Below are 288358 nucleotides of genomic sequence, written 5' to 3'. Positions count from 1 at the left end.
GCTCTATTTGTTTACCAGTCCCTCCAGAAAAACGCGATTATGCGATCGCTGAATTCAATGCATAATCAGCCAAAGTCCGCATATTTATGCGGGGGTCGCATTTTTTCAAATACTCCGCAATTTCGCCACATAAATTGCTGATTTCCGCGCAAAATATGCATGATTTCATAACCCCCGCATTTTCGTCGCAAAAAAGTCACATATATATTAGCAGAAAGTTGGAAAACGTTGCGGTTGCTTCACACAAGAGCAGCCATTTCCCCCTATTGCCATGGGAACGTTATGAAGTGACGTAATTACGCGACTTGAACATCAACGAAAAGCTGTAAAACAGAAGCACACTTTATTTTTAAATATTTCATTTATTCATTTTTACTGAAGTTGTAGCATATTCCTCTAGTAAAGCTACAGAACTTGTAGCTTTAATGTTTGACATCATTGAATGACATCAATGTTTTGTAAGTTTGATGTGTTTATTAAAGGTGCAGTGTGTGATTTTTAGCAACATCTAGCGGTTCGGTTGCGAGTTTTCACTAAGGGCTCAGCCCACTGCTCACCCCTCCCTTTCGAAGAAGCTACGGTGGCTAAAACGGGACAAACATATCGTCGTCTGAGACAGCAGAGAATAGCCAGAGTAAGCCAAGAGTGTGTAACATTGTCACTGTTTCTGTACCACAGTTAGGGCTGGGTACCGAGTTCGGTACTTTTTAGGTACCGACCGAATTGCCTCGATACTACCGAGTATCGAAACATGTCTTGTTTTTCGGTACCAAATTTCGGTACCTAAGTGGTTAATCTCGTCAACGTCAGTGAAACAATAAGCATTCAGTATGATTGGCTGTGGCGGAAAAACACTAGTTTACGCGGCTGCCCAGAGACGCGGCTCGTCGCACGTGAGGCTGTAGTGTGTGTGTGTGTTAGATGCGCACAGAATACACTTGAGAGTAATGGTGTGTTCACACCGAACGCGAATAGAGCGTCAAATACGCGTATATCGCGTCTAGTCAGACGCTTAAATCTTCCGCTCGAGTTCAAATTTTTCAACTTGCGCAGAAGACGTTCGCGGCAAACGCATAATTCGCGACGACCGCGAATGATGCGTCTATTCACGTCTTTGCATTGACTTTGTATGTAATCTACTCGCACAAATAATTAAATTCGCTTTCGGTGTGAACAAGCCATTAGTGAACATTTGTTCATTAATAAATAAATTAAAATATCTCCTTGCTATTGTTTCCACATCCATAATTATTAGGCTACTTTTGCCAGTGCTTTGCGGCAAGCTTCACGTGCTGAGCGCGAGGCAAATATCCCGCCCCCCAGTAGCCTATATTTAATTTAATTCACATTTATTTGTATAGCATTTTTCACAATAGATATCGTTTCAAAGCAGCTTTACAGAGAATGCATGTGTCTAAATTACAATTTAGAGTGATCTGTTATCAGAGGTGACAGTGTAATGCATTTCAATTAATTTTCATTCAGTTTCATTGTTAAACAATGCATTAAGGCAGAAACAATGAGCTCATTGAAGTAAAGAGTATGTTGTTAAATGATTAGGAAACATAGAAAACTTAAGCATTGGTGCTTTTTTACAAACTCAAAATATGAGTGTAAAAAAGTAAACAAACTGAAAAAGAAAAAAAAATTAGGTAATGTTATATTGTTAAAACTGGTTACATAAAATTGGTATCGAAAAAAGTATCGTTCAGGAACCGGTATCGAAGTCAAGGTATCGGTATCGAACATTTTGTTACGATACCCAGCCCTAACCACAGTCCATTATAAACTACATCATTGATAAAGTTTACAAAGCCATAGTCAGGTGAGGATCAAGGGTCTTAATATATAATATAATAATAGTAATCAGCTGATTGTCTCACAAACGTAACCAGCACATTTCTCCCCACATAGCAAACCCATAATACAAGGTAGTGACGAAACGCGGTCTGTTGTGCTGTTTGTTCGCGTTCGGCTAACATGACGTCACAATATGTCGACCTTCATAGAAGGGGGTGCCCGCGGTTATGTAGATATAAATGTCTCATTCTAAGGTAATAAAAACATTACGGTTTATTAAGTAAGTTCTTTATACACCACTGAAAACATAGTTCTGTCAGGTCCATAAAGTCAAGAACACACAGACAAAATAATTAAGAATTATTTGAATAGATTGATGTTCCTGAATTGACATTTGGCGGTATGGCTCTGTTCAGGGAGTCCTCTGACCTTTCATGAGCACCATGAAATAGCAGAGAGTCAGAGGACAGCAGCAGCAGCATTAGGGAACGCTCACACAGTTTTAGACTGTGAGAGCTAGAATATCCCCCTGTGAACAGAGCAGGCAACATGACATAGCAAATGCCACGTTATGCATAAGGAGGAGCTGGGGAGGTGGCGGGCAGCAGAAGCGAGCAGCGAGCCAGCAGAAGCAAGCAGCGAGCCAGCAGAAGCAAGCAGCAAGCATATATGAGCAAGGTGAATGAGCTTTAAATAGGGCGCCTTGTTTGAGCTTGGCCATTGAGCAGCGAGGGGAGTTAACCAGCTAATGCGGCTCAGCTGGAGCAGATCAGCTGACGGGACAGTGTTGATAGCAAATAGCATAAGCAGCGGCTTGACTACCTGGCCTGCCAGAACTGACGCTGACGCTCAATTTCTGTCAGGTCCATAAAGTCAAGAACACAGACAAAATAATTAAGAATTATTTGAATAGATTGCAAACAGGTTGATGTTCCTGAATTGAAATTTGGCGGTATGGCTCTGTTCAGGGAGTCCTCTGACCGGACAGCAGCAGCAGCATTAGGGAACGCTCACACAGTTTTAGACTGTGAGAGCTAGAATATCCCCCCAAACAAAACCACACCTGGCAATCCTCTGTGATACAGAGGATGATTTATTTAACCACATGAGCTATTCCCCCCAAACAAAATTGAGTGTCTCGAACGGTGTCGACTGAGCCGCCCTAATTTAGCGATTTATAATAGTAAAATATTAATTAATTACTGAAATGACTAATCAAGAGCGCAATAGCTAAAACATGCTGTTACCTAGATTATCTGTATTTAAACTGTTTGACAGTCTACAGTGTAAGCTCTATGGATAGATGACTAATCCACCTCCGAGAACGAGCTAGATGAATAAATTAACAGCTGATAGCGCATTCAGGGGCGTTAACTGAGCAGAGCGCGAGCAAAATAATGATCAAATGTGTTTTATTAACGAAACAAATCAGAGACTTGAGCTCATGGCTTCTGGTCGTCAAGAATCTCCCGAACATCGGGACGGAGGTATCGTTCGTAAGCAGCAGAAACCACCGCCCCATAGCTTAAAGGGTTAAACCGGAGCGAGTGTCGCCGCCGTAGTTGTTGCACAATGCGTAAGAATGAGCTGTATACGGTCCGGAGGCAGTCCGCAGAAGTTAATTCCTATCACAGCAAGCTGTTTGAATCTGCGCTGCATAGTGGTAAAAGCCAGCGTGAGCAACGCGATCAGTTGCCAATGACAACAGATAACGCACGTAGCCAATATGATCGCATAAGCATTTTTATGAAAACGACTAGTTAGATAGCCCAAATGCCACACGGATAGCATTAACAAGAAGCATGTTGCCAACACACTGATAGCATAAACAAGAAGCATGTTGCCAACACACTGATGGCTTTTAGCAATGAAAAAGGGAACTTAGCTTCGTGAAGATTTTCAGAGATGAATGGAGAATGAATCACGTCGAGTCCTGTGTCAATATTTGCAGCAGAAGCGAGCAGCGAGCCAGCAGAAGCGAGCAGCGAGCCAGCAGAGCGAACAGCAAGCATGTATGAGCAAGGTGAATGAGCTTTAAATAGGGCGCCTTGTTTGAGCTTTGGCCATTGAACAGCGAGGAGAGTTAACCAGCTAATGCGGCTCAGCTGGAGCAGATCAGCTGACGGGACAGTGTTGATAGCAAATAGCATAAGCAGCGGCTTGACTACCTGGCCTGCCAGAACTGACGCTGACGCTCAATTTATGGATGTCATATTGCATTTCTGTTAATAGATACTCAATTTTTACACATTGCACCTTTAAGGTCTTGTAACGCGTTGTGTCGGGAAGAAAAATAGGGATAGCTCACAGCTGAAGTTATTGCAGAGGCCAGACAGACTCACGGAGGCGATTGGCATCTCACAACTCGCACTTTATTCCCAAATCGAACTTGTATAACTGTCTGTCACACGTTCTACCGTCCACATCGTTACTTAATAAACAAAATAAGATAAAAGAAGTAGCATCAAACAGAAATTACCCGCACACATGGGGTGTTCGAGGCGCACATTCAATATAATACTGCAGACAGTTCAACAGGGAGCGCGCAGCTCTTAAAGGGGCCACACCTTATTTCCACTCGTTACAGTCTGAAATAAAACGAGATGAGAAATTAAATATTTCCAGCGCTTTCTGTGATGTAGGGGAGAACCGGGGCGAAAGTAACACGGGACGAAAGTAACAAAGCGATTTTCTCTGAGCCCTGACTACATTTGCATTTCAACCTATGACAGCACGTTCGGCATGCAGCCAGTGACCGAGCTGATAAATATCACGTGATTTCATCATCGTTTCACGCGGTTAGGTCCGGAAAGCAGTTTTCCAGTATGATAAGTAAATTTCTGAAGCGGTACTTTTTTTTTATTACAAGTTGTGTTTTTCGTTTCATGTGTCACACAGTAATGATCAATCTATAGGTTATTTAGTGCTGTAACACATCCTGAAGTTTGCCTGGTCAGAGTTTTTCAGTATAAAAGTAAATCGGGTTTAAATGTCAGGAGTTCCTGTCGGGACGAAAGTAACACTCGTTACTTTTGTCCCGCTATAGGGAAAACAAGCGTTTCTTTTGTTCCTCCTCTAATGTGGTGACTTTCTGTGTGTTGCAGCATTTATTTAAACATATTTATGTCATATTATACCAACAGAATATGGCAGATGTTTATGAGGGGGCTTTTAAAGCTTAAGTCACATTTAAATCAGCTGATTTCTGTGTCACCATTTTTTTCACTCAATCTGTTTCCATTTACCCTTGTTACATTTAGGTTTTAGCCATACCTTATAGCTTTAACACCTCCACCTATGCATTTGCAGGATTTCTATCCAGATGTTTTTTAAGCACATTTTAAATGTAGGCTATGCATAAAAACAGCTGGATGGAAACATGACTATTGTTACATTATGTTGATAATTTATATTATGCTAATTTAATTTCATATTTTTCATGTTGAAAAAAACATTTTATAAAATGTATTGACAATAAAAATAAAAAATCTAAACAATTCAAGTATGTACTGTTGGGTTAGTTTTGAAACATTTGATGAAACTGAAATTTAAAATGAAAAAATGTAAATTAACAATTTTTTGCAAAGATAAAGGCTAAAATATGTTTGCAGTTACATGTTAACAAGGTCATACTCGGGTATATTTAGGCAAAAAAACAAAAACAAAACAAAAAACAAGAGTAACACAAAAAATCTAGCTTGTATATTGTTGTGTTACTTTTGACCCACCTGTGTGTTACTTTCGTCCCAACTGATGGGGTCGAAAGTAACATAAGCAGTCTTAAGTTCAAAGTGAAATTATACTGAAGTTGTTCTACATTTTTACAAAATACCACCTGGTATTGATAGACCACACTTGTGAGTGACTGACCACAGCAAAAATATATCTCTGTCTAAACCATCATCTTTTAAAAAGATGTTTTTCTGAAAAATGGTACTTTCGCCCCCGCTCTCCCCTAGTATGCTTGCTTATCATAGGAAGTAATAAGAAAGGACTCTTTACATTAAGGTAGTAGCCTAGTGAGAACAGGGTGTTGGGGGAATCACTTTTTTTTCTCTTTTTGCAAGTTCCCGCAGTTTTTGCAAGTTCCCGCAATTTTTGCAAGTTCCCGTAATTTCATCGCAAAAAATTGCATAAATATTCCGCATATTCCATCGCATTTTTAAAGAAAACGGGCCGCGTAATCAAGGATTTTTGCCCGCAACAATCACAAAAAAAGGACTGGAAGGACTGGTTTACCACTAGCACATGCTGATAACATTTTATTCTTCTGTACTAACTTGCGTCGTAGGCTACGATTCAATAAGTGTCATCATCATACAGTCTCCATACATGTCGTACCCAAGTTTATTAGATCTGTGTGATTTGTAATGATCTTATAGGATTGGCAAAATTGCACAGTCTGTAGCAGGCATTACAAATCTAGACCGAATTAAAGTAGACAAACAGAGAGACAGACAGTAGCCTAGTAACGTTCCCAGAAGGTTCCGAGGCGGTCATGATGTGGAGTTCTTTAAACGGCCGGGGGATGTTATTTGGTGAACCTTCACAAAACATTCAGGATTTTCTCAGAACGTTTAGGGGACCATGTTTTATTTGGAAATTTCATGTTCCCAGAACATTCTCAGAACGTCCCCGCTGTTGTCAAGGACGTCGCCTAGTAACGTTCCCAGAACGTTCCGAGACGGTCACGATGTGGAGTTCTTTTAAAGGGGTCATATAATGCCATTTTCATACAAGTTAATTTGATTCTTTAGGGTCTAAATGAAAAGTTTGTAATATACTTCAATTAAAAATTCTCATTAGTATTGTACTAATTTTACCTGGTCAAAAACAGCTCTGTTTTCAGCACACCGTTTCAGTGCATATGCCTTCAAATGATAATGAGCTTTGCTCACTCCACCCCTCTGTTCTGCAGGCGTTTTGACACAACACATGTGGAGTGTTGCCTTGACAACAGTTGAGGGTATATTTTGGAGAAAGAATGGCAGCGGAAGTCTCTGAGGACACATCTGTGCAATCGTATCAGAAACCGGAGTCGGACCCGGAACAAGATGACGGCCGCAAAGAAGTTCGACAATTAAGGCTCAAACAGGACGTTTCTGAATGGTTGGTTAACATAATGTCACTTTGATCTATCTTTGTATGTAACTTTACTGGCAGGGTAACGTTAGAGTAACTTAGTGAGATGTACGAACGCTATGTGTTTACTGATGTATACGTACTCAGTTTGTAATACAATAACCATAACGCGTTGTTCATTATAAACGTGCGATTATGAATTATATTGAGAACGTCGTACATAGAAAACATGCCGTAATGTACCCTGAGTGTAAACCTTAGCCGCATTCATTGTGAAGCGTGCAAGCGATTTGCAAAGATTAATATAAAGGTTAATACAATTTTACACTCACTTCTTCTGGAGGTGCAGCAGGGACATGAATAGTTGGTACCGATTCTTTTTTCAGGAGCAGCTTCTTAGCAAAACCAGCTTTATACTGATCCTCGTTTATAAAGCAGTCTGCTGAGAAATGATTCGCGCAAACATGAAAGCATTGACATTGATCGTGGGGAATTTTCCGTTCGAAAACAAAACTCAGCCACTGCGTCTTCGGCGGTTCGGATTTAGGAACATCAAAATGACTGCTGTGTTCGTAATTACACCCAAGAACAGAACACCACAATAGCTTAGATGCCATTCTGCTCCAGTGTATCAACAATGATGGACTATGATGACAGCTCGCTCAGGGAGGGGATGTGTTGAAACGCTGCTGTCAATCAACAATCGTGGGAGGGGTGTCCCACCGTGTGACGCCACACGGTCGAACGGCTCGATTTGAGACTGGGGAAAACATATAAGGAGATTAAAACAAAAACACTGGATAGATTTTTATCATTATATGATGGTTGTGTACAGGCACTACCAACACACATTTCAGTACAATCAACTTGAAAAAGTGCATGTACCATTATATGACCCCTTTAAGGGTTGGGGGATGTTATTTGGTGGACCTTCAGGGAACATTCATTATGAATATTCATTAGGAATGACCATTACAATATGACGTTCCCTCTGGGTCTCTACTAGGGTTGTCAAAAATACCGGTACCATGTCTGTACTGAAATTTTGGAAATGTGATGATACCAGCATTTCTGTAGTACTGTATAGTACCGAGTATTTTCTGTAGCCACCATAGACTGTAAAAAAAAGATGGACGACATACGTTCACTCTCTTCCATTGTAGAAAAGTGAAGCCGCCAAAGTCCCAATATGGTGCTGACATCTCGCGCTGATTTGGGACCTGATTCTGCGCAGTATAGATCCCGGGACTTGAGTCTGCGCAGTAGTGAGCGTGAAGTGGAGCAGCGATATCAAGGTCCCGCCCACACTCCCGCAGAAACGGTTGGTACAGTTTACTGCAGAACAACTCATTATGTCGGTGTGAAATAAATAGTTATGGAAATGTAGAAATTAAAGTTGAAGCTCCAATCTCCTCCCGAAAATCTCCCAAAAACTCTGTCAGTGACTACTTTGTTTAGAGAAGCTGTCAATCACAGCTGTCAATCATGACATCACATTCCCATTTGTATAGTATCAAATAACTAACTAAGATCAAACTTATTTATAAAAACGAACACTTAAACTTACATCAGCGTAATGAAAACTACCTAAAATGACAGAAAAATCTTTGGAAAAAATGTATTTGAAGTGTAATTGATTGTTTAGCTTCCCTTGTGTCCCATTTGACTACATGGAGAGGGCAAGGTTTATGACCTGTACTGGGACCAACCACCTGGGGGCGATCGAGAAGCTTTGGCTTTACTTTTCAGGACTTGAGCGGCACGCTCGGTAGCCACTAATAGGCAGCTGTTTTCAGTCGCTTGTGTGTTTATCTAAGTTTATCCAAGACTACACTGTTAATTATTTGACTGTAAATTTACAGTAAATTGCAGGTTGCAGGTTACCAGTCGCATGATTCTGAGTGAGTTCACGTAGTGTAACAGCGCAGCACTTCTGGGTTGTACCGTACGTCCGAACGTAGGCTCACTATTGGCCGACGCTACGTTCTGACGTACAACCCAGAAGCGCTGCGTTGTTACACTACTTGAACTCACTCAGATTCCCACACAGAAGAAAATGAATTGTCGAATAAAGTTGCTATTTTTGTTGTTTTTTTTGCGCACAAAAAGTATTCTCTCAAGGATAAACTTAAGGTTGAGCCACTGTAGTCACTTGGACTATTTTAACGATGTCTTTACTAACTTTTCTGGGATGGCAGATACCGATTACCTAGCAGCCTATGAAGGAGTGAGCCAGCTCTCAGATTTCATCAAAAATATCTTAATTTGTGTTCCGAAGATGAACGAAAGTCTTACGGGGTTGGAGCAACATGAGGGTGAGTAATTACTAGTGATGCTCCGATTGATCGGCCGATATTGGCTAAAAATAGCTTGATCGGCGAATCCCAAAAGCGCCGATCAAAAAAGCTGATCACGTGACGTAAATTACTCGCGTGACATTTTTCCACCTGCATGCGTGGCGCACGGGCACGTGTGTGTGTGTGTGTGTGTGTGTGTGTGTTGCTAATGGCAAGAATAAATAAATACATAGATTCGACTATTTAAATTTTGTATTCTAATGGTCTAGTGGCAGAACTTTTGCGTGTCAGAGGTCCTGGGTTCTAATCCACACTCGTATAGGGTTTTTTCTTCTCATCAAAACCGATTATGTTTATCAGTTGTTGTATATCAGGCAGGGACACGTTTGTGTATATTTTGTTTTGTAATTTCACCGGAACAAATAGAGAGTCTCCAGAAGCGCGCATCTGAGTGAAGGCTGTGCGCGAGCCACAAGAGAACACAGTATCTGCGCCACTGATCGCAGCGGCAACGAGCACTTTGATCACTTGATAAAAAAAATTAAAAAACACATTTCAGCGCTAGATCGCCTCTTATTTAACAAATGAACAAAATGAATGCCTAAGTGTAACTTGATCCCATTAAGCTGATCTAATGTGTGTTGGTCTGCCTGACCCCTCTTTGTCTGGAATAATTTTATGTTACTCTGCCTTATTTGGGAAAGAAGGCCTACAGTAGCCTTAGCTTATTTTCATTTTCTAAATACAATTAAAGCTGCAGTCCGTAGCTTTTTCCCTTTTTGTCGCCATCTCTGTTCGAAATCTGTAACTGCAGTGATTCGCAGAATTATCATCTTTACGTGGGTTGTAAATCGGCATGAAACAGCGCGGATGAACACAGTGTTTTGAGGCGAGTGCTGCTGCCAATCACCGCACTGTGTGGATACTGTCATTCAGAATCACAGATTCACTTTTTGAAAGCTTGACCAACATAAGAATTTTCACCGGAAAATGTCTTCTGAACAAGTAAGTAACATTCATTTTTGTTCTGATCAACTAAGGGGGAAAAAGCATTCGACATGACAAGCGATCGTTAGATTTAATCAGCGCGATTTACAGCAACCGTGCAAATCATAGCCTACTTTGTTCTCAAATTGTTCATGTTAACAACATCAGCATTGCGTGACTAGCGTTATTTAATGTGTTTTATGATTACCTGTGTAGTTCAGAATTCATATTCTCCATAATAGCTAAACGAGAAAGGCACAAAAAAGGAAACTCCATAACTGTGTGAATTAAGAAAACGTACTGTTACACGATTGAACTATTGAAATGTCTTACTTGTTCAGCAGAAAAAGCTGTCTCTTCTTCCGTTTCGAACCCCTTCGGGAGTTCAAGCACCTTTCAAAAGCCCCACCGATGTGTATCCTTGTGTTCGCATGAGACGGTTTCTTTCTCTTTCCACCTTAAATCCGAAGTACGAAGTCTTTTGGGTTTTATAACTGGTTAATCTCCAGTTGACACTGATGATTGTTGTCTGGATCCGCCATAAGTTTAATCATGTAAAGTGCTGCGAGAAAAGCCTATCTCTACATCTCCTCACGCGCAGTATAGCCGGCTAGCTGAAACTCCTTCTTTATGTGTACGGGTGTGACGTAATGACGCAAAGACATGCTCGAATTTCCTGCGAAAACCCACCAGTACCACTGGAATTAAAATCATTATTACAAGCTAACCGTTTTGAATCTAGCTATGGCAAGCAGATAGTTTTGAACACTGGCTGAAGATGTTTTTTTTTTTATAATTAATTTGGATTATTTTTAACTTAAAAAAGTTACGGACAGCAGCTTTAAATAAACACTTGGTGGTTCTTCAAGATCTTGACTGTAGCCTATTTCTACTGTTTTCCTCCCCAATACAGTTAATTCATAGTTAGTTTCATTTCTACAAATGGTGCAAACTCTGCTAGATTATAGATAAAAGATTACCATTCCCCTGCCATTTCATTTCCTTCTCTGTGGGCGCATGTAACAGGTACAGAAAGTGTACTGTTAAAACCTATGTATTGTTTATTATAATTCACACAAAATTATTTATTTTCATATATATCTGGTATACTTGCCTGAGAAATGAGTGTTTTTCCCCTTTAATTGCTGTGATGTCATCATGAGCCTACATAATTTCCTGTTTTTCTCCTCCTCTTCCTCTTGGCATTGTTAATGCACTGAAGAGGTTAGTTATTTATGGCTCCTGTGAATCTTAATTAATCTTTATTTTAATTGTTGCTTTTGAGTCAATATCTTTACTGCAATTTATGTGTATTAAGTTATTGAACTTATCTGTGTGGTTATTTTTATCATTTTACCCTATTTAAGTTATATTTTTGACTTTGGCCTATATGTGTAGAAAGGAAAGCACATGGTGATTGAATGTAGCCTACATCTCATTTGTTTTAGAGAGCAATTTAAGGGCGATTTACTCAGACTGCTGTCTTATGTTTTGTATATCAGGTATGTTTTCTCTGTATTCTTCCTCTTGGCATTGTTAATGCACTGAAGAGAGCAATTTAAGGGCGATTTACTCAGACTGCTGTCTTATGTTTTGTATATCAGAGTAAATCCAGTGAAACCGCCGCCTGTTGTCCCGTGTCTTTCTCAACAACGCTACACAACGCAGACAAGTGATTTTATAACTGGTGTCGCGAGCCACCGGTTACACGCACAAAAAGTATTCTCGTCGCTTGATAAACTTAAGATTGACCCACTGTAGTCACTCGGACTATTTTAACGATGTCTTTAACTTTTCTGGGCCGGCAAGTTTCAATCCCTTAGAAGCCTATGGATGAGTGATCCAGCTCTCAGATTTAATCAAAAATATCTTAATTTGTGTTCCGAAAATGAACGAAAGTCTTACGGGGTTGGAACAACATGAGGGTGAGTAATTACTGACAGAATTTTCATTTTGGGGTGAACTATCCCTTTAAGGCCACAGCTTACCATATAAATTTATTTCCCGGTGGTCACCATAAAAATGCTGTGGGAAAAGAGAGAACGCTGTTAGAGTAACTAAGATAAGCTAAGTGTCTCACAGTTACTAACTTAATACGGTACAATTCACTACAACCAACATCTGTTCATTCAAATTTGCGCGCTCAAACCTGGACGCGAGTCTGCTCCAGCTAAGTTACAAAAACATGACAACAGAACCTACAACCAACGCTAATTTGGTTCATACTTTTAAATAACATAAACTATCATATAAAAAACAGTCATCAAATTGACAAAGTTCAACATTTAAACACTTACCGCTGAATCCATCGTGTGAGGCCACGGAGGAGATGAAAGAGCTCAGATGACACAGTTACAGCGCGAAAAAGACGGAATTCACAGCTTAGCTTTCTCCAGCGCTGGACAGCGTTTCTAATATTAACACGGGTCCCAAAGCTCTTGTCCAGACATAACCCTTTATTTTCCAGTGATTTCTTCTGAGCTTTTCTCTTTTGTATTGCATCTCATCTCTATTTCTGCAGTTTTTCTTCAGTTCAAATCTCCCTCTTGCTCGTTCTCTCTCTTCCACCGTCATACTACTGCTGATTGACTACACGTTTGTTGTTGTGTTCGGACCGACTAACTTCCAAACAGCATATTTCAAAAACGACTTACCCACCTTTAATGCATGAACTTCATCCCCAGAGCCACTCTGAGAGTTACTTCATTAGTATGTTACCGGTTCATTTGAGAACAAAAAACTATCGTCATATCATAAATACACAGAAATTCAAAGGTCTTCACGGCAAACCGTCAAAATAAAAGTTCAAAGTTCAAATTTATTTAAATAGCACATTTAAAAACCAAAGTGCTTAACAATGTCAGGATACACAAACAAATAAACAAACCAAACACAGTAGAAAATTTCACAGTATTAAAACTCAACTCGAAATAAAAACTAAAGAATACAGGTGGGTCTTAAGCAACGACAATCCGAGCTGTTCTTTTAAGAACAAGTGGACTATTTCAGAGGTTAGGAGGAGCCACTGAGAAGGCCCAGTCTCCTTTATTGTTTAACCTGGATTTCGGAACATCGAGGAGCATCTGATTGGACAACTAATAACACCTTCTAACATTCATCTCAGTGAGTGACTCACTGACTCTATATTGAGTTTCAGTCACAAAAGTATGTTTCTTCAGGGTGAAATTTTCAGAGCATAATATATTGTTTGATGCATAGAAAGATATCTATTTCAAAATTGTGTTTATAGTTTAACAATACATAAGATGATACTGTACCAAAAAAGAAATATCTGCCAGTGTCATTTCCCAAAGCTTCAGTATTGCTGCAAAACCGAGCACATTTAAAATCAATTTAAAACAGGAAGTAATAAGTAAAAGATTTTGGACTTTGAAAAATTCAAGCAAAAGAGGGTCAAACCAAATACTGAGACATTAAGAATTTATTATATTTTTTTTTTAAATTAAACTTTTCAATCAGTTTGTTAAACTGATGTTATAATTTAAAATGAAAATACATTTATATTTAATAAAAAAAGCAAAGCAGAAGCATTTTCACTTTTGTATGTACTGTATATTACAATAAAATCCTTGAAAACCAAATTCAAAATGAAAACAGCTGCTAACATGAAACCTTGAGAAAATCTGATTTAAAAATCTCATCTGTGGAGGCAGCAACAGCAACTGTTCATGCGAGGCGTCCAGCGCGCTCACTCACTCACTCACTCACTCACTCACTCACAGGGCATCAGTCCACTCCTGCGCCAGCATACAGCCAGGCAGCCGTGCCTTCTGAGGTTATTAATGGGCCGAACAACGTGCAGACTGCAGCCCTGCTGGAAGTGTATGGTAGAATCATCTGTAGCCATGATTAACATGTCTGCAAGAGCAACCACACCAAAGCCAGATTCTGCGCCGGGGATGGCTGCTCTGAGAACAGCCCTTAAATCAAACTCTCATTAATCGCCAGCCTGCCAGTCAGTGGCACCACATTCCCCTCTGAAGCAGAATCAAACCCAGAGTTCTTCCACTTCCTCCCTTTAGCCTTTATGTCTTTCCATTTCCTTCAATCCACAGTTCTCTCCCAATGTCTCTCTCTTAGTGTTTGTCTGGAGTGCTTTTAGTCTACTCTGTGACATCTGAGGTTGTACTTGTGAAGCAACTGTGCATGAGATCTACTTGCATATATCACATTAGCTGATTTACTTCTGGGAAGAGTCATTAGTCAAGCATTTTATAGTCACTATAAAGGGAATGACTATTAAGGGACAGTTCACACAAAAAAATCTGTCATCATTTACTCACCCATCATGTCATTTTAAAAGCTGTTCGACTCATCCAAAGCTTTCTTTTTGGGGGGTTAACTATTCCGTTAAGACTGAAAAATATCTTAGATTCACAACATTTATAGTACACACATTTTTTGTATGCTTGCATAGACACAGAAACTTACATTAACATATTGACAGGATCTAAAACGTAAGAATTTTACGCATGAACGACTTTAGAGATGTACAAATGTTTACAAATCCTTTTAGGTTTATTGAAAATTGAAGTTATAGAATTAATAGGGATTGTAATGCATTTAATCAATGATATTAATACAATTATATGTGTTCAATGTCATCACATTCATTTTATGCATGTACCTAATTTGACATTATAACAGTTTACTTGTGTTCTGTAATTTTCAGTTCTGTATTCACCTCAACTTTTGAGTGTTAAAATAAATTAATATTTTATCATTTCATTTTTAGTAAAAAAAAACTATTCAAATATATTTGTAATATACAAGCATTCATAAATATATTTTTGAGTCTATAGATGTGCATACGTACAGCTTTCTATGCTGTTGTTAAATCCATATTGCATGTTTCAGTGTAAATCCAAACATACAAAATTGAATGTGTGAACAATGTACAAATACTTATGAATACTAATGCGATGAGGTTTCTTTTGCATAATCAACTCTCTCCATCTCAGCCTGCAAAGACTGAAGACCTGCCAACAAGTTCTGCATTTTCCTGTATATAATTATAACCTTTTGACTTGTAAACTTTGTGTATTGTAATAAGCATATGTTATTAACAAATTCCAGAACAATTCATTAAGAATTCAGAAATTAAAATCTGTTTGCGATAATATTTTGTGATAATAATGTTAGAGTCCGATCAAACCATAACAAACCAATAACTTTACAAAAATAAAATAAACTTTCAACTTCAGACATACTTCCTGCAAAAGTATAAAGCAGTAATTCTTAGACTCTCACTGAGCAGCTAACAAATGTGCATGAAATACCTCTATTGATAACCTCTCAGTGAAATTCAGTCCAATTAGAGGCACAGCACGGATCAGTTGGCTCTAAGGCATGCACATAATTCATCTGAGTTTTAATACAAGAGTCTAGCAGTGAAAACAGCTGTTTTTCTACTGAGTATAAAGCACAGAAGTTGAACTGAACCATTACTGAGAGTCTGAGCCTTTCTGTAATGAGTTGTCATTCCTAAGATTTCAAGGTGAATCGAAATTTAAGCTTTTACAGCAGGAAGTATAAGCCTCTACTTCTACATCTTACTTAACTGAATAGCTTTGATTTTATTTTGTTGTATTAAATGAACAGTTCTCCTAAAACAATTCTGTCAAAAGCAGTTGTGTTTCACAGAAGAAAGAAAGTCATACAGATTTGAAACAACACGAGGGTGAGTAGGCTACTTTTTGGGTGAACTATACCTTTTTGTGTATGTGTCTACTAGCAGTTAGCCTCCATAACACATCTTCTGTGTGTGGTCAGAAGGCAAACTCAGACTGAGTAACACCATACTCTTGGGGTGTATGTGGTGTTCATAAAACACACCATTATAAATCATAATCTAGAGGTTGTTTTGAAAGTGCAAATAGATGTTCCTTACTAAATAGAACTACATTCCTCAGTGCTTTAAGTTTGTTTAACAGCAAACAAATTGCTAGCTCCAATAAAAGAGAGCAGAATTGAAGATGTGTGAACCAAAAAGCACAAAATAATGTTTGAATATCTCAGTAAAGGCATCCGATACTACCAAACCATCCTGTCTTCCCTCCTGAGAATGGGTAGGAATTGTGATTTGGAGTCTTAAGCAGCCTGCAGTGGTAATATGACAGCTTTAGGAGACAAGAAATGCCATGTCACTGACCTATGATGTTCCAGCAGAATCTTAAAGACGAGCCTTCAGCAGCACTGTCACCACGGCAATTAAGTGCAAAATAACCTCTCACTTGTTACAGCCTCCCATGGTGCACTGAAGGTCATACGTTATGCTACAAAAAGAGAGAGAGAGAGAGAGAGAGAGAGAGAGAGAGAGAGAGAGAGAGAGAGAGAGAGAGAGAGAGAGAGAGAGAGAGAGAGAGAGAGAGAGAGAGAGTTGTTGATAGTGGGCAGGAAGGAGAAAATTAAAAAGAGAAAGGAACACATATGCGATAAATGCAAACACAAGGTGAAAAAAGTGTCTATATACAGATCATTAGGGGATTCTGACTACAATAATGATTGCACCGAATGAGCTTCTCTTTCTTTTCCATTTCTCTCTTTCAGCACTCCCTGAACACAGACATATCTTCCTTCCTTTCTGCTCACTGTTTCTATTGACCGAACTGCTGTTATTGATCATGTTTTAGGTGCAGATGAATGCACCCTTTGACCTGACCTGCATCGAAATAAGCAACCAACACTGCTGTTATTGTGTAAAGGAAGTAAATATCTTTCTGTTAAAGTGTTCCTACCAGTGCACGCTTGCTTTTTTTTCGCAGACTAGTAGCAGATTAAAAACATCATAGGTTGATGAGCTTCAGTCTTGTAGAGCACATTTTATGCCTTGTGTGGAATTAGCTTTGCTAAACTACAGCAAACGCTTTAGCTTGAGATGAATCAAGTGCTGATCTCAGGCCTAAAGCTGGAGTATTTTTCTCAAGTGCTTTCACATCTGTCTTTGATCCTTTAAATCTGCAGAAATGTGAGATTTTGTGGATACTGAAAATGTAAAACCTAAGTCAGCTACATCATGACAAATATTACACATGAGTAGATTGAGAGTCGCATCATGATTCAGCTTCAGTCTAGCCTGTGTGTGTGTGTGTGTGTGTGTGTGTGTGTGTGTGTGTGTGTGTGTGTGTGTGTGTGTGTGTGTGTGTGTGTGTGTGTGTGTGTGTGTGTGTGTGTGTTGAATGATACGATCTGCTGTGGTGTGAGAGTCAGACTTCTGATCCTTTGGCTTTCTCTCTTGCCCATCTTCCTCTCTGTCTGAGTCTCTGATAACACCTGAGACATGCTGACATCACCATTTGTGGTTAATGCCACTGCAGAGGGCATGACCAGCAGAGAGAAAATATCACAGATGGGGGATGGATGCTCTCTCTCTCCTTTTCTCTCCTTTTCCTGCATATTCTGCAAATATACTGGTCAAAAGTTTGGATTTTGTAAAAAAAAAAAAAAAAAAAAAAAAATCCTGAAAGAAGTCTCTAATGCTCAACAAGGCTGCATTTATTTGATAAAAAATACAGTAAAAACAGGTATACAGCAAAACATTATTTTAATTTAAAAGCTCTGTTTTCTATGATAATATATTTTAAAATGTAATTTAATCAGTCTTAAGCGTCAAACGATCCTTCAGAAATCATTCTAATCTGATCAATTAATAATGATATTAATGATCTTATTATTGTCAATGTTGAAAAGCTTTTGCTGCTTACTACTTTTTATGGAAACCGTACTACATTTTTCTCAGGATTCTTTCATGAAAAAACATCACTTTTGATCCGTTTAACGCGTAAGGACGCTCAATAAAAGTTAGAACTTTGGAAGTGTATATATATAAATTTAATATGACAGAATCAACTTGACTTTATAGGTTACATCAACAAAAATCCTTTTAAAGGGATAGTTCACCCAAAAATGAAAATATCTTTGTTTTGTTTCTGGGCCGGCAAGTTTCAATCCCTTAGAAGCCTATGGATGAGTGATCCAGCTCTCAGATTTAATAAAAAATATCTTAATTTGTGTTCCGAAGATGAACGAAAGTCTTACGGGGTCGGAAGGAACAACATGAGGGTGAGTAATTACTGACAGAATTTTCATTTTGGGGTGAACTATCCCTTTAAGGGTCAGAATACAACTAGAAATATATAGCTTCTTATGGTACACATACTTTTTTTTTTTTTTTTTATGTTAACTAATGCATTTAACTAATGTTAACATATACAAGCATATTGTAAAGTGTTACCAATATTTCTCTCCGAGAACGAAGCACGCCTGGAATACCATAAACAGTCGGTCAACAGGATCTTTCCTCTTTCTCTCTCTTCAGGACTTATAGATGAAGCTAATGAAGATGATCACCACAATCTCTGCATTGGCAGTAATGCCTCTGTACCCATTGACCTTTACGAACATGCTGGTTGCTTCACAACAAGCCTGTATGGAAATCCAACCACAGAGAGACAACCACCGGCAGATCCAAAGCTTCCCTTGTCTGATGACAAGAGAACAGGAAGGAAAGCCGTGTCTGTGGGGAAATGGTCTGCTTTAACCCTGGCATGAATTAACTCATTTTGCAATTGTTTAGTTAATTCATGCATCATCTATGTAATGATCACAACAAATATACCCACTAAACACAAAACACAATTTTAGAGTTAAAGAAGTGTTTGATGAAACATTTGTATTATATTTGCAGTTGGACTGATTTCACAGACAAAGGCTTGAAGGATTAGTTCACTTCAAATTGAAAATTCTGTCATCATTTACTCACCCTCAAGTTGTTTCAAACCTTTTATGCATTTCTTTCTTCTTCTTTCTTCTTCTGTAAGGGGACCAATAAAGAAAAAGACAAGTTCAATTAATAAGACATAAAACCAAGGGTGCAATTAACTATTTCAAAGAAGATCTTATAAAACAAGACTGCAAGGAAGTTTATCTTGAAGATGTAGATGAAGCCTGTAGGGAAACAGAAATTTGCTGAAAAACCGTGGTTAACAAAGGGAATCCAAAAATCATGCAAACGGAAAAATACATTATATAAGCTTTTTTATGAAAAAAATAACTAAAGAAGCAGTGCAAGCATATATATAAAAACAAACTGACTAATATTAGAAACAGTAAGAGAGAGTACTATAGTAAAACATTGGATAATAATAGAAATAACAGAACAAAAACATGGAAAATATTAAATGAAATAGTAAGAAACAACGTTGGAAGGACAGGATGCCCAAACTATTTTATGACAAATAATAATATAATTATAAGTGATACGGAACAAATTGCTAATGAATTTAATGATTTTTTTTTTTGTGAATGTTGGTCTGGGGTGCGTTTCCCGAAAGCATCGTTAGCCAACTATGGTCGCAAGTTCCGTCGTTACCAATAGAGTTCAATGGAAATTGCGAACATAGTTGGATAACGATGCTTTCGGGAAACGCACTCCTGGCTGGGGAGATTGTAGGAATTGATGAGAAAAGTAGAACGGAAAGATAAATAATTGATATTGTTAAATCATTTAAAAATAAGAAGTCAACTGACTGGAATGATATGGATATGTCTGTGGTAAAACATATTATCGAATGTGTTGAGAAACCCCTGGTACATATATGCAACTTGTCTCTTCAAAAAGGTTTATTTCCTAAAAAAATGAAAATCGCTAAAGATATACCCATATATAAAACTGGAGATAGACATACCTTTTCAAATTATAGGCCTGTTTCTTTGCTTTGACAGTTTTCAAAAATATTGGAAAAATTATTTTATACAAGATTAAATGATTTTGTTATAAAATACAACATATTAAGCAAAAAACAATATGGGTTTAGAAGTAATAGAACAACCTCACATGCATGAACAGAATTTGTGGAGAAAATATCTAACACAATAGAAAATAAACAACACACAGTTGGGGTATTTTTAGATCTTAAAAAAGCATTTGACACTGTCGACCATGACATCTTACTAGAGAAACTGAAAAAATATGGAGTAAGGGGTAGCTCATTCTTGGATAAGTAATTACTTAGAGAAAAGTCATCAATATGTCCAAATAGATAATTGCAAGTCACAATTGGTGCAGGTAACATGTAGGGTCCCCCAAGGCTCTGTGCTGTGCCCATTGCTTTTTCTGTTATACATTAAGGATATATGTGAGGTTTCCAAAGTATTAAAACTGATATTATTTGCAGATGATACAAACTTATTTTGTTCTGGTGACAATCTGAAACAACTTTTGGATACAATGGAAAAAGAAATGGCACTGCTAAAAAATTGGTTTGATTCGAATAAACTAACATTAAATATAAGTAAAACAAAAATTACTGTATTTGGTAATCGTTTATCGAATACAATAGGTAAATTAATGATTAATGAAGTTGAAATAGAAAGGGTGTCAGCTATTAAATTTCTTGGAGTAATTATAGACAATAACTTAAATTGGAAGCCCCATATATCTTATACTAAGAACAAGATTTCAAAGTCAATTGCAATATTAAAGTTACAGCAATATTACCGATTTCTTAAATGAAAAATCATTATATACTTTGTATTGTTCCCTTGTGCTTTCATAAATTACTTATTGTGTGGAAGTATGGGGAAATAGATATAAAACAAACACCAATCAAATATTTATGCTTCAAAAGAGAGCCATACGAATAGTAAAGAAAACCACCTACAGGGAGCCAACAAACTCCCTTTTTATTGAATTAAAGGCTCTAAAGTTTAAATAATTATTAGAACTAAAAACATTACAAATCATGTACAAAGCAAAAAAACATCAATTGAGAATATTCAAAAAGAACCAAGTGAGGACCAATGCAAAATATTTCAGTTTTTTATTTCAGTTAAAGGTGTAAATCTATGGAACAGCTGTCATGAGGAACTAAAAATATGTGGGACACTTAGTAAGTTAAAGAAACTATTTAAAAATAATGCAATGAAACTATATGAAACAATTTAAAGAGTGATAAATGAACAAGCTGTTTTTGTTGGATTTTGGATTGTGCAACTGTATTGCATATAGGAAATACTAATGTTTTTGTATTCTGTTTAGATTTGTTTGTCAACATTATAATGATGTAATACAATCATTATTTTTATTTGATTTGATTAAAATATGAGATGTTTTCAAAAAGGGTAGGCATTATAAGCAAGAGCTTCAGCCTACACCTGTTTCAGACTGCTGTAAATATGCTGTTGTTTGTCAGCTCAACTGTGTTGAAACTGTTAAGTTGTCTGTCTGAAATAAACCAAACCAAGCAACACAAAAGAAGATATTTTGAAGAATGTCGGTAACTAAACAGTTGATGTACCCCATTGACTTCTATATATATATATATTTTCCTACTGTGGAAGGTAATGGGGTCCAACAACTGTCCGGTTACTGACATTCTTCAAAATATCTTCCTTTGTGTTCAGCAGAAAGTTCAATTAAATTTATACAGGTTTGAAACAACTTGAGGGTGAGTAAATAATGACAGAATTCTCATTATAAAGTGAACTATTCATTTAAACTAGTCCTAGACTAAAATTAATATTTGAGCTGCTGAAAGAAACTTGCACTGACATATCTTAAAACATGTCAGTGTCATTGTTTTGTCTCAAGATGCACACCAGTAATGTGTAAGTTTTTCTAAGGCACATTTATAAAAGCTACTTAAATGCCCTAATTGATCAAAGGCCTAATCCTGGCTTAGTCTAAGTCCTGTCTGTGAAACTGGGCCTTAAAGCAGAGATTGACGTCAATAAAATAAATAAATAAATAAACACACTGTCAGTGTTTTCAGAGTCTTTAGCATACTCATGCTGTTCTATATGATCATTTAGATTATGATTATGTAGATTAAAAAAATGTTTGTCTAAATCGTGGCAGAAATCAAGCGTTCATTTCTAAATTTGACTAAGCAAATCTAGCCACATTTTGGCAGATAATTTACATTAAACGGAATATTTTGTCATCTACCACTCAAAACCAATATGGCTTTTTTACTGTGGGAAAAATGTTTACAGTTAGTAAAAAAAAACCTGCTTGTCAAATATGTTATTTTCCAGTTCAGTTGCAATTTTTCGTGGTTTATTAAGAAAATGATATACAGGATTAGGATTTGAAGCTAGGTCCCCTTGCATGCTAATTGAAACTGTATCCCTAGACTAAAATATCTTACATACATAGCCAATCAATAATGAAATACTGAGATGTTATCTTGACTCAAAAGATCAGTGCATGACGTACCTGATTCTCCACACCAGTATTATTTCTCAACTTTTCAAAACAAGAAGAGGATAAGGCCGATGATAATCTAGAAAAGATCTTCATTCATTTAAAATCTATATCAAAGAATGTTCATATCAATCTGACTCATAGAAATGCCTCATGAGCGGTACAGCACATTCAAACAGCCCAATGACAAGACTGCATCAGAAGCCACTATCTGATAAAACAGGGATGCGATATGTGGTGATAAGATAAAACCTTTTCACAACCACAACCACAGACGTACAGCCACAATATCTCAGCATTCTGTAGCATCTATCAGTCTACACACAAGGTTATAAAATGAGAGAAGCTGTGAAAAAGCTCTTGAGATAAGCAATCCGAATGGGTTAGCAATCGACCATGTTTTCATGACATAATTGGTAAACTACATGACCAGAACATTCTTTTGCATGTGAAAGCACTGTAAGACTTTACTGGAAGTGATTTGAAGAATGACTCCTAGTCGTGTTTAAGCGTGTTAAAACTCTGCGCCGTAGTCTTTTCATTTAAACTGTGGTTTCTGTGCTGGTGGCCTATAATCTCTAGGTTCCTTTCAGTTTAATTTGTCTGTGAGGTGGATCGTTTAGCTTCCTGCTGCAGGAACACACACACACACACACACACACACACACACACACACACACACACACACACACACACACACACACACACACACACACACACACACACAAGGCTTGAAAGTTAGCATTGACATCTGCTGGATCACCTGTGAGGGCAGACAAACTTTCTCTTGCTTTTGCAGTGAAAAACATGTTTATCTGTGAGAAGTAATAGGCCTGCCCTCATATTATTGTTGAAACTTGTCTTTCTTTCTTTCTTTCTTTCTTTCTTTCTTTCTTTCTTTCTTTCTTTCTTTCTTTCTTTCTTTCTTTCTTTCTTTCTTTCTTTCTTTCTTTCTTTCTTTCTTTCTTTCTTTCTTTCTTTCTTTCTTTCTTTTCAATATTCCAGTAACTTTTCCTTTCCCAAACGTAAATTTAAAGCCATTACAGATTTGAAAAAGCCACAGCCTGACTGTGGATAAACACAGGTCCGGCATGACAGGGAAGGGTACCTCCCTCCTTGTGCCCCTAAAGCCTGAGCAAACAAAAAACACACAAGCTCCATGACTCAGCAGATGAAAGACATGGGTGGGGGGCATCACTCACGCATACTTCGCCACGACTGTGACATGCACTAACGGGCAACATGTACTTTTAAGACAGAAGCAGGTTGCACTCATCAACCTTTTTTTCTGAGTTGGCAAACAGAGAAACATGCCGGGTTCCTTTGGTCTGTGTGTGTTTTGTGTAGGTGGTTGGGAGACCACAGGTGCTGAGGAGATGAAAGGCATGAAAAACTCTGTGTTCTTTGTTTCTAAACATGCCCAGAAACCTCTACAGTCAAAGAACACCAATTTTTCAATTCTTTGACACCAGAATGAGAGGAAGTGAAAGAACCATGGCCCCTCAGGACAGACAATTTCTTAACCTTCATGTTCTGTAACTTGAGACTTTTTTTATGTTTGGGGTCCCAGACACCGAAAATACATATTTGCATTATTTAATGGACCTCAGACATAATTTCTATGGAGGATCATTGAAGCAAATTAATAAAAATGAATTTTAATTTGTTGAAGCTATTACAGTAACATGGACCTGGCACCTCAAACAGAACATGAGGGTTAAAATTGTAAACAATATATTACATATTTGTGTTACACTTTATTTCGATGGTCCACTTTAGACATTCTCACTACTAACTTTTCAACTACATGTCAACATGTCAACTAACTCTCATTAGAGCAGTAGACTGTGCTAATCTATAGGTTATAACCTAACCTATAGTTTCGGGTTAGATGTAAGGGTTCGGGTTAGTATAATAAATTGAAAATAGAATATATTTTATATGTGTTATACTAATATATTATTTTAGTTTTTTTTAAAGATGTCTATATAGTTTTTAATAACATTTTATTTCTTTATTTTAGTTTTAGTTATTTTAGTTCATTAAGTTGAAGTTGTTTAGTTGTTTTATTTTATTTTATTATTTCATATTTTATTTCAGGTAAGGTTTATTTTATTTCAAGTAACAAAAATTATTTCAGGGTTTTAATTAACTATAATAACCCTGATATATATTGTATGTTTTAAAAATATTTAATATTTATAGGCTATAATTTAATATTTAATAATTCAAAGAAATATATATATTTAAAGCTATAGACCTGGGACCCCAAACAGAACATGAGAGAAAATTATCTTTGAACATCAGGATAGGTCCTAAAGGACTTCAGAAAAAAAAACCCCATTACCAACACTGACATTATGGAGTAACATAAATTAGAGAAATTCATCAATTATCACATAAGTCAATTCTCAACATCATAGGCCCTCTGAAAGTTGTGCTGGTGGTCTGAGTGGTTGTAACACCTGGAGGAAAAGTGCCCTTTTCAGTCTCTTTTTGACACTCTGCAGATGCGGTGAGGAACTTGAGATGTTTAATCCTTTCATACATGAGCTACTGTGTGAAGGATAGCAAAGCTGTTGTGTTTAAACCGAGAAAAACCCAGTTCTTAAATCTCCCCGAGAAAACTGTGTATGTGTGTGTGTGAGTGTTGTGGCTCGCTCAATAGTCTGCCTTCTTTTCCTGTCTGTCCGTTTTACCCTCTCTCACACTTTGCTATTGTATGTTAGTCGCAGAACATGTATTACAGCCTGCAGCTCATTTTTACCCTGGATCAGATTTCTCAGAACACAGATGCTGCGAAAACACACAACAAAAAAGCCTTTTAAAATAATGAATCTGTTGATTTCCAGGCAGGCAAAGGCCTCCTGGATTTCAGTTTGACCTCACACATCCAAACAGCTTTGAAAAACAATTTGGCTAAGAAGCCTCAACGCAACCATAAAAAAGAATGCGTTTGCAACTGGGAAACAAGAAGCGCCATGTTTGTTTGGGGGCAGTGTAATGCTAGTTCACCAGGGTCATCTTTGCTGCATGAGCAAATGAGGAATGCTCTCCCTCTGTGCCTTTATAGTTAGAATTATGCTGGTAAAGTATCTTATTATGACATCTTGTTCCCTGGTCCGAACATGTCTGCCGGCTTTGATATAGGCTACGATCGTGTCATAATGAGATGGCATAATAGGAAAGGGATCGGAGAGGGCCTACATCTGACAAGCCTCTGGAATGGAAAGTATGCACCAAACCAAAACATCAGAGCCTGTAATCTATGCCTCGCAATAATGTTTATTGTTTTTTCCTTCATACTAGCTAATTGGATGACAATGAAAGATATGATAAAGACGACGATGACTGGGGAGTATGTACTGGTGGAGAAGCTGACGTCAGCAAAGGTCCGACCCGCCTGCAGACACGCACATGCATGAATGCTGCCACTCATTCAGAGGACCTCACAATGACCCAGACAAACACAATCACTCACCAACTCTTTAATTTGCAAAAAATGCACAGACAGACAGACAGACAGACAGACAGACACACACACTAACAGCAATGGTCTCAACTCAATACGACCCTGTCAATAAAGCAGCAATCAAAATGGTAATCGCAGTTGATATGTTGCTTGCACTCTGTTAGCATGCTGTGATATACTGTCTCTCTGTAATATTTAGTCCGTTTTACCGTTTGATTGGCTGTTACTGTCATGGCATTCAAGCAAATCCACCATATATTTTTAAATACTACTGTTGTTGTATCACGAAATGTAGTTTTAAGAGTTTTTTTATGCAAGAATGTAGTTATTTAGACCTCAAATATGTGACTCATATAAACATAGCGCCTATTTTACAATTTGTTTAGACGCTTTTGCAGATGCGAGCTCCAGGCCGTCAACGGCCGTTCCGTGCTCATGTACTCGCAGAGAACAGCTTCATCTCGGCCAGTCCTTGGGAATTTGCCACTGGCTCTTATGTAGATAGTGAACATGAGGTATAATTTATTCGGGGTATATCAAATGGGCAATCTTTGGGTTAAGGGAACAATTAAGTTTCGTAACTTTATTTAGGCTATTTTTACCTTAGTCCTGTACTAGAGCGCTGCTTATAAGTTTGACTTAATTGTTTTGCTTGTGTTTATTTCCTATTGTCTTTTTAGAATACATAATACAATAATCTTCAATGAAGCGACTCAACGTTCCTCCGTTACTAGTTCAGGAGTTCACACTTGGGGTATGCATATTTGGCGTGCTGTTGAGGAGAGGGCTCCGGGGTCAGTATTCGGCCCGAACCCAGAGTACTCCCCCCGTATTCTTGGCTATGGAAGGAACAAGCCAAGAGTGAGGAGTCGGGGTGGTGGAAGGATGCTGAAAAACTGTCGAGGAATGTAGGTGAGTCGACTGAGTGAATATATATATATGCTTCCTCTCATGCTGATAGGATAGACATGATGATTGTTGATGACAAGTTGATTGGATTGATTATTTGAACGTGCTCCTCCCGCACTTTGTTTAATGAAACATCATTAAACAAACACGGAGGCATTGGCTCAATTGTTAAACTGTTAACTTGAGGTTTGAATCCATGGCAGGAGGAAGTAGTTCTGCACAAAAAAGGCACACTCCGTTGTTGTTTCTTATTTACTTACACGCTTGTGGCATCGAACTGTTGTATAAGCACAAATTACATGCGTAGCCGTGCGATATGACTGTATATCAGCACGCTGTGATTACCGGCGGCCGAATCATAGCCGTGCTGATATACAGCCAATACTCACTGCTTCTCGTGTGACATTGTTCATATATGTATATCTATATATATATACATACTCTACACTGTAAAAAAATATCTTGTTAAATGCTTGGTAAAAAAAGACAGCTGTGGTTGTCAGAAATTCACTGTAAAAATACGGTAAATGTAACAGATTTACGAGATGACATACTGTATTGGTGCCTGTATATTTATAAAACTTATAACCATATATTTCATTAAAAGATGTAATGTAATATGAAATATATCAAAATCAGTTTTTAACCTAAAATGTACTGAAAACCAGCGCAATAAGACAGGTGGAAAAACTGATGAAAAGAGTTCATCTTAAGCAAGTAACTAAATAACAGAAAATGTAACACCAAACACCCTTATGTACTAAATAAAAATAACATAAGAAGAAACCAAACTAATAATAATGTATAATCAGATATAGATCTCATGTAGCCCCGCCCCTTTTCAGCGATGCGCTCATTGTGTTCGGTCTGTATGTATTTCCACAGCATGAAAGTAAGATCTTTCATATTTATGAATGAACTGCTCGGTTTAAAATCTTTCCGGTCTACTGACATTTTGTCACCATGCTGTGTTGTAGAACACTGACAAACATGATGATGAAGGCAAAGGTTATCTTTAATAAATCCAGAGGAAGATAAATCACACAAGAGAACGGCTTACAACACATATATCACAGACGAGAGCCGACAGCAAATGAATAGACACATATGACTTAAGTACAAGCAAATGAGGATAATTAACGACACACACCTGAACTAAATGACAACTAGAAATATACAGAGTTACCGCAAAATCAAAGAAAGGTTCAAAGAAAATTACAGTTTTTTCTGAATTGCTAAAACACTAAACCCCATTCCCTGAACCAAATTCTCAATTGCCTAAACCAATTTGTCGAATAAATCACACTTTCTGTAAAACATTAAACAAGTTCAGTTAGTTAAAACACTGTTTACAAATCTCATGCACTCTTTTTGTAAAACTCTAAACACATTCTCACTCATTCAAACACATTTCACACTGTGATCCACTTATGTTTCAAAATGTTAAACACAGGCAGGCAAAAGTTAAACACACCCACAACACAGTTGTCATCGATTACACACAACGATTCAAAATTGTTCACACTTATTTCTAATGATGTGACCAAACCAACTGTACTGTAATACAAGTCAGTTTAAATTTCAGTACTGTATTCACCTTACGTAAGTTGTCATTACTATACTTTTTTTACGTAATTGCAAAATTTGCTTACTTTGTTACAATATACTTTTTTTTCTGTAACTGCATGCTTTGGATTCTGTGTTCTCCATTTTTTTTGATGTAGTGTCTAATGAATGATCTGTCATGTTTATAATACTGACTCGCTGTGTTTATGATCTGAAAGCATTGTTTGATTTTGAGCACAGATAAAATGGTTTTGAGGCAATTGTTTGATTTTGTCAGAAGAGTCAGAGGTTCTCTGAATGTGGTTTGAAAATTTAATTTTGTGTTTAAGGTTTTGAGAAAGTGAGTGATGGTTTCAAGAAATGTGTTTTAGCAATTCAGAAAAACTGTAAATTGCATATAATTAACCATTTACAGATTTTTACGATATATGGTAAGGTAACTTATTACAGTTTTTCTCGATTGCTTAAACACTATAACCAGGCTTTTGAACTAAAATTTCAAAACCATAATGCCATTTATCAAAAAGCACACCCATTTCACTGAACTATGAACACTATTCCCCTGTTTTGACACATTAGTCAGATTTGTTGAACTGTCACAGCAAAACTCTACACAGAAATCCCTTCATTTCTCATTGCCTACACCATGTGGTCATTTAGAAAGCACTAGCATTCAATATTGTTCACTCAAGTCAGCTCAGCTTCAGCTCAGTTAGCACACAATTACCCAGGTGAAAACACTAAGAGTCAAAATTGAACACACATCAGTCAGATCCTTCAATAGATAGATAAAAGGTTATACAATCTTTTATAGAAGATAAAAATCAGTTTCCTGAGTTTTGGAACAATGGATCCACAGAGAAATTAAGCAATATGTCGAGGAGGGAGAGGAAGAGGAGGAGGAGGAGGAGGATGAAGAGGAGGAAAAGGAGGAGGAGGAGGAAAAGGAGGAGAAAGAGGAGGGAGAGGAAGAGGAGGAGGAGGAAGAGGAGGAGGAATAGGAGGAGGAAGAGGAGGAGGAGGAGAAGGAGGAGGAGGAGGAGGAGGAAGGGCAAGAAGACAAGCAGTCTCGGATGAAATTCAAGCCACTTTAGTTGGCCATGTCCTTGTCCATGGTATGACTATGAGGGAGGCTGGGCAACGAGTACAGACAAATTTGAGTCGCTTCACTGTCGCCTCCATCATCAGAACCTTCATTGAGGTGTGGTGGCAAACAGATTTCTATCACTGAATAAGAGACAGACATTTCCAATTGTCTTTGATGAGGTTTATGTTCTTGCAAGAAAAGGCCAGCAGTCGTACAGTCACACAGAGTGGCTGCAGAGTGTGACAGTGAAGGGAAGGCATCCTTTCTCCTTTATAGTCTTGACTCCCAGAGTGTTATCTTTCTAGGCCAATGATGGTATTTCAGCCATATGTGGAACATTCTTAGACTTGTTACTGTAATCATATTGTATCCTTGAGTGGAGGCATGTACCAACACTCTTTACCATTCCAATACAATTCCATATTTGAATAAGGTTTGTGTGTGCTCTTTTACTGTCATATGATGCTCACACACATCTTACGTAAGAGTGGGAGCGAGTAAAAAATAAAGATGGGGGGGGGGGGATGGGGGGGGGGGGGGTTGGGGGACCACAAGCAACATGACTTACCAGTTTCGGAAATGTTGTTTTGAATTTATAGCACCAGTGTGTAAGACTATGTTGTAGTGTGTGTATTTTTGAGGGCTTGTGTGTCCTGTCTGAGGGCAAAGTTTGGTTTTTCAGCAAGAGTGAATGGTTTTGAGTGTAGAGCTTCATTTTGACCTGAAAATAGGATGTTTGGGGAATTGGGTGAGACGTTATGGATTTGTGTTTACTGTTTTGAGAATACGAGGCATAGTTTCAAGAAATGTGTTTAAGCAATCGTGAAAAACTGTAACAGTTTTTTACTGTACTATATTACATTTTTTTGTAAAAATTATTCTATTCATTAATTAAAAACACTTTTGGGGTGCAATCTTCACCTATCTAATGTGAAGGTTCATGAACATTTACAATGACAACACATTTGTCAATCACCTGCAATTAAATATTGCAGTGCAATAAGAACAGTACAGCCCACTAAAACACCTCTTCACTGAGGCCTCGTAAGTGCATGTGACCCCGACTCACTCACCAGTCACGGCTGTTTATAACAGTTCCCATTAGGAGCCAATCTCCGCTCGAGAAGCATGCAGAGCGCTCGGGCCACTTATCGAAAGACCTCTGGAAAACTTCAGCCATTAGCATGTGTGCGCATGATGATTTGTAGCGCAAGAAGAAGAGGGAGCGTAAGGGGGGAAAGGGGGAACACAGCAGACAGCTCCTTTCACAAGATTGGACTTTAAACCAGCCAATTAGTCGTTTCACACATTGGGAGCATTGTGCAGGTCACACATTAATTTGAGAAATGAGCAGGAAAAGTTGAGGCTGGTGATGTGGAGAGAGAGAGAGAGAGAGAGAGAGAGAGAGAGAGAGAGAGAGAGAGAGAGAGAGAGAGAGAGAGAGAGAGAGAGAGAGAGAGAGAGAGAGAGAGAGAGAGAGAGAGAGAGAGAGTGCCGCTTTAATTATAGCAGAATTGCAATTTACAGATTTTCAACCCCTCTATTCTATTTCACCTCCTCTGTCACTGCATATTTCACCCAAAAAAGTGACAGGCTTTTCTTCAGCTTTGAATGTCCTTCATTGCCTCTCTGTTTGCTCTTGTTAGCAGAGCTCCAACAAGGATTTGACAGCAAGTAAATTCTCAACTTCTCCTAATTTGACAGGGAATCTGTTGATCTGTATGCTGGGATTTTGTGATGCATTTTTAACTGCATGCACAACCATTTGTGTGTTCAGACCTGTCTCTGTATGTTCCTATATATGTGCAGGCATCTAATTAACTCTAAAGCTCCAACTTACTGTCATGGTGTATCAAAACACGAAGAGTTCTCTCTGCTATATTGTTATATTAATGAGAATAAACAGCACGGGAATAAATCTATATTTACCATTTAACATCTTATTTTATGTAGGTAGCTCAGGCAACACATAAAGATACAGACAGTAAATCACCGCAAAAATCGCCTTTTTCACTAACCATTCACAATCCAGTTTAATCTAAGTAGGTTCTAAATAAACTAAAATAGCATGAAATTAATTTAAACAGTAGCTATTTAAATTAAGTCACACAGCTCTTTTCTATGCAAATGAGGCTCATTATAGATTGGCCCTTATTCACAAAACTCAGCGCTTAATTTCTGGTCCAATTAATGTCGCAGAAACTGGGCGGTAAACTGAATATTATTTAAAAGAGACATTTGTGTAAATTTTTAGTCATTATGGCAGCAGTAATTCATCAATGATGATCAATGATAATTATAACTGGGACTGTGGATGAGCGCACTTTATACATCTTAAAGAGCCGGTGCAGATGCCTGGGTCACAGTGGTGGAGCGATGCTGAACTGAAATTTTACTTAGAATTTTCACTCAGAAATTGCTAGTAAAAGTCACAAATATTTAAAAAAGAATTGGCAAGTAACACAATGAATTAAACTGAAATAGTATTTTCTTTTAAAACATACTCCAGTAATCTTTGTTCCCTTTCGTAGTCACTCCGAGTTACGTCGGATGACGGAGAATGGGGGTTTCGCCAGAAAGCCTATCATCTTCGAGTATTAAAAAACTTGCATAAAGTATCTCCGCCCCACCGCGTGGGTATTTAAGGAGAGACACCTGCAACAGCAGATCATGTTTTCGCTTCGGAGCCAAGAGCATCTCTTCACTCCACAAGCCAAATCCTGAGTTTCTAATCAGTGACTTCATCTCTTCGAGACGAGCGAACTCTCCGGTGTTGGTGTTACGGCGGTTTCCAGCGAGCTTCACATTGCCTACGATCTGAGCAGTGGTCTGCTGTCTGTGTGTCTCTCCCTGGTCGCCCCAGCATCGCAGAGTTTTTCCTCTCTAAAAGAGCTGCACGTGGCACGTCTTTTTAAAGATGTCTCGCCCGTGTTCTTCTGGGTGCGGTCGGTATTTGTCAACCTTTGATGGGCACAATCGCTGCTTTGCGTGTCTGGGCTTAGAGCACGCTAAAGCAGCGCTTGTGGATGCCTCATGTTCCTTCTGTGGGAACATGACCATCGCAACACTGAGGTCGAGACTCAATGATCTCGTTCGAGAGAGAATCCCCTCATCCACACCCCGATCTACACCCTCCACGAGAGGTGGTACTTCGGCTGGTGGACAGGGTGACTTGAGGGTGACGGTGTGGAGCAATCCGACGATGCGTCCTCGGACCACGGCCCCCTCTACAGTGTTGCAACCCGCGAGTGCCGCGGTGATTCAGGCGGGTCCATCTGCGGATGCCCCGCGTGTTTCATTCGGCGCTCCAGAGGAGGATTCAATGTCGATCGCGGCATCACAAGGCGGGCAAGAGTCATCGGGAAGTGATGATGCGGCTGCGTTGCCTCCCTCGGGAGTGCCAGCGTTGCCCGTATCAGATCCCGAGATGACCGCCATGCTCTCCCGGGCCGCCGCGAGCATCGGGCTAGCGTGGAACCCTCCGCCCTGCCCCGAGCGCTCGCGGCTGGATGGTTTGTTTTTGGGTGCGGCTGCCGCCTCACGGCCACAGCCAACCCCAATTCCATTCTTCCCGGAAGTGCATGAGGAGCTGTCGAAGTCATGGAAGGCTCCTTTGACCTCCCGTGAGCGTTCGACAGCTTTCTCCGCCCTTCCTCCCCTCGATGGCGCGGTTGCCCATGGGTACACTGGGATTCCCCTGGTTGAACGCTCTGTTGCGATGCAACTGTGTCCTCAGAGTGCTTCTTCTCGTGGTACTCCTAAGCACCCGTCCAAGGCCTGTAGATTCTCGTCTACCCTGGTGGCGAGGTCTCACAGAGCTGCAGGACAGGCGGCTGCTGCCCTGCATGCGATGAGCACCCTGCAGGTCTACCAGGCCAGGCTGCTCAGAGATATGCACGAGGGCAGGACTGACCCCGAGCTCTTCGATGAGCTGCGTGCCGCCACTGACCTCACTCTCCGAGCGACAAAAGTGGCCTCACGTTCCTTGGGTCAGGTGATGGCCACCTCTGTGGTCCAGGAGCGTCATCTGTGGCTGAACCTGGCCGATAGCGAGACGTTGAGCGGACTCGTCTGCTCGACGCCCCCATATCCCAGCCCGGCCTCTTCGGCGGAGCGGTTGAAGACTTTGCCCAGCAGTTTTCAACCGCACAGAAGCAGTCTGAGGCGATCAAACATATTCTGCCCCGACGGCCCGCTACTGCCTCCACCCAGCCGTCGGTACAGACGCCTCAGCCTGCTCGCCGCCGAGGGCGCCCTCCTGTGGCTACCGCCCCTCCCGCACGGCCCCAGCAGCAGCCTTCACCCGGGCCGCGTCATGGAGGAAGCCGCAGGAAGGCGCCCCAGCCCTCTCCAGCCCCGCGCCCCACTAAACGCCAGGCCAAGCGGCGCTCCTGAGACGGGCTGCTCAGTGATGGTGTCGGTTTTTTCCCAGGAGGCGGTTGCAGGCCCCCTCCTTCCCCCGGTGGAGGGCCGGGGGAGAATCTTTTGTTCTCCACTCCCCGCTGCTCACCCACGGGTGGGTAGCACCCTAATGTGGTTAAAGAAAGAACCGAAATGTCCATCACTGAGCACACAGAGCCGGATGAGCATCTCATCAGGACGCCTCCTCTGTCAGGACGCGGAGTATGACCGCGCCCCCGCACCGGGCCGCTATGCCACCCACGCCTGGGCCGGTCACTCCGCTTCGCTGCCCCTCCGGGGGGACGTCTGTGGTTCGGATGATTCCACTGGTTCAGTTCTTGGGAGCTTGGTTAGAGCTTCCCAACCTGTCCCGCTGGGTCGCCCGAACTATCAGGCTCGGCTATGCGATTCAATTCGCACGGTCTCCTCCCCGCTTCAGGGGAGTCTGCTTTACGATGGTCGGTGCCAATGCCCCGGTCATGAGAGCGGAGGTTGCCACCCTGCTAGCGAAGGGTGCAATCGAGACTGTCCCTCCAGCCGAAATGAGGTCAGGGTTTTACAGCCCGTACTTCATTGTCCCCAAGAAGACCGGTGGGTTCTGGCCAATCCTGGATCTGCGCGTCTTGAACCGCTCCCTTCGCAAGCTGCCGTTCAAGATGCTCACGGCCAAACGCATTTTCGAATGCGTGCAGCCACAGGATTGATTTGCAGCAATAGACCTGAAGGACGCCTACTTTCATGTCTCCATTTTACCTCGACACAGACCGTTTCTTCGGTTTGCTTTCGAGGGGCAGGCATACCAGTACGCGGTTCTCCCATTCGGGCTGGCTCTGTCTCCTCGCGTCTTTACGAAGGTCGTCGAGGCAGCCCTTGTTCCCCTACGCGAACACGGGGTTCGCATCCTGAATTATCTCGACGACTGGCTAATATTAGCTCACTCTCGAGATCAGGTTTGCGAACACAGAGACCTTGTGCTCCGGCACCTAGCCCGTCTGGGCCTTCGGGTCAACTGGGAGAAGAGCAAACTCTGCCCCGTGCAGAGGATCTCTTTTCTCGGTATGGAGATCGACTCGGTCGCCATGTCCGCGCAGCTTACGAGCGAGCGCGCACACGCACTGCTGACTTGTCTTCAACAGTTCGATGGGAAGAGTGCGGTCCCACTGAAATTGTTTCAGAGGCTCCTGGGGCATATGGCATCTGCGGCCGCGGCAACGCCACTCGGATTGCTTCATATGAGACCGCTTCAGCTGTGGCTTCGCGATCGAGTCCCGAGGTGGGCATGGTATCATGGCACGCTCCGAGTCCCAGTGACTCCGACCTGCCGTCAGACCTTCACCCTGTGGAGGAACCTCAGTTTTCTACGGGCCGGAGTTCCCCTAGAACGAGTTTCCAGGCATGTTGTTGTCTCCACAGATGCCTCGTCCACGGGCTGGGGCGCCATGTGCAACGGACATGCTGCCGCGGGCTCCTGGACAGGACCCCAGCACCTTCTGCATGTCAATTGCCTCGAGTTGCTGGCAGTACGCCTTGCCCTGCACCGTTTTCGAACGTTGCTCAGGGGTCAACACGTACTAGTCCGTTCAGACAATACAGCGACAGTAGCGTACATCAACCATCAAGGTGGTTTACGCTCCCGCCGTATGTCGCAACTCGCACGCCACATCCTCCTATGGAGTCAGAAGCACCTGAGGTCCCTTCGTGCTATCTACATTCCGGGAGATCGGAACTTTGCAGCCGACGAGCTGTCACGGTTTCGGCCCATCTCCAGCGAATGGCGACTCCATCCCCAGTCGGTCCAGCTGATTTGGGACCAGTTCGGGGACACACAGGTACACCTGTTTGCCTCCCACGACTCATCCCACTGCGCCCTGTATTACTCCCTGACCGAGGGCACGCTCGGCACGGATGCACTGGCGCACAGCTGGCCGCGGGGCCTCCGCTTATATGCGTTTCCCCCAGTGAGGCTTCTCGCACGGACTCTGTGCAAGATCAAGGAGGACGAGGAGCAGGTCATTCTGGTTGCGCTGTATTGGCCCACCCGGACCTGGTTCTCCGAACTGATACTCCTCGCGACAGCACCTCCTTGGCCAATTCCTCTGAGGAAGGACCTCCTTTCTCAGGGACGGGGCACCCTATGGCACCCTCGTCCCGATCTTTGGAACCTCCACGTGTGGCTCCTGGACGGGACGAGGCAGGTTTGAGTACCCTGCCACCAGCGGTGGCGGCTACCATCACTTCCGCTAGAGCATCGTCCACGAGACATGTCTATGCGTTGAAGTGGAACCTCTTCGTCAACTGGTGCTCTTCTCGCCGAGAAGACCCCAGGAGATGCTCGATCAGTGTCGTGCTTTCCTTCCTGCAAGACGGGTTGGAGCGAAGGCTGTCTCCCTCCACCCTGAAGGTGTTTGTGGCCGCTATCGCCGCTTATCACGAAGGAGTTGAAGGTAAGTCTCTTGGAAAGCACGACCTGATCATCAGGTTCCTGAGAGGAGCGAGGAGACTGAATCCTCCTCGTCCTCCTCTCGTTCCCTCTTGGGACCTCTCAGTGGTGTTAAATGCCCTGCAGAGGGCTCCCTTTGAGCCTCTGCAATCAGCTGAGCTTAAGTTCCTGTCAATGAAGACAGCGCTCCTGGTTGCACTGGCCTCCATCAAGAGGGTAGGGGACCTGCACGCATTCTCCGTTGACGAAGCGTGCCTGGAGTTCGGGCCGGGTCACTCTGGATATGTGCCCAAGGTTCCTACCACTCCCTTCCGGGACCAGGTGGTGAACCTGCAAGCACTGCCCCGGGAGGAGGCAGACCCAGCCTTGGCACTGCTCTGTCCAGTACGCGCTCTCCGTGCTTACGTAGACAGGACGCAGTGTTTCAGGACCTCAGACCAGCTCTTTGTCTGTTATGGTGGGAGACTAAAGGGAAAGGCTCTCTCAAAGCAGAGGTTGTCTCACTGGATAGTGGACGCCATTGCTTTGGCTTACCAACAGCAAGGCCGACGTGCCCCCTTGGTGTGACAGCGCACTCCACCCGGAGTGTGGCTTCCTCTTGGGCTCTAGCGCATGGCGGCTCGCTGGCAGACATCTGTAGAGCTGCAGGCTGGGCGACACCCAACACATTCGCTAGATTTTATAATCTCCGAGTGGAGCCTGTGTCCTCTCGTGTACTCGCTTCAGTTAGCTAGTACTGGACCCGCTCAGGTGTCTTCGCTTGCTCGCCTTTCCACTCCATGGACTGGATACGTGCGATATTTCCTCAGGTGAGCCTTCCTCTCTGAAGCCCTGGGTTCCTCCAGCACTGTTGACGCTGGCGCCAGTGTCTATTGCCTGTGCGTCGGCTAGGTGCCTCCGTGTGGATGGTTCCTCCCCTGAGTAACCCCCACATGTGTATTTCCACTGTAAGCCTCTTTGAGCATGTGTCTTTCCCTCGGCAAGCCACCTTGCCACTCCTGGAGTTGAAAGTTGCCACCCCACGGGCTGGTCACTCCAGTGTTCCTCCATATGAAGCCCCCTCGGGCTATATGTGTATTCCTAAGTCCTCCCTACGGGTAGGCATGCTGCGGCATATCTCCCCTGAGATATGCTTCCCGGTGTACCTTGGTATTCCTGTGTTAAGTAGGACTCCTTCGTCCGTGCCTATATCACGACAGGGAGGTCAGACTTCGCAGGGTACTGGAAGACAGCTGTGAAGGTGGCGTGATTACACGGGGACCCCCATTCTCCGTCATCCGACGTAACTCGGAGTGACTACGAAAGGGAACGTCTCGTTTACGGATGTAACCCTCGTTCCCTGAGTAGGGAACGGAGACGTTACGTCTCCTTGCCACTTTCGCTGTACCGCTGGGTAGACGCCTGAGTTCAGTCTCGGCTCCTCAGCGAAGGATCTGCTATTGCAGGTGTCTCTCCTTAAATACCCACGCGGTGGGGCGGAGATACATTATGCAAATTCCGCAGACCCATGGCATTTCATTGCCATAGGCTCGTTTTTTAATACTCGAAGATGATAGGCTTTCTGGCGAAACCCCCATTCTCCGTCATCTGACGTAACGTCTCCGTTCCCTACTCAGGGAACGAGGGTTACATCCGTAACCGAGACGTTTTATTTACAACTTTTTTTGTGCACCAATACCTTAATGGTACCTCAATAGTTCATTGAATTTGGTGATTTGCATACTTAGTTTAGTGCAAAATTCATTTCAGATACTAAAACGACTCAAACAGCACATGCAAATAAGCAATGGCATCAGCAGACCTTCATTCTTCGCGAATTCCCCTTATAGTCAGCTATCAGCTTCTGGTTTCACCCAGAAAAATACAATGTACAGTAGTGCTACCAAGACAAATGATTGTTCTCACAGTGCATTTATCTGCAAACTCGTGGCACTGCGGCTCCACTGAGGACCTGGAGAAAGTTTACATTGCGGGAGAACGAAGCATATATTGCAGCAGAATCAATCTAATCAATCCACCGGACCACAATGGCTCTCTGGCAGGGGAAAGCAGAGGAAATATAGATTGTTCAATTATGTTGTTAGATATGAGAGCAGAGAAAACAAATAACCAGAATCCATAAGTGCCTGAAAACTTTAGCTGGGTAATACATGTACTCATTTAAGAGCATTCGGCCATTATCTTGTGTGACTTGCATGGTAAACACAACACCGGATGTATCAAAAACCTTTTAAGACTTAAGAACAGCTATGTGAGGGGAATATTTACATCAATGTTTACATTGCTAAGCATGACAATCCAGAGTTGTCATATCTGAGGCACACCGGCCCATCGTATTGCCAGGAATAGACTGACTTGAGGGTTGCACTTAAGCACACACTTCTGGGTTAAATGTCTTGCCATCTTTGAAAGCGTGGTGTCATCATCACTAGAGCCATACAAATACAAAAATGTGTATTTGAGAACATCCACCTATCAGAAAAAAAGAGCTTTGCAAGATATGCTTTGAGGCCAGACACTGCAGATTGATCTGACATCTTGCTTCGAACACCTTGGTTTGAAAAGAAGGGACCTCTGCTCTCTTTTAGAATTATAAGAAATACAAGAGCTATTCACTGCAACAGTGTGAGAAGGAAAAGCACACCAAAGTGATTGACAGTGATAGCTTTGGCCAATAATGGCAATGACATCTTCCTCAGTAGCTTAGTGCTTTTACAGCAGCACTGAATACTTATCAGTCCACGAGATCAGCAGGAAGTAACAGAAAGCCAGGCTTATCTGTGTTTTGGTCTGGAGCTTTGGGGGATGGGCTGAGGAGGCGATGAGGAGGAGGTTTGGAGTTGGTCGTCCTGTTTGGTGTGGAAACATATGCCACAGGGCGCCAGGCTTGCTGAGTAACGGAATACTAGTAATGGCATTACATAACCAACATGCTGTTATATAGAAAACATAATCCGATCACTGATATATATATATATATATATATATATATATATATATATATATATATATATATATCAGTGATCGGATTATGTTTTCTATATAACAGCATGTTGGTTATGTAATGCCAACATGCTGTTATATAGAAAACATAATCCGATCACTGATATATATATATATATATATATATATATATATATATATATATATATCAGTGATCGGATTATGTTTTCTATATAACAGCATGTTGGTTATGTAATGCCATTACTAGTATATATATATATAAATATAATAAAAGTAATAGTGGATCCTTGCTTATGCAATAAAAGTTGCACACTGCTTTATTCATGGCATTTCTCAGTTCTATATGCCACTTTCCAGAGGTGTAAGTATATGAAAACCATACTTAAGTAAAAGTACAGATACCGTACAGCAAAAATGACTCCATTATAATTTACAAGTCACCAATTTCAAAACCACTTGAGTAAAAGTCTTTAATTATTTTAACAGTACTTTAGTATTTTACTCATACTGAATGCAGGCTTATGCACTAGTCCTCAAAACCTTGTTTATTTTTTAAAGTCGAAATAAAACTGAACACCTCAATATTGCAATCGACACAGCAGCCTCTTAAACATCTACAGACACTCAAGTTAAGCTCAAGTGCTCAAAAAGTAAACCAATATCCCAAAAGTTCTCTTCGATATAATGCATCAATAAAATAATGTTAACTTAAAGCCTAAAAAAGTCAAAGCCTTCTTGCACTGACGTGCTGGTTTCTGTCTCATTACTGGCTGCATGTCCTCATCTCATATAGGAAACACTTGCGATGCACAATTACCGGATAATGCACTCATATTTGTGTAATAGCCTTGTTGACAAGTTTGAAACGCACGAGATATAGTACCTTCAATACACTGTAAAAAAATCCCGTTGTTTTTACGGAAAAAAACTGGCAGCTGTGGTTACCAGAACTTTACCGTAAAAAATACGGTATCAACGTTTTTGGTTTTACAGACTTAACTTAAAATTTACAGTAATAAACCGTAATTCATTATCTGATATAATGATAATTTATCAACCTATTGAAGTATTAATATCTGTTTTGTACCATTGTAATACACTGACAACCAACAACCATCACAGCAGTGATGAGTCACATGATCAATCAAAGCTCATCACAAGCAATCTTCCACAAGAAAGTTAATAATATTATATTGAAGCTGCAGTGTTATTCGCACAAACATTAAACACCATCATGGTAACACACATGAAATTTTAAAAATACAATAAACATTAATTTAACAACATTAAATGTAACATAAAACCCTAATGTACATAACTGATTAGAAAATAACTAAGAAAACTAAGAAGAAACATAGTTATTTCAACAAAAATAAATCAAATGTGAATTGTGGGAATGTCAATTTACGGTTTTTCACTGTAAATTATACAATGAGTTGTTCTTTTCACTTTCAAAAACTGTAAATTTAACGGTATTTTACAGTAAAATTACATTAAATGTACCGTTAGATCTATCACAGTTATTTACCGTATATAGTAAGGAAACTTTCTGTTAACCAATTAACAGTTTTGCACAGTAGCATTTTTACAGTCTTTTACCGTTAAAATCACGATCATTTTTTACAATGTATCTTCAATACCTTCAAATGGCGATATCACTTATTTGGTAGCAGAAATAAACTGCTGCAGAAAAAGGTTGATGCCATGCAAATTGTTGTGTAATTGCATTACTCGTTACAAATGTATTGGAGTAAAGAAAAAAAAAGGTCAAAAATCTAAAAAGTAGAGTTGCTAATATCCTTGATACTCAAAGTACAAAGTAACCAAAAAGATACTTGAGTAACTAATTACATGTAGCCTACTCAAATACTTTACATCACTCCCGCTTTCATTAAAAAGGCTTTGTTGATGCAGACAGTAGATAATCAAAAGATTATCTAATCTCTTAATAAATACACATCAGTTCCTACAATGCATTTGCTATTTTAGTTGGATTATTAAAAAAAACACTTCTTGATCACCACTGTCTACAAAACTTGCAAAAGAAAGAAAGAAAGAAAGAAAGAAAGAAAGAAAGAAAGAAAGAAAGAAAGAAAGAAAGAAAGAAAGAAAGAAAGAAAGAAAGAAAGAAAGAAAAAGTTTAGATTGCAACAACAACAACAACAACAAAGTAGATGACTCACATTATAATCAATATCAATTTTAAGTTAAAGTTGGTTTTGGATGGGTTATTTTAGAATTTAATAATAATAGCAATATTTTAGATATATTTTCAAAGAAATTAATACTTTTATACAGCAAGGACACAATAAATTGCCAAAAAAGTGACATTTATAATGTTACAAAATATTTCTATTATAATGTTCTTTTGAAATGTCTATTCATCATCAATAATCCTGAATAAAATGTATCATTGTTTCCACAAAAATATTAAGCAGCACAGCTGTTTTCTACACTGATAATAATAAGAAATGTTTCTTGAGCACCAAATCAGAATACTAGAATGATTTCTGATTCAGCTTCACCATCTCAGGAATAAAGTAATATATTCAAATAGAAAACCGTTATTTTAAATTGTAATCATATTTCACAATATTACTTCTATATTTGTGATCAAATAAATGGAGCCATGGTGAGCATAAGAGTGCTTTCAAAAATCTTACATTTAAAAATCTCAATCTAAAAATTATGTAAAATTATTTCAAAAATTCTAAAATAACCCATGCAAAGTCAATAGTTGTAACGTGATGTAACACTTCCAGTGAAGACATGATATCTCAATGCACACATGATGTGGTCAAACCATTGACACAATTCCCAACTCACTGCCACTACTGAAAAAAAAAGTTTTCATTGTGTGGAAAAACTTAATAGGGGATTTGTAAACAGCAGAGATTCTTGAAAATGTGTGGAGAGAGGGACAGACAGGAGGAACTGATGCTATGCAAATGAGCAATTACAAAACTGGGCCAGAAACTATGAGGCAGATCCTCAAGTTGGGGAGACCAATGACCTTCTTTCATTCAGACTACTCAAAAAGCACTATGTGATCTGATGTGACATCTCTCTGCATAAACATGACAAGCTCAATTACAGGAAATTGAGGATAACAGAAATTGCTGAGAGTCAGTTAGAGAGAAGCCAAGACATGCAGACATACAGATGAGGGCCAGTGCAGATGAGGGCAGTGCTGGTTAGTGACTATAATCAAATGACTCCTGGAGGCTTTCTGGCTGAACAAAAAACAATCTCATGGGCCGAAAAGAAGATCATAGGACTAATAAATATTTTGATAGCATGCGGTCTTGCTCTTCCAGTCATTCTTATGCGTAACTTGGAATTTGGAGGACCTTCCTTTGAACATTTATCCCACATATGTGACCAATGTCTGCGTACTTAGAAAAATAAAGTCCAGCGGTACGTGTCTCTGCGGCAAGTGTCAATCAGAAGATTCAGAAAGGAATGGAGGAAGAACGTGGACAATTTACTCCGCATCTTCATCCAAAACAGGTGATGTCATTTATCTTCAGAGGAAAGCAGATCTTCTAAAAACCAAGAAAACAGCATGTTTAAGGTATCAAATGAGCACACATTGAAGAGTATAAATTACCAGGTTGTAAGCAAATTGTGTGCAGACACGGTGTGGCGTCCATGGAAAGAGCAAAAAGGGGGGGGGGAATCAGATTAATCCTCAGCCTATTCAATTGCACCACAACTCCCGCATTCCATCAAAAGGTATTTTATCATATCTAGAATGGGACTTAATGGAGGTTAAGTCTGGGCGCCTTGCCATTCAGAGAAGGTTATGCACCTGTCAAAATCATATATTTACAATTACATATTATGATGCTGGTCAGAGGTACAGCAGACTCATGTTAATAGACATCAAATTGTCATGGCCCAGAGTTCACCATTGTTTAAAATGGTCAGATAAATGTAGGCCTATATATAATGGTAATAGTAAATCAATGTATATATTTTTTCTTATCAATTTAATGGTGTCTATGTATTGTCATTTTTAAAAGGAATATATATATACACATATTTTACTGGCTATTTTTTTTTTAGCAGACTGGTGAACATGTGGTTACAACTAAATTTAAGGGTTAGATCACATAGAAATAAACTCCAGAATGTAGCAACTGCAGGTTATCACTTTCTAAACCACCAAAATCGTTTATTGTACAAAAGTGGAAGAATAATTTTCTTAAAACCAAACATTGCGATTTAATAATATCACAATGAACTACTCCAACAACATGCACATTTGTTGAAATGAAAATTTACGCTTTTGGCTTAATCCTAAATGCCTTCTGAAAATTATTATAGTTAATCAAATGAACACTACCATAATCCAGTCAGATCATTTTTGAAATGACGTTTTAAGGAAATCTCGAGGAGACCTGCAGCTTCAGGCCTTTAGAAAGTCCTCAAGTCCTTTGTGATATATGCATGATGGACACTACCGATTAAACCAGTTAAGTTTAAATTATTGTAAGCAAGGTAGAGAAGAGCAACAGTTAATGTGCAGCTAAAATGTTTAAACTTTGATGCATTCATCCATTTATGCAGACTGTCAAATTAGCACTCAAGTGTGAATTTAATTTTAGGCTTTTCAGCAGCCTCCCACTGACTATACATAAAATATGATAATAATACTCTTACTTTCATTCATATAATTTATGAGCCCATAACTGATACCACAAATAACCTCTGAGTTCTTTCAACTAGTCCTGAGTCCAGACTAAACATGTACTATAGTGTAGAGTAGATCCTTAGTTAAATCAATAAAGAGCAGTGGCATACGGTTTAAGCTGCAAATCCAGTTTGTCTCTCTGTTTGGCTTTAATTAATGGCAGAGACATAAATGACAGTATATCCTCACACCAGACCGCCATCTGTGATGGTGGGAGGCAAACGGTTTGACAGACACATACTTTGTGTAGTATGAGTATGTTTAAGCTGCTTTGCTTGTTATTCTCTGTCAGAGATACAGCTCCAAAGCAACCGAGTAAGACCAACAAAACCACAAGCATAAATAAAGATCTGCGGGGTGGAGATGGTGATGGTGGGGGTGGGGGGTGGGGGGGAGGGGGGTGGGGGGGGATGTAGGGGGCACCCAGCTCTAGGATGAACCCGACTCTCAGTGCTTCTCAACTGGTTTTGCTTCATGACCCAGATTTTATGGAGACCCAACCCAAAAAATGTTATCTTAAAAAGATGCAAATCAAATTAAAGTAAAAAAGAACACTTTATAGCTAATATTCAAAAAGTAATACAAAATATCTAAAACAAAATTATATAAAATAAATTGAAAATATGATTTAACATCACTGAATCAACCTAAATAAGTTAGATAACACCAACAAAAGCACATTTAAGAAATACCTCCTTAAAGTAGCAATGGCAGGTTACTTTTGACAGTGTACCAAAATTGTTTATCTTATAAAAGTGAACACAAATGTTATTAAATTCAAACATTGCTATTTAATAATATTACAGATGAATACGGTAAGTAATAAGCTTCGCAACTAACTAAGACAATGTGCTATGGATGCCCTGCTTAATACACATGACTGTTCATATTCATTAACCTTTAAAGATTGTAATTCAGGAAGTTCTCATCTTTGTAATGCCACAATTAGAGCCTAGGCGTCATGAAACTGACGCCTTGGGAATCATTTTGACCATGCTTCAATATTCGACGCTTTAGGCACCCTTTAGCGTCAGTTACATGACGCGATCCTAGGGCGTCATCTTGATGACGCTTTACCTTTAACGTCAGTTAGATGACGCTATCTAATCCTAACCCTACCCCAGACCTAAACCTACCCGCGTCATCTAACTGACGCTTAGGTAAAGCGTCAGTAAGATGACGCCCTAGGATCGCGTCATGTAACTGACGCTAAAGGGTGCCTAAAGCGTCGAATATTGAAGCATGGTCAAAATTGTCATTTTAGTGACGCCTTGGGGTGAGAATGCGTTGCATATAACGGTAGGTGTTCTGCCTCGTATGGAAGTCACACCTTGGTGATGTTCTCTGCAGAGAGATTATACTGTACATCAAACACAATAATTAAAATACAAAAATGCTCATTTTCAGTTCTTTAATAGATAATAGAGGGGGGGGGGGGGGGGGGGGGGGGGGGGGGGAAGCCTTGTGAAAGGCTCCTGTGATTTAACAAAGACGTTTTGCATGAGACTGTTGGAAAGATTCCTATTTTAGGCTATATGTGCCACACAGGAATTCAACTCAAAACTTGCATTCAAGTCATGATTAACCATCTTATGTGAATCAAGCAATAATAGGCCGAATGTTGGATACACTTTCATATTTGCCCTACTGACCCACTTCCCGATTAAAAGAGAGAATAGATATGTAGTTAGACTACAAGAATTCAAAATTAATAATATAAATAAAATATAAAAAAAATATTTAAAAAATCTGAGCCAATTTTCATAAACATTGATGAGGTGGACATCATGGATCTATATTCCTTATTATTTTAAGTAAAATCAGTACAGAAGCCACAAAGAAAGCTCTTATAAAGTTGATAGGCCTGGTAGAGAGAAAAAAGAGAAGAAAAGTGTTTTTAGGTTGAAATGGTGACACGCACCCCTGAACAGAACACGAGAATGTATAATCAAACCCATGTATCTTGGCAGCTGTCTCGTGAATGGCTTTGCTCCTGCAGATTAACGTATGGGGCAAATAAAAGAGCTATAGTGCTATCCCACCAGTTTTTCCCCCCTCCCCTCAATGCACTGAGACTCAGAATTGCTTCTATAAGGTCCCTTTCCATAGATAGTAATCTAAGTATAAATCATTATATTTAATTGTAAGCATGAAGAAGCCAGGGATAATTGCTGAGGTTCATCGAGTCACAGCCAATACTGTCTTTAATAGGCTGTGCGGTATCACTTCATTTTTTATAACATGGGATTTTGGACAAATGACAGAAAAGTCTGAGCACCCACATAATAAAGTTTATAACCTGTAAGTTGATGAAAGTGTGATGCGATGCACTTACTGCCTCAGATGCAGCTGTTCCAATGATGGACAAAACACATATGTCTGACATTCACTGGTCAAAAAAAACTTGTAACTCCATTTGAACGTGATTTTGGTAGAATGTTATATAACCACAATATCCAATTTAACAACACTATTTTTTATAAGCAATATATTAGTCCTGTCAAATCGATTAACCGTGATTAATCACATCTAACATAAAAATTTGTGTTTATATAATGTGTGTATATATATGTGTGTGTACATATAAACACAAACTTTTATGTTAGATGCAATTAATCATAATTTGACAGCCCTAATATATATAAATATATATTTTTTGGAGCTGACATTTTTTTTGATCATCTTAACTGTAAACTACTCTTGCAACCCATAGCTTCAGTTTGGGCTGGGTGGCACAACTCATGACTTATGCAGAAATAGATACTGAGTGCCAGAAGCATGACAGTTCCTACAGCCTATTAGTAGATCCTCTGCCACTCACTGAAATAAAATCTGAGGTAAGATTGCATTATATAAAGCCAGATTCATTAATAACATGCAGTGCTGGAGCATCTATCCAAGTTCAAAATCTCTAATTCAGCTTGTGCGAATGATTGCAAAGTTCTTTTTATGCATATTCAGAGCAGAATTCCTCTTACCAGGCTGTGCAGTCTAGAGAGTGAGAGGCTTGCTGAATGAATGCAATTCAGAAGGGAAAAAGAGGGGCAGAGCACTTTAGGGAGCACTGTAAAAAGTGCTACACCCACAAAGTAGGTTTTATATATTTTAAATATTTGTAATCTAGTTTATTTTATTGGTTTTATACAAAAAAAGTATCAAAATACTTCCTCTTTACTTAAAATATATCAGTTTTTATATAACAATATATTTTAAATAAAACCCATGCAATTTATTTGGGTAGTTATTTGTATGTGGTTGTTGTGTACAATAAATGTTATAAAAGTGAGTTGACAATGCACAATTTATTTGAGCAGCTGTCGATGTGACAGGTGTGTTCATCAAACGTAAATATTTTAAATTTTATAAGTTGACATTATCCCTTTTTCACTGGCGGGGACTCCAGACAGATGCAATATCTTCCTCTGCACTTCAACTGTTTGGTCGCTGCAGCGGATCTGAATTTCAGGGTCTGATTAACACGGTAAGTTGAGCAAATTTAGCCGAATGACTGGTGATGTAAACTAAAGTCACGCAAAATCGCTTACTCCACTAGGGAGCTGAGGTTAGGTTTGCAAATTGTATAGCTAGCTATCCTGCACACATGGTAAGCTAAGATGGCTGCACAGTGTGGTCGATCGGCAGACAACAGCAGCGTTTAAAAACACATACAAGTTACGTATGTAATAATTATTTGCACAAATGCCCTCAGTTATATTGTTAGATTGCACAGATTAAATTTCGGGATCAAATGCGATCGAAACGGTCGCAATTTCGAGCCTTCAGGCAATAGTTGTGCGGGCAAATAAGGGAAAGTAAGATGTGATGTTTTATGGACAACACTTTGTTTTGTGTGTTTGTCTGACAGGACTCAGAGATTATGTTATTATACTTTTGCATTACTAAAGCAGATGCACAGATTAGACTGTAGAGATGTATGTTTAGTAGTCTGTCTGATTTTAGAGATTTGATCCACGTTATTTTAATGCTGCATAGTCAATTAATGACATATTTTTGGTCTAGATTTTTAAACTATTTCTAATCTATTACTTAAAGAAGTTACATTTACAACTGATTTTTTAACCTTATTTCTAACATCTAACATTTTCCCGGTCTTTAGATACCCAAGCACTTTTGTTACCTGGGGTCTTCGAGCTTCACATCCAGGTAAGACAAACTTCAGAATAGATTCAATTACAATTTGATCAGATTATACGTGTTCTGTAAGTCCAATAGACGTTCAGGGAACCTCCATACAAGGTTAAAAACTAGTTCAGATGTGGACATATTTTATGTAATTTAATGTCTCATTTAGACAATTTAAACTGTTTCTGGACCAAATAAACACTTTCAGGATGCATTAAATTGAAACTCATGTTTATTTCAACGTAATTTCTAATTGCAAAGCAACTCACAAACAGAGTAATGATTTCATGATTTTTGGACAAACACACACTGACAACTTTAGACAGTTTAGCATCTGTAATTTATACATATTTGGATCGTGAGAGAAATCAGATTCGAACCAGGGACCTTAAGCTGCCTGCCCTAAGTAGACAGTAATGATTTCATGATTTTTGGACAAACACAGTCTACTTAGGGCAGGCAGCTTAAGGTCCCTGGTTCGAATCTGATTTCTCTCACGATCCAAATATGTATAAATTACAGATGCTAAACTGTCTAAAGGTGTCAGTGCGTGTTTGTCCAAAAATCATGAAAAGAAACTTCACTGTCTGTTAATTGCTTTGCAATTACACATGGAAATTACATTGAAATAAATGTGAGTTTTAATTTAATATATCCTGAGAGTGTTTATTTGGTCTAGAATAAGTATAAATTGTCCAAATGAGACCTTAAATGATGTTGAAAATTGTCCACATCTGAACTAGTTTTCAACCTTGAAAGGAGCTTCCGTGAACGTTCATTACAGAACACCTAAAAAAAGTCGTAAAAACTTTCATTCTGGCTCCTCAGTGGACGTCTTTTCAATGCACGTCTTTGTGACAAAGACGTTGAAAAGATGTCTTTTGGACATAATTTTGCTTAGTGGGTTTATTAATATTGTGATGATATGGGGTGATTACGTTTGCTCTTGAAAGATATTTAAACTGTAGCTTAATTAACAGTAATGTGATGACCAATCAGGTACAGGAAAGGACTATTGCTATTGGTTTATTGTAATGCATCCTTTGAACCAGAAAAATACAACACTCATGCTAGAGTAGATCATGATATTTAAGTACCCACACTCTATGGCATTGTCATGGTAGACTTCACTCTGGTCACATGTTCTAGTCACAGTATCCATCTTGTATCCACCACCTTTAGCAACAAAAGTACAATTTGGACTTTGTGTCTTATCTCTTCTACCTGTCTGCTAATATTCATCTCATTTCCTATTTGTCTGACCAAACTCTTGTTTCTTTTTTGTCTCCACCAATAGAGTCGGGCTGAAACAGAGGTGCACGCTGAGCTTGGCAGTTGCCCACTGAAAATTTACATGTGCCATCACCCCGACACGATTGGGATTATCATATAAGGACAGCCCGTGGTCAGAGGTGTGCCAAACCTGTCGAAAGCATGCTGCCTCCTGTTTGAACTTACCTATGCTCTCGACCTCAAGTATCCCTCAAAACTGGTGTATACTTGAGATATATCAGAGGCTTTTTGTAGGATTGGACCCTGTGCGTCCTAAACCATCATCATGTCATTTTTGACATTGCAGTTCCAGTGTGATACAATGTGATGTTATGGCTCACATTTACCTTGATCCAAACATTTCAGATTGGGCAGTTTGGATATTTCACTGTACTGTTCAGAACAGGTTGAAAATACACTTCTACAGTGTTTGTTTTATATTAGAGTGTACATGTGCGGCCACATTTATTTGCTGTTTTGTAGTCACTGTTAAAAGTGACACTGGTTGACATTGAATAAATTATATATTGTTTTCAATCTATCTTCTCATCTTTTTCTTCTTCAATTGAATTTGTAATTGTTATTGACAATTAAAAAAAAAATATTAAAATGTTTATTCACATATGATTAAGTTAATTTTACTAAGAAAACAAAGTTCATAAAACCTAATTAAAATGAGTACAGGTTACTTGTAGCAACTCATAAATAAGTTACCTGTACCAATAAAAGTAGGTTTATCTAACTGAGTAATACTAGTACTATTAGTTAACTCAACTTGATTTTGTTGCGTTTGTATAAAGTAATGTTAAAGTGTTCAATATACTTAAAAAAGGCTGCAAGTTGAATCAACATAAAACATCCAATGCAGCCACTTGCCTCACTTTTTATAAGTTAGATCTAGGTATTACTTTTTACAGTGAGGGGGTCATAGTTACACCAATCAAAATGAGCTTCATCCGGCAGCGCGATATTTGATTTCTTAAAGGGGCAGATTTTTTTCCAGTTGAATGGAGGAAGGAAAATAAAGGCATTACTCAATTTGAAAGAAGGGGTGGGAAAATGTTTGCATGCATCTGGAAACACCAACCCTTCTGAAGGAGCCCAATGGCAAGATCACAAATATCCTTCCTTTGATCACTCAAACACACATGCACACATGCCATTAACCAGACAAACATTTTCTTATCAGTTCCAGCTGATTTATTTGTGTCAGATACAGACTTCAGCATGACGACATGTAACTCATTTCCTTTGCTACAAAAACGCAGATGGTCCATTTTGAGAGTATATTGCACAAAAATAATGAAAAACAAATGTGCCATTATGATGAAAAAAAAAAAATGCAAAACAAAATCCAGTTTTACACCTGCTATTTGGGACCCATTCACACAGATATACATAAACTCCTAGCTTTACTATATTACAGAACATATACAATCTTCAATCTAGTACCAGAAATTAGGCTCATGTGTTCCCCCAATTCCATTGTACACTTCCCTAAAGAAACGCTTCAGATCTACAGCTGTACATTTGCCTTGAGTAAAATAACCAGGCATTTAAATTCTCAGTTCGAATTCTCGGTTTAATTTTTGCATGCTTTTACAAATAAAACCGGGTTGAAGTGCCTGAAGAAACCTCACTTAAAGCACAGTAAGAACATTCCCTTTAACTGTACAAAAATATGCCAGAAAATATTTTACTTTTTTTTTTTTAAAAAGATGAGGTATGTTGGTTATGTATCAAAATGCTTCCTGCCATACCTGTGTGTTCTAGAGTGGTTATCTGCTTAAATATTCCTGTACTTGAAGGGAAACTGAACCATTACAAGAAAAAAAAACATTTGTGGTGTACAGAAATTACATAAGACCTCAGAAAAAGTTCCATCCTGAACAGTTTCAGAATTGCCTCCATTCGGTCCAACGGCTGTTTGCCAGTTCCCTGTAGAGATATGGGTGGGATGGGAATGCATAGTTCAGATTTTACATTTTGCTCTCCACCACAGTTTAAGCAGTTTCACTGCAACCCCACAGAATAACCACACACTATGGCAAGATACTTTAACATTTATTGCTTTAAACTAAATTGTATCTATTTTCATAGGACTAGCACTTATTTTAGTTAGTAAGCAATTCAACAGTTGTTAGTATCTCAATTTCACTAGCAATCAATCATTTATATAACACACTATTACTTATTCCTACTAGTCACTATCCTATACCAACTGGAATACACACTAGTGCCTGATAATTAGGTACTAGTAAAACTGGAACATATACCAGCAACAGTTACAAAACACATATAGTGAATAATTCACATCTGGCAATGACCCACCAAAAAAAAAAAAAAAAAAATTTGTTTTACCAGTAACAGAAGAATAGTTACTTGTCAACTTAACAGAATAAGTAATATTGCTGGTTAAGTTCTAGTGAACTGAAAAAGAAACCAATGGATTACTTGCTAGGATAAAAATAAGCGAGTCAGATTCAAATAGATGCTATGTAGTTTTAAGGAATACATGTTAAAAGCGCTTGCCATACACACAGCCCTGTCAATGTTGACCATGTTGTCACTTTTCTTTCCTACGTTACAAGTCTCGTAACGCGGGTTCCGTTGTCAAAACCGGGACAACCACAGAGGCAGTCAAAAAAATAACCTGAAGATGCGAGATGCCTCCTTGGTTCTGGAGTTTGTCAGTTAGTAAGTGAAAACTAGGTCTGAAAAGTTCGCCTCCAGCCAGTCTCCCGCGATCATCTCGCTGAGCTCGGGAGTGCAATAGTCCGGGAACTCGAAGTGAGAACCAAGGCTGCCCTCGCTGAAAGAGTCCAAATCTTTATCCACCAGAGAGAGACAAAGGTTTCCTGAAGTGTTCCCCAAGTCCGTCGTGTGAGAGCCAGCCGCTAGGTTCAAACTGAAGTCTACCAGCAAGTCATCGGAGTCCTCGCTGGAGCTGCTGGACGAAGAAGAAACGGACCTGAAAGATGATGCTGGTGACACCGAGGCAGGGTAAGCTGCGCTCTGCTTGGTAATGTTCTTGAAGTTGTAAAACAGTCTGCTGCCGGGAGTTGCGCTCGTGTGTCTGGACTCCTCGTACATGCTCGCGCCCTCGGACTCCGCAGCGGAGCTCAGCGTGGGGCTCGCGGGGACGTTGTGCAGCCTGATGTGCTCCTCATCCTCATACTCATCCTCCTCGTCGTCGTCGTCATCGTCCTCGTCTTCGTCGTCAGTAAGTTCCCTTTTGATAGACTTGGTCACTTTTAAGTTTGTGAAAACATAGTTGAATCTGCAGTCTTGTGAAGAAGCTCTCGCTGTAACGTTCCCCGGTTTACTCGGCTTGAGCTTTGCGCACTTCTTCCCCGCAGCTTTGACACTTTTGCTGATCTTCTCCGGCGAATGCACCGCTGGTTTCGAAGAACTGTCGAGCTTTGGTTTTTTCTTCGGTCTGTATTTGTAGTCGGGGTAGTCAGCCATGTGTTGGAGCCGGAGCCGCTCGGCTTCGCGGATAAAGGGAATCTTTTCACTGTCCTTCAGCATTTTCCACCGCTTTCCTAGCCTTTTGGAGATCTCAGCATTGTGCATGTCCGGAGACTGTTCCATGATTTTTCTCCTCTCGATCTTTGACCACACCATAAAGGCATTCATGGGTCGTTTAATGTGGCCGGTGGCTGTCTTGCACCAGTCCGGTTTCGGTGGCACAGGGCTGCACGCCATCAGTTCGTTCTCCTCGCTGTCTGTGGTCTCTCGCGACATGCTGCTCTCCGTCTCGCGGTGCTCCGTCTGCTGCACCATGTTCAAAGATACTTTTCCCCCTTGATAGACTCACAGCTGCCGCACTCTGACCAAACCTCTTTTCAAAGTTACCGACTGCCTTCTTAACTAGTTCCTAGGTTTCTCATATCGATTGCGTCACGTATAATTATCCAATAGCGGGCCGCGGCTCCTCCCACAAGCCTAGACATTCGTTTAACCCCTTGCGACCGAGCTAGATAAGTGGTGCCTTCATAACCAAATGACAGGCTATTCTGGCACCATATTGTCATGTTTACTAATCTAAAACAAATTTAAATCTGTGGTATAATCAATCAAATAAATATTAAGTGACTGTATTTATTCTCATTACAAAATGAGTTATGATTTAAAAAATGAACAATTTAAATGAATTGAATGCTCCACCAGTTGCCTTTTTTATTATGATTATTTTTTGCACATACATGATTGTGGTAGCCAATATAAAAGTGCCTTCAAAAACTGACCAGATCAAGGCATCTTACTATGCACACACTGGATTCGGACATGCCTTGTTGCCATCCTACCTCCATTCACAGCCCAATATTTCATTTGTGCGCACGCCTGTGGGTGGGATTTTCATTACTTGTGCGAGACAGGCATATTGAATGAACACCAGTCCTTTCAGGGTGAGACACCAGGGGACAGAGATAACGTGAGAGGATCAACATTTAGTGTATCTGTTGAAAAATCAGTGCATGTCCTTGCCATGCACTATTTAGGCATTAGGCTACCTATAAAATGCCTAGTGTAACTTATATAGAACAATAATAAACTGAAAACTTGAATCTTATCATGTGAAGACGAGGATCTGCAGTGTCAGTCCTGTAAACACATCACAAAACGGTGTTTAAAACTTTCACACAGAAAATCAATTTAAGACCACTAATCAGAGATGGGAAAAACATAAATACTTAATTTAGTTTTTTATAATGCAATAAACAAATGTGACTAACAATTTTTTTTAAAGGGGTCTGGGTCCCTTCATAAGCCCCCCACAGTTTAAACACTGCATTTAATGATTGGAAATCGGCCTAAATATACTGTTCAAACTTCAGGATCTGTCCGATTTTTTTCTCCGGTTTCTTCTCCTTTGTTGTTAGGAGAATCTGCTGGTGTCCTGCACACTACTCAACATTCACGCTGAATTCATTGATTCACATCTTGACAATGTAATATCAGTGTTGACTATACCCCCCTGTCCCACTTCCTTTATATTATGCAAGGAAAATGTATGTAGGTTATTACTCTAAAGCCTGCTCATAATAGAATAATGATGTTATATACAACCCGGTTATCTTGACCTACATATTTACCTTGCATATTTCTTTTTATAATATGATGCGTCCAGACAGCAGACAGGAGAGGGAGTGCAAAGATTTGCTGTGTCAAGGAGGTGAGCAACTCTCTCTCTCTCTCTCTCTCTCTCTCTCTCTCTCTCTCTCTCTCTCTCTCTCTCTCTCTGTCTGTAGACCACCTTAGCCACAGCTCTGGCTGACAGCCAGCTCTGTCTCTGATAAACCTCTCTACCGTTCTCTCATTTCTCCTTCCCCTAGAGGGCAATCATTTACCCCTTTGAATCAGTCCTGCCCTGCCCCCACACATCACTTCCTCCCCCACCTCAGGCTCATGCAGTGACACATTAGAAATGCAGAGAGGATTTTGCTGGGCAGTTTTGCATTGAGATATTGAGATATAGCCTGAGATTAATTTTCACAGGCAGCGTCTCAGACCAGACCACCCCCTTCCCTCCCGTCCCGTCACATCTTCCCGCTGAGACTGGCTGCTTTCGAGGGCTGCCTGCCACAAGCCACATGTCTTTCCAACTCTGAGCCATGGATCATAATATTCTGCTGCCTTTTCAGCTATACTTTGTATAGTCTAATTTAAATCTGACAATGTCATCAAAGGTTGACATGCTGATACTGAAGGAACAAAATGAGCGTATTGTGCACTTTATCTATTGAGCAAACCATAATTTCCACTTGTCCCTTGTTTTCTTTAAAAAATAAAATCTAGGTTACAGTGAGGCACTTACAATGAAAGTGAATGGGACCAATCCGTTAACCTAAAAATACTGTTTCAAAAGTATAACCGCAAGATGTATAGAAAATGCATGTTAACATGATTTTAGTGTGGAAATTACTTACTAACCTTTTCTGTGTAAAATTATTTCAATATCACATCTGTCACCATGATAACGCAACACAATAAAACCCTAAAAATATACTGTAAAACTTATTTAAACAGCTTTGCAGCTCAAATAATACACACATTTTAACAGAGGAATTAATGTAAGTGCTTTTATAAAATGATATGCTTCACATAACAGCTTTTAAATCTTCTGAAAGCTGGCCTTATTCACTTCCCATGTGAGTGTCTCACTGTAACCTCGATTTTTGCATTTTTTTTTAAAGAAAAATGATAGATGAGCCAAAATTGTTTTGTTTTTTTAATCAACATTATGTCACAAATAGTGTTGACTGAGTATAACCTGGAACATTCCTTTAAATTTAAAGCTAAGAATATTTAAGAATTCTTGCTGCACCTTCCAATTAAATTTTTTATAATAGCACCCTCCCGCTCTCAGAGCAGTGCATTACAGCATATTAGATGAGGCTTGTACAGTGGTAAAAAGGACTTGGCTGTAAGAAGAGGTGAACAGAAGTCGATAGAGAGACAGAGAAGAGCACACCAGACAGGAATGACTCATCACCTCCATGGCGTTTATCTTCCTTAGACTAGAAGCTGCCACTCACCCGCTAGAGAAGTGCTAAAGCCTTGGATCGATAGACAGTCCTGACTAGAAGCTATCTGATATTGAAGATGCAGGAACGTTATACCCTCTGAATGGCCCATGGATGGGTCTGTTCAATATGCCTTCAATCTCAACACCACACAAAAGGCCACAGTCAGATTAGGTGACTGCAGGGTTGGAGGGACACTTGTAATGGGTGGAGCACCACATTCACATAAACGAGTTAACAAGCCTAGCATCCTGGCCCTTGATTGGGTATGCAATGGCTAGCTTTGGTCTTAGGGGCCGTAGCTTACCTAACGGCTGCCGTTAGATGTGTGAACTCCAAGCACTGTTGAGTAGGCGTGGAAACGGACTGTTGTCATTGTTTTGCAACACTTTTTTTTCTTTGTCTTGTAAAGCTGTGTAGGTTGGTTGGAAATATTCAGTCTAAATACACTACTGCACTGTAAAAAAAAAAATGTGTTCACTCAACTTACATTTTTTAGTTATCTTTTTGCTTTGACTCAGTTAAGTTTTATTTACTCAATCTTATAATTGAGTAAATAAGATAAATAAGAGCTACAAAGAATATTGTAGCCTACGTTAAATAAATAAAAGAAAAATAAGTAATAGTTGGCTAGTTTTATAGATTTTTAGCTTTAGTTGGCTGACATTTAGCTAACTTAGCTTACATGCTATAGCTTACTCGCGATAAATAATGAGACTAACCTTACTGGTTCAGCATATGTTTTTAAGTTGAGGTGACACATACTCTAGTTAAGTCAACTTACAGACTAGTTGAGACAGTGAAAACTTAACATGGTAAGTTGAATTAACAAATTTAGAAACCGCAAGTTGTATCAACTTACAAAATTACATTGAAATATCTAAAATGTGGAATCATTTTTTACAGTGATGGGTCAGATACTTTTAATAATACAAATATACTGCTATTTAGAAAGGATACATTAAATTGATCAAAAGTGACTGTAAAATATTTATAATGTTACAAAAGATTTTTATTTCAAATAAATGCTTTTGAACTGTCTATTCATCAAAGAAACCTGGAAAATGTATCATGGTGTTTTCAAAAATACTAAGCAGCACAACTTTTTTCTAACAGTTTTTGAAGGATCATGTGATTCTGAAGACTGTAGTAATAATATCTCACAATATTACTGTTTTTACAGTATTTTGGATCAAAGAAATGCAGTCTTGGTGACCTATCACCAGAAATCTTACCAACCCCAAACTTTTGAACAGCACTGTACATTTCACTAAATTCACTGTATTTGAACCATCATTTTTTGATGCAAAAGAACCTCAAATAGGATGACTTTCAAGGTACCCCCTTCCGATAGCTATATATTTTCATGTACCCATTATTAAACAATACATAATACTGTGTGTTACTATAAAAGCAATATTTACCTATAGTTAACAGCATATCTTACTATTTATGTTATTAATACATGTTTCAAAGAAGCACTCTTGCAGACCCTAGTTCAAAAAACCCTGGTTAAACAATTCTCTGTTTATTTATAAACTAACCAGATCTTTATTTTCAAGCTCTTAACAAGATATAAAAGTCAGAAGCAGACCACGCTCCACAAATGCTATAAGAAATGATTTTCAAAGACCTTTAGTAGAAACCTATTGTCTCATTTTGAATTTTTTATGGACATTTCCTCAATTCACCATGCATGATATTTTGATCTAATTCTGTCATTTCCAAAACATTTTCCTCTAGTGAAAATACCACTGTCGCTGTGATTTGGGGAGAGTAAAGGATTTTGTTATCAGTCTTAGATAAGAAGCCTCTGAAGTGGAATACATACTGTAATGCAATTGACCCCATGTCTCCACACTTTCAAGGTCTGATGCTTGGCAGGCAGGAGTGACTTCACAAGAAGATAAACAGAGAATACTTAACACGCTGGTGTGTGTGTGCTTGTGTTAGACGTTGTCAATGCAGCAAATGCAATGGCAGATTACACTCCAACACCGTAACCTTGCTCTCGTATTCTTACAAAAACATCTCCATGTGAATTGGAGGTGGCTGTTAAAGTTATTTACAGGATTTCGCAACACTCTCTTCGGTGCCTCTGTGTCAAAATGATGAAAGTAGTGAGGTAAACAAGATAAATGGCAAAAACAACTTAGAATTCTCAAGTTACACTACTACTGACTTTGAAAAGTTGCTTGCTCAATTTATGTTAAAAACCTGCCTGTTTATGGTTTTATATTGTCAAGCAGCATGAAATCAGGCAGTCGTTATCCATCTTCGAACAAAACTAGTCTAATAACAATGCGTAAAGAATGTGCAAAATATGTTCAAAGTCAAACTAGTTGGTGGGTCACCTGACGAACCAACGAAGAAAACCAAACGAATACCAGGGAAAATCTAAATAAGCTCACCATTCAAAGTTGGTTGTTGGACCGTTGATAAACCATCCATGAAAGCAGCATAAAGCTGATCACTAGTATGTACGGTGCACTTGTTTGCTGCTTTTTGCAGTAATAGTAAACATGTATTCAGAGGTTCTCGTGGGGCCCTGACCCACTATAATGAGAGTGTGTTTAGTCTGAAGGCCAGGCCCTGTGTTGATGGATTGCACTGCCTGAGGGAGAGTTTTTTTCTTTCTTGACACCACAGGAAGGCTCGGCAAGGTGCAGGGTGGACATAGATTTCTGTGTGTCTGTGTGCCCTTTTCAAACTATCGATTACTGGAGCCGATTTCATGTCATAGCTACAGGCCTCATGCATATGTGGTGGCAAAGGGCAAGATGAAAGGCATCAATCAGAAAATGTTGCTTTTTTTTATCTAGGTACAAAAACATGCAAGGTGGATAAATAATAAAGATACTTGTGATGATCAGTTTTTGTTGTGCCTCGAGGCATTTTATTAAATCCAAATCACTACCTGAGTTGTACCGTTAAATTGTGATGAGAGAATGTTTGACCTAGTTTTACAGATTTACAAGGACTGGAATCAGTCCAGGCCTTTGTCAGAATCAGAAGTACAATCTTGCTTTTAACCCAGCAGCCATTCTTAGTGCAACAAGAGCTGAGCTGCTTTCCTATGTGTTATGTGAAACTATTCTAAAGGAATAGTTCACCCAAAAATTACATTTATGTCATCATTTGTTCCATGGAACACAAGAAGAGACATTTTAAAGAATGCTTTCCATTCAATTACAAGGTATACATAGCTTTTAAGATGAAAAAGCAATGCAAAAACACCATAAAAGGGGTCCATGACTTTGTTGTTCACTGAAAATCACATTCTCACAAGTATGTTTTTACAAGACTAATTCTATTTCAGTCTTTCTGCTTCAAAATTCGATGTTTAATTCACTGTTACTTGTTTTTTTGTAATTGTGAAATTTACTAGCAATTTGAGTGGAAATTGACTATATACACCATTTTTTAGCGAAGAATAACATTGAAAAACAATTCGAGAAAAATAAATATATTAGTGCCTAGGGCTGGGCGATAAAACGATAACGATAATTATCGCGATATAATTATTCTCGATAAAACGATATCAAGAGGTCGATAAATGTTCGATAATGTGTATGCGCCAAAAGCGGAACGAAACTCATTTTAACCGCGCGCCACACGGACCGTTTATCCGCTCCGCTCAAAGTCCAAATGGCAGCGCGAGCTCACTAGAGCAGACGCGTTCGTCTCGCTCACGAGATCCAGTGAGAAGCGCTTAAGTTCAGCGAAGAACACAAATGTCCAGTTTAAATCAGTTTAAAGGCAGATGAAACACCGCTGACAAACAGGAGAAACACTGTACGCAACGATACAGTCAGAATCTGAATTGAAACTGAATCCATTTAGCCTACCATGGATTTACTGTAGTAATATTAACTGCACCATGAAATGTGGGATATACATATTGAATTGTATAATATTATTAATGTAGACAATGTATTAAATGACTAATGGAATATAATTACAGTATTTAATAATGTATTTAACTGTTTGTAGGCTAATGTAGGCTACTGTTTTTCATACAAATACCATAGAAACCATAAAGTTACATTTTGCCATGATAGTGAGGTGCTAAGTTATAGGCTGTACCTGGCTTCTGTGGTTATCATGATCTAAATGCATGATACTGGATGACCAATGGTTAATTTTAATAAAACTCAAACAGTCAGAATATTACATTTTACCAAATAAAAATGTGGTCCTTAAATAAAAATAAAAAAACAAACAGATGTTACTGTTTTTGTTAATGAACATAAATTTAACATAGTAGCATTAGCTTGAGTTTGGATGTAGATTTACTGTCAACTCACTGTCAAATATGCATTTCGAGACAAAACATGTAATTTGAATATTGCAGCCTGCACTGCAAACTGTGCTGAAGAAATATTTTTCTTTTCAAATATTTATTTTGTTAAGGAAAAATGACAAATGTTTGAATGTTCTACCTCAGATTTTTAAAACCACAACGCTCTGGTTTATACATCTTTCACCTAGGAGCAAAAATCTGCCTTTAAACTTGAAAGAAATAAAGATTTGACATTTATCGTGATAATTATCGATATCGACTGATATAAAAAAAAATATCGTGATATTTTTTTTGGGCCATATCGCCCAGCCCTATTAGTTCCGACCCGAAAATGTTTAAACAAATCCTTATATAAAGTACTTTATATACTGTGGCACACACACACACACACACACACACACACACACACACACACACACACACACACACACACACACACACACACACACACACACACACACGCACACACATTATATGTAGGTGTGAGAAACTGTTGAATCCTCTCTGTGAATTGGTCGATATAGTTCACAAATCTGCAGTTCACAAAACTTGTATTACAGTAGCAGATGTTAACCGCCACTTGGGCTAAAGATTATCAGTGAATAATGACTTTTGAAATTTCAATATGTTTCTCTCATGAAGTTTTCATATGCTTCAGAAGACTTGGCATATTGTTCACAAGTTAAAACGACTACTTTTATGATGCTTTCAGGTGCGTTTGCATTGTTTTTTTGAAGCTTAAAGGCTTCGGTCTCTATTCATTGTAATTGCATCAAAAATAAAGGCCAGCCGTCTTTTGTGTTCCACAGAAGAAAGTAAGCCAGACAGGTTTGGCACGACATGAGGTGAACTATTCCTTGAAGAGAAGTTCAGCTCAAAGAAGGTTTCAAGTAGTTAAGAAATGTTTTCTTCCTTAACGCTCGACACTTCTTTCTGTGAAATTTTACAGTGCAGCCTTGAAACTCCAGCTGTTCCCAAAAACCACCGAATTAGTAAGCTGTCACTGGTTTATTCGCAAACTGCTCACAGCTACTTGAAAATTGAAGTTCTCCTTTCCTCGGCAAGCCTCTACAGAGCACTTCATCCTGAGGGCAGACTAATTTAAAGGTAAGTAGAGGATGTCATCAATTGTGAACAAATAAGACAATGGTGAGGAGGAGCCGGGGTTGAGGGGTGCATGACAGCACTGGAGATGGGTAGGAAAAAAATAAAAAAAATACAAAGATAACGATCACGACTCCTGGATAAAAGAAGCTATTATTTCACAGCAGTTCATCTCGTGTTGACATTCCAGTTAATTACCTGGTGCGGTGGGAGAGAGGTGTGCTGAGCCCGAGCATGACAAACACAGAAAGGCTAAAGTTGAGGTTGCAGGTGGGCTTATTCAGAACAACCTGCACGTAACAAGATCCACAGCTTGCACTTTATCTGAGGCACCACGTCAACATCCATTAAGAGCACTCACACTCCCTCGCCGTTTAATGAACGGTGAGACGCCACACGAATGAGTACTGGGTGGGGATGGGGGGATGGGGGGCAAATACTGCTGTTGAAATGCGGTATTTAACAAAATTGGAGTGAATTTTGAAGAGCTCTTTCCTTGCGTTTTTTTTTTTTTAACACCAAAGGAGTTGTGCTCCCTATGGCTGTTGAAGTGAATAATGTGATGATTACAACGCCCTTTTCGATTACAAAGCAGCACATAAATGCAGTCTTAAAATGATGTGAATTTCACACTCAATTATACACACAACTATCACTGCTGTCTGTTGATTTTTAAACACATTTTACTTTAAAGTCAACATGAATAGCACTTCCACACTGTTTTGCGTGTATAATGTGACATTAAATGTTAATTAAAAAATAGACTTCATTTCGTCAGGATTTGATTGGGTAATTAAAAGTGGGCGTAACATAAAATCGAGCCTGAATAAACGCGATTTTCTAAAAAGGAAAATAGCTAATTGGCTATGGGTTAACAATATCCAGTAGCTCAAGCTGCTAAAGGGAGGTCAGCAGAAAGGGAAAGTAGTTTCTGAGGACATTATTTCTGGAATAACATACACCAGAGATTCATTCATCATTCCATTTTTAGACCATGATTAAGAAAGAAAATAGGGCTAAATGTGATTTCATTTTGACTTTAACTAGACTAAACTCTCTCAATCAGGTCTAAACGGTTAATAGGCTGACTAAACTATGACTGATCTTTTTAAACATGGAAAAAACCTCATGTCCTCAGAGTCCCTACAGTCCTCTAGGCAAGTACACATCATTCAACGAGATGCTGTGTGTGAGTGTGCAGTTTTGTTTCTATAAGCACCCCCACATCCAAAAAGCCATGCTCCCATCAACTGGCCCTAATGAGCCTGAAACAACCCTGATGAACCTGACTGAGACACGGCTCTGAGGTGTTGGGTGGCTGACTGCTGCAAACTTACCCAAGCACAGAGAATTGAGGTGCTCTTTGGTCTTCTTTTTATGGGATTTGACTGAAATGAAATGTTGTGTCAATGGTTTTTTTTAGTGTATATAAAATAGTTGAATATGTACACTACTGCTCAAAAGTAACCCCCCCCCCCCCCTTTTTTTTTTTTATTCAGCAAGGTGAGAGTAAAGGTAATTATGGATAATTAGTTAATTATAACGGTAAAAGATTTCTATTTCGAATAAATTATTTGAACTGTCTAATCAAAGAATCCTGAAAAAATACATTACAATTTCCTCAAAAATATTAAGCAGCCTAACTGTTTCCAACATTGATAATAATATTAAATGTTTCTTGAGCACAAAATCAGCATATTAGAAGATTTCTGAAGAAGATTTCTGAAGGATCATGTGACACTGAAGACTGGAGTAATGGCTGCTGAAAATTCAGCTTTGCCATTAAATTGATATATATATATATAAATAGAGTTATTTTAAATAGTAATAATATTTTACAATATTACCGGTTTACTGTATTTCATGTCAGATAAATGCAGCTTTGGTGAGCATAAGAGACTTCTTTAAAAAATATGTAAATAAAATGACCAACCCCAAACTTTTGAACTGTTATTAGTTTGTCTCATCAAAGTCATAAAAGGTAGAGTGCTACAGAAAGAACTTAAATATAAAAAGCCATGTTGACAGCAAGAATAATGATCATTTTTGTCCTCATCACGGCCTCAGAATAAGATTTTTGTTTTTGGTTTCAGACATTTAGACCTTCTCAATAATAATGTTTATCCTCAAGATCAAATCAAATTTGCATATGTTACTTCCCCAATTATAATTAAATAATAGTTTGTTTGGCATTTCCAGATAAAGGAATATAAATATCGGTCTGGTGGTAGATATTCTATGCATGACCTTAAAATATGCACATATAGATCGCTATTTTCCACCTCTCCATATCAAAGATCTTCCTTTGCCTTTTAAGTGTCTTCCCCCTCTATATTCTACAAATGTCAGTCATTCTGTCTTATCACATAATCTCAACAGCCTCACATTTATTTATGAGGAAAGGAGGTTCTGCCAGAATGACATAGCAAGTCAATGTCAAGAAATGAAATACAGTATATAGTTCCACGCATTTGCTCAGAATATCAAGTGTTTCTAGAATAACATAGCCCACTTTTCCTGAAACATTATACTATGTTGTGGAATAGCTAAGATCTTATATTTATATGACTTATATTTAGAAGGCCCTTAATCTTATTTCCTGTTTCCTAGTCTTTAAAAAAAAAGTATTTTCAATATACCTTAACAGATGTTCTTGAATGAAAAAGCCTGTCTAAGAGCTAAATTGGCCCCAGTTGGTCATGACTGCTTACTCTGTATTATTTGTGAAGTGCATTCAATTCTCAGCAAAAGAAACTCCTTTTCATTTTCAAAAACACAACACATGCAGAATAGGCAATAAAAAACTGTGCATTCATACAACCTGCATCCACTCTAAACCTTTGATTTCCTTCCATTTTGGAAACAGCGTTCAATATGTCTTTATTCTTTTCAGAACATATACTGTAAGAAACATGTTTTTTCCCCCCACTGTGAACTCAGTGTTATTTTAAGGTGTGAAGATAGTAGTATTCCCTCACAACTATTGACACAAAGCCCACACATCAATGATGAATGGCTGCTATTATAAGGCAAAGCTCCTGCTACCCCTCAGTACAGGCAGAGAGGCAGGGATTAATCTAGCCCATTACATTTGGGGGTGGGAGGTGGGCACATTGACTCTGACTAGGCACACTGAAGACTCCTGAAGCTCTAGGGCCCCATTTACACCTGGCATTAACATCTGTCCTGAACGGTGGACAGAGGTCAAAAATGTTTGTGCTGCTATTTTGTGTTTTATCAACATGTTTTAACACAATGATCTATGCACTCTTGAAATCCCCTTAAAGAAATCTGATCTCAAGTGGTAACAGTATGGCGTTTGAGTCACATGGTAATAACAGGTGTGAATGGTCTGTCTCACCTGCATGATGACTTGTGAACGGCTCAAGGTCCCAATATACTTCAAGCTAAATTAAAGAATAAACTGGTGTTCGTTTGGGAAGTTCGAAACAGTTTGCCAAAGCGAACTTTCCAGAGTTTGGTTCAGCTTGTAATAGGGTGACCAGATTTCTCGGAGTTGAATAGGGACCGACACAGAACCGGGGGGGGGGGGGACATCTTGCTATGGGGGACATCTTGCTATGACACACGCAAGGTCTCTCGCTCTCTCCCTCTCTATCGTTCGCGCGCTACACGGGCACACACACGCAAGGTCTCTCGCTCTCTCCCTCTCTGTCATGCGCGCGCTACACGGTTTTGAACATAACATACATACATATTCACGTAGCCTTTCGAAAACGAAACCTATAATATATAAAAATATATATTAACGATGAAATACGGGACAAAACATGATTTTTTCATAATAAGTCGGGACACTAAAATTAGAGTTGAAATACGGGACTGTCCCGGGAAAAACGGGACGTCTGGTCACCCTAGCTTGTAAACATCTTCATTGGTCAATGACGATTACGTAATAGGTAGGTGTGCGCGGAGGCTCCGCCTTCTTTGATTACGTAATAGGTAGGTGTGCGAGGAGGCTCCGCCTTCTTTGACTAACGAATCTTCTCCAGTTCATTACTCATGTGTAGTCCGTTATGGTCAGACGTTCGTGACTAAAACACAAACACACCGGAGAGCTGCTTAGTAAAAACTGAAGTTGTAATTCAAATTAAACGAGGCACTGACACTGTCTGTTCATGTTTAATACTGTAAAGCTGCTTGTTTTTAAATCATCTATTGCATAAAGTGCTGTATTAATAAATGTAACGTGACTTTATGCCGATTTGGTGAAAACATATAACAACGTGGATGATCTATGCTTTATAACTGGTGTTTTCTCAAAACAGTTTTGTTGTATGTTTATTTTGTTATTGAGAGAAAAGCACACAGCACATATTTACATATTCATCTAAATGTTGCTCTCAGCAGCGTGAGCTGACAGTATACCGCTGCTCAAGTATTTTCGAACTTCATTTTACCCCTTAGCGAAGAACGAAAAAGAACTTCGCCATAAGTATATCGCTGCTTTCACCTGAGACTTATGCTAAAAACAGGCATAGACAGGGCCTAGATGTTTCTGGTCTTGCCCTTTAAATAACACTTGGGCACCTATAAAATGTTTACAGCTTAGTTGAGCTTTGAAATTTTCATACTTTATTTCTAATTTTCAAAGATTTTGGGTGAATATACAGTATTGGGTTTTCTATATTAGATGAACAAAGTTTACTATTAAAATATATTTTCAATTATTTAAATGTTATTATTTACATTTTATAAAAATAGGCCTACATAAAATATATAACATGTTACATTTACAAATTTCACAAAATACTAAAAAATATTTTAAATTATTTATATTAAATTATTTAAATGTAATTAATTCCATTTACAATTAGAAATTTTACAAAATAATATATATATATTTTATTATTTTATATTAAATTATTTAAATTTAATTGTTTACATTTTATTAAAACAAAAAAAAGTTATTCATGAAAAAAGAAAAAAGAACTGTATATTTAGACATGTCAGTGCTGGAAAATTAGGGCCGTATTTTCTAAACAGGGTAAATTAGGTGAGAGCGGAATTCAATAAAAGCACAGATGGGAGTGGAAAGTTCTGCGCGTGATCTACTGACGATGCACAAATTAAAGGACACAGACACAACTGGATCATTTCCATAATGACCTCAAATACCAGTAAATGGACTAGCGTAAACCTTAGTAAATCACCTTGCATGATTAATTTAAATACTCTCCTCCCATACATTTTGCTTCTGAAAGGAAAACTCCTACAAATAGGTCAGCCGAAAAAAATAACCCTGTCCACGCCTTTTCAGCGCAAAATGTTCACTGTGTGTCTTTAGTAAATCCTGACAGTAGTTTTTTAACGCCAAAAGAGGGTTTGCGCTGGAGCAAGCTGTTAATAAATCTGGCCCTTAAAATGCAACTAAAAGTATTATATGACATCAGCTCAAATTCCCCCAGCATGTCATTGTGGTTGTTGTGGTGATGACCCTGCACCACAATACGTTAAGCAATCATTTCATATCTGATCTTACGCTGGTAAAATCAGCTGCGTGTCAAGTGATCTTGCTATGAGAAAAAAAGCTGACATGATGACAGATTGAGTGTCTAATAGCGGAGGAGAAGAGATAGATGGGGATCTTGCATGTTCGTATGAAGCACACCAGTAATTTCCCCAGGTCATCTACACTTACATGTGAACATCTTTCATGCACACAGAAAGACAGAAGGGAGGGAAGCGCTTTATAATTTCTGAAGAGTGTAAAATGTGTGAGGTTGTTAGAGAGATAGAATGGTACAATATTCAGGGACTCATATTATTCACTAATCTATTAGTGCCAATTAATTCACGGCAGCAACTTGGGCGCAGTTTCTTAATTTATTATACTGGAGATGTAAAGTGGGGCAGAAGGAGAGATGTAGAAGAAACGGCTTGTGGTTGAAGAAAAAGTAGCTTGACTGAACATATTCCTGGAGATCTAGTATCTATGCACTACTTCTCCAGTATGGCATGACCAAACATTTTCCAATTCCCAAGGCCTGTCCATTAGTAAAACGGTAACACTTTACAATAAGGTTCATTGGTTAATGTATTAACTAACATTAACTAACAATGAGTAATACATTTGTTACAGTATTTATTAATCTTTGTTAATGTTAGTTAAAAAAATACAACTGTTCATTGTTTGTTCATGTTAGTTTAGAGTGCATTAACAAACACAACCTTTGATTTTAATAACGTATTAGTAAATGTTGAAATTAATATTAACTAAGATTAATAAATGCTGAAGAAGTATTGTTCATTCTTAGTTCATGTTAACTAAGGTAGTTAACTAATGAACCTTATTTTAAAGTGTTACCAGTAAAACTATGAATAGGTCGTTCCTGTAATGCGGCACCTTTTGAACTCTGTAACATTAAAAATGAATGTTTGTGTTGGTCTTGTCAATTGCAGTTAACCTTTATTAAGTATAGCTTGATTATTTACATACAGGATGGAAATAAAAAGCTTTAGTCATGTTTGAGCTCTTTATTTTCAGCCTGTTGACAGTTATTTTACGTCAGTTTGTCAACATGAATTTTAAGATTTTTAATTATGTTTTTACATTTTTATATTACAATTCATATCGAACAGGATGGAATGTTTCAAAGTAAAAAAAAAAAACATAGTACATGACAATACATGGCAACATCATAACATAATGGCAACAGCATAAAATTCACCTCCATGTCCCCTTAAATTTGTATTTTAAGATAGGGGTAATTGTACTGCATAACAGGATGGACCCTAATATATTTGATCTATGAGCAGTTTAGTGATGAATGGGTTCAGGCTTTATACACTGTGCCCTCAGAGAGACAAAGGGCAGATACTGTGACATTCTCATCTACGTCATTCTCCTGGCAACCTGTTATTATTTATGGAGATTATTAATAGCATGCCTTTGAAGATGAAAAGGCAGAAGAGCCCTTGCCGATCACGTCTCGGTTGTTTGGAAGTTCAGATTGATAGCGAAAAAAGAGTTGTGCTTTTCTCATGGCAGCCACTTGATAGCTGAAATTTGCAAGCGTGGTCGTGAGAGTCTGGTTTATGGCTACATCCTGTATTCAGATTTACACATCAGAGAATCGAAAATGTAGTGGAAAGAAAGAGGAGCGAAAGCACAACCGAGAGGGGGTCTTTTCAAGGTGAACTCCTTCAAGAGCAGCGGTTGGACAATATTCAAAAGCTTTTTTGGTGTAGGCCTATGCTAAAACAGTTAACCGTCTGCTGGGCTCACTGCCTGAAAACTGTCCCAATAAAAATCATTCCTTCATGCCAGGTCATGCTGGGCTCAAACATCCTTCTTGCCCCAGCGAGTTGCAGAAAGGTACGATGAAATGACCAGCAAGGTTTTTACAAGGGAATATCAACTGTTATGTGAAAGGAGTTTCTCAGGCACATATCTGAGATTCTCAGCTTATTTTTGGGATTGGAATTAGTTTACTAAAATCTAAAATGTAAACTAAAGTGAATCATACATTATGATGTACAGTATGAGATTTGCTAAAGTTTACATTTATTCAATTATTAGTGTTTTTAAAGATTAACTTTACTTGAGCATAATGGGAAAGTTTGGAAAAGAGCATGCTTTATATACAGTGTCCAACATCAGTGGTTATATGTCCAATATTAAATAAAAAACTCTAATAATAGCAATGACCATGCAAATAATCATGCAAATAAGTCAATGATTATGGTTATGGAATTTTCCAGAAAAACACAAGACACCTGAAATTACCATATAGCAAAATAATAATAACAATAATAATATTTTTTAATTTTTATATACATTTCTATTTGAAACAAACAAACACACACACCGATATGTATTTGTGGAGATATAGGTGTTTAAAATAGATTTTGGGCAATGTGTATATTGCAAATATTTATAAAAATGGCAAAAAAATATATGAGGAAAAATACCTAAAATAACTAAAACACATTGAAAAAGCTGTGTATTTTGAAATAAACATATATTAATATATTGCCATATGGGTTTTATAAATGCATGTCATCCATGTGAGAGATCATGCATAATAATATTGATTAGTATAATCTCAGAAAGATATGTCAGTGTAATACAGTCTATATGTTGTAACTTGTACTTGTATCCAGTGCAACACACACCTTTCCTCCTTGTATCTGAACACCTCCAGCTGCTGATATGTATTTAATATCCCCTGTTCCTTTGGCATAATACATTCCAGTTGTGCCTCCTTCCTTCCAGGGCTGCAGGCCTGTCTCCTATTTTATTTTTTCCATTCTCCACTAGAAGGATGTTGGCGATGATTTATAGAGCATGTCCAATTGGTTTCTGTGTACCAGCACAGGGCAGGGTGTCACAAGTGTGTTGGTACAGTAGGTCAAAATCCAATAAGGAACGAGGTGGGGATGACCGATATGGGCATAAGCCAACTTTGCCAAAAAGTTTTTTGAGGAAATCAAGTTCCCCATCAAAGAGTGTTTTATGCAGGGGCCCTGCACTGAAGGATTTTCAGCCTAATTACCGTGGAGGCTGGGCAGCCCAGCGTCAGATACCAGGAAAAGAGGCAGTGAAACATAAGACGTTTCAGGCTACGAGACCTGCTCTCTCTGCTACGGGCTTGTTATAAAACCCCCTTTCTCTCTTTGATACCCTTTTCAAAAAAAAAAAAAAAAAATGAGACTGCTTGCCTTTGGCAAATGAAAGTGTACTGGCACAAAAAGAATCTGTGTGTCCTTTTTCTGAGATAATAGAGACATAAGAAACACTCTTTTCACTTGAGAGAGCCCTGCATTAAGCAGTCTTTGGGATGGAGAGCAGGGATTTCTGTCAGTGAAGTGAATGGGGGTTAGCACAGCTGCTGAGGGCTTGGATCTGGTACCATGCTGGCTGCCTGTTTGAAGAGGGCTGCAGCTTAACAGGGCCTTCTAATACCTCCATTGTTCGTCATGCAGGGGTGCAGACCTCGAGTGCCAGGCTGAGGTGAAGAGGTCCACAGCTGCACCCAGTCTGAGAAGAGAGAATGTTGAGGTTTCGATTTTGTTGGGAATTGATTATAATAAACGAGTATAATAAATCTCAATGCAAGTTTTAGTATAGCGGTACAACAACTATGGCATAATATGAAAATTCTTCAATCATTTATGGGACTAAAGCACTCAAGCCTCAAAAAGGACACAAACTATTTTTTTAACACCTCAGTCCCCATTCATTGTAATTGCATGCAAAAGACTGGACCTAAGTAGTAAAATATTTTTAAAAATCTTCTTTTGTGTGTAAAATACATTCATAGTTTGGAATGACATGAGTAAATGATGACAGAATTTCAATTTCCGAATACAAATGGACATTTTTTTAAAATGGACATAATTCCCTTACTCTAAAAAATCCTGGGATGTTTCAACCCATGTTTGGGTCAAATACAGACAAATCCAAACGTTGGTTTAAATTTTTTCAATTTAAATTTTAAACCCACTTGTTGGGTTTGTTCATATTTGACCATATTTGAAGTACTTCAATTTCTGTCATTTAAGAGTTTTCAAAATGCAGAAAATAGTAACAATAAAAAATGAGCAGGAGTGGTAGTTTATATATGGAAAGATGTTGTGTGGTGTATAGAACCATTAAAGGTGCTGTCTGTAAGAATGACAGCTAGTGGTCGAAATAGGTACTGCAGTCCAAATTCAAAATATTGGAGATCATTGTTTCTCCCGCCCCCTCCTCCTCAGACTCAACGCTCACGTGGGTTGCCAGTTTGAGGACATGCAACAGGAACGAGCGCAATTGACAACGAAAGCCGAGGAGACTTACAGAGTAAGTTAATGAGTTGATTTATCCGCGTTTTAATATCCTCTCGTTCATAGTGATTTTTATGTAGATATCTGGGCTTTTTAGGTTGTGTGGAATCTACAATCTCTGACCCAGTTTGTTTGCTCGTTTCCAAGGCTGCAATACGTTGTGTTTCCTGCCAACTGGCATCCCGGGGTGTCGAAATACTATTGGGTGAACTGGCAGTGGGCGAGATCACACAGACCAAAACAAAAACCGACTGACAACACGGAACGTGTAAAATAATAAGTAAAATAACTGGCTGTAGAAGTGTTCATGTTTCCTACATATCTGCAAACATATTATGGTAATTTTATGCTTTAGTAGAGTAAAAAAGTTACATACAGCACCTTTAACCCCTTAACCACCTTTAACCCCACTTTGATCAACTCCTAACGAGTGCTGAGTAATCCCTCTCAAACGGAGTGTACCGCCAGCAGGTGCCACCTAGCTGTGATAAAAATAATAATAATATTTTTCAAAAATATGACCATGATCAACTTAAAATAAGTGTCATTTGAAAGCTTAGAGTCTGAAATTTACAATGAATGTAGCCAATCTGATATACTCCTAAGTAGTGCTGAGTTATTTGCTGATAAATACAACAACAAAAAAATCATAATTTATGAAGTACTTTTTTGTACTACATACTGCAATATGTCAAATACACTCACCGGCCACTTTATTAGGTACACCTGTCCAACTGCTCGTTAACACTTAATTTCTAAGCAGCCAATCACATGGCGGCAACTCAGTGCATTTAGGCATGTAGACATGGTCAAGACAATCTCCTGCAGTTCAAACCGAGCATCAGTATGGGGAAGAAAGTTGATTTGAGTGACTTTGAACGTGGCATGATTGTTGGTGCCAGAAGGGCTGGTCTGAGTATTTCAGAAACTGCTAATCTACTGGGATTTTCACGCACAACCATCTCTAGGGTTTACAGAGAATGGTCCGAAAAAGAAAAAACATCCAGTGAGCGGCAGTTCTGTGGGCGGAAATGCCTTGTTGATGCCAGAGGTCAGAGGAGAATGGCCAGACTGGTTCGAGCTGATAGAAGGGCAACAGTGACTGAAATAACCACTCGTTACAACCGAGGTATGCAGCAAAGCATTTGTGAAGCCACAACACGCACAACCTTGAGGCGGATGGGCTACAACAGCAGAAGACTCCACCGGGTACCACTCATCTCCACTACAAATAGGAAAAAGAGGCTACAATTTGCAAGAGCTCACCAAAATTGAACAGTTGAAGACTGGAAAAATGTTGCCTGGTCTGATGAGTCTCGATTTCTGTTGAGACATTCAGATGTTAGAGTCAGAATTTGGCGTAAACAGAATGAGAACATGGAACCATCATGCCTTGTTACCACTGTGCAGGCTGGTGGTGGTGGTGTAATGGTGTGGGGGATGTTTTCCTGGCACACTTTAGGCCCCTTAGTGCCAATTGGGCATCGTTTAAATGCCACGGCCTACCTGAGCATTGTTTCTGACCATGTCCATCCCTTTATGGCCACCATGTACCCATCCTCTGATGGCTACTTCCACCATGTCACAAAGCTCTAATCATTTCAAATTGGTTTCTTGAACATGACAATGAGTTCACTGTACTAAAATGGCCTCCACAGTCACCAGATCTCAACCCAATAGAGCATCTTTGGGATGTGGTGGAACGGGAGATTCGCATCATGGATGTGCAGCCGACAAATCTGCGGCAACTGTGTGATGCCATCATGTCAATATGGACCAAACTCCCTGAGGAATGCTTCCAGCACCTTGTTGAATCTATGCCACGAAGAATTGAGGCAGTTCTGAAGGCAAAAGGGGGTCCAACCCGTTACTAGCATGGGGTACCTAATAAAGTGGCCGGTGAGTGTACATCATACAGTTCAGATAGTCATGTGTCATTTGTCATTTGAAAGGTCTCAATGAGTAGAATACAACAAGCATAATTGTTTCGGGCTTTTTACTAAACTTGAGTGAGATTTTGTACAAGAAATCATATATGGATGCTTAATTTAAGACACATTTCCGCTCCTAACTTCAAACATTCCGATTGTGGAAAATGACACATCATTATTTACAGCAGATTCTTACGATTAAAATGAGTCCAAACTCAACATAATCCATCACTCAGAAGTAAAGATTTTCATCAAGGAGTTCTAACACAAAAATCCACAGACACACGTAGCCAAGCAAGGTAGCTTAGACTTGGCCCTTTCACTTGTATCTTCATGAAACATACATCGATCATGAAAAATCACACATCATTATTTACAGCAGGAGCTCACGATTAAAAAGAGCCCAAACTCAATATATTCCATCAATCAGATTTAAAGATATTCCTCATGGCGTTCTAACACAAAAAAATACCACAGAGGCACCTAGCCAAGTATATACTGGTGAAGAGCACGCGTTGGTTTTTCGCTTATAACTACATGAAACATGTACAGATCGTAGATTATTGCACAACATTATTTTCAGCAGACTCTCACGATTAAAAAGTGCCCAAACTCAGCATAATCCATCACTCAGATCTTAAAATATTCCTAATGGAGTTGTAACACACGAACCCCCACAGGCGCACAGAGCCGTATATAGATTCAGCACTGATGTCGCGTTTTCACTCATAACTCAATGAATCATGCATAAATCGTGGATAACATCACATCATTATTTACAGCAGATTGTTAAAGCTCCAGTCCGTAACTTTTTTAAGTTAAAAATAATCCAAAATAATTATATTAAAAAAAAACTTATTCTGCCAGTGGTCAAAACTATCTGCTTGCCATAGCTAGATTCAAAACGGTTAGCTTGTAATAATGATTTTAATTCCAGTGGTACTGGTGGGTTTCCGCGGGAAATTCGAGCATGTCTTTGCGTCATGACGTCACACCCGTACACATAAAGAAGGAGTTTCGGCTAGCCGGCTACTGCGCGTGACGAGATGTTTAGATGTATAGGCTTTTCTCGCAGCACTTTACATAATTAAACTTATGGCATCCAGAAAGATCCAAACAACAATCATCAGTGTCAACTGGAGATTTAGCAGTTATAAAACCCAAAAGACTTCGTACTTCGGATTTAAGGTGGCTAGAGAAAGAGAAAGAAACCGTCTCATGCGAACACAAGGATTTAAACATCGGCGGGGCTTTTGAAAAGTGCTTGAACTCCGTGTTTTGAAGGGGTTCAAAACGGAAGAAGAGACGGCTTTTTTCTGCTGAACAAGTAAGACATTTCAATAGTTCAATCGTGTGACAGTACGTTTTCTTAATTCACACAGTTATGGAGTTTCCTTTGTTGTGCCTTTCTCGTTTTGCTATTATGGAGAATATGAATTCTGAACTACACAGGTAGCTGCTAACCATAAAACACATTAAATTTAACATTAGTCACGCAATGCTGATGTTGTTAACATGAACAATTTGAGAACAAAGTAGGCTATAATTTGCACGGTTGCTGTAAATCACGTTGATTAAATCTAACGAAGCTTATCATGTCGAATGCTTTTTCCCCCTTAGTTGGTCAGAACAAAAATGGATTTTACTTACTTGTTCAGAAGACATTTTCTTATGAAAATTCTTATGTTGGTCAAACTTTCAAAAAGTAAATCTGTGATTCTGTATGACATTATACAGAATCACAATTTACTCATCCACACAGCGCGGTGACTGACAGCAGCACTCGCCTCAAAGCACTGTGTTCATCCGCGCTGTTTCATGCCGATTTACAACCCACGTAAAGATAATAATTCCGCGAATCACTGCAGTTACAGATTTCGAACAGAGAGATGGCGACAAAGAGGAAAAGTTCCGGACTGCAGCTTTAAGATTAAATAGAGCCCAAACTCACCATAATCCATCACTCAGCTACAAATATATTCCTCGTGGACTTCTAACACATGAAGTTGCACAGGCGCACCAATGAAGTAGCAGTAGCAGTGATGCTATGTTGTTTTGATGTGACGTTTCAGCTCACTCCACGAAACATGCATGGATTGTGAAAAATCGAACACCTTTATTGACAGCAGATTCTCACGATTACAAAGAGCCCAAACACAACGTTGAACGTGAGATATACCTCACGAAGTGATGCATACTTGGCTAAAAAACATGTCTCTCATCTTTCCGGGATGCAATGTGTTTTCCAATGTTCCCTGAACCATCCGTGTTATGTTTTTTTTTAACGTGGAATAACACAAAATATGTATCATCTTAAAGCTTAGAATCTCAGCTTTTTAAAGCATCTAACCACTTCGATCAACTCTGAACGAGAGCTGACTAGTCCCTCTAAACCGGAGTGTACCGCCCGCAGGCGCCACCTAGCTGCGAAAATATTCATTATATATTTTTAAAAAATATTGCCTTGATTAACCAAAATAGGTGTCATTTGAAAGCTTAGTCTGAACTTTACAGTGAATGTAGCCAATTTGAAAAACTCCTAAGTTATTTGCTGATAAATAGAATTAATTTTTTTCATAATCTATAAAATACTTTTTTTTTTACTATGTACTGCAATGTGTCAAAAACATCATACAGCTCATGAAACATTCACAGATCGTTGAAAATGGCACATAATTTTTTACAGCATATTATTACAATTAAAATGAGCCCAAAATGAACATAATCTATTGCGTTTATGACAACATATTCTCCATGGAGGAACAATTAAAAAAATTAGGGGGCGTCAAGAACTGAACAAAAAGGCCGTCTTGGTTCCAAATGCTGTAACTTTTGAGTCCTTTATCCAATCACCACAAAATTTGATCCAGATGCAGCTCACGTGTAGAGGAACTTCACCAAAAAAGAGTTTCCTCCTACCTTATTTCCTTCCTGAGTTATTCCATGTCAAATAAGAAATATATGCAAAACCATAATAAAAATTATATATATTTGTTGTCTTTTATCAGCCGTTTCTCAGCAGGAGAATGTCCAAATGTAATGTAATTTATATTTTCAAAAAATTTGAAAAGTGTTCTATCAAACGATACCTACCTTTTGACTCTCCTTGCTATAGTTTTGGAGTTATGAGTCTTTAGTTTTGTGTGTCACTCAGAAAACAACATTTTTTTATTGCCTTCCAAATGTGTGAGAACTAAACAAAAAGGCTACCTTTATTCAGAATGCTTTAACTTTTTAGTAGTTTCTGCTATCACCACAAAATCTGATCCAGATGTAGCTCACATTTAGCGGAACTTCACCCAAAAAAGACATTTTCTGCTACCGTATTTCCTTCCAGAGTTATTACGTCAAACAAGAAAGATATGCAAAATCATAATAAAAATTATATATATTTTTTGTCTTTTATCAGCAGTTTCTTGGCAGGAGAATGTCCAAATGTAATGTAATTTATATTTTCAAAAAATTTGAAAAGTGTTCTATCAAACGATACCTACCTTTTGAATCTCCTTGTTATAGTTTTGGAGTTATGAGTCTTTACTTTTATGTGTGTCACTCAGACAAAACAACTCTAAAAATGGCTTCAGGGCTTAAGGGGTTAACTTCGGGTGTGAAAATATTCACATTGTACATTAACAGTAACATGCTGTGAACAACAAACTATTTATGATATTCGATATATTACGAACTGTTCACCACATACACTACAGTTCAAATGTTTGAGGTCAGTAAGATTTTAAAGAAATGTATACTTTAATTCAGCAAGGATGCATTAAGTTAACCAAAAGTAACAGTAAAAATGTTTACATTGTTACAAAGATTTCTTTATATATATATATATTATATTTTTATATAATTATTTTATATAAATGCTGTTGTTTTGAAATGTTTATTCATCAAAGAATCCTGACGATTTTCACAAGCTGTTTTCAATATTGCTAAAAATAAGGATCATTTCATCATCAACGCTATCTCACTACCAATTCGTACGAATTCGTACGACCTCACTTGTACTAACTTGTACGATTTGTCTTAACCCCAGTGATGGGTACGTTTAGGGGTGGGGTCAGGGGTAGGTCATTCGTGCGAATTCATACGAATTGGGCAACTCGTAAAATATGTGCGAATTGCCGAATAATTTCTGAAAGATCATGTGACACTGAAGACTGGAGTAATGATGCTGAAAATTCTGCATTCTCATCAAAGGAATAAATTACATTATAATGTATATTTAAATAGAAAACTGTTATTTGAATTCACAATAAAACACTTTATTTTTGATCAAATAGCTAAATGCAGCCTCGGTGAACATGAAAGAATTTACAAAATCAGATTAAATGGACTGATGGAAGTCTCACAAAGTTTACATCATGATAACGGTTCTTGGTTCATTTTGAATCAGACGTAATCAAAAAAATTCCTGGCAGTTTAGTGAGGGTCACCACAAACTTTTGAACTTTAGTGTATGCCTATATAATACACTTCTGTCTTTTTCTAGTCTGTGGCGAGCAGGACGAGGCCGAGGGCCGCGGGAGAGCGGCATGATGCCGGTGGCGTGATTACTGATGAGCGACACCTGCGCGACGCACCGGTCTCGTATCTCTCACGGAGGAGCGGAAGCATAAAAGGAGGAGCGACGGCAGTGGAAATCGAGAGAGGAACAGGCATGATTTTATGTTGTGTTGTTTTATGGTGTGTGGCGGAAGTCGACCGTGAGTCGACCGTCTTTACTTTCGTTTTTGTATTTGTCTATTTATTATTAAAATTGTTGAACGTTCGCCGGTTCCCGCCTCCTTCTTCCCATAACATCTGAACCTGGTTACATAGTCGATCCTGTAAACAGACATGTTAAAAAATACTATGCCCCGAATAGACTGAGGCGAAGTATACCGAACTACAAAACAACACGGGTAACGCAAAAGGAAAGGCAGGTTCAGAGGAAACAGTGTCTTTCTTTTTTCAGAGAAAAATGTCAAAATAAAACTAAAACCTGACAGAACAGAATAAGCCCTTTAGTGGCCAAATAAACAGACCACTGCTTAAAAATATCATAAGGCAACCTGAATTCAAAGCAATTCCCCTGCAAATGGGGTGTGTTTCATTGATTGTCATTGCTGGGGTTAAGGTACCAGTAAACTTCATGCAATTATTTGCATGCAAACATTCAAATCATTTTATAACATAAAAGTTCAGACCAGACAGCTGCATTCAGCTTTTTTCTCCTGTAATCTGAACTTATCCAACAACTGTGATGCTAGACGGTGGAGAAAGCAGCCATGAGAATAATACGTCTATTGATCTCTGTTGTGTGTGAATGTCCCTCCTATTGACTTCACCCTTGCAATAGCACTAATCTGGATCACAATAGGATCCCAATGCAAATTCTAAGCACTGTTAAATGTCCAGGCCAGAAGGGAGTGCTCAGTTCACTGCATCCAGCATCACTGACCCATACAGCAGGGTCTGGGCAGAATGCAAATTCTATTAGATTCTATTTTGGGCAAGACTTGGGTGGATCAGAGTTGGAGATTGAATCTGGCCTCGGGTCATGTGGCTGCATGGTTCTACAGTAACCCAAACAAACATGGTGGAGAGGCTTCCTGGAGTGAATGAAAAGGAAAGAGCGTGGGTGTAGTCGATTCATCAGAGAATCAGAGTTGCAGCAAATAAAAGGGGAGAACACTTTATAGTGCATTAATGACACATTTTGTTTAGTTAACTACCAAGCATTTTCAAAACAAACAAACAAACACACACACACTTTGTTTTTAGTTGTCTATCTATGGACCTAATAAATGTACTATTATTGAAAAGTTATTGATTTTTTACTATGATATTATATTATCTTTTGTCAAAAAAGTTTTCCCAACCCCTGATTTAAGAAGTGTGTATTTGAACTGACACATTAGAGTCATTTGTTCGGGAGTGGATCTACATTGCTTGCGCTCTAGGTGTTTGATTCACTGAGAATAACAAGCTCATAAGAGTAATTTATTTGGGAGTCATACTACAACCATTGTGACGCATGTTCTTGATTCACTAAAAAGAAACAGCTCATTATAGTCATTAATCCAATAATCAGCAACACTGGTAATGCTGTCTGTTTCACATTGTAGATTCAATAGAGATCTGTTAGAAATACAAAAAGACTGTGACTGTGATGCTTGATTTACCAAATTTATCTTAAGTCAGGTTTCTCCCACCGTATTTAACCGGAGCAAAGGCCTCTGAGCAGCATTTTAGAGCTTATGTCAACCAGGTGAGGGCTGCACTGGACTCCATTTTTAGTTATCACCTCAAGCACCCTTCCCTCAGCATTCAGCTTTGACTGGAGCATTGTTAAACAACATTAAATCAGGTAGACAAGCGAGACAATTTCATTATGTGTCTAGATGGAGGTGGCAGACAAAAGTGAAGGCGGAGATGAGATCTACTCGATGTAATGCAAATGCAGAATGGGGACCAGCTCAGCAGGGGTACTAGAGGGAGTATATCTGTAGTATGTGTTTGGAAAATGAATTTTCTGGTATTCAGAGGGGGTGTTTTTTTTCTCCATGTGGGTGCTGATGGATTTACCAGTGAAATGTAAAATTGGATGCAACAAGGAACAAATATTTTTATATATTTATTTATATAGAATGGCCAAATATATTTAAATATATATATATATATATATACACACACACACTATTCTATATAAAAGTATAGGTGCAACAAGAAGGACTTTTTTATTTTATATAGGCCTAGGCATATACATGTTGTAAAATACATAATGTTATATTAAAGCAAAAAGCTCCCCAGGATCATTCCTTATAGTGATTTGACCACATGTTTCCCACATGTTTTAAGCTTAAAGATCATATTACAGCTAAACATCATATCAGGTGTGAATGTTGTTATGTATCTGTCAGTTCAGCGAGAGCATTACAGACAACATCCTATAAAACAAGCTTTAAAACCCCATTCATCAGAGGCTTAACCACTGTCTGGACTTTCAATTAAATTCCACCTAATAAATATCATCAGCTCTGGAGAGGGATTATGAACCAGATCTAGTTTCGGCCCAGAGTTATAGGAGGACCTAGTTTTTACAGCGTTGCTTAAATTGCTCTTTGATTTTATGAAGCAGCTTTGACACGGTCCCATCTGGAGAAGGGTGTGCGGAGAAGAACTTGCTGCTTCCTCTCTCAACCCCCTTATATATCTTATATTGGGAAGCCAACAGGAAGTAACATTCTACACAAATGCACATTAAACATAAACACCCTCACCATATCATTCATGCACAATTTCTTACATTTCCGCTTTCTTTTTCTTTCTATCCTCCATGTTTCTTTCCTTAAGTCTCCCGGCTGCCCCCTGAGGTCACTATAATTGGACCCTCATTTCCTGAGCATGAATCGTCTGACTTCATATGATGGTCTCGGTTCTCCTTGTGGCCTCGTAATGTTCAAATAGGAACCAAATGCAAATAGCTAAAGAGCCATGACCATCAGATAAAAGTTCATGGCGACAGACAGAGACCTGGGCAAGAAAGTTTAGGAGCCACCGCACGGTTGTTCAAGTGTGTTTTGAGATAACATCAACAAATCGGGACGTTTTACCCATTTGACCTAGAACACTGAGAGCTAGCTGGCACTTATCCCATTATATTTTGCATACTGATAACCTAAGAATAGCTCTGAATCTCTTGCATAAACATTTGTTCCTATTGCTGGCATATCTTCTGACACTCACACCAAAGGTAGACTACAGTTCCTATATATAAAATAATAATTAATTTGACGAGCCTCTGCATAATGCAAATATGTTATAGTGTAAATGTTGTGGCCGGTGCCTCGAACTCTCCATTCACATTCCAGATTTTGTTGATAACAAACCAGTTAATTTTATTTTGACTGCTTGCATTTGAACAGGCTCTAGTCTGGCAACAATAGATCTTTCCCTCCAGCCACTGTGTTTGCTTTTCCAAAATTAGCATATGACGAAAAGACTTTAACGAGGTTGCAAGACTGCCGCAGTTATCTCAGGAAATGAAATAATCACTTGATTCTGAAATCAGATAAATCTTTGGAGTTGAGCAAATAGGCCAGTATAAAGGTCAGTTTGTTGTTTTGTTCAGACACTTTTAAGATCAATTGTTGTGCTTCAAACTGTCTTCCTGTTTTGGTATGACTACATTTTGTTAAATGGTTAGTTCACCCAAAAATAAAATCGCTATCATCATTTACTCACAATCATGTTGCTCTATACCGGTATGCCTTAGTATATTTATCACACAAGATGTTATTTTGAAGAACGTTGGGGTCCAAATAACATTGGACCCAACTCATTTTAAATGTATGGATAAAAAACGTCCCGGGTTACGTATGTAACCCTAGTTCCCCGAAGGGACGGACGCTGCGTGTAATCGCAGTGGGAACGCCCCCAGCGTGACGCGTCTGAAGCATGAATGAAATCAGTCAATGGAGAGAAAGAGCGTACGGCGAGTGACGTCATAGACCAGGAAGCTATAAATATCCCCTGAGCACACAACACGCCAGCTTAAAAGTCACTGAAGCAGCGACCCAAGGGGATGCCGAGAGTATGGCAGGACACGCAGCGTCCGTCCCTTCGGGGAACTAGGGTTACATACGTAACCCGGGACGTTCCCCTTCAGGGACTACCGCTGCGTGTAATCGCAGTGGGAACGCAATACCCACATCCCCATACGACCAAATCCCCGTCGTGTGTCATTAGGAGACACAAGCCGACGAGAGAACCTGAGCCCCGGGAGTGGAGCTAAGGTCAAGGGAATAAAATCTGACGAAAGTGTGCGGTGAGGACCAGCCTGCCGCATCACAAACGTCCTGAAGAGAAGCTCCTGAAAGAAGAGCTGTAGAGGCAGCCATACTCCTGGTGGAATGAGCCCTTACAGCCAAAGGTGAAGGCTGATGGGCCGAACCGTAAGCAAGCGAGATAGCCTCGACCACCCACTTGCTCATCCTTTGCTTAGATGCAGGACACCCTCTCTTAGGTGGCCCAAAACAGACAAACAGTTGTTCCGATCTCCTCCACAGAGCAGCTCTGTGGACATACGCATCTAAAGCCCTAACAGGGCACAGCAAATTAAGTTTCCTCTGGTCTGACGTCAGAAAAGGCGGAGGACAGAAAGCCTGCAGAACTATAGGTCTAACCAAAGTAGTCGGCACCTTAGGAACATAACCTGGTCTCGGACAGAGAAAGGCCTTAACCATACCAGGAGCAAATTCCAGGCACGAGGGAGCCACCGAAAGTGCTTGAATATCACCAATCCTTTTTAGAGATGAAATAGCAAGAAGAAGGATAGTCTTAAGAGTAAGAAACTTTTCCGAAACTTCCTCGATGGGCTCAAAAGGAGCAAGGGAGAGACCTTCTAAGACGATGGTCAGATCCCAAGCTGGTACCCTTGTGCGAACTGCAGGCCTCAGCCTCAGGGTGCCACGAAGGAAGCGAGATATAAGTGGGTGTTTCCCGAGGGAACCTCCACTTGAAGGGGCGTGGTAAGCAGCTAAGGCCGCCACATACACCTTCAGTGTGGAGTGGGATAACCCTGTGGAGAGACGGTCCTGCAGGAAATCCAGCACTGTACCAACCGGGCAGTTAACTGGGTCCTGCTGGCGCTCTCCACACCAAGAGGTGAAAAGTTTCCACCTCGCGGCATATAACTTCCTCGTGGAGGGAGCTCTGGATTGGAGGATGGTCTCAACGACCTCAGCCGAGAGACCAGAATCTATGAGCTGGGCCCCCTCAGAGGCCAAGCCCACAGCCTCCATAGCTCTGGACGGGGGTGAAGGATCGACCCACTCGCCTGAGAGAGCAGATCTCTCCTGATCGGTATCTCTAGGGGAGAACCGTCGAGGAGAGATACTAGGTCCGAAAACCATACTCGGGCCGGCCAGAACGGGGCTATAAGCAGGAGACTGAGCCCGTCCCGGCGAACCCTCTCCAGAACTCCTGGGAGCAGAGCGATCGGGGGAAAAGCGTACAGGCGTGACCTCGGCCACGGATGTACCATAGCATCCAACCCCAGTGGGGCTGGCTGGCTGAGAGAGAACCACAGTGGACAGTGTGATGTCTCTCGGGACGCAAATAGGTCTACCTCGGCACGACCGAAATGTCCCCATAGGAGCTCCACCACCTCGGGGTGAAGACTCCACTCCCCGGGCCTCGGCCCCTGCCTCGACAGGATGTCTGCCCCCTGATTCAAATACCCCGGGAGATAAATAGCTCTGAGAGAGAGAATTTTCCCCTGGGACCATAGAAGGATCTGACGTGCCAGTTTGTAAAGCGGGCGAGAACGCAGACCCCCCTGATGGTTGATGTAAGAGACCACCGATGTGTTGTCTGTCCGGACAAGAACATGGTGGCCTCTTAGGTCTGGGAGGAAATGTTTCAGGGCCTGAAACACTGCCAACATCTCTAGACAATTTATGTGCCATAGACGATGATGGTCCCCCCACAGACCCTGAGCCGGGCGACCACTCATGATCGCCCCCCAACCCGTGAGAGAGGCATCTGTCGTTAGCATAACGCGACGACAAGGAGCTCCCAACACAGGGCCTTGGGACAGAAACCAAGGATCTTTCCACATAACCAGGGCGCGATGACACCGTCGCGAACTCATGATCATGCGAAGCGGATTTCCCCTCGGGGAGAATCCCTTGGTTCTGAGCCACCACTGTAACGGTCTCATGTGCAGGAGGCCAAAAGGTATCACGTTGGACGCAGCTGCCATGAGACCTAACAGTCTCTGGAACTGTTTTACAGTGGATGACCGGCCTAGCTTGACTTGATCTACTGTGGCAAGAATCGAAGCAACGCGAGCAGGTGACAATTGTGCCTGCATCGTCGTCGAATCCCACACTACACCGAGAAAAGTGGTTCTCTGTAATGGAGAAAGAACACTCTTCTTGGCGTTGAGTCTCAACCCCAACCTCTTGATGTGAGCCAGAACGACATCTCGATGCCGAACCGCCTGTTGTTCCGATTGAGCTAGGATTAACCAATCGTCTATATAGTTCAGAATACGGATGCCCTGCAGCCTGAGCGGAGCTATAGCTGCATCCATACACTTCGTGAACGTGCGGGGTGACAGTGCTAGGCCGAACGGAAGAACCCGATATTGGTACGCTTCGCCCCCGAAAGCGAACCTCAGGAACTTCCTGTGTTGAGGGAGGATAGATACATGGAAGTAAGCGTCCTTTAGATCTATCGTGACAAACCAGTCCTCGGATCTGATTTGTGACACGATCTGTTTGAGAGTGAGCATCTTGAATTTGAGCTTTCCTACAGTGCGATTTAAGACACGCAGATCTAGAATGGGACGCAGCCCTCCATCTTTTTTCGGAACGATGAAGTACCGGCTGTAGTATCCTAACTCCCTGCTGGGTGGAGGAACCCGTTCTATAGCCCCTTTTTGCAGCAGAGTTTTTACCTCCTGTTCTAATACCAGAGCCTGCTCGGGGCCCACCACCGTGGGCAGAACCCCTCTGAACTGAGGTGGACGCGTTCTGAACTGAATAGCGTACCCGTTCTTTATAATATTCAGGACCCACTGAGAAACATTGGGAAGCATTTCCCATTCCGCCAGGAACTCTACTAAGGGAACCAGCCTCTCGAGGCTGGCCTCTGGATGAACATCCCGAGTGACAGACACAGCGCCCTGTAACATACTGGCAGGAAACAGCTGGTCTGAACACTCCACAACCCTCCTCGGAGGGGGCGAGCGTCCCTCGGGAAATCGCTCGCCGAGTCTCTCTACGCCCTGTGTAGGCAGGGTTAGTAGAACAGACCCCTGAGGGCATCGGGAAAGACAGGGCACCGTGTTCTTGTGCGGTGAACTCAAGTCTCTCCCGATGGGGACCACCCTCAGAGTCCTGACGTTCAGCCCGTCAGGATTTTTTCGACGCGGCCTTCCTGGCGACAATGACTGTCCTCAGATCAGTCCTGCCCCGAGAGGGCCGCGCCGGGGAGCGCCCCGCCTCGTCCCTCCAGTTTCCCTGCGGGGGGGCACGAGACGCGACACTCCGCTTCTGCTGTGCTCTTCTTGAGGAGGAAGAACTCGACGGCTGGGACTGCCCTTTTCGCTCAGCAGCCCCAGTGACACGTACTTTGAGAGGGATGAATTTTGAAAAAGCAGCCGCCTGTTTTTTCTCTTCCTGGAACCTCTCCGTGACCGAGTGAAGAGCGTCACCGAAGAGGCCCACAGGCGAAACAGGAGCATTTAGAAGGAGAGACTTATCTTTTTCCTTCATCGATGTCTGACTCAACCATAAGTGCCTTTCTGTGGCCACCATGGCTGCCATAGATCGACCAATAGACTTAGCGGACTCTCTGGTGGCACGCAGAGTGAGATCAGCAGTCTGCCTAAGTTCGCTAATCATATCAGCCGAAATTTCACCCCCCTCAGAAACATCTTTGAGCAGGTCGGCCTGATAAGCCTGCATAATAGCCATCGTATGCAAACACGCAGCCGCCTGCCCAGCCGCCGAGTAAGCCTTCCCCACCAGCACAGAGGTATTCTTTAGTGGTCTAGATGGAAGAGCCGGCGCTTTAAGTGAAACCGAAGAAGCAGGAGAGAGATAGCTCGCGAGCGTCTCCTCCGCCTTCGGCATCGCCACATAACCAGCAGATTTAGCACCAAAAATGTTACCATAAGCATTTGACTGATTCGTGTAAATCCTGCTAGAAACCGGTCTAACCCAGGTCTTTGAAACTTCAGCATGAAGGTCTGGGAAGAACGGCAAGCACCGGCGAGAAGGTTGAGGTCGTGCAGACAGAAATCTATCATCTAGTTTGCTTTTGATTTTAGAATCCTGTCTATCAGCTGGCCACTCGATACTGAGCCTTTCAACAGCCCGAGATAACACATCCATCAAATCTTCTTCATTTGCAGTATAATGTGTCACACTAGAACCCTCTGATGCAAAACTTTCGACATCCAGATCCTCAGAACTGGATAATCTCAATTCAACATCATCATATGCCTCCACCTGGGCAGAAGTAACCGCCGCAGCGCGTGCTTCCGAAGCCGGGTGAGAGGCACCGGATCCCGCCGGAGAAAGCTGAGATAGGGCGGGGCCCGTCTCAACATCGCCGGTGAGATCCATCTGCGAACCCCAAGTCAAGCGCCGCCGCTCTGCCTCAACAGAAGCGGGACCCGAGCCTTGGGGAGCTCGCAGCAAACCACTCTCCTCAAAGAGCGATCGCCGCGAGCGCAGAGTTCTAAGAGGAAAGCGTTCGCAATGCTGACAGTCGACTCCCTCGAGAGCCGACTGGGCATGCTGAACACCTAAACAAGCCACACATAACTCGTGAGAATCCCCACCCGTGATGTATCGAGTACAGGGGGGAACACACTTTCTATACTGCTCGCTCATATTGGTTTTTTTATATATATCTATATATATAGTGATAAACTCCTGAGAGAACAGACAAACACAATCGACAGATTCAGACACACGCACAGAGCTGCTGAAGTGACAAAAGCTGGCGTGTTGTGTGCTCAGGGGATATTTATAGCTTCCTGGTCTATGACGTCACTCGCCGTACGCTCTTTCTCTCCATTGACTGATTTCATTCATGCTTCAGACGCGTCACGCTGGGGGCGTTCCCACTGCGATTACACGCAGCGGTAGTCCCTGAAGGGGAACAGGGACATTTTTCAAAATGTCAAAATATTTTGGGTTTCACAGAAGAAAGTCATGCAAGTTTAGAACGACATAAAATCAAATAAAATAGCCCTTTAAGTTTTTCTTGTCAGCTGACCAAAATAATGGACCTGGATGATCTCACAGTCCCTGTATTGTGCTTCAATCGTATTTTCTTATAGATCTGTCAACCTGTAATGCTGAAACTGGATGCAAGGAACATGAAATGACTCAATTTTAGACTGTATTTGATAGCCACCACAATGATCATTTGCATAATGTTTATACATCATTTTCCACATCCAGTATAAAATAAGCATGTTCTATCAACATTTGTCTAGCCTGAAATATTTACTTGAATTTTGTCCGTTTGAAATTAATACTTTTATTCAGCTAAGACACATTAAATTGATCAAAAGGGACTTTTCCATTGTTTCAGGATAATCAGCATATTAGATTGATTTCTGAAGGATCTTGTGACACTGAAGACTGGAGTAATGATGCTGAAAATTCAGCTTTGATTACACATGACGTTATTTGAAAATGTAATGACATTTCACACAATTACTGTTTTTACTTTATTTATTTTTATAATAAATTCAGCTTTGGAGAGCATGAGAGATTTCTGTCAAAAAAAAAAAAAAAAAAAAAATCTCACCAACCCCAAACGTTTGAATGGTAGGCCTAGTGTATATTTAATTACTCGTACTTTATAGTGAAGCTGGCAGTGTCGTGATAGTTGTCCTGAACAGGTGGTCTATCTCACTTGCCTTCACCCTCATCCTGAAAGCCCTCATGTCTTTCCAGCTAAGGATCCATCAGCACTTCCTCTGAGCTGATATCATGCCTGTCATCACCTGGATCTCCACCGAGACTCTTCCTGTAACAGACCTGCATGTCGCCACACAAACACACAGAATGACTACCCAAAACAGAGAGGGCAGTTCAAAAACTGTCATTTCACATCCCGTAAAACAGCACAGGCTGTTTTAAAAACTCAGCATGTTTGAACATCAACAGGCAACTGTAAAATAAGCATAAAAATACCCTTTAAAAGTCATTAGAGAGACATTACAGTCTGAGGGGCGGCGTGCCTTTGATGCCCGTGATTATTAGTGTGCAGTAAAGGCCCGAAGAAGGGGTTAGGTTAGGTTCATGTCTGGGATGCAGGTGATTTAGTTTCTCCCAGTAGGAAGCCTCTGGCTCTCTGACATGTTTTGTGTGACCTTCCATGGGCCAGAGTATCATTAATTACTTGCTGAACTTTTACAGGACGGATCAAAGGTGGAATGGAATTGAACTGACATGCGTTTGGGGTTTGTTATAAGTGTGTTTGAACTAAAGAGGTTGGATTAGCTATAAAAAAAAATCTCACCACATGTGTTGATGCCAAATTTAGTTGTTTTTTAGTTTTAAGTGCCCATCCAACTGTTTTTGGGGAGGTGTTAGCTGTGCAGATATAACAATTCAGTTGAGTGAGGGAAAGCGAGAGAGGCTTTGCAAAAATCCACACCTCAGGCCAGCCATCTGTTACAGAAGCTGGGGAAAAAAGAAAAGAGGTTCGTTCTGACCAGTCACCCCTCTTCTGTTTTCACACTCTGTCTATCAGAATGTATCTACTATTAACAGCTGGCCATTACCTCAGGCTAGGGTTCTGCTTTGTTAAAGATCTGGATCTTGCTTCAGGGGTTTAAGGTGTTTTGTGGGCCTCATATTAGGTACTTGAACCTTCTGGGTGTGTAATCCCATTTATTGTATTTCATTTTTAGCTAATTAATAGGACTTTTCAGAAATGTTGTAGGTACGTGTAACTGAACAAATCATATTAAAAGGTTTATGCAATATTTATTGTGTTGTGTTCCTTTAAACCCACTAAAATGATCATCAATGCAGCATTATTTTAATAAAATAATAAATCTTTACATAAAATTTGTAAATATTACAGTTTTTTTACAGAAAGACTACAGAATCTATTAACAGTTGCACTAAAATATTTTTCAAAGTTATTTTAATTTACAAAGTACTACAGAAAGTAGTATAAAATATCTACTAATAGTGCCACTCAGTTAAAAGAAAATAAATCAAATATAATAATTATTTTCTGCAGATTCTTTCTGTAGAAAAACTGTCCAGTCTGGCACTTGTTAATTACCAGTAACTTGCATGTTGAGGCAAAAGTAGGCCAGAAGTTACATAACAATATGTCATGAGTTACTCCCATAAGCACTTCATATATTATTTAGAGTCAGAGAGGAATATCACCCATTAAATATAAGCCAGGGATTTGCATTTTCAATGTGTATAAAATAATTTGGGTTTAAATACTTGCAAATGATCAGTTTTTTCCATCCACCATCACAGCAATCATATATTTGTGTTGTTTTACAGAAGCGGACTCTGAAACCAATGGTGTACCCAAAACCTCATAAATAAACTGGCCCAGAGGAACAGTGTGAATGTGTATAATCAGTAGGATTGTGCTTAAAAATGCTGAAGACTGTCTTATAGTTGCTCATATAGAAGCACAATGTAGTAAAAAAGAGCGGAGAACAGAAGGGTTGGGTGGGGGATTGAACCTTGGCTATCCTAGAAGCCTTCCGGGGTGCTTTCATTTGCAAAACACTCAGGGAATGGCTCATCCATTTCGCCCTGGCCTCTTCCAGACCCCCCACTGGAGAGATGGTATCTTGTCACCTTAATAATGGCTGTGCATACAAAAAGTGGCTTGGGCTCCGCTGGTGCTTCAATTCAGTTCTGGAGGAGGGGGCATAGATAAACACCTAGAGAATGACTTGAATGATAGCACCAAAGGCCAAAGCTTTGCCTTGGGATTCACTTATCTGAATGGTAATAAGAAATGCAAACAGAACTGAGAGCGCAAATAAAAACAGGCACTGTCTTCATTGCTCATGTGGAAAAAGAAATAGGAGCAGGTGGATAGAAGGGTCTTAAACCTTTGGAAGTCTAGTCAAGTCAAGTCACCTTTAGTGCGTATACAATACAGATGGTTTCAAAGCAGCTTCACACTAATAAACAGGAAAATAAAAGAATAATTGATGAAATTGCCATCAAATAGGAAAAAGTCTAATTCTGCTGTAAAGGAGCTATTAAAAGACAATAGTGTCATTATTTAGTTTATTCAGTTCAGTTCAATAATTATGTAACGTGCATCAATTATGAATCAAGTTCAATTCAGCTGGTATAAGCAGCTCTACACAAAACAAGTGTTGTTTGTTATTCAGCTTGAGTCAGTTCAACAATGATTCAATCCAGTTCAGTAACAGTGTCAATTCTGCAAAATGAATCAAAAACGAAACAAATTCGATTCAGCTATAAAGCAGCTCTACAGAGGACATCATCCAACTCAATTCACTTCAAGTGTTGCTCTCATCCGATATGTGTCAGTGCAGTCAAATCAATAATATGCTGAATATTAAGTGTCTTTTAATCCCCATCTAAGCATGTGACAGGGAGGGAGGGAGGGAGAGAGGGGGGGGGGGGGGGGGATAGGAAAAACCAGGCTCAGTCAATGGCCAAATGAACAAACAGGCTGCGATTTATGATTCTAGGCTGCATAAAGTCATCAATCGAACATTTTAAATCCAGCTCCTTCTGCTTTACCACTACTACGACTCTCACAGAAGTTCTGGAACACGAGCTGAGTCCACATGTGGCCACTCTGATTCTGACTGGTTTGATTGGCCTCCTGCCTTCTTGAAAGCTCGCTGGATCAATTTTTAAGCAGGCAGGAAACACCCCTGAGGAAATCAAGTTTGGACTAATGAAATCCACGGCTATCAAAGGCCTCCCCGCTGGTCAGATACATGCATACACAATTGGGGAAAAGAGCTGCTGCAGGTGACAGATAAACCATATATGCATTCAGCATTTTCAAACCTGACTTGTCAGTCCTTCATAGACACACACATATTCGCTTAATTACTGTGAGGTGGTGAATAAATATTTAATATCAATTCAGCGAGCATGCTTAGTCATATCTCGTGAAACAGGCGAGGGAACTCCACGCATTTTGCCAAGCGAACAATCAATGTTGGCCCTGTGAGCTCAGTGTCCTGCAGAGGGGTCCTGGTGAGCACTATCCCAGCATGCATTCAGGCACACACCACACTGACTGAACTGTGTTAAACCTATCCCTGAGCCATCCTACCAAAGCCTTTTGAAGACATCAGAAGATGCGTGGTGTATGAAGAGCTCACAGTTTTTGAACATATATAGCCAATTCGATTATTATAATTTTATTAAATGATATAAAGGAGTCAGTACACTTTTTAAAAAGAAATTAATCAGTTTATTGTGGAAGGATGCATTAAATTGATCAAAAGTGACAGTAAAAACATTTATAATGTTACAAGTCAAGTCAAGTCACCTTTATTTATAGAGTGCATTGTATAGATTGTTTCAAAGCAGCTTTACAAGGATAAACAGGAAAATAATGATTTAATGATGCAACCAGAGATCCCTTCTGCTGTAAAAAGAAAACAGTGTCATTGTTCAGCTGAGGTCAGTTCAGTGTTGATTTAGTTCCGTTCAATAACGGTGTAAAAATCATCAAAAATGTGTTCAATATTTCTATTTCTAGCAGAAAATATTTATATTTCAAAAAATGCTGTTCTTTTGAACTTTCTATTCATAAAAATTCAAATATGTTAAGTAGCACAACTGTTTTCAACATTGATAATAATAAGAACTCTTTCTTGAGCACCAAAGAGAGTAAATAGAAAACACTTTTTTAAAATGTAATAATTTTTTATTGTAATAATATCTCATAATATTACTGTTTTACTGTATTTTGATCTTATAAATGCAGCCTTGGTGAGCATGAAAGACTTCTGACACGAGTGTATATGTCTCTCAAATATAATGAAATTGTAATTTCTAGCTGTAAACAACTAAAGACATTATTTTAATTATTTTCAGCCCATTCTCATCCCTAGGCGTCATGAAACTGACGCCTTGGGAATCATTTTGACCATGCTTCAATATTCGAAGCTTTAGGCACCCTTTAGCGTCAGTAATATGACGCGATCCTAGGGCGTCATCTTACTGACGCTTTACCTTTAACGTCAGTTAGATGACGCTATCTAATCCTAACCCTACCCCAGACCTAAACCTACCCGCGTCATTTAACTGACGCTTAGGTAAAGCGTCAGTTAGATGACGCCCTAGGATCGCGCGTCATGTAACTGACGCTAAAGGGTGCCTAAAGCGTCGAATATTGAAGCATGGTCAAAATTGTCATTTTAGTGACGCCTTGGGATGAGAATGCGTTGTTATTTTATGACTTCACAGTTACTCCAGGTGGCTAAGCACACAAACATGAACTCACAACCTGATCCTGACTGTGAATGAAATATTTTTGAGGCACTTTACGCTGTTTAATTTTATGTAGCACATGAAAATGTGATGCTTTTTTATATTTATGCAATATTTATGTAATAAATGTTTACTTACTGAAAATATAGAACAATTTCTGATGTAAGCAAAGGTGTGTATTTATCAGCATATGACCTTGGAGTGTGAAAATAACCATCCAGAATAGTGAATAAGTACGTGGCAAGTAGGGTTGACAAATAATATCAAGAACACATCATATTTTTCTTTGCAAATGCATAAAATGAGTTTTGGATAAACAACATCACTGGCTGATCATCTCGTACATCATCTGAAGAGAAATGAGCATTAGGGAAACAGCCAATACCTGCACACATCAGAGCTCACGCTACGATAAGAGCATCACTCCTTCACAAGAGTTCTGCACTCAGCTCTTTGATTTGATTCGGAAACGGTTCCTTATTGAAGATATGATCAAATGCGGATTTATTTAGTTTTCTCTCCCCAAGCCGTAGAGACAAATCCCACTGTACATCATGCAAATGGAACCCTCCAAATGCTTGCACAATTCTTTCTTAGCTTATCTGCTGTGAAGCAGGCCAGGCCAGTCTTATCCACTACTATATGTTCAATATTTATGGAGAGAAACGGCCACAACCAATGTTTTTTTTTTCCTTTCAGTTTCTAATAAAAAAGAAACAATGAGACAGACCATGAGGCTCTCATCAAAGTCTGTTTTATCAAGAGAGACCACTGACCAATTGAGTGAGCTGACCCCTATTGCCCTGGATTTATAACCTTATGAATACAAATTCAGGATACAAATTCATGGTCTCTCAGCACACCACCTGAATTCCTCATGCCAGATTCCCTTAAAATAATCAAAACATGTTCACAATGGCTTTAGACCACCAGGTTCAGGTCTTTTCAGTTTCAAAACCTCAACCAAGAACAAGTGGTATAGAAATCTTCATGCATCTGGGTTCAGGTGTTTCCATATACATGTATATGAACCATCTGCAAAGCCCCGCCTCCCTCACAGACCACAGACCTGCTTAAAAGAAACCTGATATGTTGAAAGAAATACTGAACAATATCCCCCTTCTTGAACACAATCACAGTTCTGGGAGCCAGACCAGCTCTTCTCAATGACAACTACTGAAGTCCTGCCCAGGCAGATGCAGCATGTGTGTGAGAGTGTAAAACACTGAAAAAGAATTGAATGAAGAGAGAGAATGTGTGAGATAGAGGCTTGGTTTGTACAATCGTGTAAAACACTGCCATATAAATTCCACAAATCACATGCCAATGTCTCATGCTGGGGAAATACTGGGAAATAGACCATTATACAACTGAAGAATCCACTCAGATTAAATGTTTTTTTTTTTTTACGTTATGCTTTTGAAAAATAAAACGTATACCCTACATTTTGTGATGACCTATGTGAATGAAACCATTTCTAAACATTCATTGCGAATGATTCACTGCCCTTAATTCCCTGTCATTATTTCCATTTCAGCGAACACAGCGTGAGCCATAATGTCCGATTCACAAACAATTGACTCTAAGCGGTTCTTTTTAGAAAACCAGGAGAACAAGGGTATTAAAAATCCACATTCACAACAAAATTTTGTTGCATAAATTAATGACTCAAATTCCAAAAACAATAAAATATTTTCTTTTAAAAAAACAAAAACAAATCATTGAATATTGTTTAGTAGACTTCCTGCAGTAGTTGGTGTTAAGGCTCCGATATACTCATGGCGAAGTTCTTTTCATTCTTTGTTAAGGGGTAAAACGAAGTTCGATATGTGTAACCAGCTGTTACTGTTAGTGAACATCCGACGCCACCCACACTGCTGAGATCTGCGTTTAGATGAATATGCAAATATGTGCGGCACGCTTTCCTCTCAATAACAAAATAAACACACAACAAAATTGAGAAAACAGCAAGCTTTTTTTAATAAACCACAATAAAAGCATCTGATCAAAGCAACGTGAATATGTTCGCACAAGCTCTGCAATTCGGCACTCTAGTAAAGTCATGTACGTTTATTTATTTATCATTTTATACAATAGATTGCTTAAAATCAAGCAGCTTTACCGTATTAAACATGAGAAACAGTATCAGTGTCTCGTTTCATCAGAAGTACAACTTCATTTTCTACTATAAAGCAACAACCACGGACCAATGTACGCAGAGTCGCAGCAGGAGTCAGATTTCACTTACGTGAAGAGAGTAAGAAAAGATGACTGACAAAACGATGGCAGAGGATCAAGATTAAGCTAACTGGGTTTTATAGGGATCTATAAACAAGTTTATAATATAAACATTTTATTATAAAATTATATTATCAAATTATATTATAATTTGAATCCGAGTTTCCCAAACTGGGGCATCGTAAGGGAACGGCAGGGGGGGTTGTGAGTTGATGAAAAGCTAATAATTAAGTCATAAAAATGCCAAATTAAAATAAACTATTTCAAAATAAAACTACCAAAATAAAAATAAAAATCTTAAAAAGTAGAAATATTTTATTGTTTATAAGTCATATCAACCAACATAAGAGAACTTGATGTGAAAGTGTTGTTAAATTATTAACATTTTAACCTAAAATCTCAGTGGGCACTTCAAGTAAATATTTTAGGTCAAAGGGGTTAGGCTGACAAAATATTTTGGGAATCCCTGATTGAAATCATCATACTAATGTACAAAATACTAAAATATTTACTAAATGTACTAAAATATTCCTATATGACAGCACAGAGCAGTGACTGTGGTTAACAGCTGAAGTAAGAAGCTAATTAAACGAAGTACACTTAAACAACCATCTTAATCAAGCAAGTTACCACCTGTAATAAAATTAAATTTGTGACATAAAGGTTGTTTGACTCCTAAATGTTTCATTTTAGGACCCAATGGTTCCCTGTTTTTTTTTATGTTTGTTTTTCTTGTCTGGTGTCCTGCATGTACTGCTGACTGCAGGTCTGTGACAAATTTGCAGAAAGAACTGAAAAGTGAGAAGTCATGATAGGCCTACGCGGGACTGCATCCAGAATCACCCATTGCATGTTTGTTCATTAAATCATTTGGCTAATTATATTTTATTACTACAGTCAGCAAGTCTGTAGAACTCTCAGCTCTGTTTAACACATTTTTACCATATTAAAATCAGCAATTGTGCATATTTGCTCCAAAATCAGTGCAGAAAATGTGAAAAACAGCCCGCCCGGGCCTAGTCATGGCCCAGAGAGCTCTTTCTCTCCGTCTCTGCAGGGGGCCCGTGGCTGACTTACGGAGCATTGATTTCCATCATCCCCCACAGCAGAAGGCTCAGGTCACATCCCAGCCTGCCCGAGCAAGATAACAGCAAATAAAGTGAGAGCAAGTCGCCTGAAAAAAAAAAAAAAAAAAACTGTGTTATTGCCTCAAATTGACCAGTTCCAAAGCTGTGTGTGTTTGTGGATGGACAGTGTCTGCGGAGAACACTGTGTAGTCTTGATTTCCTCCTACTTAGGAGCTATGTTGTTTGTCTACATCTTCCCAAACATATGAGCGCTCTCTCTCTGAGGCATTCCATCTGATTATGAGTACTTTGCAATCTGCGACAGTTTGATTGATGCTCTACCTCCATGAGCGGAATTTTGAGCAGCGCCTCCTTGGAGCAGCCCGTTATGTGTCTGCAAGCCGGTAACCTTGAATTTATGTTTCCACGGCAACAGAGCTGGTCATGCATTATGGATTATCATTGAAATTCTACACCACCTACCTAACATAATAATGGGGGCTTGAGACTTAATCAAATCAGCTATTCTGTGTGAGTGCATGTGCCTTTGAGTGATTGTATATCATATGATTGGTATATGAATCTATTTTTACTTATGTTTGTGTTAGCAACACATTTTTGTGTCTGTTTAAATGTATATATGCTGATGGTCTTTCCATATGATACACAGATGAAGTGTGGAGTGTGAACCCTGTTTATACTTTGCATCAAAGAGTCTAAAACTATGACCTACCCTATAAAGAGGACCCTTTGAAAGAGTACATTTGGATGTTTTTAGCAGTCGCTTATGTGATCCATGTAAAAAAAAAACATACTGTGTGCAACACACATCCGGTCCATTCAGCACACAGAAATTTCTAGCACATATACTCAGTCTCATCATTGTCTCAATGCATAGTTTATAGCCCTTTGCTATCCCCAGATTTGTACAATACAATAGGCTATAGGGAATTACATTTATTCACAGTAACGTACTCATGGCAGCATCATAAGGGCCTCTTTACACTCCATGATCTTAGAAACATAAAGGGGTGTAACTTTGGAAACTTTAATTTCCCAGGGATTAAAACAAACCATTTTTTTTATGTTGTAGAGTCATACGAAAACTGGCTTGGAAACAATTTACTATGCCCTCATCATTTCTATTTGCTACTTTTCAAATGCCCAATATGTAGCCTACAGATTATATTATTCTACCCATGTCACAGACTCTCAATCCTCAAATAAGGAAATTACTAATAAAATATGTGACCCGTGCTGGCAAAAGGAGTCGGAATGTGCATGGGATAATTTCGAGCTACACTACAGGCAAAGCAAGTGAAAAAATGATTTTGAGGTTTTCACAAAAATTTGTTCATTAAGCCCTCATCCGGCGATCCCAATGATCCAAATAGCAATTAAACATCTAAAAGTATCTTTATTTGTTCATTTTCTGGGAGGAGTACCTTTCCTTTGTCCATGAAAAACTTCTGATGTGTAACAATATTTTAGATCCGTGCAGCACAGGTCTTAATATAGGCTGTCTGTTTCATTAATGTTAATTAAATAATTGTGGTAGCGTGGGAAAAAAGTTAAATATATATTTTTCCTATAGATAAATAGGAAATATTTAGTTTGACTTGGTGTGTGCCAAATTTGGTGTTATTACCAGGGATTTTAAGGTATGTTTGCTGGGTGATCTTGTCTTGGAACCTTCAGAAAACTTTAACCCGATTTTTCTCAAAATTGACTTTGCTGACTCTACCGACTTCATACAGGTGCAGCTCAGTAATTTTTTTGTCTGATTCCAAAAAGTCATAGATACTTTTGAAGATTATTTAATAGAGAAAATAAAATTTTTTTATTTTTATTTGCTCATTATAAAATCTTACTATTTAATAATAACCCATCAACACACATAGCAAAACAAAACAAAAATGGCATCACACAGTTGTAGCATCATTTCGATTACAAACATTTTAGCCTCTAATAAAGTGTTTTCAAATTCAAATAATTGAAAATAATTTAACTGTGTGTATTTAGGATGGTGGTAAATTAAACTTTACCACCAAAGAATGCTGGTAAACAATACATAATTTGAAATGTGGTGGTGATGACACTGAGGGAATTTATCACTTTCTGGAAAAAACAAAACCAAATTCTGTTGCACATTGTTACATGAATCACAGGAAAGTGTGAAAATAGTTGTTAAGAGCACCCAAACACCCAAATGACAGTGATTTTCATCTTGTTACTCTTTCCTGAAGAAAATAGTGTAGTACATTCTTAGTAAAATACCGGAGACGCTGAGTCACTGAATTTACACGAGGGTCAATATGGCCATGATATAAATGCAGATTCATACATCCTGATTTGTTCGCTCCATCCTCGCTTAAAGGCTGTAATTACTTTAATGTACCGTATTGAGTAACGTATACAGCAGGCTTAATCGTCCTCCGCCAGGCCTAAATTAACACTGTGAATCAATGTAAGAAGAACAGTGGGTCTTTGCTTTCTCTCTGTGAAGGCTCCTCTATTGTTCTGTCACACTATTGACAATGAATCAAGCAGCGAGGTTCATTACGGAGGCACGGAGACAAAAGACGGAGGTGTTATAACTTCATAATTAAGAACTGGAAGCCATCTGACAGCATGGGATGACGTAACCCCACGAAACCTGAAGCTGTGCAGTCTATGATTTATAGCACATGTATCAAATTGCAACACAGAATTTACATAAGATATGTAGAGTCGCAGGGACACCGTTCATTTACACCTTTAATTAATCGCAGTTTATTTAAAGTAGCTATTGTTCTTGTCTGATAGAAGTTTACCACCCTTTATAGCATTTGTCAATACAGTAACTGCTTAATGACAAATACAATATTAATGTGCAAAGATAATGTGAAAGATAATGACTACAATATGACAGCTGAGGTTTGGGAGGGAGTGCGTGGGACTTTGATGTCTGATTAAGCAACTATATCAGTCCCTGTCTCTCGGCTGTCATGAGACGCTCTCTTAGATTCCATTATAAACACAGTGTGGGAAGATAAAGCCAGATCTGCCGTGAGAGCCATTCTGTGTAAAAACACACCAGGCTTTGGTCAAAGAACAGACAAACAAACTTGTTTATCCTATATAATTAAAATAGGATAATGTGTCATTTCAAACTATGAATATATTTATGATTAAAGACAAATATAGATGTTGTCAAATAGACATTTTTTATTTAAAAGCAGAAAACTGTAAGGACTGTTATTTTGATATTCTGTTGTGTATGTATAAGTATCACCTGTCAGTCATTTGGTTTGTCTTCCTGTGTTGTTCAGTCCCTTGTCAGTTATTGTCTTATGTAAAGTGTTGTGTTAATCCCGTGTTTATCATTAAACTTCCTAAAAATTCCTATCCGTGCATGTTGTCCAGAAACGCTACAATAACAAAGGATTGGATTACAGTAACATAAAATTTTGCTGTGATGCTATGCTGATGATGATGCTAATGCTTTCATTAACCTGGCAATTGAAAGAGCAGTAATTGATTTTAAATATTAAATTTTAAATTTTAAAAATTAAAAAGGGAAGATTATATATTTTTATTCAATAAATAAGTAAATAAAAAAGTAAATAAATAAATAATAACCAGCAAAAGTTATAACAAATATATTATAATTTATAGATTTTTTTAAATTAATATTAATAATCATTTTTTTGTTTTAACATTTATATTAATTATTCAATAGGGAAGTAGAAGACCTATTTATATCCTGCTGAAAAAAAAACAGCCTAAGGTGGTTTACTATTCTAGTTAATATGGTCTCCCAGCCTGGTCAAGCTGACACCCAGACCCCTTTAAAACCATCAAAACAGAACAGTCTAACTGACCTGGAAAGCTACTCTAACTTTACACTCTTAAAAATAAAGGTTACAAAAAGGGGGTTTCACAGTGATAGAAGAACCATTATGGATTACCGAAAGAACCTTTCAATTAACAGTTCTTAAAGGAACCTTTTTTCCCCCGTAGTATTTCTATTATACACTCTTAAGGCCCTTGCACACTGAGTCCGAAATTTTCGCACGTAAAAAAATAAATACGACCTCACGTTATGTCAATCACGCTTGCACGCTGCCTCCGAAACTTTCGTCCGTCATAAAAAAAATCGGATCAGGTTCGATTTCTGCGTTTTTTCGCATCCGTAGCAAGCAGTTTGAATGGTGTTTGAATGGTGTTTTGACAATTCAGAGCCACCGAATCACGAATACGGAAAAATGCATACGAAAATTTCGGACTTTTGGAGTTTCTTCGGAGTGTGCAAGGGCCTTTAAAAAGGTTCTTCATTGGCATCTGGTTCCATGAAAGACCTAGAACATCCATGGAACCTTTCCACTAGAAATAAGGTTATTTTAGTGGAAAAAGGTTATTTAGATTTAAATATTCTTCACACTAAGTACACATACAGCATGCATACATACGTATATATGCAGTATATATACTATATATATATGTCACTGACATCTGTACACATGACAAATAAACTTGGAACTAATGGTTCATTGAAAGGTTTGATGGGGAACCCATAATAGTTTTTCTATGGCCTCACAGTGAAAACATTCTTCTGAAACCTTTATTTTAAAGAGTGTAAAGAACCTTTTTGTCCATTGGAAAGGTTCCATGGATGTTAAACATTCTTCATGGAGCCATAGATGCCAATAAAATACCTTTATTTTAATGGTATAAATACCGTCAATACACAAGCTCAGACTTCAGTCCTTAGAGAGCTGTGTGTTTCCAAACTATAGTTTCAGTGAAACTTGCAATTTACTTCCACACAAATGAACGAGACATTACCAATCAGAAGATATCTGCAAGCATCTGTGTGTAGTAGTTTTTTATTTTGAATCACCATTTTGAACCAGACGTACTCTTCTGAGTTTCCATCTAATTGTCAGGGGAAAAAACACAGCGAGACAGAACGACAAAAAAGCAGTGATTCGCATATTCTGTCAAACACTGGGTGCTGTGCAAATTAAAAATTGCTTGGTCAAATGAGCTGCTCTGTCTGACTGAGGGCTACACAATTGGTGGTGACAGGTCCCGAGCAGAACATGTCAGAGCAGTAATGGCGCTAAGGTAACCAGATGGCTGGTGATGGATTTGGCTGTCTGAATCTATTCCTACAGCCCAACCGCGCTAACTACACGTTGGACTGCTGCATATTCCCCCATAATTAGCTGCACATTTCGTCTTGGCTCCTACATGACATTCAGAAAAACACCGGGCTACGGTGCTGATAGAATATTTTGGAGGTGCAAATTAAGGTTCTGACATGTCATCTCCGAGACGGGGGAAAAGATGCTGCAGTGCAGCGAAATGGTTTTAAACAGAAAGGTTCTTATTTACATACTGTGCGTACACAGCGATATAAAAAATAAAGTCAATTCCAGGTTTGTCAGAGTAAAATTGGAAATTCCATCTGCATCATTTAAGACTTGTACTGATGAGATTGAACAGATGAGAGCAGAATGCACAAGATTAAAGTACATTTCGAATGAAAGTTCAAGTGAAAACATGCATTTCTCAACAGCATTTGGGTTCTGCTTTTATACAGTTTAACCACACATATAGCTATAATTTATCTGGAATGAACGTCCCAATTAATATTACACTATACTAAACTATTAGTTCTATCTATGTAAATAATTAATCACACTGACATAATAACAGTGTAAGATGCAGCTCAAAAATATCCAAAATGTCAGAATCTTGGTTACACTATTTTGATGGTCCCCTTTCAATACTCTGTTGACTATAAGTAACATTGCGCCTACATGTCAACTAACATGTCAACTAACTCTCATAAAATGTCAACTAACTGTCATTAGACTATTAGTAGACTGCTAGGGTTAGGGTTAGTAGAATAAGTTGACGTGTAGGCCTACTTGCAAGTCCTGCTGGGGTACCATCAAAATAAAGTGTTAGCAGATATTATCAGACAGTCTACTAATACTCCAATGACTGGTTGATATGTAGGTACAACATTACTTAAAGTCAACAGAATGTGTTAAGGGGACCATTAAAATAAAGTGTTACTTAATTGGCACCAATATTCTATTAGCACCATTTTTCTAACTATTTAACCAGAGCAATTTACTGAGACCAAGAAGAGTGTCAATAACACCAACTGTTCTGTTATTCTTTTATGTTACTTTACCAACCTTGTCCCATTCCCATATCCCTTTTCATTTTTATCTTAGCTTTTTTACAGCACATGTACTAAATAAATAAAGAAAATGGCATTGATGTATACTTATTGTATATGGTATGATACATCTATCTTATATAACAAATTAATTAATGATACATATCCACTTATTTATCGTATTGTATGTGTAACCATGTAATATGTAGTTGTTTATCATATATATATTAGTGCTGTCAATCGATTAAATCGATTCATAAATAATTAATTAATCACACATTTTCTGTGATCATGATTAATTGCACCTAAAATTAAAGTTACCTTTCAGTCGCTCACGTTCGACGTAGTCGACGTGTCGACTGATCGCGCTTCGGGAGCCTGTCATCTTCAAATATTGATAAAACGATAAAACACATTGGTGTGCGAGATTTGCATCTCACACTCCGCCCCTAGGCGCGGGTATAAATACAGAAGTGGATGCACGCACCATTTGTCTTTCACTTCGGAGCCGATCGGTGTCGATGTCTCTGAAGAGTGTTGAAGTTTTCAATGAGCGAGTGTGTTCTTCTGGAAGACTCTCCCAGTGCTGGTGGTTCTACAGCGCGAGTGCAGCGGTGACCGCGAGCTTCTGTGCTCTCAACTGCTGTTTTAACAGCATCAAAATTCTGTGTGTTTGTTGACGGTTGGTTAGAGGGCGAAGAAGTGAGTGCTTCGCTGTTACAGGCTGCACCATCTCCTGTCAGTGTTGCCGTGGTCATTCCATTGTGTGCTCCGGCACTGGTGAAGGGTCCCATTTCCTGAAAGAGCAACAGCGGTGCGCTTGCTTCTTTTTCAAGATGTCATTCCACCAGTGCGTTTCTGGATGCAGTGGATGCGGCCCTGTCCCCCTCGGACGGTCACAATAGTTGTATCACATGTTTGGGCTTACAGCACGCTGAAGCAGCTTTTGTGGATAGTTTATGTTCCCTGTGGCGAGTAGGACGAGGCCGAGGGCCGTGAGAGAGCGGCGCGAGGCCGGTAGCGTGATTTAATGATGAGCGAAACCTGTGAGACGCACTGGTCTCGTATCTCTCATGGAGGAGCGGAAACATAAAGGAGGAGCGACGACAGTGAAGACCGAGAGAGGAACAGGCCTGATTTTATGTTGTGTTTATTTCTGTTTTGTGTGGACAGCAGTCGTCCGTGTGGGGCTGCTGGCTTATTCTTTCATTTTGTTGTTGATTTATTTTATTATTAAAGTCTTTAAATGTTCGCCGGTTCCCGCCTCCTTCTTCCTACAACATCTAACCTTGTTACACTGGTGCCGAAACTCGGGAAGAAGGAGGGACACGCTGTCGGAAGCCCTCGCTGCTGAGGGGGATCGCGGTGCTGAGGAGGTCAGGCAGCACGAGGGAGCGATGGCCGCCGATTGTTGCCCGAGGCGATGGTGCTGGAGCGATTGAACAGCAGGTGGGACGGAGACCTCGCTGCAGTGCTCCTGGGTCGAGGAGGGGTGCCTGCAGTCCGAGAGGGAGCGGAGGAGTAGCTCCCGTTCGCCGTGGGCCGGAGCCTGTTGCCGTCGGCCATGATGGGGGCGGAGCAGGGAACGGAGGACTCGCTGCCGGCTGCCCTCGACCGGAGGAGCCATCGCCGTCCGCCAGGAGGCGGAGGAGCGTAGAGCAGTCCCCCAACGGATGTCCAGTACCATCGCATGGCACCGTGAGTGAGTCTCTCAGCTGGCTGCAGGACCGAGCAACAGTGTGTCCGGGAACCGATTTCTTTTTTTTTTTTTAAAAAGATTTTTTTTTTCTCTCTGCCCTCTCTCGTATCTGTCGCTCCTCATGCTTCCATCTCCTTTTCTCTCGCCTCGTCTATCCATACCCCCAGGTGCCGCGGCCACCGTGATCGGTCCTCCCGAAGGGTGGGAGGGGGGCAGTAGAGCGCAGTCTCGGGTGTACCCCCCAACCTGCGAGGGGTGATGGTATGTGGCGAGCAGGACGAGGCCGAGGGCCGTGAGAGAGCGGCGCGAGGCCGGTGGCATGATTTAATGATGAGCGACACCTGTGAGACGCACCGGTCTCGTATCTCTCACGGAGGAGCGGAAGCATAAAGGAGGAGCGACGACAGTGAAGACCGAGAGAGGAACAGGCCTGATTTTATGTAGTGTTTTGTTTCTGTTTTGTGTGGCCAGCAGTCATCCGTGAGGGGCGGTGTTGAGATCAAGACTTGCCTTTGTCTGCGAAGGTGGAGTCCCCATTACCACGCCCCACCCCAGGGTGCCGTGTGGGATGGGTGATCGGAGGATTATAGTGATGGCTTCCCCGCCTGGTAACCAATCCCTGTGGGCCCCGCACTCCACTATCACACCGCAGCCGGTGGAGCTCCCCGTTGAGTGCGCTGGTCTCTCTGTAATGGACCGACCAGCCGTTTCATTCAGGGCCCGTCCAGAAGACAGGATGCCAATTGCAGCATCGGAGGGTAAGCTGACCTCTGGAGATGATGACTCGGCTGTGTTATCTCCCTCTGGGAGTGTAACGTTGCCCAAGCCAGATCCAGAGATATCAGCTATGCTGAAACTGCCGAGGCTGTCGGGCTCTAGTGGAATCCTCTACCGTGTCCCGAACAGTCTCGGTTGGATGATTGGTTTCTCGGGGCGGGCTGTGGTGGTTCTCATCCCGCCGCCCCAGTGTCTTTCTTTCCCGAAGTGCATGGAGAGCTTACCAGGTCGTGGACGGCACTTTTCTCTGCAAGAAACTGCCTGAGTAGCTCCCTACCCTTGACGGAGGAGCGGTGAAGGGTTACAAGGCTATCCCTCCAGTGGAGCGGTCTGTCGAGACACACTTGTGTCCGGAGGCCGCTGCCTCTTGGACGGGGGATCCTCGTCTCCTCTCTAAGGCCTGTGAGTTCTCGTCCGTACTGACGGGCATAGCTTACAAAGCCTGTGGGCAAGCCGCTTCCTCTTTGCATGCCATGGCGTTGCTATAGGTCTACCAGGCCAAGGCACTCAGGGACATGCACGAGGGTAGCCAGCAAAGGTTCCTAGGTTCCTACCTCTCCCTTAAACGGGACCAGTAGTGAGCCTGCAAGCGCTGCCCCGGAGGAGGCAGACCCAGCCCTGGCTTTTCTCTGTCCCTTCCGCTCCTTGCGGTTATAGCTGGACAGAACGCAAAGCCTCAGGACCTCAGACCAGCTCTTGTCTGTTACGGAGACCAGCAGAAGGGAAGGTGGTTTCCAAGCTGGATAGTGGAAACTGGATAGTGGTTGCCATCATCTTAGTGTGTTTACCCAAGGTGCACCATGCCCACCTGGGTAGTGAGCCTCTCCAAAGAGAGAGTGTAGCTCCTTCCTGGGCGTTAACACAAGGTCCCTCGCTGACAGATATTTTTAGAGCTGCGGGCTGGGCGACACCAAACACGTTCGCTATAAAAATAGCATGTGTCGAGCCGGTTGCTTCCCGTGTGCTCCCTTTACATGAAGCCAGTTTCACTGTAAGCCCGGTTCGTAGTGTCGGCTTGCTGCGCCATTCCCCTCCTATTGACTGGATACGTGCACCATTCTTGCTCCAGTAGAGTTCCTTTTTAGCCGAACCCTGTTGAGTTCCTCCACACCCTTCGGCAACGGACGTGGCGGAGCGTCCGATGCCAGGCCTAACACTCATATGCACTGGTGGAACCTGTGTTAGGCTAGGTCCCTTATGTTGTGATCCCTAAGGTGATCCCTATGTGTATTCTTCCACGGTACGGCTCCCCGCGCGAGCCCGTGTCTTCCCTTGGCAGAGCCCGCTCTGCCGTCACTGACCGATGAGTCTCCCCCTGTTATAGGCTGGAGCCACCAGTCCATATGTGTATCCTCCACATGTTACCTCCCTACGGGCAGGATGTGACTTCCGCAGCGTACTCCTTTCCAAGAAAGGGAATGCTTTCCCAGTGGTCTTGTGGAACAGCAGTGACTTCCCTGGCCTAAGCCCTTTCCCGTCTCCGCCTCAATAATGCGGAGGGATCAGAAGGCTTTTGTCTAGGAATTGGAAGGTGGCAGCTCTAGTGGCGTTTTAATTGGGATCCCAATCAGTTGACACGTCGACTACGTCGATCGTGAGCGACTGAAAGGGAACATCTCGGTTACGTATGTAACCGTGGCGATTTCTTTAAGACTGCAAGGGAAGCTCAGCTTCCCCTATAATGTCAAAAAATTAATGGTCACATGTGTACTATTGTGTTAACATTTTATTGACTAAAAATGCGTTAGAACACGTTCATCTCGAAGACGAGTTCGTTCAGAATCAGCTAATGTACATATAGCAGGTCGGCTGACTCGATCCCCTTCTCATACATTCCCGTAGCGTCACAGTGCATTTCCCCGTTGAAGCCGAGCGTCCATTGACTTCAATGGGGCTGCTTTGAATTTTTTTTTCAGTGCTTCGAAACTAGACGGTCATTGGATAAATGCTGCGATTATGTCCCGCCCACGGACGCTCGGCGTCTCTGGGGTGAATAGAGAAGTGGGCTGGCCTGGAGTCTGGGCATCTGCGTGATGATTGGAGGACTGCATCTCCTTTTGATTGATAGCGATTGTGTGCAATAAAAATTCACTGACGCGGAGTTTGGAAGTGTACGTTACTCGAAAGACAAACTGCTATAACCTATTTCTTGGTATTTGCTTGGCGAAATTGCTAGCCAATTTTCATCATACATTTCACAGTTTAACCTAATTCCCACATTTCCTCCGTCGATGTCAGGTGCCTTGTTACATTTGCGGCCGTGGTGTTTGAATCACGGCACATCTGTCTAGTTTGGATTCGGACATTCATGCTCCGCGTGTTTGTTTTCTGTTGTAAGCGCACAGGATGAGATTATGCTCGTTCTCGTGAATAACGTTCTGTCTTGTCGTGTGAGCGTGCGGTTTCGTGTTCGCTCTGTTCACGTGTGTTGTGTTTTGTGTAGCACGCGGTTTGTGTTTACATCGTCACGTGCTTTCATGTCATGTTTTGCCTTGTGCTTGTTTTTTACACTGTGTGCTTTCATGTTGTCATGTTCTGTGTGAACACGCGGCTTATGTAATGAGTGTTCTTATTGTTCTTCATGTCTCATTTTGTGTGAGCACATTGCTTTTGATTGGTTTTACTGGCCATGTGCTTGTGTTTCTGTCATGTTTGGTGTGAGCACATGGCTTGTCATGTGTTTCCTTGTGCCATGTGCTCTCCTGCAGAGGTGGGTAGAGTATCCAAAAACTGTACTCAAGTAAAAGTACAAGTACTTATAGAAATATTTACTCAAAGTAAAAGTAAAAGTAATAATCTTAAAAGTTACTTGAGTAAGAGTAAAAAAGTATCCAATGAAAAAACTACTCAAGTAGTTAGTTACTAGTTACATATTTAGGCCTACTCGTATATACGAATGTTTCATGAATGAGAGCCATTGTGTGTGTACACACATTCATAAACTGGACGATGGTAGCTTATTTAATGTATAACTATAAAGTAATGTATATGTCCAAAAAAGGGTAATGTCATACTTTGTAGTAGTGCTATACGGCGTAATAATCTGTTTGGTTGTAAAATGTATTACCTGAATGAAAACGAATGTATCGTCGTGTGGAATAATTCATTCACAGACAGCTTACGAAGTAACAAAGATGTTCAACTAATAAAGATCTTCATCGCTGGCAAAAAAATATGATGCATTTGCAGATTTACTTTCTAGACTGTACTGTAGACTGTGGACCGCCACTCCATACAACGCTCTTGATGTTCTTAAATCTTCCTGTTACGACTCCGAGACAATTCAGTGCGTGAGGAAACTGAACAGATCATTCAAACTGATTCGCGAACCGATTTAGACAGATCTGCCCAACTTGTTTGATGAAGTCTTTGAACAGAATCGAATCAAAAGAGTGATTCATTTGTGAATTGAGCATCGCTCATGCCCAGAAAAGAGAGAGAGAGCGCGCGCTTAGAATAAACTACGCTTTTAACAACATTTTGCATTAAAAAAAAGTAACGAGAGGAACGTCGCCCAACGTAACGAAGTAAAAGTACAGTTTTTTTATTAGAAATATACTCCAGTTAAAGTAAAAGTACCCACAATTAAATCTACTCTTAAAAGTAAAAAATTTCCAAAAAAATACTCAAGTAAATGTAACGAAGTAAATGTACTTCGTTACTACCCACCTCTGCTCTCCTGTCGATTGTGTTGACTCCCATCTTGTTTCCTGACTATTGGTTAATTTTCCCCACCTGTCCTCCCTTGTTACCTGCCTTGTTTGCTCCCTATTTATTCTCCTTGTGTTTACAGTCCTCTAGTTTGTAATTTTTGTTTGTATTTTGTTTTATTTTATTATTAAAATAAAGCCCATCAACAAAAAAATGAGCTTCCCCTCTTTGAAAGACCAGCAGCCGCCACTGGTATGTAACCCTCGTTCCCTGAGGGGCGGAACGGAGACGTAGTCCCGTCGTCACTATTGCTGGGCCACCGCTGACTTGTAATAATTTCACATTTAATCTCCAAATTCATGTAGAGACAACAAAGACTGTAGCCTATAATTTAAGTAATTGTTTAATAGCATTTTTTATGAAAGAAGGACAGTATCACAGATATCAATTCTGCTACTAATGTCTCTATGAAATTCTCAATTTTAGCCATTAATTATAGCCATTCAGCATTACAGTATAACTGAAAGCTATACATTTTTAACATTTATTAGGCTTTAAAAAAAATACAACAACTTTTAATTTAAGTGAACTCAAAACAATCTTCACATAAACACATTAAAATAAATGTCACATTTACCTGTGCCCTGCAATATATCAAGGCAATTCTTTTTCAATTGGCCCGGTTCAAATTTTTACTTGCCCTGTCAAAATGCACAATTTTTTTTTGTTGTTTTTAACCCATGTAACCATGTAAACGGTGCTTTAAGATTTTCAGGTAGGTCTAACAGGTGGGATATATACAGAAATTGAATAAAGTTATCAAACACTTCACTGCATACATCATAAATGAAATATAGATGAATCCTTATTAAAGCTACAAAAGTTATTCAGTCAAGAGCAGTGAGTAATTTTCTCTACTTCTTTTGTCAGAAGGTTTATTAAGGCTGCTGTCACTTTAAGACCTGCCGCATATGACGCACATCTGACACATCCCATCCCAACTCTTTACGTTTATTTAAGACTTCATTTAACTTATTTAAGACTGTTTGCGCGATAATACTCGACAAAACGGGCAATTTTGCATAATTTTGTGTTTTTGTCCGTACAAACGCTGACTGAAGAGGCTTTCTGTGCACACGAGTCATGTGTGTCACACAGACAGGATATTCACAGATGTGCGCCAGTACCGCATTGCGTTCTCTTTTGTCTTATCGCGCTTGAATGGTTTAAAAGCATTTGTATGAATAAAAGTGTGATCATATAATGTAATGCAAGCCAAAGGATGACGGAAAAAACAAATGCTACATTAAATATTTTTAACGTGTTAAACTGAAAAAATTTATGACAATAAATATTTTCATATATTGTTTAAGTTTTGTAATAAAATGTACAGAATTTGATAGCTGAGACTTGTTTCATATCAAAACAAAGCACAAAGCTTATTAGTATTTATTGAATGGGAGGCACGGCACACATTTTTTTCATGCATCGACTGAAAACAGCATAGACTAAAAGACTGATTCTTGGGACATTGGTTCATCAAAATTAGAATTGATTAAAATTGAGAAATCAATATTTTTAACCCAGCTTCCATACAGATACATACATATACATATAAATTTGCCTCAAGGACTTGTTGGACTGAGAACCTGCACATTTAACTACAGTAAATATGTTTGCTTCTGATTAATAGCTGGTGTAGAGATCTACTGTTTTATTTGCCCTTCAAAAACTCCACTGCTCATTTCGAATCCAGAGTGTGGACACCATGCAGCCTGACTCTCGTGTCCTTGCAAACCCCTCTCTTACTCATCATGGGGCTCATGGGGTCCAGCTACTAAGCCAGAGAAAGCTCAGAACAGAGACCCACACAGGGATGTTTATCCGTTCCACAGGGACTGTTAGAGACACTCAGTGATCTCTATCTCTCCCTGCATCACCCTGCTGGCAGTGAGAAGGGGGTCAGGGGTGAGAGGAGAGGAGAGGGGGCTGGTCACACATTAATGCTCTGATATTCTTCTTGTCTGGCTGTGGGGTGATTGATGACCGCAGGTTCGAAGCGGTCTGAGATTTTCTCCAGCGTAGCCGAAGACCCTTAAGAACGTAGGGAAAAGGACTGTATAGGAATGAGATTAAGGTCTACCGCGAAAAGCCAAGACTTGACATAATGGTCTGGTTGATGTTCAAAGTCTAGTCTTGAGTCACAAGGCAAAACACAGCTTAAACCATCCTGGTTAGTTGGTCTATTTAGCTGGTTTTAGCTAGGCCCTTGTCAGCTGTCAACCAGGCAGATAGGCCATCTACAATACCTGAAGACCAGCTTATCTTAAACCAACAAAGAACCTTAGGCTGTTTTAATCACTTTCCCCCCAGCATATAGCAAAAAGTGAGCATGAACTGAAAAACCCATGCAGAAATTGCCATGATCTAATAGGCTGTCATGCATGATTGATCTAATGGTGTTAGTATACTCATTCAATGACGTAAGCGTGTAGTAGTGGTCTTTTGACCCCACCTCTTCCATCTGCAGGGTCTCTTGGGGAAACATGGGCACTTGTGAAGAGCTTCAGCCTGTGGGAACCGACAGTCTCTGTCCCCGCTGGGTCCCTGAAATCTCTTGTGTAAAAACACATTGGGCTGTTTGCATGTTTGGGTGCCACAAGTGAGTATGACGGTACAACATGTCTCTTAACCTGCAGGAAAAGGTTCTTTAAAAATTTGGAATTAAAAAAAAAATACCACTTGTATTATGTTTATATACCTTGTTTCAGTATTATACATGACACAAATTGATTCTGCAACATTTTATCATATTTTTGGATCATTTACAAAAGATTGAGTTTAAAACAATCCAAACGCACAGATGCTCCACTGACTTTTCCGATTAAAAAAACAGGCAAATGGCAACAGTTGCTAAGAAAGAACTGCTTCGTAAAGTAAACTTTTTATTCGTAAACTTTTTATTCGTAAACTTTTTATTCGTAAACTTTTTATGCGTCTTGGCCATTCATTTAAGTGACAATCGCCAACTACTGGCCTGGCAGCATAATACAGCGTTTTTAATAGTTTTCACAGATCCGTGTGAACGGGGATCGATTGACAACGTTGTCATCTGTAAACGCAAAAAATCCAAAGGAAAAACTTTCCATTTTTAGTACATAAACGTAACCTTAGTGACTGCCATGAAGAGAAAAGGGGCTGATAATATAAGGTGAGTGAAACATAAAAAAAATTTGTTATTGTGACGGCTCAGTGAGTAGTTGTGTTTGTCCCCAGGTGATTGCTGGAGGGCATGGCTTTACACCTGAAGGAAATCATGATACTTTAAAAGACACTGGGTTAAACCGAGATGCAGAGAACTATTGCTCGCTGGTGTTGTTGCAGCTCATGAGGCTACTGGAGAGCTGACGGGACGTGTGGGTTAGGGGAGACCACAGCCGCCTCGGAGTTCTCATGTGATCCATCTTTCCCTATTATGATGTTTTGATTTGGACCTTTCATTGTTTATGTTTGGTTGGACTGATATCACATGAACTTGCTACTTACATTTACATGCTGACATGCTGACTAACAATTACACTGATCACTTGACATTTCATGTTTCTTACTTTAGTTACATAAATCGTATTGTTTATGCAGCGGTTGTGTGGCGTCTCCCTTACTTTGTTGTGGTCTAAGAATAGAATCGTAACAAATGGGGGCTCGTCCTAAAGTGTAATCAGATAACAAATGAGAGTTCGTTTGATTAAAATTTAGATATTGTTTAGTTCATTTGGTGTATTAGGTGCTCTGTTGGATGATAATGTGAAAAAGTTAATCCTTGTTTATTCGCATTATTTTTGAGATGCACATAAATCTTTGTTTAGATTATGTTTGGAAATGTCCCGTGAGTTCGAAGGTAGTCGTCATTGAAGGTAAGTGCATTTTTATTAAGGTACAGATGAAGCCTTATTCATTTTCCCCAGTAGGTATTAGCAACTCCTTGCGTTAATTTGTTATTTTGCCTTTTTTTTATTTTTGTGCTGGCTTTTGGGTGAAGCACACCGCCGGCTACGGATTGGGCTGTATTGCTCAGTTTCAAAACCATCGTTATCTGGTGTTTAATGTCGCTTTACTCTTGAAAGCTGCATGAAGATTAGGCATAGTACAGTTTAGACGGTTATAGGCAGGGTAGAAGGGGAGAAAGTGAATGAGAGTTTTGCCTGTGGCTTATTAGGTTTTTAAATGCTTACTTTAAGTCGAGAGAGTAACCAACAAGTTAAAGGTAAAAATGACATCCGTTGAAGAATTTGTTAAAGCTCCATAGGAGGACGTGTTAAATTTGTTTGTGAAGCAACAATTGTGGGGACTTGTAGAGCATTTTAAAACTGGTGATGTGGATAAACGAATAAAGAAGAATGAACTTCGTTCAATTGTGAGAGATTGGTTAATTGAAAATAATCTTTTGATCGTTTCCGCAAAGAAAAAACATGACGTTGAAATAAAAACTTCGTTGGATATTTTCTCAGGGTTGTCTTTTGAACAGAGAAAAGAGATTTTGCACATGCAACAGATTCATGATAAAGAATAGAATCGTAACAAACGGGGGCTCGTCCGGGATTCTAACTACAGTATATTGTCATTCCACATTCTACAGGACTAGTTGTAACACATAACTGGCAGCTGTTTTGTATTTAGGTACAAAATACATTATATTCTCATACTGTCAGAGATCAATCAAGCTTGATTCCATCCACCATACAACGATCACTCTCTCCGGATTACTAATCACACACACCTGTTCACCATCAACAAGCACTATAAAACACTCACCATAGCTCCAGTTCAGTGTCAAACCTCCAACAGGAACCGACGCTTACCATTGTCTCAAGTCTCTTACTCATCCTGTACCAGTCAAGTAACGTATACTCACCTGAAATATACTAACCTCTGTGTCCATGTTCTGATGTTCCCAGTATCTGCTTCTGAATCCAAGTTTCCTGGTTCCTTGTGTTCCTCCTGAGTCACGCTTGCTGGTGGATGTATCTGAAAGAGAAAAGACAAGTATCACTGAACTGTGTTAGTTTGACATTGGAAAAACTGAAGAGGATCTGCTCACCTGGAATCTGCCCCGCACGTTGTGCTTCTCACCAAATCTGCACCTGAACTTTGAAAACTCACCTTTGCACGTGTGTCACTTTAAATAAAACTGTGTTTGGATCCACTTACCTCTGTTTCCGTGCCTGTATCCTGACACATACACTCTGACATATAACAGTTCTTTATTGACATTTATGATTCAATGAAGAAATAATGCACAAAAGTTCAAATGTTATTCACAAGTGGTTCTCTTAAGAATTGTTCACTCAAATGTTCTTCTATGAAATGGCTACAAAAACAGTTTTGGAACCATTAAAGTGTACATGTTACAAACACAACCATCCTGATGGATCCTGTCAGATGATCCATGATCTGCCTCACTAGTCTGAAACAATCCAACAGCTATGCAATTAGCATGGGAATTATATTTAGAGAATGAACTACAAATGTGGAAGTAATGCCGTTTCACTACTGTGATTTCAAGGGCCCTGGTATGGTGAAGTTTAGAGCTGTCTGTATTTCAGGATAATTTACTATGTATGAGTGTATTTTGGCACCAGGCTATTTGTTGAACACGATGTTCACATTATTTATGCAGGCGTTCCAAACAGAGTGCACTGGCAGAGTGTTGAAAATGCCCTGGCATCACAGGCCTTCATTAATCGGTCACATCAAACCCACAGAGTACTAAAAATACATCCTCAGCATGTCATGGCAGATGAGAAGCCAAATGGAAGCGCTTAATCATAGAAAAGTTTCTTGGCCATTTTCATGACTGTGAATACAGTCGCACTTGCTTTTTCAGTTCATAAAACCACAGTGGTCAGAAAACATTTGTTTGAATTTAGCAGTCATTTGTGACACATTAATGAGATTAATGCCATTTTGTCCTAGATTTGTCATGAAAACTCTCCTTATATTGATAACATAAAAGCAGTGCATGAGACATGAGTAGATTGGGAGAAAATGGGCAGATATGGTGCACCGTTATGTCGTCCATAAATGTCATCCTTTGTTTTCATATCTATATCAATATATCCTTGCCATTGTACAGATTTACTAGTGAAAGTGTAGGTTAAACAAAACATTATGTAATATTTATTTTTAAGATATAACTGTAAGTAATACAATTGATCCTTCACTAAGCCCCGTCTCCTTTTGGTAACTTCTACTAATTCAGACAAACTTTACAGAACATTCCATAGGGATTAACTGGAAAAGAATGGAATCAATTGTAAAACTGCAAGTTTATCGTTTTATCAGCCATTTATATTTAAAGTTTAATTCACCCCTTGCGAAAAATAAGGACACTTTAGCATATACATTAAAAAGAGTAGGCTACTTATTATGTTTTTGGACACATAATTGCATATTATTTGCAATTAAATGAAAATGTATGTGTAAAAGTGTACTAAAATGTGTTAGGAAACCGCCATAAAAGTGTACACTCTTTAAGTACAATTAAGCAGCCTTTTATTTCATTAATATTATATTATCTGCAAGTATTTAAGTAATTAAGCATACTTCTTTTTCACAAGGGACAGCATGAACTTCTCAAGATTTATTTAAAAATATGGGAAAGGAAAATACTAGTATTATGACTGGATACCTTGTATCAGTACATGGCTCAAATTGAATCTTTATCATATTTTGGAAAGTTTTAAACACATTTGTTTTTGCAAATTATCCAAACACACAGATGCTACACAGATTTTTCTTATTAAAAAATGGTGGATGGCAACAGTTTCTAAGAAAGAATTGATCAGTAACCTTTTTCAGGCCGGGCTCAGTGAAGTATCGAGTAAATTTAGATATGTGACCACCATGATAAAATTAGATATGTGCTGATCATATAAGGTGAGTGAAGCAAATCTAAATGTACTGTTACTACCTGGAATATATTGCCATTCCACATTCTACAGGACTAGTTGTAGCATATAACTTGCAGCTGTTTTGTATTTAAGTACAAATTACATCATATGCGTATGAATGCAAATCACAAAGCCCACTTAAAAGCTTCTGTTTCTCAGATTTTCCTAGTTTTCGCACACAATTTTATCTACACGAGGCAGCTGGGAGACCCTGCCGTCAATTAGCCCTGGCAATGTTGGCCTCTGGCCTGCCTGAGGAACGAGGCTGTGCAGGTCGTACGTATCTGCTGTGTGACAGGAGCCTGGCAGTGAGAAGGATCAGTTGGCAGAGACGGTTGGCATGGCAGTGGCACAATCCCCTCTTGGCTGTGTGGTGTTGTCTGTGTGCCAACTCTGAGCTCTTCCCCAGAGACACCCAGAGGAGACAACCGTCCCAGAGCTTGCTATACAGCTAATGGAGAAACATAACCGATAGCCATCTTTCTGAAGGGAATCAGTTATCCTTCAGAGATCAGGGAGGCGGGGTAATTTGATCCATAGTTATCAGCAACAGCCATGGCAAAACGAACATTACTCAAATGTATATGTTAAGCCTGGCTCGTACTGGCTCAAGAAAATTGGCACAATGTCAAACATTATCAAGTTGGCTGTTGGATTGAGAATGACAGGAAATTGGCATGTTCACACTGCCCAAACAATCCAAAGGGTTTAACACATGGATCCAACAAAACCTGATGTTAAGCCGGGTGCACACTGTACGCTTTATAAGTCCTTTACGACCGTTGCTTGTCAGACTTTACGAACACGATCCCCGCTATAAGCCATGTCACACCGTAGGATCTCAGTTGTCATTAATGTCAGACTGTACGGCAGTCAAGACGCAGTCAAAACTCATGCACGCAAGAAGACTCTTCTGGAGTATTACATCATCAATCTTTGACAATCTTTGCATTAACATGAATTAAACGGTGGATAGCAAACAAAAACAATCTCTATCTTGATTTTGATTATGGCTTCTCTTGAAAAGAAAACTGGAAAAAATGAAGATGATATGTGTGGAGCAAGCGGTTTCTCACTAATTGCGCCATCAGGTTCGGCACTCCTATTGCTTTTTGATTTGATGGTTGTCGTAGGAAAAGTCACACTGCAGGACTGTGTGTCAAATCTTCTGACACTGCCAGAATTCCGTCTGAGGTCAAATTTTATCATAACGATCAAAACTAGCGATCAAAGACTTCAGATTTTGGCCTATGATCAGAGGAATCTTTTAGGATTCACAAAATTTGTTTAAGATGGCCAAATTATGGCCAAAATCCTACAGTATTAACCCGCTTTAGTTAGGGATGCATAGATATGCACGGTATGAAATGGAAGTAACGACAGATCTTTTCTTCTGTATTGTGACGTATATCAGAAACGGATTGTCAAAAAAGAAAACGAGTGCAGATGCATCAGTTTTTGACAAAATGGATAAAGATCTGAATGCTAGCTTGCAGTTAATTGTAAGAAATGGGTGGGTTTAAGTGATCTGAATAATTGGAGAACTCTGGCATACGTCACCAGAGAGAAGTCTGTCGTTTCACCGAAAGATCGAGTTGTGATATTTTGATTAAATTTTTTTTTTCCAAAAATAAAACTTATGAGATTAATATTTGATATTCAGAAGAGGATGGCATCAAACTCTAATATCAAAACTCTAATATCAAAACATGCAAGTAGAGCATGGGTAAATGATCAAGACGAGTAAGCACTAAAAACACATTTGTACGTACGTACAGGGTGACCCACCCCTTGCTTTGCGACACACGACACTTTTCTTTTGCTTTTTAAGAAGAAAAGAGGGTGGATGCAGAGCAAGCAGCAACCGAGGGAGAGCGAGAGAAAGAGAAAACCAAAAAGCGTCCTTTATCTGTCTCTGGATTGTACAAACACTGCTTGCCCCCACCGAGGCTCCACTCCTCTGGGGTGTGGTTAACCTCTCCGGGTTACCCACCGACCGACTCTCTAATAAGCATCTCACAAAAGCCTGGACTGTCCAAAGGGGAGGAGAAGAAAGAGAGAGAGAGGGAGAACAGGGAAAAGAGCTTAAGGGAGGGGTAGAGGGGCAGATGCCAGACACAGAGAGAGGAGCAGATGGGGCTTGATGAATCCTGAAAGGAAGGAATTGAAACCCGCTGAAGTTGCCAAAGCGGCCAGCCACAATTATCGCTGTGCCTTTGGGTTCATTGTCAATTAGAGTGGCGGTTGCGCCGAGCAGCAGCTGTGGCAGATGGCGGGCTTCCAGGAGGAGGAGGAGGAGGAGGAGAAGAAGGCAGGGAGAGGAGATGGGACCCGGGCCATCCCCCTCGAGGCACTCACTCCCTCGCACTCTTTCTCTCTGATAACACAGTGCTGATTTTGAAGGCCTGTAGGCCTCATATCACAGTTACAACTTCTCTCGGCCTCCCCTCGAGACTGAAAACTCCCTCCCTTTGCCTGGCACCTGCTGGGCAGCATTGCTGGGTCATAGAAAGATCCATATTTAAAATGTGCAAGCTACAGTTTGCGTTTTCACCACTGCAGCATTTTGCAGTAGCTTATGTAGTGGCATTCATGTTCTACACAGTCCAAGCACACAATGTGATAAAACCAGCTACTGGATTAAAGGGACAGTTCACCCTAAACAAGTAAAATTCTGTCATTATTAACTCACTCTCAATCTGTATGCTATTATTTTTGCCATGGAAGACAGAAGGAAAACTTTGAAGAATCTTCACAAGGCACTTTAAATAAAGATGAAATGACTTAGTGATTTGTTCATTCACAAAAATTATTCATGTATTTATTTATTTCAAATTACATGCACTGAGTCAGTAAGATAAACTAGATTGGATCAGGATTAACTGGTTTAGTGAATTAAACCAAACTGGATCAAATGGTTCACTGATTTGAATCAGAATGAATCATTTGGTTCATTAAATTGAATTAAACTGGATCAGGTTTACTGTAAAAACAGAACTGTAAAAAAAAAAAAAAAAAACTTGTTTCCGAATCAGACCAATCCATTTCAAGAGTTTGACTCAAAATGACAGCAAGAAATTATAATTGAATAACTAAATATGTTGATTCGTTCCTCATAAAAAGCTGGCTCTAGAAGAGTTGGAACATAGCACACGAGTCATATTTGACCACTTTTGTGTCTATTTTCAAGCTTGGAGTTGTGGTCATAATGAATTGTGAAAGAGGAAGAAAAAGAGGGGAAATTTTCCCTTTTGTGTTCCACATAAAAAAAATAACAACAGCATGCTGTCTGAAAAAAAAAAAACATAGGATGAGTACAAAAGAGAGGAAGCTTTTTGGGTGACCTATTCCTTTAAAAAAAAAAAAAAAAGGCCAGGCCGGCATATATCCTTGTGCTTATGGGTTAAACAAGCTCAATTTGTACTTATATACTGTAACAACTGGAATACAAAATCTATATTTGTAAAATTGCTGAAGATATTACATTTCTGCTTGATTACCTCCCATGAGTTTTTCAGGAACATCACAATATTGTTATTATTCGTGAAGCGGGTGTTGTCTTGGACACAGAGAATTGCTGAGACACTTTTCACAGCCAGGCTCAAACTTCCAATTCCGTTATCTATAAATATACCCTTCTTAACCGCAGATACAGCCATTAAATATTTTCCAGCAAAATGTCTCGGTCCCGCAGCACAAGCACAGATTGTGCTTTCCTGCAGAATGGTGAGGTGGAGGGCGGTGGACTAAGGAGCTTGTATTGTGTTGGGGTGAAATAAGGTTGAATCAGCTGAATTGGTAATGCATTGAATCAGCTTTGCTCTGCAGTGAATCCTACTGTGGGGATTTGAGTCTTGACTCCCACAGAGTGAATGCTGAAGCACTGCTGCTCTCCCCTATCACCCTGCCACCTCTATGCTCTATAGTTGTTATTCATCACACACTCTGCATGTGTGTGTGTGTGTGTGTGTGTGTGTGTGTGTGTGTGCGTGCGTTTGTGTGGGAGAGAGAGAGAAAGCACAAGAGAGTGCAGATTTGTTGATATACCATGTTAGGCTGTGAATCAATTAAAAATGTAAATTAATTGAATGACATTACAATTAATTGATAAAATAGATCACATATACACTATTGTTTAAAAGTTTGGGGTCAGTCCACTTTTTTTTTTTTTTTTATAAATCAATACTTATATACAGCAAGGATGCATTAAATCAACAGAGACAGTAAAACATTTATAATGTTATACAAAATATTTCTATTGTAAATAAATTCTGTTCTTTTGAACTTTCTATTCATCAAAGAATAAATGTACCACAGTTTTTACAGAAATATGAATGAACACAACTGTTTTCAACATTAATAATAATAAGAAATGTTTCTTATTATTATTAGCACCAAATCAGCATATTAGAATGATTTCTGAAGGATCATGTGACTGAAGACTGGAGTAATGATGCTGGAAATTCAGCTTTCCCATTATAAGAATATATTTTAAAATATAAGATCAAATATAAAAATATATATTCACAATATTACTATTTTTACTGTATTTTTGATCAAATAAATGCAGCCTCGGTGAGTATAAGAATCAAACATTGAAAAAAATCTTACCAACAGGTAGTTCAACAGCGTATCAATACTGGCTAAGAAAAGCCACCAAATAAATATTATTCAAAGACTACATTATTGTGGTTGTCAAAAGCATTGAATGGAATGTCTACATGTTTACAAGCAGTCCATATATTGTTTGTTTTATTTCAATAACATTAAATAAGCTTACAACTGGCCTACAGTCTACAGCTATTCATCAGGTTTTTCAATCTGAACCAGGTACAGAAAGCACTCTAAGATATTTGTTGAATTGTTGGACCACGTACAAGTGACAAGTTTAAAACTTTGAAATGCGCATTTCCAGACCCCTGCATACTGTTTCATTCTGTTGAGCAGAAACATGTTTTTTTTAAGCTGAACTTTTTTTAACTTTACACAGCGTTTTAAAACGCTTAAGACAAGATCACAATCATCAAATACATTTTTATAGTGCATATTTACATAGAAAAACAATTAAAAAAACATTACTGTAGAACGCAAAAACACGCTTTGTATGATCCAGCCCTTAGGAGGCATCATTTATTGCATTCATTTTAAAATATGCTTAATAGTACAAGTTAGCTGTTTGTATCTAAGCACTGTATGTTTAGATGCCTTTGAATCAGTGTATATGCAGTTTAAAGCACAGGCTCCCACTCAGCTGGCGTTAAGCCCCTCACTCTGTCCGTGGGCCCTCGGCCCCTCCCTGCAGATGGGAGTGTGCCCTGCTGCTGCTCGAGCCTGCAGGGGCCCATACAAACACATGCACACCCTCCACTCCAAGTTTCCACAGTGACGCCTGCACGGCGCTCCCCCCTCACCTCTCTCCCCGTCCCCTGCTTTGTCGTGCTGTTTCTTTGGGAGCAGGGCAGCTGATAGAGGGGAGGGTGTGGGTGACGGAGCAGCACTAAGGCTGGGTGGGGGTCAAACCCTCCATCTGCTCAAGAGAAGCTCACAGGTCATGGCTCACAACAATGGCCATTAGCAATGCTGACAGGAGGGTCAGGAGGCCTCATCACCATGGAGACTGGGGCAATGTGGGCCGAGGGGTCTCGCTTTAGCCACTGCTATGACTGGACTCTTTTCATTAGCACAAGAAAATGAGGTGTAAACTTTTCTAGGGACTTCTGTCTGAATGTCCGCTTCCTACAACCAGATGGTCAAAACAAGTTTAGTTTAGGATCCAAGTTTAAAGTCCATGTGTGCTGATGAAGAGAAATCATACGGACAGTTTGATAGCTGATTATTGTTGATGGTGCAAATGTTTGTCTGTTATATATGTGATGATTGAGGCTTTGGTTTTGAATAAAGCCAGAAACAAACACAACGCCAGCAGTTCTTAATGGTTTTGCTTCAGGACATATTTTAGTTTTGGACACTGAGTGACAAATAGGACAAACAGGAATATTGACAATTTTGGTATTTGTCTCTTGAATATCTATGGATGTTATGCTCTTAGCTATTATTTTTGTTGTTAATGAAAAGTAAAAATGTAATAAATATATAAATAAATAAATGTTAACTAAAATAACAAGTAACATGACTGAAAAAAAATAAACATTCAAAGCTGCATTCAAAACACAGGCATAAAAGGAGCAGAAACTAGCGATAAAAGCATAGCTTATGCACGTTGTAAGCTTTTTGTCCAAAATGTTGCTTTTTTATGAAGCTTACCAACAATCTAGAGTTGATTAAAAAAAGAATGCATGAAGCTAGAATAAAACGTTAGAATAAGAATAAAACTGCTAGATTTTTTTTTTTTTTTTTTTTTTTAAGCAAAGGTACTGTTCTTTCTTTTGACACAGGCCTATTGCATGTTCAGATATTCATACAACAAGATATTCTGTGGGGCCATGACATTTTTGTGAAAATTCTCAAAAACGCTGGCGGTGGCCGGCAACTTTAGGGTTAAAGGGTTAAACATAAAAATCACATTAGATAGAAAAAAACACACTAGACAGTACAATGAAATTTAAAGCTGTTAAATAATTATATTTAATGTAATACTAAAACTAAAACATAAATAAATTAAAACGAAATGAAATGAAACCATGTTAAGTATGTACAACTCACACTTGCAATGTGTGCAATTTTTATACTTGCGTAAAGAAGTACTGATAGGGCCGGTTGTAGACCAAAGAGAGAGAGAAAAAAAACAATGCTAAATCCAAATAATAATATTGAAAATGTTATTTATGTTATTCAAATTATGTTTATAAAAATGTTTTTTAAATGTTTTTAAAAAATGCTTTTTTTCTTGGTTATGCAAACGTTAAGTGAACATTCCCATTTGATCATTTTACAAAACATAATGGGAACATTACTTTTTCTCGAAACATTTTGAAACAAGAAGTAACATTTAAAAAACTTTTAAATTACACGACTAAATGTTAAAGGTAAAAATGTTCCATGAATGATGTTCTATTAACGTTACTTGAAGAATGTTTGTTCATAGCTTTGAGAGAACTTTGCCACAATGTTCCCTGATAGCTGTGATGATAGTGGTTAAAGTTGAACTGAAACTGACTGTAGAAGAAGACAGTTTGTGATAATGCCTGTTATAGCGCCCCTTGTGTCAAGGCAGACAATGCCATGCAAGAAACTGTGCTTGTGTCTGAGTCAGTGTCACATACTTAATATAGTACTACTTATGAAGAGTATATACAAGTATATATATATATATACACGGTGTGTGTGTTACATAGAGATTGAATAAAAGTGTAAAATAAAGCATTTGATACAGGAGCAAAGTACTACTGGTGCTTGGGTCACAGTGTTGATAGCACAGCCTGATCACATGACCCTGACTGTACCAAAACATTCAAACACAGGATGGGAACCACAATCTGCTGTGCTCGGGGAAACATGACAACATCAAATTATGAGGATTTGATCTACCTCCCATTGTCCAGATCTACGCTGACAGATGTTTCAATATACCCGGGGCGGTTTTACAGGATTCAAATCACCAGGACCACATGCTGCTTTATCCCACAGGATCCGAAAAACAGCGATGTAGCCTAGAAATTCAGATCACAGATTCAAAAAGAGCAAACAACATCAACAACTAGAACACTGATTGCCTCTTCTAATTTCTGCAGCAGACTTGTACATCTATACACCAGCCCACCCTGCATGCTGTGTGTCTGTGAGCTATCATTCCAAATAAGTCAAAGTCAATCTCATCAGACATCTTTTTTCTTCTTTTTTTTTTTTGCATTCAGCTTTCCTGCAGTAATTAGGTTCATGAGGAGTTCATTAAACAAAAGAGGCATTAATCTTGCACGCTGTAATCCCTGTGTTTGTTTGTTTGTCCCTCCAGACGGTTTGTCTAGCTACAGACAGTTTGTTTATTGGGACACTCCGAGGAGCTCGTCCACACTCGTTTTCTTCGTCTTCTCGCACATAAATATGAATTTTTCTGGCTAATGGCACTGAAAATGAGTACAGAGTTCAGTCTATCACATTGTCAGAAAGTAAATTCTCCTACTGCTCTCTCTCTCTCTCTCTCTCTCTCTCTTTATCACCTTGTAAAAGTGTGTAAAAACCCATTCCCTCTCTCTTTCTCCCGATGCCTCCCAGGTTTCTCTCCCCGATGTGAGAACTTATCTGCCCACTGGAGTTGAATGCCTGGCAGCTTGCAGTGAGATAGAGCCGGATTCCTGTTCCTGCAGGACTTAATCGCTCAGACATAGAGAGAGTGAGTTGCTGTTGAGGTATCGATTTGCAGAGGAAAGCAGAAATCCCCGTTTCCAGCTACTCTAGATAGCACGGAGCTCAGGGAGAACTCGCTGTTGCACAAGACAACAGGCCACTGACCTATTTTAAAAGCTACTTGCTGGGAGCACTTAAAACTATGGGGCAGAAAACAGCTTTATGGCCTGCACTTTTGTGCCAAAAGTCGATTGCTGCAAGTGTGCATTATGTTGGCCACAGAGATGTTTAGTTTACCTTCTACATTTCATACAATGGAATAAACAAGGTAACACTTTACAAAAAGGTTTCAACTGTTAAAATTAGTTAACTAGATTAGTTAACATGAACCTTATTAATGAAATTATAAGGCATTTATTTATCTAATATAATGTTATTTTGAAATGTTAAAGTTCTATCTGTTCACATAATTTAATGGACCTGAGCTGACATGAACTAAGAATGAATGGTTGAATTTGTATTAACTAACTGTGACAAAGATTAATAAACACAAGGCTTTTTTGTTGCTCATTGTTAGTTAATTTTAGTTAATGCATTAACATTAATGGGACCTTATTGTATGTTACCAATATAATATAATATAATACAATATTTTTATATTTTATATACTTTATAACATTTTAAAAACAGAATTAATTTGCCGTTTCTGTTATCTGTAATTCTCACATTTGAGCCTCAGCGAGAATGTGTTAATGATTTGTGTTGACTTAATTAAGTGCCCTTCACAGAAGCCATTGTGCAGATTATCTGCTTTTTGGGGGGATTGTCTTCTCTTGCATGCACCATAGTCTGACATTACCCAATGACTCCAAGCCTTTGCTCACTGCAGATTGGAAGATATAAACTAATTGCAAAATAACAAAAGGTACACGGCAGGGCAATTCATTCACCAATAATTCACTCCAAACATTCAAATAACGTGGGCTGAAAATCGGGGCCTTGCCGAAGGATAGTTGCTGCTTTGTTTTTTTAACTTGCATGGTCTGTTTGATTTTGCATTGCTTATATCATAGAACTGACTATCGCTTTTAATTATCCAGTTAGCTGCAGAAAGCATGAAGATACTCAAAAGATACCAAAACAAAACCCAAGGCGCAGCTGTTCTCTGACTTCAACAAAGCTTTTCAACCTTTTTTTGTTGTTGTTGTTGCTCTCTCTTGGCCATTGCACAGCTTTGCCAACTCTTCTGCAGTAGGATGGAACCTGGGCAGGGTCATGGTTTGGTAATGATGAAGCTTCAGAAGCCCTGCTAAGTGCTAGGCTTCTTAACCTGATTACTGAGCTCATGCACACTGCCAGAGAGAAGAATATTCATTAGGGACCCACTGAGAGAGCTGATAAAACAGCAGACAGCTGCACCGCCGCGTCTGCACCCTCGCTACGTGCGTGAAATGCAGACATTAGCATGTGAAAGAGACAGCCTTCCTGGGCCCCTTAGCTGTAACGCTAGGCTTTAGACTGCCGCTTATTCGCCCATTGCTCCGTTACAACATCTTTTTGCCAGTCCTCCAGTCAGAGTAAATGATCTACTTTTTAAGCTACGCCCTGAAATTGAAGAGGTCAGGGTAAGTGTGCAGTCTTTAAGACCCATAAATCTGTCCTAAGATTGTTTTCGGTTTGATGTAACAGGATCGTGCTTCCTTTCACTTTTCCTGTGAACTGTATCGGCAACTGCATAAAGGGTACTTTCCTGTTTCATTTTTTATTTTTGCAATAATTATAGGTTTCGAATTTATTTATGATCTGCTTTGACAATTACACTTAGTTAATATATCTTTTAGAATGTACAATGATTTAAAAAAACAAACAATTTAATCCAAGAATTCCAAATAAATTTGGAAAACAATTTTTTAAGTTAAATAATCAAATTTAAATACCATTTGATTTTATATAAAGATCAAAATTGAATGGTATTTAAACTATAAAACCAAAAAAATACATCAAATATAAACATGCATATTAGATCTTTGTTACCACAAAGGTAAGTGGATGTATTAAAGGCTTTTTGCGGTAGGCTGGGCCTCTATGGGCTGTTGATATTGCATTAATCATGCTGTTCTCTCGTGCCAGTTTGTGTGGCATGTCAACTATCATACATTTAAAGCAGCACCATGCTTGAGTTCTCTGCCTAACGCATCTGTAAATGTCATAAAACATCAATTATATCTGCCTGCTGCAAGAGGGTTCTTGACATTTCACGCTATTTTGAGTTCCAGGCGGAATCCTTGACACCAGCTCCATTTTCTGTTCGTCTGCCATATTGCTTAGTCTGGGTCTTTTTCTGCTTGTATCAATAAAAGATATAAAGAGACAGAAACCTTATCAAATTGATACATAAAATGTGCTCTTAGCCGTGCAGATGTGTGGAGCTATATATCAGGTCTGATGAGTATGAATCCGATTATCTGTCATGATTGTGGTTCTGTTCTGATAGGATTTTTTTTTTTTTTTTTTTGCACCAATGTTGTTGCCTTAAAATCAATAACACAGGCTCAGTTAATTTAATTGATGGTACACAGAAAATATTTTAATTTGGCCCTGTCACTCAAAAAGTCAATGACATATATTAGTATTCAAGGGGAGGAGACCACAAAAAAAAAAGAAATCCTACCCAATTTATAACAGTTATATTTTACTTACCGAATCTGTCTGTTAACTAAGAGAATCTTGAAATTTCTATAGATCGTATGTATAGCCACACCCACGCCCATTTTCAGCGCTGCACTCTTGTATTCTGTCTTCAGATTAGTATTTCCACAGCATGAAGGTAAGATCTTACGAATGAACCGCTAGTTTTAACATCTTCCCGGTCTACTTTAAATTGTAATGACATCCGCTTTAAACATTACAATGCTTGTGATAACTTTCGTTAACTATACAATAAGTAAATCCACTTCACAGGCTAATTACTCTTCGACAGCGATGCCATTGAAATATACAGAGCAACTGCAAACCGGAAGTTCAAAATTCTAAAGATGGCTGTGCGCTTGTTTCTCTGGTGCTTAAGGTCTATAAGAATTTTTTTTACCATATTTAATTAGTGTTACCTCCTCGCGTGAGAGAATAGCATTAAGGAATGTATGGTATAGCGACATATAAAAATAAATTATATAACACCATGTTTTCACCTACAGAGTAAGATTTTAATTAAATTTTTAATTGTAAATTGCCTGAAAAGTTTTTCTCTTTCAGACAGTTGTTGTTGAAACCTTTGTCCACCTTTTGTTCAATGAGTAAATCTTTACAAACTTCATATTGAGGTGTGGGTTTATAAAAAGATTCAAGTTCTTGAAAAACTTGTTTATTGAAACAGTGTTAAAAATAAATGAATTTGTCCCTTCAGTCCACAATCATAGTTGGATTAACCATATGGCAAGTGGCCAGGGGCACCACGCAAATTTTTCTCTTTTAATACAAGCGATTCATTCATAGGCCTAGGCCTATAAATACCCTTTCATCAGAACGTTCTAAATTCCCTGAAAGTTTTGTTGAAAGTTTAGAATTTTCCTTATTATCATTTAAGTTTTTTTGGGTTTTATTTTTTTTGTAGACGCGCAATCTACCGCCAGACTGCGTGAGTATGCGTGTTTCATTTCAACGGCCATATAATTAATTCCAATGGAAGTTGAGCTTTAAGCTTGCGCGTGAGCGTGAAGCTAAACTTCTACATGAACTGAAAACGCTTGCTCTGCTCCGCGCTAGGCTAGTGGAAACGCACCATCCAGATTCTGGGAGTGTGCTTTGCGGTTTCGCGGTTTTTTTTTTTGCGTCCTTTCAATCGAAATGAAACTGCCTCGTGACGCTCATGTGTGAATCCACCACAGAGCATCAGCCTTGCACTTTCACGTTGTAAATACTTGCAGCAGGTTATGTATAACATTTGGGTTCACAAGTTATAGTTGATCATTTAAAGAGTACATTGCAAAAAGTGGTAACCTGATTGATGTAACCTTCTGTTGTCAGAAAAGTTTATTATTAAGAATTACTTTTGAGAATAGTAAAATAATAGTAATAATAATAATATTAATAACTGAATGTAAATTTTCACATGAAACTCAACATCCGACATCGGACATACGTTAGATTTTGGTTGGAAATGAAAGTTGGGTTAACGTCAGAACCCAACGTCAGATTGACGTCAATATCCAACGTCGGACAGATGTTGGATTTTGGTTGAAAATGAAAGTTGGGTTGACGTCAGAACCCAACGTCAGACTGACTCTAGGGGCCCTATTTTAACGATCTGAAACGCAAGTGTCAAAGCTCAAAGCGCAAGTAACTTTGTGGGCGGATCCCGGCGCTGTTGCTATTTTCCCGGCGGGATAAATGCCTCTTGCGCCTGGCGCAAATCTAAAAGGGGTTGGTCTGAAGTAGCTTCATTATCAGCCCATTCTCATCCCTAGGCGTCAAGAAACTGACGCCTTGGGAATCATTTTGACCATGCTTCAATATTCGACGCTTTAGGCACCCTTTAGCGTCAGTTACATGACGCGATCCTAGGGCGTCATCTTACTGACGCTTTACCTTTAACGTCAGTTAGATGACGCTATCTAATCCTAACCCTACCCCAGACCTAAACCTACCCACGTCATCTAACTGACGCTTAGGTAAAGCGTCAGTAAGATGACGCCCTAGGATCGCGTCATATAACTGACGCTAAAGGGTGCCTAAAGCGTCGAATATTGAAGCATGGTCAAAATTGTCATTTTAGTGACGCCTTGGGATGAGAATGCGTTGTCATTATTCATAGGTGTGGTTTGGGCGTAACGTGAAATAAACCAATCAGAGCGTCATCTCACATTCCCTTTAAGAGCAGGCGCGCTTGTTCTAAAGCCGATTCCTATTATAACGGCGGAATTGCCAGGCGCGCGCCAGGAGCGGTTCACAGCCGAGGAGAGCAACGTTCTCGTCAGGGCCGTAAAACACAGAGAAGTGACATTGGGGATGGGGAAACCCACACAAATTAACTTCTGTTAAACAGGCGTATGATAATTTGGGTAAATGTGTAAGCTACATGTATGCTTTTATAATAAATTGTCTATCTATCTATCTATCTATCTATCTATCTATCTATCTATCTATCTATCTATCTATCTATCTATCTATCTATCTATCTATCTATCTATCTATCTATCTATCGTAATAATGTATGATTTGCAAAAATGAAAACTGCTGCTTAGATGAGAGAAGCAACGTGTATGCGCGTTGTGCACACGCTACATTGATTATGGCCAAGCATGCGCGCTTAAAATAGCATAATGAACAACGCGCAACGCGCCACTGACTTTAGACTAGGTTTTTTCTGGTCAGTGGCGCAATTGTTTTATAGAACAGCAAAATAGCATGAGGGAAAGTTTGCGCCGGAACACGCCTCCTCTTTGCGCTGAACCGCCCCGGGGAGCGCAAGTGTATTTCTTAGTTAACCGACGTGTGTCTGTGGAGGGAAAAGTCCGCTTTGCGCGGGTGCAAAATAGGAATGATACATGCGTCAGTGTACAAAGTCATTTGCGCCGAGTGCAAGATAGGGCCCTAGGTGTCAGTGCCCAGGGGCACCAAAGAGTCTTAATCCGCCACTGTCCACACTCACATCTTCGCTCACAGTCACCAGTGATTCTTACTTATACAGTATGCAGCCTTTTTGTCATTAATAAGTTGTTCCAGTCTCGGAGACACCAGTACAACATTAATTACTTTATGCCAATAGCTTGCAAACCAACAAAACCAAACCTCTGGTGAATCTGTCAGGTCACCAAAGGGCCATTATGTGCAGTTTCTATTGTGACGCTTTATTCTTTACACCAAACGGCAGTAGGCCATTTAAACAGACAGCTGATCCAGCATTTGAGGAAATCATGAATAGCTAACCAGAAATCCAGTAGGGGTTTGAAGATGCTTACTGCCAAGAGCATTCCTTTCCATAGATATCTTAAAATAGCTCCTCAGAATCTCAGTGTGTTAAATTTTTTTTAACACACTAAAGTTGCACAGATATTAAGTCATGTCTGCCATATTATGCATAAAAGCAAACCTTGCAAAGCACTCAAAACAATAAAGCAGAACATTCTTAAGCCCTATTTGGCACATCGATTAAAAAAAACATTTTTTAACGGAGAATGTTTGTGGTTACCTTTACTGGATGTACTGAATACAGACAGAATTGAGATCTATGCAATTATTAAGTTGGGACTCCAACCTACACTAAGTAGGTTGACTCCATTACGGAACCCTACATTATGTATAATACCACTCAAAAGTCTAGGGCCTATAAGATTCTTTAATGTTTTGAATAAAGTATTTTATCCCCAAGGGTGCATTTATTTGATCAAAAATACAGCAAAACAATATTTGAAATATTTTTACAATTTAAACTCTTTAAAAAAATGTATACATATTTTTAAATGTATTCCTGTGATGATTTTCAGTAAATCATAATTTTATTACTCCAGTCTTCAGTGTCACATAATCCTTCAGAAATCTTCTAATATGCCAATTTGCTGCTCAAAAAAACATTTCTTATTATTATCAATGTTGAAAACGGTTTAATATTTTTGTGGAAACGTTGATACTTTTTTTAGTGATGAATAGAAAGTTAATTTATTTAAAATGAAAATCTTTTGTGACTTTATATTTGTCTACTGTCAAGTTTGATCAATTTAAAGTGTCCATACTGAATGAAAGTATTCATTTCTTTTTTTTTTTTTTTATCTTACTGACCACAAACTTTAGAACACTTTTGTATATAATTAAAGAAAGAAATTAATTCAGCTAATCACCTGTGGAGCTATTTCTACAGTTCTGTGAAGTCGTTCTAAGTGGTACATGATCATACACTCATAATGAATTAATTGGGAAACCAGCAGTACTTGAATCATCAACTGTTATTTAACATAGAAAGTTGGCAAAAAAAAAGGTGTAAATCCATAATGAAGGTGCCCCAGTCAGCGCTTTGAGATTTAGCATTGGTTAATATTCCACAGGTCAAAATACATGAAAAATTGTGAAAAATAATATACCACAGTCAAGATCCCTGATTTAACCAGAAAACGGCAGGTAATCTGCTCCCCACATTTTTGTGAGAATATTAAAATTAAAAGGCACATCTAGACGGTGATGTGTTACATGTAATCCAGATTACATTATCAGATTCCAAAAATTAAGTACTTATAATTAGATTATAATACGTTTTAAAATACTCATAATCAGACTAGAGTTACTTTTTTTATTGATAACATGCTTACATGTTATTCTCACACTGGCAGTAAATTATTCATAATTCATTGAATGTCCCTACAATTTATTTTTGTATCTTTCCATTTTTTCCCTTCAAAGCCTGCTTATAAACGTTAAGGTCTTCCTGGTTTGTGTAATTGCACAGACCAGCCTCTAGTCATTCTATCACTGAAAACTGACACCGACACAGCATTTGTTTTGTTTATTTTAGTTTAAAATTTGTATGATTTAATTACTTAATAGCTTTTCATTAAACTCACTAACCACCTGCAGTTCCATCACAAACCCCAGTCTGGGAAACCCTGACGTAATGTAATATTTAATGCACTTCATGTTGTTGATAACAAAGAATTAAATATATTTTCTTTCTCTTTGTATTTTCATATCAATATGGTACAATATAGATTTAAGTTAGGTAAAAAAATAATAATCAAAAAGTAGTCTGATTATATTACCCTAAATGTGTAATAGGGTAAAAGTATATTTTGTATTTTCTGTTAGCTCAAACATTACCAAACAAACAAAGAACTGTTCACAGGCTTTTAAGGGTTCAGAGTATGTTTATAATTAAAGCCCAGTACATTACTGTTTCTGTTCTTCCTGCTCTATTGACTAGGGCAGGAAACTGACCTATGACCGAATACCCTAACCGAATGAAAGAAGAAGAAAGACACAGGGGGACATGAGACAGTGGCGTAGGAAGAGTGATGGAGATGAAGAGAGAAAGCTAGGAAATGAGAAAGGGAAGAGAGAATGTGAGCAAGAAAAGAAAAGAGTGGGTACTGGTCGTAAGGTTTAATTGGGCCAGAGCGAGGGGCGATAGGGGAGGTTGAGTGACGACTCAGTGATGGATTGTGGTCTGAATCACTGCTTATGCCCTCTTCACACTCACTCTAGCTCACAGCGCCCTGACAGCCGTCCATCGCTCTCTTTGTAAACATACAGTCAGCCTTATATTCAGAGGTCAGGACCAAGACCTGAGAGAACCACAATCATTTTGCCCCTTTATTTCACTCTTACTCTATCTATTTCTTTATTCGCCATTCATAATCCCTTAAATCATTTACAACATGCTAATATTGGAACACTAGCAGCACTGCAGTTGGTTTGAGACAGTTAATAGAAGGGTCAATGACAAATAATAGTAAAAGAAAAGGGGGAAATAGAAAGGTTCTTAGAAACGTGCATCTTGAATGGATATTTTACACCTTAAATGCATGTGTACACATCTTAATCATATATAACAATTATATATATATATATACATATATACATGTTCATCATTGAAGAGGTGTATTAAAGTCACTGTATATATGAATAAATTAACAGATCCAGACCAAAAAATACACTGTGTAAAATATTTTTCGAAGATTTAAATAAAAGAAAGATTGAGAAATACTCATGTTTTCTTATGTAAACATTTTACATTTAATTCCATCTGTTACTTGCCTTTTCTTTGTAATTGTTTTCTTGTTTATTTTAAGGTGACGTAGTTACACGTTACTACATGCACTTACTTTAGTAATAACAGTAAATTATGCATAATTACAAGTAACTAACTCTAAACCAAACCCTAACCATAACTCTATAACTACATGTAGTTAATTAATATTACTCAGTACTAATTTAAGTAATGACAATGTAACTACATCATCTTAAACTAGAGGGTAACCCTTTTTTATACACCAATTTCAGTGCATCTTTATGTCACTGACCTATAATTTGGTCACACTGTAGAACAAGAGCTTTATACACATATAAAACAGTTGCCCCTAAACCAGATTCTCTACAAACAAACTCTTTAAAGCTGCATTTTCTCTCTCTTTCTCTTTCTCTCTCCCTCTCTTTTAAACACATTTGTTGTTGTACACAACACAAAGATCTACTGTATAATGCATTCTTTTTTGTTTGTGACTTATCTGCATTTTCAATTGCTTTTCAAACATAATTAAAGCCAGCACTCATTCTAATTATTTAGGACGGGCATGTCTTTACAATTTTATCATTTCTTCCACCACAGATTCTTCCCTATTAGCATATTTTCATTAACCTTGGAGAATGAATAATTTACAAGTCTCCGAAAGATGAGTTGTGCTGCTTTTGGGAGCGGATTTGCGAAGCCAAGCTTTCTTATTTTGTCTGGTACAGTAAGACAGGCCTCGGAGATGACAGGAATAATTATCCGCACCTGAAGCGACTCTACCCACACACGCAGAGGAGGTGGCTGGAGGTGATGTGAGGTGCTGTAACCTGAAACCTGAGCTGATGGGAGACTCCCCAAGCCCTCCCGCCCCTTGCTTCCCTTGGCTCTCTGAGGAGGCGGAAGGTGGGGTGAACCGAGTCGGAGAAGGGAGGGGGAGGGGGGGGTACTCATTAGTACAGTACTGCTGGTAGTACAGTGGGGATGTCAGGGCACTCACGTTACCTCATCAGACCCCAGGGCACTCAAACTGGAAACAAAGGCTTGAGACTGGGAGGGGCTGCACAAAATCTTATAAGCAGAAGTATCTTGGGTAAAAAAGATGCTGTGCTTTTCTTACTATGACCAAATGGACATTTACAGTCAGAGGAACTGTTTTTTATAGCAATTAGGCACTAGATTGAGTGCACTTTTACTGAGCCTATGGGTTAAAAGCAGGGTGTGAAAACACACAAGTTGTTTATTCACTCAGCACGCTCCTTAGGGGTTCTCCCTGTGAATAGGTGGAAAAAGAGAGAGAGATGGTTACCGTACCCCTTAAGATGCAAAATTTCATGGCTTTAAAATCATTTTATGTTGCAGCTGTCACGTCAGATTATTGATACGTGTGGATTCGCTTTTATCCTCCTCCTCCTTCGGAGTCTGCGCCATACAATGTCAATATATTTCTGCTGGGCAATTTATTACTTTTATTCTAGCTCTGTATACATTTCAGCTGCTAAAAGAGAGAAAATAGCACGCCATACATTAGTGTCATCCTTAATCAATCTTAAACGGAATCTATTTGAAGATAAACCAGAAAACAGGAGCCATACAAACGTAATGAACCTCCATGTGGCTTCCTGGGGAATACATCCAATCTTGTATTTTCTGAGAACCCCCATCTCCCTCCCACACCTTTATTAGCATGCATGGAGCACAGCAAGAGCTTCAACTCTAGGGAGGAGCTCCAAAATTCATTTTCCTTTTTCTTTCTTTTCGTTTTTTGTTTGATGAAGCTCATGGTGGAATAAAAACAACTAAAAGTCTCTTTCAATCTGACCGCCGGCACTTGAAGAAGCACAGTTGAATATTAAAGTTTCGAAAGGAACAAACATCCTCTCTTAGGTGTTTACAGCAACAAATGAAAAGTAGTTTCGACTTAGCTTTGATTTATTGCATAATTTCACCTGGAATTATTAAATTATGCAATGAAATTCATCTTTATACTGAACACAATTCTGTTTTCCAAATTCGCACGTCCTGCTACAAAATACTATTTTCTAAATGGTTTCATTTTGTATATGCAAATGAGGCTGGTAATTAACAGTGCAAGTGTCAGAGACTTGGCAGTGTGGTGTGATGTGATATATTATGCTCTCCACACAGAAAAAGATTATGAATTCATAAATAACATCACACACAAGGTAATTAGTCTATAGTGGAGAAACAGCAAAAAAAAAAAAAAAAAACACCCAGATAAACATCATCACTGCAGTAATTGCATTTTGAGTCCCATTTTCTATTAGGATCTCTCCAGCGTGCCTTTAAGCTTTCCAGAATTACAGTGTGCCCGAATAAATATTGTATAACAGTTCTAGTTGTCTAATGTGGTCGTCTGTGGTGAGATTGCATCATCCACACAGGTGCACAATGTGATTACGTGACTGTTTATTTAGATGCTAATATACACTGACAAAACTGCACTGAAATATAGTTTCTAAACTGCAACACTGTTTCAGTGTTACAATATAACAAAGCATGGAGAAGCAATTCAGATTCAAGGGATTTGAGGAAAGAGAGGCAGTGTGCTTCTTAAACCTCGACAGGACAGGTTTGAGAAGCACTGTCTTAGTGTGATGTTAATAGGGCTAATGATGTAAGTCTGCATCATGATGTATACAGATAATAGAAGAATGACTCATCCACACCTCAGACTCCAGCCCCTGTCTGTGGCTTCATATTCCATCAGGCTGTGATCTCTGAGGACTTTACAAGATGCTTTTAGCCTCATCTACAGCTGAAGATGGCATACACTCTCTTTCAAGCACACACAGAAAGCTCCAACGTCCGCGTTGGGCAGATATTATGGTACTCAAGTCTAAAATATGAAAGTGGCCAAAACAAATTCACAATGAACGGACAAACATATTTTGTTCTGTTGTGCCTGTGGATAAGCACTTTAGGACAACTTATATCATTAATTGATGCATTGTATCATACAAATAATTCATTAATTGGCAACATTTTACAATAAGGTTCCATTTGTTAACATTATTATCTAGTTCTGGCATGAAACTCTAGATGGTGCAGGCTGATACTGTAGGTCTTTAACTCATTTGGTAGCGATCACATTATTATCTACATAGTACAGCTAATTGGCATGATGTTGCATCAGCGGCCAATGAGCTGCGGCTCAACATTCAAACAAATACCGGTGTGATCCTGTTAGCAGAATGCAGCGTGCTTTCAGAAACCCTCCCCCTTCCCCAGCTCCACCTGTATAGATCTGCTACGGGGGTTATTCATGTATGTTACATGTGCAGCAGCAGCGTAGCAGATCTATTCCGCCAAGACCAAATACATTAACATTGCCATATCCATAGCTATGCCAATCTCAATTACCATTCCATCCCGAGAGTTGTCATGATATAACTTAGGCTACATGACATAAAATATCTGTAATCAACTATTATTTATTAATGTTCATTTATAAAAAAGACTGTTTTCATTGTTAATTAATTTGTTAGCATATAAAGTAATATCAACCAAAATTAATAAAGGCTGTAGGCCTAAATGTATTTTTAATTGTTATTCAATTTTAGCTTATTACTTTTTTTAAAATTGAGCTTTGCCTTCATAAGAATAAATTACATTTTAAAATATATTAAAATAGACAAAAAAATTGTTAATAGTTATTTTAAATGGTCATATTTCACAATATTGCTGTTTTTACAGTATTTTTGATCAAATAAATGATGTCTTGGTGAGCATAATGCCGGGTTTCAACGCATTCTCATCCCAAGGCGTCATATACTGACGCTTTTGCCAAAGCGTCTACATCCGACGCACATGGCACCCTTTCGCGTCAATATAACACGCTTCGGTTATGGGTAGGTTTAGGTCTGGGGTAGTGTTAGGATTAGACCACTAGGAGGCGCCTTCTGGCCCATATATATCTGCGTCTCATATTGACGCGGGTTTCGACTACATAATATTAGCCTGATTTTGGCACGATCCATTTGACGTAGGGCGTTCCCGTCTCACATGTTTCTTGTCTACAACACGACAAGACAAGAATTTAGAACTCAAAATCGCATAATCTGATACAGTGAATATCAAAATATTGTGTAGTCTGAACCCAGCATGAGATACTTATTTATTTTTTTAAACAATAAAAATCTTAGCAACCCCAAACTATGCATGCATTAACTTGATAATTATTATTGGTTACAATTATTTTGATGGTCTGCTTTTAGACATTCTGCTAACTAACTTTGCAACTACATGTCAACTACCAGTCATATTATTAGACTGTAGTAGACTGTTATAGGTTATAGGGTTTGGTTTAAGGGTTCGGGTTAGTAGAATAATTTGACATAGTAGTTGCAAAGTTATTTTAGTTCTAGTAATGTCTAAAGTGGATTATTGAAATAAAGTGTTACCAATTATTTAAAATGTTTAAAACCATATTGTACAGTCTTACCAATTAAATTAAGATATGGACTTATAATATAAGATATAAGTAATTAGCATTCTATTAGCTGACTAAACTAATATATTTATCATATACATTATTAGTTAATTATAATTCTTAACTAATAATAACATTATTGGTTATTAACAAATTCTCATAGGTATGACCTATGGATCATGGATTGTTTTACCCTATAGATCAGGGTTACCCAATCCTGGAGATTGACCTACCTGCAGAGTTCAGATCTAACACACCTGTCTATAACTATCAGTAATTATCCTGAAGATCTTAATTAGCTGGTTGAGTTTGATCAGGGTTAGAGCTGAACTTTGCAGAAAGTAGATATCTGGAAACATGGGCACCCCTGCTATAGACGGACTAATTCAGGAAGCATTAATATGTGCAAGTAGAGTAGGCTATCATTTGATGAAAAGTTTACAGAAGGTATGCTAATGAGCAGACAAACAAGTTCGCTTACTGACAGCTAAAATCCAGTCAGGAGATTGACTGCAAGAAGACTAACTGAACAAAGTATCACTTTTCTAGTTGTTACGCCTTTCTACTGAATTAAACATCAGAGCCAATTAAGGCTTTTAGATCTTACCAATATTTGCATTTCAGACCGAATAATTAAAATAGAAATAAATTACTTAGCACAAACCTATCCTGACCTTCCTAACACACCTTCCAGTCACAATTAACTGATTCTCAGATATGAGTGTCTTTATGAAAAATATGCAGATATCAAAGGCACTGTGCAGTCTCAATCAAAATAATTATCAAGCTTTTCATGTTGAACGTGTCTCCTCTGAGTGATGCTTCTAAGGCATCGAGATAAATTGTCGGGTTAATAGCAAGTTAAGACTAGAAATTTTATTAGTATGACCAAAGTTGTTCAAAGCCTTATTTTATTCCAGGCCGGAAATAAATCAGTTATTTATTCTACCACTGAGATTCCTGCTCCTATACAAAATTATTAATCGCACATCAGGCACTAAATCAAACCTGCATGAATAAACTCTCATGGGTCAACTGCATGTAAATAAAATTCTCTCAGTTTGTAGTGTAGATCATCTCAACGATAGGAGCAGAGATTTAGCTAAAGATTTCCATTGAGAGAAGGATGTGCAGCTGTCGTCTTTTCAGATTGACCCCATAAGGCCGCTACTAATTGGTGATCTAAGAGGCAAAGCCACAAGCAAAGCATAACAAACGCAGGGATTATGAATGATATACACCAGCTCACTGGATAGAGGCTTGTCATTGAGATAATAAATCTGAAAGTGATTCTGAATGCATTATTCACCCTCAGAGATATAACAGAAGCTCACAAGTCTCCCTAACTCACCCATATTGCATCTGAAAATTATTTTCCTGCCTGAAACTCATTCCCCCGCACGCTCTGAGTTACGGATTGCATTATATTTGTTATTCTAGAGGAGCTCTGATGGTGGGTTTGGGGGCTGTTTGTCAGTGTGCTGGTACAGTGTGATACTGAACTTGTTTGATTATACTGTAGGTTTAAGGGGCAAATACCGGCTGCGGTATAGATATATGAGGAGAGTGAGTTGTAATGCAATAAATTGTGGGTCCAAAGAAACATAGATGCCTGCAACAAATGTTTCTAAATGCTGATTTGATGCTCAAGAAATATGTCTTATTATTATCATCCCCTAGTGAAAAATAAATATAAAATGTATTTGAAATACATTTATTTTATGCTAAGTGTAGGCCTACTACAAACACATTTACATACAGTATGTACTACAAATACATTTACACATTTATGTACTTAATATACGTAAATACCCTGCAATTGTACTTTTGGCATACTAAATTGGTATACTTAAAGTCTGCTTAATTGGAAATACTAATTTTGTACTTAATGTACTTTAGTTATCCGGAAATAGTCCTAAAGTTCAACTAAAGATAAGTCTATTTGATTGTGCTAAAGTGGAACTATTGCAAGTATACTCAGCCCATTCTCATCCCTAGGCGTCATGAAACTGACGCCTTGGGAATCATTTTGACCATGCTTCATGACGCGATCCTAGGGCGTCATCTTGATGACGCTTTACCTTTAACGTCAGTTAGATGACGCTATCTAATCCCAACCCTACCCCAGACCTAAACCTACCCGCGTCATCTAACTGACGCTTAGGTAAAGCGTCAGTAAGATGACGCCCTAGGATCGCGTCATGTAACTGACGCTAAAGGGTGCCTAAAGCGTCGAATATTGAAGCATGGTCAAAATTGTCATTTTAGTGACGCCTTGGGGTGAGAATGCGTTGCAATACTTTAGGTACACTTTAAAGCCTAAAGTATATTTTTATTGCATTTAAAGACTGATATTATACAAAGATCATATTACCCTTACTAATAGTGATATTAAAACACATTCTAAGGTTTAATATTAAGAAATGTGCATTATGCAGTAAAGAAGTACTCCAAATAAAGTCTAATTATACCGTGTGTGTCTAAAATATATTTTAGAGTATAATATATCTTATTTTTATTTTTATTTTATTTTTTGGCTAAAGGAGCAGGATAAATACAAATATGTATATAAATTAATAATTATGAAAATAATAATTAATAATTTATTAATAATAATTAAGATATTTGTTTTTGAAATAAAAATATACCCTTTTGTTATCCAACTCAATTTGGAAAAAAAGTCTTTTTATTTTACTTTTTTAATGCATCTTGTGTTAAAGATTTTTCCTGTAATTTTTTTTTACAGGAAAACAAGACAATTTTTATATATACACTCACTGGCCACTTTATTAGGTACACCTGTCCAACTGCTCGTTAACACTTAATTTCTAAGCAGCCAATCACATGGCGGCAACTCAGTGCATTTAGGCATGTAGACATGGTCAAGACAATCTCCTGCAGTTCAAACCGAGCATCAGTATGGGGAAGAAAGTTGATTTGAGTGACTTTGAACGTGGCATGATTGTTGGTGCCAGAAGGGCTGGTCTGAGTATTTCAGAAACTGCTAATCTACTGGGATTTTCACGCACAACCATCTCTAGGGTTTACAGAGAATGGTCCGAAAAAGAAAAAACATCCAGTGAGCGGCAGTTCTGTGGGCGGAAATGCCTTGTTGATGCCAGAGGTCAGAGGAGAATGGCCAGACTGGTTCGAGCTGATAGAAGGGCAACAGTGACTGAAATAACCACTCGTTACAACCGAGGTATGCAGCAAAGCATTTGTGAAGCCACAACACGCACAACCTTGAGGCGGATGGGCTACAACAGCAGAAGACTCCACCGGGTACCACTCATCTCCACTACAAATAGGAAAAAGAGGCTACAATTTGCAAGAGCTCACCAAAATTGAACAGTTGAAGACTGGAAAAATGTTGCCTGGTCTGATGAGTCTCGATTTCTGTTGAGACATTCAGATGTTAGAGTCAGAATTTGGCGTAAACAGAATGAGAACATGGAACCATCATGCCTTGTTACCACTGTGCAGGCTGGTGGTGGTGGTGTAATGGTGTGGGGGATGTTTTCCTGGCACACTTTAGGCCCCTTAGTGCCAATTGGGCATCGTTTAAATGCCACGGCCTACCTGAGCATTGTTTCTGACCATGTCCATCCCTTTATGGCCACCATGTACCCATCCTCTGATGGCTACTTCCACCATGTCACAAAGCTCTAATCATTTCAAATTGGTTTCTTGAACATGACAATGAGTTCACTGTACTAAAATGGCCTCCACAGTCACCAGATCTCAACCCAATAGAGCATCTTTGGGATGTGGTGGAACGGGAGATTCGCATCATGGATGTGCAGCCGACAAATCTGCGGCAACTGTGTGATGCCATCATGTCAATATGGACCAAACTCCCTGAGGAATGCTTCCAGCACCTTGTTGAATCTATGCCACGAAGAATTGAGGCAGTTCTGAAGGCAAAAGGGGGTCCAACCCGTTACTAGCATGGGGTACCTAATAAAGTGGCCGGTGAGTGTATATATAAGTGCAAAAGTAAAAAAAAAAAACACAACAACATTGTATTACTTTGGTAAATGTATAAAAAAAAAACAGTGATACCATGGTACATTTTTGTAGGTGAACCATGCAACCAAACGTCCATAAACTTCCAGAAAGTTTTTATTCACACAAGACCACACTGAACACCCTCACAGCTTAAAAAACTGTCTGTATTTCTTATTCAGCTGGTTTGAATGTGCTGTAAAGGTCAGTCCTCCTCTCCACTCTGTGGGTTCTGAGAGTGAGAAGACCATGTTCCACGGCATGACATTTAACGCATCTTCCTGCATGCACCATCTCCCACAACCTATCCATCAGCACGCTACATTAATGAAGGTGGCCTTCGTGTCCCCATCACAGGCATAAAACATCGCCTCAGAGCCTGCATTTGAATATGGAAAATAAATATTGGTTTTATTATCAGCATAATTGTTATTTATGAACTGCCGAGCATCCCTGCATGAGAAGATGTAGAGATGAAGGAAGAGCTGTTACGCTGTGGTGATAATGCCGTTCAGGGTGTACAATGACAGTAGTAGATCAATAGGTCATGCGGGTCTTAAGGCTCTTGGGATGGATAAGAGAGCCAGCAGTCATAACTCCTTTTGTAATGATGCTAGATCCTTTTGTCCAGATGTGTTGTCCTGTTTATCCTTTCTTTAAAGGCAAGGTCAAAACAAAACTTTGGGCTGTAAATAATGCAATGTTTGATGATAACTGTTAAATACTGTTGTTTGAAACCAAACATTTTTTTAACTAAAAAACATGAACACTTTAAAAATTGCTGGGTTGTTTTAACCCAGAATTGGGTCAAATATGGACAAAAACAACCATTGGGTTAAAAGTTTCATTTAATAATATAACCCAATGGCTGGGTTTGTCCATATTTGACCCAAATTTGGGTTAAAAAGACCCTGCCTTTTTTAGAGTGAAAATTGAAATACAATATTTACTCATCCTCATTTCGTTATGTCAGCAGTTAATACTTCTTTCCAAAGAATTTCCAAAGCATTGTTGTTGTTTTTTGAAGAAATTTCTTGGTTGATATTTCAGACATTTGTGGCAAGTGCACGGCTCTAAAATGAACACACACAAAAATCCCATAAAAGTAATAATAAAAAGTCACAAAGAATTGTGAAAGAACTCAAAAGAAAAGAAATAATTGTGGCTAATACAATGCTAAATCATAAATCAGATGTACACCTATGTACAATAACATACCGATGTCCAGCAATCGATTTAAATAGTACATTGTGTTTAATTTGTCGTTTAATGAGATCTAATGTGTTGGTGGCGAGAATTTTCACGTGAAGAAATACATAGATCCGACAATGATACACATGTACTTTAATGGTCCAGTGGCAGAACTTTTGCCAAGCGTGTCAGAGGTTCTGGGTTCTAATCCGCACTCATATAGTTTTTTTTTTTTCTCAATAAAACCGATTTTGTTTATCAGTGGTTGTATATCAAGCAGGGACACGTTTGTGTGCATTTTACTTTGTGATTTCACTGGAACGAATAGAGAGTCTCCGCAACGGATTAATGCGCGCGTCCTTGTGAAGACTGTGCCCGGGCCTCAGCCACAAGAGAACACTGTATCTGCGCCACTCAACGAGTCAACGAACACTTTGATCACTTGGTTTCAAAAACAACACATTTCAGCGCTAGATCGCCTCTTATTTAACAAACTAACGAAATGAATGATCTGCTAGTTAACTAGAGATGTTTTATTTATTTGTATTATTTACATCCGTGCCGCGAGATTTCAAAAGTGGTGGGGACAATATCGACCCTGGCAAAAAGTGGTGGGGTCGTGTCCCACCCGTCCCACCCGCAAATTACGCCTATGAAAAAAAGTAACATATTAGCATTCAGGTTCTGAACAACATAAATAATTTGTAGTCTAAATACAGTAATATATACACTGAACAAAATTATAAACGCAAAGTATGCTTATTAGCATACCTTCTGTAAATTTTTGCCCCCATTTTTCATGAGCTAAACTCAAAGATCTAAGACTTTTTCTATGTACACAAAAGACCTATTTCTCTCAAATATTGTTCACAAATCTGTCTAAATCTGAGTTAGTGAGCACTTCTCCTTTGCCGAGATAATCCATCCACCTCACAGGTGTGGCATATCAAGATGCTGATCAGACAGCATGATTGTTGCACAGGTGTGCCTTAGGCTGGCCACAATAAAAGGCCACTCTAAAATGTGCAGTTTTACTGTATTGGTGGGATGACATGCATCTTCTCATCCCTGCATGAGAAGATGTAGAGATAAAGGAAGAGCTGTTACGCTGGAGAATTTAGATGTGTAGATTCAGCCATTGCGTCTGTTATAGAAGATGTAGACAGCGCACTCATTTTAAAAGAGGCACAGAGACCCCCGATCAAGGCATTTGTTGATCCAATTGAGTGCAGAGGCATTTTCTTCCTGGTTCGGTTGAAACACGCCCCACAATCACAGCCCAATGGAGCATTATCAGACTCACATTCCGACTAGACTTTGAGTATGACGACGTCAGGCTCGTGCAATATAGTAACAGCGGCTTGTATTAATATTTATTGTATGGGCTATTCGAATCAATTTCTGCAACATAGATATATGTTCATGTTTAATAGTTGATCCATAATTACATACATAAATAAAAAAATGTTTGTGTTAGATCAGTTAACTGTGCCGGAAGTGTGCAGTAGAAGACACATCCACATTAATGATTTCAATATATGAATATATTTACATACATATATATCGTAAAACTAAACCTGTGAGACTGAGACACTGCAAATCGGGTGATTTTAGGTCAATAAAATCAATGATGCTCTCTGTCGGTATAGGGAATAGTAAGATGGCCGCTCAAACACTTCCGTTGTTTGATGATGGCAGTTTAGAACGCAATGAGCAATCCAATCATTATACAGATCAGTGGTTCGAACACATTCGACCACAAGAGCGTTTTCGACTACTTCTGGAAGTGGTCAAAAGTGGACAAGCTCAAAACATTTTAGACCCCGTTTACACCTGTATTGTTACCTGATTGACCAAAACGCATCTTAATACCAGGTGTAAACAGGGCCACTGAATCTTACTGAACTAAAAAATTAAACTGAACTGATGCAAAAAGCTACAACAAGAGTGTCTTTTCCCTAGTTGCTGTAAAGGAGAAAGGGTGATAGCCACTTTGATTCTGGGCAGGGAAATTCAGCTCCTGATGAGGCGTTAAGCTCCTCTGTTCAGGAGTGATTTATTTTAATGGGCAGCTGGGGACGTGATTGCACACAGCTAGGGTGTGGGTCAGTGCTTCTGCAAATGAGAGCTGAAATCGGGCATATTCACGCCGCTTGAGCTCACGAAACAGCACCAATCCTCATTGTAGTGAATGAACACGGATCTATAAACAGCTTTTTGGTAAAACTATCGGCAAAGACTGTGATCACTGTGTCAGACGCAATTGCCGACATTTAACGTGACTAGGGATCAAGTCTAGTGGTGCTTAACAGCAGTTTCTTCAGAGACCTGATGGAGAGCCTGGGGGTGATGTCACAATTGGTAACTCAATCGCATAGTCAGGTCCATGTGAGTATTAGTCATTCCATAGTCAAGGAGATACTCTAGTGGTGAAGTTTATTCTTTAGATAATGACTTCAGTGTATAACAATATAATACAATATAACAGTTAAATCCAATTTCTGGCTCAAATATACTGTATAACATATAAACACAACACTTCAATCCAATAGGCAAAGATAAAAGAACATAATAATCACATTCCCCCCACGAGGTGAAAGTTTATATGAAAGGCGCCGCAGTTTAGGACAGGCACTTCGGCATTCTACACCATGCCATCGATCTGTCATTGCCATCATTTCCTGCCTTAACAAGCAGAGGCAGTGTTCCAGGTTATTTATGTAACCCCCATTGGGAGAAGACCTATTGATTTATTTACTCAGCTCAAACCAAGGATGCATTCCGTGCTCCGCTCCTGCTGGAGAACACAGGTAGGTGGTGGAACACGATTTATGGAATGCCCTTTGAAATGAGCTTTGAATAATTTTTAATCTCATTTGTAGACGGGGGCAATATCTCTCACGTAGAGCATGAGACAGGATCTGATGACTGTCTATCTGCGCTCTTCTTTCGGAATTTCAGCAGACGGAAGTGACCCTGAGCGACCTGATGGGGATTGATTTAGCTACTGATTTGAAAATTAACTTTAGATAGAGAGAGATAAAAAGGGAGTGTGCAAGAAGGGAAGATAAAGAATGAATTATAAAGAGCAGAGAAAGGAAAATGAGAGTAAATGTATAGGTATAGTTTGAAAATAGGCTGTGACATAAAACACTGAATGAATAGACACAGAGTGAGAGAGAGAGTCCCGACCCTATTGTTTCAGAGACAACATATAAAAAGTGTGTAGACAATGGCCTTGTTTTAGAAACAAGGATCATCAACATGAATTTAAAAAATGCACTAAACATGTTAAAACACACACACACACACACACACACAAATGAATGAATAAAATATTAACATAAACTGATATCATCAAAAACAATAACAGAAATATAGAGAATATATAGAGAGAAAACCTTTGAAGAAACTGTTGAGATTACTATTATTATTATGTTTCCATGATTTTTGGTTTACCCACTTCACACCAATTATTAGCCTTAAAATAATAGTGAGTCATTTTAAATGACATGCTGAAGAAAGGTTCAAAAACTAAAGGTTAATTTAACATGCACAAATTATGTGTTTTTTAAAAAGATTTTGGTACTGTAGAGCTGCATTAATCATTAAAATATTGCGTTCTCCATTCAAACACCCACACAATATCATTCTTAAATGAAAATGATTCGCCTCTGTCTATTAAACTCTCTAAAAAAAAAATCTTTTTTTTAAATCAAACCAGAACATTTAAATCTGAGTTGGACCTGGACCTAACCCAGAGAGAGAGCAGTAGGCCTAGTCATGTATGAAACAGCTAAACAAACAGTCTTTTCAACCACACAGTATCGTTATCTCTGTGTTACAAATAATCATATTCTCACAGAAGTACTGGGATAAAAGATAATAGTTTGGATAAAAACACTGCTAGAAGCGATCATAATAGATCAAATCACCTTTTGAAAGTAACTTGGCGCTTCAAATAACAATTGTAGCAATTGCATCGCGTTACACCACCAGCTGATGACAAGTGACTGTTAAAAATGTATTTGTCATTGAATCATTCATTAAAGAGATTAGTTCAAAAACGCTGATTCATCTAGTAATGAAAGTCTTTATGAGTGAGTCATTGAATCATTTATTCACACCAAGTTTTTTAAAAGATCCCCTGTGGTAAAAATCAAGTTTCATTTATTTGACCAGGTGGATACGTAAATTGCATATATAGCCTACATAAATGTATTATCACTGGAAGACATTTTGACAATTTTTCTGACAGAAAGTTTAAAATCTTTACTTTAAACCACCTTCACAAAATGGAAAAGCCACCTGTTTTATAGAATGACTCTGTATTTAAGCGTGCTAAGATGAACGGCCACAGTGACAATCTTTGATGGATCAGGGGCACAGAGAAGAGGAGCAGAGAGACGACTGTGAAGAAGCTGTAATTCAATAAGCCAATTTTCAGGGCCCGGCCCAGAGGTGTCAGGCTGTGAGGAGAGAGAGAGAGAGAGAGAGAGAGAGAGACTGCATGTCTGCCCATTCCATTTGCTCTATGTAAGATGCCCCATCTAGGCCTTAGGGACAGACAGTGTGTCAGAACAGGTGCGTCCACATCTGGATACTTAATGCACATATGACGCATAATGTGCCCATGGCCAATTCCAATGTGCCAATGACAGGATTTCCAACGCATTCTCATCCCAAGGCGTCACTAAAATGACAATTTTGACCATGCTTCAATATTCGACGCTTAAGGCACCCTTTAGCGTCAGTTACATGACGCGTTTCTAGGGCGTCATCTTACTGACGCTTTACCTAAGCGTCAGTTAGATGACGCGGGTAGGTTTAGGTCTGGGGTAGGGTTAGGATTAGATAGCGTCATCTAACTGACGTTAAAGGTAAAGCGTCAGTAAGATGACGCCCTAGGATCGCGTCATGTAACTGACGCTAAAGGGTGCCTAAAGCGTCGAATATTGAAGCATGGTCAAAATGATTCCCAAGGCGTCAGTTTCATGACGCCTAGGGATGAGAATGGGCTGGGATTTCAGGTAAAAATGTATATGCACACATATAAGGTAAAGTGTTGATCTTGGAAACAGGTTCCTCTCACACAATTTCCAAATAACAGAAACTGTGGGCCAGACATAAAGAAAGAATTAATAACAGAGGTCAAAGAGGTATCTCTGTCTGAAACTATGAGTCATGACCTGGTTAAATGCTTAGCCAAATCCAGACTCCATCCTAAATCTCTCTTAAAACTATGCAAAGAGATTAAACATTCATCATAAACTCCCTGCCAAGCCATGAAGCCAACCAAGTCTTATTGGCATATATTTTGGCATGTAGGTTTTTTTTTTCCTTCCTCTCAGCACCACAGTGAATGAAGTATAGTCGTTTTTTTCCCCCACAAATGTCATTGAGGATCAGTCCCATTCCTTGGCATCCATAGAATCACCACAAGACAGCGGGAAACGTGGCCATCCCAGATGAAACAAGCAACCTAAGCACAGAGTGTAGCAGCAACCGAAAAATGCAACCATGATGAATCACTAAGGTGACACCACCTGACAGAAATATGACATCATAGAGTCATAAACTGCTTTAAAATCCTCCAGAAAATCTTGCAACTAAACCAGCATGTGACTGTCTGTCCTTCCAGTTATGAACACAGCTGTACTGCTCAGCTAATGAGGACACAAGAGTGATTTGTCTGAGAGGGGCCTATAAACACACTTTAAAGTAGTGGTTCTCAAACTTTTTCGGTCATTCCCCACTTTGGACAAGGGGGAATTTTCAAGCCCCATCTGCCCCCATCGCCCTGACACAATGCTAATGAAATACGCAACAAGCTTAAAATGTTCCAATTTATTGAAGTAACAAGTAGTATCAGTATAGTAACAAGTTGTATCTAAATACAAACTAACTATCTACATCAAATAACAGCAAGTTCAAAAATAAAGAAAATGAAGTGCATCTGTGTCATAACTTGCATGAAATTCAAAAATAGAGAAAATAAAAGTGCCAGGAGTACTCAGGAGTTTTACATGCCCGATTACAGCTCTTTTCACGCAGTGTTTGCAATCTGTTAAAAAAAGAAAAGAAGAGAAATCCATTTGGCAAGACAGACCTATTTATCCCTGCATTAGTGACTGCAATGAGCCTGTTTTGCATTGCACAATTTCTCAAAGCAGGGTTGCAGGGTTGCAGGCTTGATACTGCCACTCTCAAATCATGTTCAATGTTCAGAGAAATTTCATGTCTTGTCATAAGCCACATCATAATGACGTCACATATTTTCCAACCCAGCCCTCAGCCCCCACTTACGCATGAAACAGCTTCCAGCGCGCCTGGCTACCCATCGGCGCGAAGCATAGGCTACATATCTATGGGCGCAAAAGTTTGTTCCGCTACAATTAATATGCCGACGTCACGTCAATCATTATTTTGGGGGTGGGGAATTCCTGTTACTTGTTGTCGCCCCCGGGGGTGATCGGTCTAATAAGCGGCAACACACAGCTATAAGGACGGTTTGCTCTCACACGCGCTGCATTAATAGTCACACACACACACACGCGCACGCGCAGTCACTCTCTACTCTAGTGCGCGGTCTTGCTCCAGATTCCGGGAGATTGGATCTCATTTGCGGGCGTCAAGGAGCCGCTATCAATATGCGGGAGACTCCCCCGGAACTTCCGGGACATTTGGGATGTCTGGATAAAGATATAAAGGCATAAAAAGGAAAATTTCCTCCCGTTTGGCGCGCCCCACCTGTCACGTCTCTATTCCCCACCAGTGGGGCGCGCCCCACACTTTGAGAACCGCTGCTTTAAAGCAAGTTTCTGTCCATTTAAAACAAAAATGAATTACTGAGAGTAATGACAGTACATAAAACAACTGTCCAGGTCACTTGGATAGAGTGGACTGTTTACAATGCAATAATATACAGTGTGCTCCTGTCATAACGTGTCCCGTAGAGATCAAGGGGAGGTGGCAGATAGGCTCAGGACTCAGATATCATCCAAAAGAGGATTTTTATTAAAGGCCAGTGGAGTAGTAGGGGTGAACAAACTCTCAGTGAAGTGTCACAGAAACAATTCCAAAATTAAACCAAAAAAAATATTTACAAAAATAAACATACACTGCAGTGCAAACTTTGATATGACAGTAACCAAAGAAAAACAAATCGCTACAGGCAGAAAAAATCTTCATGTTACATTCAGCAATATAACCCCCTCCTTTCCTCCTAAGGTTCAGTTTAGACTGTCTTATATAGCCTAGAACAGGCTCATTACACTCAAGACCATACCAACTACAGGGGTATCAATACAAAACCTTTGTAGCTTAAATATATGACCATTATCCAATTAACTTTCAAAAATAAAAAAATAATAAAAAATAAACTCATTCAGCAACTTAAACTAAAATACAAACACCATAAGACATTTATCCATGCCTACATTACCAAGGGTTAAGTTCCCTATTAGTACAAAATGGTTTAACCCGACCCAAGAAAAAGGAAAGCTGTGGACCCACCCCCTCCTTTGAGGAGTCACAGGAACAGGAAATGGTGAGTAGACAGCATATGGGGTAACTGTTTGCAATGTGGGAATAAATACAAATTTGAAATAATAAATAACAAAAATGCATAACTAAAAACTTGTCTGTGTGGTTAATGAGAAAATCAAAAAGAAACTATAGTAGACATAACATGTTGTGAAGACCACTGATATGTGCACCTATCTGCAATCAACTCCAACAGCATATCTTAAACTTATTATAAATGAGTATTATAAAATAATGAACCAAAGGGACTGCACCATAGTCAACAGAAACACAAAACCCTAAATAACAAATGAAAAAGAAACATAAGCCCACAAACAATTTGTAATGACTACGGCAGTGATGACGGCATCTTAGCACCCGTCATCACAGCTCCCAAATTTGGACATGCCCTGGGTTCTGGACAGTATCGGCACGAATTTTTACCTTTTTTGTGATGACTTTACATTGACTTTACATACATCCCTTTACAAGGGAAAACACCAACTTTAAAAACATATTGTTTGAAGAATAATAATACAGATATTTATCAATCGAACTGTTCTAATTGATCTGTTGAGTATTAACATTAGAAAAGCCATAAAGCTGTGCTGACCCAATAATCTTTAAAAAAGAAACCAAGTTTAATCAAGTAATCGGGCATCACAGCTTCCAATGTGAAATGTCTGACTGTAACATGAATATATTGCCATTATTATGTAAGCAAAAAGTAAATTATTATTGCTGTAACGGATTTAAGTTACATAAATGGATTTATTCCAAGAATAATGATAAAGGATTTATGCTTATATTGTCTAAAACCACTTGCTGTTTCCAAACTTTTTAAAGGGGTGGTATAATAAGATATAAAATAAATCTCCGATTTCCAGAGTGTCTATGTGAAGTTTTAGGTCAAAATACTCCACAGATATTTTTATATAGCATGTTAAAGTTGTCACTTTTTGAGGGTGAGCAAAAACGCATCGTTTTTGTGTCTGTCCCTTTAAATACAATTGAGCTGCTGCTCACAGAGGGCGGAGTTACAACAACTTGTGTCCTTAGCAGCTTTGATTACCTCCCACTGACATGCACTGAAAATTTCAAAAACGTTTAGACAGAAGTAATCTTGACATTTTTAATATATCAAAATAAAAAAATTATTATTTGAAATTGTAATAATATTTCACAATATTGATGTTTGTACTGTATTTTTGATCTAAAATTATCTCTGGCCCCAAACTCTTGAACGTTAGTGTATATCTCTTTACTTCAGTTGATTTGTTTTTCCCGAGGCCTCCTCCGAAAAACACCCATGTAAGTGCAAATTATTGAAGCAGCAAATTACATAAGCATTTAAGTTCAAGTATTCCAAAAGGAATAGACAATTGCATTTTGACTGATCCATTAAGGCAGTGGTTCTCAATCTTGGTCCTAGGGAGCCACTGCTCTGCACAGTTTGTATGTCTCCCTCATTTAACACACCTGATTCAGATCATCAGCTCGTTAGGAAAGAGCTTTATTAACTGAAGTGGGTGTGTCAGATAAAGGAGACATATAAAATGTGCAGAGCAGTGGCTCCCTAGGACCAAGATTGAGAACCACTGCATTAAGGCATCTGCATGAGCTTCTGCAGGACATGTAGAATCAGAAAATCAACATGAATTAAAAGTGATGCTTCAGAGACCCGAGGCTCGAAATCTGTCTCATCTTTTGACAAAGAAGAACCTTGCCTATATCATTTAGCATTAACTAGGATCCCATCTACACAGAGATGCAGTTCATGTTGTTTTTAGGTGATTCTTAGAAGACGTCCACACTGCCATGAAAGGGTTTCCTTATACAGCAAGTGTCAAAAACGGTTTGCCACAAAAGCGTGAACTTTCAGCACGCATCGGGCATGGCTTCAACATCACAGGATGATCAGGAGTGAGAGCTGTCATAACCTGTTCTCCAGTCATCTCTCCAGTGACTGTCAACTAACCGCATCTCTGCTAGTCCTATACCACCTGAAGACCATTCACTTCACACAAACACAAGATTCCTAACATACAAAGCCCTCAGGTCTAAAACAGACCTAAAGTTAATGTAAAGCATATAGCAAAAAGATATAAGCATGCAAAACATGACATTCTGTTATTAAAGTGTACAACACTCCCATCACATGCATCACTATAGAAATTGTCACTAAGAAAGAAACTATGCTTTTGTCAAACAGAACCATTGCACATAATTTCACTATCAGCAATGACACATGGACATTCTGCTGAAGGTTTAATGGTCACCTTCCATTCGCCGGAAGCCGCACAAACCATTGGTACGGGGCGTGCAGACCAGCGACAGAAACCAATAAAAAGTGCTCTCGGCTCACTCAACATGATGCATGTCAGACAAGCACAAATGCCAGTTACTGTTGCTCCCTACCACCTTTGTCACTAATAAAACGTGTCTCCTCATATTTCTTCAAATAAATAAATTTCCTGCTGACCTTTTTCAAATTAATGAGGCTGTATAAAATACCACTTAATCTGCCATTTTCAAGTTTTATTACAGGCTATAATATATCTTTGATTGCAGCAGCTGTTGGTATTGTGTGGTTCTGAATGCTGATGAGCAGCGTGTATATATAAAAAAAAGATATAAAACTTTATGGGTTTAAGCATTGAAGAGGTTGTTCTGGATTTGAGGCACAGTTTCATGCCAGGAGGGCTCTGAAATTATGCAATTATTTGAGAAGAATTAAATCTTTACATAAATAAAACAGTCTAGTTGAATAACAGAGATGATGACCCTTAAACAAGGACAAATATTTTATAACTATATCAACTTGCTTGACAGTCCATGCATGAAAAAGACAAAGGGTTAATTGATGGTTATGATATCCCATTATCTCATGCTATTATTTGTTATTACTATAAATCTTATATGCATTTCCTCACATAAAATAGAGATTTCAATGATCTGAAACAAAACACTATTAAATGTTAGTATTCTGTCCCGTTTAAGAAACGGTTGTGAAATTAGTCAGTTAGGGAAAAGCAAAAACAGCCATAGGTCTATCGGCTGCAAACTTGAGCAATGTAATTTGTGGTAAGTAAGATAAATGAGTCGGCACACAACACTTCACTAAGTAAAACAATTAATTACAATTAATCACACTGGACGGATCTCAAGTGTAGCCTGTGATAGGCTTGTCTGTTTGATGCATTGCCTTTATGAGGGCCAGTGGCTACATTTCAATCCACTGCTAAGTAGCTGAGTTATTAAAATCAATCCATCTATGTATCCAGTCATAATGGCATCCTGCATAATGACTGGTACAAAGACAGAAGCCAAAAGGAAAGTTGCTCGATATTTCAAAGTGATTGCGCTCTCTCTGATTGCCTCTGCGTGCACATACATATCATCTGAAGATCTAACAAGAGAGCCGTAATTAGAAACAAACAGACAGCAATTCACACACATTAAATCTTAATATTATTGATAAAGACAATGGCTGTTATTTACTTTCTTGCCAAATAAAAATTTGGGGGCACATTTTGGGGATTAAATTGTAAACATCACAGTTGTTGAAATATTGAGTGACTCATGGATTCTTGTCCTTTCTTTGTGCAAGTCACTTGAGATGTTTATAGATGTATTTTACAGTGCAATCACACATGGGATTCTGTCGCACCTGTTGGGGCTGTCATTCCCTTTCTTAGCATGGCTGACTGAGGATTCACTCAATAGCTAAAGCTCATTGATATGACAAAAAACATCTCATCCCTGCCACTCTCAGACAAGACGACCACCTCTGGATCCCTTGGCTCAGTCGCCAGTCAGTGATGAGCCTGAGGATGGAGAGAGGAATACAGATTCAACTGACGGATTTCTCTCTCAACTAGGATTAAAACTTACATCTGTGACAAGCTTAAGGCCCTAAACTGGACTGTCACTCTGTGATTAAAAAATATACAACAATGATCTGCATTTAAGTGACAGTATAAAGTATTTATTAGCTCGGTCATCTAGGAAGTTCAAAGAAGAGCAGTTTTTTGTAACAATGTAATAATTATCAATATAATGCACCTTTATTGAATTAAAAATGATATGTCTATGACTTTGTTAGGCCTGGCTCGATCGGTCCAATGTAGGCTTAGTCACTGCTGTTCCTACAGGACCACTGGGAAAGCGTTCCCTGAACATGGAAGGAAGGGACGCTGCGGATGCCACATCCTGTCCGAAGGGAGGTAACATGTGGAGAATACATGAACTGGGCGGATGACCGGGCAGTACAACATATGGAATGTCACTGGGATGGCTCCAGCCTAAACAGGGGGGAGACTCAACCGAAAAGTGACGGCAGAGCAGGCTCTGACAATGGAAGACACAGGCTCGCCGCAGGGAGCCGTACCGTGGAAGAATACACATATGGGATCGCCGTAGGGATCACAGCATATGGACCCAGCCTAACACAGGTTCCACCAGTGCATACGAGTGATAGGCCTGGCTTCGGACGTTCCGCCATGTCCGTTGCCGAAGGCTATGGAGGAACTCGACAGGGTTTGGCTAAAAAGGGGAACTCAACTGGAGCAAGAATTACGCACGTATCCAGTCCATAGGAGGGGAATGGCGCAGAAAGCCGACACAACGAACCGAGCTTACAGTGAAACTGGCTTCATGTGAAGGGAGCCCACGGGAAGCAGCGGTTCGACTAAGGTGTCGCCAGCCCTCAACTCTAGAATATCTGTCAGCGAAGCACTCTGTGTCAATGCCTAAGCGGGAGCACACACTCATTTAAGAGGAGCACACACTCATTTAAGAAGAGCTCACCACCTAAGTGGACATGTGCATCTCGTGAATTTCACCAAGATGAAGGCAGCCACTTTCAGTGGGCCAACCTCGCTTGGAAACAGCCTTCCCTCTCTGCTGATTTCCTTAACAGATAAGAGCTGGTCTGAGGTCCTAAGGCTTGCGTTTTGTGCACGTAAAACCGCAATGAAGCGGACGGACAGAGAAAGCCAGGGCTGGGTCTGCCTCCTCCAGGCAGCGCTTGTAGGCTCACCACCTGGTCCCAGTTTAAGGGAGAGGTAGGAACATTGGGCACATATCCAGGCCGGGGTCTCAGCTCGTGAGAGATAGCCGGCCTGAATTTCAGGCACAAGTCGTTGACTGAAAGCGAGCAAGTCCCTACCCTCTTGTAGAAACCATGCGAGCAGGAGAACTGTTAAAAAACAGAATTTTTAACTCACTGCCTTGCAGTGGCTCAGGGGCGGTCTCTGTATTGCAGTAGCACCAGAGATAGGCCCAAGAGGAAAAAGAGGGGCGCAGGGATGACCCTTGCTCCCTCAGGAACCTGACGATCAGGACATGCTTCCCATACTTCTGCATATGATGTTTGTATCATATTGAGGGTGAAGGAACAGCCTACTCCAACCCAACTTGCAGGAAAGAGAGCACTGAAATGACCGAACGCTCTCAGGATCTCCTCACAGAGAGAAGACTCATTTACCGAATAGGTTCCACTTCTAACTAGTGAAGCACAACTGCCTTATCTTAAGGGGGTGCTTGCAGAAGTGATGGTCACTACCACATATCCTTGTGATAGCAACCTGAACCTCCCCGTCCAGTTCTTTGAATGTGGGTGCCATCATGCCCCGTCCCTGAAATGTATTCAGGGGAAGTCAGGAAGGCTGTCGAGGGAACAAGATCTGGTTGGGCCAAAAAGGGGCCACTATCAAGACCTATTCCACTCCTGACTTAGCACAGTAGGTGCAAGCAACATACACGCACAAGACAGGAGGACTGCTCAATACTAGATTCAGGAGCATTTCTGCTCAACACCTGAGTGTGATGAAATTCACTGAGCTTCAGGAGCATTTCTGCTCAACACCTGAGTGTGATGAACATCACTGAACTTGAGCAGCGCCAAGTGATAATGAATCGCATAGCCGCTTTCTTAGAAGGCTCACTAGGGAATGCATTTCTGCGGGGCCCCGGGGTCAGCTGAGAGCCAGTGTCTATCCAAGGGATGTCCGTTCAGAGAGAAACACAACTAGCAGAGGGACGAGTCCGGAGGGGCAACAGATGTAACTGTGCGGCCCCGAAGTGGTCCCTGCCAGCTGGACCGCCAGGGGATTGGAGTCTCCACTCTCCCTGGCAATAGCTGTCGTGAGGCTCGTTGGCGGCACGATTGAGCAGGCCGGAAGAATTTTATAGTGGAATGAAGCGACCTCAGAAGCTTCTGACTCCAATGAGGAGGTGACGGGCGAGTTGTGACATGCGAGGGAAGCTTAGCGCAACGGTCGCGATGTTGTCTTTTCAGACCAGTACCAACTCGCTGTGCAGCGGTGGCTCAAAGCGAGGTGAACTGCCAACTCGAGGTAACGAATACCAATGCAGTCGGAGGTCGCCCAGGCCTCCGTTAAAGCATGCCCTTTGTACATGGCCCCTCAGTCGGTGTTAGTGGACCTGAAGGTCTGAACATGGGCTGAGAGTTTTTTGCGGCAGGCCGGGGTGATGTTTTATCACACAGGGCGTGCCGCTCTGCCACGGTCACCTCGGGACTCGATCATAAAACTAGTGTTGAAGCGGTCTTCATATGGAGGAAGCCAAGCGGCTGCGCCTGCCATATACCCCAGGAGCCTCTGAAATTTTCAGTGGGACCCTTTCTCACTTCTAGCACTAGCCTAACACACAGTGCCAGGGGCCAGGGAACCACAGACGTACCCGAGGTGAGGCAGCGAGGTGGAGGACAGGGACCAGGCTCGGAAGGCCCGGAGGTGGCCCGAAGCAGGGTCTGAGTGTGGTGTACGACCCTTACCTGTCTCCACGAGACAGCCAGGGATGCGTGAGAACGGCGTCTGCGCTTGGGCGGCAGAGAACTGTTGGACGTAGTTCTCCACCGCGTCGCCGACCAGCCCAACCTGGGAAATTGGGGAGACGCCGACCAGCCCAACCTGGGAAATTGGGGAGACCAGGAACCAAACCTTGTCCGCATCCGCCATATCAACCAGGCTGAGCCAACGATGGCGCTCCTGGACCACTAAGGTGGACACCGCCAGAGTGATCGCGCATGCCATGACACTCGTGCCCGGAGGGCGAGGTTGGATGCAGTGCGATGCTCACCTATGAGCGCACGGTCCGGGCTACCCTCGTGCATGTCCATGGGTGCCCTGGCCTGACAGACCTGTAGCAGCACCATGGCACGCAAGAGGAGGCGGCTTGCCCACAGGATTTGTAAGCTCTGCCCGTCGGAATGGACGAGAACTCACAGGCCTTAGGGGGGAGACGAGGATCCCCCCAAAAGGCAGCGGCCGTCGGACACAGGTGCACCTGTGTCGCGACAGACCGCTCCACTGGAGGGATAACCTCGCAACCCTTCACCGCTCCTCCATCAAGGGTAGTGAGGGGGAAAAGCTATTCAGGCAGTTTCTGGCAGAGAAAGGTGCCATCCACAACCTGGTAAGCTCTCCATGCACTTCGGGAAAGAAAGGCACTGGGGCGGTGAGCTGAGAACCAGTGCGGCCCGCCCCGAGATACCAATCCTCCAACCGAGACTGAACGGGACACGGTGGAGGGTTCCACTCGAGCCCGGCAGCCTCGGCGGCCCGTTTCAGCATAGCTGCAATTTCTGGATCTAACTCGGGCACTGTTAAACTCCCAGAGGGAGAAAACACAGCCGAGTCATCATCTCCAGAGGCCAGCTCACCCTCCGATGCTGCTATCGACATCTTATCCTCTGGGGGAACCCCAATTGAAATGGCTGATCGGTCCATTACAGAGGGACCAGCACGATCAACAGGAATTCCATCGGCTGCAGTGTGATGGAGGAGTGAGGAGCCCACAGGGAATGGTTACCGGGCGAGACCTCCATCACTATCCTCCGTTCACCCATCCCACACGACACCCGGGGGTGGGGCATGGTAATGGGGACTCGCGCTTCGTGGACGAAGGCGAGTCTCGATCTCAACACCGCGACAGTCATATTCCCGCAATGGGAACATGTACCGCCCACAAAAGCTGCTTCAGCGTGCTGTAAGCCCAAACACGTGATGCAACAGTTGTGACCGTCAGAGAGGAAAAGGGAACGACCGCATCCAGAAACGCACAGGTGGAATGACATCTTTTTCTTTTTTCTTTTTCTTTTTTCTTTGAAAAAGACGCAAACGCACCCGTGTTGCTCTTTCAGGAAATAGGACCCATCACCAGTGCCGGAGCACACAGGGGAATGATCGCAGCAACACTGAACAGTGAACTGAAACAGTGAAGCACTCACTTTTCCGCCCTCTAACCAGCCGTCAACACACACAAACCTTTAGAAATTTGTTGCTGTTAAAACAGTAGATGAGAGCTCAAAGCTTGCGATCACCGCTGCACTCGCGCTGTAGAAACCAGCAGCACTGGGAGAGTTTTCCAGAAGAGCACCGACACACTCGCTCGTTGTAAACAACAGCACTCTTCAGAGACATCAAACGATCGGCTCCGAAGCGAAAGACAACTAGTGCGTGCATCCACTTCCGTATTTATACCCGCACCGCAGGGGGCGGAGTGTGAATGAATTTCACACACGCCAATTACATTGGCTCGTTTTAATAGTACTCGAAGATGACAGGCTCTCTAAGCGTGATCCCAATCAGTCGACACGTCGACTACGCCAAACGTGAGTGACTGAAAGGGAACTCGTATATTCATCTGATCTCTGTGCATCATTAGATGTGAGCTAATGTTTGACTATTCTTTTAACTCTTTACTGTAAATAATGTCAGAGTCGATTAGAATAAAATCAAATGTTTACAATTTATTATGTCAGGTAAATGTATCATGCGAATTTCATAATCAATTCAAAGATAATCAATACAAAACATCAAAACTCTTTGCTCTTGAACAAAGAGAAGAGATGCGAACCCGACATTAGGAGATACATGATGCTGAGAGTCCCGGCGGCTCTCAATATTCACAGGCTGATCTGAGGTACAGAAGGCCCCGAACCCTTTGCTGCATTTCTTTATATAGACAGAAACTTCTTTCACATGGAAACATGTGCTAACAATGGTAATTTGCATTCAGAGGTTATACCTTTTGAGAACAGGAGGGTTTAACCATCCCACCCTCCTTTGTGTGTATGTTATCTCTAAACTCTTAAAAACCTTATTACCTTTTGTTTTACTTATTTGGAAATGAGACATTTGTACCAGTAACCCCGAGACATTTTAAATGGTACTAAACATTTATAAAACTCGATGATATCATTCACATTAAACCATATATATTCTTGTGTGAGTTTTGGTGATAGAACGAGTGGGGGATGAGGGGAAGAAATGTAGGCTAGGTGAGACTTTTGTCTCAAATGGTGAGTTCAAATGGTAATTTCCAGCAAGGTCCTTTGTCTTCTCGAGGAGTGGTCATTCCTCAACCAGTTCTTACAACTTCTTGAGTAATTTGTCACAACTTACAGTAATGCCATATATCTTATTTTAAACTATCTCACAATTACCTTTGTTTTTTGCTCTTAGGTGCAGGAAAAAGGGGTCAAGAGATCAAATTGAAAATTTGGGAGTCGAATAATTTAAACCTGAAAATAGGTTTATTTTTACTTACAAATCAAATGCTGAAATCCATTTTTTTAACTCAACTTATCACCTAATGATAATATAATTTGAAATGGAAAAAGAACCATTCAGTTACGTTCTTCACATGGCAACTACTCAGAAAAGTAGCTGTCATGAATAACTCAGATACAATGCTTTGAAATATCCCTATTAACCTTTAAAAACTGTCTTTAAGAACTCTAGATTACAGATGTGCTAAATCTTTCCACGCTTGTATGAATCATTGATGACACTGTATCAGCACTTTATCGTACAATAGAATTATTCTCAACTGTGACAGTGAATTTAGGTCAACCAGTTGAGGTGATGTCATTCAATTGAGTTCAGAATACCATGATGTCATTATCGACTTCTAGGAAGCATTTTAGCACCAGCATATCTAAAATGAATTTTGGTGCTCCCAGAGTGCACTACAGGTGAATAGGCAAAATTAAGAGGGCGGAAACTAATTTACTTTCTCCTTCTGGTAAACCTGGTGATGTCACATTTAAAGAGCTTTTGTGAGACTTGCAGTCTACAGATTATAGTTTGTGCACGTTCCTCTGACCAGCCTGCCAATGTGTTCTCAAAACAACAAGCAGATTACTGCCCTAAATGATGGAGAGTGTCATCATTACAGAAAGTGTAATAATCCTAAGTAGTATCTTATCTATTAACTCTGTCAGCATTTATCTAACCATTTTGTCATTGGAATGGGAAATAAATTACAAGAACCAATATAGAAGACTTCAATGTAGATTACACAAACTTGGTTAGTCATGCTCCTTCGAGACCTGGTGACATCACATACTGACTTAATATCATCCTATGCCATGTAACTGGTGATGTCACCTAAACTGGTGATGTCACCTTATCTAATACTTTTGAAAATGTGTTGGGATTTTAAAGAATGGCAGCATTTCTAAAAATTCTCAAGTCTCAAGTAGCCTAAATTTAAGCACTTCCCAATCTTTTTTTATACCCCACAAACCCATAACCTCTTGACTGACACCAAAACAGATGTTCCCTTTCAGTCGGTCACGTTCGACGTGTCGACTGATTTGGGATCACGCTTAGGGAGCCTGTCATCTTCGAGTATTGATAAAACGAGGGCGTGCAAGATATGTATCTCACACTCCGCCCCGTGGTACGGGTATAAATACGGAAGTGGATGCACGCACCATTTGTCTTTCGCTTCGGAGCCGATCAGTGTCGATTTCTCTGAAGAGTGTTGAAGGTTTCAACGAATGAGTGAGTCAGTGTTCTTCTGGAAGACTCTCCCAGTGCTGGGGGTTCTACAGCGCGAGTGCAGCGGTGATCGCGAGCTTCTGAGCTCTCAACTGCTGTTTTAACGGCATCAAATTTCTGTGTATGTTGACAGTTGGTTAGAGGGCGAAGAAGTGAGTGCTTCACTGTTTCAGGCTGCACCATCTCCTGTCAGTGTTGCCGCGGTCATTCCCCTGTGTGCTCTGGCACTGGTGAAGGGTCCCATTTCCTCAAAGAGCAACAGGGGAGCGTTTGCGTCTTTTTCAAGATGTCTTTCCACCCGTGCGTTTCTGGATGCGGTCGTTCCCTGTCCCCCTCGGATGGTCACAATTGTTGTATCACGTGTTTGGGCTTACAGCACGCTGAAGCAGCTTTTGTGGATAGTTCACGTTTCCATTACGGGAACATGACTATCGCGGTGTTGAGATCAAGACTCGCCTTCGTCCGCGAAGGTGGAGTCCCCATTACCAAGCCCCACCCTAGGGTGCCGTGTGGGTTGGGTGATCGGAGAATTATTGTGATGGCTTGCCCACCCGGTAACGGACCTCTGTAATGGACCAACCAGCCGTTTCATTCGGGGCCCCTCCAGAGGACAGGATGCCGATTGCAGCATCGGAGGGTGAGCTGACCTCTGGAGATGATGACTCGGCTGCGTTATCTCCCTCTGGGAGTGTAACGTTGCCCGAGCCAGATCCAGAGATGTCAGCTATGCTGAAACGGGCCGCCGAGGCTGTCGGGCTCAAATGGAATCCTCCACCGTGTCCCAGACAGTCTCGGTTGGATGATTGGTTTCTTGGGGGGGGCCGTGCTGGTTCTCAGCCTGCCACCCCAGTGCTTTTCTTTCCCGAAGTGCATGGAGAGCTTACCAGGTCGTGGACGGCACTTTTCTCTGCCAGAAACTGCCTGAGTAACTCCTCCCCCCTCACTACCCTTGACGGAGGAGCGGTGAAGGGTTACGAGGCTATCCCTCCAGTGGAGCGGTCTGTCGCGACACACCTGTTTTCGGCGGCCACTGCCTCTTGGACGGGGGATCCTCGTCTCCCCTTTAAGGCCTGTTAGTTCTTTTCCATTCTGACGGGCAGAGCTTACAAAGACTGTGGGCAAGCCACTTTCTCTTTGCATGCCATGGCGTTACTACAGGTCTACCAGGTCAAGGCACTCATGGACATGCACGAGGGTAGCCCAGACCGTGCGCTCATAGATGAGCTCCACACTGCAACCGATCTCACCCTCCGAGGCATGAGCGTTGTGGCGTGTGCGGTCGGTCTGGTGATGTCCACTTTAGTGGTCCAGGAGCGCCATCGCGGGCTCAACCTGGTTGATATGTCGGATGCGGACAAGGTTCGGTTCCTGGACTCCCCAATTTCCCAGGTTGGGCTGATCAGCGATATGGTGGAGAACTGAGCCCAACGGTTCTCTGCCACCCAAGTGCAGACGGAGGCCATCCGGCACATCCTGCACCGGCGGCCCGCTGCTGCCTCCACCCCGCCGCCGGTGGCAGGTCCTCCGCCTGTTAGTTGCCAAGGGCGTCCCCCTGCTGCAGCTGCCGGCATCCCCCTTCAGCTCCCGCTGGGCCTCCGCAGCAGCCTCCATCCAGGCCTCAGAGTGGAGCCAGCCACAGGCCAAACCAGGTGGCAAGCGTAAGACTAAGCGTCCCTGAGACAGGCCACCCAGGGATGGGGGGACGAGCTCTTCAGATGGTTACTTTTCCTCCGCTGGCTCCCCGGAGTCCAGCGGTACCCGAATTTTCAAAAGAGCAAATTCCTCCGTTCCTGGGTCCCAAGAGGGTCAGACTGGCGGGGGCGACCCTATAAAGCCTTGCACCCCTCAGCCCCCTCTTGTGTCGCCAGCCGGCCTGCCGGGGGCGGTTCTAGGACCTGGTTACGCCTTCTCACGCACCCCATTCCGAACCTTGGAGACAGATAAGTGTCACACCGCACACTCAGACCCCGCTTTGGGCCGCCCCCGGGCCTTCCGAGCCGGGTCCCTGTCCTCCACTTCGCTGCCCCACCCCGGGTACGTCTTCTGTGGTGCCTCTGGTCCCCCTGGCCCGGTTCGTGGAAGCCTGGAGAGTGCTTCCCAACCGGTCCAGCTGGCTCCTACGTACCATCAGACTCGGCTACACGATTCAGTTCGGCCGGCGTCCGCCCAAGTTCAGCGCCGTTCGCTACACTTCGGTGTTGAGCGTATGTGCCCCTGTCATACGCACAGAGATCGCAGTCCTACTGGCAAAGAATGCTATAGAGCCGGTTCCTCCAGCCTGTATGAAGACTGGCTTCTACAGCCCGTACTTCATTGTACCCAAGAAAGGCGGTGGGTAACGGCCAATCTTGGACCTGCGGGTCTTGTATCAGGCCCTTTTTTAAGCTTCCGTTCAAGTTGCTAACTCAGAGACCCATTTTCGAATGCTCCGTCCCCGAGATTGGTCTGCAGTGTTCAACCTGAAGGACGCGTAATTCAGATCACTATCCTTCCGCAACGCAGGCCATACCTGTGATTTTTGCATTTGAGGGTTCGAAGTCAGTACAAAGTCCTACCCTTTGAGTGCTCCACAGCCATTTGGGTTTTCAGGTCAACTGGGAAAAGAGTAAACTCGCCTACGGGCTGAGGATCTCTTTTTCCGGTATGGAGATGGACTTGGTCTCAGGAGAGACGTGTCTGGTAGGTGCTTACAGAAGTGAGAAAGGATCCAACTGAAACTTTTCAGAGGCTCCTGGGGTATATGTCAGACGCAGCCGCAATAGCACGGCTTCCTCCATATGAAGATAGCTTCAGCACTGGCTTCACGGCCGAGGCCCGAGGTGGCCGTGGCAGAGCGGCACGCTCCGTGTGACAATCACCTGGCCTGCCGCCAAACCCTCAGCCTGTGATCAGACCTTTGTTTCTCCGGGCCAGCCGCCCCTAGAACAAGTGTCCGCCAAACACCAGCTGAGGGGCCACGTACAACGGGCATGCAGTAACGGGGGTTACTATGAGGCATGCTTACGCCCTGAAGTGGAACCTATTCGTTGAATGGTGTTCTTCACTAACCGAGAGGACCCCCCCGAAGGTGTTCGGTCAATCCGTACTTCTTTCCTGCAAGATGGGTTGGAGCGAGGGCTGTCTCCCTCCACCCTCTAAGTGTAGGTGGCCTTATTACCGCACATCACGATGCAGTGGATGTAAATCCATGGGGAAGGACGCCTTGATCGTCAGGTTCCTGAGGGGAGTGAGGAGAATCTGCGGAGACTATCTGACTTATCTCTCGTGCTACCGCACTGCAGAGACATCCCTTTGAGACACTGCAGGCAGCTGAGTTAAAAATCCTGTTTTTAAGAGAACATTTCTCCTGCTTGCTTGGCCTCTATCAAGAGAGTAGGGGACCTGCATGTATTTTCGGTCGACGAATCATGCCTGGAATTCGGGCCGGCTAACTCACATGGTATCCTGAGACCCCGGCCTGGATATGTGCCCTAGGTTCCTACCTCTCCCTTTAACGGGACCAGGTGGTGAGCCTGCAAGCGCTGCCCCGGAGGAGGCAGACCCAGCCCTGGCTTTTCTCTGTCCCTTCCTCTCCTTGCGGTTATAGCTGGACAGAACACAAAGCCTCAGGACCTCAGACCAGCTCTTGGGAAGGGAAGGCTGTTTTCAAGCAGAGGTTGGCCCACTGGATAGTGGTTACCATCATCTTGGTGTGTTTACCCAAGGTGCACCGTGCCCACCTGGGTAGTGAGCCTCTCAAGTCAAGTCAAGTCAAGTCACCTTTATTTATATAGCGCTTTTTACAATACAGATTGTATCAAAGCGCTTCACAGTGATAACATGAAAACAATATAACAAAAACAATATAACAATATAACAAAGTTTGTTTCTAAAAGAAATTGCGTTATTTCTTTATATATTGTATATATTGTATATTCAATGGTATATATTGAATATTAAATGTTAAATGTCCCCAACTAAGCAAGCCAAAAGCCAAGGCAACAGTGGCAAGGAACCAAAACTCCATCAGGTGACAGAATGGAGAAAAAAACCTTGGGAGAAACCAGACTCAGTCGGGGGGCCAGTTCTCCTCTGGCCAACGAAGGAACAGTGCATGATTCGGGCAGCATTACAAGTCAGTTTGGATCGGAACATTTAGAGTATTTTTTGGAAGTCCAAGTATGCACGCCGGTCCTAAGACGAGTTGTTGAGGATCAGTGCCGTCCACCATAGAGAGTCCATATCGCCCGTGTTGAGTCGTCACTTCATAGGCTTTGTGATTGGAGCATCTGAAGTCTCCGTGAGAGGCTGGATACAAACTGGAGCTGACGAACGCCATTTTCTCGGGACTCGCGTCCCGAGATAACAGCAGAAAAGCAAAGGGAAAATAATTAGCGTAGCTGCTGTTCATAATGATGATTTCCATAACACAGGCGTAAAAGACAAAACATGAAGACAGTGACTCTTGCGTCCCAAAATCACCCCCCTCCGTCCCCCACTCAACTCAGCCCAGCTTACTGACCTCTACGTCCCTCCTGCTGCTGAGACCTAAACACAATCTCACAATCTCTCCGCAACCCAACCATACGCGCCAACACGTTGACTAAGGCTGTCGAGCCCCACTGGTGCGTGAATAGGCAGTTTCAGTGGACAACGGTTCCGTATGGCATACTACCTACCGCAACACAATATCTGCCCAACCACCCGTCATTCACGCAATATACACAGGAACGTAATGACTGCAAATACTATGCAACCTATACAGATAACCTACAGTCTCTTCAAGTTTTATAGTATTAAATGCATTTGATCTGATTCAGCAGTATAACAAAAGGTAAGCATTATGTAAATGCTTGGCTAAAAAGATGCGTCTTTAATCTAGTTTTAAACTGGGACAGCGAGTCAGAGCCTCGAACAATATCAGGAAGGCTATTCCAGAGTTTAGGAGCTAAATGTGAGAACGCCCTCCCTCCTTTAGTGGACTTAGATATCCTAGGAATGACTAGAAGCCTCGAATTTAGTGATCTTAAAGAACGCGATGGATTGTAGGGCGATAGAAGGTCCATTAAATACACAGGAGCTAAACCATTTAGGGCTTTATAGGTCAGTAATAGTACTTTGTAATTGATACGGAACTTGATAGGTAACCAGTGTAGAGATGATAAAATTGGTGTTATATGATCATATTTTCTTGACCTAGTAAGAACTCTAGCGGCTGCATTTTGCACTAACTGTAGCTTGTTTATTGAGGATGCAGGACAACCGGCTAAAAAAGCATTACAGTCAGGGGCGTAGCAGCCATTATAAAAGTGGGGGGGACAAAATGGTGTGGTGATGTGACCCAAAGGTCAGTCCTTCCAGAAAAATGCCGAGTTTTTTTGTGATTGTTGCGGGCAAAAATCCTTGATTATGCGGCGATGGAATATGCAGGATATTTGCAATTTTATGTGATGAAATTGCGGGAACTTGCAAAAACTGCGGTTTGATGAAAAAGAGAGAAAAAGTGATTCCCCAACACCCTGTTCTCACTAGGCTACTACCTTAATGTAAAGAGCTATTTCTTATTACTTCCTATGATAAGCAAACATACTACATCACAGAAAGTGCTGGAATATTTAATCTTGTTTTATTTCAGACCTTAATAAACACATGGCTCAAACTTACAAAACATTGATGAGTCAAACAAGTTCTGTAGCTTTACAAAAGTAATATGCTACAACTTCTGTAAAAATGAATAAATAAAATATGAAAAAAATGTTTCCTGTTTTACAGCTTTTTTTCATTTTTTTTCCAATGATGTTCATGTCGAGTAATTACGTCACTTCATAACGTTCCCATGGCAACCGGGGGAAACGGCTGCTCTCGTGTGAAGCAAACGCAACATTTTTCAACTTTCTGCTAAGATATATGTGACTTTTTTTTGCAACAAAAATGCGGGGATTATGAAATCTTACAAGCCCCGCATATTTTGCGTGGAAATCGGCAATTTATACGGCAAAAGTGCGGCGTATTTGAAAAAATGCCCCCGCATAAATATGCAGACTTTGGCTGATTATTGAATCATGCGATTGCATAATCGCGTTTTTCTGGAGGGACTGAAAGGTGATGTTCATAATAATAAATTCTAGATGGAATAGCAATTGGCATTTTACAGCACCCTAGTGCCAATTTTGGGAACATGCCATGATAGTTTACAGCAACCTATTTTTGTGAAATCATACTCGAAATAAAAAAATATTGCAGGACTTGGGACTTTCAGACAACTGTGGACATATATACTTTATTTTTATGAAATAAAGATATTTTATGATATTTACAATATTTCAGTTAAACTACACTTGAACAATAACTTTTATCTCACTTAACAGTTGGACCAAAAAAAAGTGTTCAATGAGTACAGAACAGATTACATCTAGCCTACAGTAATTTTATACAACAGACATTTTATAAAAAATATATCAATAAAACCTAAATCAATGTATTCGGTATTGGACATCAATTTAACATTGACATGTTGAATTTACATTGCATTTTGGTCACCCGACGTCGCAACCAAAATTTAACCAAATATCAACGTCTTATGACGTTGTGTGCCTGCTGGGAATAATCTACGTCTCATTTAACAGACGCTTTTATCCAAAGCAACAAGTAGGAGAGCATTTAACACACACTCGGCACAATCCGGCGCGACGTGAACCCATACGGGTTCTGTTGTCTCGTCTTACAGCAGCGTTACAGTAGGTTAAATCATAACAAGGAAACTTTACGTGTGATTCATGTCATCGCGACATACTGTAGGCTAACAGTGTGTGTTTGAAAAAAATGATGTAGTCCTCTGCTTTTTTTCTGGGGTGCATTAGACGGCCAAACAGCAAAGCGACTAAACAAACACGAAAATTCGCAAGAGCAACAAAAGATTTGAAGCTCATGGCAGACGCGCCCAATAGATGCTTCGCGCTGTGATTGGCTGAATGTTAGCTCACTCAAGTCTAAGTAACAAATCAGAGAACACGGGCGGAAATATTGGCGCTGAGTAAAAAAAAATGCGGGGGACAGAATCACCTGTTTCTAAAAGTGGGGGGGACGTGTCCCCCCCGTCCCCCCCGGTTGCTACGCCCCTGATTACAGTAATCTAGTCTCGAGGTCATGAATGCATGAACTAACTTTTCTGCATCGGAAACAGATAGCATGTTACGTAATTTAGCAATGTTTCTAAGATGGAAGAAGGCCGTTCTTGTAACATATGAAATATGATTTTCGAAAGACAAGTTGTGGTCTAGTATAACTCCCAGGTCTTTTACCGTAGAGGATAAAGTAACAGGACATCCTTCTATATTAAAGTTGTATTGTAAGTGGTTTTGTGGATAGTTTTTTGGACCAACAAGTAATACCTCCGTTTTATCTGGATTTAGTAGCAGGAAATTATGCGTCATCCAGCATTTTATATCTTTAAGACACTCTGTCAATTTTGATGAGTTAGTGTTTTCATCTGGCCGTGATGAAATATATAATTGAGTGTCATCGGCATAACAGTGGAAATTAATTCCATGTTTTCTTATAATATTACCAAGTGGCAGCATATATATTGAGAATAGCAGAGGGCCTAACACTGATCCTTGCGGCACTCCATAGTCTACTGACGTTATCTTCGATTTTTCCCCATTTAAACAAACAAAATGGTAACGGTCTGATAAATACGATCTGAACCAGCTTAATGCCTGTCCCTGAACACCAGTGTAGTTTTGTAGTCGATCCAAGAGTATTTTATGATCGATAGTGTCAAACGCAGCACTAAGATCGAGTAGAACTAGTATTGAGATACAGCCTTGGTCAGAAGCTAAAAGTAAATCATTTGTAATTTTAACTAGCGCAGTTTCTGTGCTATGATGCGGTCTGAATCCTGACTGAAATTTTTCATATATCTCATTTTCTTGCATGAAAGAGCACAATTGAGCGGACACAGTCTTTTCTAGTATTTTAGACATAAATGGAAGATTTGAAATCGGTCTGTAATTTGCTAAGTTATTTGGATCTAATTGCGGTTTCTTAATGAGAGGTTTTATTACTGCCAGCTTGAATATTTTTGGAACATGACCTAAAGATAAAGACGAGTTAATAATATTAAGAAGAGGCTCTTCCACTACAGGTAACACTTCTTTCAGAAATTTAGTTGGTATTGGATCTAATAAACATGTTGTTGGTTTAGATGCAATGATAAGTTTATTTAGCTCTTCCTGTCCTATAGTTGTAAAGCGGTGTAGTTGTTCTTGAGGGGCGATAATTGAGGCTGAATCATAAGACACCATAGAGGATTGTACATTTACAATTGTGTTTCGGATGCTTTCTATTTTCTCATTGAAGTAGTTCATAAAATCATTACAGCTATACTGTAACGGAATAATTTGCTCGGGTGATGTCTGTTTATTTGTTAGTCTAGCCACGGTGTTAAATAAAAACCTTGGATTATTTTGGTTATTTTCTATTAGTTTGCGGAGATGCTCAGCCCTGGCTGCTTTTAGAGCTTTTTTATAACGAGACATACTGTCTTTCCACACGATTCTAAAGACCTCTAAATTAGTTTGTTTCCATTTACGCTCTAGGTTACGAGTTTCTCTCTTGATAGCATGCGTAGCACTGTTGTACCATGGTGCTTTAGTTTTCTCTCTAACCTTTTTTGATCTAATTGGTGCAACAATATCTAATGTACTAGAGAAAATGGTGCTCAAACTGCTAGTCATTTCCTCTAGTTCATCTGTTTGTTTGGGTTCTCTGAGCAGCTGAGATAGATCAGGTAAGCTATTTGAGAATCTATCTATAGTGGTCGGAAGGATTGTTCTGCCTGGTCTATAACGTGGCGCAACATGACAAATTTCAGCAGTGCGTATTATACAAGTTACCATGTGATGATCGGTGAGATCGTCACTTTGCGGTATAATATCTATATCGGTTGGATTGGTTCCGTATGATATAATTAAATCTAGTGTATGATTTAGACGATGAGTGGGACCACTGACATTCTGCTTGACCCCAAAGGAGTTTAATAAATCTGTAAACGCAGTCCCTAACGCATCGTTTGTGTTATCTACGTGTATGTTAAAATCTCCAACAATTATTGCTTTATCGGCATTGACCAATAGATCTGAGAGAAAGTCTGCAAACTCTTTTAGGAAATCAGCATATGGTCCTGGAGGTCTATATACAGTAGCCAAGGCTAGAGATAATAGGGATTTATTTCTTACATCTAAGAGCGCAACGTTTAGCACCAGTACTTCAAACGAATTAAACCTGTGACCTGTTTTCTGAGTTACATTAAGAATATCTCTATAGATTGTTGCAACACCGCCGCCACGACCGATCAGACGGGGCTCATGCTTATAACAGTATCCTGGCGGGGTAGACTCATTTAGACCGAAATACTCGTTTGGTTTAAGCCAGGTTTCAGTAAGGCAAAGTACATCGAAGCTATTATCTGTGACCATTTCATTTACAATAACCGCCTTAGGTGTGAGCGATCTAATGTTTAGAAGACCTAGTTTTAGAAATTGTTTTTGTTCACTGATATTTAGATTTTCAGGTTTAATTACAATAAGATTTTTCCGAGATCCTACAGTGGATTTATTATTTGGCCTCACTAAACGAGGAATAGACACAGTTTCTATATAATATTCTACACTACTTATATCAATTAAATTGGCACAGCAAAGACTGTGATTTGGAATTTGATTTTCTAGTCATACGGTGTGTAACGTCTTGGAGATGTTGTCCGACAGAACAGCCGCTCCGATTCTGCTGGGGTGCAGGCCATCAGCACGGTAGAGCCTAGGTCGCTCCCAGAACAGATTCCAATTATTTACAAAGAGCAGTTTTTGTTCATTACACAATGACATTAACCATTCATTAAGTGCAAATAATCTACTGAACCTTTCCTGTCCTTGTCGGTACGTGGGAAGCGGTCCAGACACGATGATCGTTGCCTCAGGCGCTGTGCTGCGTACCGCCTCGATCAGGCTCCTGTAGTCCTTCTTCAGAACCTCCGTCTGCCGCAGCCTGATATCGTTTGTTCCAGCGTGAAGCACCACAGCTCCGACGCGCTCTTCACCGTTCAGGATCTCGGGAACCTGTGCGGCGACATCAAGTACACGAGCACCAGGAAGGCAGTGAGTGCGCACCTTACCCTTACCTGAGGTAGCGCGGACATGACGGACCATGGAAGTGCCGATGATCACGGCGTCGTCGCGTTCCGACTCGCGAAGAAGGGAGAAGCGGTTCCGGGTGGAGATCTCGAAGACCGGGAGGGGCGGAGAGGTTCTTGCTCTGGTCCTGGCTCGTGTCTTCCGCTGTGGGATCACCCAGGGTCCATGGTGTTGGGTTGGTGCCGGAGTGAATGATGCCAGAGATGATCGTGCCTCCTGGGCAGAGAAACGCACGGAGTGGACGAAGTCGGAGTCAAAAAGTTACTAACAACTGACTTGTGTGCATCGGCGCGTGACGTTTCAAGCGCTGATCGCCGATCCCGCAGCTCGGCTTGCCTCTCTAGCAGACCACGGATCTGTTTCTCCACCGATTCAAGCTCCAATCGTACCGAAATGAGTTCGAATGTGTCCTCACCTGCACTCAGAGGTAACGTTAGACACACATCTGATATGTTCGCCATAACAGATGAACAGTAGATTAGTAGTGATACTACCAATATCACTAGTAATTTAGGACTGAAATGCTGGATATAACCTGTATCCTTTCAGTGAAACGGGTGTAAAATCAGACGGTCAATAGGCGCGAGGCCACGCGTGAAATGCTAGCGGACTAAAGGCTAGTAGCCGAGATTCGCAAAGTTGGGTCTAAGTAGCGATATCAAAGCAATCCGATTGTTTTTTATAAGGAATAGTATCGAGGATAAGTTCCCATGATATAAAAATAGAAAGTGCTTGTTTATAAATGAGCGGTAAAAAAGAAAATCAAGGATTAATGAATTGATTCGACGGAGCTTTCAAACACAAACACCGACTGCTCGCGCATGACTGCTATCAATGACATCAGTTGTTCTAAGGCCTCTCCAAAGAGAGAGTGTAGCTCCTTTCTGTGCGTTGACACAGGGAGCCTCGCTGACAGATGTTTTTAGAGCTGCGGGCTGGGCGACACCAAACACGTTTGTTAGAAAAATAGCCTATGTGTCGAGCCGGTTGCTTCCCGTGTGCTCCCTTCACATGAAGCCAGTTTCACTGTAAGCCCAGTTCGAAGTGTCAGCTTGCTGCGCCATTCCCCTCCTATGGACTGGATACGTGCACCATTCTTGCTCCAGTAGAGTTCCTCTTTAGCTGAACCCTGTTGAGTTCCTCCACACTCTTCGGCAACGGACGTGGCTTGGTCCCAGATGTTGTGATCCCTACGGTGATCCCATATGTGTATTCTTCCATGGTACAGCTCCCTGCGGCGAGCCCGTGTCTTCCCTTGGCAGAGCCCGCCCTGCCGTCACTGACCGGTGAGTCTCCCCCCTGTTATAGGCTGGAGTCTGTCATGATCCTCCCTCATGATTACTTTTGATCGATAAGACATTTCATCATTTACTGTTACAAACTGATAACGGTCAGATAAGTATGATTTAAACCATGCTAATGCAATTCCACTAATGCCAACATAATTTTCGAGTCTTATTTAAAAGAATGTTGTGGTCAATAGTATCAAATGCAGCACTAAGATCAAGTAACAGAGAGATACAACCAAGATTCGGATGATAAGAGCTAATCATTTGTAACTCTAATGAGAGCAGTCTAAGTACTATGGTACGTTTTAAATCCTGACTGGAAATCTTCGCAGATACCATTTCTTCCTAAAAAGGAACATAGTTGTGAGGATACTGCTTTTAGTATCTTTGACAAAAAGGGTAGATTTGAGATCGGCCTGTAATTAGTCTCAGCCTCAGACGTCACGCCCACGGAACGTTGGCTAAACGTCTGATGCATATGGTACACTTAACTGGAAACACTTCAGGAATGTCGAAGTCGTCATCTGATTGGTTGAATTGTATCGGATTTCCGGGGGGCGCGAGTGTCGCGTTTATTTTCGGTCTGCCGGGAAACAAAGCGCAGACCCTTCTTATACTGTCTATGGCGCAGACGTGTGATTGCGGAAGAAAAACTGTTGTGTTTACATGAGTGATAATGAGCATTTATCAAGATCAGCTAAACGTAGGATTCTCAAAAGTATGCGAGGTTCACGGCGTAGACTCTTTAAGAGATGTCCAGGAGTTTTGTTTGAGGCACTTAGTGGAGACAAAAAGAGATATTTTAGCCTGTTTGCCGACGGGATTTGGGAAGAGTATTATTTTCCAAGCCTGGCCGACCCTTTGTCAACATTTATAAGGATTCCCAGCAGATCCAACTTTACTAGTTGTGTGTCCCCTCCTATCTATTACATAGCTGTCAACCCTCCCGTTTTTTCCGGGTTTCTCACGTATTTTAGCTCTTTTCCCGCTGTCTTCCCGTTTTATTATTTTCCCGTAAAATATCCCGTATTTTTACGCTCTGATTAGATTGTGTGAGACGTACATGCTCACGGAGCCACCTCAGTGACATTCCATATGTTGTACTGCCCTGTAACGCCCAGTCCATATGTGTATCCTCCACATGTTACCTCCGGATGTGGCTTCCGCAGAGTATTCCTTTCCAAAGAAAGGGAACGCTTCCCCAGGGGTCCGTTGGAACAGCAGTGACTTCCCTGGCCTAAGCCCTATCCCGTCCTAATAATACAGGGGGATCAGAAGGCTTTTGTCTAGGCACTGGAAGATGGCAGCACTAGTGGCGTTTTAATTGGGATCCCAATGAGTCACACGTCGACTACGTCGAACGTGAGCGACTGAAAGGGAACGTCTCGGTTACGTGTGTAACCCTCGTTCCCTGAAGGAGGGAACAGAGACGTAGTCCCTTCGCCACTATTGCTGGACCACCGCTGACTCTGGGCTCCGCTCGGTTCCTCAGCGAAAAAAAAATGGTGGGTGCAAGGACACACTAAATTGACCAAAAGTGACAGTAGAGACTTTTATAATATTATTAGATTTCTATTTCAAATAAATGTTGTTCTTTTGCGTGTTCTATTCATTAAAGACCCTAACAAAGAAGACTATTATGTTTTACCAGAAAAAAATAAGGAGCAACTGTTTTCAACATTGATAACAAGAAGAAATGTTTTATTAAGCAACAAAACAGCATATTACAGTGATTTCTAAAGGATCATGTGACAAGAAAGATTAGAAGTTGCTGAAAATTCAGCTTTGCCAAAGTAATAAATTACATTTTAAAATATATTAAAAGAGAACACAGTTATCGTATAATATTTCACAATTTCACTGTTTACTGTATTTTTGATCAAATAAATGTAGTCTTAGCATATAGACTTCTTTCAAAAACATTCACAAAATCTTACAGACCAAAAACTTTTGGAACTGTAGTGTATTAAAATTCCTTGTTTCCTTAAAGTTTGTTCCAAACCTGTATGAGTTTCTTTCTTCTGTTGAACACAAAAGAAGATATTTTAAAGAATGTTGGTAACCAGACTGTTTACAACACCTATTGACATCCATAGGAGAGAAAAAATACTATGGGTGCTGTCAACTGTCTGGTTACTAACATTCTTTAAAATATCTTCTTTTGTGTTCAACAAAAGAAAGAAACTCATAAAGGTTAGGAACAACATGATTTTGAGTAAATGACGACAACATTTTCATTTTTGAGTGAACTATCCCTTTAAAAAAAGAAACTGAATATTTAAAGCTATAGTTACAAAAAATATTAACATTTTCTGACTGCCCTTTTTTTTAAAGGCTTAACAAAGCTAAATTAAAAAAACGTACAAGTATCCCCGGAAATGAATTACTCCATTCGAGTTGGATAAGAAGTTATGATACCTTAAAGACTGGTTGGTTTATCTTCCCTTGAAACCCTTAGTTTGTGGGGCTCCATCTGCTGTTCAAAGATTGCACAATCTCTCTGACAGACTCCATTGTACACATACTCATACTGCAATATGTCTTTGAATGCATTAGAGATTCCTTTAGGAATGAACAAAGCTGAAGATGGTTGAAAGATATAAAAAAAACACTACACCAAATCAAACACCATTACACATCTTCACGTGGCCTAAACGTGACAGACAAAGTCTGAAAATTCAAGTCGAAAGCCCTGAGTGCTGTAGGAAAGTAGACTGTGATAGGTTATCAAATCAAGATGAATAGGAACATGTCTCAGTCTGATCCCTAGACAGCTGTAATGTTCTAAAAGACCTATCGCTATTGATTCCCTCAGGCATTTGTGGAACAGAAACTGTGTACCTCTTGGCCAGATCAAAAGAGGTCAGGTGGAGCTGAACCTCATGAACATTTCACCCTTCAGATGGACACATAATCCAACAAGATCAATTTATGAGCAGTGACAAGAAATGATCCATTTACAGAACCCGGTGTTGACACTGAACATACATCAATTAAGAAATATGGGAAGACACAGCAGATCTTAAATACTTAAAAGTTACACTACAGAAGATTGCTTGCTAAATTATTTTAAAAAGCATTATTGAACAAGTACATTTGTGCAAATCGTGCAGAGCCTCTTTTATGCCACTACGGTCAAGTCAAGTCAAGTCACATTTATTTATATAGCGTTTTTTACAATAGAGATTGTTTGAACGCAGCTTTACAGAGATAACAGGAAAATAATGCAAAAAAAATTGGTTTCAGAAGAAAATAGCATCACAGTTCAGCTTAATTAAGTTCAGTGATGTTTCATTTTTGTTTTTAAAAAAAGTTATTAATTTAGTTATTTTATATAGAGCCTCTCTGGAGTACACCGTGATGTCATCGTCCGGCTCAGTTCAGTTATTGTATAATAGTGTCAATACAGGCAGATCAATATTATTGTTGAATATTAAATTAAATGTTAAATTTAATGTCCCTAACTAAGCAAGCCAAGCCAATGGCAACAAAGCTGGAAAATGGCGACAGTGGCAAGGAACCAAAACTCCATCAGTGGCATGCCATTCTTCTTGTAACGAGTACATCGGGTATTATAGGAAGTGTTCCCGGTTCCGGTTGACCTAATTTATGCAGCCTAATAGTCATTTAACTGATTTGAATAATAGGAATGTATAATTTTCTATGTGTATGCCATATTAAATAGATGTTCCCTTTCGTTGTCACTCCGAGTTCCGTCGGATGACGACGAATGGGGGTTTCGCTTAGAAGCCAATCAACTTCAAATACTTCAAAACGAGCCAATGGCAAAGAAATGCCATGGGTCTGCGGAATTTGCATAGCGTAACTCCGCCTCACCTCGTGAGTATATAAGGAGAACGCTGGCAGCAAACCGGCATGTTTTCGCTTTGGAGCCAAGTTAATCCTTCGTTCCACAAGCCATTCCTGAAATTGTCAGTTCTTCAAACGAGCAAGATTCTCTGGTGTTGGTGTGACGGCGATCTTCGGCGAGCGCGCACTTCCTGCTTATCTGTCTGTGGTTCGACAGCGAGTGTGTTTCTCCCCGAGCGCTTCAACACAATCAGGTTTCTTTTTCTCACAAAAGAGCTTGCACGTGGCACGTCTTTTTAAAGATGCCTCGCCCGTGCACTTCTGGTTGCGGTAGGCTGGTTGACGACTCTGATGGGCACGGGTGCTGCATAGTGTGTTTGGGCATTGATCACGCTAGAGCAGCACTCGTGGATGACTCATGTTCTCTCTGTGGGAACATGACCATCGCAGCATTACGGTCAAGACTCGGTGATCTCGCAAGAGTGAGGGTCCCCTCATCCACACCCCGATCTACTGACTCTAGAAATAGAGCTAGTACTTCGGCTGGTGGCCAGGGTGATCTGAGGGTGACGGTTTGGAACCAAGCGCCGACTATCAGTCCGTGCCCAGCCGCACCCTCTCCAATGCTGCAACCCGTGAGTGTTCAGGGGATTCCGGCGAGATCATCTTCGGGTGTCCCGCGGGTTTCCTTTGGCGCTCCAGAGGAAGATGCCATGTCTATTGCAGCATCACAAGGTGGGTCTGAGTCTGCTGGAAGTGAAGACTCATCACAGCTGCCGCCTTCGGGTGTGACTACAGTTGTGCCAGAGTCAGATCCAGAGATGACGGCCATGCTGTCTCGAGCCGCCGCGAGCATCGGGTTAGAGTGGAACCCTCCGCCCTGCCCCGAGCGCTCGCGGCTGGATGATTGGTATTTGGGTCAGGCTGCGGATCCCCGTCCCCGTCAGGCCCCGATACCTTTCTTCCCGGACGTGCATGATGAAATCTCGAAGTCCTGGAAGACTCCCATGTCTTCCCGCGACCGCTCGATGATTTCATCCGCCTTTCCTCCCCTCGATGAGGCCGCTGCCCGTGGGTACACTGGGCTTCCCCCGGTCGAACGCTCTGTTGCGATGCAACTGTGTCCTCAGAGCGCTTCGTCTCGTGGTGAGCCAAAGCACCCATCCAAAGCCTGTAGGTACTCGTCTACGTTAGTGGCGAAGTCCTACAGAGCTGCGGGACAGGCAGCCACCTCTTTGCATGCCATGGCCATTCTGCAGGTCTACCAGGCCCAGATGCTCAGGGACATGCACGAGGGTAGGACAGACCCAGGGCTCTTCAATGAGCTGCGCGCCGCCACCGACCTTGCTCTCCGAGCGACGAAGGTGACCGCACGCTCCCTGGGTTTGGTGATGTCCACAGCCGTGGTCCAGGAGAGACATCTATGGCTCAATCTTGCCGATATGAAGGATGCCGAGCGGTCCCGGCTGCTCGACACCCCCATATCGCAAGATGGCCTTTTCGGCGGTGCAGTCGAGGACTTTGCCCAACAGTTCTCGACTGCTCAGAAACAGACTGAGGCGATCAAGCACATTCTGCCCCGACGGCCCGCTGCTGCCTCCACCCAGCCGACCGGGCAGAATACTCAGTCTGTTCGCCGCCGAGGGCGCCCTCCTGCGACTCCCGCCCCTCCCGCCCGGCCCAAGCAGCAGCCTCCACCCGGGCCCGGTCGCGGAGGAAGTCGCAAGAAGGCGCCCCAGCCCTCTCCAGCCCCGCCCCCCGCTAAACGCCGGGCCAAGCGGCGCTCCTGAGACGGGCTGCTCAGGGATGACGTGTTTTTCTCAGGAGATGGTTGCAGGACCACTCCTTCCCCCGGTGGAGGGCCGGGGGAGAATCTTTTGTTCTCCACTCCCCGCTGCTCACCCACGGGTGGGCAGTACCCTAATGTGGTTAAAGAAAGAAATAACACGTTCATCCCTGAGCACACAGAGTTCTTGGACGACACGGTGCGCCGCCCCCGGGCCGTGCACCCCTCGTCCTCCTCTGTCCCGGAGCCGGATGACAGTGCGCGCCGTCCCCGGACCGTGCCGCTCTCATCCTCCTCTGTCGCCAGACCCCTGGCAGAGCAGACCCCCGTGGAACGTTCGTCCTTCCCTGGTCTGCTCTGTCAGGACGCGGTCTATGACTGTACCCCCACACCGGGCCGCTATGCCGTCCACGTCTGGGTCAGTCATACCGCCTCGCTGCCCCACCGACGGGAAGTCTGTGGTTCGCATGACCCCGCTGGTTCAGTCCTTGGGAGCTTGGCTAGAGCTTCCCAACCTGTCCCGCTGGGTCGCACGAACGATCAGGCTCGGCTACGCGATTCAGTTCGCGCGGTCTCCTCCCCGCTTCAGGGGAGTCCGCTCCACTATGGTCGGTGGCAATGCCCCTATCATGAGAGCGGAGGTTGCTACCCTGCTGGCGAAGGGTGCGATCGAGACTGTCCCTCCAGCCGAAATGAGGTCCGGGTTTTACAGCCCCTACTTCATTGTCCCGAAGAAAACCGGTGGGTTACGGCCAATCCTGGACCTGCGCGTATTGAACCGCTCCCTTCACAGGCTGCCGTTCAAGATGCTCACCGCCAAACGCGTTTTCGAATGTGTGCGGCACCAGGATTGGTTTGCAGCGATCGACCTGAAGGACGCCTACTTTCATGTCTCCATTCTCCCTCGACACAGACCGTTCCTACGGTTTGCTTTCGAGGGACAGGCATATCAGTACGCAGTTCTCCCATTCGGGCTAGCCCTGTCTCCTCGCGTCTTCACGAAGGTCGTCGAGGCAGCCCTTGTTCCCCTCCGGGAACACGGGGTTCGCATTCTGAACTATCTCGACGACTGGCTGATTCTAGCTCACTCTCGAGATCAGCTTTGCGAACACAGGGATTTGGTACTCCGCCATGTAGCCCGTTTGGGCCTTCGGGTCAACTGGGAGAAGAGCAAACTTTGCCCCGCGCAGAGGATCTCTTTTCTCGGTATGGAGATCGACTCGGTCGCCATGTCCGCGCAGCTTACGAGCGAGCGCGCGCAGTCACTGCTGACTTGCCTGAGACAGTTCGAGGGCAAGAGTGCGGTTCCACTGAAACTTTTTCAGAGGCTCCTGGGGCATATGGCATCTGCAGCCGCGGCAACGCCGCTCGGATTGCTTCATATGAGACCGCTTCAGCTTTGGCTTCGCGACCGAGTCCCGAGGTGGGCATGGCAACACGGCACCCTCCGAGTACCAGTTACTCCGACCTGCCGTCAGACCTTCACCCCGTGGGGGAACCTCAGCTTTCTACGGGCAGGAGTGCCTCTGGAACGAGCTTCCCGGCATGTTGTTGTAACGACAGATGCCTCCACCACGGGCTGGGGTGCCATGTGCAATGGACGTGCTGCCGCGGGCTCCTGGACAGGACCCCACCGCTTATGGCACATCAATTGCCTCGAGTTGCTGGCTGTACAGCTCGCCCTGCGCCGCTTCCGAGCCGTGCTCTCGGGCCAGCATGTACTAGTCCGATCAGACAATACCGCGACCGTAGCGTACATCAACCGCCAAGGTGGTCTGCGCTCCCGCCGTATGTCACAACTCGCCCGCCACCTCCTCTTATGGAGTCAGAAGCATCTGAGGTCGCTTCGAGCCATTTTCATCCCTGGAGCCCTGAACTGTGCAGCCGACGAGCTGTCACGGCTTCAGCCCCTCCCCGGAGATTGGCGACTCCATCCCCAGACGGTTCAGCTGATTTGGGACCAGTTCGGGGACGCACAGATGGATCTGTTTGCCTCTCACGACTCGACCCATTGCGCCCAGTATTATTCCCTGACCGAGGGCACGCTCGGCACGGATGCTCTGGCACACAGCTGGCCGCGGGGCCGCAAATATGCGTTTCCCCCAGTGAGCCTTCTTGCGCAACTCCTGCGCAAGGTCAGGGAGGACGAGGAGCAGGTCACTCTGGTCGCGCCGTACTGGCCCACCCGGACCTGGTTCTCCGAACTTGTACTCCTCGCGACAGCACCTCCTTGGCCCATACCTCTGAGGAAGGACCTACTTTCTCAGGGACGGGGCACCCTATGGCACCCTCGTCCCGATCTTTGGAACCTCCACGTATGGCTCCTGGACGGGACGAGGCAGGTTTGAGTACCCTGCCACCAGCGGTGGCGGCTACCATCACTTCCGCTAGAGCGTCGTCCACGAGACACCTCTATGCGTTGAAGTGGAACCTCTTCGTCAACTGGTGCTCTTCTCACCGAGAAGACCCCCGGAGATGTTCGATCAACGCGTGCTTTCCTTCCTTCAAGAGGGGTTGGAGCGAAGGCTGTCTCCCTCCACCCTCAAGGTCTATGTCGCCGCTATTGCCGCACAGCATGATCTTATAGAAGGTAAGTCGGTGGGGAAGCATGACCTGATCGTCAGGTTCCTGAGAGGAGCGAGGAGACTGAATCCTCCTCGCCCTCCTCTCGTTCCCTCTTGGGACCTCGCAGTGGTCTTATCCGCCCTGCGTAGTGCTCCCTTTGAGCCTTTACAGTCAGTCGAGCTTAACTTCCTGTCAATGAAGACGGCGCTTCTGACTGCATTGGCCTCCATCAAGAGGGTAGGGGACCTGCACGCATTCTCCGTTGACGAAGCGTGCCTGGAATTCGGGCCGGCTTACTCTCACGTGATCCTGAGACCCCGGCCTGGATATGTGCCCAAGGTTCCTACCACTCCCTTCCGGGACCAGGTGGTGAACCTGCAAGCGCTGCCCCCGGAGGAGGCAGACCCAGCCTTGGCACTGCTCTGTCCAGTACGTGCTCTCCGCATCTATGTAGACAGAACGCAGTGTTTCAGGACCTCAGACCAGCTCTTTGTCTGCTATGGTGGGAAGCTGAAGGGAAAGGCTCTCTCCAAGCAAAGGTTGTCTCACTGGATAGTGGACGCCATTGCTTTGGCATACCAGCAGCAAGGTCGACCGTGCCCCCTTGGTGTGACTGCCCACTCCACCCGGAGTGTGGCATCCTCTTGGGCTCTAGCGCATGGCGCCTCGCTAACAGACATCTGCAGAGCTGCAGGCTGGGCGACACCTAACACATTCGCCAGATTCTACAATCTCCGAGTGGAGCCAGTGTCCTCTCATGTACTCGCTTCAACCAGCTAGTACCGGACCCGCTCAGGTGTCTTCGCTTGCTCGCCACTCCACTCCACGGACTGGATACGTGCGATATTCTCCTCAGGTGAGCTTCTCCGAAAGCCCTGAGTTCCTCCAGCACTCCTGACGTCGGCGCCAGTGTCTCTTGCCTGCGCGTCGGCTAGGTGCCTCCCGTGTGCATGGTACCTCCCGGAGCTACCCCCACATGTGTATTCCCACTGTAAGCCTCTCTGAGCATGTGTCTTTCCCTTGGCAAGCCACCTTGCCACCCCTGGGGTTGAAATATTCCACCTGCGGCTGGATACCCCAGTGATTCCCCATATGCATCCCTCGGGTCATATGTGTATTTCTAAGTCCCCCCCTCTGGGTTGGCAGTAATTGCATACTTCCCTAAGACCTGGGATATGCTCCCCAGTGTACCTTGGTATTCCTGTGTTAAATAGGAGTCCTTCGTCCGTGCTAGTCTCACGACAGGGATCTCAGATTTACGCAGGGCACTGGAAGACAGCCGAGAAGTGGCGTGATTAGACTGGTATCCCCATTCGTCGTCATCCGACGGAACTCGGAGTGACAACGAAAGGGAACGTCTCGGTTACGGATGTAACCCTCGTTCCCTGAGTAGGGAACGGAGACGTTCCGTCTTCCTGCCACTTCCGCTGTACCGCGGGGATCGCCTGAACTCAGGTTGGCTCCTCAGCGAAGAAACATGCCGGTTTGCTGCCAGCGTTCTCCTTATATACTCACGAGGTGAGGCGGAGTTACGCTATGCAAATTCCGCAGACCCATGGCATTTCTTTGCCATTGGCTCGTTTTGAAGTATTTGAAGTTGATTGGCTTCTAAGCGAAACCCCCATTCGTCGTCATCCGACGGAACGTCTCCGTTCCCTACTCAGGGAACGAGGGTTACATCCGTAACCGAGACGTTTTTTGTCTAGATATAAACTGACAAAGTGTGTCTGCTTCCCGGACAATGTTAGGAAGACTGTTCCAGAGTTTAGGTGCTAAATCGGTAAAGAATCTACCGCCAGCAATCGATTTTGATATTCTGGGTATTATCAACTGGCCAGAGTTTTGAGATCGCAATAGACGTGAAGGAATATAATGCGTTAAGAGCTCACTCAAGTACTGGGGAGCTAAACCATTTAGTACTTTAAGTAATCAGCAATATTTTAAAGTTTATACGATGTTTAATAGGGAGCCAATGCAGTGTTGACAGAACCGGGCTAATATGGTCATACTTTCTGGTTCTAGTAAGAACTCTAGCTTCTGCGTTTTGGACCAGCTGTAATTTGTTTATTATGCGTGTAGGGCAACCACCCATAAAAGCATTACAATAATCTAACCTTGAGGTCATGAACGCATGAACTAACTGTTCCGCATTTTTCATTGAAAGCATATGTCGTATTTTAGATATATTCTTTAAGATGGAAGAATGCGATTTTTCAGATGCTAGAAACGTGGCTTTCAAATGAAAGATAGGCATCAAAGAGCACACCTAGGTTCCTAACCAACGACGAAGACTTGACAGAGCAGCCATCAATTGTTAGACAGTATTCTAGGTTAGTATGTGCAGAAGTTTTTGGTCCAATCATTAGAAACTCTATTTTTTCAGAATTAAGTAATAGGAAATTACTAGTCATTCAAATTTTTATATCAGCTATGCATTCCGTTGATTTCTTGAATTGGCAAGTTTCGTCGGGGCGTGAAGAGATATAGAGCTGAGTATCATCAGCATAACAGTGAAAACTAATCCCATGCTTCCTAATGATATCTCCCAAGGATAGCATGCACAGAGTAAACAGCAACGTGTCACGGTTTTCCGATACAAACCCAAGCGCAGACAGTATTCTATAAACACAGTTTTATTGACAAACAGAAAACAAAAACCCATGAGGGGGCAAACGAACATTGACAAGGCAAAATAAACACTGACAAGACTAGACGCCAAACTTGACAATGGACTTACAGCAATTCTGACAATAAACTTGACTTGACTTGACAATACACTAGACTGGATTACTCACAGACAGGATACAAAAACGAACAAACACCAAGTAACAACCACAAGGAGATTATATAAGGGAGATAATCACAAGGGCACAGGTGACACTGATGAAACAATAATGACTGAAGGAGGAGAACAAGGGGGCGTGGTAAAGACACAAGACAACGCAAACACGCAGCCCAAACAACAGGCCATGTGTTTGCACCCAAACCATGAGTCTGTCATGATCCTCCCTCATGATTACTTTTGATCGATAAGACATTTCATCATTTACTGTTACAAACTGATAACGGTCAGATAAGTATGATTTAAACCATGCTAATGCAATTCCACTAATGCCAACATAATTTTCGAGTCTTATTTAAAAGAATGTTGTGGTCAATAGTATCAAATGCAGCACTAAGATCAAGTAACAGAGAGATACAACCAAGATTCGGATGATAAGAGCTAATCATTTGTAACTCTAATGAGAGCAGTCTAAGTACTATGGTACGTTCTAAATCCTGACTGGAAATCTTCGCAGATACCATTTCTTTCTAAAAAGGAACATAGTTGTGAGGATACTGCTTTTAGTATCTTTGACAAAAAGGGTAGATTTGAGATCGGCCTGTAATTAGTCTCAGCCTCAGACGTCACGCCCACGGAACGTTGGCTAAACGTCTGATGCATATGGTACACTTAACTGGAAACACTTCAGGAATGTCGAAGTCGTCATCTGATTGGTTGAATTGTATCGGATTTCCGGGGGGCGCGAGTGTCGCGTTTATTTTCGGTCTGCCGGGAAACAAAGCGCAGACCCTTCTTATACTGTCTATGGCGCAGACGTGTGATTGCGGAAGAAAAACTGTTGTGTTTACATGAGTGACAATGAGCATTTATCAAGATCAGCTAAACGTAGGATTCTCAAAAGTATGCGAGGTTCACGGCGTAGACTCTTTAAGAGATGTCCAGGAGTTTTGTTTGAGGCACTTAGTGGAGACAAAAAGAGATATTTTAGCCTGTTTGCCGACGGGATTTGGGAAGAGTATTATTTTCCAAGCCTGGCCGACCCTTTGTCAACATTTATAAGGATTCCCAGCAGATCCAACTTTACTAGTTGTGTGTCCCCTCCTATCTATTACATAGCTGTCAACCCTCCCGTTTTTTCCGGGTTTCTCACGTATTTTAGCTCTTTTCCCGCTGTCTTCCCGTTTTATTATTTTCCCGTAAAATATCCCGTATTTTTAGGCTCTGATTAGATTGTGTGAGACGTACATGCTCGGGCAGATTCGGCTTGAAGTCGTTCATCGTCGGATGCGGCGCCGCGCGCGCTGTTACAAAAAAGCTGTGCACACAGCCAAGCGAAATGGGGTCTTGCCGGTCTTGCGCACCCAACGCGCATCCAACTCGTGCGGACGCGTCAAGTATAAACAATTATACTCCGTGTCAGCGCGTGCTTTGATCGGTAAAGGAGCACAGACCTCTCCCTAATCATCTCCAGCAGCCCCCGAAGCACCACGTACCGTTTCCCTCGTAAGCTGATATTAGTATTTAAACATTCTCTGATAAAAAATGTTTAAAAAATGACACACTTTCTCTCATACACACACACTGTCTCTTTCTCTCTCACTCATTTGTAGTTATAAACTCTTTAGACTTTTAATGATTAGTGCTTTATTTTTAAAGTTTGTGGTGGGTAAGAATCTTGTAAAAAAAAAATCCCTTATTTTGGGGATGGATTCCGGGAAATCTCCCTTATATTCAATGTTCAATGTTGACAGCTAGGATCTATTATGGAAGATCAAGTGAAGTACCTAACTGTGAAGGTAGGCCTATCAGCCGCGTTTGCGGGCAAACATGAAACAACAGACGCTGACATCGCAGCTGGCCGATTCAGTATTGTGTTCGGTTTTCTTCTCCTTCTTTGATTTTCTATGCTGACTGACTTGTTGCACGCCGGTCTGTTGTTGTGGGGACATTTCCACGCCCCGAAACGTGACGCTGAACGAAACGAACTGTAATTGGTTGTTTGACATGTCGGTCAAACGGCCTTATGGGCGGGCCTTGGCCAAAGAAAGCTGCTATGAGTTCCAGACCTTCAGCCGTCAGTCTGAAGGTCTGGCTACGCGAGACTAGCCTGTAATTGACTAATTCTCTGGGATCAAGTTGCGTTTTTTTAATATGAGGTTTAATAATAGCCAGCTTAAAAGTTTTCGGTACATATCCTAGTGACAAAGATTAATTAATGATATCAAGAAGAGGATCTATGACCTCTGGAAGCATTTCTTTCAGTAGCTTAGTCGGTATAGGGTCTAACATACATGTTGTTGATTTAGATGATTTAACGAGTTAAGACAATTCTTCCTCTCCTATTGCAACGAATGAATGGAATTTTTCCAGTTTGCAACCAGTTTGCAACTCGAGGAAAAGAGTAGAGCTGGATTTTTGTTCGTCGCAGGGAAATGGATGTTCGCAGCGGCGAGAGCGTGCTGCGGCCACTTGACTGGATGGAAAAGGAGGCGAGACAGCTGGTGTGCGCTCCGCTGACGCCTAGACGAAGGTGGGAGGAGCAGGTTTTTATGGCGGTGCCTGGACAAATTTGCAGGAGGATGCCGAGGACGATGGCTCGATTTCCCTTGTTTATATGCGGAAGGGGAGCCTAGGATCCTGGTGTTGGCTTGGCAAAGGAAGAGTATTCTGTGGAACACTCTTCGTTTGAGGTAAAGTACTGCTGGAGCTCATCGGGTTGGTTGGGACATGGTTCAAAGGGCAGGGCTGGGTCATCCGCCGGAAAAATTTGTCAATGAGATGACGTGGTGTCTGCCGCTTATATAGTATGCTCGTAATGATGATTGACAGGACTGAATGTTTAGGCTCCTCCCGAACCTACGTTTTGAACTTCATTTAATAAAGAAAAATGCATGTTGTTGGTTACATGTTTACACAGTAAAATCCCCAGCGTTAAACAAACACTGCTCAGTTTTAATAAGGTCCCAATCTATAGAGAGTAAAAGTAACACTGAAGCAATGTTGCAGTTAGTGAAATGAAGTAGATTTACTCTACAAGTGATCATTGAGCATTAGTGATGACACCTGTGGTTAACAAGCAGAATCATTTAAGAGAAACAACAAGAACAGAAAAAGAGAATAGATTAGCAGAAACAACAACTACAACTGACTTACGGCCACACAGCCTTAGATGAAATCAACTGCAAATGAAAAAAAATATCTCACCAGAGAATGTTTAACCAACTCCAAAAACAGCATTACCATATTCACTTAATACAAACGAGTTTGGCTTTATTTCTTTCATATGTTACATGTAACAAAGTTTGTTGAAGTCTGTTTGAAATCACCATTATGGTGATTGGTGTCCCTTTAGTTGGGCACTTGGCCATTGACTTTGATTGAATTAATTCTCTTTCAGCAATTGTTGAAAGTGTCACTGTCACTATATTCAACAATCGATATTTCCTGCTCCTGACTGCAATGAAAGCAAAATAAATTACAAGGTTATAATCATATAATTCAATAAATCATATATTTAAAAATATTTAAACCTTATATTTGTAAGGAAGTTAGTTGTTCAGGGAAGGAGGAGGCAGGAACCGGTTAGTTTAATTCCAAAAAAAAAATAAACTCACACTCAACCCTGCAAGACCATGCTGGTGAACCAGCTTCACCACCTCCATTTTGCTTGAGAACAGCATGAATATGCTGGTCTACCAGCTAGACCAGCACTGCATAAAACAGCATGCGCCAGCACTTTCCCAGCACTAACCAGCATAAACCAGCATGGACCAGCATGGAATTTATGCTGGATTTTTCAGCAGGGATACAACAGTGACTGTAGGGTTCGATTTGGCAGGAAATGTCAGGCTTATCTCTGTAAACAAAGAATATAAGGTCCGGCTACTATATGATATTTACTTGCTCAGATTAAATTTTCACCTCTGCCTTGTAGGACTTCTTACTATCAGTTATCTTGATGTAGTTAGTCATATCCGGTGAAAAATAACTCACAAAAGAGCTGTGCCAAAGTGCAACCAATGTAAAAAATATTACTTCACTAGTAACTTGTAATGTTATGTTTCAACCACAGATGTCGATGGTGAGTAGTGTACCTTTAAATTCAACAGGGGGGAAAAAAAACATAATATATAAAAGCGAGCCAGCGTGTAAAGAGTATCGGTTTACATTTCTTATGCAAGTAAATTCCAAATGTACACTGAACAAAATTATAAATGCAACACTTTTTCTATGTACACAAAAGGCCTATTTCTCTCAAATATTGTTTACAAATCTGTCTAAATCTGTGTTAGTGAGCAATTCTCCTTTGCTGAGATAATCCATCCACCTCACAGGTGTGGCATATCAAGATGCTGATTGGACAGCATGATTATTGCACAGGTGTGCCTTAGGCTGGCCACAATAAAAGGTCACTCTAAAACGTGCAGTTTTACTGTATTGGGGGGGTCCGAAAACCAATCAGTGTCTGGTGTGACCAACATTTGCCTTATGCAGTGCAACACATCTCCTTCGCATAGAGTTGATCAGGTTGTTGATTGTGGCCTGTGGAATGTTCCACTCCTCTTCAATGGCTGTGCGAAGTTGCTGGATATTGGCAGGAACTGGACCGGTTTGTAGTAGCATATATTGATGACATTCTCATCTACTCCAAGTCAGAAGCTGAGCATATCAACCATGTGAAAGTAGTTCTCTCTCGGTTACTCAAGAATCAACTCTACATCAAGGCAGAAAAATGTGAATTCCATGTTAACCAAACCTAATTTCTGGGATATCACATCAGTCACCATGACGTAAAGATGGATGAATTAAAGGTTTTAGCAATCACAGAATGGCCCCAACCCACGACAATCAAGGAGTTTACAAAGATTCTTAGGCTTCGCAATTTTTTACAGACGTTTCATCCGCAACTACAGCACAGTAGCATCACCCTTAACATCACTTCTAAAAGGTAAACCCACAAAGCTAAAGTGGAATCAAGAGGCAATCCAGGCATTTGTCACCCTAAAGGAAAGATTCACGTCTGCCCCAATTCTGAAACACCCAGACCCCAGTTTACCTTTTATCATCGAAGTGGATGCCTCCGACTGTGGAATTGGAGCTGTACTCTCACAGAGACACGGTCAACCAGGCAAAATTCATCCATGTGCATTCTTTTCTAGGAAACTAACCACCGCTGAACGAAATTATGATGTGGGAAACAAGGAACTACTATACATGAAGGCAGCCACCGAGGAGTGGCGACATGGTTGAAGGGGGCAATTCACCCATTTCAAATCATCACTGATCACAAGAATCTGGAGTACATCAAAGGTGTAAAACGCTTAAACCCACGTCAAGCTCGGTGGGCTCTATTCTTCACTCGCTTCCAGTTTACAGTAGCCTATCAACCAGGATATCGGCAGATACCTACGAACCTAATGTAGTCGGGAGCAACACCGTTGGTCTGAGTTTCTACCTTGGGCCGAATATGCTCAAAACTCCCTTCCAGTGCGTTCTGGGGTTCCAACCCCCCTTGTTCCCGTGGTCTGGTGAACCCTCCTCTGTCCCAGCTGTGGACGAATGGATTTGACGTAGTGAAAGGGTGTGGGATAGTGCACATGTCCGTCTCCAGTGGGCCATCAGAGCACAGGAGTTCCAGGCCAACAGACGACGTCGTCCACATCCTCACTACCAACCAGGACAACAGGTCTGGCTCTCGACGAAGAATATCAAACTAAAGCTGCAAAGTAGGAAGCTCAGTCCACGGTATGTTGGCCCTTTCAAGATTAGTAAGAGAATAAATGAGGTCAATTACAAATTAGAGCTTCCTACTAACTACCACATCTCTCCCTCATTCCATGTTTCACTCCTCAAACCGGTCCACCCAAATGCTGGCCCTGGACCACCACCTCCATTGGACATTGATGGAACTCCTGCTTATCAAGTCAATGAGTTACTAGACTCAAGACGAAGAGAGGGTCGGCACCAATATCTGGTGGACTGGGAGGGTTATGGACCTGAAGAGAGATCGTGGGTAGCCGCCCAGGACAGTTTGGATCCTTCTCTCATCGAGGAATTTCATCGAGACAGGCCTGACCGACCAGCGCCACGACCACGGGGACGGCCACGTCGATCTCCAGGAGTCGCTCATAGAGGGAGGGGGTTCTGTAATGCCGAACCAGCAGAGGGAGCTCTCACCAGAGTACTGACCTTGCCTGCCTACTCACTTACGTTTCTTGGATTTCACCACTGGATGTTAACCTATCTGACTGCTACTTTGGTTTTGACCCGCTGCCTGCCTTCTCGTATTTGTTTATGGTGACTATCTTTAATAACCTTCCGCACATGGATTCTCACTCTGCCTCTGCATCCTCATTACAACCAGAAACTTTTATTGTATGAACACTACACAATACACTGTGACGATCTTCAAAATATATTCTGGTCCAAAAGATGAAGGTGAGTAAATGGCAGCATTTTATTTGGGTCGAACTATCCATTTAATTAAATTCTAAAAAGAATCTAAAAAGATGAGATTTGTAATCTTACCCACATTACTTAATGTTTCTCAGCATCTGTTGATTAAAATTAAACATACACACACTTTACCTTCATCTGTCTTCTTCTCAATAATAGGGCACAAAGATGCATCCCAATACATCCATTCAATCTACCCCTGTACTTAGATCAATACAGAGGCCTCACTGCACTTAGCCGATTTCTCTTCATTCATTACATCTATTCATCAGCAAACCACATGCTCCTGATGCTCCAGTTATCAGGAGAAACATTGCTTATGCTCAGTATATTCACATTGCAAACACTGGAAAAACAATTCAAGTTCTTTATTTGTTAAGTTTTTAAGAGATTTTCTTTTTTCACTTTTCTGGTTGGAGATTGGATCATCAACAACATTACAAACATCTATGGCTTCCTAATGGTTAGGCCAGCATTTAAATATTGATTTCCCTATTGATCACAGATGTCTGCAGCCTGCTTGACATTAACACAAAAGCCACATGCAAGGTGCATATTGATATGTGCTGTCTGAAGGTTGACGGGATGGTGCATTTTAGCATACCAACTACAAATAATGTGATTAAAAACACAATACCAGCACTGATGATGATGAGGTTAAAACCATGCATAATATTCAACACCTCTACTGCCCCGTAAGGAAAACATAGATGCAATTTGCAATTTTGCATAGATGCAAAAGAGATCGGGGCCAGATGTCACATGGTGAAGTTGCCTCAAGCCCTATTTGGGTGAAAAGTCCAATTGCATATAGTTCAAAATGATCTAAAAATCTCTTTCATACGAACTAAAATTGCAATATCATTTATATATTGCCGCCATCCTTTATATTTACACTAGAGAAGAACACTGTTATGGAGGGGCGGGACATTTTCCGAACCCATCCACATCCACATCCAAAAAAATATATATATATATATATATATATATATATATATATATAAAATATATATATATATATATATATATATATATATATATATATATATATATATTATTTTTTTATTATTTTTTTATTTTATATATATATATATATATATATATTATTTTTTTATTATTTTATTATTTTATATATATATATATATATATATATATATAAAATGTATTATTAGTATTACTATTATAAAGCTGTTGGGTGAACAATTTAATACAAAGAAAAACAATACTAAGATATTTTAAGGCAAGGGTCAACAATATAATGAAGACATTATAAACAAATACATACTACTTTTTTTATTTTGTAATTTTATACAATTGGCTAATTATCATAAAAGGCCAGTATGTGTTAAATTAACTGTATCTTTTTTTCCTGGACAATTTTTCCAGTGAAAACAGTATAAGCTTTTTTGTTGCCAAGACTTTAAGGTATCGTTACACTGAAACATTCAAAAATAAATCTACCCGGAGAAATAGTCTTGAGTAAAAGAGTGTAGCCTCGGTCTCCACTCTATTTATGTTTGTTTATGAGAGAGTTTGCAAATGAGAAATGTATGTGGGGAGGAATTTCCTGCATACATTTTTGGACATATCGTTAGGTAAATGTCACTGTAATGCAAATTACGAGATTGGCTTGTGACAAGCTGTAATTGATAGAAATCCCTCATGCTTGCATGTATGTGGTAGACCGCTCAGTCTTGCTTTTCAGTTCCTGCATGGAGAGAGCTCATATTTCCTGCTGTGACGGCTCTTTTTCATCAGCTCTCTGAATTGTTTAGGCTCCTCTTTTCTTGCATGGCTCTCTGCCAGCACCCCGGCACACCTGGGTAATCCTGCATGGCACCGGAGCCCTGTTGGGACTACAGAAGAACATATTATCCAACCCGGGCTAAGACAGATAAGTGCCTGTGAGTGGCAACTGCGAACGTGGGGGGAAATGAATGGCAGAGCAGTGGGGAGGAAACTGGTGGGAATACTGATGAAGTTTGAGGGAAATTCAAGAGCCCTGCAAAAGATGTAATGCATAGACTACAGTATTACAGAGAGAAGATTGTGTTTGTATAGATCCCGGTTTGTCTATAATGCTTTGAGCTGGAGGTCTTTAGTGTAAAATTCAGGAATTTGGGATTGGGAGGTAATCTCAGACATAGTGATGTTGTTAGGTTCTGTCTCAGGGGTCTAGTCTCTTGATCTCTTTAACCCTTAAAAGAGCTGATAAGAACTCCTGATTGGATTTCTTGGAAATGCAAGATCTTCATAGAAGCTTTTCCTAAACTACCTTTCCAGTTTAGAAGTCCTGGTATTGTCTTGCACTGACAGTTCCTCTGTAACTCTTGCTCACCCTTCTAACACCTTTTGAACATTCTTTAACAGCTCAGTAAGGTCGCCAGAAGAAACAACCCCTGCTGCTTGCATAAAGAGGTAGAAAAGGCTGCAAAAGGCTTTTCGTTTGCATTCACAGACGGATGACTTGCAGCACTTGATACAGTAGCACATCACACAAAGATTCTGCAGGGCACCCAGCTTATGAATCCATTTTTAATTGCCAAAAACGGAGCCCCTGCTGGGGCACTGGAGTTCATGGAAGTTCACTTCGTTTGATGTTTCCATTACAGACTCACTTTCCTGTGTGATTTTCAAGTAACGCTCATTGAGATGTCATGAGCTTCCACCACAATGCAGGCTACACATAAAAGCATCTCCTAAAATGGAGCAGTTTCCACTTTATCGGGACAATCTGTTGCTGGAATATAACTTGTAAGTAGCCTATGTCTTATTATTTGTAGTTGCATTTTCTATTAACAGTTCTACGTTAATTAAAAGTTTTATATTGTTGCTACGCTCGCCTGCTAGCCAACATTAAGTGCTGATATAGTGTTGTTTATAGCTTTTGTAAGCTCTCGCTTTCGTAAGGCTGTTCACCGGCCCTTAGGGAAATTAAACATGTTTTTGTGATCGATTACTGTTTGTATGACCATAGTTATCCACAAATATCATGATTAAATGGTGGATAACATCGTGTCTATAATGTAAAGAAAACCATACCACTCTGAAATGTCCTGTAAAATCCGTGCTTGCAAAGTCCGTGCATGAAATCCGTTCTAGATCTTCCTGTTAGTGGTTTGAATTAAAATTGCCGCCATCCTTTTATATTTACACTAGAGAAGAACGCTGTTATGGAGGGGCGGGACATTTTCCGAACCCATCCACATCCACATCCAAGGGCGTAGATTTGGTTTGAACATTGGGGGGGTTGAAGTTTGGGTATGCCTCCTGATATTGTGATCATGGTATAAATAATGGGGGGGTCGTAATGCATAGATTTAAATATTGGGGGGGTTATATCCCCCCCATCCCCCCCACAAATTACGCCCCTGTCCACATCCACATCCGCTGTCACAACACACTGGGCCAGCTAACCAATCACAGCACATTTCGTATTTTGGAAGGAGGGGCTTCATCGAAAAAGATGCGTTCAGACCATAAACTGTAAAAAAAAAAATCGGACAGACTGGGAAGGGAGGAGCTGTAATAAGGTAATAAGGCAAATGTGCGTTTTTTGAACAATCAAGCATGAAAGCATATTCTATTAGCCATGTGTGATTCCATTAGCCATGTGTGACTTTGTCCTAAATGGCACCCTAACACTCGCAGTCTTCCTACAAGTACGCACTTTCGTGATGTAATGCTTTGACTGTTGGGTTGATGAGCCACAGCAGGTGCACATGTGCAGGCTCTGCAAAAGTGCTAATCGAGGGTGCATATCGACTGCAAAGGGGTGTCTTTGTCTCAAAGGGTGCTGTCTGGTTATACATCTCGTTTGCAGCAGCTACTAACAGCAAAAAGCTGTTCTACTAAGTACTAAATATGCTTGCCATGCAGGGGTTGAATAATTTTGAAACTGCAGTCATTAAAAGTTGCATTTTCAGTTAAATTTGTGGAAACCACTTGAAACATTTGTTGTGTTGAGCTATTTCAATTACTTTTGTTTGATTTGTTCATTGCAAACTGCCAATAAATTTTGCCAATACACCTGATTTGCAATGGGGGTTGAATAATTTCTATTGCAACTGTGTGTATATATATATACTGTATATATAGTTTTTTTATGTATTTATTTTTTTACAGATTTTCTGAAATGGAGCAACAAAACAGCAATCAGTGTTTTAAAGTTCAGTCAGAGTACAGTATATTGGTATATTAAGTCTGAAATCAGGCCGCTTCCATTTCAAATTTCCTCCATTTCTCAAATATAATTATGCAAGGACATCTGTGAGTGAGGAGAAACATTTAATATGTGGCTGTCTTCCCCATTTGCCGTGTAAAGTTTAATGAGAGGCTCTAGGGTTGGCACTGCATGAATTATGTATACATTATTCTATTTTAAAGCCCACACCAGGCATCTATCTTACGGATGGACCGGAACCAATGTGATGGACTGGTTGAAAATGAAGGGCCCGGGGCAGATGTGCCCGAGACATCACACAGAAACGCATTACAAGGAGTGTGTGTGTGTGTGTGTGTGTGTGTGTGTGTGTGTGTGTGTGTGTGTGTGTGTGTGAGTGTGTGTGTGTGTGTGTGTGTGTGTTGTGTGTGTGTGTGTGTGTGTGTGTGTGTGTGTGTGTGTGTGTTGTGTGTGTGTGTGTGTGTGTGTGTGTGTGTGTGTGTGTGTGTGTGTGTGTGTGTGTGTTTGTTTATGTCCCTTTTGGGTACATTCACCAGGATACACACCAGTAAACTGAGGACCACCTCAAAAATTGAGGACATTTTGTATGTCCTCATTTGTTTGACTATATAATGGCATTCAGCATACTCTAAAATGGTGTCCAGACTTAAAATCTCACTTGTCCCAAAAAATCAGTTTTAAGTGATTTGTGTATGTGAAGTGTGTATGCCCCCCCACTAAAGTGTGTATAACACAGCGCCCTCTAGGAGTACTGCACTTCCGGAAAAGATACACACTTCGGGGATTCTGACCAATCAGAGCGCAGGAAGCCACTATGAGAGCGGGACTTAATGATCTGACCAATCTGAGGCCATCACGTCATCAACAAAAATGGCGGAGCGGAGGCGATATCATTATTATGAATGAATTGACAGATAATCCACATTCAATAATAGATAAATTCGCAATAATTATTATTTAAATAAAAATAGACTAATTTACCCTGAGCAGCAGGAGCTCTCACGATGTATATGGGCATGTTATTAAACTTTAATCCTCGCAGTTTTGCTCTCGCATCGGAGTCTGCTCTGTGTAACGTTATGTGTGTGTGAAGATCGCGCTGCTGCGCGTCACCGAGACTATACAGCTGTACAGTAACTTACATAGGAGTTTATTAATCATGTAGGAACGAGTTTGAAGCGGGGAAGAGACAGAGACATTACGTCATGTGAATTTACAAAGTACATATTTTCTTCCAAAAGCGGAGGAACAGCTGTTTAAATCTGTCAATATGGATGTGATGATTTATTCATCCAAGTTTGTTTAATAAAAACACACAAGCCACCAAAAGATGTGAAAACATGCTAAATCGCTTGCTTTTATGAGTGATTTTATTTGTTTGAAGTGTTTTCTCCTACTTTGCGTTCTGCCGTTTCCTCTCATAATATCAGTGATTTCCCTGAGTGGCCACCGCCCCTCCCCCACCCCCCGCACGAGCAGGACAGGACTCCGTTACCAGTTACCACAGCAACACATTCACTACAGCAAACAAGCTAACTTTTTTCTTTATATATTATATTATATTATATTATATTATATTATATTGAGGAGAGCAGTTACAGCAAACATTATTCTTATTATATTATATTGCATTGTATTATTTTATATTATATAAAGAGGAGAGCAGTTACAGCAAACATTCTCTTTGTAGTATATATTATATTATTTTATATTATATTATATAGAGGAGAGCAGCTGCATGAAACATTCTCATATTATATTATTATATTAATTAAATGTTTACACTAATTACATACGTTTTTTTAAGGCGCTTTGGTGCATTTCTCAAATCACAACTAAAATTCTTGTTCAACCTCCACATCATCTAGTCACTTGTGCACATCATGAAAGCAGTTTATCATTCTTTTGAACAAATTGCAAATGCTTTGGTACATTCATGCAATAAATGTAAGTGTCTGCTGTTTCTTACATTATCAATTGCTTATGTCATGTTGATCAAAATGTATTATACTGGTTCTCTGTTGAATAGTCTTACCCCTCAAAACATATAGGCATTAAATTACTAGTTGTCATAAACTGTCAAACATATTTTCTATACAATTCTATTATACTTTTTTTGTCCTGAATTGCAGATGTGAATTTTGAATTTCACTAATGAAGGGGAATGTAAAGCATTAGATCAATCAATGATCACCAGTTCTCTATAATCGCTCAGAGTGCATCTCATGAAGCTTCCTCTGGAAGCCATATAGACAGAGCACAACACATACACACTCTGAGAATGGAAGAACAACAGGGTAACAGCCGAGAAGAAGAAGAGGAGGAGTAAGGATGTGTGGTGGAAGGATACAGAGGTAAAACAGAGAGATTGTAGGTTTCTGAAGAAATAGGGGCCAATATTGTAGATCATGTTCATGACCTCATGGCCGAGGCGGGTTGAAAGCTGAGCTGAATGTTGGGAGAACAACCGTGTGTGTCCTCAAACATTCAAGTCTTTATAGACAGAACATGCGTGTAATCAGACAGTGTTCACTATACTGTACTGTTCACCATAAGCTGTAGACTTACTGTATTACAGTGGAGTCTACTTGCATTTTACATGAGACAGTAAAAATACGTGATAGAGATCCCTTTCCCACTAATTAGATATCTTAAATGATGTTGTGTGCACTTCTGTATTTGTCTTCATTGTTGTACAGCCTTGATGTTAATATTTTGTTGAAAAATTGTTAAGACCCCAGGAAGAATAGCTGCTGCTTAATGGAGTAGCTAATGGGGATCTAAATAATAAACAATAAACAATAAACTCTACAGATAAAGCGTTGTGAATCTAGTTTCGCGTACCTACCCCGAAGTGATAAAATAAAACAAAATTATGTATCAAATTTATAGACAAGTAATTTGTTCAGGCATGGTTTTCTAGGGAAATACAAACCTACGCACATATATTCAAACGCACATAACTATAGAATCAATTCTTAATGCGCATGTGAACGCCATCAGCGTTAATCACAGGTTCACGTTTAAAGTCTGTTTAGAGACATTCATATACATTTTTACCTTGCAGTTACTGTAAATCCGGCCTCTAGTTCATAAACGCCAGAGGAGAACTGGCCCCCACTGAGCCTGGGTTCTCCCAAGGTTTTTTTCTTCTCCATTGGGTCCCTGATGGAGTTTTAGGACACCATCGGGTCACTTGATGGAGTTTTTCGGTTCCTTGCCACTGTTGCCTTTGGCTTGCTCAGTTGGGGATATTCAAATTAATTAACCAATCATTAATACCATTGATCAGCTCTACCAAACGTGGATGTTTTTCCACTAAGAAACGAACATTGTTATTATGTTTTGATTGATACTGTGAAGCTGCTTTGATGCAATCTATATTGTGAAAAGCGCTATATAAATATACTTGATAGAGACATAATGTAACACACACACATATACAGTATGTGTTTGAATAGTCTGTTCATCGCAATGGCATTGTCATTTTTTTTAACAGACCAACAGTGTATCTGTGAGTCCAGTCTCATAATGGGTACATGTGTTTATGTGTCATACAGATAATGTGCAGTCTTTTCATTGTCATCAAAATCGTAGCCAGTGTTTACTTCTCAAAATACTGATACAGTTATATTGACAACCATCAAAAGCCTGTAACTTGTTAAAAATCCTTAGTACAATATATATCAATGAACATATCAGTGCCTTGTGTCACAAACAAGAATGTCAAAATGCTGTCATGTAATCCTATTGTGTTCTGCTGTTTGTACGAAATGCACTTTCCTTGTTTGCAAATCTTAAGGATGATTCAAGAAATGTACCAAAGCGACTGATAAGAACTGTTTATAGAGGAGAGCAGTTACAGCATACATTCACTCTCTCTCTCTCTATCTATCTATCTCTCAATATATATATATATAGCCTATATATATATATATATATATATATATATATATATATATATAAATCGATAGATAGATAGATAGAGAGAGAGAGAGAGAGAGAGAGAGAGAGAGAGAGGGGGGGGGGGGGGGGCAGAGCAGTTACATATAGTCATACAAAAGAAAAAAAGTGTTTAAAAGAATCATGAATCAAGCTGACACGTTTAAATGTTTGTTTACATAATTATTTTGTACTTAATTTGATTTTAAAAGCCATTGGATCTGCACTAACCCTAACCCTAACCCTAGCTCTGCCTGTGACTGTCAGTCTGACTGAGATCTGCTCACACTGTGATCAGCCGCCCTTCCCCCACAGCACTGAGACTGATCGCGCGCGCGCCCTTCCCCCACAGCACTGAGAGAGACTGATCGCGCGCGCGCCCTTCCCCCACAGCACTGAGACTGACTGGAGTGACAGAGAGTTGAACTTGTCTCTGGCTGAACTAACAGACTGACAGTTACAGGTAGATAGCTAAGCAGAAGTGCTGCTCAAAAGATCACAAACTGTCGTGGCTATGCGTTTTTAAAGCACTTTTACAAGGTCTATTAGCTTCTCCGCCCTGTAATGTAAAATACCATTAATTTATGAAAGAAATACAAAGAAGATAATGCTGTTAAAGTACTTGTTAAAGTTTAATTTAGAGCCTCGAAATAATCCACACCCATCCCCCATCTTAACTCGAATAAATTGACAACAACACAGACTCCAAAAGTAGAGACATATTATACCAGCTTGAATATCAGCCCTGCTGTGTATTTGCATACATCAGTTTACTATTTTGATTAATAAATGCTATTAGTAGAAAATAAGATGTCTGTTCAAGATATCTAGGTTGCTCATTTTGCATTTTTTGCTCTTTTAAACCTGTGCTTGTTCGGACATGCGCACTGGTTCCTAGTTCGAGTCGGGTGAGTTCGTTTACAAGTGATCATGTGCTCTGTCCACTAGAAAGACTTGATCCACGACAGTTTTTTTTTTTTTGAAGAAGAAGAAGAAACACTACTGCGATTAAAAAAAAAAAGATTCTTGTCATCAGAGAGTTTTCTATTCGGTCAAATAAATAGTCACAATTGCAACGTGAAATCCAAATACGTAACTACGTCATTTACGCACGTCTGCGACAGTGGATGTATTTTCCCGGGAAATGCAGACACGTGACAATGGGACGCGAAACAGTCAGACGACAGCCCTCCACCCTCCACCACGCAGGAAAGGTGAGATGAAGTCTTGTCCTGAAAATGCATGATAACTAAATACATTGTGAAATATGAAAGTTAGTAAGATGTATGTTTATTTTAGTGGTTTAATTATTTTTTGCTTAGGGTTTTATTTACTTCTCGATTGTATTTTATTTGTTTCTCATTTGATAATTTGTTGCAATAAGGAAAAAAGTATATTGCCTACTTGTAGGCATTGACCAGTAAATATAATTTTGTTATTTCTTATATAATAGTACTTTAGATTCTACAAATTAAAAAAAAAACGAGTCAGTGATAGCCTACTATATCATTGTTTTTCTCAAGTGTTGTCAAATTGCAACTGTGATTTAAAATATTAATTATATATTTTTATATCATTATTATTTGATATATTTTTAATTTTATGTAATACAATATTTGCCCAAAAATCTTTTTTTCAGTGGAATGTTTTTTTCTAGATTTATTATTTATCTTTTTTATCTTTTTTTGCCCAATGATGGTACATAGACACTTTATAGTATTTTTATTGTGTGTTTCAATGTCCAAAGCAGACAAAAAGCACATTAGAAATAGTCCATATAAATCTAGCTGGTTATTGACTGAAAATACCCTGTATGCTGTAGCTAATCAATATAGTAGATTCATGTCAATTGTGGTCACAAGACACACAAGAACCAATGTTTTTTGGCATCATTGACATTGCCTTTTTTTAATCTAAATTCCTGTTGTAGACTGGTCACACGTGCTGTCATTGAATAGAGCTCTGTGATATAATATAAATATATACTTAAGTGTTGAACAGAAAAAACACACGTGTTTGGAACAACATGAGGTTCAATTGGAACACTTAACATAATTGTATGTTAATTACGTATGTTTTTGGGTGAACAATTCCAGTAAGATCAACAAGATTTTTTAAATATGCTTGTTTATTTCATTCACATTATATATATATATATATATATATATATATTTTTTTTTTTCCCAGTCATTTCAAGAAAGTAAGTCGCCATGCTGGGAAATAAAAGACGTAAGAAACCTCTGCAGGACGCTGAGCATCACATTACCTGTGAAACCGACAAGCCTGAGCTTCAAGAGCAGTTCATCAGCAAATATAAAGGCAAGTATTTATGAATAAGCAGTAATAACGTTACTCTACAAAACTGATAATTTAATATATAATTTATTTTTATTGTGCAGTCAAGATTTCTGAATAGAGTTCTGCAGGCATTAGCCCGAAAACAAAAACAGTTGCATTTTTGCATTTCTGGTTCCATCAACCCAAAGTCAGTGTTTATTTGCGCATTCTTAGCCCAATTATGCACAATAAGCCCATAGTGCGTGTGGTCATGTAAACGCAGACTAAGGTCATCATAAACGGCATAAGCATAAACCAATCGACACCGCTAGATTTTTGCCCCTTATTCCAGATTTGCCCAGCATGTAAACACATTAACCTGCGTTCTGTGGCTTATTGAAGTGAGCATGTGTGACTGGAAAGTGTCCTTATTGTGGATTTAAGCACATCCAGACAGAGCGAGCGTTTTCTTGACCCAAGAACATCTTAAAAAGTGTTCTCAAAAAGTGTTCTCATCTCATGCAGAAGTGGTACAGTCAAAATCCTACTAAAACTTCTTTGTCATTGTGGAGAGTGCAGTGCATGGTTGCATAGCAACAACAGACGCCACGGGAAAATCAGACTGTTATTTTACTATTAATAATAAAATATAAGCTAATATGCATTAACACTAGGACTCCCAGAATTCTATAACTACTATAATGGCCATAGCAGTCATTCTGACTGCTCATACATTATTTGCATATCATTTCAAAAAGCTATATCAAATCTAAGAATAAATGGATCTGTTATGTTAGGATAGGTAATAATAAACATCAGAACACTACATTTTAATTATGATGTATGTAAAATTGTATTAGTTAACCAACAACCACTCAGCCTCATCAAGGCTCTGAAGCATGGCTAAAGCCTCTGTGGCAGTCATTCTTCTTGCTGACATTGTTCTGATATTCTCTTTTCAATATTTCAATTTGGTTTTAGCTCGAAGCTAAAGCTAGATTTCAGCTTTGCAATAGACTAAACAAACAACAAGAGAAATTGTTGCTAGTCAACGGTGATGCATCTTCAAGAGCAGGAAAAAGGAGCAACCGACACACGGTCTGTAATGCATACGGTCAGTATGACTGTTATGACCATTCAAGGTAGAAATACTCAAAACTCAGTCTTTTGTGTCTTGTAATTTTAATAAAATAACAATGATAGAATAAAATATAGACACATTTAGGAAAAGTCAGGGTCCTATAGTTACATGGGTTTTATTTCAACAAAGTTATTACATTGCAAAATTTTAAAACAGTCAAAATGACTGCCTTGGGAGTTCTAGTGTTAATGTACATGTCAAGTAATTTGTCTTTTTTTACTCGTATATTTCAGCCTTTAAATCATTTTTATAAAAAGAATGAGGTTTATCTTTTTATAAAACCTTTTTTGTCAACTTTATTCGAATTTAATTTTACTATATGTGCCTATAGGGGTGGGCCGGGGATGGCAGGGGTTGGTGGCAATGTAAGTTTCTGGATATTTTCTATAAGAAAATTTGCGGGGCGAGGGCTTCGATTACCTCTCTCTTTTTGGACCATACATGTGTTTGCATCCCTGCATATGCGCGAGGGAGGGAGAGAGAGAGCAAGACAGTTTGAAGGCGCGCGCGCGGCCGGGGCTCTGCTCGTTCTTTCAGTAACATGCGCCCTGTCACACTCATCTACATCACTCACCGATCAAATAAGGCTTTGGCGGCAGGGGCGTGTCTAGAAGGGGGGCACGGGGTGGCACTGGCCCCCCTGGAATATGATTGACCCCCCCCTGGTGCCCCCCCAACATCATTGGGCTAGATTTACTGTCAACCTGACAATGCCCAACGCCATTGGATCAGAGCGCTGTCAATCACTGCTTGATTTGCGATTCGCAAAGCGAAATCACAGGTCCGCGTTTTTAAAACAGTAGGAGAGAGAGAGAGAGATACCTCGACACGTCATTGTAAATATTGCACCGTATGTTAGTCTGATTACTTTCATGTGTGACTGATCAAGCCAGTACCGTTAGATCAGCTAACGTAATTTCGGCAGACTGAATAGAGATTCCGTGGCAGCGCACGACCACATAAATATAAAATAGATAATTTTTATAGATTTTTAATAGATTACTCTATCTGTTGTTTTAAATACTAAAGGCACAATAATCTTTTTCCAAAAAAGTCGTGCCGTGGTGAACATTAAAATGTGAGAATGTTAACTAACACCATAGCTACATGCAACTGTGTAATTTAGATACTTAATGGGTTTTTGTTTATTTATACACCGCAACAGGACATCCAAGATTTCTTTAAGAAATCATTTTAGAGACCGATTTCATGCAGAGAACGTTCACCGACACTCACACACACATTCAATGTTTGTGTTGAGAATAATGCATGTTAGATGACTAATTAATGCCTAGGTGATGTTTTTTTTATTTATAAGAACAAAACTGTGTGGTCCAATCCATGTTAAATACAAAATGATTTTCAGGCTCTTGTTCAGTGCCACATTTAATACCATCTATATTAGGGCACTGGGCATTGCAAAGATTTTTTAATTCGTGTTTAATATTTTCTAAACAAGTATTTATTTCTAGTTGAATTTTCTAGCTGATTTCCCATGGGCCCCCCTGACTGGTCCTTGGTCCACCCTGTGGCCCCCCCATTTATAAAATCCTAGAATCACCCCTGTTTGGCGGGGCAAATAAACTGCATCCAACTGCTTTCCCTGACGCCTGGATCGTTCGGTGGCGTATTCAAACATGTTGTTTGTCCGCAGCCAGGAACAGCACGTCTGCGTGGCATCGCAATCTTCTTGTAAACAGACCCACTCGCTGCATGACAACGCATGCGATGATGCGAAATGAGGCATAGTTGTCTTGTGCTGGAGGCGGTCATATGCAAACGACTGGTACGTCACTTCGTACCGTGACGTCACCTCGTACCATGGATCCACAACGAGCTGTATTTAGAGCTTGATTAAATAAATGCTTCGTTTATAATGGGGGGGGGGGGGGCATCTTAAGCTATTAAACTTGCAGGAAGTTTTAATAATACATAGATCTCTTATATACCAAAAGATCAAGGCAAATTTGGTCTCATGTCATGACCCCTTTAAAAGTATAATGTAAAGTATAAAAAGCAAAGCATACTTTGAGATTAGCCTGGCTATTGACTATTTTCCTACAGTAATTTCCCTTTTACATCATATAATGTACATCATATGGTTAAGAACTTTTAGTAATAATCAAAATAATAGTTGACATTAAAGAAACTGCTGCTAATGAATTTCTCCTCTTCAGGGCGTGGAGTTTTCACCACTGGAGCTTTCTTCAGAGGGGATTTTGTTCTTGAATACAGAGGTGAACTTCTGAGTTCAGAGGAGAGTCTTGCTCGAACTGAACACTACACTGAAGCTGAGAACACGTTCCTGTTTGATTTTCAGTGGCATGGCAGAAATTGGTGGTGAGTAAAGAACTGTTGGATTGATGTAGTAGTGATGATAAAATATCTGGAACTGTAAAATACTCAGGGTGTGTTCATGCCTGTAGTTCTGTTCGCTTGGTTCGTTTGGTCCGGGTCTGCTTAGTGTTCAGATTGGCATTTCTATCGTCAAACCTGTTATGCTTGACCAGTTTGTCCTTTTTAGGGTCACATCTTCCTGTTTTTGGTTCGTTTATATGTCTCTGGTCCATGTTATGCTCATATTTCATTCAAACCGCACCAGAGTTTTTCTCTGTATTCCCTAAAGAGAACAAAATGGTTAAAGGGATAGTTCAGGATTTAGCATTAAGCTTTGTATTAGTAGAAAACCTGTAGTATTTTCGAATTACCATGCTTTCCACCCTCATATCCCCCTGAGACGAGAGATTTATGTATTTTTTGTCTGGAAAAAATCCTCCGATGAAGCAAAATTCGTCATTTTGCGTCATCGGAGGATTTTTTGGCCAGAGGCTAAAGACTACAGCCAGTAGTAGGGGCTGTCCCGCATGTTCTCAACCCGCCCATAGAGGGTGGGATCTCACTCACACAATGTACACATAGTGTCAGACATCTTTTTCTGGAAGCTAAGCTAGCAGGTTCTTGTTCTGTGGCGAAAGCTGAGTAGTAGGGGTTACCATCCTCTTTTTCCCGGACATGTCCGGCCGTCGATGTCCGGGATTCAGCTTTTGCTTTCTGCAGTCGCCATTCATTGTTTACATGCACACCTTTTGTTTCAATCTAACTGAATTCATTCCGATTGGTGAATCTGAATGTAGTGTTTACATGAAAGCTAAACAAGTGATCGGTTGATGTGCATTTTAACATTGCTAAGAAAATTTCGTCTCACAGGTGTCGCTCATCAGTAATCACGCCACCGGCCTCGCGCCGTTCTCCCGCGGCCCTCACTCGTCCTGCTCGCCACAGTAAACATGACTCGTGTCGTTCTCCCGCGGCCCTCACTCGTCCTGCTCGCCACAGTAAACATGACTCGTGTCGTTCTCCCGCGGCCCTCACTCGTCCTGCTCGCCACAGTAAACATGACTCGTGTCGTTCTCCCGCGGCCCTCACTCGTCCTGCTCGCCACAGTAAACATGACTCGTGTCGTTCTCCCGCGGCCCTCACTCGTCCTGCTCGCCACAGTAAACATGACTCGTGTCGTTCTCCCGCGGCCCTCACTCGTCCTGCTCGCCACAGTAAACATGACTCACACCGTTCTCCCGCTGCCCTCACTCGTCCTGCTCGCCACAGTAAACATGACTCGTGTCGTTCTCCCGCGGCCCTCACTCGTCCTGCTCGCCACAGTAAACATGACTCGTGTCGTTCTCCCGCGGCCCTCACTCGTCCTGCTCGCCACAGTAAACATGACTCGAGCCGTTCTCCCTCTGCCCTCACTCGTCCTGCTCGCCACAGTAAACATGACTCGTGCCGTTCTCCCGCGGCCCTCACTTGTCCTGCTCGCCACAGTAAACATGACTCGCGCCGTTCTCCCGCGGCCCTCACTCGTCCTGCTCGCCACATTAAACATGACTCGCGTCGTTCTCCCGCGGCCCTCACTCGTCCTGCTCGCCACAGTAAACATGACTCGCGCCGTTCTCCCGCGGCCCTCACTCGTCCTGATCGCCACAGTAAACATGACTCGTGCCGTTCTCCCGCGGCCCTCACTCGTCCTGCTCGCCACAGTAAACATGACTCGCGCGTTCTCCCGCGGCCCTCACTCGTCCTGCTCGCCACAGTAAACATGACTCGTGCCGTTCTCCCGCGGCCCTCACTCGTCCTGATCGCCACAGTAAACATGACTCGTGCCGTTCTCCCGCGGCCCTCACTCGTCCTGCTCGCCACAGTAAACATGACTCGTGCCGTTCTCCCGCGGCCCTCACTCGTCCTGCTCGCCACAGTAAACATGACTCGCGCCGTTCTCCCGCGGCCCTCACTCGTCCTGCTCGCCACAGTAAACATGACTCGTGCCGTTCTCCCGCGGCCCTCACTCGTCCTGCTCGCCACAGTAAACATGACTCGTGCCGTTCTCCCGCGGCCCTCACTCGTCCTGCTCGCCACAGTAAACATGACTCGTGCGTTCTCCCGCGGCCCTCACTCGTCCTGCTCGCCACAGTAAACATGACTCGTGCCGTTCTCCCGCGGCCCTCACTCGTCCTGCTCGCCACAGTAAACATGACTCGCGCGTTCTCCCGCGGCCCTCACTCGTCCTGCTCGCCACAGTAAACATGACTCGTGTCGTTCTCCCGCGGCCCTCACTCGTCCTGCTCGCCACAGTAAACATGACTCGCGTCGTTCTCCCGCGGCCCTCACTCGTCCTGCTCGCCACAGTAAACATGACTCGTGCCGTTCTCCCGCGGCCCTCACTCGTCCTGCTCGCCACAGTAAACATGACTCGCGCGTTCTCCCGCGGCCCTCACTCGTCCTGCTCGCCACAGTAAACATGACTCGTGTCGTTCTCCCGCGGCCCTCACTCGTCCTGCTCGCCACAGTAAACATGACTCGCGTCGTTCTCCCGCGGCCCTCACTCGTCCTGCTCGCCACAGTAAACATGACTCGCGCCGTTCTCCCGCGGCCCTCACTCGTCCTGCTCGCCACAGTAAACATGACTCGCGTCGTTCTCCCGCGGCTCTCACTCGTCCTGCTCGCCACAGTAAACATGACTCGCGCCGTTCTCCCGCGGCCCTCACTCGTCCTGCTTGCCACAGTAAACATGACTCGCGCCGTTCTCCCGCGGCCCTCACTCGTCCTGATCGCCACAGTAAACATGACTCGTGCCGTTCTCCCGCGGCCCTCACTCGTCCTGCTCGCCACAGTAAACATGACTCGTGCCGTTCTCCCGCGGCCCTCACTCGTCCTGATCGCCACAGTAAACATGACTCGTGCCGTTCTCCCGCGGCCCTCACTCGTCCTGCTCGCCACAGTAAACATGACTCGTGCCGTTCTCCCGCGGCCCTCACTCGTCCTGCTCGCCACAGTAAACATGACTCGCGCGTTCTCCCGCGGCCCTCACTCGTCCTGCTCGCCACAGTAAACATGACTCGTGTCGTTCTCCCGCGGCCCTCACTCGTCCTGCTCGCCACAGTAAACATGACTCGCGTCGTTCTCCCGCGGCTCTCACTCGTCCTGCTCGCCACAGTAAACATAATGAATGGTGACTGTAGAACGCAAAAGCCGAATCCCGAACATTTTGGGCGATCTCAAAACACATTTTCGAACTCACTAGTAGCCTATACTTGTTGTTTAACTACTGCGCTCTGTTACCGGTAGGCGTGGCCTCCTAGGGCAGCGAAGCAAGTGCATTCTGGGAGTTGTTGTCTTTCATCCACATAAGCCAAAAATACATTTTCTGGCTTTTCTCAGTCTACAGTAGAAAGCTCCAAATTCAAAAATAATTTCACATTTCTTCTACATAAATGACCCATTTTAAATACATATTCATCTTCGCAGAGGTGAAGTATCCCTTTAATTTGAGATGGCTTTATCTGAGAGCTGAGAGGATGTTGCAGTACACTATCATATATATCAGTGGTTTTCAGACCCTCTCTGCAGATTCTGTATGTCTCCTTCACCAGACACACTCAGTTGAGTTCATAGAGCCGTGTTCTGATGATAAACTCCTCATCTGAATCAGCTGGATTAAAACACGAGACATACAGCATATGCAGAGCGGTGGGTTCCCAGGACTGGGGTTCAGAACCACTTATAGAAAATAACTGTACATTTCTATCATGTATACTAAGATTACAAGTATTGAGTGATAATTGGATGTCTTTATAGCATGGATGCATCTAAAGAAGACGGGTTGTCCTTGGGAAGACTTGTAAACGATCAGACCAGAAATCCTACTTGCAAAATGAGAACCGTTGAAGTGAGCAGAAAACCTCACCTGTGTCTCTTTGCTGTACGAGACATTCTACCAGGAGAAGAAATCACTTACAATTATGGAGACTCAGATTGGCCATGGCGAGTCAAGGTACTATCAAGAAAATGCTAAAGAGATTGATCAGTAATTCATGATAATCTTTTACTGTCATTCTGATTAGTTACCATGTGATTGTGGTCTCATATTTCTGAAGCCTTTAAATCAAGCATCAGCAGAATCCACTGATAAAAAGCCAGCCAGCAGTTTGGGCCCGCAGAAATCGGTAGGTCCACTTTAAAACATCTGTATCATTATATTATTGACTATTTCAGCTTAGAGATGTGTGTGAAAGAAATGATAGTTAAAGTGTAGGACAGCTAGAGAAATGAACATAAACAAGTTTTTCTGTCCTTCACAAATATTTCCTGCTTTCTTAGCCCCATTGTGCAGCTTCTCTTCCCTTTCCTGAATTGGACAAGGTGAACAGCAAGGGTCCACATAAGCTGTCAGGCAAAGCAAGAACATCAAGGAATAAAACGGTAACCATCTCATACATGCAGCAGCGATCTACTGATGTTTACTGCCAGCTAGTTAAAAGTGCAGTCAGTGATTTCTGATAAACACTGTTGATATTTAAAATCGACAGCCAAACAAACACACACCTCCCTTCATTGCTCCGCCCCCAAAATAATGAACAACACAGGCAACCAGTTGACTACAGGTGCATATCCACTTCATCCAGCACACGTGTGTAATAGTTGTGGCACGTTCGGATCATTTTACTGACTTGGATCTTTGAATCTCGTTCATCAAAATTAACAAATCTTTTTTCGAAAACCTTTTGTTCATTTCAGTAGAATGTATTTAAAATGGTAGCCAAATTCCCCAAACACATCAAATGTTGATCGCATTTAGAATAAGAAAAAAAGTGCGATGCAAGGAAAAGGCCAAATTATGAGAGACGGAAATGATTCATTAATTTATTTGGGTCTTCAGGCTATGCAGTCTGTTAGTTACCTCACCTCCCGATCTAAGCCGTTCGTTCATCCTGTGACATCCTCATAAACTTAACTTTGCAGTCTGTAGTACCGGATACGTACACGTTTCGAGTCTATCGACTTCGGGTTCAAGTCATTCGTTCATCACGTGGCAGCCCCATTGAGCTATGCAGTCTGTAGTACCGGATACGTACACGTTTCGAGTCTATCGACTTCGGGTTCAAGTCATTCGTTCATCACGTGGCAGCCCCATTGAGCTATGCAGTCAATACTGGATGCAGAATTGATTAGTTCATATTTTGAGTCTTCGAGGACTTGAGAGGTGAACTAATCATTTATCTTTCCAGTACTGACAGCATAGCCTCAATGGGACTGATGGGAAGAACGAAGGACCCAAAGACTCGAGTGATTTAACTAATCATTTCTGTTTCCAGTACAGAACCTATAGGATGTTGTGTGTGCGCAGTCAACACAAAATTAAAGAATCACTCTCTGAGACAACTCAGTAGTCACGAGTCATTAAAGATTGTTCAAAATGTCTATCACACAAACAAGCCCCCCCGTTGGACCCCATTGAAGTCACTATATGGAGAAACACCTGGAGTGTGTTCCTCAAAAACCTTCATTTCTTTTACACTGAAGAAAGAAAGACATGAACATCTTAGATGGTGTGATGATGGCGAGTAAATTATCAGGAAATTTTAATTCTGAAGTGAACTAATCATTTAAGTAGTTATTGGTTCAGAGTTTTAATGTCTGAACCAGTGTAACTATTAATTTGACTATTGTCACAATTTTGTTGTTTTTTATTTTATTAATGATCTTTGCTTTGAAGTGTGCAAAACACGTTTCTTTATTTTTTGTTTACCCCTACAGTGTGTTTGTTTTGTTTTATATGGGTGCCACAGTTTTCAATATTTTTAATGTCATTTTATTCTTGTTTAAGCTAAATATCTCTTTATATATCTGCAGAAGCGGTTTCAATCAAGACTGTTACAGTCATCCTCAGTCGCATCCATATCTGGTGCACCCTCTTCATCAGCACCCTGTGCTGTGTCCACCTCTATAATGGCCTCATCAACCTCATGCCCTCCTGCCCTGTCCTCATCAACATCAACACCTCCCACGTCACCTTCATCATCCTCGCCTGTGCAGCCTTCATCATCCTCGCCTGTGCAGCCTTCATCATCCTCGCCTGTGCAGCCTTCATCATCCTCGCCTGTGCAGCCTTCATCATCCTCGCCTGTGCAGCCTTCATCATCCTCGCCTGGGCAGCCTTCATCAGCCTCGCCTGGGCAGCCTTCATCATCCTCGCCTGTGCAGCCTTCATCAGCCTCGCCTGGGCAGCCTTCATCAGCCTTGCCTGGGCAGCCTTCATCATCCTCGCCTGGGCAGCCTTCATCAGCCTCGCCTGGGCAGCCTTCATCAGCCTCGCCTGGGCAGCCTTCATCATCCTCGCCTGGGCAGCCTTCATCAGCCTCGCCTGGGCAGCCTTCATCAGCCTCGCCTGGGCAGCCTTCATCAGCCTCGCCTGGGCAGCCTTCATCATCCTCGCCTGTGCAGCCTTCATCAGCCTCGCCTGGGCAGCCTTCATCAGCCTGGCCTGGGCAGCCTTCATCATCCTCGCCTGGGCAGCCTTCATCAGCCTCGCCTGTGCAGCCTTCATCATCCTCGCCTGTGCAGCCTTCATCAGCCTCGCCTGGGCAGCCTTCATCATCCTCGCCTGTGAAGCCTTCATCAGCCTCGTCTGTGCAGCCTTCATCAGCCTCGCCTGGGCAGCCTTCATCATCCTCGCCTAGGCAGCCTTCATCAGCCTCGCCTGTGCAGCCTTCATCAGCCTCACCTGGGCAGCCTTCATCAGCCTCGCCTGGGCAGCCTTCATCAGCCTCGCCTGGGCAGCCTTCATCAGCCTCGCCTGGGCAGCCTTCATCATCCTCGCCTGTGCAGCCTTCATCAGCCTCGCCTGGGCAGCCTTCATCAGCCTCGCCTGGGCAGCCTTCATCAGCCTCGCCTGGGCAGCCTTCATCATCCTCGCCTGTGCAGCCTTCATCAGCCTCGCCTGGGCAGCCTTCATCATCCTCGCCTGGGCAGCCTTCATCAGCCTCGTCTGTGCAGCCTTCATCAGCCTCGCCTGGGCAGCCTTCATCAGCCTCGCCTGTGCAGCCTTCATCAGCCTCGCCTGTGCAGCCTTCATCAGCCTCGCCTGGGCAGCCTTCATCATCCTCGCCTGTGCAGCCTTCATCAGCCTCGTCTGTGCAGCCTTCATCAGCCTCGCCTGGGCAGCCTTCATCAGCCTCGCCTGGGCAGCCTTCATCAGCCTCGCCTGGGCAGCCTTCATCAGCCTGGCCTGGGCAGCCTTCATCAGCCTCGCCTGTGCAGCCTTCATCAGCCTCGCCTGTGCAGCCTTCATCAGCCTCGCCTGGGCAGCCTTCATCATCCTCGCCTGGGCAGCCTTCATCAGCCTCGCCTGGGCAGCCTTCATCAGCCTCGTCTGTGCAGCCTTCATCATCCTCGCCTGGGCAGCCTTCATCATCCTCGCCTGGGCAGCCTTCATCATCCTCGCCTGGGCAGCCTTCATCATCCTCGCCTGGGCAGCCTTCATCATCCTCGCCTGTGCAGCCTTCATCAGCCTCGCCTGGGCAGCCTTCATCATCCTCGCCTGGGCAGCCTTCATCAGCCTGGCCTGGGCAGCCTTCATCAGCCTGGCCTGGGCAGCCTTCATCATCCTCGCCTGTGCAGCCTTCATCATCCTCACCTGGGCAGCCTTCATCAGCCTCGCCTGGGCAGCCTTCATCAGCCTCGCCTGGGCAGCCTTCATCAGCCTGGCCTGTGCAGCCTTCATCAGCCTCGCCTGTGCAGCCTTCATCAGCCTCGCCTGTGCAGCCTTCATCAGCCTCGCCTGTGCAGCCTTCATCATCCTCGCCTGTGAAGCCCTCATCGCCTTATGCGCAGCATTCATCATCCTCATCCTCGCCTGCTCCACCCTTATCTTCACCTTGTGCTGTGTCAACACCAGTGGTTCACTCATCACAGGTGTCTGAGACACTCTCATGGGAGGTGGGTAGATTCATTTGCTGAATTATTGGGATGGTCGGGGTGTATTGCACTGGTAGAACTAACAATAGATTATATGAAATTATATATCATTTATATTGGTTTGTATTCATCCTCTTCCAGATATCCTCTTTAAGGCCATCAAGAAAAAGACAGGTATGTGACTTGCCATGTGATACTTTATATGCAATTTTTTTTTGCATAATTATGAATTGGCTTGCATAATAGTATCCGCAATATGATGAAACGTAATGTTACAGCAACCACTGCCTTGAGTAAGTGTTAAATTCTCTCATTCAGTATTCCGGAAGTTCCGTCTGTGACACAGACTACAGCGATGTCACAGACTACAGCGATGTTGACTACATACCAAAAATCAGCTCCGATGAATCGGATGGTAGTTCTTCTGGACATGACATGGTCAAAAGTGCTTTGATACATCCAACATCTCCCAACGAGGCAGGTAGTTCATCTGATCAATTTATGACCGCACCATCACCAAAAAAGATGAAATGCCAATCTAAAGAGACAAACACTTTGTCTGGTGAAAAGACTTTTATTCAGTCAATGCCATCACCAAAGCAGGAACGCAAGGCGTACAACAAGAAGCAGTATTGCCTTTATTGCTCTAAGCCATATTCAAAAATGGCAAGACACCTTGAATTTGTCCATCGCAACGAAGTGGGGGTTGTAAAGGCAATAGCATTTCCAAAACATTCCAAAGAAAGACAAGTCCAGTTAAACCTCCTTAGAAAAAGGGGCAACTTTGCCCACAACACAGATGTGGTGAGACAAGGACATGGGGAGATGATTGCCTGCTACCGTCCAAAAAATAGACAAAGAGCCAAAGAATTTATTCACTGCATTTACTGCCAAGGGCTTTACAACAAGCATAGCCTTTGGAAGCATATCAAAAACTGTCCCCTTAAACCTAAAGAGGATGATGCCCAGGGCAGGAAAAGAGTTCGATCTCTGTGTGCTTTAAACACACCAGTTGGCTTAGAAGTGAGCAAAGGTTTCAAGAAAATACTGTCCTTTATGAACTATGATGAAGTTTCGCGTGTAGTTCATACTGACAGATGCATCATGCAGCTGGGGGAGCACATGTTCAACAGGATGGGGTCTGATGTGACCAAACATGACTACATCAGACAGAAGATGAGAGAAGTAGGCAGACTTCTTCTTGAAGCAAGGAAGATTACCCCACTGAGAACAATGGTAGACTTCTTCATACCAGCAAACTTCAAACATGTCATAGCAGCTGTTAAAGTTTTATGTGGCTACAATGAAGAGAAAAACTCCTACCGCATTCCTTCTTTAGCTCTCAAACTTGGGCATTCTTTAAACAAGGTCTGTAGCATTGTTGAGAGCAATGCCATGATGTATGGAGATCATGATCGTGCTGAATGCGCCCGAGACTTCAGGAAAATACACCAGGCAAGGTGGAATGAGTACATTTCTGCTGGTGCTATAACTACATTGAAAGAAGCCAAGTGGAACACACCACAGATCATTCCTTTCACTCAGGATGTCAAAGTCCTGCACACACATCTTGAAAAGAAACACGATGGGCTCCTAAGTAAGCTCAGAACTTGCCCTTCTGCTGACAGCTACTCTGCTCTAGCCAAGGTCACACTGTCCCAGGTCATCCTGTTCAACCGAAGGAGAGAAGGTGAGGTATCCCGGATGCTTTTGTCAGCTTTTAAAAGTAGGGATTCTTCTGAGCTACACAAAGACATTGCCATCTGTCTGTCTGAGTTTGAGAGGAAGCTGTGTCTGCACTTCACAAGAGTTGAGATCCGGGGTAAACGAGGCAGAAAGGTTCCTGTGCTCCTCAAGCCTTCCATGGTTTCTGCCATGGAGCTGCTCGTTGAAACGCGGGAGCTTTGTGGTGTTCCAGCAGAGAATCCCTTTATGTTTGCCAGATGTGGAGCAATGTCAGCCTACAGAGGTGGAGAGTGCATCAACAAAGCTGCTTGCGAATGTGGCATAAAGAACCCTGAAGCACTGTCATCAACTAGGCTCAGGAAACACATAGCAACCATGTCTAAAATTCTTAACCTTGATGAGAATGAAGCAGACCAACTGGCTGATTTCCTTGGTCACGATATCAGAATCCACAGACAGTATTACCGGTTACCAGAGGGAACACTGCAGCTGGCAAAAATGAGTAAAGTCCTAATGGCCATGGAGAAAGGAACACTGTCTGACTACAAAGGAAAGAAACTTGATGACATTGAAATTGACCCAAATGGTATGAGTATATTTAGTCTGTGTGTATCTGTGCTGTACTTATTTGCAAAACACATCATGTCACAGATACTAAGTATAAGCAATATAGTGTTAATTTTATTGTCATTTAATTATTTAGAGCAACTTGAGGCCCAAGGTGATTCCATGTCAAGTGATGAGGAGGACTACAGTGACCTATCTCAGACAACAGCACCAGCAGAGACTGATCGACCTGTTCAACCTGTTCAATCTGATCAACCTGTTCAACCTGTTCAATCTGATCAATCTGTTTCACAGGTGGATCAATGTAAGAAAAATCTCTAAACTGCACAAACAACAATAATCAAATAAACATGAATTAGCTCCAAGCAGCAATATCCAGCCAAATTCAAATAATCAACACATGAGGACACAATCTTGATTTGGTCTTTACTCACCGATTTAGTTGTAATGAGAATTTACTTTTTAACTATTTCATAGGTTCTTCACACGCTCCAAAAAAGAAATGGGAGGACAGTGAGGTAAAAGCAGTAGAGAGACACATGATGAAGTTCATCAAGACATGCAAAGTTCCTGGTAAGCAAGACTGTGAAAGATGCATTCACGCAGAGCCAGAAGCTTTGAAGCAGCGAACATGGACTGGTGTGAAAAATTATGTGCGGAACAGGATCACGACTCTTAAAAGAAAGGGTGGTTTGTAGGGAGCCATCAACACTTCAACACTTTGCATATTATGCTCTTTTTGTAAGAAATTGAGCTTAATTAAAAGAAATGAGGATAAAGGTGTAGAAATATTCTGAGGATGGAATGAAACAGAATATAAAGTGAAAAGTTAGAGTATAAGAAAGCTAATGAAGAAGTAGAGGATAGTAATATAGTCTAATTTCATTTATTCAGTTTTCTTTGTTCAGTTGCAATGAAGTTGGATGGAATGTCATGTTAAACTTTTTGATATTTCTGTTATAGAGGGAGGAGAGAATGTAAAGATGATAAAGTGAAGAGTGATTAGCTGTGTTGGACATGGGCTGTGGCTGGATGTAACCGATCGGTGAGAGTTGCCGTGTGGAGGCGGGAGGAGCTGAAAACTGAGACGTGAGTTTGACACTTTCTGCTTCCCGTAGTGACGCTTGCGCTGTGTTTGCATACTTTACCACAGCTGAAGTGGAATAAATGCATTATTTGCCAAATACACCGATATTTCAGAGACATTTTGATTCAATACATGTACTGCTTAATACAGCGTCTGTTTGTACAAGAATATAGTTCAACATAAGCCTAAATCCCAATGAAGTGGGGTCTACATTGTATCAGTTTTATTTTGATAACCATGACAATATAACATCGCGACTACATGAAAAGAGCTTTCACTGTTATAAAAAACAGATTTGTGCGGTGGATTCGGCAAATCGTGGATCAGTTGTGTCGTCATCAGAGCTCGTGAGTCGCTCTGGAGAAAGTGCTCTGGCTGAGTCCTGCTCTCGAATCGCTCTCGCCGTACTCTGAGACCATACGTCACAGTCACGGGGCGTCGCTGTCTGAAGCCGTACACAAGCTCTAACCGTCATGCACTGCTCAAGTCAGCCGTCTGTGCAGCGCTGTCCAACAAGTTCAACAAGCATAAAGCTCTCCTCCCTCTTTACATCATCTTTATATTCTCCTCCCTCTTTACATCCCCTTTACATTCTCCTCCCTCTTTACATCTGTAAAGTAAAGGGGATGTAAAGAGAAGGAGTGAATGTAAAGAGGAGAGAATGTAAAGAGGATGTAAAGAGGGAGGAGAGAATGTAAAGAGGATGTAAAGAGGGAGGAGAGAATGTAAAGAGGATGTAAAGAGGGAGGAGAGAATGTAAAGGGGATGTAAAGAGGGAGGAGAGAATGTAAAGGGGGTGTAAAGAGGGAGGAGAGAATGTAAAGAGGAGAGAATGTAAAGAGGATGTAAAGAGGGAGGAGAGAATGTAAAGAGGGAGGAGAGAATGTAAAGGGGATGTAAAGAGGAGGAGTGAATGTAAAGAGAGAATGTAAAGAGGATGTAAAGAGGGAGGAGAGAATGTAAAGAGGATGTAAAGAGGGAGGAGAGAATGTAAAGAGGATGTAAAGAGGGAGGAGAGAATGTAAAGGGGGTGTAAAGAGGAGGAGTGAATGTAAAGAGGAGAGAATGTAAAGAGGATGTAAAGAGGGAGGAGAGAATGTAAAGAGGATGTAAAGAGGGAGGAGAGAATGTAAAGAGGATGTAAAGAGGGAGGAGAGAATGTAAAGGGGATGTAAAGAGGGAGGAGAGAATGTAAAGGGGGTGTAAAGAGGGAGGAGAGAATGTAAAGAGGGAGGAGAGAATGTAAAGGGAATGTAAAGAGGGAGGAGATAATGTAAAGGATGTAAAGAGGGAGGAGAGAATGTAAAGGGAATGTAAAGAGGGAGGAGATAATGTAAAGGATGTAAAGAGGGAGGAGAGAATGTAAAGGGAATGTAAAGAGGGAGGAGATAATGTAAAGGATGTAAAGAGGGAGGAGAGAATGTAAAGGGAATGTAAAGAGGGAGGAGAGAATGTAATGGATGTAAAGAGGGAGGAGAGAATGTAAAGAGGAAGGAGAGAATGTAAAGAGGGAGGAGATAATGTAAAGGATGTAAAGAGGGAGGAGAGAATGTAAAGAGGGAGGAGAGAATGTAAAGAGGGAGGAGATAATGTAAAGGATGTAAAGAGGGAGGAGAGACTGTAAAGAGGGAGGAGAGAATGTAAAGAGCATGTAAAGAGGGAGGAGAGAATGTAAAGGGGATGTAAAGAGGGAGGAGAGAATGTAAAGAGGGAGGAGAGAAGAGAATGTAAAGAGGGAGGAGAGAATGTAAAGGGGATGTAAAGAGGGAGGAGAGAATGTAAAGAGGGAGGAGAGAATGTAAAGGGGATGTAAAGAGGGAGGAGAGAATGTAAAGAGGGAGGAGAGAATGTAAAGGATGTAAAGAGGGAGGAGAGAATGTAAAGGATGTAAAGAGGGAGGAGAGAATGTAAAGGATGTAAAGAGGGAGGAGAGAATGTAAAGGGGATGTAAAGAGGGAGGAGAGAATGTAAAGAGGGAGAAGAGAATGTAAAGAGGGAGGAGAGAATGTAAAGAGGGAGGAGATAATGTAAAGGGGATGTAAAGAGGGAGGAGAGAATGTAAAGGGGATGTAAAGAGGGAGGAGAGAATGTAAAGAGGGAGGAGAGATTGTAAAGAGGGAGGAGAGAATGTAAAGGATGTAAAGAGGGAGGAGAGAATGTAAAGAGGGAGGAGAGAATGTAAAGAGGATGTAAAGAGGGAGGAGAGAATGTAAAGAGGATGTAAAGAGGGAGGAGAGGATGTGAAGAGGGAGGAGAGAATGTAAAGAGGGAGAAGAGAATGTAAAGAGGGAGGAGAGAATGTAAAGGGGATGTAAAGAGGGAGGAGAGAATGTAAAGAGGGAGAAGAGGATGTAAAGAGGGATGAGAATGTAAAGGGGATGTAAAGAGGGAGGAGAGAATGTAAAGAGGGAGGAGAGAATGTAAAGAGGGAGGAGAGAATGTAAAGAGGGAGAAGAGAATGTAAAGCGGGAGGAGAGAATGTAAAGAGGGAGGAGATAATATAAAGAGGATGTAAAGAGGGAGGAGAGAATGTAAAGAGGGAGGAGGGAACGTAAAGAGGGAGGAGAGAATGTAAAGAGGATGTAAAGAGGGAGGAGAGAATGTAAAGAGGATGTAAAGAGGGAGGAGAGAATGTAAAGAGGGAGGAGAGAATGTAAAGAGGGAGAAGAGAATGTAAAGAGGGAGGAGAGAATGTAAAGGGGATGTAAAGAGGGAGGAGAGAATGTAAAGAGGGAGGAGAGAATGTAAAGAGGGAGGAGAGAATGTAAAGAGGGAGGAGAGAATGTAAAGAGGGGGGAGAGAATGTAAAGAGGGAGAAGAGAATGTAAAGAGGGAGGAGAGAATGTAAAGAGGGAGGAGATAATGTAAAGAGGATGTAAAGAGGGAGGAGAGAATGAATGTAAAGAGGGAGGAGAGAATGTAAAGAGGGAGGAGAGAATGTAAAGGGGGATGAGAATGTAAAGGGGATGTAAAGAGGGAGGAGAGAATGTAAAGAGGGAGGAGAGAATGTAAAGAGGGAGGAGAGAATGTAAAGAGGGAGGAGAGAATGTAAAGAGGGAGGAGAGAATGTAAAGAGGGAGAAGAGAATGTAAAGAGGGAGGAGAGAATGTAAAGAGGGAGGAGATAATATAAAGAGAATGTAAAGAGGGAGGAGAGAATGTAAAGAGGGAGGAGAGAATATAAAGAGAATGTAAAGAGGGAGGAGAGGATGTAAAGAGGGAGGAGAGAATGTAAAGGGGATGTAAAGAGGGAGGAGAGAATGTAAAGAGGGAGAAGAGGATGTAAAGAGGGATGAGAATGTAAAGGGGATGTAAAGAGGGAGGAGAGAATGTAAAGAGGGAGGAGAGAATGTAAAGAGGGAGGAGAGAATGTAAAGAGGGAGGAGAGAATGTAAAGAGGGAGAAGAGAATGTAAAGAGGGAGGAGAGAATATAAAGAGGATGTAAAGAGGGAGGAGAGAATGTAAAGAGGGAGGAGAGAATGTAAAGAGGATGTAAAGAGGGAGGAGAGAATGAATGTAAAGAGGGAGGAGAGAATGTAAAGAGGGAGGAGAGAATGTAAAGAGGGAGGAGAGAATGTAAAGAGGGAGGAGAGAATGTAAAGAGGGAGGAGAGAATGTAAAGAGGGAGAAGAGAATGTAAAGAGGGAGGAGAGAATGTAAAGAGGGAGGAGATAATATAAAGAGGATGTAAAGAGGGAGGAGAGAATTTAAAGAGGGAGGAGAGAATGTAAAGAGGATGTAAAGAGGGAGGAGAGAATGTAAAGAGGGGGGAAAGAATGTAAAGAGGGAGGAGAGAATGTAAAGGGGATGTGAAGAGGGAGGAGAGAATGTAAAGGGGATGTAAAGAGGGAGGAGAGAATGTAAAGGGGATGTGAAGAGGGAGGAGAGAATGTAAAGGGGATGTAAAGAGGGAGGAGAGAATGTAAAAGATGTAAAGAGGGAGGAGAATGTAAAGGGGATGTAAAGAGGGAGGAGAATATAAAGATGATGTAAAGAGGGAGGAGAGCTTTATGCTTGTTGAACTTGTTGGACAGCGCTGCACAGACGGCTGACTTGAGCAGTGCATGACGGTTAGAGCTTGTGTACGGCTTCAGACAGCGACGCCCCGTGACTGTGACGTATGGTCTCAGAGTACGGCGAGAGCGATTCGAGAGCAGGACTCAGCCAGAGCAGTTTCTCCAGAGCGACTCACGAGCTCTGATGACGACACAACTGATCCACGATTTGCCGAATCCACCGCACAAATCTGTTTTTTATAACAGTGAAAGCTCTTTTCATGTAGTCGCGATGTTATATTGTCATGGTTATCAAAATAAAACTGATACAATGTAGACCCCACTTCATTGGGATTTAGGCTTATGTTGAACTATATTCTTGTACAAACAGACGCTGTATTAAGCAGTACATGTATTGAATCAAAATGTCTCTGAAATATCGGTGTATTTGGCAAATAATGCATTTATTCCACTTCAGCTGTGGTAAAGTATGCAAACACAGCGCAAGCGTCACTACGGGAAGCAGAAAGAGTCAAACTCACGTCTCAGTTTTCAGCTCCTCCCGCCTCCACACGGCAACTCTCACCGATCGGTTACATCCAGCCACAGCCCATGTCCAACACAGCTAATGTAAAGGATGAAAGAGGGAGGAGTGAAGGTAAAGAGGGAGAAAATGGGGAGGAGTGAAGGTAAAGAGGATGGAAAAGAGGGAGGAGTGAAGGTAAACAGGTTGAAAAGAGGGAGGAGTGAAGGTAAACAGGTTGAAAAGAGGGAGGAGTAAAGGTAAAGAGGATGGAAAAGAGGGAGGATTGAAGGTAAAGAGGGAGAAAATGGGGGAGGAGTGAAGGTAAAGAGGATGGAAAAGAGGGAGGAGTGAAGGTAAAGAGGGAGAAAAGAGGGAGGAGTGAAGGTAAAGAGGATGGAAAAGAGGGAGGAGTGAAGGTAAAGAGGGAGAAAATGGGGGAGGAGTGAAGGTAAAGAGGATGGAAAAGAGGGAGGAGTGAAGGTAAAGAGGGAGAAAAGAGGGAGGAGTGAAGGTAAAGAGGATGGAAAAGAGGGAGGAGTGAAGGTAAAGAGGGAGAAAATGGGGGAGGAGTGAAGGTAAAGAGGATGGAAAAGAGGGAGGAGTGAAGGTAAAGAGGGAGAAAATGGGGAGGAGTGAAGGTAAAGAGGATGGAAAAGAGGGAGGAGTGAAGGTAAAGAGGTTGAAAAGAGGGAGGAGTGAAGGTAAAGAGGGAGGAGTGAAGGTAAAGGAGGAGGTAGAGATTTTGATGGGTGGATGGAGGAAATATCGAGGATGGTTGTGCACTGAGAATCATTCCCACCTCCAAGTTAATTGATTTTTCATTGTTCTTTTTTTTTTTTTTTATGTTTTTGAATTTCTGTCATTAACTGCAATGTGTACTTTCAACACAATGTGTTCAAGACTGTTAATATTAAAGAGTCATTTAATTGGAGTGTGTGTCACTCGAGTCCCCAAAGAGTCATTTAATCGGAGTGTGTGTGTCTCTCAAGTCCCCAAAGAGTCATTTACTTGGAGTGTGTGTCTCTCAAGTCCCGAAAGAGTCATTTAATCGGAGTGTGTGTGTCTCTCAAGTCCCCAAAGAGTCATTTAATCGGAGTGTGTGTGTCTCTCAAGTCCCCAAAGAGTCATTTAATCGGAGTGTGTGTGTGTGTGTGTGTGTCTCTCAAGTCCCCAAAGAGTCATTTAATCGGAGTGTGTGTGTCTCTCAAGTCCCCAAAGAATCATTTAATCAGAGTGTGTGTGTGTGTCTCTCAAGTCCCCAAAGAGTCATTTAATCGGAGTGTGTGTGTGTGTCTCTCAAGTCCCCAAAGAGTCATTTAATCGGAGTGTGTGTGTCTCTCAAGTCCCCAAAGAGTCATTTAATCGGAGTGTGTGTGTGTCTCTCAAGTCCCCAAAGAGTCATTTAATCGGAGTGTGTGTGTCTCTCAAGTCCCCAAAGAGTCATTTAATCGGAGTGTGTGTGTGTCTCTCAAGTCCCCAAAGAATCATTTAATCGGAGTGTGTGTGTCTCTCAAGTCCCCAAAGAGTCATTTAATCGGAGTGTGTGTGTCTCTCAAGTCCCCAAAGAGTCATTTAATCGGAGTGTGTGTGTCTCTCAAGTCCCCAAAGAGTCATTTAATCGGAGTGTGTGTGTGTCTATCAAGTCCCCAAAGAGTCATTTAATTGAAGTGTGTGTTTTTTTTGTTTGTTTTTTGGACAATTACTACACTTTACAGAAGAACATGACTAATGTGTTAAAGCCCCAGTGAGTTAGCCTGGCTCCGCCCTCCTACGCACTTCCGCTCAATTTTATTTTCCTTCAGTACTACGTCTGGGATTGTGCTGTAGACTTTGGTTTCCAGAAATAATTTTTTTACCGGTCCAATCAGCGAACAGAGGGAGTGGCTGAGAACGATGACGTTGATGTAGCGCGTCAGTTTGAGTTGGAGTTCAGTAATGGCAGCGGAGAAAGACGTGAGAAAATCTATTCGGTCCGTTGTTGCAAAACTGCCGAATATCCAGAAGTTAAAGCCGGAGCAAGATCAATGTTTGCTAAGTGTTGTTGGTGGCCATGATGTTGTGGCCCTCCTCCCCAAGGGGTTCGGGAAAAGTTTAATTTTCCAGCTCACTCCGCTAGTGGTGAATGAGTTAGCTAAGGCGAACGATAGGATGCAAAGCCGATAGTTGTTGTCGTCTCCTCTTGTTGCACTAATGGAGGACCAAGTGAGGGAGGCAGAAAGGTTAGGAGTTGGTGCTGGGCAGCTCGGCGTGCACGATGATCACTGTACAGCATTTGCGGCAGATCCGAAACGACCGCAGCGGCGTATTGTTAATGATTACACCCAGCTTCGACAGTTGACTGAATACATCACTGTCCTTAGTGTCAAATAAACATTTAGAATTTAGAATTGTTCCTTGAACTCTTAAATTCGATGAACAAAACATGCAGCTCTCGTTGACAGACATCTTATTCTAAACATAATCCTCTGATCATTCGGACTTGTTTTTTTATTGCTTAAAACAATACACAAGTAATAACAGAAAACATAATACAAAAACAAACAAAAAATAATAATAAAAACAAAACAAAAATAAAACAGTAGGAGGATAATATAAAATAAACATGAACAAGTTAAGAGAATTACATGACACTGAAAAAGGAAAATAATTACAAACAGTTAATGTTTTTAAGGCTTTTTTTGTTCTCAGACAACTTAATTGAAAAGAGGTATTTTTAAAATTCTTTCACAAATATAAGAAAGAGAGGTTTAGCATTTAGATATTTAGATTTATGAATATGGAATTCGGACTTGTTGTTTCCAGCCGGTTACGGCGCATGACATACGTCACGACCACACGTTAGCGATTGGCTATGGCAGATCCTGAGTGACGCTGGGCAGATCCAATAGTTTTGAACTTTAACAGAGAACCCGCCTACAAGGAAGTAAACGTTTCTCAATGGAGCGAGGCCAGACTCTCTGTACAAATGAAATGTACGAGAGTCTGGTAGAACCAGGCTACCAGTGAGTAGCCAAAGACTCAAGATGTTTTTGTGATAATGATTATTTTGCAGTCGATGCTAAATTAACTAGAGGGATGCAGGCCGTGGTCTTAGAAAAACTATTTAGGCTATATATATATATATTAGTTTGCGTGCCGTGTGCTCGGCTGCTTGCTGTGTTGTGATCGTAATTATACGATCACGCGAGAGAGAAAGTAGATGTGTGCAGTTTCAGCCGTCCTCCTCTGATTGTGATGTGATCGAAATAACAAACAAAACAATTTTGTAAAATGATATATGAATCATTTTTATTTTATCATATATCATTTTACAAAACTTTTTTGTGCATGTGCTCCCGCACACACAATTTCAGTCACAACACGCAGTCAGAGGATGCGCTGAAACATCAGCTCGCGATGCTGTTCCCTTCATTCATAACTCGGACTGAGAAGGATAGGCTATATTTGTGTAAATAGTTGTGCAACTGCGCAAACTTTATGAAGTTTAATGTTTGGGTTCCAGGGGAATTTATGACTGTTTCACCTTTTCAACCTCATCAAAGTTTCGTAATTAGTAAGTTCTGTGCTTTTTCTCTTTTTTTTCTTGTGTGCTGACTGATGAGGGGCCGATGTGCCTTGGTGAAACGGTGTTTGTACATGTAGCTTATTTTTTTAATTATCGTGGCAAGCAATCATAAAATACAGCATATTGCACAAAAAAAAAGCAATTTACTGAGAAACGGACCTCGGGTTTGGGTCGGGCTCAGGCTTAAAATATAACTGTAATGTTCGGGTCAGGTTAAATGATTTCGGGTACGGGCCGGGTTTGGGCTTAAGTTTAAAGCCTGTGCTGACCTCTACTTCAGGCACATAACTTGTAAAATTTCAGCAATTATTAAATGACTTCTGTAGAGCTGTTTTACAGTTGAAATAGAATTGAGCTGAATAATGACACTATTGTCTTCAGTTCCATCTTTGGTTCTCTCTGATAGTCAATCAATCAAATACAGTCAAATGAATAATATTTCTGAATGTTAATTGTCATTCCCCAACTGAGCAGTGAAGGACACTTCATCTCAAGCTACAAATCAGACAAAAATGTTGGCTACCCATTTTCTGTGATCTTGACGAAATAAAAATAAAAATAAAAAACTGTTTACTCACTAAATATATACCATCTCAACAAAGTCCTGATATTATACCTTTACCAGAATCTGTGTATCACCATGGTCCTCAAAGTATGACTTAACCAGAGTCTGTGTATCACCATGGTCCTCAAAGTATGACTTGATCAGAGTTTGTGTTTAATGTCCCCAAAATGGACATAAAAAATACTGTCCCTAAAGTGAAGGCAAAATGTCAGGTCTTTAAGGAAGACTTTTATTAATAAAATCAAGTGATAAGTGTGATGACAGCTTCTCCAGAAGTGCAGTCATGTCTTTCTTTTGTCTCTAGACCCTTCAGAAAGGGGTGTCCCTAAAGGTAGGGTTCCCAGTCATACGTCCTCACATTGTGGTTAAGTAGGTATGTGTGTGTGTGTGTGTGTGTGTGTGTGTGTGTGTGTGTGTGTGTGTGTGTGTGTGTGTGTGTGTGTGTGTGTGTGTGTTGTTTATGTTGCTAGGTCCCTAAAGAACTTTATATAAAAAAAATACATATAGGTACAAGGGTTTATCCCTCAGGACCTACCAGAGGAAATACAAAGATGAGAGAGGAGGAAAAAAAGAGGGAAACTTAGAAAGTTATAAAAAGAGAGGGGGAAAACATGAGATGCACAAGAAAGCACAGAAGAGAACATGAACTAATCTAGATGCAGCAAGAATGGACGGATCAATCTTGAAGCATCAATACTTCAGATACTGCTGAATCTATGCTGCCACTGCTGAATCTTCAGTGCCTCAGAAGTAACTGCTGAATCTAATTTTCAGTGCTTAGGCAAAAGAAATCATATTATCCACAAGTTATGAATGTGAGTTTGCAGTCTATATTGAATGTGAAACAATAAAAAAGATTGTGTGCCTAATAATACAAACATAGAGTGCGACAATGAACAAATTACTCTTATGAACTGGTTCATTTCAGTGAATCAAAAACATACATTACGAGTGTAGTCCAATTGCCGTAATGAACGACTCCTATCCATTCTTTTAATGAATAGTTCTATAAGACGAGAGAAAATTTCTTTCAAATGTAATTGGATTATGGATGGATTTGAAACATACCTAAACGAAAACAGAAACAGAATTGAACCAAATCAAATTAATAGCTTGTGAATTGAATTGAATCAAAGAATCTGTATCGATACCTAGCCCTACAAATAAATGCATAAGCTTCAAGTGTTCAATAGAACTGTTAAAAAAAAGAGATGTTTAGGGACTTTATATGATATAATATGTAATATTAATAGCTTTTTAATGTCAAATGGATATAACTACAATAGTATCAGCCTTGATAGTACTTGATATCTGATTGGAAAAAAAAAACTAAGCCACAGAGGGAAGGAAAAAGCAGTAATGAAGCGTTCTGAGCGACCATGATAACGTGTCTCTCTCTGCACAGATGGGTTCAGCTGGAGTCTGCTTCGCCTGGGGGAACCTTGGTGGGCACAAATCCTAAATCACATATGTCCCCTCAGGCTCATTTCTGCTGTTTGCCTCCAGACACCACAGCATTAAGAAATTTTGAATAAGAACTTGAATAATACTCTCTCTCGCAGACACATACGAATGCCACATCATGACTATTTCTTCATGGCGGAACAGAGATAAAAATCCTTAAACAGTTTGTTCAACTCTGTATACACATATGACATGATCAATACTATTAAGGCATAAATGCCAAGGTCAATGGCAAGGGGACACAGGGTCCTCCTGGTTGTCATAGAGACCTTCCTCGGTCTCCATAGTTACCTGGCCCTGTCTTAACTGACCTCCTGTGGCTCATCAATTTAGTGACCCAAAGACATGACTCAGATTGTATATTAGTCGATCTGTTCTGTGCGATCAATAACAATGCCACGGCTGAACTCCTCTTCATTTAATCAAAGACCAAGACTGTTCCGTCATTTGTGAATGATACTGCTCATTACATTTGTCTCTGCATCAAGGATGGGTTGGCCATAGGGAGCGCTGGGGCTTTTCCCAGTGGGATGGCCTACTTCTGGGACAGCTGCCGAAACCAAATTCAGATGTGAAATAAATAAACAAACACACAAAGATTTTACAGGCAGAAAAGGTAAAGAAATCATAAGGCTGCCCTATTAAAATAGTGAAATATGCAATTAAATGTGTCCCAATCTTAGCTTTGTGTCACCGTTTTTCCGTGCTGAATATGATTTTCTTCTTAATTTTACTTGTAAATTTATGATCGAAACTTTTTTTTTTCAAACATTTATACTTTGTAACGTCTGAAGAACAACAGACAAGGGAGGCTCCGTTTCTGACCTTTTTAATCTGAACGCAAAACATCATGAACACACCAGCCTAATGGCGCTTTTCCACTGCTGGTACGGCTCGGTTCGGCTCGGTACGGTTCGACTCGGCGCGGAACGGTTCGGCTCGTTCGCTTTTCCACTGCGTGGTACGACTCGACTCGGTACGGCACGGTTCGGTTCGCTTTAGCTCGGTTGCTTTTCCACCGCAGTTAGTACCTCTTCAAAGTGGGTGGGACTGATCGTTATTTTGTCCCTACACTGTTTGTAGGTCCGGTGATAGCCGTGTGCGGCTAAGAGCTGAGCTACTTCTTGGAACACTTTTTCATTCCGTTTTGCCCCATCCAGCTCTCGCTGGATCCGCTCCTCGGCAACCAACGAGAGGAACGTCTGCACCTCGTCCACTGACCACAATTCAACCATTTCTTTTTAAAGTTTAAAAAACAGATGCTACGGCGTTGGCTGTTGTCTACTGGTTATTTAAATCTAGCGGGTTTAGTGTCCAATGACGCTGGTAGTGACGATTCTGTCTGACCAATCAGTGATCTGCAGTGTTTTTACGTCACATTTTAGTACCGGTACGGTACGCTTGGAACCTCAACAGACCAGGTACCATTTAAAGCGAGCCGAAGCGAGCCGTACCGTACCGGACCATGCAGTGGAAAAGCACCACAAGTGAGCCGTACCGAACCGAACCGTACCGTACTATGCAGTGGAAAAGCGCCAAAGCGTGCCGTACCGAACCAAACCGTACCGTACTATGCAGTGGAAAAGCGCCATAACTTACTCGCTCGTTTCTCTCTACCCGGCCTTTTCCGAACTCACCGCATTATAGCTACAATATGTACTTTTTTTCGCCGCTAGGGGTCGCTAACAAAGGCGTAGGTTGATGATGCAAAGCATTAAGTGGAATAATGGATCTTGTTGACAAGCTGATGGATCTAATAATGTTTATGGATGAGTGAATACATTGATGTTTTTAACATGACTGTGGTATGAAGCAGGGTGAGATTGCTAATGACTTGAGTGACAGATATCAGCGGCACACGTGAATCCCGCGAATATAAAGTAATAAGGACAATTAATTCTACCGAACTACACGCAAGTGCTTTATTACTACTCACACAGGTCAGTTTATTAGATGAATGAAACTTGTGAGGTAACGCAGCGCTGTTTCACTTGGTCTGACAGTTACACTATCACACTAAACTGCATTCGAGTGTGTTAAATGTTATTCTATGTGTTAGTTTGTTGGCTGTATGAGACTAGCAGTAAGCTATAACATACTGAATAACATACTGATCATATTCTAACATTTCATCATGTTGAACTATATAACATTGATTAGTTTTATATACATTTGCTCACCTGTCTAATAAAGTACATCCAACACTCTTGACAGAGACGCCACTCTGTCAAGTCGAAGTTAGTTGCGGACGTAGAGCTCTTGGCATCTAGAAAATGATATTGATCCTCGTTTTAGTCCTCTTTTTGTCTCAAAGTCTGCTTGCCATGGTCCAAAATGTTTGAACAAAACAACAACAGAGTGAGCGTTGGACCCACTGGATTTATTGTTTCTTTGCGATATAAAAACGTCTATTTCAAACATATAAAAATATTATGAAATTGAATATACACTATTGTTCAAAAGTTTGAGATCATTAAGATTTTATGTGTATATGTATATATATATATATATATATATATATTATAATTCTATATATATATATATATATATATATGTTTTTTTAAGAAGACTCAAGCTCACCAAGGCTGCATTTATTTGACTGTTCACTACTTTAATATAGTATACTTTAATAATAATACACAGAACCTTCTGAAAGGCTATGAATGGAGAAACATTTTAACTATCTGAACCAGACAAAATTTAACCCTCTGTGTGTGCCAGTGTATCACATGACCATATCTCCCTGTGTGGCTGTGTCTGGAGCTGAGGTCAAAGGTCACGTGAGAGGGAAATCTGAATAATAGCCATGAGGGAGTCCGAGATAGCTTGAGGAGAAAGAGGGAGGTATTTCTCACAAAGGCCCAGTTTGTTAGTCTTTCATGATGGAAAGAAAGAAAGAAAGAAAGAAAGAAAGAAAGAAAGAAAGAAAGAAAGAAAGAAAGAAAGAAAGAAAGAAAGAAAGAAAGAAAGAAAGAAAGAAAGAAAGAAAGAAAGAAAGAAAGAGATTTTGTCCATTATTTGCTCTGTGAACACACAACTGCAATAACAACGAATCCAGCAGGATGACAAATATTATCTTACAAAATGTAACATAACCAGAAACAACTACAACACATGCACGGTAATTTTGCCAACTCATCAGGCCATGACAGCACAGGTCAGGAATTTAGCTTAAGATGTAAAAGGTCACATGTGCACACATAAAATAATGACAGAGAAACTCTCACACACACACACACACACAGGATTTTACAGTCTTAACAAACATGCCTACAGGGGCGCCCTGTGTTCCCCTCTATTCTGCAACATCAGAGCTTAAATTAAATCAGATCAGGCTAAGCTGAGCTGGAGGAAAAGCCCAAAACCAAATCATCTCAGCACTCCAATCCAAGTCATTCAGCTCAATGCCGAACAACGATCGCCAACAGTGCTTCTGGCAAGCAAACTATCTGAAAAAGCCCATTCCATGCTTCTAGCAATGTGAGTAAAAAAAAGGGAGTGGACAAAAGATTACAGCCTTTTCAATTGACTATTTTCTCTGATTATAGGCAAAACTCTCAAAAATATTTATTTAATCTAAAATAAAAAAATATATAAAAAAATTCAAATATAATAATTAAATATAAGTAACTAAATAAAGAAATGAAAATATACTCTATATTTCATGTCCAATTATTTATTTATTTGGTAAGTAGATGTACACTAAACGGGATTACAGATAGCCAGACGGTCATTATTGCAAAATAAACCCAACAATTTGTTGTCCCTATGAGCTTAATGGGAATTATTTATCAATAATGACCGATTGACTGTACATTATCCATTGATTATTTCCGCAATGAAGTTTCTAATTTGCTCTGTAAAAATTACAGATTTTAAAACTAGGTTTGTATGATTCAGAGTGTATATTTTTTAATATTCCGTGCATCTAGTCTATAATAATTATTGGATTCTTTTAAGTCCCTACTTTTATCCACCCAGAATCAACTATTCTATTATTAACTCAAGGGGTATCATATGTTGCTCCGCACCTCAAGCATACGTACTTGCATTTCAAACACACAGTAAGGCAACACACCCAGTGAGCACTGGAGTCTCAGATCGCTTTATGAGAGACGGTTAACCTTCCTCTGCCTATATGCCTGTGACAGCTGTCAGCTTTGAAAAGACACCAACCTTTCATTTCACACAAGGGAGAGCCAGTGAGCCTCTCTTTGCAGGCTTTCAGGTGGAGGACACTCCAGCAGCCCCTGCATTATATAAGAACAGAGTGGTTTCACATTAGCCCACTGACTCTGAGGGCATGAACTGATGGAATATTAAACAAATGAAAGAGAGACAGGGCAGGATGCATGTGTAGTTCGTTTCTATAGCCCTGCAGGTTTGAATTTGTACCTCCAACACATGATGAGCCTTTTACTCTGCTTCAATAAAAAGACTGTCGTACTTGATCAAATATAACAAGATCAAAAAGCATGTTTATTTTGAAAAGAATAACTTTTCAAAAAAAATTTACATGAAGCGGAAATTGCAACCGACTTTTCCCCCCATTGTGATATACAAGAGAGATGGCGTATTAAAAAAAAAAGTATATATATATTTAAATATATATACTGTATATATATATGGCAGGACAAAATAATGATGTGCAAGGATGATACAGTAAAATTCCATTAAGAAATAATTGTTCACATTGAATAAAATTTTCCTAAAATTTTTACAATTTTAACATTTTTCATTTTAGAAACCAGTACACATGGACAATTTTGCCAATGTCTACCAGACCTAAAGTATAAAAATTTACTTCAATGTTCACCAAATTGTGACATGTTGAAGGAAAACAAACTAACATGATTTCCATCTTTAAGAACTGTTTAATATTTTATAAAGTATATATATTAAGTATAGGCCTATATATTATTATATTTATAATATTATCCATATTTTGACCTCTTCGTCCTCAAAGATTAATGATGCTTAAAGTTGCTTTAAAATCCAATATGACACTGCAAAAACTCTTCCAGTAAAACGAGAACTTTGCTTAAAAAGCAAAAAAAAGTGTATAAGAATTTGTTTTCAAAGAATATATCTTGAATTAAGTTTATTATTTCGTTAAATTCCAGATATATTTTCTTAAATTAAGAGTAAGACATATAATATTGTGATATTTTGTAAATGTTTCTTGTTTTAATGATGTTTAAATAGTTTTACTGGACAACAAGGCAAACTACTAATTAAGAAAATTATTTTATTTCAGTGTGGAACTAAATTTAAGTATAATTAATAGTATAAACAACATTACATCAGTGTGGAGAAAAAAAAATATTTTTTTAATTGTGTGAGACTAAATGCCACTGATATGATCCCATATAGTCAACTTATTAAGCATTCTAATCATTATGTTTAGTAATTACTATTTATTTGGTGCTTTCAGGAAATTCCTTATTTCAAAAACATTCTTTATGCGTTCTATAGCACCTCCCGTATACTCATGTAATGTTAATGTCTCAAACACTCGCAATGCAGCCACCAGAGACCTGTGCATTTGACAGAGAAATCTCTCCCCTTCCTTCTTTTATTAAAGTCTGCATGCATAACATCTACACTCAGGATGCATCCTTCCCCCTCTCCATATCTGTGTTCCCCCCGTGCCTCCTCACATATTCTTTTAATCTCTGCTTGGTGCTGTTATAATTGTTCTCTGTTCCTTTCATGATTTGTAACTAAGACCCAGAACGATTGGAACACAGATGAGTCCAGTGACAGCTCACACTGAGATCCAAACCTTGTATGTCTGGTGTGGTTGATGTGTCTGGGTACAACACTGATGATGAAAGACTTGAAACTTTAGAGTGATGTACAGTATGTCATCGTCTGCCATGATATGAATGGCATCAGGTAACTGTTACTGGCTCCATTACACTACTGTCCTTTTACTTAATTTGACTTTTGGTCTGTTTTCATTGTATGCAGCCACACTTAAGGCTGTACAGGTCCTTCTCAAAAAATTAGCATATTGTGATAAAGTTCATTATTTTCCATAATGTAATGATAAAAATTAAACTTTCATATATTTTAGATTCATTGCACACCAACTGAAATATTTCAGGTCTTTTATTGTTTTAATACTGATGATTTTGGCATACAGCTCATGAAAACCCAAAATTCCTGTCTCAATAAATTAGTATATCATGAAAAGGGTCTCTAAACGAGCTATTAACCTAATCATCTGAATCAACTAATTAACTCTAAACACCTGCAAAAGATTCCTGAGGCTTTTAAAAACTCCCAGCCTGTTTCATTACTCAAAACCGCAATCATGGGTAAGACTGCCGACCTGACTGCTGTCCAGAAGGCCATCATTGACACCCTCAAGCAAGAGGGTAAGACAGAAAGAAATTTCTGAACAAATAGGCTGTTTCCAGAGTGCTGTATCAAGGCACCTCAGTGGAAAGTCTGTGGGAAGGAAAAAGTGTGGCAAAAAACGCTGCACAACGAGAAGAGGTGACCGGACCCTGAGGAAGATTGTGGAGAAGGACCGATTCCAGACCTTGGGGGACTTGCGGAAGCAGTGGACTGAGTCTGGAGTAGAAACATCCAGAGCCACCGTGCACAGGCGTGTGCAGGAAATGGGCTAGAGGTGCCGCATTCCCCAGGTCAAGCCACTTTTGAACCAGAAACAGCGGCAGAAGCGCCTGACCTGGGCTACAGAGAAGCAGCACTGGACAGTTGCTCAGTTTTGCATGTCATTCAGAAATCAAGGTGCCAGAGTCTGAAGGAAGACTGGGGAGAAGGAAATGCCAAAATGCCTGATATCCAGTGTCAAGTACCCACAGTCAGTGATGGTCTGGGGTGCCATGTCAGCTGATGGTGTTGGTGCACTGTGTTTTATCAAGGGCAGGGTCAATGCAGCTAGCTATCAGGAGATTTTGGAGCACTTCATGCTTCCATCTGCTGAAAAGCTTTATGGAGATGAAGATTTCATTTTTCAGCACGACCTGGCACCTGCTCACAGTGCCAAAACCACTGGTAAATGGTTTACTGACCATGGTATTACTGTGCTCAATTGGCCTGCCAGCTCTCCTGACCTGAACCCCATAGAGAATCTGTGGGATATTGTGAAGAGAAAGTTGAGATACGCAAGACCCAACACTCTGGATGAGCTTAAGGCCGCTATCGAAGCATCCTGGGCCTCCATAACACCTCAGCAGTGCCACAGGCTGATTGCCTCCATGCCACGCCGCATTGAAGCAGTCATTTCTGCAAAAGGATTCCCGACCAAGTATTGACTATTGAGTGCATAACTGAACATAATTATTTGAAGGTTGACTTTTTTTTTTTTGTATTAAAAACACTTCTTTTATTGGTCGGATGAAATATGCTAATTGTTTGAGACAGGAATTTTGGGTTTTCATGAGCTGTATGCGAAAATCATCAGTATTAAAACAATAATAGACCTGAAATATTTCAGTTGGTGTGCAATGAATCTAAAATATATGAAACTTTAATTTTTATCATTACATTATGGAAAATAATGAACTTCATCACAATATGCTAATTTTTTTAGAAGGACCTGTATACCATAAACCTACACTACCAAAAAAAATGTAAACTTTGGGGGGTTTTTTTATTCACAATTTAACACATATTACACACACAACACAATCACAGAAAACACCAAGGAGAATACCGCTAAGTATATCGACAAGACACACACAAAAAAAGAAGAAAAAAAAAGAGAGAAGAATCTACACAGTCTGTGGGTTATCCATTATTCCATTTGAGTTTATCATTTTATTGTCTCTATATATTTTAGTACTAAGGCCCATGTGGATTGGAACTCTTGCAGTCTTGAATGCTATTTACTTTTAATTTCTTCAATGGGCAACAAATCTATTATCTGCTCCAGCCATTGACCCAATGTGGGTCCTGACTGGGAAATCCATGCAGTAAGTATACATTTTTTAGCAAAATAAGAAAACATTGTAAACACACATTTTCTTACAAAGGGAAACTTATTTTGGACCAAAGTTAGACTTTCTAAAATATATTCTGAGGTAGATCCCACGTGTGATCGCTGTCATCAAGCACCTGCATCTACTGCGCATATGTTTTGGTCTTGTCCATCTCTACACAAATATTGGTCTCTGATCTTTAAAACATTATCTGAAGTTCTTGGAATTTATGTTAAACCTTTGCCTGTTACAGCGTTATTTGGGACTCTCTCTCTTTCACTTAACATGCCCAAATATAAGACTGATTTTGTAGCTTTTGTCACTCTTCTGGCAAGACACCTAATTTTAATAAATTGGAAATCACCTACACCTCACTCATTCTCTATGGATTAATGATATCTTTCATTTCATCAAACTAGAAAAAATCAGGCATACAATGAAGGGATCTTCTGACAACTTCTATAAGATTTGGGGTCCTTTCCTAGACTGTGTAGGAAAGTGAAATGGTTTTAAACGCCTGTCTATATTCCCTCTGGCAGTAAAGAATCTTCTTACACGTGATATTAACCTGAATATGTTTTTGGATGACCAAGCTTTACAGGGCTTCTTATTTATTATATATATATATAAATCTTTTTTTTTTTTTTTTTTACTTTTTGGTTTATGTTGCTGCTCTTGTTTATCATTTGTATTTCTGTCATTCTTTTATTCTCTCACGCTGAATGCTGTTTGGACGTAATTTGCTTCGACAGATCCATAATTGTATATTTCCTTTTTATTATTGCTTAACTTAGAATTAATCTTATTCTGTCTCTGTTTGCTGTATGGTCCTTTCTATGAACAAAAGAGACGGAATTAATTACATATATGTGATATTACAATGGTATCTGTAATTGTGGGATGTACTCTGTTTATATGGAAAAATCTAAATAAAGTGAAAAAAAGGGAAACTTATTTTCCATATCATAATTCAATAAATATAGCATCGGGCATAGCTCAAAAGTACAGTTACACATATCTTGAATTACTTTATGAATCTTCTCCCAAAAAGAAAAAATGGCTTTACAATACCAAAATAAATGCATGAATGTTCCTAATTCAGTTCCACATTTTCTACACATAGGAGAGTTTATATCATTAAATGTAGTAAGCTTCACTGGAGTTGTATAGTATTTATACAGAAATGTATTTAGTTTCTTTAACTTTAATGTTCACACTCAAGGGTAAGGTCAAATCGATACACAGAATTAACCATTCTTTTTTGCTGAACTTCCTTTTAAGCTCTAATTCCCAATTTGTTCTCAAAGAAGAAAAATAATTCTGGGAGCTTTCTAACAAAGTTTTATACAAATTAGATATCTTCCCCTTAACCGAAGTAGCAGAAATAATAGATTTTTCCAACTCAGTAGGATATAATCTAAGTTGTCCCTTTTTATGTAGAGATATAATAATGTGACGAACCAGCATGATGAAGACTCTTTCTTAGCATTAGAGTCTTCATCAAACATATGCGCAAAAGTTTTCAGCCCATGAAGTGACCAGTTTCGAAAATCAGTTTGGGAAAGTGCTAAAAAGTCAGGGTTAAATTCAATAGGAGAGTTTTTACTTATATGACCTTTTGTGCTCAAATACCTGTTACAGTCCTGCCAAGCTTTCAGTGTGGCTTGCAACCCCTCTACACTCATCAGAAACTGCAAGTTATTAACATAAAGTATTGATGTGATCTCCAATGGATAGCATGTTAGTGATTCCAAAGTTACCCACAAGGAACTATTTCCCAGCTTCCAACTTATGATATTTATAATTTGGCAGGCCCAGTAATACCACTGAAAATTCCTAGGAAAAGTCCTAAGCCCCCTTTTAGACATGATTTTGTTAAAGTGGACAGCTGAATTCACGGAGTCTTGTTGTTCCATGTAAACTTTGTTAAGCATCTATTAATTAGCTTAAAAAAAGAAAAAGAAATATAACATGGTAACATATTAAAAGCATAAATAAACTTAGGGAGTATACTCATTTTAATAACATTAATTTTCCTAATAAGAGATATGGGAGAACAGACCAGGTCTGAAGTTTCTTTTTACAATTCTCCAGTAAAGGGTTATAATTGTCCTTAAATACGGTAGTTTATCCAAAGCGGGTGTCACTTGTATTCCAAGATATTTAAAACCATATACGGACCAAGAAATGGGGCATTCTTTCTTAACATTTTCTTCATTTGAAATATTAAGAGGACAAGCAATTGATTTTTGTAAGTTAACCTTATACCCTGAAATCGCAGGAAATTGTTGAATATCTACCAAACTTGTTGAATATATGGCGCAAACTTAGCATAGGTTCAGTGACAAATAATAAAGTATCGTCCGCATAAAGTGAAATTTTATGATCTTGCGTGCCTGTGGTCACTCCCTTTATCATAGGATTATTTCTAATCAACTCAGCAACCTTGTCTGGTACCTCTTCCTAAATACATTAGGGGAGATTCCACATTATTAGTGCAAACAGTTGCATTTGGAAACAGCTCTTAAATATGAATCATTTTTGGGGCTGCAAGATATATTTCGATATATCGAATTATCGCAAATGTACATATCGCCATATGCATATCGCAACGGCTTGCGATAACTGCATGACTTTAATACTCCAAAAGATTATAAAAAGTCCAGGTTTTAGGTCGCTACAGAGACTGGACACATGACTGTTACATAGCCTAGGTGTGACATGCTTAATGTTATGAAAGGCAATAAGCAAAGTACTCATGCGCATAAAAAGCCTCTCGGACAGTGAGTGATCCCGAATTCAGTTTTATTCAGCAACTTAATGGCCAAATACAGACAAAATTATGTCAAAATTCCAGTCTTGGTGAGTGGAGTAAACAGTAGAGAAAGAAGAAAGCATACGTGCAACATGGATCCGTGTAGTTCTAAAAGGGACAGCAGCCTAATAAACCTGCGTCCGTCTGTGTGCTTAATGTTAATCAAACAACAAAAGACAGTAAATCACTCACTGCTCATGCCAGAATAACTTTTGTTGCTTTAACCCTCTGGGGTCTAAGGTGTTTTTGGGGTCCTTGAGATGTTTTGACATGCCCTGACATTTGTGCTTTTTTCAGTTGGTTATAAACATATTAATGGCACAGGTGAAATTACACTCTATTTAGCACAAACAGGGCTACCATAATATGTGAGCAACATGTATGTACATGTTTGTATTTTTGACAGAATATTGTTTATGCATGGTTATTGAAAAAACTAAAAATGAAAGTTTCTGAAATAAGGCCACAAAACACATACTAAATATCTGTCCACAAGACTTTTGACTAATGGATGTTGTCGCCTAGAGTTTTTGCTTCAAAATGATCTGAAAATCATCCTGCCTAATCATTCACATAAAACAATAGATTGTTTTAAATTGTCAAAAACATTTTTTTGTTTGGAAAGGCAATATGCGTGGAGGCGGAAAAAATAGACACTTAACAGGATCTAATGATGTACAACACTTATATGTAAGATCAAAATCAACAGAGTAATTTGAGTCTCTTTTGCACTGATAAGGAAAAAAGTGAGCTCGTCGCGCCAGCGCGATAGCCGACCCCAGAGGGTTAATAAGAAACTGCTTAGTCTTTACTTTATGAATTAAATATATACTGTTTTTTTTTTGTTGTTGTTTACATTTGATTATTCAATTTCTGTTGATAAATAAACCTAATGTAGACCTACCTGAAACCCTACACTGACTTTTGAATGACACTTACTTTTTATGTAATGGTAAAGTTAAACACTGCTGTTCACTTTCAGAAGTTACAGTAAAGCATTATCGTATTGCATATTGAATATCGGATTATTTAATAATCGCATTATTCAATATCGTGCAGCAGATTAATTATTTTTTAGTGTTTACTACATACTAATGTTGTGAATCCTATACTAAAGGTTCATGAACAGCATTCATTAGTTTGATCAGGTCATTGTCAGGCCTGTTTTCAAAAAGAAGGTGCGAGGAGTTTGTTGCAACTGTGTACAGGTCTGTGTTTGCTGTACAGCTGTTATTCATTATGTCTGTGACGCCATTATGTGCTGATACACCTCTCTGATTCCTCACTTATTTATTGCTGCTAAAACACATGGATACTTGCAGGTGTCTGCTCAGATCCTCATGACAAAGCATGAATACTAAAGCCCTTCCGGTTATATGATGCATTCTGTGAACATGTAAAAACAGCCACCCAAGCACACAATTTAAAGCACAAACATTCAGTTGTGTGTTGGAGAGTTTTACCATTCCAAACTAAAGTCAAGTTGCCCAGTCTGCCCCCTATTGGCTCTCACACTGAACTGCAACTCACACTTGGTTCTCAAGAAGGCTTTTGACATACAGCTCCCAGACAGGTAAGTACATCCGCTGAGACCACAAAGCTGATGATAAGAGAAGCATTCAGAGCTCCAGAACTTCACCAATGTGGGAACCGCTCACTCAATCTCAAACTAAAGAGGCTATCTTATCAAAACAATGTTACTTAATCAGGACAGGATGATAAAGGCGGACTATGGGAAGGAGTGAAAAATGTATGACAGTCTGTTACACATCTGATGAGCAGGTAAAATGACTATGGACCCCCTTGACGTTTCCAGGGATCTCAAAAGCGGAAGTCATCATGGTTGGGTAAATTATATAGGTGAATGAAAACTTCAAAAAAAACTTTGTTGTGTTCCCATTTCCTCTAAATAAAATAAATAAAAAATCCATAATAGTGTTTCTATGAAAAAAGAGGGGGGAAATGTATTACATTGATCAGAAGAGAGAAAAATGTCAACTTTGCTGTCACTCTCATTGTATTAGAAACACTCAGGTTACAAGTTTATTCCCCTTGTTATTTTTTCCCTCCTTATATTCCCAAAGGAAAATTTGTATTGTGGCAAAAATTGTGTAAATTGCTATGTCTTGTCTTTGGCACATAATCTAAAGCATTTCTGCCAACAACAAAAAAATAGTATCATGGTATCACCATGCTTATGTTTTATATATATACATGTGCAGTTGCATGTATTGCAATCATCAGATGAGCTGTGATTCAGAGGAGGGCCATTGGCAGGTGCGAGAAGTACAGAAACAAGCACACACACGTACAAGGTGAGGGAGGGGTGTTTAATGGGACCTCTACGGAGGCAGAAGGGAACATCTGTGGTCATTAGACTGCATACAAAAGGAGCCCCCCTTATTCAAACAGTCTCGGTGCCTCTTTGGACGCCCAGGCTCTGAAGCGTACCCTCCTAATTCAAGGCTTTCAGCAGCAATCATCATTAACATTTCAGTATGCGTGTGTTTTGTGTTCACCCCCAACCAGCACATAGAAAGTGAAATAGGTGGCACACTAAATAGTCTTTTAGTGATTTGGTGGTTCGTCAAGTGCATTAATTGATCATAAATTATGTGAAGTCTGTGCCAGGATCTTTAACAACTGTGCTAAAATTCAGAATAAATGGTCCTCATGATCTTAAAACCTTTTTTAACTTTGTAGTCTTACGCTTAAATGCTTGTAATTAGTTTTGTAAATGCTGCCAATGTAAAAGAAAAAAAATGCTAAAGTGATATATTTATTTATTACATTTTTTAATTACTCCAATGTCCAGAGAGTGTGGTAATAGGCTTGATTAGGATGAAATGACTAGCTTAAATGGTATTTTACTATTTTTCAACGCATTCTCATCCCAAGGCGTCATATTATTCACACTTTTGACCATGCTTTAAAATCCGACGCACATGTCACCCTTTAGCGTCAGGTAGATGACGCTCATCCTCGGGCGTCATCTAACGCCTTTAGCGTCAGTTAGATGACGCTTCCGTTTTTAGCGTCAGTTACATGACGCTTCCGTTATGGGTAGGTGTAGGTCTGGGGTAGGGTTAGCGTCTCATATTGACGCTAAAGGGTGCCATGTGCGTCGGATGTTGAAGCATGGTCAAAAGCGTCAGTTAGATGACGCCTTGGGATGGGCTGGATTTTTGATTACTATATTAAGAAACCACAATTAGATCCAAATAACCTAGCAAATTACAGACCCATCTCAAATCTTCCATTCATGTCAAAAATATTAGAAAAAGTTGTGTCCGCTCAACTCGGCTCTTTCTTGCAAGAAAACGACGTCTATGAAAAGTTTCAGTCTGGATTCAGGCCACATCATAGCACTGAAACTGCGCTTGTTAGAATCACAAATGATTTACTTTTAGCTTCGGACCAAGGCTGTATCTCAGTACTAGTTTTACTTGATCTTAGTGCTGCGTTCGATACTATAGATCACACAATACTCTTAGATCGACTACAAAATTACACTGGTGTTCAAGGACAAGCATTAAGCTGGTTCAGGTCATACCTATCTGACCGCTACCATTTAGTTAAATGGAGAAAAATCGATCATAACTTCGGCAAACTATGGAGTGCCGCAGGGATCTGTGTTAGGCCCTTTATTATTCTCAATATATATGCTGCCACTTGGTAATATTCTAAGGAAACATGGAATTAGTTTCCATTGTTATGCCGATGACACTCAAATATATATTTCATCACCGCCAGATGAATACGCTAAATTATCCAAATTGACAGATTGTGTTAAAGATATAAAAGATTGGATGACGCGTAATTTTCTTTTATTAAATACAGACAAGACAGAGGTAATACTTATCGGTTCTAAAAACCGTCCACAAAACCTTTCACAGCACGACTTTAACATATTAGGATGCCCTGTTACTTTATCCGCTACAGTAAAATACCTGGGTGTTACATTAGACTGCAACCTGTCTTTTGAAAAGCATATTTCATATGTTACAAAAACAGCCTTTTTCCACCTTAGAAACATTGCTAAGTTACGTAATATGCTATCAGTCTCTGATGCAGAAAAGTTAGTTCATGCATTCATGACCTCAAGACTAGATTACTGTAATGCTTTATTAGCTGGTTGTCCTGCATCTTCAATAAACAAGCTACAGTTAGTCCAAAATGCAGGTCTTTTCTAGAGATCAAGAAAATATGATCATATAACACCGATTCTATCATCACTTCATTGGTTACCTATAAAGTTCCGTATTAATTACAAGGTATTGCTTTTGACTTACAAAGCTCTAAATGGTTTAGCTCCAGTCTATTTAACGGATCTTCTATCGCCCTATAATTCATCGCGCTCTTTAAGATCACTAAATTCGAGGCTTCTGGTCATTCCTAGGATATCCAGATCCACCAAAGGAGGGAGAGCATTCTCACATATATTCTATCTATGCGAGAGCACTCGCATAGATGCGTCTTTTTCTAGACTAAAGACGCATCAATTTAGCCAGGCATTCATATACATTTTTTATCTTACAGTTACTGTAAATTCGGCCTCTACTTCATAAACGCCAGAGGAGAACTGGCCCCGACTGAGCCTGGGTTCTCCCAAGGTTTTTTTTTCTCCATTGGGTCATCTGATGGAGTTTTAGGACACCATCAGGTCACTTGATGGAGTTTTTCGGTTCCTTGCCACTGTTGTCTTTGGCTTGCTCAGTTGGGGATATTCAAATTAAATGACCCATCATACCACTGTTCAGCTCTACCATGGATGTCTTTTTCCAGTAATAAACAAACACTGTTAAGTTGTTTTGATTGATACTGTGAAGCAGCTTTGATACAATCTGTATTGTGAAAAGCGCTATATAAATATATTTGACTTGACTTGACTTGACTATATAATTTCCATACTTTGTCATTATTATTATTATATGCATCATATATATCATTAAATATATTATATATATAAAGAATGTTTTTTTAAGATAAAGATTAAAAAAGGCACCAGCTCATAATTATTTACTGTACAGAAGGTTTTTTTCCTTTTTTTTTTTTTTTTTACTGAATTTCTCCTGTTTTCCACATTAGGCTGTGGTACAATATAGATGGTGGATTAGCCATATGGCTTATACGTTATGACATGAGCAAGACATGACTGCACTCCCAGCCTTCTTTTAAATCAGACTAATGAAAAGAGATTAGCCTTATCAATATTTATCAGAGAAGCCTTACCTCTCCCCAGCACAAAGATGGCCATGTCTGACCTGACAGATTTAAACATCAAATGTAAGGTATTTATTGAAGGTTGCATAGATATCATACAGTAGATGACATAGTGGTGCTTCACATCACATAGGGGACACTATAACATAAACAGAGACTTTATGACTTTTTTAATCAGGGAGGTATTGAAGAGTTATATTGCAATGGATATTGGATATTACATGTCTCATAAAGGTTCTAATATACACACTTTTGCATAACATTTACATGCCAGTAATGCTTTCCAGCAGTTAATGGCATTTTTTCCTGGAGCAGTTACATCCTTTCAGAGACAATCACTCTACAATTCAAGCAATGCCGAGCAGAGGCGCTCCGCGTGCTGGGACTGATGATTGTCTCTTTCAAATTCATGTGTGGCCTTTCTCAAATCAAATTACTGCTTTGTGCCTTAGAAAAGCTTAGTGACTTTCTGGGAACCAGTTGCAGGTCTGGTGCAAGAGAAATATGAACATGTCTCATATTAAATTTTGATATTTGTGAGCGGAGACTATTACAGTGGACAGCAGCTATGATCGCTGACACATGGATATTAGCCCTGTACATGCCAGCATGCAAATGAGGCCACAGACATTAGCCCATGCTTGAGGAGGTACAATCAGTTATTATCAGCTCAATCAAGCACAGAGCTTTAGCAGTTATAATGACCCACACGCCACCAGTGCAATGCAAAATGGGGCATATTTTAGCTTGATGGAAGTAGAGGGAGGAATGACTGAAATGTCTTTGTCTCTGTTTGGTTTTGTATAACTTTTCCTATTGTACAAAATCTATTGTAAAATAGATTGAAATTGAAATAGTTCATCCAAAATGGATAATCAAATAATAATAAAATATTCTTGAAAAAAAATGTAGCACGGTTTCCACAAAAATATTAAGCAGCACAACTGGTTTCAACATTGATAATAATAAGAAATGTTTCTTGATCAGCAAATCAGCATATTAGAATGATTTCTGAAGGAATTCAGCTTTGCCACAGGAATTGAATAATTTATCACCGGAGTAATGACATTTTAAAATATACTGTATAATTTATTATTTCACAATATTACCATTTTACTGTGTATCAAAAAATACAGACTTGGTAAGAGACTCAAACACACATACTCTCTCTCTCTCTCTCTCTCTCTCTCTCTCTCTCTCTCTCTCTCTCTCTCTCTCTTACAAACACACATATACTCATACATGCATACATACAGAGGAATGTGTATTGTTAATGACTATTATAATTTTTATATACATCATCTCTGGGACCCCAAACATAAAAACAGTAGTCAACAAAACATGGGTTATGTTTGCTATTCGATTGCTAAGATTATCCTGCAGACCGCCTTCATTGATAAACAGTATAAGAAGAAAAAATTATGACAAAACGACAGCTTGAAAAACAAAAATGTTGATGTCCTTGCAGCCAGCTGTCTTTCTTCAATGAAGATTTAAAGTGAAACAGATAAAAAGAAGTTATATTATTAGACATCCTTCACACCTGTCAGTTTAGCTTCACACATGCTCCTATTATCTCTCAGAATGTTCTGATGCTGGCTTCTGCATGTCTGGTGGCTTCTGAGGGCACCTCAATCATTCATATGAAAGTCATAGGGGGTGGACAAAATAACTAAAATGACGCATGAAAAGCTTTTAACTTTTAACCAACAAACTATTATACAGCTGCAGAGTGAGTCATTATTTGCTAATTAGCAGTATGTGTCAAAGATGCCTGACAAGGCATGAATGTACACGGAGAGCAAATTGCAGGTGCACTGGAAAAAAAAGAGAAAGGGAACAACCTTAAAATATAGCTGCGAGCAGCGATTACGGGCCCAAGCCGGTGGCACCGCAACCCCGCTGCCTTTAGGTCGGCCAAAGCCGGTGGCGGTGCCGCCGGCTTTGGCCCTTCATCGCTGCTCGCAGCTATATTTATATATATATATATATATATATATATATATATATATATATATATATATATATAAAGCCGGTGGCACCGCCACCCTGGTGCCTTTAGGGTTATTGTGCACGACGTGACACAAAATATCTGCTCGCTATCTGCCGAACGGCTCTGGTAGTTTCGCTTCAGCACTGATGATGTTGTAGAAATAGTGCGCTCTGGTTGGTCTGGATTATTCGGGATTTTTTATTTTATACAGAAATAAATTCTTTATAATTCAGATGAGAATAAAGTTAGTGTTGATTAAAATGAAGGAAAACAAATATATTGATCTGAAATATAGCACATTGATTTAAAATGTATTTAGGTTCAATTACCAAACATACAATCTTAATTTAATTTAAAGCAAACAACACATTTAAAATATATGGGTTGTATGCAAATTTTTTTTAATAAAAAAAGATATATATCCAAAAAGACAAGGCCTTAAAGGGTTAAACTCTTGTCACTGTAACAGAAACAATCTCTCTCTCACACACACACACACACACACACACACACGTCAAATCACTTACATTTTAGATGCAATATTGAATAAGCAGAAAAATCGGATTTTCTGCTCTGAAAATATAAATAAGCATAAAAATTGGATAAGCACTTTGAATATTCTGAACAGAATAAGCACTAGTCGCTAATGAATAAGTACTAGTACTTAATGGAATAGATACTAGTATCTAAAAAATAAGTACTAGTAGCATGAAAATAGAGACTAGTAGGTTAAAATGATTAAATGTTAAAACGGCTTGCCATATTGGCTCAGAGAGAGAGAAAGAGAAAATGACCTTTAAGATACTAGTACCTATTAATAGATGCTAGTATTTATTCAATAAATACTAGTACTAAGTCATTAGATACTAGTATCTATTAAATAGATACCAGTACTTATTCATTAGCTACTAATACGTATTCAAAAGAATATCTAAAGAATAAGCACTAGTATCTAAAGAATAGGCACTAGTACTAAAGAATTAGCACTAGTCGCTAATGAATAAGTACTACTACTTAATGGAATAGATACTAGTATCTAAAAAATAAGTACTAGTAGCATGAAAATAGAGACTAGTAGGTTAAAATGATTAAATGTTAAAACGGCTTGCCATAGTGGCTCAGAGAGAGACAGAGAGAGGCTCACCATATTCAAACCAAAATATCTGACTTCCTCTTGGTCTGAGCTAATTACGGTAAATTAGAAAGTTGTCCGGCTCGAAGAGTACAATATACATATCGAGTTTTGTTACTGTAGATAAAACGTCTCGGTTACTGATGTAACCCTCGTTCCCCGAAGGAGGGAACGGGAGACGTGACGTCGACGTGACGACGTTAGGGGATCACTTCAGGGAGCCCTATCAACTTCGAGTATCTAAGAACAAGCCAATGAACGTTGGCGTGCGTGAACGCGTCACACGCCCCCGCCCCGCAGCGCGGGTATAAAACAGGAAGCGGGCGCGAGCACACACCGTTTTTCACTGAGGAGCCGAGTTTAATGACGGCCGTACAGCGATGGTCAGCAACTGTGGCGGCGGGACGTCACGTCTCCCGTTCCCTCCTTCGGGGAACGAGGGTTACATCAGTAACCGAGACGTTCCCCTTCAGTCGCTCACGTTCGACGTGACGTCGACGTGACGACGTTAGGGGATCCCATGGAAAACGCCATCGGTTGCTGCCACATCCAGCGCCCTACGCAAGACTCTCAGACCCCCAACTGCTGGGGCGGAAGACCTGCGTAGAGGGAGTTCAACTGCTGTTCCATATACCCACACAGAGAACCTTGAATAACACTGGGAAAGCGTGCCCCTCCAGAGGAGAGGGACGCTGCGGAGCCACATCCTGCCCGAAGGGAGGTACCATGTGGAGAATACACATATGGACTGGCCGGATAGGGCAGTGCAACATATGGAATGTCACTGGGGTGGCTCCAGCCTAAGAAGGGGGAGGCTACACCAGACAGTGACGGCAGAGCGAGCTCTGCCAAGGGAAAGACACGGGCTCACCGCAGGGAGCTGGTCGTGGAAGAATACTCATATGGGACCGCCGCAGGGATCACACATATGGAACCCAGCCTAGCACAAGTTACACAAGCATACGAGCACTAGGCCTGGCGTCGGACGCTCCGCAACGTCCAACTGCCGAAGGGGTGTGGAGGAACTCACAGGGTTCGCCTAGGTGGGGAACTCGACTGGAGCAAAAAAGCGCACGTATCCGCTCCGTGGAGGGGAGTGGCGCAGCAAGCCGACACTAGAGCGGGAACTTCGGTGTTACCGGCTGGTTGAAGCGAGCACACAGGAAGAAACCGGCTCAACATGTAGGCTATAAAACCTAGCGAACGTGTTAGGTGTCGCCCAGCCCGCAGCTCTACAGATATCTGTCAGCGAGGCGCCATGTGCCAGCGCCCAAGAAGAAGTGACACTTCTAGTGGAGTGGGCTCTCAACCCGGGCGGGCAAGGCCGGTGGGCCATCCACTATCCAGTGGGCCATCCTCTGCTTGGAGACAGCCTTTCCCTTCTGCTGGCCTCCGTAACAGACGAAGAGCTGATCTGAGGTCTTGAGGCTTTGCGTTCTGTCCACGTACAAGCGCAGAGCGCGGACGGGACAGAGAAAAGCCAGGGCTGGGTCTGCCTCCTCCGAGGGCAGCGCTTGCAGGTTCACCACCTGGTCCCGGAAGGGAGTGGTAGGAACCTTGGGCACGTATCCGGGCCGGGGTCTCAGGATCACGTGAGAGTTATCCGGGCCGAATTCCAGGCACGATTCGTCGACCGAAAATGCATGTAGGTCCCCTACCCTCTTGATAGAGGCCAATGCAACCAGGAGAACTGTCTTACAGGACAAGATTTTTAACTCAGCTGATTGCAGAGGCTCAAAGGGTGGTCTCTGAAGAGCCGAAAGGACCAGAGACAAATCCCAAGAGGGTATAGAGAGTGGGCGAGGAGGATTCAGTCTCCTCGCTCCCCTCAGGAACCTAACGATCCGGTCGTGCTTCCCCAAGGACTTACCATCAACAGCATCGTGATGTGCGGCAATAGCGGCCACGTACACTTTAAGGGTGGAGGGAGACAGCCTTCGCTCCAACCCATCTTGCAGGAAGGAAAGCACGGCTCTGATCGAGCATGATCGGGGGTTCTCCTCGTGAGAACACCATTCAACGAATAGGTTCCACTTCAATGCATAGAGGCGCCTCGTAGAGGGGGCTCTAGCGGAAGTGATGGTGTCAACTACCGCTGGGGGTAGGTCACCTAGAACCTCCGCGTCCCGTCCAGGGACCAGACATGAAGCTTCCAGAGGTCTGGACGCGGGTGCCACAGGGTGCCCCGTCTCTGAGAGAGCAGGTCCTCTCTCAGAGGGATGGGCCAGGGAGGGGCTGTCGCGAGGAGCACTAGTTCCGGGAACCAGGTCCGGTTGGGCCAATACGGCGCAACTAACAAGACCTGCTCCTCGTCCTCCCTGACTTTGCACAAGGTCTGTGCCAGAAGGCTCACTGGGGGAAACGCATACTTGCGAAGACCCCGGGGCCAGCTGTGTGCCAGAGCATCCGTGCCGAGGGTCCCCTCGGTCAGGGAATAGAACAACTGGCAGTAAGACGTGTCCGGGGCGGCAAACAGATCTATCTGTGCGGTCCCGAAGCGCCTGAAGATCAGCTGGACCACCTGGGGATGGAGTCGCCATTCTCCCGGTAGCACCTGCTGCCGTGAGAGCTCGTCGGCTGCACGGTTGAGCAGGCCCGGAATGTAAACGGCACGAAGCGACCTCAGATGCTTCTGACTCCAAAGGAGGAGATGGCGGGCGAGTTGTGACATGCGGCGGGAGCGTAGACCACCCTGACGGTTGATGTACGCAACAGTCGCAGTGTTGTCCGTACGGACCAGTACATGCTTGCCTTGTAGCGACGTTTTGAAGCGGCCCAGCGCAAGATGTACTGCTAACAACTCGAGGCAGTTGATGTGCCAATGCAGTTGAGGCCCCGTCCACAGACCTGAAGCTGCATGCCCGTTGTACGTGGCCCCCCAGCCGGTGATAGAGGCATCCGTGGAGACCACAGAGTGCCTGGACACTTGTTCTAGGGGAACACCTGCCCGCAGGAACGAAGGGTCCGACCACAAGCTGAGAGTTTGGCGACAGTGCGGGGTGACTGGAACCCGGCACGAGCCGCTCTGCCACGCCCATCTCGGGACTCGATCGTGAAGCCAGTGTTGGAGCGGTCTCATATGAAGCAATCCGAGCGGCGTTACCGCGGCTGCAGATGCCATATGCCCCAGGAGCCTCTGAAACAGTTTCAGTGGTGCCGCTGATCTGCGTCTGAGCGTACTCACGGAGTTCAACACTGACTGGACGCGGGCCTCGGTGAGACGCGCTGTCATGTTGATCGAGTCCAACTCCATCCCGAGAAAAGAGATCCTCTGCCCGGGGGTGAGTTTGCTCTTTTCCCAGTTGACCCGAAGCCCTAGGTGGCTGAGGTGACTGAGCACCATGTCCCTGTGTTCGCACAACTGCTCTCTCGACTGGGCGAGAATAAGCCAGTCGTCGAGGTAGTTGAGAATGCGAACACCACGCTCGCACATGGGAGCAATGGCCGCCTCCGCGACTTTCGTGAAGACACGGGGCGACAGGGCCAGCCCGAAGGGTAAGACTTTGTACTGATATGCCCGTCCCTCGAACGCAAAGCGAAGAAACGGTCTGTGTCGAGGGAGAATCGAGACATGAAAGTACGCGTCCTTCAGGTCGATCGCTGCAAACCAATCTTGGGGACGGATGCATTTGAAAATCCGTTTCTGCGTAAGCATCTTGAATGGTAGCCTGTGCAGGGACCGATTCAGGACGCGCAGGTCCAAGATTGGTCGTAACCCACCTCCTTTCTTGGGTACAATGAAGTACGGGCTGTAGAAGCCGGTCTTCATATCGGCTGGAGGGACTGGCTCGATTGCGTCCTTCGCCAGTAGGACTGCAATCTCCGCCCTGAGAACAGGGGCACTGTCCGCCAGAACACGGGTGAACAGGATGCCCCTGAAAGCAGGGGGGCGCCGGGCGAACTGAATCGCATAGCCGAGTCTGATGGTACGGATGAGCCAGCGAGACGGGCTGGGAAGCGTTAACCAAGCTCCCAGAGACCGAGCAAGCGGGACCAACGGCACCACAGACGTACCCAGAGTGGGGCAGCGTGGCGGAATGCAGGGACCCGACTCGGACGGCACAGCGGCCCGAAGTGGGGTCTGAACGTGTGGTGCAAAACGTACCTGCTTCCGTCGAAGGGCAGAGTGAGTGTGCGGAGGCGATACTGCGTCCAGGATACAGCCACTGCTGCCCGCTGGCGATGAAAGAGGGGCTTGGGAGTGACAAGGCATAGCGTCGTCGACTGCCAAGCGCGCCCTCTTGGGGCCCAGAGGTTTCAGAAATTGCTCTTTTATTGAAAAGGTGGGTACCACTGACCCGTGGGTCAGTGGCGGAACAAAAAGAAAAGGAAACAAAAGATTCTCCGCCCGGCCCTCCACCGGGGGAAGGAGTGGCTCGTCCGCCATCTCCTGAAGAGCAACTTGATCCACCTCTGGGCCGCCCGTCTCAGGGTCGTTTGCACCGACGCTTACCTCCTAGATTGGCAGCGGCCTGGACGGGCGGGGTCGGCTTCCTGCGGCTTGCTCCACGCTGAGGCCTGGATGATGGCTGCTGCTGGGGCTTAGCGGGAGCGGAGGACGCTGCAGGAGGCCGACCTCGGCGACGAGTAGACGGAGGGGCTGCGGCCGGCGGGCGGGTGGGAGCAGCAGCGGTCCGCGGGGGCAGGATGTGTCGGATGGCCTCCGTCTGCTTCTGTGCGGCCGAGAACTGCTGGGCAAAGCTCTCGACCGCGTCGCCGAACAACCCAACCTGGGAGAGAGGGGCATCCAGGAACCGGTACTTATCGGTGTCCCTCATGTCCGCCAGGTTGAGCCAAAGGTGGCGCTCCTGGACCACCAAGGTGGACATCGCCTGACCGACTGAACGTGCGGTTTCCTTCGTCGCCCGGAGGGCGAGGTCGGTTGCCACACGGAGCTCCCGGAGGAGCTCTGGGTCAGAACCACCCTCGTTCATGTCCATGAGCGCCTGGGCCTGGTGGACCTGCAAGAGCGCCATGGCATGAAGAGCGGAAGCAGCCTGTCCACAGGCCTTGTAAGCCCTCGCCGTTAGACCGGACGAGAACTTACAGGCCTTGGACGGGAGGCGTGGGTCACCCCGCCAGGAGGAGGCGGATGCCGGACACAACTGCATCGCGACAGCCCGCTCCACTGGGGGGATCCCCACATACCCCTTAGCTGCCCCGCCGTCGAGGGTGGCGAGGGGAGAGGAGCCACTAGGACGGCTTCGGGCACTATACGGTGCCTTCCACGTCTTAGAAAGCTCCTCATGCACCTCCGGAAAGAAAGGTACCGGGGCGTCGCACTGAGAACCAGCACGGCCCGCCCCGAGAAACCAATCGTCCAGCCGAGAAGGTTCGGGACGTGGTGGAGGATTCCACACAAGCCCGACCTTCTCGGCGGCCCGGGATAGCATAGCGGCCCATTCTGGATCCGGCTCGGACAACGCTACACACCCCGAAGGGGGCAACGCAGCCGAGTCGTCATCTCCAGATGACCGCTCCCCCTCCGATGCTGCGATCGACATCTGATCGTCAGCTGGTGCCCCAAAGGAAACGACTGGTCGTTCCGGAGAAGGACCGAGCCGTTCGCAAAGGGGCGCCGATGGCAACAGCACATGAGAGGCGTGAGGGGCCCGCGGAGATTGCCTCGGCGGGGAAGCCCTCACGGTAATCCTCAGATCACCCTGGTCATGCGCCGAAGTAGGCCTATTCTGCGGGGCAGAATAAGCACTAGATCGGGGCATAGGCGAGGGGACTGCACCTCCCTTGAGGTAAGCGAGTCTCGACCTTAGTGCTGCGATAGTCATATTCCCGCAATGGGAACATGAACCATCCACAAAAGCTGCCTCAGCGTGCTGAATGCCCAAACACGAGATGCAGCTATTGTGACCATCTGCTGGCGCCAGGGAACGACGGCATCCAGAAACGCACAAGCGGAATGACATCTTGAAAAAGACGCAGGGTCCGCTTGTGTTGCTCTTTTAGTAAAAATAAAAAAGGAAATTGCTCTCACAGTGCTGAGGCGCCCAGGGGTAGCCACTGTGTGGACACACACACACACACACACACAAACAAAAGTGCTGTGAGAACAGCAGTTGAGAGCTGCACTGCTCGCGGCCACCGCTGATCGCGCCGTCACACCAACACTGGAACAGAGATCTTCCTTGAGTCTTCAAAAGGCGTTGAATCTCAGACACACAGTCACAGGAAACTCGCGCTCCGAAATGAAAGACGGTGTGTGCTCGCGCCCGCTTCCTGTTTTATACCCGCGCTGCGGGGCGGGGGCGCGTGACGCGTTCACGCACGCCAACGTTCATTGGCTTGTTCTTAGATACTCGAAGTTGATAGGGCTCCCTGAAGTGATCCCCTAACGTCGTCACGTCGACGTCACGTCGAACGTGAGCGACTGAAGGGGAACTAACCCCCCCACTTTTGTCAAAAGCATTTAGAAAGTGACACACTTCCTGCTGCCAGTTGGTGGCGCCATAACGTTGACTCACAATAGTTACATCTATCTGATCAACCTCTTACCACGAACACACTGCTGAAGTTTTATCAAGATCAGTTAATGTATGCAGAAGTTATAACACTTCGTGTTTCTCTTTTCTCGCCATAAATTCGTTTCCTCGCCACGGCCAAACCGTTCCAGATATCAAAAATCCGTCCGCAATTTAGCATCTTCTATGTGTTGACCTCAAGCTGACCGAGTTTGGCGGTAAACGGATTCAATCTCTAGGAGAAGTACTTCAAATTCCAGAGCAAGCGTTCCCCAAACAACCCATAATAGCCGACTTCCTGTTGGGCTGGCGTAAAACTTGACCGAGGGAAAGTTGTTCGGCCCGATGAGATCTATCTGTGTACTGAGTTTCATATTAATTCATGCAAGCGTGTTTGATCTATGGACCAAGTTTTGGGGACCCCGTTCAAGGGGGCGCTGTTGAGCCCCCCTGCCACGCCCGGCTACCAGCTTCAGCCCGGCCCTGATGGCCGTGGGCTCTGACCTGTGTGCAAAGTTTCAAGAGTTTTCAAGCACGTTAAGGGCCCCAAAAGCCCCTGAAACCTTGAACACCATTAAAATAATAGTCAAATTCCCCAAACCCCCCACACACAGAGACAGAGGGAGAGGGAGGGAGAAAATTCTCCTGAAAATCACCTTCAAACCAAAATATCTGACTTTGTGTTGTTCGGAGCTAATGACTGTCAATTAGAAAGTTGTCCGGCTCGAGGAGAACAATATACATACCGATTTTTGTTACTGTAGGTAAAACTAATTCCCTATTTTTGACTAAAGGTGGCGCTACTGAGCCCCTCACCACGCCCGTTTCTGAAACTTTGCACATGTCTACTAGCTAATAATTGGGATGTGTCTGTCGAGTTTCATGCAATTTCAAGCATGCTAAGAGTCTCAAAAGCATCAAAAAAGAATATTACAGTTTGATGCGTTGCCATGGCAACATTATCTTAGAGATAAAATAATCCTTTCACAGGTCTACATCTGGCGTGTGTTTACATTATACAGATGAAGTTTGAAGCAAATCGGGTAAAAATAAGAAGGTGATTTCAAAGCATTTTGAAAGTGACACACTTCCTGCTGCCAGTTGGTGGCGCTATAACTTTGACTCATAATAGTCACATCCATGTGACCGGCCTCTTACAGTGAACACACTGCTGAAGTTTCATCAAGATCAGTTAATGTATGCAGAAGTTATAACACACTTCCTGTTTCCATTATTCGCCATAAATTCGTTTCCTCGCCACGAACAAACCGTTCGAGATATCAAAAATCCCCTGGCAAGTTTTCATCCTCAATGTCTTGACTTCATGCACACCGAGTTTGGCGATGATCGAAGGAATTCCCTTGGAGAAGTGTTTCAAATTCCTGAGCATGCGTTTCCAAACAACCCTAAATAGCCGACTTCCTGTTGGGCTGGCGTAAAACTTAGAGCGCGAAAGTTGTTCAGCCCGATGAGATCTATAAGTGTACTGAGTTTCAGATTATTACATGCAAGCGTGTTTGATATATGGACAAGTGTTCAAACCCCATTCCAGGGGGGCGCTGTCGAGCCCCCCTGCCACGCCCGGGTACCAGCTTCAGCCCGGCCCTGATGGCCGCGGGTTCTGACCCGTGTGCAAAGTTTCAAGAGTTTTCGAGCACGTTAAGGGCCCCAAAAGTGCCCAAAAGGTAGTAAAATAATAAATAATGCGGAAGAATAATAATAATCCTTAGGAAAACAATAGGGCCCTAAAAGGAATTGGGCCCTAAAAAATGACAGCATATGGCTTATCATGGACAAACAATTTAGGTCTTTAAAAGAAAATATCATCTATATTTGGAAAAGTACATACTGTACATATGCATGCACCAGGCTGGGGGTTGGGGCCTTGGTATGAAGGTAAAAGAGTAGCAAAACTCCAGAGCACGTAGATGTGAATTTGAGAACTTGTACAATATTCGTACTTGTACGCTAAAATGTACACTCACAGCTCCAATGTGAAAACCTGTAAAATAAAAATCTGATGTTGAATGTTGAAATTTGCAGTCGCAGAGAGGAGCCATTCACTTGTTCAAAGGAGCCGTTTTATTGCTTGGCGCCTAGCCAAGTGGGACTTCTGTTGTAATTGATGATGTCACGAAACCCGTGTGTTAGACTGATATTAAAAATAATAAATTATATTATCAAACAGTTAACACCATACTAATTAAGCATAGCCTACTATGTACAGAAAAGCCGATGAGCCCAGAATATGACGAAAGAAAGCAAATATGTGTTTAGTGCAAATAAACCTGCTGCCTGCAGTTTTATTAATAATAACAAATTGTGTGTTTTTTTATTTTTATAACTGTTGGTCCATTAAGCCTCATGAAGCGTTTTATTGGTTTTCTATGGGAGGGAAATGCTTAACGTACAATTAAACGCGTTGCGTTCATATTATGTGCTCATTTGCTTATCTATATATAGGCTTTATTCGTAGGAATTGTGTTTCCTGAGTTTGGTCTTTTCATACCACTGTCTTAATTAAATGCCTTGCGTTCATAGTCTGTGCTGATCTGCTTTTCTGTACATAGGCCTATGCATTATAGTGTAGTATGCTAGTAGTATGCTGCTGTTTAATGATTTTGATAATATCATTTATTTCTTGGCTAATGCATTAAGCCATGTTAGCGTTTCAGATCTTTATTTTTTTAATGCAACAATATACAAAGATTTGTACATGCTTGATATACACCTCACAACAAGTTGAGCGTTTCAGATCGTCGCGAGGACACGGGCTTGCGTGACATCATCAATTACAACAGAAGTTCCATTTCATTGGCTAGGCGCCAACCAATAAAGCGGCTAATTTGAACACCCCCCGCTCTCGCCCCCCCTTCCTCTCTCGCCCCCACTGCGTTGCACAAGTTAGTTCTCTTACGAGAGGTTCTCTCGTACTGCGTAATATCTTACGCTAGGGGAAAACCTCTTTTCCACAAGATATTGAAGCCATAAATTATCCTTAATTTTGAATTAAAGTAAAATGCGTTGCGGCAGCATGCAGACATAGGAAAGACGGCTCGCGTGCCTATTGTCTGTCCTGCGTCAACTGCAGCAGCCTATCGAGAGAGGCCCTTGGTGACGTCAGATCCAATGGGGGCGCTTCGTGCCCACTACGTCACCTCCCGCCAAAGCGGGCGTGGCCTGGGCCTGTAAATATAGCTCGATGGGCTGAGATAATCTGATTTTTCATCTCTTCAGTGAAGCTCACGCATCGCTGGATCCGGAGTTAAGAAGCCGCGCCGTCTGAGAAAAGCTTTCTGCGGGACGAGCCTTTGCATCTGAAGCCGCTGGCCTTCATCTCGCCGCCTTCAGTCGCCGTACCTGCTACGCTTTCCGGCGTTTATATCCTTTTACTTTGCCGAGTGTGTGTTCGCCGCTGCGATTCACACTCTCTCTCTATCTAAAAGAGCAGCGTCTTTTTAAAGATGCCTCATTCCTGTGGCTCGTGCCGAGCCGCACTCAGCGACGGGGACCGCCATTTCATCTGCGTTTCCTGCTCTCGCCCTCGCTGACGGCAGTTGCCATCATTGCGAGCTATTGCCATGGTGACTCTGAGGACTCGCCTGGCATTTTTCTCCGAGTCTGCACTTCCGCCCGCTATAGTGCCGCGCCGTACTCAGCGGGTCTCTGAGCCTTCTCCAGCCGGTGAAAGCTCGCCAGTTCGCCCGCGAGCTTCACCAGCTTCACTCGAGTCACTCACCGACGGACAACGGCCGCCGTCCGCCGCCGCTTCCGCCATTAATGACGACGAGATAGCTCCATCTGTAGAGGCCAGCTGCTCTATCCTGGCGTCGGACAGTGAGGATTGGGCAAGCTCTTTGGACCTCCCCCCCTCTGCCCGTGAGTCCTCAGGGAAACGGGCCAGCATCGAATCCGAGCTGATGCGTCTACTCTCACAGGCCGTGGCGAGCCTCGGCCTTGAGTGGGTGGTGCCCGCGCAGCCCGTGCACAACCGACTGGATGGATGTTTCCTGCAAAGGGACCGCGTACCTCTGTCTCAGCAGCATTCTCCGTGGTGGACGGTGCTAAAGACAGAGGATACCACTCTCTTTCTCCAGTAGAAGAAGCTGTAGCGGCCCATCTTTGCCCGCCCTCTGCTGGACGGCGAGCTAAGACGGCGCTACATTCTAAAGCTTGCCGCACTACATCAGCTATGCACAGCCGCGCTTATACCGCCGCTGGGCAGGCTGTATTGGCATTACACTCGATGGCCGTACTGCAGATCTTCCAAGCCAACTTTCTCCGAAAACTGGATGAGGAAGGACCGGAAGCTATCAGCGTGCCGGATTTTACGGACCTGGCTCTTCGCGCCGCGAAATCCGCTGCACAGGCCATTGGGCGGAACATGGCTTCTCTCACCGTTGCTGAGAGACACCTATGGCTGACGTTATCTGAGATACCGGACACGGAGCGCTCCGCGTTCCTCAACGCGCCCATCTCCCCAGCTGGCCTCTTTGGATCATCCGTCAAAGATTTCGCGGATAGATTCGCTGAGGTTCAGAAGATGTCACAGGCTATGAAGCACTTCTTACCAAAGCGCTCTAACTTCGCAGTAGATCTGCTCGAAGCTCCCAGACACAGCATCCACCCGCCGCCGCTTCACAGCACCGTCAAGCCTGAGACCAGAGGCCACGCTCTCGCTCTGCCGGCCGCCGCCCCCCTCCGCGTGGGCCCCGGCAAAAGATTGAGATAAAGCCAGAGGCCTCAAAGTCTTCCTAGCCCTCCTAGGAAAACGACGGTGTTTAAGTCTCGCCGCGGCCAGACTTCCACCGAAACTTTTCGCTCGTTCAGTTCCAGAAAATGCGACTGTTCCAGTGTATTTTGCAGTAAACAAGACGGTACCACGGCCCGCTTGCCTGCACACAAATGCCGTTTCCACGGCGACCCAGATAAATCACATAAACCGTGTAATTTCTGGTATTCCGGCCACAACCGATGGTGTTATGAGTGTAATAAAAATGCCCACAGCCCAGTGTTCATTTCTACACACAAACACAGCCTGCCACAGTACAGGGCTCGCACATATAAAATCGACTCATGTCGGTTGTGCATTAAATGTAGTGAATGTGCCCACAACCCAGTGCCCACAAACACTACACACTGCATGTCCCAAGGTTTCTGTAAAAAACGAAACCAACACACATACAGTCAGACATGCCGACAGTGTTTTCAGTGCAGTAAATGTGCCCGCTGTCCTGCGCCCACATTCACTCACAGACATGTTAAGCCCCACAGGGTTCGCCCCGCTCGCTCTCTCTCAGCAAACTGCCATAAGGGAGTCGAGCGCGGCCAGGCTGCCCGCCTCAAACGCTCCAAGCACAGCGTTCACTTTACGCTCTCCGGTCGCCACTATGTTGCAGCCAGAGCCCAGACCTCATTCTACCCCTAGCTATTCAAGCAAATGCGTGGGCAAAGCTTCCCGGGGTATCAGAATGGGTGCTGAACACTATAAAAAGAGGCTATTCGCTGCAGTTCGCTCGACGTCCCCGCCGCTACACGGTGCAGGTCGAAACTACGGTAAAAACCGAAGTAGCTCATCTACTTCGAGCCGAAATAGCGAAACTATTGAGCAAAGGGGCAATAGAGCCTTTATCTCAAGCTCAGAGCGAAGGGGACCAATACAGCAGATATTTTCTGGTACCGAAAAAAGACGGGGGTCTCAGACCCATTCTAGATCTAAGACAACTGAACAAAGTGCTTGTGAAACACCAGTTCAGAATGCTCACAACCAGGAAAATCCTCGCCCAGATTTGCCAAGGGGACTGGTTTATGTCAATAGATCTGAAGGACACGTATTTCCAAATACAATTAGCGTCACGTCACAGGCAATTCTTGAGATTCGCCTTCGAGGGCCAGGCATACCAATACACAGTCCTACCGTTCGGCCTGTCCCTAGCACTCCGTACATTTACAATGTGCATGGACGCGGCTCTCGCACCCCTGAAACTTCGGGGCATGCGAGTTTTGAACTACTTGGACGATTGGCTGATTCTAGCTCGATCACACTCAGAGCTCATGGAACACAGGACCATATTACTCGAACATCTCGAGAATCTAAGTCTCAAAGTCAATTGGGCGAAAAGTTCGCTGTCTCCCAGGCAGAGAATATCTTTTCTGGGCAAAGAACTGGACTTGCTCTCTATGACAGCACGACTGTCGCCAGAGCGCAGACTGATGATTTAGCGCATCACGAAATCCTTCCGCTGTGGCACTATAGTCCCGCTCAAAAGGTTTAAAAAAAAATGCTGGGCCTCATGGCCTCGCCATCATCAGTACTCCAGTTGGGTCTGCTTCGCATGCGCCCGCTGCAGTTATGGCTAAAAGCGCGAGTACCACCTCGCGCATAGGCCTCCGGTCTGTTTCGCCTCAAGGTCGATCAGAAATGCGTCTCAGCTCTGAAACCTTGGAGAGCAATCGACTGGTATCAGTCAGGTGTAAACCTGGGGACTTCCTCGAGTGTGAAGGTGGTGTCCACGGACGCCTCCACCTCGGGATGGGGAGCGCTGCTCGAGGGCAGACCATTCTTTGGCCAGTGGTCAGAACGGGAGAAGCTCCTACACATAAACTGTCTAGAAATGATGGCAGTCAACAACGCGCTGAGGCATTTTTGTCCCCGAATAAAAGGTCACCACGTCTTGGTCCGCTCAGACAACATGTCAGTGGTGGCGTCAGGTCCCGAAACCTTTACAGGCTGACGGAACGCCTCCTGGTCTGGGGGCTCAGCACAATCTGCGCTCATTGAGAGCAGCACATGTGCCTGGTCACCTGAATTTGGGACCAGACAGACTGTCCAGAAACAATGTTCCAGCAGGAGAATGGTCTCTGCACCCACAGACGGTCCTACTGCTCTGGGAGACATTCGGCAGAGCGCAGGTAGACATGTTTGCGTCCCAAGAAAACGCTCACTGTCCGAAGTTTTTCTCCAAGAGCAGGGATGCGCTGGCCCACGTCTGGCCCCGCTGCCCCCTCTATGCTTAGCCCCCCCCCCCCCCCCCCGTCTCGCTCCTGCCTCAGGTATTTTAACGAATCAGGGAAAACGGATGCTCAGTGCTACTTGTGGCTCCGCTCTGGAAAAACCAGGCTTGGTTCCCTGTTCTGATGCAGCTGACAAGCACTGCCCATTGGCCAATACCGACGAGGAAAGACCTCCTCTCTCAGGCCAAGAGCTCGATTTGGCATTCTCGCCTGGAGCTGTGGTCCCTCCACGCATGGGCCATCAACGGGTACCCGCAAACCTCTCGGAGGGAGTGTTAAACACGATCACGCAGGCTAAAGCGCCGTCTACTAGACGACTCTATTCCTCAAAATGGTCTGTGTTTTCTGGCTGGTGCAAAGCTCGAGGCTTTTCACCCCTAGACTGCGGGGTTACGGAAGTTCTCTCCTTCCTTCAAGAGCCACCGTATAAGGGCAGAACCCCATCCACGCTCAAAGTTTATGTGGCATTAACATTCAACTTCAGATTTTTATTTTACAGGTTTTCACATTGGAGCTGTGAGTGTACATTTTAGCATACAAGTACGAATATTTATTGTACAAGTTCTCAAATTCACATCTACGACCTCTCGAGTTTTGCTACTCTTTACCTTCATACCTTGGGGCCCGGATTACAAATTAGACAGGGGGCCCTGCTTAGAATATCTGTACACTATCTGCACACTACTGTTCAAAAGTTTGAGGTTGGCAATATTTTTTTGCCAAGAGAGAAATCTCGTATGCTCACCAAGGCTGCATTTACTTGATCAAAAATAGTACAGTAGTACAACAACAGTAGTATTGTGAAATATTATTACAATTTAAAATAACTGTTCTCTGTTTTAATATATTTTAAAATGTAATTTATTCCTGTGATAGCAAAGATGATTTTTTAGCAGCCTTCACAGTCTTCATTGTCACACAATCAGAAATCATATTCATATGCTGATTTGGTGCTCAAGAAACTGTCTTACTATTATCAGTGTTGAAAACATCTATTTATTTGAAATAAAAAATAATTTGCAACAATATAAAAGTTTTTACTGTCACTTTTGATCAATTTAATGCGTCCTTGCTGAATAAAAGTCAAGTATTTAAAGTATTTATTTTTAAAAAAATCTTACTGACCTCAAACTGTAGTGTACTGTATATAACGTGACATAGAAAATCATCTAAATACTACCAGATGTAAATGCAGATGTGTCTGACTACATCTGATCCAATCACACTAGAGCAACTTAATGCCAGATATAAACAGGACCTGTGTCCTTCTCACCCAATTCCAGATTTCTGCAAACTTTTAGGAGCCGTACCGGCACACACATTGAGCCACTCAGTCTCTGTTGAAGTGTCACATGTAACTGTCAATTAACTATTAATGGGAGTAACAACTGTCACTGAAATAACTGAAATAAGAGCCACTCCTCTTCACTAATCACGTTCAAGATGTCAGTAGTCTGCGGCGAGGGTCAGAGGTTAGATATGCCATTCGGCCAAGCAGATACGGAGCAATTATGAGCAGCCTGCTTTAACCTTGTGACCCATGTGAGCCCACTGGACAGCTGGGATATACTGGGAAAAAGTCAAAGCCATCATTTCTGTAAGCAGAGGAGAAATGATGGGACATAATTGACACAGCACCACTCCAAATGCCTCCGGCATGGCCCCAGTGAGGGGTCTGCCTAGGTCCGTGGGTAATGGCATGAGAGAACATGCTCAGGCCTAACCAGACGTCCACAGACACAGAGGGCCAGTCCAATCTATTTCAATCAGGAGGGAATGTTTCACTGTTTATTACTTTTTCAATTCTCTCATTCCGATCAGCCTGGCCCAGATAACAGTACTATTAGCCCCTTAGATCAATGTGTTTTTATTTTCCCTGCCCCTCTTCCCCCTAATGCAACCCCCTCCCTCGACCCGTATTGGGTATCGGAAAACCAAATTACTTTATCTCTTCTCCCTTGGGAAGGCTGCCAAGGAAAAGTTGATTTGCAGCAGCACAATGGCACTCCTTATCCTCTCATCTTCACCACCCTCTTTCTCTCTCTCTCTCTTTTCATCTCTCTTTTTCTTTTTGTCTGGAAGAAGGAGCCAATCAAAGTGCAATGAAAGAGGAAGAGGAAAAAGATGAAGACAAAAAATAATTAGAGTTCTGGCTGATGAGCGCAAGAGGAAACCCACGGCTGAGTAGGGAATCGCAGATAGACATGGACTCGATGCCCCCCCTCTACGCTGCAACCAGCACCGCTTCACTTTATCTTCCAGAATTACAGCCATTTATCAGTCTGTGCAGAAAACTGTCAGCCCATTACACGCTCTCGCATGCAGGCGGAGGGGGGCGTCCCGTCAGAAGCGCTCCTAATGGCTGCGGCAAGTGGCCCTGACTGAGGGTCACAGAGGACATTCATTAGAAAACTGTAACTTGGCTAATCGCAGCTCACTTAACACCACATCATGGATGAGTGCCTGCCAATGGCACAAAAAGAGCTCCATTGTGTTGTCTGGTTTAGGTAAACAGTGCAAACGCACACCAAGGAGAATGAATGACAGTTCTGGGGGAGACACAGGGCACTTTGGGAGACAATTGCGAGTCCTATTAATTCCTTATCTACTCCACCACAGCTATTATCCTACAAGTTCAATCAGGGTCCCTCATCATAATAGAAGAAACTAAGGTCTCTCTTGTAGCCCACGTTTACATGGTTATCTTTGCCTGTTGTTGTGAAACGAGTTTGTAGGCCTTGTACAGTAGCAGTGTGTTGGAGGTAAACATGATCAGGCAGGTTTAATGAGAGCTCTGGGAGGAGTGCAGAGTTTTCAGTTTAATCTCCCTTTTTTCAGAAGTTTAGCCTTAGTTTACACTGCAGGGAAAATAATCTTTTTCTTAAATTACATTTTTTTAATTTATTAAGTTACATGTTGACAGATCTGATTTGTTTCTGTGCAGATTGCAGTTGCTTTTGCTAACACATCCATGTTGGATATCAAATTGAAGATGCAAATTGGTTATAGATTCACCATGTGCATGCAGTGGATGTTTGATTATTGGGGGCAGCATCTAAATTTGACATTCATTGCAACATTGTAAAAAAAAACAAGCAACAGAACAGTTATTTTTTAATGGAAAAAGGCTATAGCTGACCACCTCATCTCATCTGACGTGGTTTATACACAGCTGCTACTGTAAACATACTCATGATACTTGCCCCCGCCCCTGGCTTCTTCTGATTGGTCCACTGTTTTGAAACTGTCCTTTATGAGCTGCTCAGGGTTGTCAAGTCTGTGGTTTTCCCGTGAAATTGAGCTATAGCCTACTTTTAAACTGTTGCTGTGGGTTCATTTTTATTCCTCTGTGGATTAAGGATTTGGCATATTGCATAAATATGTAAATAAAATGCTTGTATTTAAATGTTTTATATTCTACTAATGATAAAACTGCTAGAAGTTTTGTGAAGGAGGGTCACAGGTTTGGAGCCTTTGAACTGTGTTTATGGTCACGAAATAGTGTTTTTCCATTTGCCTATGTGACTGTAAAATTTGTATTCTATGTAGGAATTGCATATTTTGAGTTATAATATTTAAAACAACCCGATGGCCCTCCGAGAGGCGGGGTGGAAGAAGGGCCAAACCAGACGGACTTTTTGGTAATGACTGGAACGGACACAGGCAACGAGAGTAAGATTTTGAGAAGATGCAAGTGTGGATGGGAGAAGGTGACTACCTTCAGAGGTTTAAGGATTCACCAGGGAAAGAAGAAGTGTCAAGTGGGGGGCCAGCAGCAACATTGCTCTGCAACTGCAGGTCAGACAAGAGGAGCCCAAAGCCAGGTCGCTAACCACAGCGCTGAGGGTTCCAACGTTGCTGAGGGAAGGCAGGAAGAGGACACAGGAGAGTCTTTGGTTGATATGTATTCCTCTGAGGGTGGCACACAAGAAAACACCTTTAGGAAACCATCATCAATAAACCCCAGCAATCAGGAGCCAGGCCAGAGGCCAGAGAGGAACGAACCTGGGCGGAGGCAGCTAGTTAAATGGCCGAAAGCAAATGAGGTGGCTGTGTGGCAGCAGCTCGATGAGGACCTAAGCTTAATTCTGGAGCAATCACTGCGTGGCCAGGTGGAAACCAAGCTGAATCGCATTGGAGACATCCTGTACGAGGAGTGCAGAAGCAGGTTCGGAGTAGTGGCTGAGAAGCAGAAGGCTTTAAAGCAGAGCGGGAGGAGGGAGAGAGAGATCGAGCAACTGGTAAAGAGGCGGCGTCAGCTCCGAAAGCAGTGGAGGAAGGCAAGCAAAGAGGAGAAGGAGGGCCTGAAGCCACTGTGGGAGGAGGTGAAGAAGAACCTAGCCAGCCTTCGGAGGGCAGAGCGCATCCGCAAACGCAGAAGGCGGAAGGAGAAGGAGAGGAGCAACTTCTTCAAAAACCCCTTCAAGCATGCGAGACAGCTACTGGAGGATAAGAGAAACGGGAAGCTGGAGATCACACAATCACAGCTGGAAAGTTTCATCAGGGAGCAGTACAGTGACCCAGAGAAGTCGACGCCGCTGGGATCACCAGGTTACGTTCCTCGTCCAGCCCCCCCATCCTCCCTGTTTAACACTGATCTCCCCAAACTCAGTGAGGTAGCAGAAGTGGTACGGAAAGCGAGAGCAGCCTCAGCTCCAGGCCTCAATGGGATATCGTATAAGCTGTACAAGTACTGCCCAGGGGTCCTGAGACATCTGTGGAACCTCCTGAGAGTGGCCTGGAAGAACAAGGTCATCCCTTCAGAGTGGCGACGAGCGGTTACAGTGTTCATCCCGAAGGAAACAAACTCTACCACCATTAGCCAGTTCAGGAGCATTGCACTTCTGAATGTAGAAGGCAAGATTTTCTTCTCCATCCTGGCCAAGAGGTTGACCACCTACCTCATAAGCAATGGGTACATCGACACTAGCTGCCAGAAGGCAGGCGTGCCAGGGTTCCCAGGGTGCGTGGAACACTCTGCAGTCATATGGGAGCAGATCCAGAGAGCAAAGAGAGAGAAAGGTGACCTGCATGTGGTGTGGCTGGATCTTGCCAACGCATACGGGTCCGTCCCCCACCAACTCATCGAGTATGCCTTGGACTTTTTCTACATCCCTGACTGCATTCGTGCCCTGGTGGCCAAGTACTTTGAGGACATCAAGATGTGTTGCACTCATCAGGACTTCATGACAGGCTGGCAACAGCTGGAAGTAGGCATTGCCATGGGATGCTCGATCTCTCCCATCCTATTTGTAGCAGCCTTCGAGATTATCCTGATGGGGGCAAGGGTGATGGTTGGAGGTATGAAGCTACCATCAGGCCAAAGGCTACCACCAGTGAGAGGCTATATGGACGACATTACCACCATTCTTCAGACAGCAGCATGTACAACAAGACTGCTGAAGAGGATTGATGAGCTTGTGGGGTGGGCGAGGATGAAGATCAAACCCGCCAAATCACGCAGCCTGTCCCTCAGAAAAGGGGTTAGAAATGACCATACCACCTTTGTCGCAGGCGGTGAAGAAATTCCTTTGCTGGCAACTCAGCCCGTCCGTAGCCTGGGTCGTATCTATACAGCAGACCTCTCTGATAGGCAGATGGGGGAAACAGTGAGGAAGCAGCTCGCAGATGGCCTCGCCAGGATCAATCAGAGCCAGCTCCCCGGCAAGTATAAAGTATGGAGCTACCAGTTCATACTGTACCCAAGGGTGATGTGGCCTCTGAAGATGAGCGAAGTTCCCTCCTCGGTGGCAAACAAGATGGATGGACTAGCAAACTCATTCATCAGGAAGTGGCTGGGTCTGCCAAGATGCCTATCAGATGTAGGCCTCTTTGGCAGGAACACACTACAGCTGCCACTGCGATCCATTGGCCTGGGTTACAAGCAGGAGAAGGCTCGGATGGTGCTGGAGCTGAGGGAATCCACTGATCGACTGGTGAGAGCAGCTGGCCCTAAGATACAAACAGGGAGGAAGTGGAAAGCCCAGGAAGAGGTTGACATGGCAATTAGCAGGCTGAAACACTGTGAAATAGTCGGCAGAGTCCAGGAGGGTCGAGCAGGCCTTGGGAGGAGCGAGACCCCCCTCTTCTGGTCAAAGGCCTCCAAAGAAGAGCGGAGAGCCATGGTGGTGGCAGAAGTGACAAGGACTGAGCAGGAGCGCCTTAACATCAAGGCGGTGTCTCAGAGCCGGCAGGGAGGCTGGATGTCATGGGAAGGCGTCACAGACAGGCATTTGTCATGGTCTGATCTGTGGAAGATCCCCCAAGCCAGGCTCAGCTTCCTGATTAGATCTACCTATGACACCCTACCTTGTCCCAGAAACCTCCATCAGTGGTTTGGCACTGAAGAACTTTGCCCCCTTTGCAGTACCAGCAATGCAAGCCTCCAGCACATCCTTTCGGGCTGCAAGACAGCATTGTCCCAAGGCCGCTATAGGTGGCGACATGATCTGGTGTTGAGGAAGCTAGCAGAGGTTGCAGAGTCATGTAGACAGGAAGCTAATAGAAGACCTTCTGAGCCAACAAGAAGTCCCATCCTGTTTGCAAGGGCCGGAGAGAAAATCAACCACCCTCACCAGAGAGCAACATCTAGAGTCCTCTCATCTGGCAGTGAGTGGAACATGAGGGTCGACCTGGGGAGGCAGCTCCAATTCCCCAGGGAGATCGTAGAAACTTTGCTCCGGCCAGACCTGATCATGTGGTCAGAGTCATGCAAGTCCATCTTGCTGGTGGAGCTTACTGTCCCATGGGAGGAGGGAATGGAGGCTGCCAACGAGCGGAAGCGTGCCAAGTATGCAGATCTGGTAGAAGACTGCAGAGAGGCTGGCTGGAAAGCCACCACGTGTCCCGTTGAAGTGGGATGTAGGGGCTTCGTTGGGTCCTCAACGGTTCGCCTGCTCCGCGAAATGGGATGTACAGGAGCAGGGTGTCGAAAAGCTATTAAAGAACTGGCAGAGGAGGCCGAGAGGGGCAGCTTTTGGCTCTGGCTAAGGAGGAAGCATAGGGGATGGGGGCCAAGTAAAACCTAGGGCATCAGCAGGGGGTGGCAGGGAGTGATCCCTGCCATCGCTCCGCCACCAGGAGATGTACTGGGGTTAAAGGAGTGAAACATCCATGACTGGTGGTCCCCAGCTGATGACCCGTTTTATGCCCAAAGAGGTGGAGCACACCTGTACAAAAGGCACTGGTGGAGGTGCGTCAGGCAGCAATGCCCAGCAGGTCGACCATCAGCCTGTATTTCTATTAGTTAGGATATGGTCATTGGGCCATTTTTGATATGGCCATACACTGACCTGGCAATCCTAAAGATGCTACTACATGAAGAAAACTTATTTTAACTTGAGCAGCGCGAGCCATCACAAATGGTAAAAAATGTCTGTCTAGGGGCCATTCACACAGAACATTTTTTTGCATATAAAAATGTGAGACACAAAGCAATGTAATGGAAATTAATCTTTTTTTTTAAACCTGAACTACTTGAACAGTGTATTTTTACAACAGCGTGTCGTGCGAGCCGCTGCAATGGTCAAACATGTCAGTCTAGCGCAGGGGTCAGCAACCTATGGTTCTCGAAAGGGATCTGTGCGCTAGCGCAGGTTAAAATGGTGAATGGCTCCTAACTTAATAAAACAGCCTGTGTGGTTATGAGGACTGATTACCTCAAAATGTAAACCCTTATGCAAGTTCGAGGGACTTTATTTCCATTAAATACATACACCTCTTTAGCTATTGTTACGTGTCAGAGATAATCGATAATCTCATACGTGCAAATGTTGGCACCCGTGCCATAGGTGGCCGACACCTGGTCTTGCGCATGTTTACAATGGAAAAACAGCACAGTGGAATGCAAAAACGAGTTCTGTGTGAAACTAGCACGTTTAGGCCGGGGGAAAAAATATTAAAACACAGTGCAGCAGAATGCAAAAATGAGTTCCCTGGTCAAGCTTAGACTACAGCTGCTTATTAGGGAGCAATTGATAAATTAATAGGGATGATTGATTCATTGACAGTGCAAAGAGCTTGTCTGCTTATCTTCATCTGTGTTTGGATCAAAAATCATTTGGCTTGGCAACAGTAAATGGAGGTGTATGGATCCACCTGTTCCATTAAATTAGTTCTTCCCTCCCTCCAGGTGACCCGTCATTGTCAATATTACTAATGCAGACCACTCAACTCAGTCTGACTAAATAGTGTTTGACTTCTCGACTTTAACCGCTATAATTGAGTTCATTTCACAGTTAACCTTTTTAGGAAGAAGAACCATGGACCTTATTTGCAAGTATTGATTGCATCACATGCTAAACAGTCTCTAACATATCTGAACCTGGTCTTTCTTAAAGCCATCTCCATATCTCTAAGGGGTGTGAGGCCTTTTCCATAAGCTCCATAATCTGCATTAGAAAACATTTGGATAATGCTATTCAAGCTGTACTCCATTGTTCTCACACTAGGGAAAATTTAGGTTGATGCAATAATCATCCTACAGAGAGACACATTCTTATAAAAAAAAAAACTATTAGTTATGCTGCATTCCATTCAACTCTGAAAAGCTGGAATGCTTTGTGGAAAAGTGCAATTAAATGGCTCTTGGATATTCTTGCAGAAGTCCAAAACTCCAATGTTGCAGATTGTGGGTGTATGATTGGATCATGGCAGCACCTAAGGAGATGAACTAGTTTAATATAAAACAATCCATTTTAAATAACTAAAATACCTCAATAAGTCAAAGTTACATCATTACACAATAAAACCTAGCCACATTGGAAATATGTGACTCTACCTACATTTCTACAAAACACATACATACAATTCATTGAAGTTTCCAGCTGAAATAAATATAGGCAGTAAAACACAAATAACATCTTTTCACATATATAATAATTACATGGGCAGATTAATCATTGATTTGATTAGTTTCACTTTGAAAGTGTCGCAAAACGTAATATTATTTTGCAGAAATGTTGCCACAGACCTGTTTAGCAAACCTGTATAGCGAACATACCGGTATGTGTAAAACAGGCAAATGATCTTCTCTGCACATGCTGAATACTAACATTTATTTATCCTCCACAATTTGGCTGTTGGGAGACTTTTGGTTGAGCACCTCCAAAGCTAACTTTGTTGACATATAACTAAACTGAACTAAAAGTAACACTACTTAATGATGTCACTTCCTGTCTGCAGTTAAGCTAATAAACCATTTAAAACCCATTTCCTGTGCTTAATTTATCTGCACACTGAAAGTGTTCTGTTCGTATTGCCTTTAGGCAAAAAAATTATAAGTTGAGTAACATTCCCAATGACTGGTAAAGGAATGTTCCTCGCACCAATCATGGTTACTGTCTTTAGCCTCTTACATGCCAATGACTTTAGCATATCCTAAAACAGTCTGTAAATCTTCAGTTTGAGAATGGTGGGCAGCTTAAGGAAAGGCATGTATGAACCACAAATGAAATGAGATCTCCACAAAGAGCCCCTTAACAAGGACTTCAATTAGAGAAGGCCAATTTATCAGGGCTGGAATGATGAGCCAAAGGAACCAGGATGGCACAAAGCCCTGCTGAGACTTGTCTCATTATACCCCTGCAGCCCATGGTCTAAACCTACCGCTCCACATTCAACCCCAGCGCTCTTGCTAACCGACATATGTAGCGATCCGTTTCACAGGGCCTCTTCAGTTAGACTGGCTGATTATTCCAGAAGATTTAACAGGGCTCTGTAATGGTGGGAAACACACTTGACATTGGGCCTACATGTTTGGGTTGACCACCGTATGGCTTATCACGCAGACAGACTTGTCTATTCTGGATCAATGCTGTCTGATTATTAACTTCAGTACATATTATTTAACATAGCTAAAAGTGAAAAGTACCATTGAACGTGCTATAACTCCACTTTGTGCCAGAATATCTCTGTAGGTTTTAAAACCTGTGCTCAATTTCCTCTCCCAGGCACTGATCCAGAACCATATAAATAATGGCAGATATGAATAACATGCACTCCATCAAATGAAACAATAGAAAGCATTGAAGGTTGAAAAACAATGAATGCTAATAAATACTGGCTGCTGCATCGATTTGTTCTTCTAAATTGTTTTGTTTGATTGCCTGCTGTTTCTTTTCAATGAAAGCAATGTAATAAGATAAGTTGTAATGTGTCCAGCATCAGGTTTGCTGACGAGGCCCATCTGCACCTTGTTCGTGTATCAAATGCTTGACTACTCATCAGTTTGTGGATTTGTATTTCTATGAAAATCAATAACCTCAGACTAATGGGTTACTCTATCTACAGAACAAGTTGCAAATGTTACAGGTCTTATATGATGGCCTCTTGCCTTGGGACCACTAAGGTCATACACATTTATCTTTGCCTGCATCAAAAGTATTTAATACTCTTATACATGCTTATACACTTACTGCCACAAAAAAAAGACAGAACAAGTCATGATTTTGATTGGTTTTTCACATGCTAGATGTGGCCTACATCTAACTGTGAGCAGCATTCAATAAATAAATAAAAATGAACAGCTTAATGGTTCCATTGCATCGGAACATGATAAAAAATGGCAATGTTACTGGTAGCTTTGCAAGTGCTCCGCAAAAAGTCTCCCAACAGCCAAAATGTGGAATAAGGCATTTAATAAGATAAAATTGAAAACATCTCTTGCAAAAGGTAAAGGATTTTTTTTTACAGCAATCAGATAACGGGCCTTGACTAGGTATTCAACAACAATACTAAACATTTATTTAAATGTAGAGTATTGTTAAAAAATATATTTTTTATTTAATTCATTTATTTTTACCACTGAAAAAAGCATAGTTAATTAAACGTTGTCATAAAAACAACCAGACAATAACAATGAAGTCTCACGATAGTATATCTGTTTGATTCGCTAAAAACCGCTGATTCATTAGTCATTCATTTGGGAATTGGACTTTTCAATAAAAAGTTTTTAGTTCGGGAATCAGACTACGCTATTTTACATATTGCCAAATTGGTTGGTAATTCATATGAATTCATACAATCCAATTCATACATTTTCATACGATCTGCTTATGCCCCACGGAGTTAGGTTTAGGGGTGGACCTTCATGCTTAAGTTTTGCCTAAAAATGTGTGGCATGAATTTTCTCATGAGATCAGGTTGGCGTATCCAACTATTTCTTCATCTGAAAAAGTTGTGACTCCATCGGCAGCATGAATGCATGCTCAAGAACTGCCATTAGGTTCTTGTATTAAAAACTGAATCTGATATGAATCTGTAGTGCTGTAGGTACAAATAACAACCTCTCTTACTGTATTTTCATCCGTCACAAAGGACACCGCCTGCTATCCTTGGCTAGAATGTCAGCTTCACTCGTTTTGAACCTGAAATGTACAAGCATGGCAGAGGATATCAAATGAGCAGACAATAACAAACACTGAAAGTGTGTGTGTTGGCATGTGCGATACGTCCTGCAATCTTACATGCTTTGCTCTGGCAGCCCATAAGACGCTCCACATATGGACTTGACAGCTTAGCGCTTTCTCTCCCTCTGTTCAGCGGGTGACTGTTAGCTACCTGTCTGCTGGTGCTAATTAGCCATCTCTTCCTATCACCCAGATGCCTTCAGGAAGTATCACACATGTACACAGACATGTGGTGTACAACAGCCAAGGGAATATGGCAGTTGCAAAGTAAAGGATTCAATTCATGCCATTTGGTATTTTTGGGACGGCATGGAAAAAAAGAATTCTCCGGGCTTTAAGAGCTTTACTTTACAATGTTTGGATTCCTGCAAAGCCATTACACATGTCATTAACTATAATTCTTGTTTCTAAAGTTGTACCTCAACTCTGCCTCCAAAATAACACTGTCTGGACTCAGAATTAAAGAATTTGTTTGGGTTCTACTTGGAATTCTTTATCACAGAACGGCTAAATTTATGGCCATGATCAATAATGGACAGACATAATATCTGAGAATAACAGCTTGTACTTGCTTCTGTTCTGTCTACAAGAACAGATTTGGCTGTATGCTGTCAGATAAAATGTTCAAAATTGATTCAACAGAAAAAGCTTTCAGAGAATGCTTCAGTGAGTATAGTCTGTATAGAAAGTTTAGTCATGCTCTTTGGTTAGGAGTTAATAGAATGCCTTTTTTTTCTGTGTGAATGTACTCGATGACCCTGCGCTCAAACACAGAGATGCCCGCTCTTCAAGAGATCTGAAAGAAAAACGGAGAGAAACTTCAGAAACAGAGGATGATGCTCAGAAAAGGCTAAATTCATCCGTGTCTTTTCTATTTTGTTCAGTAGTGCTGTGAACAGTTGTAACCTGTTGAATAAATCATGTGGCAAAAAAGTTAAGCACTTTTTTCAGCGAATAACATTTCAGTATTTTCGTCACACAAAGCTATCATATTTACATTTATGCATCTGGCAGACACTTTTATCCAAAGCAACTTATATTGCATCCAAGGTACAAATTTTTTCAGCTCATGTATTCCCTGGGAATCGAAACCATGACTATGGGTATAGCGCCAAGCTCTACTGTTGAACTACAGAAATGCTGAAGCATGCATCTTCAGAAGACTTGGGCAATTGTATAATACCTTATGGTGCTTTTTGTCATTTTAGAGCTTTACAATAATTGTCCTGCCAACATTTTATTTAAATATTTATATTTTCACTGAAGCTTTAAAAAACAAAAATCTTTTTTTTTAAATGCAAAAAGCTGGAAATGATACCGCTAAAATTGAAAAATGTATGAAAATTGCGACATACCGTATGGTACAAAGCATTAGTGTTTGGTTTGTAATTTTTACAACACATTACTGATACTTTCAAGACCATTACAAGTCATTTTTGTTATCAGTAGAATTTGCAACAGCAGTGTTCAATACATTACAGAAAACAAAACATTTCAGTTTGTAAGGCATACAAAATGGATGTATGAGATCGATGAATGTATTTTTTTAGTGGCAATGCAGCAGTGTCCTGAAAGGAAGAATGACTGTTCTGTCAACTGGTCCAAAACTGACTGTTCATCCTTTCTGTTGACCCCTAGCAGAAACATAACCACTTGTTATTCGATACACCAACAAGAATCTATATATCCAGCAAGCTACTCAAGAAAAACTTTAAATCATCAAAGACAGTCAGATCATCATAAACTATAAATTATGTTGTGCCTTGGGCAACAATGTGTCCTAGTCTCATCATCCTTCCAACAGTAATTCTCCAATAACTCTTGTGCTGTTAGTTTATTGCTGAGTGTTTTATGTGCTATAACGGGTGGAAAATTTGATTTCAGATGCTGATAGTGATGATGTGATCATCATGCAATTTACTAATAGCACCAGCTAATAATTCATACCCCACATTGCAAAAAAAACTTCAGGTGTTATAAATCCTAAACGTTGAGACCGTATTACAGAGCAGTGTGTGTGTGTGTTTGTTTGTTTTGGAGAACAATTTATGAGATTAATATATAAACCACAGATATGCTGTACGCTGGCTGTAATACATTTGTGCATCTCTCTCTCCTATAAAAGCTGATCTAGTAAAACTCCATTGTTATTTTCTGTCGGAGAGGATGCAGGTTGATATTGGCTCTCTGCTGCTGTAGTTGACCCTGCGCCCTGCGTTTTGCTGAGAGAGGTGAAGATTTGACACTCAGCGGGTTATACTGTAACACCCCTGCTGCTCCTCTCCCCTTGGCCTGCCTCACAAACCTCTGCATCTGCTCTTTAAAGCAGCGGCTTTAGGACTCAAACATATGGTGCTGCAGTGTAATCAGCCTCCTTCCTTTCTGCAACTCAAAGTAAAAAATAAAGCTAACTGTTATTGCTGGTGAATTATATGTTATCACTGCAGCCTTAGTGGAAAACCTTCTCATGGAGCTTGAACACTACACATATTTAAATGTGATGACATTTTTTACATGTTTAAATTCTTTCTCCTATTCCATCTTAATGAGAGACATTTCAAGGCCAGTAATATACTGCAATGATTCATTACATTAATCAAAAGTGTTAGCCTGACTTCGTCATACTCATATTCTAGTCAGAATGTGAGTATGATACTGCTTCATAGGGCTTTGATTATGAGGCGTGTCTTAACCGAACCAGGAAAAAAAAAACTCTGCACTCAATTGGATAGACCTACAACCAATGAGAGCAACGCAGTAAGTCAACTACTTTGCATAGCACAGTTGTCAACTACAGAACTCAAATGCACGCACGCTGTAAGAAGTAAAATAACGAGTGTTGCTTCTTTTACTTGGCCCTCTATGAGTGCGACCAAAGGAGAAACCACAACGAACACAGGGTTTTCATTGCTTCCCATCTTCTTAGTTACCATCGGAGCCAGCTGATAAATTAAACTTTTGCCGAATCCCATAGGAAGGACGGCAAACACATCTTTCCGATCGACAAATGCCTTGATTGCAGTTCTCTGTTCGTCTTTTAAAATGAATGCGCTGTCGATTTCTTTTACAACGGACGCGATAGCGGAATCTCTACATCTCAGTTCTCCAGCGGCAGTCATCTGTGAGGGAAACCAGTTCAACCCAAGCGCTCTTTTGATAACGTGAGGATTACGTCCCTGCAGATCATCTGTCCATCATCGTATAAAGCCCGCCCTGGCAATTTGATTGGCCCGACGATTTCTGAACCGATCATAATTACTCCTCAATGGAGCGAGTCCAGACCGAACTTCCCGATCAAAAAATTTTGTGGGCGAGGTTCGGGCTGGCATCCAGGCTACAAAAGTGTAGTAAAGACATTTGAAATGTTACAAAATATTTCTATTTAAAATAAATTATGTTCTTTTAAACGTTCTATTAATCAAATAATCCAGAAAATTAGAATGATTTCTGAAGGACAGTGAAGTAATGGTTGCTGTAAATTCAGCTTTCCCATTACAGGAATAAATTGCATTATAAAATATGTTAAAATAGAAAACAGTTCTTTTAAATTGTAAAAATATTTCACAATATTACTTTGTTACTATATTTTTGTAGCCCTTTATTTGACAGTTTTGCTCCCCATGTTCATACAATGTACCTCTTATAGCTGGGTAATAACTAGGTCCTAACCTGAACCTACCCCTAAACCTAACCTTCACCCATAGTTACCTAATGTTACCCAGTATTTTCTTAGTACACTGTAAGTGTCACGTTTTCTATGCGTTTAGTTATGTTCTGTGATCTTGTTTTCACCCTGTCTTTGATTTTGGTTCAGTCCTGTTAGTTTTTCCCGCTCCTCGTTTGTGTTCAGTTTCTTCACCTGTGTTCAGTTAATTATCCCATTAGTCCCTGTTCAATTAAGCCTTGTGTTTTCCCTCAGTGTTTGTTGGTCGTCATCAATGTATGGTTGTGTTTACCCTAAAGTCCTGGAGTTTATTTTGTTCTTGTATGTTCCTGAAGTTAATTTTGTAAATAAATCAACTACTTTGAAGTTCCTGCATCCTCGTCTTCAGCTACCTGCACTCAACCCTGACAGAACGACCAACCCACAAAAAAAAAAAAACCTTAAATACTGAAAATGGGCCGAAGGTGGAAAAACAAGGAGGTGAGCCTCTTTGAAACCCCAATTCTCTTACAAGAGGAGCGCTCACTCGAAGAGTATGCGGGGCTTTACGTTGGCTTCTATCAAGATGACATATTGGAGGAAGAGGAACTGACAAAGAGTTTCTGGGGTGGACTGAAGGACACACTAGCCCAGATACTACTTGTAAGTGACCTAAATATGTCCTTCCTGGAGTTTGTGGATCACACACTGTGGGTGTGTGGATCAGACTATCTCGTGGAGGATCTCCCACTCCAGCCAGTTCCAAGTCAGGTATGCCCTGAGCCCATCGCCTGCCCGCCAGAGCCTGAACCCATCGCCTGCCTGTCAGACCCTGAACCTATCGCCTGCCCGCCAGAGCCAGTCTTCGAGCAAGAGCCAGAGCCAGTCTTCGAGCAAGAGCCAGCCCCAGGGGTTCCTCGCTTCCCTGCTGTTCAGCCTGAGACTCTCGTGTGGCCCCGAGCCCGGAAGCTGGTTTCTAACAGTAGGGACCTGGGGGCAAAAATGGCGGATCCGGCGCTCCAATCCGTGCGATCAACGTTCAAATCAGTTTTCCCTCTCCGGTCTTCAGTCCCAGGTCGTACTTCCACGTCCAGCCCAGAGTTTCCTTCGCCGCTGGTCCCGTCCAGTTCCGAGTCCCATGATGTGCTGGCCCCGTCCAGTTCAGAGTCCCATGATGTGCTGGCCCCGTCCAGTTCCGAGTCCCATGATGTGCTGGTCCCGTCCAGTCCTGCGCCAGAGCCCGCTGATCCTGCGCCAGAGCCCGCTGATCCTGCGCCAGAGCCCGCTGATCCTGCGCCAGAGCCCGCTGATCCTGCGCCAGTCCTGTCCAGCCCAGAGTTTCCTTCGCCGCTGGTTCCGTCCAGCACCAAGCCCTCTTCGCCGCTGGTTCCGTCCAGCACCAAGCCCTCTTCGCCGCTGGTTCCGTCCAGCACCAAGCCCTCTTCGCCGCTGGTTCCGTCCAGCACCAAGCCCTCTTCGCCGCTGGTTCCGTCCAGCACCAAGCCCGCTTCGCCGCTGGTTCCGTCCAGCACCAAGCCCTCTTCGCCACTGGTCCTGCCCAGCCCAAGACCCTCGTTGCTGCCGGATCCTCCCTTTCCTGTCAATTTCCCCATTAAAATTTTGGGGGGGCGCCCACCCGAAGGGTCCTCACCGCCATGGCCACCCGAAGCGACAGCTCCGCCCTGGACGCCCGAGGGTCCGACAGCTCCGCCCTGGACGCCCGAGGGTCCGACAGCTCCGCCCTGGCCACGCCCACAGCCTGCTCCGCCCTGGCCACGCCCACAGCCTGCTCCGCCATGGCCACGTCCACAGCCGGTTCCACCCCGGTTCCCCAAGCTACCAGCTCCGCCCTGGAGGCTTCCCGTCCCTGCATCACCATCCCCTCGTCAGCCTCCAGGGCGCCCAGCCTCCCACCCCTTTGGATGTTATACGGCGCGAGGACGCGCCTTCGGGGAGGGGGAGGTTCTGTCACGTTTTCTATGCGTTTAGTTATGTTCTGTGATCTTGTTTTCCCCCTGTCTTTGATTTTGGTTCAGTCCTGTTAGTTTTTCCCGCTCCTCGTTTGTGTTCAGTTTCTTCACCTGTGTTCAGTTAATTATCCCATTAGTCCCTGTTCAATTAAGCCTTGTGTTTTCCCTCAGTGTTTGTTGGTCGTCGTCAATGTATGGTTGTGTTTACCCTAAAGTCCTGGAGTTTATTTTGTTCTTGTATGTTCCTGAAGTTAATTTTGTAAATAAATCAACTACTTTGAAGTTCCTGCATCCTCGTCTTCAGCTACCTGCACTCAACCCTGACAGTAAGAGACTTATTTTAATTCTTTCACATTCAAAATCATACAGACTTTCGGTTACATCAAAGCAAACTCATGAAGAACTGACTTTGAATTCTGCATAGTTTAGGATAATAACTTGCAATTGGACAGAATTGATTCAATTGATAAAAATCAATGCACCTTTAATCAATAGGTTCAGTCTTGAGTGACTGGAGGCCGGTTTTGAGCATGCCACCCGATCTGATCCAGAGAAAGTCAAACCCCCATTTATGCTAACTCAGCCTCTGACCACAGCATTAGCCGCCCCGATTCTTGACACGATGTGGTGTGGCCTTGTACTTAACATGTTAATTGCTATTACATTCTTGACACGATGTGGTGTGGCCTTGTACTTAACATGTTAATTGCTATTACATTTTCCAATGGCTCAGTGAATTGTTCCCTGAGTGTGGTCACTGACATCTTGACCTATTGTAAATTTTACTGTGATGTATTGGGATCGTCCGGCGGTCGTTTCTATCGTCATAATGGTAAAGCTCTGTGGTGAGACCTCATGAATATTTCAGAAGCCCAATTAAACTACTGCTGACCCCAAAGAGCTTCAGAGCTCCTATGGAGCCAGGTAACATCAGGACAGTGTGGGCCGTTTGTTGCTATCATCTAACTTCCACCAACCCTAAGCCAGCTTTTCCTCAGCTTGAGCATTTTCAGTGGTCATCAACTTATCAAATGAAGAAGCAATATCTTTGTTGAGGCTCACATACCCATTGTTTGTGAGGGTAATGTGATGATGCTAAACAGAAACTGTATAATATTTCCATTGTTCATGGAACATGACTTCTGCTATTCTCTGACGTCTGTTTTCATTGTTTAAAGATGAAAGGAATGATTTCCATTCCATAATGGAATTTAAATTCAAATGTCAACAGCAATTTCTCCTGCTGTACGCCCATATTTCTGCCGCTCGGAAAGTTTGGGTGCCCTTGCTTGCCTTTGCACCTCCAGCTGTGTTTTTTTTTCTTTAGTTTGCATCTTGTTCAGTTCTTCCATCACAGAGATCTACAAGCATTGAATTAAACAGCAGGCTGTCTCTGTTGAAGGGAACTTTGAATAAATGGGGACACCATGTTGGCTGAATTAAACTCTCAGGGATTTTGGTATAATTTCACTGTTTCACCTTAAGCTCCTTGTGGACTTCTTTCCCAAGTGAAATCACCTTCCTGCATACAGATGCCCGAAGTAGATATGAGTCTCCGAAAGGGGTCACATGGAAATGATGGACATTTGACACACCAGGTCAAAATAAGCTGTGCATGTGAGGATGTTTCTTCAACTGCTGGCATTTTTATCTCCATATATCTCACATATTTCAACTTCTTCTTTTGTATTTTTTAGTATTAAACTTGAAATCTGTCTTCATATTTTTTCTCTTTTCCAAAATTCTTTCCAAAATTACAACTGTCCCTCATTTTCCCATAATTTCCATCAAAACCACAATTTTACCCATAATCGTTTTTTTTTTCTCCAAATGTTAGTGTACTTTGTTACAAAGGATACAAAAACTGAAAAATTGTATCACAGAACATTTGTATTGTGCATCAATTTTGTCAAATTATACAAAAGTGTAAATATTATTTACACTACCATTCAAAAGATTGGGGTTAGTACGATTTTTAAAAAAGAAATTAATACTTTTTTTCTGCAAGAGATCATTAAATTGAACAAAAGTGACAGTAAAGATTTCAAATAAAAGTGATGTTCTTTTTAACTTTCTATTAATCAAAAACTAGAAAAAAAATATTACTGTTACCAAAAGATTGACAATAATAATAAATGTTTCTTGAGCACCAATTCAGTATATTAGAATGATATCTAAAGGATCATGTGACACTGAAGATTGAAGTAATGACTGCTGAAAATTCAGCTTTGTTTTAAATTGTATAATATATCAAACGTAAAATTGTATAAATCAATGCAGTCTTGGTGAGCATAAAAGAAAAGCATCACAAAATCTTACAGACCGAAAATCTTTGAACAGTAGTGTAATTGTGTGTATTTTGGATACATAAAATGCTAACAATGAAATAAGTGGGTTTATTTTCCAAAAGTGCTCATAGTTGAAGAAACACCCAAACTGAAACATGACTGTTGGCCATCCTGTTCATCAGATGCTCTTTTATTTTGAGCTGATGACTGAAGTGTGGATGAAGAGGTTCACACTCTTTAAACAGGTCACACACAATCTTGCTCTGCACTCATTTCTCTCCTTTTTCTTTATTCGCTTGATGTTATGCTGATGAGAGTTCGCTCCCTGTGATGGCCCATTTGACCAAATTTCTCCTGTGAGGGTCATCGGAAATTTGATTCGGCGTCCCCGAGGGAAATAAGAATGGCAGAAGGAGGCTGGCCAGGCCCAGGTTATAGAGCCACTTGGGAGGGGGAAAAGAAGGAAAGTGGGGTGGTTTCCCATCAGGCAAAGCAATAACCTCACCTCCGTTAGGCGAGCAATAATATCGCCACAGGACCAAATAAAACTGTGAGAAGCTTCACATCAGCACCACTTTGAAAGCCCACTGACTTAAACAGTCGCAAAATACAAATGCTTTTGGCATTTATGAGCCGCTGTCATACAACGGGCATCAGTAATTCCACAGAAAATATTTCCCCCGGCCGTCTTGCTAAACTCTCCAGTTGCCTCTTCCACCACACTGTACAGCAACATCTGCTCCATAAAAAAATGTAGTAGTCCTAGACAGACTTCCTGCTTGAAATAATGCAGTTGTGTATGACATAATGTCAGATATTGTACAAAAAACACTTATGTGACAGTTATATTATCTCATTGTAAGTGCCTGCAGGTAGCAGTGTACACCCAGACTGACCCCAAAACACTGATAATATTTTATAGCCCATTATATCACTGTTCTAATGTGTCCCAGTCTTCACTACATTGTGATAAAATGCATCATTGTATTAAAAACAGACTTTACTGCCTCTCTGCCCACAAAATCTTATTTTGTAATTTATGCTGCATGGCAATTAGTTTGTAACTCTGTGTTTTTCTTACATTAGGTGATATTAGAGATTGATGATGTGATAAAAGTTTGACTTAGTGGTTGTGTTTAATTATTATTCATGTAGAGACACAGGCAGGACAGAATTTACTGCATCTGTACAGAGCAGTGGCTTCTGCACTGAGGTAATTTGTGAGGTGGATACAGGCGATTAATGCACTCTTCTCTAGCTTTATTTTAACTTTCTTTGGTTCTATCATACCCCTTTTCCACTGGCGCTGGAGCCAGTGTTCATGTTTTGAAAATGTTTTTTTACAACAATTATTTAGTAGCACCTTTATGCCATAACATGCTGCCAGTCAGAAGTTGCAGGCTAATTAATCAAATTCATAGCAATCAATTAATGTGTAAATGAATGAATGAATAAATGAATGAACGAATGAACGAATGTCACTGCTACATACCCATATGTTCACCAAGGCTGCATTTATTTGATCAAAAATACTGTAAAAACAGTAATATTGTGAAATATTATTACAATTTAAAATAGGTGTTTTCAATTTTAATATATTTTAATATATAAGCTGAATTTTCAGCATCATTACTCCAGTCTCATGATCTGTCAGAAATCATTCTAATATGCTGATTTGGTCCTCAAGAAACATTTCTTATTATTATCAATATTGAAAACAGTTGTTCTGCTTATTATTTTTGTGGAAACTGGAAAAAAAAACAGACAAAGTGTGTAGTAAGCGGTGGTTTGTTATCTCACTAATTGCGCCATCAGGTTCAGCGGTCCATTATTTTTTGATTAGACGGTTGTTGTAGAAGTATACTGGACTGTGCGTCAAATCTTCTGACAGTGTCAGAATTTCGTCAGATGTAAAATTTGATCACAATGGTCATTAATAGGTGGTGAACATACATCAAACTAAAGATCAAAGACTTCAGATTTTGCCCAAGGAATCTTTTAGGATTCACAACATTTGTCTCAGCAGATTCGTACAGTGTGAACCTGGCTTAATTCTCTGTCTGCAAAGAGACTATAGACTGAATCCGCTAAAGGATCCAGTCCTCAGCACTGATTAAAGTACCTTGAACACATACACAGAAAAATACAGGTCCATAATGCTTATCTATACGTCAGAGTACCATTAAAACGGTCTCGCTACTGCCCTCTTATGGAGACCACAGTGTCACTCACCACAGTGAAAGTGGGGCATCGCACATGTTTCTGTCTTCACTGAACCACTGAGCTCTGACCTCACACTTTCTCCACCTGGAAGCTGAAAAGCAGATCACTTCTGTTTAACCCCGGGGCCACGGTACTGTCACCTCTGAGGATAGAGAGAGAAAGCCATTCAGCCAACTGATCAGCCACACTGACATGGGAAAGAAGCATTCATAAATAATGTAGGCCGTGCTGGGAAGAGCTCCGTCAGGTTCACAGCCTGCCACGGTCGCTCAGGTGGAGGACGAAAACCTTGTGACGCCGTGGACACTTAGATCTGAGAATGACATTTGCAGAAACAGAGTGAGGGAAGCTGAGGACAGAGAAGGAAGGAAGGCAGAGAGGGAAAATGACAGCATGATGGAGAGGGAACAAAAAGTGGGCAAAGTGAAAGGAGAAATGGTGATAAAAAGAAGGGGGAGGGAAACGGAACTGGTATGGAGGCTGATTTAGCTCCTATTGAAGTGTTCCAGTGGTGCTCGGGGTTAAAGAGCAAAGTGTGATGGATACGATCTCATTAAAATGGGAAAGTGAGGCTTTAATTTCATGCGCATGTTCCATCTTTATTAATGTCAAAAGCAGCAGGTAGTCAATTGCATTAGGCCTTCGATCACTGCCTGTGCATGCCCCAATGACACATATCAAAAAAGGGCATTACTCTGAAGAAGATCGTTGTGAGTATCACTGGAACAAATTACTAACACATCATCAGGTCAGACCAGAGACGCACAGAGAAATCAAGGGTACAGCATGGGATTAAGGCACGTCTAAACAAAATCACTTAAAGGGATAGTTCACCCAAAAATTAAAATTCTGTCATCGTTTACTCACCCTCATGTCGTTCTAAATCTGTATGACTGTGAAACACAAAAGGAGATGTTTGAAAATATTTTGAAATATTATTACAATTTAAAAAAACTGTTTTGCATTTTAATATATGTTAAAATGTAATTTATTCCTGTGATGGCAAAGCAGCATTACTTGTGATATCAAAAAAGTCCAATTTAATGCATTTTGCTTGCTGAAAAAAGTATAATTAATTTCTTTAACAAAATCTTACAAACCCCAAACATTTGAACAGTCACCTATCTTTTCGATTTTTTTTTTTTTTTTAATAACCAATTTCATCATCGTCATTATGATCAGTTTATTTGTTCGTTTGCAGTGAAGATGATACATCTTGTCCTTACAGAAGTGGAGGCACCTTCAGATGCCCTGCCTAGCTATTGTTTTATGTAAAGTGCGAGGTGAAGATGGTAGAGAGAAGTGCCTATATGCAGCCACTCTGCTGGAACATTGAGATGCTTCTCATTGAGATGTAGCTGGCCTGTTAAATCCACATGCTTTACAGCACTTGTCAGTTCGATTGATAGCTACACATTCACTTCTGCAGGTGAGAAGAGGGGTAAAGCGTGAATTTTACGCACATATTTAATAATGTTGGTCACAAATCATCGGCAGGAACATGCATCACAGTATCCCAAAGAAATTGAGGCAAAATCTGATATTAGAGAAACAAGCGGCAGTCATCCAAACAAACCCATTTCCCATACCACACTCTTTTTAAAAATAGGGGACTAAACACCACTCTTACAACTCAGGGGATGTCATCCATTGAATAGGCAAACAAGAAGTCATTTGAGATGAAATACATTTCCACTACATTGCTTGGTAATATTTGCATAAAACTGTTATTTAATGTAGTTACATGTAATGCCATTCAGAGTATGTAACTGGTGTCAAGTGAAAGTGGAATATAGTGGAAGCGGGAAGTGTCAGTGTTTTCTTTTTCTCCTAGATCTCTCCGATGCTTCTCCATCACAAGCCAAAAACATATTGACTGACTAATATTAGTGTTTTACTAGGCATCAAACTTTACTCAAAGTACATTTGTTCTTGTAATATATATTGTACCCAGATATGTGTGATATAAAAACATACTGAAAATAAAGTTTTAACAGTGGATTGGTATTGAAAACCCGGAGTAGAGCTAGACTGAAGTGATTGAATGTTGAGAAACTTGCTTGGTCAAGACTGAGAACACACTGAGAACACAAACCATAAAAACATTGTGTTTACAAAGTTAAAATCAACTAAAATATGTTATAAAATATGATGATGTGTTTAGAGCAAAATTGACCTTAATGCTCCATGACAAATATGTCCATCTGCTAAATAAAAAAATAAAAAGGTAAATAAATAAATGTTTCTATTTAGACTAGATAGATAGATAGATAGATAGATAGATAGATAGATAGATAGATAGATAGATAGATAGATAGATAGATAGATAGATAGATAGATAGATAGATAGATAGATAGATAGATAGATAGATAGATAGATAGATAGATAGATAGATAGATAGATAGATAGATAGATAGATAGATAGACAGATAGATCCTTCTTGTTCCATGGGATCATCAGCAAGCAAATCAGTAAAAGAAATGACAATGGAGTGAGATGAAAAAGAAAGAGACAAAATAATCTTGCAGAAGGTGGATTTGTGCAGATTGTGCCAGCTAGAAGGCAGTTCTTGGAGGATGGCATCCCAGGGGAGTCTCCGTCAACTTCTTACACATACCTCATTGATAAAGCACCGCCATAAAGGCTTCATAAATATGTATTATATTAGATACAGCTGAGCCTAGATGACATTCTGCTCCATTCCAGGTCTCCGGTTTGAATGATTGCATGTCTTGTTTTAGAAGCTGATTCCACTAACCTTGATGTGTTTTTAAAATTGGGCTTTATCACAAATAAGAGATTTTTGCACATATTTTAACTGATCAAATATTGCTTTTGGTATATTTTAAAGCAAATTTTGATTGTTTTTATATAACTTTGGTCTTTTAAAGGGAGACCAGCTGACATGCCTGTAGGCCATACATCAGAACTATTTCACACAGTATGAGGGTGTAATTGCTCTAATTTTGTAGCTATTGAGTCCCTCTGGAATACCTGACAAACCTGACCTCCTGCATCACGACACTATACAGACAACACATAGAGAGAGGTCAGAGGTCAGGTCCAAGCTCAGGGTTGACCAAGCAGTGAGAGCTGAGTTTGTGCAGCTGCCGTCTTGCCTGAACTGGCTTTTATCACACCCATGACCTTTTTCTTGCAGAGCCACGGAGCAATGCTGCTCTATATGAAGGGCTGGGCCACCTTTGAGACTATAAAAAGACAAGAAATCCACATATATTAGTCTTGAACTATTAAAACATACAGAGTGCAACCTTTTTTAAAGGGTAAAGTTCCCCCCAAAAATGAACATTCTGTCATCATTACTTGCTCCAAACCTGCACGACATGCTTTCTTATGAAGTTATTTATAGCACAAGATTTTCAGTGAACATTCTGAACAATGACTTAGATCTCAGTCTGTTCCTTATACAAACCTACTATATGGCTTCGGAAGACTTGGTATACAATGCACAAGTCATATAGACTACTTTATGATGCTTTTTGTCTTTTTAGATCTTAACAGCCCCATCTATTTTCATGGGAGAGAGAAACTCACACATATGGCTAAATTATTCCTTTTCCATTCCATGGAAGAAAGAAAGTCATAGAGGCTTGGAACGACATGAAGGTGAGTAAATGCTGACAGAATTTTTATTTTAAATATAAATATTTGTTTTAATATAAATTTAAAGGTGCAACCTATCTATTTATTTTATTACTTATACTATTTTTTTAATCTTTTTAAAGTCATATAATTAAAAGATAAAACATTTACAGTTTACAGTTTAGTTTGTTGATACTAATAAAATCAGTAAGAATTTCCCATTGCACAAAAAAAGAAAAACAGCACGAACAAATTAATCTTTCTTTTTCAAGCACACTCATTCACAGCTGAACCAAAACAACAGTTTGTTCTCACCCAATCCTCAAACGATCACATTAAACTTTCCAGAAAGTAAAATGACTTTGATTGTCTTGTCAAGGTGCATCCGTCCCTGTCCTCAGGCATGAGAAGAATGCTTTTGTTGCATAAGCCCAAACAGAAAACCTTCTACCCCCGGCTCTGATCAAGTTCCAATAATGGATATATGTGCTTGAGTTCTCTCTGTAAGAGATGGTCTAAGGTTTATAGAGGACCATTGACTGGAGAACAATACTAGAGCTCACTTCTCTATATGCTGGTAAAAGTAGCTGCACTCTAGCCATGGTGGGCCCCTGAAGAGGGTCTCTGGAGAGTTACTCTGTGTTTGGACACCTGTTTGCATTTGCTTTTCCCTACTGAGTGAGAAAGAGGGGACTATTGTGACTGGCCACCCACAAGGCAGACTGAAAAATATCTGCCACGCAAAGCAGAAGCGCCCCCTGTTTGATGATTGTGGTTTTGATCAACCTGAGCGCTCTACTACAACAATGTAGCATATTTTGACATAAAAAGTCACCTTTTTTGAAAAAAAAATTTGTTTGTTGAGAGCCACAGTTGCAGCTGGAAATCAATGCTACATTGTTCAGTTCACTGGGAAATGTATTCAAATGTGGAAGAGATCAATACACCCATGCTCAAAGTAAGCGTTCTTAATTATTGGACGTGACAGAGGAAGTATTGAATTTCTCCTGTTCTGTTGACCCAACACACTGCACTGACATTCTGGGAGGGGACTGGGCTTCACTATCAGCCTGCCGTGTGTGTGTATGGAGAGTGAGTGTGTGTGAAATGATGAGAGATGGTAAAGTCACTGCTATTCAATCTCCGAGAGCATTCATTCTCAATACAGAGAACTCTGGCAAGCATTTCAGTAATTTCACATCACAGCATGTTTTTACACTGTGTTTATTCCCTTTTCTACTCATGGAGCCTGAATTAAAATCTAAATGGTTCTAACTGAACTCTGTTGTCGCATTTCAAGGCCAACCATTTAAAATAACAAATAAGCATTTTGTGATGATGTCAGAGTGGTGCCATCTCTAATTACAAGCTGTGTTTCAAAAACTAGTGAGCTGACGAAAGAGATGGTAATTTAAGACACATTTCCTAAAATACTGCCTCTTAAGATACTTCATTAAGTCCAAATTTAAATTTCCTGATGAAAAGATAAAAAGTGAAATATGTTGATTATAAACATTATACACTGCATAGAACAATACTGCATTGGAACAAAGCTATCAACTTCTGTAAAGAATGTATCCCAATTTTCAATCAAAATTGTATGCCTATAAACAATGCAGGAACAATAAAACCCTGAGTTTAATCCAGTTAATGAGAAAATCCATTTACACTTTACTAAACTCAGCATCCTCCAAAAATAGACTCCACTACTGACTCTTTCTTTGATTCAAAGCAGCTGATAAGCATGTGCCCAGTCATCATTCTTCTAACTAATCTAACTCTGACCTCTGTCCATGTGTTCACTCTCACCTTGTCTTTCCACCCCAGTCTAAAGACCTCTTCAGAGAAACTGTGCGCTATCTTTAGCAGCCTACACAATACAGTCTCCTTCCCTTGAGAAAGCCCCCGCAACTGATACCAGAGCCCCTCAGCATTGTCCTCACGTTCACTTCAGACTCTGATTTACAACCTGTGTCAGGTAGCCAAAGCTCTAAATCCGCATCCTGCGTGGGGAGTCGGCGGAGGAACGCTGCTGATTTAGGGTCTGGGGAGAAAGGCTACGAGCGTGGATATTGGTGTCATCGCATGAATGTGATCCATCCTATTGTTATCTATGCAAGTTCCTACAGTGCGCTGAAAATGTCAAATGAGCTAACTGTTTCCATTTCAGGAGTCAGTCATAAAATATATAAAGTACTGGCTCAAAATCCTCTCTATAGTAATATGGCAATCTTTTGGACAGGTTATATTACCTTTGCACAATTTTTCATTTATATATATAAATCTGTCATTAATTACTCACCCTCATATCGTTCCAAACCCGTAAGACATTTGTTCAGCGAGTACTTTGTTTGGGCAAAAAAACAAAACATAATTTGCCACTTTATTTACAAAATATAAATCTCCAACGTGCATCTGCTCTTGTGTCAAAACAACAAAATATGTGGTAAATTATGTGTATTTGTGCAAACAAATGTGTACTCTTTACAAAATGACGCTTCATAAAATTGAGGTTAAACCACTGGAGCCACATGGATTACTTTAAAGGGATAGTTCACTTTGAAATTAATTTTTGATATGTTTTAGCTTACCTCAAGGGCATCCAAGATGTAGGTGTCTTTGTTTCCGCAGTAGTTTCAATTTTGATATTTTTAGGTCAAACCGTTCTTGTCTGTCAGTCATATAATGCAGGTCTATGGTCACCACCTCAAAGAAATAACGAACATGAGCGCGCAAAAGACGCGATATGTGAACGGCCCCTTGGCGAGCTACCTCCAATCAGGCCACGAGCTACTGGTAGCTCGCGAGCGACGTGTTGGAGACCCCTGCCTTAAGGTAAGCTAAAACATTTCAAAAATTAATTTCAAAGTGAACTATCCCTTTAATGGTGTCTTTACTACCTTTCTGGGGCTTGAAAGCGGTAGTTGCAGAAGACAGAAAGCTCTTGGATTTCATTAAAAAGATCTTCATTTGTGTTCCAAAGATGAACGAAACTGCCATTAATAATAAATAAACATATAAAATATATACAATAAAAAACAAAGATAGGTGCAAATAAAATTGATCCAATGTCCCAAAATACAGTAATGTGTGCAGCATTCTGCAGAAACTAAATCCTTGGCATGCCCACCTCATATAACTGTGAACAAACAGATTTTTTGTTGAAAAAGATGTAAGTGAATGAAAAGTCTTGTCAATCAAACATTGTCCAGCTTAATTTGTGCGATTCATTGTTCTTTGTGGTACATAATAGCAATTGTACTGCACATGTCTGACTGTATGCTTGTTTGTGCATGTTCAGGCCACAATCAATATATTTCTGACATTGTTGTGAGTTCAAGTGCACTGCTACAGGAAAGCTAAATCAGTAGCACTCAGGCCTCTGCTAACATTGATATTGCCTGACCTTGTACCTAAACGCCTGTTATCATCAAACAGAGATAATGCAAGTCTGCACTTCCTTCAGGGGTCAAGGCCTCTGATAATGTTTTATGACCATCACCACTCCTCTCAGTGATTGGTATAATTGATAGGGAACATTTCATAGATCTCACAACAAATGAAGCATATTGTGCTCTAGTAGGAATGTGCTTTTGCACATGAGCACACAATCACACACACATACACATACACATATGCTTTGCCTCCTGTGAGTTGAGCTACAAACTGAGAGAGCACACCAATACCCAGAGAGCAGAGAGGCTGTGACCATAACTGTCAGCAGCTAATAAATGTGTGAAACTGTGGCCTCTAATTTTCTCAATGACATGAAATAATGGGCAAAGCGTTCACTTCTGTGAAAGACTGTAATGTACCATTCATGACTTCCAGTGTAAACCATTAGCGCGACAGGCAAACCACACATGCTCATATGTCTTCAGATAAACGGAGCTGTTTGGCCCACCGTCATTCTCACATCATACGTGATTATAGGACAACTATGTCACTTTTTCAGTTTTTTCACAGGCAAACCGTATTTATCCTCAGGGAAATATTGGCGTTAGCTTGCAATGCTGTCAGTTATTGGGTAGTTGACATGACATGGGAAGCAGTGGCAGCAGTAAGTGTGACATTCATACTTGGCCAAGGTGACCAGAATTCCGAAATGAAAACTGGATATTTCTGCAGTGCATGCTGTCAATATATCATTGAAATTACTAGTGTTTAGTATAATGAACAATAATAGCTTTTTCATTCCACTCTAAACTGTAGTTATAGTCTGGGAAAACCCAGACAACTTCCGGCAAATTTAGATTTGCTCTGAAAGTTAGTCTGGCAAAGAGCTCATTCAAACCCATTTCCAATCTGTCGAAATCGCGGCACCAATCAGAAACGTTGGGGCGGGCTTTACACGATGACGACAGCGCTGGGATTTTGAAGCAGATTTTGTAGCCTACATTACAAAGATGGATGCCGCCGTCGAACATCACTCGTTCGAATCAGCTATCGCGTCTGTTTTATGCGATTTGAACGTTTCCTTTTTGTTAAAAACCGAGCAAAGAACAACACTTCGCTCTGCATACGTCATCTCCTTCATCGCTCTGATTGGTTTTAGGTCTATCCGCGACGTCCGTTGGTGACGCCCCTCTGGAAATGATTTGTCTATGACGCTTTGCCAGACCACTCAGTTACAATTGAGAATGGTCTGGTTTTAACCAGGCTACTGTAGTTAGACACACAACTCACAGCACCCTTCTTCTCCTAAAACTAACGATAATTGACTGACAATAACTTTAGCTGAGACTTGTATTTTTTACAGCATTTTTTTTATTCTAATTCATATATAATTATTATGCATACAGTTGTTGGACTTTATTTATGGGTGAACTCACGTTGATTGGGTCACCTTTTTTTTATTTGAGATGACTGGGAAAAACTGTCCCAATCAACCTGAATTCACCCCTATTGAAAGCCTACATGGAATATTTTACTAAAAAAAATGGATTTTCACACACACACACACACAATTTGGGGTAAGAAAGATAAAAAAAATGTTTTAAAGAAATTAAAACTTTCATTCAGCAAGGACGCATTAAGTGACAGTGAGAAAGATGTGTGTTACAAAAATATTCTATTTCAAATTAATGCTGTTTACTTTGTATTTATCAAAAAATCCTGAAAGAAATGTATCACAGTTCCAACAAAAAATATTAAACAGCAATATTGATAATGCTAAGAACCATTATTAATAATTGAGCACCAAATTATTATGTTATAATTAGCTTTGTAAGTATACAGTACTAAAATAGAAAACAGCTTTTTTAAATTGTATATATATATATATATATATAAATAAAAAATGAGAGCCTTAATATTATCTATTACATAAACACACACATATACCGGACCATATACTTGTACATACACAATTTATCAGGTAAAAAACACAAAATTGTAGTCATGTTTATCATTTTTAAAGGTTGTCTTGTTTTTCACATTTACATCCACCCCCACCCTAGAGCTAAAAACATTAGCCGAATTCATTTTCTGCTTCATTAGGCCTCAGCGAGTTTAATATCGATAGAAGTGTATACACTGTAATTCTTCTGAGTTAACTATCATTATGTTATTAGTTGATTCAGCTCACTTTTAATCAGCGAAGTGATTTATTCCCCATTAGAACCCTGGACCCGCTCCCATCTGCAAATTTGCTGAGCTAGCCATGCCATTAACTTTGATATTAGACTTAAAAATCAGTTATACAAACACACACTGAGACTGTATTTCACTTACACACACACAAACCAACAAAAAGAAAATCACTACAGAAGCAACCTAGAGAAAACCCCCTGTTGTGAATCATCTGAAACTAGCCAACACATGGATCCTAATTAATTAAGCATTCCAGTCCCTGGTTGGACCACTAAAAAGTGGGGAAATATTCTAAGGTTCTCGAAATGCAGATGCTTTTATAGACATTCCTTTCATATATCAACACCAGCATATGATTTGATATTTAACCCTCTTGCTCTGTTGAGACTGACTTTGTTTTTATGTTCAGAGGTCTCCAAGACCCCAATAATATATATTTTTTTATTAATTAATAAATTAATTTAATAAATCAGAATAAACAACTGTCAGGAGTGTACTGCTTAAGTTTGTATGCCAGTCACATATATTGCATTTATTCAGTTTTGTCTTAAAGCTGCAGTGCATCACTTTTTAGGGTTAAAAATTATCCAAAATAAATTGAGCAAGTACATAACCAGTGGTACTGGTTGATTTCCACGGAAAATTCGAGCATGTCTTTGCGTCATTACGTCACATCTGTACACATAAAGGTGTCTCGGCCAGTAGGCTATTGCGTGTGAGGATGTTGGAGGTGGAGATTTATAGCCTTTTCTCACAGCACTTAAATATAATTAAACTTATTAATTTTATAAAGACTTCGGAGAGGCTACAGAAAAAAAAGGGACTGCAACTGGGCCCATGCGAAAACAAGTCACACAGTGCTGATGTTGTTAACATTAACAATTTGAAAACAAAGTTTTGCACGGTTTGATGTGATATGATAAGCGACCGTTAGATTTAATCAGCGCGATTTACTGCAATGCTTTTTTTCCCCTTTAGTTGGTCACAACAAAAGTGGACATACTTACTTGTTCAGATGACATTTTCCGGTGAAAATTCTTATGTTGGTCATACGTCCAAAAAGTAGAATCTGTGATTCCGGTTGACAGTATCCACACCGGCGCGGTGACTGACAGCCGCACACTCTCCTCAAACATTGGATTCATCCGCGCTGTGCCGTGCCGAGGCACAATTCACATAAAGGTGATAATTCCTCGAATAACTGCAATTGCCGATTTTGAACAGAGATGGCGACAAAGAGGAAAAACTACAGACTGCAGCTTTAACAAGTAATGTAACATTTTTATAGAATATTAAAATAAGTTCTCATAAAGTTAGACAAAATCATAAAGGATCAACCTAATACCAATTTTAAATCTATTAAAATAGTCTTTGGGGTCTCTGAGAGCAAACAGAACAAGAGTGTT

General features: G+C 41.4%; 1 protein-coding gene and 1 long non-coding RNA gene across 2 annotated transcripts; both read right to left on the bottom strand.

Annotated features, from left to right (window-relative positions):
- Positions 1-50760: 50760 nt before the first annotated feature.
- Positions 50761-53215, bottom strand: sox11b (SRY-box transcription factor 11b). Its single transcript, XM_056240097.1, has one exon. The coding sequence runs from the start codon at positions 53126-53128 to the stop codon at positions 52037-52039; it is 1092 nt and encodes a 363-aa protein (XP_056096072.1). The 5' UTR covers positions 53129-53215; the 3' UTR covers positions 50761-52036.
- Positions 53216-69292: 16077 nt separating this feature from the next.
- Positions 69293-227867, bottom strand: LOC130075486 (uncharacterized). Its single transcript, XR_008805525.1, has 3 exons — positions 227793-227867; positions 122052-122173; positions 69293-70283 (listed from the first exon to the last, which is right to left on the bottom strand). It is a non-coding gene; the product is annotated as an uncharacterized LOC130075486 (long non-coding RNA).
- Positions 227868-288358: the final 60491 nt, after the last annotated feature.

Source organism: Rhinichthys klamathensis, unplaced genomic scaffold, assembly GCF_029890125.1.
Source record: "Rhinichthys klamathensis goyatoka isolate OS25496 unplaced genomic scaffold, OSU_Roscu_1.1 h1tg000579l_1, whole genome shotgun sequence".
In the NCBI taxonomy this organism is placed as follows: Eukaryota; Metazoa; Chordata; class Actinopteri; order Cypriniformes; family Leuciscidae; genus Rhinichthys; species Rhinichthys klamathensis.
This window is presented reverse-complemented; position numbering and strand designations above follow the sequence as displayed.

Bases quoted from the DNA above. Each gene is read 5' to 3' on its own strand.
- sox11b (XM_056240097.1), bottom strand. From the start codon at position 53,128: ATGGTGCAGCAGACGGAGCACCGCGAGACGGAGAGCAGCATGTCGCGA.